Source organism: Sus scrofa, chromosome 1 (genome assembly GCF_000003025.6).
Source record: "Sus scrofa isolate TJ Tabasco breed Duroc chromosome 1, Sscrofa11.1, whole genome shotgun sequence".
Lineage (NCBI taxonomy): Eukaryota > Metazoa > Chordata > Mammalia > Artiodactyla > Suidae > Sus > Sus scrofa.
Window position 1 is genome coordinate 249,755,032 of NC_010443.5, and position 243,793 is coordinate 249,998,824.

Below are 243,793 nucleotides of genomic sequence, written 5' to 3' on the forward strand. Positions count from 1 at the left end.
AGATCTCCAAGGGGCTGAGGCTTTTTACTTAAGTCCAAAGGGATCTAAGTCCTGAGCAGAGGCCAGGTGGAAGATGGATAGTCAGTGAGTCTGTCCCGGGAGAAGACAGTGAAGCAGAGGTACAAGAGAGGCCGGGTCTATCTGGCCTCAGAGGACTTTCTTAGTCTGACAACACCAGCCATTCAACCTCACCCCTTTCCCTCTCTATGAGAAGACTCTCCTCTCCCTCACCACCTTTCCCTGATTATGTCTGGGCATGTTAAAACTGTGACATAAGCTACTGGAAATGTAACTTGCTACTTACATGTAACAATGTAACAGAAGAACCAGGAAACCCTGTCAGCGTCACACAAGGGACTCAGGACCAATGGGTCACTTGTTACCACAGTAATCACAATCAAAACAATGATTCTGGTTTCCTAAAGCCAGTGTTTAATGACGATTGTATTACACAGAGTAACTAATCCCACAGTGCATCATAAACAGAGCTGCTAGTATCCAACATCATCAACGACGGAGAAAAATAACTTGTAACTGGACAAGGTACATTTTATGTGCAGTTCAAGCTAAAAATGCAAGGAGGAAATCTCTTTCAGCCCAGCTTGAAGACATTGCTTGATCCCATCCTCCTTTTTTCCCCTCCCTACCCCAGTTTTTAGGGGAGGGACACTTTTGGGAAATCTTAAGAAACAGGATAAATTTGCTTATCAACCCAGATATGCATACCCCTAGCTCTATGGGTAAATCAGACAGAAATATAATGATTGCTATGAAACATTCACATTTGGAGTGGATCTCCTAACTTTCTTTCATGTGATCAGGGCAAAATATTATCCAGGTTTATTTCTTTGAAGCAGAGTATTCCCTTCTAACCGCCTGATGCAAATGTGAAACACAACCTTCCCTCTCCTTTCTTTAGTGTCCCTCTTCACTGGCCGGGAAGTAGGATCTGAGCTCTAGGCCACTGCCGCCACCCACTGGTGGGAAGCCAAGTCACAGCTTCCCGGGCTTTGGGTTTCTTAATCTCCCTAAGGTCACCTGGCTAAGTCTTAGCCACTCTGGGATGGAATACAAGTTCACCAATCTCTCTTCTCTGTTTCAAAATCTGTTCCCCTTTCCTTCTACAAACAGATTTCAGAATAAAAGAGCAGTCTGAACAAGAGGGAAATAAGCAAATAGAGAAGATGACTTCCATTTTCTTTTCCCCTCTGACCTATCCTTTGGACCAAGACCAACTGACTCCAATCCCCATGTCTCATTTCAATTTGTAGGGAGAGACTGATAAACTGCTGATCGGGCAATTAATTGACCACTCCATGGTCAGGTGTCCACCCCTTGACCAATCAGCTCTGAGTAGGGGTGAGGGTTATCTTGTAAAAACAGATCTGTCCAATCTGTCCCCAGAGGCCATTCTCAAAGAGTGGGGGTACAGTAAGATTCTCAGGAAGCCACTTTCTTCCTTGGGCTCTGACACAGCTTAAGCTTCAGCTGTCATTCCTTTCACACTATATGCTATTTCTTTCACTTAAACATTGAAATGGTGTCTGCAAATACAGAGTTGTAACTAAGTGCCTCTTTGGTGGCTTCACCATTTTCTGGCTGTGTGACCATGAGCAATGACCTAGACTCTCTGAGCTTCCTTTTATTTTTTCACCTATAAAATGAGCCTGCCTCATAGGACTATCATGAGGATTTTTTAATTACGTATGTAAACTTCTTAGCATGAGGCCTGGTACACAGTCATTGCAAAATTAAAATCAGTTGTTATTACCGCCATCACCGGTAGCAGCAGCAGCAGCATTTGGTCAGGAAGGTCTTTTTCAGAGCTTCAAGCTGAGCACCAAATTTACTCCTAGCCAAGCTCAGCCTCCTCTGTCTAGTTACCACACCAAACATAATTGGCTGGCCATGAATTGAAATGCTTGCTTTTACTTCCCAGGGTTTGAGTCCTTCCATCCAGCATAGCAACTGGAACAAAGTCAGTTCTGACCAAATTTTAACAAAAATTGGACAGGCCAGAGATTCAGAAGAACATCGTGTGAGAAGCAGGGAGGAAAGAGGCACATTCTCCAACTTTATGATTCCTCAAAATGATGTGAAAGCTAAATAAACCAGCAGAGGTGGAATTCTAAAAGTAAATTTATGTCAAGAAGTCTATTTGGGAGTAAAATATTTCCTAAGAGTAGGAAGATGTTTCAATGAGCTAATCAATAAACCCTCAAAAAGGAAAGGCTCCCTGTTAGGATTTTGTGGGTTTGATGACATTGCAAAGCAGTCTGGCCACTGGGCTGCCCACATCCTCAAGACTCTAAAGACCAAGTGACTGGGAAAGAGATACATGGCCAAGGTTACTTGGCACTTTCCTTTAGTTGCTCCTTGTGGAAAGAACTTTGCCTGGAGATGCAGCTGAATAACATTTCAAAGGAGTTTACAATCTAAATCAGAGAAGAAACACTCAGGGTGGAATGGGAATACATGCAGGCAAGGCCACTACCCTGGATCTCAGAGAACAGACTCTGCAATCAGAGATGCTGGGCAAGCAACCCAACCTCTATGTAATAGGAGAGAATTGGATAAAATCAATGATTATCAAGCATCTCCACAAAGCCCTGTGGTCCCTCTATAAATTCAGAGCCCACTTCAGGGTTTGGAAGAAAAAGATCAAGGAGTCCAAGGAGGGGTGAGCCTCTGGGTCCCATCACCACCACCGTAACTCCCTCAGCTAGGCAATCTCTGCCCTTTTGATGTTCCAGATAAGACTTTATTAAGAAAAATCCTTCAATTTTTTTAAAGCAATTTAGATGATCTCCAAATTTACTTCAGCTCTGATGGTCTGTGATTTCAGATGAAGGGAATAGGATTACTTCAAGAAAAGGCTAAAAAGGAGGGTTAGCACCAGATCATGAAAGACCATGCCTGCCATGCCAGAGCATTTATGCTTTGCCAGTAGGGAGCCATAAAAATGGAACAATATGACCAGGTCACCGTGCAAACGAAGCACTCTGAAGGGCTGGATAAGTGGAGGATGCATTGGGAGTTGGGGGTTGAGGCCAGAGACCGCATTATTCCACCAATCTCCAGACAGGATAGTAGTTTATCAGTGTTTTACCAGAGAGGAGTAAAACAAAGAAAGAAAAACAGAATAGGGGTGGGGGGCAAGGGAGGTGAGTAGCATCCTTTACTACCAGCAACTCCATTGGGGATTTTTTGTTTCCTTGCTTTGCTTTTGCTTTTTTTTCCCCCCCTTTTGTGTTCTAACTCCATTCCCATCCTTAAAAAAGCAGAATAAAAATGACTCTTTCCACTCGGAACCAATGTTTTCGATCACTCCTCTTACGCCAGATGAATACAACACCACCACGCAAAGGTATGTCATCTATAGCAGGTTAATAAAGGCCAGACAGGAGTTCCTGTTGTGGGTCAGTGGGTTAATAACCCTACTAGTATCCATGAGGAGGTGGGTCTGATACCTGGCCTTGCTCAGTGGGTTAAGGATCTGGCACTGAAGCAAGCTGCAACATAGGTCAAAGATGCGGCTCAGATCCGTCATTGCTGTGGCTGTGGCATAGGCCAGCAGCAGCAGGTCCGATTCAGCCCCTAGCCTGGGAACTTCCATATGCCACTGGTGTGGCCCTAAAAGGAAAAGAAGAAAAAAGAAATTCTTTTAATAAAAAATTTAAAAAGGCCAGATAACATCAATGGTTGGCTGCCTGTCCTAGTCAGATCCCCACTTCCCCATGATCCAGATGTTCCCACACCCCCAGTTATGGAGCTGCACCTCCCTAACTGGCTTTAAAGAAGGCTTTTCAGAATGCCTCCATCCCAGCAGCTTTGTAGCCCACCATACCTGCTCCCACCACCAGCTCAGCCTGGGCAGGAATTCCCACAGATATCCTGGTAGACTTGTTAAAGATGGAAAAGCCACATCTAGGCCTCTGATTTATGATGTGGCATGAACCTGACACTTTTATCATGTTCTTGAGTCCAATACAAATGAGCCAAAGTATATACTCATAGCTGGTGCTAAGTAAATTTGCTGTGCCTTTAATAACACGTACATATGATACTCCTCCGCAGTCTGGCAACCTGGCATGCAGGACTCATTGAGAAGTAAGGAACTGTTCCCTTCATTGTAGCTGTAGACTGGAAAGAGCTGCCAGTCCAGGCCCTGGCATCAGGCTTCTCCTACTACTCACTTCAGGCTATGTAGCCCTTGCCCCAGACTCTATGGTTGTTCATATATTCAAATCATTTTTTAGTTAACTCAACAGAGGAATGAGTGGATGACAACTGCTTCTTGCAATCCATCTTTTCTTGAAATAAACTTTATTTCATATAATAGCAACAACAACAAAAAATGAAACCAAGAGCTCCCTGGTGACCTAGCTAAGGATCTGGCATTGTCACTGCTGTGGCTCAGATTCAATTCCCTGGCCTGGGAACTTGTGCATGCCATGGGTGCAGCCAGGAAAAAAAAAGAAAAAGAAAATCAAAACCAGAGAACTGAAATGCAGAATTTTCAATAATCATCAATCCAACTCATGCATTTTGAATTTAAAGAAACAGATTCAGAGAGAGGAAACACTTTCTCCAAGTCATCCAATAATAACCAAAGCTAACAATTATTGATGCTGGGGCCCAGGGGTTGTTCGAAGTGCTTCACATTTAGTCCCCACAAGAAGACTATGAAGTAGATGCTATTACTCGCCTCATTTTACAGATGAGAAAACTGAAAGGGGAAATGACTAGTCTAAGTTATATAGGCTTGAGAGTGACAGATTAAATTCTAAGCAGGTGACACCTGGGGGGATAGGCAGGGAGCACAAGAGAAAAGATGTAGTGGATGCTTCTTTCCATGAATAGGCCAATCACTTCACCTCTCTGAGCTTCAGTTGCTGCATCTGTGAATTGAGGATAATTATACTCAGCTGCAAAACACAATACAAAGAGAAAATAGTTTTTTCAAAATGAAAATAGGACTTTTTATTATTTCATTTTTAAAATGTATATGCTAATGTTTTTTTAAAAAGACTAAAACACTACAGAAAAAAACATGAAGTAAACATTATCCAAATTTCCACTATACAGAGATTATTAGCATCTTAATGCTAATACTACAAGAAATCTGTTTGTGATACATACATGTGAACATATAATTACTAATAAACGGGATCATACTATTCATGCCGTTTTGTGGTCTATTTTTTCACTGAAGTTACACATGATGAAAAATCAAGAAAACTTTATTTTTAGGAGGACATTCTTCTGAGCTTAGATCAGCCCTGCAAGAACTAGAACAATAATCTTAAAAATTATATGGAACCACAAAAGACCCAGAATTGACAAAGCAATCCTGAGGGAAAAAAACAAAGCTGGAGGTACAACCCTCTCAGATTTAAGACAATAATACAAAACCACAGTAATCAAAACACTATGGTATTGGCACAAAACAGACATACAGATCAACGCAACAGAATAGGGAGCCCAGAAATAAACCTAATACCTACAGTCAATTAATCTTTAATGAAGGAGGCAAGAACACACAGACTATCTAGAGAAAAGACAGTCTCTTCAGCAAGTGCTGTGGGAAAGCTGGACAGCCGCATGTAAATCAATGAACTTAGAACACTCCCTCAAAACATACACAAAAATAAATTCAAGGGGTTCCCTGGTGGCTCAGCAGGTTGAGGATTTGGCATTGTCACTGCTGTGGTGCAGGTTTGACCTCTGACCCTGAAACTTCCACATGGCACAGGCACAGCCAAAAAAACAAATGCATAAATTCAAAATGACTTAAATATTTAAATATAAGACATAATACCATAAAAGTCCTAGAAGAAAACATGGGCAAAAGATTCTCTACTATAAATCATAGCAATATTTTTTTAGATCAGTCTCCCAAGGCAAAAGAAATAAAAGCAAAAATAAACAAATGGAACCTAATCAAACACAGTAAAGGAAACCATAAACAAAACAGAAAGATAACCTACAGAATGGGAGAAAATACTTGCAAACAATGTGATCGAAAAGGGCTTAACTTCCAAAATATACAAACAGCTCATACAACTCAAAAATAATAAATAAAAAACAATCAAAAATAAAAATGGGCAGAAGACCTAAATAGATATTTCTCCAAAGACATACAGATGACCAACAGGCACATGAAATGATGCTCATCATCACTAATCATTAGACAAATGCAAATCAAAACATTGCAGTCATCACCCCACATAAGTGAGAATGACCATTATCAAAAATCTACAAATAACAAATTTTGGAGAAGATATAGAGAAGAGGGAAACCTCCTACACTGTTGGTGGGAACCACTATGGAAAACAGTCTGGAGGTTCCATAAAAACTAAAAATGGAGATGCTATATGATCTAACAATCCCACTCCTGGCCATATATCCTGAAAGGATGAAAATTCTAATTCAAAAAGATACATGCTGGAGTTCCCATCATGGCTCAGTGGTTAACGAATCCGACTAGGAACCATGAGGTTGCGGGTTTGATCCCTGGCCTTGCTCAGTGGGTTAAGGATCTGGCGTTGCCTTGAGCTGCGGTGTAGGTCGCAGACACGGCTGGGATCCCAAGTTGCTGTGGCTCTGGTGTAGGCCAGTGGCTAGAGCTCCATTAGACCCCTAGCCTGGGAACCTCCATATGCCGTGGGAAGCGGCCCTAGAAAAGGCAAAAAGACAAAAAAAAAAAAGATACATGCACCCCCATATTTATAGCAGCACTATTTACAAAAGCCAAGACATGGAAGTAACCTAAATGTCCATCAAGAGAGGACTGGATAAAGAAGGTGTGAAATATATATATAATGTAATATTACCCAGCCATAAAAAAGAAATATTGCCACCTGCAGCAATATGGATTGACCTAGAAATTATCATACTAAGATTATTTCACCAAAGTGAAATAAGTCAAACAGAGAAAGACAAATACCTTATGCTATCACTTACATGTGGAATCTAAAAAAAAATACAAATGAACCTATTTATAAAACAGAAATAGACTCACAGACACAGAAAACAAACTTAAGGGTTACCAAAGGGGAAGTGGGGGAGGGATAAACTAGGAGCATGGGACTAACAGATACACACTACTACATATAAAATAGCTAAACAACAGGATTTACTGTATAGCACAGGGTTATTCAATATCTTATAATAATTTATAATGGAAAAGAATCTGAAAAAGAATACACACACACATATACATATGTATCTGAGTCACTTTGCTGTACACTTGAAATTAACACAGTATTGTAAATCAACTATACTTCAATTGAGGGGGGAGAAAAAGATCGGCTCTGTGAAAAGAACCAAGAGGTATATTTATCATCCTCTTTATGGCTGATCTTGGGAGGCAGCATTGTCACCTACAGCGGTATAGTCTGTGCCCTGCACAGAGGCTGGAAAAATACATGCGCCCTAAAAGCCAGCCTGCTCCTGCCTCTAAAACAGTTGCAGGGTAAATTTGTTTTCTATTACTGCAAATGACCCCAAAATCTAGCAGCTGAAAATGACAGATGCTTTCTTACCCCAAAGTTTTTGTGTGTCAGGAACCTTGAGTGCAGGTTAGCAGAGTGCTTCTAGTTCAAGGTCACTCATGAGCTTGCTGTTAAGCTGTCAGCCAGGGCAGTTGTGCTAAGGTGCAACTAGGGCTGGAGAATCTGCTTCCCAGATCACCCAGGTAGCTGTTGGCAAGCTTCAGTTCCTTGCCACCCAGACCTCTCCATTGGGCTGCTTCACAACATGGCAGTTTACTTTCCCTAGCACTAGGGAAGCCCAGAGAGAAGAGAGAGAGAAGTAAAGTGGAAAGGGGAAGGCCGTGGAATGGAGAGGAAAGATGAGGAGGGAGAGGAGAGAGGCTACAGTCTTTTTGTAACCTAATCTCAGGAATGACATCACATCACTTTTGCTGTACTCTTTTTGTTAAAAGTGAGTCACTGGGTCCAGCCCACACACAAGAGAAGGAAGTTACAGAAATGCACCCAACCTCCATTCTCTGGCCTAGAACATAAATATAGTATCTATAATGCTGCCAAACATTTCAGCTGATGAAGATGAAGGCCACACCCTAGGAATAGTGGGTCAGAAAACAGGAAGGAGAAACCAAGTCTCTGGTGATTTCAACTCATCACCACTGTCTCTTATTCAAAAGAATAAATCTTACGTACTAAAGCCACTCTTGAGTTTCTTTCACTTGCAGGTAAATCTAAATTTTAGCTTCTATAGGTTATTAGCACAAACCTCAATTAAGGGTTCAGATTCAACCAGCATTTCTTTCTTTCTTTTTTTTTTTTTTTTTTTTTTTTTTTTAGTTTACTAAACTCAGAGAGGTAAAGCAATTCACCCAACATCACTCAGCTACAGACTGGCAGGAACGAGAGACCCAAACTCCTTATCTCTGCATTTACCCAAGCTGATTCTGAGTGTCTCCAAAGTTTGTTGAACATGCAAGGCTCTGTTTGGGATGTTCCTGGCAGCTGGAAAAGTTCTGAGTCCCTCAGGCTATGTATTTGTACCAGAACATTCCCTGCTCTGTTTCTCTGCTTACCAAGTAAACAACTGAAATAGAAGAGGAAAAATATTTTGCATGAATTGATGATTCTCAGTTCAAAACTTCATCTTAAGCACACTCAAGCCAGTAGCCATGGAAACCCTCGTTTCATTTCTTCAGCCTCTCTTTGTACATCATTCCTTCTTTTGGAACCCCAAAATGAGCGGCAGCTATAGAATAAGTATGTTGTGTAGAACATGGAGGTAGCATACTTTTTCAAAGGACCTTACTACATATATGCATAGCCTGGAAATGATCATGTTTTCACTGAGTTGTCTCCGATGGTTTGTTTCTTTAGAAAGAACCTTACACCCCACTTGCCAGAAGAACTGTCAGCAGAGCTGGTCAAGATAGAATCATAGCTCTAATATTAACCATTTGATGTTTCAGAAGACACACTTGGTGTCCTTGCTCAGCCACACCCCTTGCTGTAACAACGGCTACACTTAGTATCAGCTAAAGGGCTAGGCCTAAACCACCATATTTGAATATGTGCCACTATGTCCACAACCTCAAGTGGGTGGACCCTGGCTTATCATTTTACCCAGGGATAAAACAATGAATTATTTAAGAATATTTCTCTTGGGAGTTCCCGTTGTGGTGCAGTGGTTAACGAATCCGACTAGGAACCATGAGGTTGCGGGTTCGGTCCCTGCCCTTGCTCAGTGGGTTAAGGATCCGGCGTTGCCGTGAGCTGTGGTGTAGGTTGCAGATGTAGCTCGGATCCCGTGTTGCTGTGGCTCTGGCTTCGGCTGGTGGCTATAGTTCCGATTTGACCCCTAGCCTAGGAACCTCCATATGCCACGGGGGTGGCCCAAGAAAGACAAAAAAAAAAAGACAAAAAAAAAAAAAAAAGAGTATTTCTCTTGAAAACGTGAAGAAATGCAGAGGCTGTTATTAATTGATAGTGGGTAGTTTAAAAGGTCATGTAGCATTGGGGCTAGAGCTACCGTTTTTGGACTTGAACATAATAAGAAAGAGAAACCAGTCTGCAAAGAAGAGGGAGACTGGCTCAGATAAATAGAGGGAAAAAAATTAAAAGAATTCATGTTATCCCAGAGAGAGGGAAAGAAAGCAGCCGCTTCAGTTTCTAATGGCTTCCCAATTCTCAACTCGAATTCTCACAGGTGAGGCTATGCTCCATTCCCATGTCAGGCTTAGGGACCCCTTTAGGGTCTGGAGTCTGAATGGCTTTCTGAGCCTTACCACAACGATGCACCTTCACCTTATCCATCTTTTCAACTTACATTTTCTTGTTTTCTTTTTCCCAAATGCTAGAAGACCAGTAGATCAGGAATGATTACTTAACCTCACTCTTTTACAGACAGGGAAACTGAGGGTCTGGGAGAGAGAGGAGGGAACTTTTCCAAGATGATTTATTCAAGTAGCTAAAAGGGGCAGAACCTGAACTCAGGTCTTCTCACTCAAGGCCTGATGTTTTACCCATCATGTCATGTGACCAAGAAAAACAGAAATTCAGAGTGAATTTGACTGAAACTCCTGTGATTCTCTTGGGCATTCAGGTTTCAGAAAGAGATAGACAGATGTGGGTTCTCAATGGTGAGAAAAAGAAACCATATCATATTTTATTTAAATTATTTTATTTTACTGATCGGTTTCTCTCCCTTTGAACCATGGACTGCAAATTCAAATGTCTATAGGGGCCATGCAGGTAAGGAAAAAGAGGAAAGTGAGTGCGTGACAGTTGGAAAAGGTAGAGACTGGGGCAACCTGGAGTTTTTGTGACCAACCTGAAAAGATCAATTGCTATTCAGCACCAGTCATACAAGAATGCGGACCCTATATTATCAGATCTTCTCAAGTTTTTATGAAGAGCTAGAAATCTGACTTCTTACTGAAATTTCCTAATTACTAATAAACGTGTCAGCCAAACAAATTTCACCTGCTGGCCGACACTGCCCTGCAACACCAATCTGCCATCTCTGCTTTAGACTGTAAATACTGAGAACAAGACTATGTATTATTATTCATCATTACATCTCTTATACCAGGCACAGAGAAGACACTCAGGTGATCTGATTAATCAAAGGGATTAGACTAAAATCTCACTCTGGTCTCTTTTCAAATAATGCCTCCTCAAAGAGGTCTTTTCTCTCAATCTATCGTTACCTGCCAACGCCCATTCTTCCTTTTTTTTTTTTTTCTATGAAAAAAGACACCTGATTTTCATCCCGGCATGTGGCTAATGGGAATAGAAAAGACATTTCCTCAGCCACTCTTGTGGCTAGGTGACAAAGATCTGGCCAAGAAAATTAAAAGAGAGGTAATATGTACGACTTCCAGGAAATATCTTCCAAGAGAGAGCCGTCCCCTTTTTCTTTCCTTTCCTCCTTTCTGCTATAATGCAGACATAATGGCTGGAGCTGAAGTAGCCATGTAGGGCCAGGATGTGCAAGCCACGAATTAAAGACGATGAAACAAGAGGATGAAAGTTTGCAAGGTCTTGATGATTTTGGAGCTAGCTTGCCAGCAATTGACTGTTTGATCTTGTATGAGAAAAAAATACACACATCTACCTCATTGAATCTGTTTTTCAAGTTTTCTAAAAGAACTAATCCTTGTTTTCTATTCTCTCATCCTGATTTATTTGTATTTAGCATTTACCATATCTTACAAATAGCATGTATTTGTTTTACTTGTTATTTTTGTTCCCTACTAGATTATAAGCTCCATGAGCTTTTACTTATAATCATTTCCCCAGTGTTTAGAAAAGTGTCTGGCATATGCTAAGTGATCAAAAAATAATTGTTGAATGCATAAAGTAGATTAGATGGAGTTAAAAATTGAACTAAATTAAATCATGATCTAAACCTAGTTTCCTACCAGACATCAGCAACTAAATTCTTTTAACAATTCATTTGCTCAATTCTTTTAACAAATTACCCCAATGGTTTTGGTCAAATGCAAAGCGGGAGTAGGGGTAGGGAGGGAATTCAGCAATCCAAGGAACTTTTCCCAAATTTACAAAGATTATAGAAAAGGAAAGCAATTCCCAAAACACATTTACACTTCCAAAGGCAGCACTTTCACAATAGCTGCCCTCTTCTTACTCAGTGATAGCCAGATCCCAGGTCCAGGCAGGGTTCAAAAGCAACACAGCATGAGAAAGAACATGCATTCTGTCCAGGGCTCCTAGAGGGAGCCACTCAGTGTACTGAGTCCAAGGCTGGCCTCCTAGACTTTGAAAAATATATTTCTTTAATTGTTCAAGTCTGAAAGGAGAGTGATGCCTCCCTCACAGGAAGATAAGCCTCTGCTCAGAAAGTAAAGCTACTATGCAAGGCCTGGCCCAGCCAAGTAAAATCCCAGAACACTTAAACAAGAGCACCAAAAGGGTGGCAAGGCCCAAGGCACTACATGACCCCTCAAAGTAGCAGCAGTGGTCTTCCTAATTAACAGAGCTCTAGAGAGCTAAGGAACCCCAGAAGATGTAGAAAGCCCAGTTAAAAAGACTCCAAACTCAAAATGTTGGCTCTAAGGCCCAGGCCTGAAGCTGAGGGCCAAAGCTTGGACCTTTCCTAAAAGAACATTTGGGGTGGAGTGGGGGGAGGGAGAAAGACTACGTGTGCTAAAATGCCATACTGTATACTCAAAATAAACACCTGGCAGAACACCTCCGCATCTGGAGCACGTCACAAGAGTCAATTACATTTGGCCAGACCAAGTACCCCACAGCTGTTACAGGGTAAAGGCAGATAATTAAAAACAGCAGGTTGCCATGGCAAAAAATTGGTCGCTGCTGAACAGTTTGTGTGTTTGTCTTTGGAGCTAAAGTACTAGAAGTGAGTTATGTCTTTGGGGGACAGAAAGGTGATTTCTCAAGACACACAAATGAGAGGAAGTAAAAGGATAAAAGGAAATAACTTATTAAGCACCTCCTCTGTGCCAGGTGCCACACACGCGTCTTTTTCTTTTACTCCCCATCGCAAGCCTATAAATAGAAATTATAATCTCTTTTCTAAAGACAAGGAGATGGAAAGGCTCAGTGATATGCCCAGAGTCCTCCAGCAGAGCCACGTGGCCCAGCCAACACTCAAAGCAGATCCGACTCCAGAGCTGTCCTCTTTTCCTCCTGCCATCAGCTCACTGGTAGGCCCCCAAATACAAATACAAATGTTGCCAGATGGTACCTATGCACAGAGAGAAAGAATCCCAATGAACCCATGGAGATGTGGAAGGTATTGGTCTCCCAACTCATTTGCTGCAAGAGGACAATCTCTGAACACACACATACACACAAGTATATATTACACATTGATCATCTGGCAAAGAAGAGGCCTCAAGGCTTCATGAAAATCATCAAATGACTCCTTGATCAGAAGGCAAAGAAAGGTTTTAGAAGGTGGTGTGTCATTGCACATTTGTGTTAGAGAGGCACAGCCAAGAAGGGGATCAAGGTGGTCGTCTGCTTGAAGAGGGGATAATGCATGAGGCCAGACACAGCAGCATGGAGGACCATCCCAGTAGCTGCACCCCATTAGCCAGATCATTACTAGGCCTCTGATCCTGTCCTTCTTCAGTGGGTTGAATATCCCCAAAAAGATATGTCCACACCAAATCCCCGGAAGCTGTAAATACTGCCTTATATGGGAAAAGGGTCTTTGCAGAAGTAATTACGCTACAAATCTTGAGATCACCTGGATCACCTGGGTAGGTCTGAAATCCAATGACAAGTATCCTTACAAGAAAAAGGCACAGGGAGATTTGATATACACAGAGGAGAAGGCAATATGAAGACAGAGGTAGAGATTATAGTAAGGCAGCCACAAGGAATGCCAAGAGACACCAGAACCTGAAAGAGGCAAAGAAGAGATTGCCCCCTAGAACTTTCAGAGGAAGTGCAGCCCTAAGAACTGGATTTCTGGCCTGTGTAAGAAAATAAATTTCTGTTGCTTTAAGCCACTAAGTTGTGGTAACTGTTTTCTATTGGCCCTAGGAAATTAATAAAACTCTTTTCAGAGTTTCCACTCTGCCCTAATGAGGCAGGATGACCACACACAGGTACATAACCAAGTTCTGCCCACCACCGTATATTGTTCACCAGTTTCCTTCTCTCATGATGTATTATCTTTGTCAGCTCTCAGGCCTCTGTTGGGAGGCGTGTCATGCAACTATACTCCTGCCACCATGCAACCAGAATCTGCCAACAATCACATAGTGAATTGTGGCAACCCTGCCTCATGCTGCTGCTCATACTGCTGCAACTGTCAGCCCCATTAAAGCTCCTTATACTGTCACCTAATGAAGCTGCTGGTACCATCTGCCCTGGGGACGTCTCGAGAAAAATCTGAAACACCTGGCACCAGCCTTGACAAGCTCTTCCTCCTAGGGAGCACGGGTAAACTAACAAATCCAGGGTAAGCCCCCTTTCCTCTAAGTTATCTATGTGTCTGCATTGAAGGAAAAGGGTGCCAGCCACTAAACCCACACATAGACCTCCTCTGATCTCAGAAGTGTTTTCTGACCTTCTGAAATGTTAAATTCCATAAATAGATTAAAGAGAAATTTGCCTCTATGTCCTAAATGAACTAAAACAAAGTCTAATTGAATTTTACCTTGAGTCCACAATTTCTGTGCCAAAGCAAATAATGAAAACGCTCAGAGAAGGCTCCTCTCTTTGCTGGGGGCAGCCTGAGCCATGAAGACAAACCCTGTGTCTTGGTCATCCCCATCAGCTCTGGGGCCCAGGATCCTTCAGGAAACTGAAGACCTCACCGTCAAGCACGATATTGCTTGCACATTGAATCTGATAGTGAACAAAACCTGGTGAGACAAATCTCTATCTCTAGTGGCCCAAAACTTCTATTCCACTGACATTAAGGAAAATAGAAGAGTCAGGCTTAGAGAAAGGAGGTATCACCAAGGTGGGAAGACCCCAAAAAGATATCACAGTGCTCCATCTACTATGGAGCACTGCCTCTATCTACTGATGCCAGCCACTCAGCCAAGACTAAGATATCAGCTGCCCTCGGCCAAAGAGAACTCCTCTCCTACCTTCATGCCTCATTCTATTGTGTTGATCCTAAAGTTATATGGCCATGGACCCTGCATCACAGAATTACTTTATAATTTTAACAGCCTTATTTAAATATAACTGATTTATAAAAAAATCGATGCTTAACATAATTTGATGAGTTTGGATACATGCATTTCAGTTATTGTACTGTCCATCTCTGCTTGTCTTTAAATCTTCTAGCTCTTTGTTAATCATTTCTTTTATCTTCTCAGTCTATGCCTCCATTCTTTTTCCGAGATCTTGGATCATTTTACTATCATTATTCTGAATTCTTTTCAGGCAGACTGCCTATCTCCACTTCACTTAGTTGTTCTTCTGGGTTTTTGTTGTTGTTGTTCCTATCAGCTCACCTTGTCTAACCGTCTGTGTTTGTGGTCTTTGTTCCACAGGCTACAGGACTGTAGTCCCTCTTGTTTCTGGTGTCTGCCTCCTGGTGGGTGAGGTTAGTCCAGGGCTTGTGCAGGCTTCCTGGTAGGGGGGACTGGTGCCTGCCCATTAGTAGGTAGAACTGGGGCTTGTCCCTCTGGTGGGGAAGGCCATTTCAAGGGGTGTATTTAGATGTGGCTCTGGGCTCAGGATGACTTTAAGCAGCCTGTATGCTGATGGGTAGGACTATGTTACTACCCTGTTGGCTGTTTGGCCTGAGGTGTCCCAACACTGGAACCTGCAGGCTATTGGGTGGGGCCTTGTCTCAGTGCCAAAATGGTGACCTCTGGGAGAATTCACACGGATGAGCATTCCCTTGTGCCTCTGCCACCAGTGTCTTTGACCCCATAGTGAGCCACAGCCGGCCCCTGACTCCTCAGGAGACCCTCCAAGACCTGGGCCACGGGTAGGTCTGGCCCAGGCTCCTATGGAGTCACTGCTACGCCCTGGGTTCTAGTGCAAGTGAAACCTTGCGAGCACCCTCCCAAGAGTAGAGTTGCTGTTTCCCCCAGTCCTGTGGAGCTACTGTACTCAAGATCCACTGGCCTTCAAAGCCAGATGTGGAGTTCCTATTGTGGCTCAGCAGGTTAAGAACCCAACTAGAATCCATGAGGATGCAAGTTCGATCGCTGAGCTCACTCAGTGAGTTAAGGATCCAGGATTGCTGCAAGATGCATTACAGGTCACAGATGCAGCTAGGATCTGGCCTTGCTATAGCTGTAGCATAAGCCAGCAGCTGCAGTGTCAATCAGACGCCTAGCCTGGGAACTTCCATGTACCCAAGGTGAGGCCCTAAAAAAGAAAAAAAAAAAAAAAAGCCAAATTCTCTAGGGGCTCCTCCTCCTAATGCCAGACTCCCAGGCTGGGGAGCCTAACATGGGGCTCAGAGCTCTCATTCCTACGGGAGAACCTCTGCAATACAATTATTTTCTAGTTTGTAAGTCGCCCACCTGTGGGTATAGGATTTGATTATATTGCAAAAGTGCTCATTATGGCGTCTTTGTCTTTGGGTGTAGTTTTTTTTTTTTTTTTTTGCTAATTTTCAGTCTTATTTGTCAATGGTTGTCCAGCAGTTAGTTGACATTTTGGTGTTTTCGTGAGAAGAGGTGAGCTCAGGTCCTTCTACTCCCCCAGCTTGTCTCTTCTCATTGCTGGACACAGGCAATACACCAGTGATGCTATCACCACAGTCAAGGTAATAAACACATCCATCACCTCCAAAAGTTTTCTTGTATCCCTTTTTGTGTGTGTGGTAAGAATGCTTAACATGAGATCTACCCTCTTAACTAATTATTAAGTGTGCGGTCAGTAGAGTATTGTTAATATGGACACTATACTGTTTAACAGATCTCTGGAACCTGTTTATCATACATGACTAAAACTTTATACCCACTGAGCAACAATTCGCCAGTTACTCCTCCCCCCAGGCCCTGGCAACCACCATTCTACTCTCTGCTTCTGTGACTTCGACAAATTTAGATACCTAAGGTAAGAGAAACCATATAGTCCTAGTCTTCTGTGACTGGCTTATATCACCTAGCATCACGTCCTCCAGGTTCATCCATGTTGTCACACATTTCTTTTTTAAGGCTGAATAGTATTCTGTTGTATGTATGCACCACATTTTCTTTATCCATTCATCTCCTGATGGATATTTAGGTTGTTTCCATATCCTGTGACTGTGAAGAATGCTGTAATGGACATGAGAGTGCAGATCTCTTTGAGATCCTGATTTTCAACTCAAAACAATTTTAGACCAAAATAAAAAGAACTACTTTTACACACTGCACCCTTTCTTCTCAGGACAATGACAGGAATCCACAAAGGCTGAAGCAGAAAAGAAGTCTAAATGAGAAGAAGATTACAGCTGACCCAGAGGCATGGACCAAGCTTATGCTCCTGACTCCCTCTTGCCTTGAATGAACTTTTTGCAGGAGGCTCCATGGTAGCTGATGAATATAGATTACTGTTGGGCACAAACCACCAGCTCTCTAACCAGGTCTGAATCCAGTGGGGTGAGGTTTACAGTGAGTTACTTGCAACACAAGTTCTGAATACAACCTCTACATGAAAATAAGAAACATAATCAATTCCAAGTGGCCCCTTCCCCTAACTAAAGGTAATAAGAGGTTGTATTTATTAAGCACCTGTCACATGTCCTCTGTGTCATAGACATTGCCTAATTTCATCATCACCAGCCCTGGTAGGCTTTATTATTCCTATTTTACTCACTTCTGCCTTGACCCATCCTCTAATTGGGGACAAGACTGCAGGCACCTTGAAATAGGACATGAAAAATATTATGGTCGATAAACATTAGCTGCTGTAACAAGTCCTGCCCAGGAAGTGTCATAGGCTAGAAGTTTTTTCATTCTTTCTCAAAACACAAAGCCCACAAATTAGAGAGCACCTGGTCCTGACCATCATGCTAGCATCCACTTCCCTGAACTCTTTAATAACCAAAACTATTTTTCCTGAGAACTCTTTGAATCCTATGCAAAAGCTGAGTCTGGCACTTCTATGAGTATTTAAGACTCAGCAGTCAAGTGACTGATGGGGTGGGGAAGGGTTGTGGAGAATGATAAGTGAGAACTCACTGGTGTTGAAAGTTTAACAGAGCTTTGCCACAAGAACTCGTGGTTCAGGGTATTTGCTTAAATGTTTGATGAAGCTCCAGTTAGGATGTAGAGTCAGGAGAGACTACTGTTCCCATCATAACAACAAGATCAAGCCAGATATACTATAAAATCACAGTTTTTTAGAAGCACAGCAGAGAGGTGACAACATAAAGAAATTCAATGAACTAAGGTCCAGAAAGTACCAAACCCTTCCTGGGGGAGAAGACAAAGAGCCACCATAAATACAGAAATTAAGAAATATAGTTCTAAATAACTTTAAAACAAAATCGCAGGACAAATTAGAAAATATTTTAAACCTGAATGATAATGAAAACATGACATATCGAATGTGTGAGATGCAGCTAAAATATGTAAAGGAAAATTTATAGATTTGGATTCCTATATTAGAAAAGAAATGTTATAAATCAATAATCTTGAACATTAAACTAGAAAAGACAGGAAAAAAGAAAAAAAAGAAATTAGAAAAATAGGATCAAACTAGTAAGTAGAAGAAAGGAAATTTTAAAATAAGAATGAGTTCTCTGGTAGCTAAGGAGGTTAAGGATCCAGTGATGTCAGTGCTGCGACATGGGTTCACTCCCTGGCTTGGGAACTTCTTCATGCCACAGGTGTGGCCAAAAAGTAAACAAATTAAATTAAATTACATTAGAGCAGAATCAATGAAATAGAATATGGACAAAGAGAAATTTTCAAAAGTCAGAAGTCGGCTTTTGATCAGAAATAAACAAACTGATAAAATGCTAATAACAAAGCAAAACAAGAGAAAGCATAAATTAACAACATAAGAAATGAATGAATGGGGTTCCCATCATGGCTCAGTTGTAACAAACCTGACCAGTATTCATGATGATGCAGGTTCAATCCCTGGCCTCGCTCAGTGAGTTAAGGATCCAGTGTTCTCACAAGCTGTGGTGTAGGTTACAGATGAAGCTCGGGTCTGGCATTGCTGTGGTGTAGGCCAGCAGCTATAGCTCTGATTCAACCTCCATATGCCATGGGTGTGGCCTTAAAAAAGACAAAAGGAAGGAGGGAAGGAGGGAGGGAGGAAGGAAGGAAGGAAGGAAAAGAAATGAATGAATGGGCTTGAGGCCAGATGTGACAAACATTAATAGAATAATAGGGGACATAATTAGAAAACTTCATGCTAACAAATTTGAAAACTAACATAAATGGAGAAGTTTTTTTTGTTTGGGTTTGTTTTTTTTTTTTTTTTTTTTGTCTTTTTGTCCTTTTTAGGGCTGCACCCGCAGCATATGGAAGTTCCCAGGCTAGGGGTCCAATCGGAGCTACAGCTACACCACGGCCACAGCAACACCAGATCCGAGCCGTGTCTGCAACCTACACCATAGCTCATGGGCAATGCCGGATCCTTAACCCATTGAGCAAGGCCAGGGATCAAACCCGCAACCTCATGATTCCTAGTCAGATTTGTTTCCACTGCACCACAACAGGAACTCCCAAGAAGTTCTTTACAAAGATAATTTACCAAAACTGAAGAACTACAAAACCAAATTGTCCCATATCTATATTTTTTATCTGAGCCATTATCAAAATCCTTTCAAAAAAGAAAACTCCATGTCCAGACAACTTCACCAGTGAATTATATCAACTATTTATAATGAACAAAAAGACAAGAAGGAATCTTAAAAGCAAATTACTAAGAGAAAGAAGCCAATCTGAAAAGTCTACATGCTGAATGATTCCAACTATATGACATTCTAGAAAAGGCAAAACTACAGCGACAATAAAAAATTAGTTGTTGCCAGGAAGAGGTGGAGGAGAGTTGAATAGAGCACAGAGGATTTTTAGGGCAATGAAAACACTCTGTATAATATTACAACGGTCGATATACGTTATTTTACATTTGTCTAAACCCATAGAATGCACAACCAAGAGTGAGTCCTAAGGGAAACTATGAATTATAATGTGTCAAAGTAGGTTCATCCCTAGTAAAAACTGTACCATTTGGTCCTTTCTGGTTTTTACGGAGGCTTCATTACAACAACTGATTAAGTCAATGGCTTTTAGCAACAGACTCAACCTCAAGCCCCTTTCCCCGCCCCAGAGGTCAGAGGGGTGTAATTGAAAGATCCAATCCTAGCAATAATAATAATAATAATAATAATAGAAAGTTCCAATCCTGTAACCAAAAATTACCTTATTAACATAAACTCAGCTGAGGTTCAAAGAGGTTATGAATATCAAGACACATTTATTGCTCTTATCACTTAGGAAATTCCAAGGATTTTAGGAACTCTGTGCCAGAACTGGGGACAAAAACCAAATATTTTTTTATCATAAATCACAGTATCACAGGTGACTTCAGGGGTCTCATGAACTCCCTGAAACTAGATGCAGAATATTATGTATATATGTGCTTATTAGGGCAGGGGACGAGATGGGGTGTCCTTAGCTTTCATCAGACTTCCCAAGAATCTTGTGACCTTTTTGGAAGAGATTTAAAACAAATACTCTAGGAAGATCTCTTGTGGTACAATGGGTTAAGGATTCGGCATTGTCACTGCAGCAGCTTGGGTCACTGCTATGGCACTGGTTCGATCCCTGGTCCAGGGAACTTCCACACTCTGCGGGCATGGCCAAAAACTAAAACTAAATACTCTAGTCTCTATACATTCTTTCTTGGCAATTTCCCATGACTTCAACTCTTTCCTATATTCCAGTGACTCTCATACTATGTAATCTTGGAGAAGTTACTTAACCTAAGATCTTCATCTCTGAAATAAACGAGAATAAACAAATAAAATCAATCATACAGAATTGTCGTGAGGATTGAATAACATAACTGTATAAGGAACTTAACACAGTCCTGCTACTCCTGTTACTCCTGTAACAGACCAGAGGTCAGCTAAGTTTTTGGGTAAAGGGCCAGACAGCCCACACCATTCTCTTGAGAAACCTTCTTTGACACCTTTACCTCCTACCCTCCTACCTCTTACTACCTCGATCTCTAAAACCTCTCTTTGAGTCTCACTCCCAGGCTTTCCCTAGAATGTGCTGTGAAACACTACACATCAGGAGTGGAAATAATCATTTCTCTTATCAACTGAATAGCTCTCATCAAATCTAGCAGCCAACCTGTCTGACATTCCCTAAACATGTCAGCACTCCCATGCTTCTCTGCTTCTCAGGCAGTTCCCTCTGTTTCCCTTCCACCATCCACCTCGCAAGGGGCTGTTGAACTCTTATTTATCCCTCAAAACCTAGGTCAAATCAATGGTGTTTCCCAACATCCACCCCACCACAAGCACGGCAACTCTGGGAGGTGGCTTGTGCCTTTTGCACACGTATGCTGCTGTGTATGTTATGTTTATCTGTACCCATATCTACCTCCTCCACTGAACATGAGCTCCTTGAGGGGAACAAGATTCAAGTCAATACTAATGCAGAGATTAATCCAAATTAATAAAACACTTAATATTCAGAGAGGCAGTATTACAGAGAGGTAAATGAGGTGAGTTGTGCAATTCTAGGTCAGATCCTGTCTTGATTTAAAATTTTGTTCTTTTTTTGCATTAATGTTGGTTTTATTTTAAATATTCCATTAAAATACTATTTACCTTGATTACTGGGTTTGTTGATGCCCATTTAAATTAGTACCCAAGGTGAGTGCCTCACTCTCCTCACCCTTGTCCTAACCTTGAATTAGTAACTCTCAGCTCTGGGAGTCAAATCTGGCAATCTCTAATTCCAAAAACATACTGATTCCAAAAGTCAAAAAGATCAGGCAATATTCAACCTCTCAAAGAGTTCATAATATGAAGGTAGATAGTGACAAGTAGGTGGACAATTACAACAGAAGTGACATCTGCCACCAGGGGTGTGACTATAAAGGGGTATTTACAGAAAAGTAAGTAACTAACCTTGCCTGAACCCATCAGGGAAGAATCTACAAAAGAGGAAAGGCTTGAACTTAAAGAATTTCCCTGGGGAGTTCCCATCGTGGCTCAGTGGTTAACGAATCTGACTATGAATCATGAGGTTGCAGGTTCGATCCCCTAGCCTCGCTCAGTGGGTTAAGGATCTGGTGTTGCCATGAGCAGGTTGCAGACGCAGCTCAGATCCCATGTTGCTGTGGTTGTGGCTGTGGCCGGAGGCTACAGCTCCAATTAGACCCCTATCCTGGGAACCTCCATATGCTGCGGGTTCACCCCTAGAAAATAGGAAAAAAAAAAAAGACAAAAAAAAATTTCCCTGATATGGATTGTCCTACTCCCCTGAGACAGTAGCAACAACTACAATAAATTTTGGACAATTTTTCATCTCTCTACAAACTAAATGGTAACGGTTTTTTACCTTCTGTATGTTTCTCATTAGATTCTGAGCTCCTTAGGGACAAGGCTGAGTGACACAGGGCTGATGCTCAGAAAGTGGGAATGTGTGAGTGAGCCAACCAATGAATGAAGGTCATTGGCTGTAATACTGAAACCTCCCCATTCAGTGCACACTCCAGCACCAGGCCAATGCACAAGGACATTTGGGGACAGACAATAGGGACAACCATACCCATCTCCTTCCTTAGAGGCATTCTGTCTTATCCCAGAGGCCTCGCCTGGGGGCTGGGATGCCTGGGCAAGCGCACACAAGTGGGCCCACACAGCGCTACCTTTGAGCAGGGCATGGAATGTGCCTCTGGATGGTATGTGCTGTGAAGAGCTCCAGTGTCCACTGGGCAGGAGGCCAGCACTGGCGTGGGAAGAATCTAGTTCTGTATCCACAGCAATAAAAATACCATCTACAGCCACACTGGGCAGGAATGGAGACACACGCTAAGGCAGGAGACAGAATGTGATGAGGGCTGAATAAGCCACTGTCAGATCAGACTCTAAACAGAGGACAAATGCAAGAGCCACCACTCCTTCCTTCAAGAAGACAACCAAACTCTGGAAAGAGTATTATGTTCCGCATAATACATGTGAGACTTGGCAACTAGCTCGCTTTTCTCATCTACTCAATCAAGATGATACTTCCCACCTGGTTATGAGGATTAGAAGAGTTTCGGTATAAAAATGTCTTCCCCAGTACTTGGCACACGGTAGGTACCCAACATACATTAGTTCTTTTCATGGTGTGCCTTCGCAACCAGGTAACAAAAATATGGCTCCAATCCAATTATCACTGGGGTTTCCTCAGAGCTGAAAGTGATGCCTACATGGAAAAATATAGCAAAACTCACTTTGTGCTTTTCCTTAGTGGAGTCCCAGGATAAGACCCAGCCCTACCATTCATTAACTACTACCTTCTGCAAGTGACCAGATCGATCCACTCAGTTCATCATCCATGTAGTGGGGACCTACAGCTCTTTGAAAAGCATAAAATTCATTACAAGTTGTTCATTCATGTATTGGTTGGACTCACTCGTTTGAATCTCCTGTGGGCCAGGTGCTGTGCTGTCCATAGTTCAAGAGGTGCTATAACAATTCTGTGAGGCAGAAACTGAACTCAGAGAGGTCAGTTTCAAGGGACCAGAGGCAATAAAAGGCAGAGCTAGATTTGAATCCCAGATGGTCCAAAGCCTCCGTTTATTCCATGACAAAGCAAGTAACTCACGTGTTGAACAAGGCAGTAAGTTCTGTATGTGCAACAATAAAAAGCAATCATTTTTTAAGCTCTGCCCCAGTGAGTCACAGAGGAGGTGATATTTGAGCCTGGTCTTTGAGATTGATGCTGTGGTGCCCCCTGACCCAGCAACCCTTTGCTTGGTTCACATGTCCATCACCCAGAAGCTCTGTTAGCTGCTAAGGCTCACAGCTGCACCCTTTTCCAGACAACTGCCTGCCCCAGATAGAAGCCTGAGAGGTTATGCACCCATTCCTCACCAAACAAAAACACAAACAAAACAGGAGCAACCCTCAGTCAATGCCTGCTCCAGGGTGTCTTCCTGCTTCAGAGCTCCCTAAGGGATAAGATTAAGGCAAGATTTCAGCAGAAAGCTCTCTTTTGATTGGCTTCATCCCTCCCTATCCCATTGCCTTCAATTCCTTACAGGTTTTTCTTCTGAAAACACTTCCTCAATAAACCACACACAAAACTATCCCCATCTCAGGCTCTGCTCTAAGGAATCTGACCCAAGACAGTCTTAGGAATGAGTGGAAATGTGCTTTAATTCAGAGAAAAAGGAAGGACATTTCAATAAGAGGGAATGGCTTCAACTAAAAAAAAAAGAAAAAACCCATTAAGCCCCTGCTTTGTGTCAGGCACATTAGTGTGCACTGAAAGAGAGAGAATAAGCAATCAAAAATGCTCCCAGCTTTAAGGGAGAAGAGGGGCTTAGAGAGTTCTGTCAGAATAGAGAGGTTTTGTTAGAAGTATAATCAGGATTGCATTTGAGAAAGATGCTCCTTGTCCTGGCAGTACCATGGGAGATTAATTGGATTCAAAAAGAGACTGGAGACAGAAAAAGTGGATATAAGATGACTTAATTATAGTTAGGATGCATGTTGGAAGGGAAAAGAGCATAGCACTAGAGAAATAACAAATAACTAAAAATGTGAAACACTTATTATATAGCATTCTTCAAATTTTAATGTAATTTGTTGCTGCTGACTTTACCTCTCTCTAATGAGGGTTTATTCCAGAGCTCAAGGATATAAATAACTAAATCCAATTCAACTGTGATTGCCCCTGGTACCAGGCCTGTGCTGGGTGCTGGTCCCTGTCCTCCAAGTACCCACAGCCTGGTGGATATGAGACAGCTGCCTTAAGGATTCAAAAATAAGCCAGCAATAACCTTATTTCTACTCTTCCCCCAGACCCATTTGCAATATTTCTCATTTAATATATTCTAATCCATTTGTTATTGATGAATAGTATAATTCTGGCAAGACCAGAGAGTCCTGATAATCCAGTTTGAAAAGACCATAGGTTTCAACATCAGAAAGACCTAGGATCAAATCCCAGCTCTACCTGTTGCTGGCCATTTGCCCTCAGCAAATACTTTAACCTCTCTGAGCTTCATTTCCTCATCTAAAAATTAAGGACTATGGAGTTCCATTGTGGCTCAGTGGGTTAAGAGCCCAACATGGTGTCCATGAGGACACGGGTTCAATCCCTGGCCTCACTCAGTGAGTTAAGGATCCAGTGTTACCACAAGCTGCAGTGTAGGTCAGAGATGAAGCTTGGATTCAGCGTTGCTGTGGCTGTGGTGCAGGCCAGCAACTGCAGCACCAATTAGACCCCTAGCCTGGGAACTTCCATATGCCACAAGTATGGCCGTAAAAAGAAAAAAGACCAAAAAAAAATTTTTTTAATTAAGGGCTATAATATCTACCTCTAAAAAGTGTTTAAGAGAATGAAATGGGACAAGAGAAATAAAGTGTACAGGATAGTGCCTGACTGAAAGTAGATTCTCAGTCTGTAGTAGCAATTTTATTAACATTATTTAAGCCCTACTTCAGTCATTTCCAAATGCAGACTAAGGGGAGATACTTATCTCCAGCTGACTTCCTCATCTAGCCTTTCATCTCCTGATTTGCCGATCACTTGTCATTTGAAGGGCTACTGTTAAAAACAAGTATCATATGCCATAAGAGCTTGTATGTGGTTTCAGGACAATCACCGGCTCAGGCAGGTCAAGTGGCATCTGAAAAATGCATAGGAAATATGTATCTTGGTGCAACACTCTGAGAAGGGAACCTTTGTTCCCTCTACCACTTTACTTTCAAAGCAAGGAGCTTACATCTGTCCATGTTCCTCATGTCTGGGATGCCAGAGGGACAGGAGCCGCACGTCAGAAGAGCCCAGCATCTCAGCTGCGCACAGAGGCCAGGAGTTTGAGGGAAATGGGGGTGATCATCTCCCCAGAGGTCCACAATGCTACCTACAGGCCTGCGGCAAGGTAAGACAGAGACTGGGGAGGCCATTAGTGCAGCCTCCTGGTCCCATCAGATTCTAAAAGCAGAGGCCTCAACATCTCTGCTATTTTAGTTCTAAGGAAGTAGGCATCTGAAATTTCAGAGCTATGGGCCATTCCCCTCACGCCCAGAAGATCCTCAGATTGCATTAACCACCACAAAGGAATAGGCCACGTTATGGAGCAGTGAGTGCCCTGCTGGGCGGAGGGAGAGAGAAATTCTTCCTGGGACATCATTGAGAAGAGGACCACATTCTGAGAAAGAATCTCTTTCTTCTCAAAGAGGTGATATTTTATGGCCTCCTGGAAAGTCACAGAAGGAATCAGAACCACAATAGGGTGATATCCCAGTCCTATGTCCCACTGACCATTATTCTACCAAAGCTTTTTTCTTCAGTGCCACAGGGCAAGCTGGTTTAAAGCAAACATTCTGATGCAGAGCATCAGTTAAAAAAAACTTCACATTCAGAGGATAAGCTTATATTCCATAATGTTTGCGTGTACCTGGGCAGGAACACTAAAATGGGTGCACCGTGGTATCAGCTGAGAGTCCTTTTCTTGTTCTTGGCTCTGACACCAGAGCTGTATGACTAGTCTGTCTCTAGCCCACTCTGGGCATCAGCTCCCTCTGCCATAAAATAAGGCAAGTGGACTAGATTACTTTACTAGATTACTTTAACTCAAACTTCCATTATGTGAACCCATCTTCACTGTTTTCTAGATCAACATATTGTGATTTCTGTCATATCTACACATCATCTGTACTAGTTCCATATAATATTTGACTAAAGTTGCTTTGTTTCCTTTTTTTCTTCCTTGAAATTGATTTTAAAAGGAAACTTGATAGAATCACCATGAATAGAAACTACTATCATTTGCCAGAACAGAAGGCAGTCGTAAAAATAAATACAGTGAAAACAAAACAATGCTTTTAATTATCTCTGGAAAATGCTGCCTTTCGAGGATAGGCTCCCTGATGCTCTCTGTTGCTGAAGCAAAGAGATTAGTAAATAGTAAAGAAGTATTAAGGACATTCCAAAATCTATTTAAGGGTTTTCCCTAATCAAAAAAGAATTTTTTTTTGAAAATAGAAGAAAAGATTTAAAGAGAACTTAAAAGAAAAAACTTCTCACTATAAGACTCAACCACCTAAATTATCTCAATATCCTTATGGCTTAGGAAACAAATGATAATTTCTCTTGTATTGATATTCCATTTGGGCTCTATTGTAGAGAAAGGATGATCCTAATTTGTGGAATCATTATTTTATTATTCCACAAACAGCCTCTTCTGAGAGAAATTACTTTTACTATCCCAACAGAGACGTTGTCAAAATGTTTTTCAATTGAAGGACCTTGAACATGCATTTAAAAAACAGATAGAAATGACTTGTTATTTGCCTAGTCATCATCTATTTTCAAATAAACACTTCTAAATGATTTGGCAGTACCTAAAAAAAATCATTCATCCGCCTGAGTAATTTAAACACCACTGCCCCCAAATCTTGTCTACACTATCAACTTGCTTAATGAAGCATTGTGTTAGGCAGTATGCAGAGATAAACCAGAACTATATCATCAAATTAACACAACTTTCAAATTAGTGAAGTTCAGATTAATCATGACATCAGCGAGAGTATTACAAAAACAAAATGCCAACAGATGTTTTGGCTGTATGTTCATTATGAGGAATGTGTTGGATTCACACTGCAAAGCCTTCATTATAGGACTCTCCAAGGCACTCATTTCTTTGGAACCATTTAAATGTGATAATACTTGTCTTATTTAGACAGACATAAAACGAGAGAAGGCAAATCTCCTCAAATACACCTGAAAGATCTTAGAATAACTGATAAGGCTCCTGACTATGGCAGAATATTCACTAACCTTAATTTTTTCTTTCCTAAATCTTTGCCTTTTTGCTTTTGCCAATTCTTTATGTGATCTTGGGCAGGTTCCTTCCTCATTCTGGAATTAATTTCCCATTTTTAAAAAGGAGAATGAATAGGGGTGTTAGACTAGAGCAGGAGTCAGTAAACTTTTTCTATAAACATTCAGATAGTAAAGATTTTCAGCTTTGTACACTATATGGTCTCTGTTGCAACTACTCATTCGGTCTTTGTAGCAAGAAATACCACAGGCAATATGTAAATGAATGAGCATGGCTATGCCCCAATAAAACTTTAAAGAAACAGACGATGGGCCACATTTGGCCGACTGGCCTGTAGCTTGCCTTTCCTAGACTCAAGGATCTCTAACTTCTGGCCCTAATATTATCTTTATCTAGGAATGAAGGAAGTTGCCAAGAGCTGTCATTTGACAGAGCCAGGATTAAAACTTGTGTGTGAATTTTAAGTCCAAGATCATTTCTCCATAGCCGACTAATCAACCAAGAAACTTAAAGCTACAAGATAAAGCATCAAGTCATAAAGAATGGGAAGAATTTCTGTTATCATTTCAAGCATAATTATTTTAAAGTTTCTTTAGCAGCAAGTCATTAGGTTACATGATTAAGGTGGCATTAAATGCTCCCCTGTGCCAAGAAATGTATCAGATTGGAAGAGACAAACTTAAGAAGGCCGAGTGGGAGCAGGGGAGTAGATCTGGATATTCATCGAAGCCCCACAGTGAAAAGGAAACTATTTCCTCTTCGCCTTGTGTATGCGCAGCATTACATGGCTTATAACAAAACACTTTCATATCTATTATTTGACTTCATCCTCACAGCATCTCTGTGAGGTGGGATTTGCTGTTTTATATTTATGTTCTTCCCAGTCTCCATCCGGGCCTTTTAGCCAGTCAGGGAAGCCACACACCTTCCCTTCCAGTGGTTTCAATGTTATTCTCCCCATTCCACAAACAAGAACTGAAATAACCAGCTTGGAGGTCAAACAACTGGAGAGTTAACAGAGTCCAAATCCAAACATAAATCAGCCTGATTCAAAATCCACAATTTTGGCATCTCATCAAACTGCCTATCCTTAAAGACAGAAAACACTTGGTATAGTACACAGCATTTTAGGGACTTCAAAGTTTAATGGATAGGATAGGACAGGACAGGACAGGACAAAACAGTACAGAATAGAAAGGATTTTCCCTCAGACAACACAAATAGAGAAGTTGTAGTTTAATGAATTCAATCACTTTTTTCCTCTTTCCACTTCCCTTTCTTTTAATTCAAAATACCCACCCCATAAAGGTGCTTTTGTGAACCTCCTTAGAGACGCTTAAAGACCTAACTGAATAGCATCTTATTGTCTACAGCATCTCCAAAAAAAATTCTATTAAGAACCACTATTAAGATACAACACCATAAATACCTAGAAGAGAACACAGGCAAAACATTCTCTGACATAAATCATGCCAATTTTCTTAGGTCAGTCTCCCAAGGCAATAGAAATAAAAACAAAAATAGACAAAGGGGACCTAATCAAACTTACAAGCTTCTGTACAGCAAAGGAAACCATAAACAAAATGAAAAGACAACCTATGGAGTGGGAGAAAACAGTTGCAAATGATGTGACCAACAAGGGATTAATTTCCAAAATATACAAACAGCTCATATGCCTTGATAATTAAAAAAAAAAACTGATCAAAAATAGGTAGAAGACCTAAATAGACATTTCCCCCAAGAAGACAAAGAGCTGGCCAATAGGTGCATGAAAAGATGCTTATCATCACTAATTATCAGAGAAATGCAAATCAAAATTACAATGAGGTAACACTTCATACTGATTAGAATGGCCATCACTAAAGTAAACAAATAATAAATGCTGGGGTGTGGAGGAGAAGGAACCCTCCCACACTGTTGGTGGGAACGTAAATTAACAACCACTATGGAAAACAGTATGGAGGTTCCTTAAAAAACTAAAAATAGAGTTGCCATATGATCCAGCAAACCCATTCCTCGGCATCTATCTGGACAAAACTTTAACTTAAAAAGATACCTGCACCCCTATGTTCATAGCAGCACTATTCACAATAGCCAAGACACAAAAACCACTTCAATGTCCATCAATAGAAGACTGGATAAAGAAGATGTTGTGTGTGTATACACACACAATGGAATACTACTCATATTCCATTGAATGAAATAATAGCATTTGCTGCAACACAGATGGACCTAGAGATTATCATACTAAGTGAAGTGAGGCAGAAAGACAAATACCATATGACGTCACTTATATGTGGAATCTAAAATATGGCACAAATGAACTTATCTACAAAACAGAAACAGACTCACAGACATAGAGAACAGAGTTGTGGTTACCAAAGGGGAGGGAGGTGGGAAAGGGATGGAGTGGGAATTCGGGGTTAGTAAATGCCAACTATTATATACAGAACAGATAAGCAAAAAGATCCTACTGTATACAGGGAACTACATTCAATACCCTATGATAAATCATAATGGAAAAGAATATGAAAAAGAATGTATATATATATGTATAACTGAATCACTTTGCTGTACAGTAGAAATTAATACAAAATTGTTAGTCAACTACACTTCAATTAAAAAAAAACTTTTTTTAAAGAACCACTATTTATTAAGCACCTACTATGAGCCAGGCATTGTGCTGGGTATCTTCCCAACATTGCCTCATTTAATCACTCAAAGACCTCTACCAAGTGGGTAACATCAACTCCACTTTGGTTGAGGAAACTGAGGCCCAGAAAGGTTGCATTCCCAGGATCAGAGACTAATTGTAACCTGGTCATAGGAGCAATGAATCCTGACCCTCAGAATGCTCCCTGGAACATCATCAGGTGACCACCTGAGGAAGCTGTAAAGCAGTGCTACTCAAAGTGGTGCCATCCCAACCCGCAGTATCAGTATTACCTGGGGCTGGTTAGAAATCACACTCTCAAGCCCAACCCACTGAATCAGAATATACAGGGACAGGGCCCAGGAATTTGTGTCAGCAAACTCTCCAGATGATTCTGTGCCCATGAAACACTGAGAATTGCTGCTGTATATGACATCTTTGTGCAATCAAAGGTAGCAAACTATTAGCCAGGCAGAGATCAGGAAAATCAGTCATGGAACAGGAATGAATCTTCCTCCAAGGAAGCAGGGTCTCTAGCTTCACTTCAGGTTCCATTCCCACAGATTAGGAACTCAGCCATCATTTGCCATGAAAATAAAGGTTGAAATTAAAACAGGCAAATTAGAATGTTCTAATTAGATGGCAAAGCCAATCCTGCCCACTTGAGGAAACTCTGGGCCCTAGTGCCCTACTGCACCCTCCCTCCATCATCAGTTCATCAGGAGAATTCTTTCTCTGGTCAATTAATGAATCTAAACCTCCCAACAAACCAGGGCTCACTTTTCTCTTTGGGTTCTTTATTGCTCATTTCTGTGCATTCTCACAGTAGATACTGAAAACAAAAGTACTCTTCTAGGTTTCCATCTTGGCAGTCCTTTTGCTTTTGAACAGGCCGACTGCCTCGGGACTGATACTACAAAGTATAGATTACAGATGCTTGAAGAATATTAATGCCAAGGTGGGGGGGGAGGGTTGTGAAATAATAGAGTTATTTAAATACAATATGACTAATAATATCTTGTTTTTCTTAAGTCAACTTTAAATGTGGTAAAAAAAATATGACTTTATTTTGAAAACTCCTTAACATTGCAATACAATGGCCCATAATCTCTGCATACTAACATAATTATTTTCATTTTTGTCCATTCCATTTCAGTCTTTGTTTTCATATTCATATATAATTTTGTGTGGTGGTAATTACACAGTGGAAATTATACTTAAGTCTTCCCTTTTTCCTAGTTAAAGTTTCAGCATAAGTGAGTTTTATGCATTATCTTCATGACGATCATTTTAAATTTCTAGACAATGGACTCATGAGTTGGCATTTCATTTAAGCACACCACAATGGATCAGGAAGTATTTATTAAGCTACTACTGTGTGTGAGAGGTAATTCCAGGCCCCAAGAAATCTAGCAAACAATAAGACAAGATCCCTACTCTCAAAACTGCAGCAAGTGTACTGCTCCAGGGATAACAGTTTTGCTCTTGTCTACATAAATGACACCGCTGGAGCACAGTGCACGGTCTGTATGGATCACACAGAGAAGCTGCTTACTTAGGGCAGATTCCTTTAGTAACCTTCAGGAGGTAGGTGGGTAGAAATAAGAGCCAGGTACAGGCCTAGGGATATACTGATGGTCTCTGACTTATGATGGCTCAACTTAATAATGTTTCGACTTTACAATGATATGAAAGTGATTCACATTCAGTAGCAACCTCACTTCAAATTTTGAATGTTGGATCTTTTTCTGGGCTAGCAATATGCAGTATAGTACTCTCTCATGATGCTGGGCAGTGGCAACAAGCCGCAGCTCTCAGTCAGCTGTGAACGCATAGAGTTCAATTTAACCCTCACTAGCACTTAAGAGGAAGGCTTTTTATCCCAGTGATAGAGATGTGGGAAAAGAGGTGTAGCTAGAAATACTAAGAAAAAGTATCATCAATTTAAAGATTAAGGATTTGAACCCAAGCCTTTCTGGCTTTAAAATCCATACTCCCCGAGTTCCTGCTGTGGCACAATGGGATCAGCAGTGGAGTCTTGGGGAGCACTGGGACGTGGGTTCGATCCCTGGCCCAGCACAGTGGGTTAAGGATCCAGCATTGCCACTGGTTTAGGTCGCAACTGCGCCTCAGATCTGATCCCTGGCCCAGAAGCTCCATACGCCACAGGGCAGTCAAAAATGAAAAAAACAAAAACAAACCAAATTCTCAGAGTTCCTTGGTGGCTCAGCAGGTTAAGGTGGCCTAGCAGGTTCCCTGGTGGTCTTCCTATAGCTAAAGGCAGAAGAAGGCTTTTCCACTGGGGTTTAAGTTTTCTCTGTGGGATAATCTGGACTCTTAGGTTCTATGAGAAGGAGACGGGGTGAACAACCCCTTCCACCAGTCCTTACCACCTCCTCCTCCCCCGCTCTGAGAGGCAGCACACCACTCCTCAGAAGCTGGCTCTCTTCTTTCCCATCATCAGTCCCTCCATGACCTCCTCATGACCTCAGTAGCCCCACTCCCAGCCCAGACACTTCCTCCTTAGTCAGATCTTCCCTGACCCCTGCCCGAAAGACAGAGCTTCCCACCTCTCCCTCCTTGCTGGAACAGACCTCAACTAAAGCCCTTTGCTCTTGGAATAGTGAACTTGCCTCTTCATCTCCTACTGTCCTCATATGTGACACATGGCTAGCTCACGGCAGACACTCAACAGATACTTGCACAGTCCAATAAGGCAGAAGTGTCGGAAAGAGGATAAAAACTCTAGCAGATTGATAAAGATTAGAAGTTATGGTCACCAGCTTGATGTGATCTCTGGCAGTCTGGCCCTTCAGTAATCCCTGACGAATTCAAGGTTCCTGACCTCCCTTCTTACAGAAGCTCAGGGACATAGCGGGTCTTATGTATTTTTTCCCACATTAATCCTAAGCACTCTTGTCTTTCTGTTTTCACTTATCCCTAATTCAGACTCTGCAGCTGCTTACTAAAGTTCTTCAAGTCCTCATGTCACTTTGTACCATTTTTTTATCCTACCTGAATCCCCATTTCAGGATAGAAAAAGCATTATCTTATTTCTCAAGTGTCGAAATGAAAACAATAAAAAATAGTCTTATATTTCATGAACATGTTACAGCAACACCTTCTTCTCAATCCTTAAAAACCACTCTGAGCAGTGTATTGTTATCCCATTTCACAGATAGGGAATTGAACTTCAGAGAGGTTAAGCTATCTGCCTAAAATCACATAGGAAACAGCAAGCAGAATTTAAACCCAGGCATGCTCTGTTCTGACTCTTGGGCTCTTTCCTTTGTACTCTTGCTGCAGTCAACACCAAGTGCCTCCCAAATATCAGAAACCTTAGTTCTCCTCCTAGCTTGGTTACTTACTTTCATAAGAATATTCATAACAATTGCCTTCTTGTGGCATGTTGTGCTTAGCAAATGGGAATAAATGCTAAGGCTATCCCAACGTCACAGGACTATAAAAAGGAGAATCATGGGCCCCAAAGCCAAGCAGGAATGCTGGAGTCTTTGATGTGTCCTTGCATTGCTCATCAGAACAGCTTGTTCCAAAGCATAATGTCTACTTTGAGAAAGCCTCAACATGGCTCCAAGGGCTAGGTTACAACACCCATAAATCACAGTGACACTCGGGTTTACAACATCTGTCTGCTCTTCATAACCGGAATTCGCACACCTCAGGTGAGTCGAAGAACTGGGCTGGTGAGCATTCCCTCCAGATTTGAAAACAGAAAAATGTCTGCACTGGAAGTCCTAGAAAATACTCAGCCCAATCCTCTTGTTTCACCCACAAAGAAACTGAGGCCCAAGGTTCTGGCCGCACTCTGACCCTTAGTCTCCTTCCTCAGTGAAGGCTCTTTTTAATTCTACCTTCTGTGAAGCTAAGAAGCACCATCAAGGCTCAAACTCAGCTCTTCAGACTGGAGGTACACTGCTAGAGCTTAGGGAACAAGGCCAGAGACCATAAACAAAGATGGAGCAGAGAATCCTTCTAAGACAGGAAAGAGGAAGAACAGCAGCACATTTGGGGCCACAGTTGCCCCTCCTTGGTTGTATAAAAGATAATCGATCAAAACCAGTTCCACTTCCTGTCCCACAAATAGTCCAAACCTTTGGAGTAAGACACAAGGTGTGAGCCAAATGTGCTAAGTGTATAAAAAAAAAGAAGAAGAAGAAGAAGGCTAAGCTTTAGTTACCCAACTAAGAAGGCAGATAACCCAAATGGAGATAAGCAAAAAACAAAAGGGAGTCAACATTTCACTAGCCAGCTACACTGTCTTAATTTTAATGACAATAATTTAAATAGAAAAGGAATACAGAAGAGTAGGCCGTTCATTGACTCTTAAATAATAAATTAAGTGTACAGTTGCAGAGGCTGAATAGTACAGCTGGCTTTGACTAGGGAACTGGGGGGGAAATCAACCATGGAGCTTGGGCGCCTCCTTGTGGCAGAGCTACATTACTGTCAGGGAGGCTTCCTGTTCACCCAGGAGACACTAGCTCTGCCCAGGATTCACTGTAATGTGGTCAGTGGACATCAGTTGAGAGCCTTTCCATGTACCAGGCTCTGGGCTATGTGCCTCCACATACCTAGTCTAACTAATGCTCACATTATGTGAGTATCACTAGACCCATTTTATAGATGATGGAGAAGCTTTAAAAAGTTTAAATCAGAGTTCCCACTGTGGGACAATGGGACTGGTGGCATCTCTGCAATGCCAGTTGGATCCCTGGCCTGGCACATGGGTTAAAGGATCCCCACGTTGCCACAGCTGTGGCATAGGTCAAACTGTGGCTCAGATCTGAGCCCTGGCCTGGGAACTCCATTATTCCATATGCTACAGGGTGGCCAAAAATAAGGAAGAAAAAAAGGCTCAAATTGTCCAGAATTACAAAGCTAGTAAGGATTCCAACCAAGATCTGAGGAATTTCTAGGCTAGGGCTCCTTCCTCAGCATCACCCGAGTACAAAGTACTGAGGACACAGAGATGAACAGATCTAGCCTTTGTTGGGCTCTCTGATTTACCATGTACACATATTTTAACTGGGCAGACTGACTCACATTAAATAATCAGAACACAAGAGTCCTAAATGCCATCTGCACAGAGGCAGGAATTGAGTGGAGGCAATGTGCTCAGGACCCCAGGCCTTACTACCTCCCTGCCCCCATGGCATCCCTGACCAGAATCCTGGGTGGAGCAGAGAGCTGATGTGTGAACCTCAGCTCATTATCAGCTCATTAGTGGGCATGGCTTAAAGAACAGCCTCCCTTCCCACCTGACACCTGGGTAAGAAATGAGGCTGCGGGCTGAATAACTGTAAAAACAGACATCATTAACCAGCCTAAACCTTCAAATGCTTCGCATCAAGGCAGAATCAAAAAAGAGTTAACAAGCCTTCCAATTTGTCTTTTACAGGGTTTGACATGTCAGGTCAAGGAAGATAGGAAACCTGTGGGAAGTCCACACAGAGAAAGCCAGACTGTTACTTTGGTTTGCTGATAGGAGTAAAGGTTAAGAAATGACTGAGGCCAAAGAAGACCGGTACCTATTTTTGCAAGGTACCAGAATGCCATTTTCTGTCTGGCAATGGTAGCGAACCATCCCACAAAAAAGAAAAATAGTCATAGATTACTTTCAGAGCTAGCCTTCTTTTATATACATGTAACTTAAACTGGGGGAGAGGGTCTTTTGTGGATGCTAAATAAGTACATTTTTATAGAAGTAACATCATACTTTACATATTATTTTGCAAACTGCTTTTTCACCCAAAAGGTGATTAATTTCTCATATTACTTAAATATTCCTCTACCTCATTTTGGGGGTAATTTCCAAGAATTCTACTTTGGAAATATATCATAAAATATATCATTATTTTTAAATATAAAATGAGGAGTTCCTGTTGTGGTTCAGCATTAACGAACCCATGAGGATTCGGGTTGGATCCCTGGCCTTGCTCAGTGGGTTAAGGATCTGGTGTTGCCATGAGCTGTGGTGTAGGTCGCAGGTGTGGCTCAGATCCAGCATTGCTGTGGCTATGGCATAGGCTGGCAAATGCAGCTCTGATTCAGACCCCTAGCCTAGGAAACTATATACCCCAGGTGGGCCATGAAAAAAGAAAAGAAAAAAAATACACACACACACACACACACACACACACACACACACACACACACACACATAATACAAAATGAAATACATAGGCCTTCAAATTTTGTGTATAAAAATTTCTTGTAAAGGAGTTCCCGTTGTGGCGCAGCAGAAACAAACCCAACTAGGAACCATGCAGTTTCGGGTTCAATCCCTGGCCTCGCTCAGTGGGTTAAGGATCTGGCGTTGCCATGAGCTGTGCTGTAGTTTGCAGATGAGGCTCGGATCTTGTGTGGCTGTGGCGAAGGCCAGCAGCTGTAGCTCTGATTCAACCCCTAGCCTAGCCTGGGAACCTCCATATGCCATGGGTGTGGTCCTAAAAAGCGAAAAATAATTTTTTTTAATTTGTAAAAATATTCAAGGCTAAGTAAATCTTTGTCACAATTTCATCTTTTTATTTAAATCTGTGTGTGATATTTTTTTTCCAAATACTTGACCAGTAACTCAGCAACTTTTATTCACATAAGGTGTTCAGTCTGGGTTCAAATTCAGACTGCAAAATTCTGAATGACTTCAAGACAGGAAGTGACTGCACCTAAATTTCATTCCCTTGTCTGTTATAAATGAATAACGATAGTCCATACCTTCTAGGGCAGGCTGCTGTAAGAAGTAAATAAAATAAATGTTGGTTATTTGTACTTTTCCCTGTTGATTCAAAATACTACCTCTATCCCAGTCTAGATCCATATACACACCTGTGCCTCTGAGGTTTTTTATTCTGTTCCATTGTCTGATTACTTTTGGACCAACAGAACACTTTGTTTTACTCTTATAATTATTTTCAATAAAGATGAGGTGTGTCTTTCCTCATTATACTTCCCTTTATGTTTCTTAGCTTTCTCACAGAATTTGAGGATCATTTTTGCCAAGTTCAAAAAAACTCATGAAAATCTTTATCAAAATTCACTAAAGTTATGGCTTTTTTCATATAAAATCTTTCAATCAAGAAATCACAAAACATCTCTTCATTTAATCCAGTCGTCTTTCACACTTCTCTAACATATAACAGTTTACAAAGTCCCTGCATACTTCTCAAATTTATTCTTTTTAAAAATGTCTTCAGAGTTCTTGCTGTGGCTCAGCGGCTTAAGTATCCAGTGTTGTCTCTGACGCAGTGCAGGTTCGATCCTCAGCCCAGCAAAGTGGGTTAAGGACCTGGCATTGCCACAGCTGTGGTATAGTTTGCAACTGTGTTCAATCCCTGGCCAGGGAACCTCCATATGCTGTGGGTACAGCCAAAAGAAAAAAATAAATAAATAAAATGTTTTCTATTGTTTTATGTTTAGGACCTTCTATCCCCATTAGATTTTCTAGCTCTTTTTGATGATATTCATTCATTCATTCACTCGACAAATAACTATGGAGCACTTACTATGTGCCAGGCACTGGACTAAGGGCTTAGAACACATGTGTAAATTAAACCTACACACACACATACCACTGGCCTTGTGAGTTTACAATTCTAGTTGGGGTAGACAGGAAAAAAAACAAACATTATCAATAAGTAGATAATATCTCAAAAAACGTTATATACTATGAGGAAAAAAGACAAAGTAAGAGGAAACCAGGAGTGTTGGGGGGGGGTGCAATGTTAAAGAGGATGGTTAGAGTAGGCCTTATTGAGAAGGGTCTTTGAAAAAGGACATGAAAAAAGTGAGACAGAGCTGTCTAAAGCAAGCATTCTAAGCAGAGGTCACAGCCAGTGCAAAGGCCCTGATGGGAAAGCATGGTCAGTATGGACAAACAAGGAGGTCATGTAAATAGGAAACCTAACGATATATGAATCCACTTTAAGGATAAGACTCAGTACCCAACCAGTAGTGAAATCTTGGAAAAGGCAGCACCCACAAAGACGGGGTTGAACCTCACATGAGTCAGTAGTCTTGGTATCTTAAGAGGTGGAACCTCCTTGACTGAACCTTACGACTCCAAACCAAAGGCCCTCTCTTACCCCTTGAAACTAGCACTTCTCAAGGTCAGTCTCATGCACTGCAGAACACTAAGAATCCATGCTCCCTGTCTGCTAGGTGCCAGCAACACACCCTTCATTGTGACAATCAAAGCAACTCTAAACGTTTTCCAAATAACTGTCACCTGAGAGCCCCATTAAGGGCCATCAGGAACCATTATTCTAGGCAAGTCTTGCTAGCAGAGTCTTGCTTATTCATGACAAGGCATACTATGCTGGTGACCAAACAGGAGCCCTGTGCTTCATATACTGGCCAGGCTGGCAGGAAAATTTTATGCTTTGAAAATGAAGTTCAGAGAGGTAAAGAAACTTGTTCAATGCTACAGTTGGTAAGTGGAGAAGTCAGGATGTAAGCCTAGATCTTCTGGCTCCTTTTGCACATATATGATCTTATCTCAACATTTTATACATAAGGTGAAACCATTTTTAAATGATTACACAATTTATATGATGACTGTTTTTAAATAATTATATAATTTGTTACCAGCAGAACAGAGATTGCTTAATATGTTTATCTATTTGTTCTTGTATACATAATTTTAACTCCTAACACTTCCCCAAAATTAAGATAATCAAAACAGAAAAATATCACTTGGTAAAGAGGGAAATAAATGCATCAAAAGCCACAGTTAACAGGCTAAAAGAGTTACTATAACTAAGCATTAACTGTAACTTTGCTATTTCTGGCATACAAAGCCAGAAAGAGAGAGATGTTACAGACACTTATTGTCTTACAAAGAAAGATTTGTCGATTACCCTTTGTCAAATGAGAAAAGCATTTTCCTTGACACTCATTTCTGGAAGGAATCTATCACTTGGTACTTCGTTAGAGGGACACTGAAAATCATTCCCAATAAAACCCTCCACATTGATTCAAGTAAAGGTATACAGATTTCTTCCCATGGTTGTTTATAAAAGTTAAGGCATGACATTAAACTGTTCCTCAGTATTGCTTTTTTCTTGCAGGTGGCTGAGTTAATATAGCGCAAGTACGAATGTTGAAGCTGGTTGTTTGGACACAGTTTAGGATACAGAGATCAATGGATGAAATGTCACCCAAATTCATTTTCTCAAACAGCAACAGCCTTGGTGTAGCTTTGGACAAGGATGGATCAGTCCTCACTGACATATACTCCCAGGTGAGACCCAAAAGTGTAGCTACTCCTACTAGTTGACCAGATTAATACCTTTGGTGGCTATGTTTAACAAAATAATAATAAACAAGAAGGTGACAAGAGATCTTGAAAACTTTATGACACTGTGGTAGTAATGTTTAGTGGTGGCCCCTGGTGAATCAGACCTTCCTTACATACTCCCCTCCCACGTAGAGACTCCAGGTTTGGCCTTGTAACTTGCTTTGACCAATACGATTTGTCCTCAGACCACCATGTGCAGAAGCCCAGACTAGCTTACTGGGGAATGAAAGACCATATGGAACAAAGAGGAGCTGACCCAGCTGAACAACCAGATTGTCAAAATCCAGACATGTGAGTGAGGTCATTCTAGATCATCTAGCCATAGCCAACTGGTCAGCTGACTACAGATCTGCCCAGTCAACCACCAACTCATAAGCAATAATAAAATGGCTATTGTTTTAGGTCATTACATATGGGGTGGTATGCATCAATGCTAACTGAAACAGATACTCACCACAAGCAAATCATTAAGTGAGAAAGAGATCTGAAGATACATTGATCATTTTAATCTCTATATTAAGTGGTTTTTTGTGTCCAGTTTATAAGTGAGTGATGTTCCAACAATCTGTAGAAGTGCTGTACAGAATTAAAAATACATTTTCCCATTGAAATGCTCACCTAAATGATGACTCAATTCCTGGCCTACCCACAAAGAAGTATTTAACCAATAAGAGATCTTACTTAAGAAATACATTAAAGTAGGTGTTCCTATTGGGGCTCAGTGGGTTATGAACCCAACTAGTATGCATGAGAATGTAATTTTGATCCCTGGCCTCGCTCACAGGGTTAAGGATCCGGCATTGCCATGAGCTCTGGTGTAGGTCACAGATGCAGCTCAGATCCCGTGTTGCTGTGGCTGTGGTGTAGGCCAGCAGCTGTATCTCCAATTCAACCTCTACCCTGGTAATTTACATATGCCACAAGTGTGGCCCTAAAAAGCAAAAAAAAAAATTAAGGTATAAAAATGTTTAAGCAGGCTGCACGCTGACGCCTCCGTTCTGGCAGGGCGATGGCTGCAGGCACAGGATGTGGGATTCAGAACTGGGCAGACTGCCTGGCTCCCCAGCCCGGTGAGGTGAACCTAGGAAGATCCAACCTCAGCTTCATCAGAGGGCTGTGGCCATGGCATATGGAGGTCCCCAGGCTAGGGGTCAAATCAGAACTGTAGATGAGATAGGATTAAGACGGTGGAATAGAAGGACTGAAGCTCAACTTCTCTCCTAAAAACAACAAAATTCGCAACTAAAGTCTGAGCAATCTCCACCCAAATGGACTGAAAACCTTTAAAAACATACCCTGCTCCAGAAGAAAAAGAGGAGGACACATCAAGAGGTAGGAGGGGCGATTTCATGATATAAACAACCCCATTCCTCCTGGGTGGGAAGCCCCACAGACTGGAAACTAACTGCTTCACAGAGACTCACCTACAGGAGTGAGAGTTCTGAGCCAAACATCAAACCCTCATGTGCGGGGATTTGGCAGTGGGAGAAAGAGCCCCTGGAACATCTGGCATTGAAGGCCAGTGGGGCTTGTACACAGGAGCTCCACGGGACTGGGAGAAATGGAGACCCCATTATTAAAAGGCGCACACAGACTTTCACGTGCACTGGGTCCCAGGGCAAAGCAAAGTCTCCATAGGAATCTGGGTCAAACCTGACTGCAGTTCTCAGAGGACATCCTGGGAAAACAGGGGTGAACGGGGCTTGTTGTGAGGGAAGGACATTGAAAGCAAAGCTCTGGGGAATATTTAGTATCAGTGCCTTTCTCTGGAGGTGGCCATTTTGGGAAAATCTGGCCCCATCATATTTCTCAGTCAGAGCTGAGAAGTCCCAAGGCAAACAACAATACAGGTGGGATCACAGCCACGCCCCTCAGTAAACAGACTACCTAAAGACCCCTCAGGCACACAGCTGCCTCTAATCCCATCAAAAGACTAAGCCCCATCCACCAGAGGGATTAGAATCGGCTCCACCTACCAGTGGGTAGGCATCAGGAAGCCTACAGCAAGACCCCATACAGACTTCAGCCACAAGGGGGGCAGACACCAGAAGTAAGAGAGGCTACAACTCTATTATCTGTAAGAAGGTCACCACACCAAAAACCTATCAAAATGAAAAGACAGAGGACTATAACTCAGATGAGGGAGAAAGGAAAAACCCCATAAAACAGCTAAGCCATGAGGAGATTCTCAGCCTCCAGGAAAATGACTTTAGACTGTTGATGCTGAAGATGATGCAAGACATTGGAAATAAACTGGAGGCAAAAATGGATAACTTACAGGAAACACTGAGCAAAGAAAGACAAGATTTAAAACTTAAATGAGAAGAGATGCAAAATACAATAACTGAACTAAAAAATTCACTAGAAGCAGCCAACAGCAGAATACAGGAGGCAGAAGAATGAATAAGGGAGGTGGAGGACAGCTTAGTGGAAATTATGGATGCAGAACAGAAAACAAAAAAAATTGAAAACAAATGAAGAGAGTCTCAGAGAACTCTGGGACAACGTGAAACGCACCAACATCCATATTATAGGGGTGTCAGAAGGAGAAGAGAGAGAGAAGGAGGCAGAAAAAACATTCCAAGAGATAATAGCTGAAAACTTCCCTAACATGGGAAAGGAATCACTCACTCAAATCCAGGAAGCACAATGAGTACCTATAAAATAAACCAAAGGAGGAACACCCCGAGACACATACTAATCAAACTGACCAAAATTAAAGACAAAGAGAAAATCTTGAAAGCAGCTAGGGAAAAGAAACAAATAACATACAAGGGAACCCCAATAAGGTTATGGGCAGGTTTTTCAACAGAAACTCTGCAGGCCAGAAGGGAGTGGCATGATGTACTTAACCTGATGAAAGGAAAAAACCTCCAACCAAGATTACTCTACCCAGAAAGGCTCTCAATCAGATTTGAAGGAGAAATGAAAACCTTCTCAGATAAGCAAAAGCTGAGAGAATTCAGCAACACCAAACCAGCCTTACAACAAATACTAAAGGAACTTCTATAGGCAGAAAAGAACAAGAGAAGAAGGAAAGAAAAAAGAGCAGCAAAAACAAATCCAAAGTAGTTAATAAGATGGCAATAAGAACATACATATCAATAATTACCTTAAATGTGAATGGACTCAACGCCCCAACCAAAAGACATAGACTGGCTGAATGGATACAAAAACAAGACCCATAGATATGCTGTCTTCAAGAGACCCACTTCACTTCTAGGGACACATACAAATTGAAAGGGAGAGGATGGAAGAAAATAGTCCATTGCAATGGGGATCAAAAGAAAGCTGGAGTAGCAATACTCATATCAGACAAAATAGACTTTAAAATGAAGAATATTTTAAGGGACAAGGAAGGTCACTACATAATGATCAAGGGATCAATCCACGAAAATGACATAACAATTTTAAATATCTACGCATCCAACATAGGTTCACCCCAATATATAAGGCAACTGCTAACAACCTTAAAAGGACAAATCAACAATAACACAGTCATAGTGGGGAACTTTAACACCCCACTTACTGCAATGGACAGATCAACCAGACAGAAAATCAATAAGGAAAAACAGGCCCTGAATGAAGCATTAAACCAGATGGACTTAATAGATATTTTTAGGACATTTCATCCAAAAGCAACAGAATACATATTCTTTTCAAGTGCACATGGAACATTCTCTAAGATTGATCACATCCTGGGCTACAAATCCAACCTCGGTAACTTTAAGAAAACTGAAATCACATCCAGCATCTTTTCTGACCACAATGCAATACGACTGGAAATCAACAACAAGAACAAATCTGCAAACAAAACCCCACAAACACGTGGAGATTAAACAACATGCTACTACAGAACCAATGGATCACTGACGAAATCAAAGAGGAAAATAAAAAATATCTAGAGGCAAATGACAGCAAAGATATGACACTCCGAAACCTATGGGATGAAGCAAAAACCATTCTAAGAGGAAAGTTTATACCAATACAAGCCCACCTCAGGAAACAAGACAAAGCTCCAATAAACAAGCTATCTTTACATCTAAAGCAGCTAGAGAGAGAAGAACAGACAAGACCTAAAGTTAGTAGAAGGAAAGAAATCATAAAGATCAGAGCAGAAATCAATGGAATAGAAACAAAGAGAACCATAGAAAAGATCAATGAAATGAAAAGCTGGTTCTTTGAAAAGATTAACAAAATTGATAAACCCCTAGCCAGACTTATCAAGCAAAAAAGAGAGAGGACTCAAATCAATAAAATTAGAAGTGAAAAAGGAGAAGTAACAATGGACACCACAGAAATACAAAGGATCATAAGAGACTGCTATATGCAACTATATGCCAATAAAATGGAAAACCCAGAAGAAATGGACAAATTCTTAGAAAAGTACAATCTTCCAAGACTAAACCAAGATGAAATAGAAAAGATGAATGGACCCATCACAAAGACTGAAATTGAAACCATGATTAAAAAACTTCCAACAAACAGAAGTCCAGGACCAGATGGCTTCACAGGCAAATTCTCTCAAACATTTAGAGAAGAGCTAACACCTCTCCTTCTGAAACTATTTCCAAAAATTGCAGAGCAAGGGATACTCCCAAACTCATTCTATGAGGCCACCATCACCCTGATACCAAAACCAGACAAAGATACCACAAAAAAAGAAAACTACAGGCCAATTTCAATGATGAACATTGATGCAAAAATCCTCAACAAAATACCAGCAAACGAAATCCAACAATACATTAAAAGGATTGTACATCAGGATCAAGTGGGATTTATCCCAGGGATGCAAGGGTTCTTCAATATCCGCAAATCCATCGGTGTGACACAGCACATTAACACACTGAAGAAGAAAAACCGTAAGATCCTCTCAGTAGATGTGGAAAAAGCCTTTGACAAAATCCAACACCCATTTCTGATAAAAACCCTTCAGAAAGTGGGCATAATGGGAACCTACCTCAACATGATAAAGGCCATATATGACAAACCCACAGCAAACATCATCCTCAATGGTGAAAAGCAGAAAGAATCCCCAATGAGATCAGGAACAAGACAAGGATGTCCACTCTCGCCACTACTCTTCAACATAATTCTGGAAGTCCTAGCCACAGCAACCAGAGAAGTAAAAGAAATAAAAGGAATCCAAATTGGAAAGGAAGAAGTAAAACTATCACTATTTGCAGATGACATGATACTATACCTAGAGAATCGTAAAGACTCTACCAGAAAACTGTTAGAGCTCATCCACGAATTTGGCAATGTCACAGAATACAAAATTAATACACGTAAATCGACGGCATTTCTATACACTAACAACAAAAGAGCAGAAAGAGAAATTAGGGAAGCAATCCCGTTTACCATCGCATCCAAAAGAATAAAATACCTAGGAGTAAACCTACCTAAAGAGACAAAAGACCTATACTCTGAAAACTATAAGTCACTGATGAATGAAATCAAAGACGACACAAATAGATGGAAAGATATACCATGCTCGTGGACTGGAAGAGTCAATATTATCAAAATGACTATACTACCTAAGGCAATCTACAGATTCAATGCAATCCCTATCAAATTACCAAGGACATTTTTCACAGAACTCAAACAAAATATTTTAAAGTTTTTTTAGAAGCACGAAAGACCCAGAAAAGCCAAAGATATCCTGAAAAAGAAAAATGGAGCTGGAGCAATTAGGCTCCAGACTATACTACAAAGCAACAATCATCAAAGCCATATGGTACTCACACAAAGACAGACATAGAGATCAGTGGAACAGGATAGAAAGCCCAGAATTAAACCCATGCACCTACAGCCAACTCATCCACGACAAAGGAGGCAAGAAAATACAGTGGAGAAAGGACAGCTTGTTCAGTAAGTGGTGCTGGGAAAACTGGACAGCCACATGGAAAAGAATGAAATGACAACACTCCCTAATACCATACACAAAAATCAACTCAGAGTGGATTAAAGACCTAGATATAAGACCAGACACTATAAAACTCTTAGAGGAAAATATAGGCCAAACACTCTCTGACATAAAGGACAGCAACACCTTCTCAGATCCACTTCTTAGAGTATTGACAATAAAAACAAAAATAAACAAATGGGACCTAATCAAACTTAAAAGGTTCTGCACTGCAAAGGAAACCCTAAAAAACACAAAAAGACAACCCACAGAATGGGAGAAAATCTTTACAAGTGAATCAACTGACAAGGGATTCATCTCCAAAATCTATAAACCCCTTCTGCAGCTACAACCCCATCAAAAAATGGGCAGAAGTTCTCCAAAGAAGACATACAGATGGCCAAAAAACACATGAAAAGATGTTCAACATCACTCATTATTAAAGAAATGCAAATCAAAACCACTATGAGGTACCACCTCACACCAACCAGAATGGCCATCATCCAAAAGTCTACAAACAAGAAGTGCTGGAGAGGGTGTGGAGAAAAAGGAACCCTAGTACACTGTTGGTGGGATTGTAAATTGGTGAAACCACTGTGGAAAACAGGATGGAGATTCCTCAGAAAACTAAAAATAGAACTACCATTTGACCCAGCAATTCCACGCCTGGGCATCTATCCAGAGGAAACCACGACTCACAAAGACACATGTACTCCGATGTTCATTGCAGCACTATTTGCAATAGCCAAGACAAGGAAACAACCTAAATGTCCATCGACAGAGGAGTGGATCAAGATGTGGTACATATACACAATGGAATATTACTCAGCCATTACAAGGAACGAAATAATGGCATTTTTAGCAACATGGATGGACCTAGAAATTATCATGCTAAGTGAAGTCAGCCATCCAATGAGACACCAACATCAAATGCTTTCACTCACATGTGGAATCTGAAAAAAGGACAGACTGAACTTCTTTGCAGAACAGATGCTGACTCACAGACATTGAAAAACTTATGGTCTCCAGAGGAGACAGTTTAGGGGATGGGGGGATATGCTTGGGTTATGGGATGGAAATGATCATTATACAACTACAGGTGTGATAAATTCATTTGAGTAATTAAAAAAATGTTTAAGCAATTTTCATAAGTAAAAAAGAAAATGCAACTGGATAAGCAAATTCAAAATCTGAATGATAGTCCTTGACAAAAACAAGCTTGTTTCTACATATTTTTCCTTAATTAACTAAGTCAGTGGTTTCTGTGATAAGAAGCAACTGACATGTTCCGATGATCCTCCATCTGGTATTTATGCCTCCCACTTGAGTGTCAGCTGGACCAAGTGACTTGCTTCTAGTGAACAGAATATGGCAAAGTGATGGGATGTCACTTCCACTATTAGGTTATAGAAGATTGACTTCTTTCATGCTGGTATTCTCTCTCTACTGCCTATTCAGTTTGCACACTTTGATGAAGCAAGCTGCCATGTTGGGAAAGTTCACATGGAAAGGAACTGAGGGTGGCCCTCTAACTAACAGCCGTAAGAAACTGAGGCCCTCAATCCAAAGCCTACAAGAAACTGAATCCTGCAAAAAATCATGTACGTGATCTTAAAAGCCGATCTTTCCCCAATCAAGCCTTGAGATGAGACCAATCTAGTAAACACCTTGACTACAGCCTTCTGAGAGATCCTAAAGCAAAGGATGCAAATAGGCAATGCCTGGATAGATGCCTAACCTACAGAAAGTGTGACATAACAAATGTATAATAAGCTGCTTAATTTTGACATTACTTGTTACATAGCAATAGATTGCATGTTATGGTCTCTAAACCTCTATGGCCATTAAAATCACAAGAGGAATTTCTGTTTTTTATGTTGTAATTTAATCTTGAAATGCTATTGTCTTTTAAATTTTGTAAGTAAAAGTATCCTAATTATTTTTAAATTTTTCCAAAAAAAAAAAAAATACTTTCTTCTCCAAAAATAACCACTCTATTTGCAACATATCCTTCCATGTCCTTTTTTTTTTTTTTTGGTCACATCCATAGCATGCGGAAGTTCCTGGGACTGAACCTGCACCACGGCTGTAACCAGAGCCACAGAAGTGACAATGCTGGATCATTAACCCACTGAGCCATGAGGAAACTCCCTTCTCATATGTTTTATATAACTACATACCACATATTATATCACACCATACACATTGTTCATCTACTTGCTCTTTTCACATAACACTATTCTTTAGAGACCTTTCCATATTGATGAATGCAGATCTATTACAGCATTTTAACTACCTCAGAGTATTCCATAAGAATGAACCATAATTGGAGTTCCCATCATGGCTCAGCGGTTAACGCACCCAACTAGCATCCATGAGCATGTGGGTTCGATCCCTGGTCTCACTAAGTGGATTAAGGATCTGGTGTTGCTGTGAGCTGTGGTGTAGGTCACAGATGCGGCTCAGATCCTGTGTTGCTGTGGCTATGGTGTAAGCAACTGGACCCCTAGCCTGGGGACCTCCATATGCCCACAGTACAGCCCTAAAAAGATTAAAAAAAAAAAAAAGAATGAAAAATAATTCATTTAATCATTTCCCTACAGAGACACATTTAAGTTGCTCCTAATTCTTTATATTATAAATAATGCTTCAGTAAATAATCTTGGACATGCATATATCCAAATAAATGATAAATACATTTTTAAAATCTAACAGAAACAGCCAAAATGTTCTCGGAAAAGGCTGCAAAAGTAATCACCTATTGATGCAAAGTAATAGTCTAATAATTAGCATATATTAATATATTAATGTATTATTAATGTAATAGTGTATAATATAAATTCCCCTCACATATCCACATTTATTAATGAATACGTCTTTGTCATTCTTGTCAATCTGATAGATAAAAAATGTTATTTCACTTTTAATATTTTACACAATTTAATAACCCTACAAAAGCATGTTCATTTCATTTTCCTGCATACAAGTGACTCACTCCCATAAGTATCATTACACATGTCTTCTAGGACTTGAGGAGTTTTTTAACTTATGGATAAAAATTAAAAAAGAGATTACCCCTCGGGTAATTTACATGTGTTGGAAAATAAAGAAGGAAAGGAATTATTTTAAAAGAATAGTATATAATTAAACCATGGACAGTGGGAGGGATATGGGATGTGGGGCTAAAGGCGAAGGAGCAGTGACAAACCATCAGGTGGTAAGAGGTGAAACGGACAGATTTAGAAGAGTGGTGTTAACCTGTAAAAGGTATTTAACTCAGGTGTTTAAAACTGCAGACGGTGAAAATACTATATTTGTTTCTTGGGAGTAAAGTTGTCTATATCAATGATCCAAGAATTTATTTCTCTCAAGAAATTATGTGTTCCAATAAAACCCAGCATGAGCACCTTTTTCTTTGATCATCTGAAAGGAAGATGAACTATATTTCTATTATCATACGATTCAATAACATACGACTCTCCTCATTTGACAGCTGGGGAAATGAGGCTTAGAGCAGTAAAGTAAGCTGGCCCAACTTTAAAGTCAATAACCGGCAGAGTGGACACCTGAACCCAAGGATGTCTAATACCTCACTCTTTCCACCGGGCTCTGCTGTCTTCAGTCAGAAAAACTTGGCCCCAATGCTGATTTGTCATCATTCATATTATGTGATCTTGGGAATGCAATTTAAACATTCTGGACTTGGATTTGCTGCTCTTTGGAAGAAAGGGGTGAAATCAGATAATCTATAGATCTTCTTCCAAATCTAATGTTCTCGGAGTCCACTTACTACCTCCTGGATTACAAAGTTGAATTTGGGCTGTATAGAGAGACAGAGAGACAGAGAAAGCTTTCCTCTAGAGGCTAATTTAGCATAGCATATGTGCCTTTTAGAAACACAGTTCCAGAAAGATATGTCTTGCTCCTAAGAGAGAAAAACATCATAAATTTGAGGATGGGAATCAGAGCTGGACAAGGAGGCACCTCCAGGAGACCGTTCCAGAAAGTGTAAAGTTTCAAGACACCTTTGATACTCAATGGGATGAAATATTGTTCAGAGTCAAGCTCCTATAAGAAGAGAATGGGAGAGAAAGGAAAAGGGAGGACGGAAAGGACTAATTTTTAAAACTGATAAAATTCATTTTAATTTGATAAAGCCAGTTTTGCAGTTACTATTATCTATTTGAAACCATTTCCTGGAGTGATTATGAAATCTTCCCTTATGCATAGTTGGAAACTGGAAATTAAGAATGAGAAAATGACACCATATTTAGTGTGAGGAAAAAAAGGAAAAGGCCTAGATCATCTCTTTTTTTTTTTTTTGCTTTTTCTTTTTTTTTTTTTTTTTTTTTTTTTTTGCTTTTTTGCTTTTTAGGGCTGCACTAGTGGCATGTGGAGGTTCCCAGGCAAGGGGTCAAATCAGAGCTACAGCTGCCTGCCAACGCCACAGCAACGCAGGATCCAAGCTGCATCTGCGACCTACACCACAGCTCATGGCAACGCCAGATCCTTAACTCACTGATCAAGGCCAGGGATTGAACCCACAATCTCATGGTTCCTAGTCAGATTCGTTTCTGCTGCACCACAACAGGAACTCCTAGATCATTTCTTTTAATGTAACAGTTTTTCTCATAAAAATAATATATACACATTACAGAAAACTGGAAATGGACAGAAATCATTAAAGTTCTCTTATATTTCCATCACCTCATCATATAGGTGTGTTTCCTTTTAGTTCTTTCCCTTTGCAAGTATTTTTAAAATTGGAATTCCATAATATATACAAGTGTTTAGCTTATATTTTTAATATTAAAAAGAGCATTTTCTTAAATCATTAGAAAGTCTTCAAAAATAGCATCATTAATGGCTGCATGACGTTCTGCATTTTAAGTCATGATTTACTCATCTGCTGAGGGCTAGAAGACAACAAATCTATGTGTCAAAGAAATGAGAGAGCTCTGGGATTTCGTGTTCTAGCTACTTATTGCTATGTAACAAACTACCCCAAAACTAAAACACCACAATTTATTTCTTTCATGAATCCGTAATTCAAGTAGGGCTTGTGTATGCAAGGTGGCATCAGCCAGGCTAAGTCATCTGAAGGCTCTCTTATTTAATGTTTGACAATTAAAGCTGGTTGTTAGCTGTTTAACTGAGACCTAACCTGACCCTGTCAGCTCCAATACTTAGATGTGGCTTCTCATTGTAGCCTGGACCACACTACAACATAGTGGCTTGGGTTCCAAGAAACTGTACCACTTTTTCAAACCTAGCCCCAGAAGTCTGGTAGCATCCCTTCTGTCAAAACCTACTAATTAGAAGTAGAATCTAAAGGCCATCCTGTACTCAAGAAGAGTTTGGGATTTGGCGGCGGCGGCGGCGGCGGGGTGGGGGTGTGGAGGTGTTGTTTTGGTTTTTTGGCTACACCTGTGACATACAAAATTTCCTAGGCCAGGAACTGAACTTGCTACCTGAGCCATGGCAGTGACAACACCAGATCCTTAACACACTGATAGGCTCCACCTTTGGGAGGAGTGTCAAAGAAACTGTGGGCTTGCTTTAAAACCACCACATTTGGGTACTCCCATAAAACCCTCACTTTGGAGTCTTTTCCTGAAGCCACACATCTTGGCTCAGGGAGTATGCCTTCCTCTCCTTCTCAGCTCAGGCCAACCTGTAGGCTTCCTGGAGGGGAGAGACAAGGAGTCCACAGATGGACCTGTCTTAAGTAAACTGTAGTTCTTGAATCCAGGGCCACAAAGAAGGATCTCATCTCAGAGGTACAAGCAACTTGCCCCACAAAGCTTCAGGAGCTTCCTTCTCCTCCAGAAGCTTCCTTCAGTCCTACCAAGTGAGGTTCACAGATCCAACTGCTGGGTCAGCCATGACAGAACTTGAACCATAAGCTCATGACCCCCTCTGCTGAACACCCCTCTTCACCCAAGCAGGCCTTCCTAAGACCCCAGGCCTCACCACACCCATAATCCCAAGTTGACTCCAGCCAGCAGAGCTATCCTACAACTTCTTCTCCACAGAGGACCAGTGGGGATGGTGACCTGAGTCTGATTCCTAGGATGATATCTGCATATGCAATTCTTCCTTCTAGAGCCTTCAGACTCTCATCCTAGCCATCACTCCTTCCCAGGAACCTGAGCAAGGACCAGATCTCTTCCCACTCCTCCTTGAAAGCAGGCAGGTGAACTAAGAAACCCCTCTGACTCAGAGTGGTGTCCAAAGGGGAAATGCCTATCACCTCTGACTAGCTAGAATCCCTCACCCGAACCCTTTTCCCAAAGATTTCAGACTTTGTGAGGGTCTTAAGGGGTGGGACTTAAAGGTATCAGATTGGGGCACGGGAGTATGACCATCAAGACTGAGGGAGAGGCCACAAACCTGGGGCAGAAGGCAGCTGGTGGAAGGAAATGGGCCAGGGAAAGTGGGAAGACATAGACTGAGGGGAAGAGGAACAGGAACAGTTTACAGAGAAGCTAAAATATGAGGTGTATCCTGAAGGAGGAACAGGAAGTATCGCATCAGCATTACCACCCTTCATAATCCCAGTTTGTTTATGAGCGCCAATCTGCTTTTAACTCCCCTAATAGTCCATGATGTATCTCATTTTAAGAACTCTTCACCTCAGGAGAGGATTATTGTGAAGTCCACTTTTAAAAGTAAGCAATATAACTGGAGATTCAAACTTATAAAATCCACTGGCCATAGAAGATCTTTCCTAGTCCAAAAATAAAAAGTAATTTATTTTCTCTGAGCATTTGACATCACGAAAAACTCCTGATTGAATGTTCCAGAAAGAAGACACATTCCCCCACACTCTACCTTTTTGTATCTCCCATTTACAAAGAAAATGTTACCCTGATCTCTGATTTTTCTAAAGCAAATCATCAGAATATTATTTTTGGATGATTATATTTTGGATCAGCTCTCATCCAGGAGCCTGGTGAAGTTTTTGCTTTGAACCTGGAAATCACTTCCTCTGTGTGTGTGTGTGTGTGTGTGTGTGTGTGTGTGTGTGTGTGTGTGTGTGTGTGTGTGTGTGTTTCCAGTTTCAAGAGTTTAAGACTTTATGGTTTGGATTTGGATTTCTTTCCAAGTTCAATCTACTCAGAGGCCCAGTGGGATCACAACTTGGCAAAATATACTCCTTTTCCTAAAATTAAGCAACTGTTACAAACATCTGAGATTTCACAGTGGTCCTGTTGAAAGGGCATTTTCCTATCACAAATGCAAACATCCTGCTGGGCCAGGGGCAGAAGGAGCAAACTAAGGAGGCAGACCCAGCTCAAACCCTTTTCACACCACCTTTCTATCCAACCTACCCCTCCAACCTCCTGGGATTTGCTGGGCCTGTCATTTGAGACTAAGTCATATAGACAAATTTAAAGTTCACTAAAGGACATGGGCAGGAAAAGACAACAAAACACACATTTTTCTCATCAAGATCTTTCCCCAGACTTGGGAATACTGCCTGAACAGACAGTAGGTACCCAGTAAAGTTTACTAAGAGAGAAAGAGGAAAAAAGGTAGAGAGGGAGAAAGAGAAAGAAGGAAGGAAAACAAAGAAAGGGAAAGAAACAAAGAAAAGGAGAGGGAAGGAAGAGGAAAGATAAAAGAGAGGGAGTGGAGAAAAGAAAGGAAGAAAAATATTCTGAAGTGATTTGAATAAATGTTTATATGTGTATAAACACATATAGACTGTTTTATATGAAATTAATTGTAAACAAAGCTAAGGACTTAATATGCAGCAGGCACTGTGCTAAACTGCATCACACACAGTAACTCAAACCTTGATAACACCATAAGGCAAGGACCATTACTAACGTCATATTACTGATGAAGAAACTAAGGTTAGAGAGAGAAAGTAACTTGCTCAAAATTCTACAACTAGTAAGTGTGGGGCCAGAATCTGACGTTAGGTCTGATAAGAATCTGATTCTTTCCTTTCCTCTTTCTCCTTTCTTTTTTTTCCTCTTTCCTGTCTACAGAGCCCCTCCAGCTTCATCCCCTGGGGCCTGCAGGGGTAGCTCATTTCCTGATCTTTCCGTCCTCTTCTAAGTTCAGTGTAATATGGTGTAAAGAACAAAATTTTGCTCAGGAGATCAATGACTTGGATTTCAAAGTCCCAGTTCTTATTAACTATTCTCCATCCCTGGGCCTCAATTTCCCCATTTACAGTCCTACCTCTCTTAAAGAAGAATGGCAATAGGCTCTATAGCATATCAAGTACCATTAAAATAGAAGAAATCTTCCTTCTATCTCAAAACACTTCTGTACTGGATTTTAAATCAACTGCCTGATATAGCGATGGCTGCTTCCTTCAGCCCAGAGTGTGGGGACTCAATCAGGCCACTGCTGTAGAAACTACAGAAGTTTCCAATGGAGCAGTTCTGAAATATGGGGTTCACAAGATTCGTTCTAACACTTCCCCTTCAATTCATGGTGAAGACCATTTGAGCCTCGTGACAAGAAGGGACAGAGCAGGTCACTTCAACCAGGACCCTTGGAACTTAGGTGGCTATCCCTTCTTCCAGTGCCAAGGACCCAGAAGTGTAGAACCCTCCCTTCCTGAGTCAGAGATGGGCCTTTAATCTACAAAGAGAGGTGGACTGCCCTGCAAGGAGACGGAAAACGGTGTCTGAAAACAACCAGGCATTGTCTCTCCCTGCTCTCCGACCCCACCCCACCCCCCGGGGTCTGGCAGAGCTGAGCCTGAGGGGACAGAGGAGCAGGCTGGAGGCTCTGGCAGCATATGGAGGGCAGCCTCCGTGGTCGGGAGGGAAGCAGAGAGTTCTGTATGCCAGCTGGGCTAACAATGTGGGCATTGTTCCCTCCCCGAGTTGCATCTGTTCCCCTAAGGGTACAAGGCAGAGAAGAGCTGAGTTGGGAACATCTGCCAGGGCCCAGGAAGAAAGCTTGTGTGCTTCCCGGCTAGAGGAAAGAGAAATACTGAATGCTCCTGTGGTGGCCCACCCATAAAACAACCTAACAAAGGTCAGAGACAGAGATGCAGCAGAAAAGGACCAATTCCCTCTGCCACAGCCCTCTCCCCACCCATCTCTTTGATTCTTTCTCTTATTTCAGTTATTTCACATCATGCTGTGCTTTGCCTGCTATTGCTATTTTTTTTTCACTTTTTAGCATCTAAGCATTTCTTTTGTACACTTTAAAATTTCCCTACATACCTTTCTATAACATATTATGTCTGTTATATCAACCGCTAAAATCATAAAGTTCGATTATGGTAAGTTTGCACTCATTACATCGTTGATTAGTCTATCTTTTGAAAAGAAATTTGATGATACGGATCAAGAGGAATAAATAAAAACGTCTATCCCTTTCAGCGGAAACTAACTTGCTCAAGTATGGTGTGTACTAATATTTATGTGGTATCTCCTTAATCCTCACTAAAATCCTACAAGGTATAAAATAGCATAAAAAAAGTTTATAGGTGAGAAAACTGTAGGTCAATGACATTCAGTAATTTGCCCAAGATCACACAGGTAGTAGTAGATCAAAGATCAATCCCAGGTCTTTAATTTTCGAGCACTGGCTCTAAATCCAGTGCTCCTTCCCTGGTGCCAGTCTTCCCAAGTCACCCAGTAATCTCACTCTACGAGATTTACGCTGAGGAATTTTGCTTTTAAATTTTAAAATCCAAAGTAAAAAGTGTTAACTGCATGATGATGATAGCTGCAAGCAATCTAAATATCCAACTACAGGAGAAGAGTTAAGCAAATTGTGACAAATTCACCAAAAACAATATTATTCAACAGTTAGAAATTAAAATTTTATAGATTGCTGCAACATGGAAACTTTTCAAAACTGAAAAGTGTGTATGTATCCTGTGATTAAAACTGTGCAAAAGGGTAACTATGTAATAAATAAGGGCATGCAGAGCATCAGGCCAAATGAAAAAACTATTTGCAGGGAAGTAGAATTCTGGGTAAATTTTTCCTTACAAATACTTTCAGCGCTATTAGGATATCTTAGTTGTAAGTAGGTTTATAACATCCTTGATGGCTTTTTAATGCCAGATACATGTCCCTTCCAAATTTTCTGTTATATCTGATTTAAATAAATTTAATTTTGCTGTAGAGAAACAAAGATGAAAATTTTCTTCAGACTAATATTTTTAATTCCATATTTTAGATGAGTTCTTTTATAATTTATGAATTTCTCTTTGGGGATCTTAGAATATATCAAAATCAGACCAATATGTAATTGCCCTTGGCTTTACTGCACTCATTATACTGTAACAACTGTCTGGCATTCAGCCACTTTGGGAAAAAAGGAAAACAGCAGAAAACAATTGGGACTTTCCCATAGCTTTGCAGCAGCCAAGGGACTTGAAAAGAGAGGCAACTGCTCTGTCACAGGGTCACTTAGTGCCTCAGCTCCTCCCAGTCTCTAAAGATTTTGAGATGTCCAGTGTTTTCAGGAACTATTTGATCACAAGGAGCAAGAACCCACTTAAACTAGCTCAGCTTACGTGACAGCTGATTATAAGATTACTGAGGGATATGCAAGACACCCTAAAGAATAGGAAGTTAGCCTGGCCTTGAGGAACTAAGGAAGCCATGGAACCCAGGGCTTGCCTCTGACTCCTCCTTCTCTCTTCTCAATCTTTCTCTCTCCTTCCTCACTTTCTCTCCGGCTAGAACCCTGCTCCCCACCTAACAACTCAAATGATATGTAGTTCCATCCAGCCACCCCTTTATAAGACCCTGACACCAGCATTTTCTGCACTTTCTCAGACCTAGCTTCCTCTGCTCCCTTCCCCACTCCTGCCTCGCCCCCTCTGAAAACATCAGGTTCCGTCACAATAAACAGGGTCTGACAAGAACAAATATTTAGCAAGCAGAGCGCTCTGTGCAAACCCCAAAGGGAAGGTGGACGGTCAAGGAGGCTAGTACGAGGACTTCCATCACATCAGAAGAAACCAAGACTGGGTAAAAAGTCAGGAGTTGATAAAACATGCAGAGCAACAATTTAGGGGAGAGAGAAATATTTATTCTCAAAGTAAAGAGAAAAATAAGTGGGTAGACTGAACAAGGTCATGGTTAAGTTGGTGGCAAGAGTTCTTAGGCTGTGCTGGCTTGAGGCTGTACAGTGCAAGGGATAGTATATGGTGCTGATTTTGCCAAATCAAACTTCAGCAAAGAGGCAGAAGCAATAAAAAAGGGAGGGGGGACCATGGGTATATATAAGACACCATCAAATGAGCAGAGATGACAAAATTGAAGTTGGGAAACTTGGTTCTGCTACTGATTTGCTAAGTAAATTTGAGCATGTCATTCCCCTCTTTGGGCCTCAGTTTTCCCATCTACAATGTGAAGAGACTGAACTAAGGAACACTTTGAGGGCCCTCCAGCAAGGATCCTTGAGGCAGCAGTATGCTGAAGTCAGCTATTACTGGATTATGAAAATTGACTGTAAAATTTGGGAGAATTTTGTGGATTTGTTGTTAAATAGGTATTATAAAATTTTTTAATTATATACATTCACAATCATATTAAAACTCAAGAATAAAAATGCTCAAAATTCATCACTAATTATTTTGCTACATTTTATTGTTATCTATGCCAAGGGTCAGCAAACTTTTTCTGTAAAGGGATAGATACTAAATATTTCAGGCTTTGAGGGCCATAGTCTCTGTCACATTGTTCTTTTTTTTTTTTTTTAACACTTTAAAAATGTAAAAATCCATCTCAGCTCATGAGCTGCACAAAAACAGGTCATGTCTCTGTTTTGGCCTACAGGCCATAATTTGCCAACCACTGACCTATGCTCTTGAGGTTACTTGACATCTATTTCATTTATATGGTAGAAATACTATATAATTGCATGCTACTGAGAATCTGTTCGCAACTCCATGTTCAGCGATATCAGGTTGGCACCTTAAAACTGGCTATGGTAGGAGTATTTACACTATGCAAATGGGCAACCAAAGCTTTTTTTTTCCCTTCAGAGTCTGTTGTCAAATATTTACCAAGCACGCTATTGTCCTGAGGTCTCAGTGGGAAAGAATCACAGGAAACTAAAGTGCTTTACCAACTCACTCAGAAAAATCCAGGCAGAGAAACAAAATGAAAAGTGGAAAGGCAGTCCATGGAGTCAGAGGAAAGAAAGACTGAAGGATACCCACCCCTGCATGCCTCAGCAAAGCTGAATCAACCAAGAGGGTCCTGTGCGACTACCCTAAGCATTCAGGCTAGCTTTTCTGTGCCTGAGATTTATCCTCTTTTTCTCCTCTCTCACTTTGAAAATGCTGTCTGTCCTGGCTGCTGTCCTGGACAGTAACAGAGCAGAGAGGTCTGCATGGAACACCAGGGACAGACATTATACAAAGGGTTCAGGGCTGTGAGGGAGCTGAGCAGATGTCAAAGGGAAAGGGAATTTTATGTGGAACAACTACCTCTGCTGTTCTGGTGTGGATTGGGGGCTTCTCTTAAAATAGAACAATAAATGTGCAGGTCTAGGCTAGGTAGCAATTTTGGTTTTAAGGAAAGCTGATACCCAGCAGGATAAGGATAACCAACAGAAAGTTTGTCTTCAGCAATTTGGGCTCAAGTAGGCAGGAAAAGTGCCCAGCAAGGAACAAAGACACAACCAAAACCAGGAGGAGGCCCGAAGGGCATTTGTGAGGTGACCCTCCTACAAATTCTCAGACTGTAAACACTCACTTTGGGTAAATGAGGGGCAGCTTTAACAGTTTTGGGGGAAAATCTCTGTGCCCTATTCCTCTTTCCAGGCCCCAGGAGAAATCCTCCCTGACCCAGGAATTTATACCATCTCCCATTTGCTCTGCTTCTCCCACCTGATCATAAGGAAAACTAATGGAAACCGGAAAAAAGAAGTATCTTCCTCCAACTCCTAGTTTCCTAACCCACATAATACAAAATGTGGAGAAGTAGAGAGAAGAGATTTGGTAGGTCTGGCAGAAGACAGGTGGTTAGAGACAATTTCAAGGACAGAGGGACCCTTGAACTGACCCTTGAAGGAACAGGCAGAGAATAAAAGGAAAGGGCATTTCATACAAAGGTGGCAGAGCCCCAAAATGCAAGATATGGTTGTTACATTTAAAGGGGCTCAAATTCATTAGTCACAGGATAAATTCAAGTTAAAAACCACAATGAAAGATAGAAAGCCACAAGAGAACATAACTCCCAACCCAACAATGAGAAAAAACCAGAAAGGCTCAGCGTAAATCTGAATAGTATTCAGGAGGACACAGTTTTGATCCCTGGCCTCACTCATTGGGTTAAGGTTCAGGATCCGGCATTGCCGTGAGCTATGGGTATAGGTCGCAGACACAGCTCGGATCCCACACTGCTGTGGCTGTGGTGTAGGCCAGCGGCAATAGCTCTGATTCAACCCCTAGCCTGGGAACCTCCATATGCCACAAGTAAAGCCCTAAAAAGACAAAAAAAGAAAAAAGAAATAAAGGGAGGGAGGAAGAAAGGAAGGAAGGAAGACCCATACAATCTGTAACTTTCTTTGATTATAAGGCAACCAAGTGAACTGAATGTCAAAGACTGACAATCCCTGCCAGAGAGAGAGGGGGCAGAAGAGCTATTCCACCTTTGTCAGAGAGTCTTTGGGGAAAGAGGGTAAGAAAAGACCTTACATTATAACAAATTCTTAAAAGCCAGATGTGGGTTGACATAAAGTTAAGAACCCCTTGGAATCCCAGATACTTGAAGAGTTCATATTTCCAAACTCTTTTCCACAATCTCTACAAGGTACTGAGAAGAAAGATTGAGGCAGGCAGGAGAGCTAGAGCCCTCATTGGCTCACAGACACTAAACCCCACACACTTTCCAGAAGTTTCTCACATAAGAAATCAATGCCTTAAGCCTCTAGTGGAAGGGTAGGAAGCCCTCCCACTCCCAAGGCCCAAACAAAGATCCAGTGTCTACAGAAGGGGCAGAAACACAGCCACCTGCCTCTGAGGAAGAAGTAAGAAACCTTCCCCCCACCCCCACCCCATGATAACCTTGGCACTGAGTAACAAGCAACAACACTCTCCTGCTGGAGGAAAAGCAGAAAACCCTCCTGCAAACCAGTCCTCAATAACAGTTACCACCACATGCCCCTACCAGCATAACTAAAATCCACTAAGACTGATGATGTCAAGAATTAGCAAGGATACAGAACAACAACTCTCGTACACTCCTGGTAAAAGTAAAAACTAATGGCATCACTTTGGAAAATATTTGGCAGAACCTCCTAAAGATAAACTATGTATATATCCTATGACCCAGCAATTCCACTTCTAGGTATTTATCCAAGTGAAATGAATATACATGTGAGATCAAAGAGCATTCACAGCAAAACTATTTGAAATAGCCCAAAACTGTGAGCAACCGAATAATCACCAACAGTACTAGATATAAATTATGTAATTACAACTTCTTCACACAGTGGGCTGAACAATATACAACAATGACAATGAACAAACTAGTCCTACCTGCAACATGAATGATTTAACCAATATATTGGTCAAAAGAAGCTAGTTTTTAAAAAAATACATGAGTTCGTTTATATGAAGTTCAAAAAAACAGCAAAACTTTACATGGAATGGAAATCAGACCATTACCCTTTGGAGGTAGAAAATAAATGAAAGGTAGGGTGGGGGCAGGGGGAGAGGGGTGGCTTCTAGGGTCCTGGCAATATTCTACTTCTCTACCTGGTTTTGGTTACACAGGTGGGTTAACACTTGTGAAAACACATCTCTCATGAGAGACAACTGAAGGCATGTAAAAGTGGAGGCAGAACATGGAAAGGCCTTGAGTTCCAGACCAACAGATATATTAGGCTTTGTTCCACTGCAAAGGACTGCCACCAAAGGTACTTTTTTTTTTTTTTTTAGATAATCACAGATTTATATTCATTTATAAGAAACAATACAGTTAAATCCTGAATATATCCTTCATCTGATTTCCCCCTATGTTGACATTTTCGAGACCTATTGTACAGTCTCATAACTAGGAAACTAACACTGATACAATCTACCCACCTTATTCAAATTTCACCAATTTCACATGCACTCATTTGTATGTGTACATGTGTTTACTTCCATGCGATTTTATCACATGTGAATACAACCCCGCTCAAGGTGCAGAATATCCCTTTATGGAATGGTTAAACCAGCAGGGGTACAGCTATACCATGGAGTGCTACTCAGCAGTAACACGAAAGAAACTACTAATACACATACAAGGGAACACTTGTGCTTAGTGAGAAAAGCCTATCTCAAAAGGTTACATAGTGTACAGTTCTATTTATATAACACTCCTGAAATGACAAAAATTAGAGAGATAGAAAATAGATTAGTGTTGTCACTAATCTACTTCGGGAAAGGGGAAGAGAGGTAAGTGGCTATGAAGGGTAGCACCAAAGGCTTTTGAGCAAAGGAGAGACTGGATAGCAAGGGCCAGAGAATCTTGCTCATTCTAAGTGCCTCAGCTCTGACTTTCCACGACTTTAATCCTCCCAGTCCTCACCCATACCACCCCTATCATCATGCCACTGCCACCCTCGGCAGCTTCCTCTTGCTGCTTTAATACCAAGTGAATTAGCAGTGGCTTGGGCTTTGATAAAAGGGTCTTATTGATAACGGGCTCTCCCCACTGACAACCCAATATGGTATCATCCAGCCAGTGGGCAAGAGCACTTCCCCCTCTGCTTTGAGAATCCTTTTTGTTCTCCAGCAGACCTCCTAGAGAAGCTGAGAGCCCTTTGACATACTTAGTGCATTTGCTGTCTTATGAGTTTGGGAGGGGTTTTTTCCCCCCTCTTGCTCCTGCTTCTTTCCTAGATGTTACTGTAACAAACTGTTTAAAAAGTAAATCTGCTCTTAAGGCAGTGTTGAGAAGTTGGTGGTTAGCATGACATTTCTCGGTTATTTTGAAATTAGACCCATAGGAAGCCTCCAGGCACACTGTTAAAGTCTGACATAATCCAGTTACAAAGGAGGATTAGAGGGGTGATGATCTTGCATGAATGGGCAACTCCCTCATATACTAAATGGATGGCAGACTGGGCGCCAAAAGCCAAAAAAGGAGAGAAAGTGCATTTCGCCAACACAACCAGGGAGAAAATTTATGCACCATAAAGAGGCACATCAGGCCTCAGGAACAACCAACCACTAGGTAGACCCTTGACTCTGCTCTGATGCTGTGAACCAGGCACTGTGGGTCCTGCTGGGGATACCATCTCTGCAGTAAGAAGACTACCTGTGAAATCAGGAGGGAAAGGCTTCTTAGAATGGACATGTGAGCTGGGCCTAAAGAATGAGTAGTTTGCCAGCTAGTAAAGGAGAATAGAGAGTGGTATCCCAGACAAAGGGGACAGCGTAAGGAAAGGTACAGGCAAGGAATGGACTGGTGTGTATGAAGAGTGTGACACGCAGAAGGAAGTAGGGGAAAATAAGGCAGGAGAAGTAAGGGGGTCAACAGATCATGAAAAGCCTCAATCTCATGATAAAGAACTTGGTCTTTAAGTAACAGGCAAGTATTAACAGTTTTGAAAGCAGGGGTGTGACTCAGTATTTTAGAAAGACTACTCAAGTGGAACCATGCAAGCAAAATAAACATACAGGGGGTAAGAACTAGTCAGAGATATAGGAGCCCACTGCTTTCTCTCATCCTTCTCAATGAAGCCAAAGAAATGATCCCACTTCCCAGGAGATTTACATATTAAAACGGTTTGACCACAAGTGCTGTCTTCTCTAGTTGGGACTTGACTCAAAACAAAGATCAGACTTTTGCTGATTGAAAAAAGAAAAAAAGCACTGAGCACTGCTTACAAAGGGGTGGGAGCTCCCAGCTCAAAGCTGCAAGATTCAGGCCTGAGACTGTACAATAGATTATCAGCAGCCTATGGAGTGGCCTTGAGAAAGATCTAGTGCTGTGTCCACACTAGGGGGTCAGGGTATCTGGACACACTGGCAAATGGGAAGTGGCCTGTTAAAAGGGGGCTAAATAGCCTCCTGGGAAGGAACCTACCCTAAGGGAAGAAAGATCTGGTTAGGCTGTTAGGAAGTCCTAAGAATGAGAAAATCCTGAGTTCACCCAGGTGTCTACCTCTCCAACTTGCCTCCCAGCCCCAGTGGGTTTGTGTCAGTCTTCTATTGAGCAAAAGCCTGTAAGCAAAGATGGAAACACCTTGCAGCTCAAGGCATCCCTGCTTTGGGGCCCCTGTAAAAGAGTGTAGCAAAGGTGGAGGTGACAGTCCTCCTCTATATACATCTGGCACCTGAGGGCTTGGGGTGGTAGCCAGTAAAGAATTGCAGAAATCATGGCTATTTACAGACTGACAGAGAACAGTGTCCCCAACCATGCTGACCTTAAAGCAGCTATGCCCACCACAGGAATGGGCACACCTGCAGAGTTCTCCATATGACACAGCATGGACACAACAACAGTGCACATGCTCTGAGTTCAAAGGAAGAGCAACCTAAAGAGTTGCTAGGGGTCTGGGTAGAGCCTCTGTATAGGCAGTCAGGGGCCAAAATAGGTTAATTTATGTCCCAATGTGAAGGCAGGCCTGTCTCACCAGAAGTTCTCTTTGTCAAGTTCTGAATGAGTGTTACCCATATAAGGAAATATTAATAATTGTGGGAAAGCAGAATGAGTCTAGTGTCAAAGCAGAATGAGAATTTAACTCAGGCAGGTAGAATATTTTAAGACTGCCCCCTCTGCCACAACTTGACATGATCTACTCTAAGCTTAACCACTCTGAGTGACAGATATTTGTATAATGACTTACCATGTTCCTATTGTCCCCAGTTATTTAACTGCCTCCCAATACCTCTGTTATTTCCATATATTCCTTCCTAAGAACCAACTCTATCTGTATGCAAATGTTTAGGTAACACAGTATATTTAAGCACATGGTCATGATTAAATCTTGGAATATCAAATGCCAAGACCAGGACCCTGGACAAGACAGCATGAGGAACTCTTTTGTTTAATAGGTTACCAGGGTGAAGGAAGGTGGATGGTACTGAAAGAAATCTAAGAGAATTATCATAATGTGAGATACTACAAAATCTGTCTGAGAGTCTCTATATCTGAGTTGGGATATTACCTCCTTGGATGAAGTGGACAGTATGTGATGCAAAAAATGTCCAGACTTTCCTGCTAAAATTCTCTGCTTCAAGTTACTTTGAGATCTTAAGAGTACAATTTACTCATTATATTTACTTATAATCAAAGTATTGCTTCCCTTCCAGTCCTAAGGTAAGAATCATGTCACTAACACAAAACCCAAATATTGCAGTACTACATCAACAGACTGGTACATATTGGCCTTCTTTCTGTTCCTCAAACATGCCAAGTTTTCCCATTGCCTTCTCAATTGTTCTCCTCTTTTACTGAAACACTCTAAACCCATATTTTGGTACAGCTGCCTACTAAGCATGCAGGTGTCAACTAAAATGTCACCTCTTCAGGGCAGTTTGCAATGTTCTACTTCTTGGCATGGGTGGTAGTCACACAAGTGTGTTCACTTTGCATAAATTCATCAAGCTCTGTACTTATGACTTGTGCACCTTTTTGTATGTATGATACACCTCAACAAAAAAGTTATGTTGCAAAATAAGTCACCTCCTCAAGAAAGCCTTCCCTGACCACATGTTCCTTACTCTCTCACTCACATGTTAGCCTTGTGTACTGTTCTCATGGTACTACAACTGTTTCATATTATTTTGTGTATTTTTGTGTTTACTTGTTTATTTTCCATCTCCTTTTATAGAATGTAAGACCGAGAGAGTAAGTAATATCCATCTTGTTGCATGACATATCCCTAGTGTCTATAACAGTACCTGGCAAAAAGTACGATGCCATCTGCAAATAGTGAAAGTTTTACTTCTTCCTTTTCAATCTGAAATCCATTTACTTCTTTTTTTTCTCTAATTGTGGCTAGAACTTCTTTTCTTTTTTTTTTTTTTTTTTGTCTTTTGTCTTTTTGTTGTTGTTGTTGTTGTTGCTATTTCTTGGGCCGCTCCTGTGGCATATGGAGGTTCCCAGGCTAGGGGTCGAATCGGAGCTGTAGCCACCGGCCTACACCAGAGCCACAGCAACGCGGGATCCGAGCCGCATCTGCAACCTACACCACAGCTCACAGCAACGCTGCTGTTACAGCAACGCCGGATCGTTAACCCACTGAGCAAGGGCAGGGACCGAACCCGCAACCTCATGGTTCCTAGTCGGATTCGTTAACCACTGCGCCACGACGGGAACTCCGCTAGAACTTCTAAAATTACGTTGAGTAAAAGTCACAAGAGTGGGCATCCTTGTCCCATTCCTGATCTTAAGAGGAAATGCTTTCAGCTTTTCACCCCTGAATATGATATTACCTGTGGGTTTGTCACATATAGACTTTATTATATTGAGGTATGTTTCCTCTATGCCCACCTTCTGGAGAGTATTTATTATAAATGGATGTTGAATTTTAGCAAAAGCTTTTTCTGCATCTATTGAGATGATATTATCTTTATTCTTTGATTTGTTAATGTGGTGTATCACACTGACTGGTTTGAAGACATTGAAAAATTCCTGCATCCCTGGGATAAATCCGACTTGATCGTAGTGTACAACCCTTTTAATGTATTGCTGCATTTGGTTTGCTAGTATTTTCCTGAGGATTTTTGCATCTATGTTCATCAGTGATATTGGCCTATAATTTTCTTTTCTGTAATACTTTTGTCTGGTTTTGGTATCAGGGTAATGGTGATCTCATAGGATGAGTTCGTAAGTGTTCCGTCCTCTGCAATTTTTTGGAAAAGTTTCAAAAGGATAGATGTTAACTCCTCTCTAAACGTTTAGTAGATTTCACCTGTGAAGCCACCTGGTCTTGGACATTCATTTGTTGGGAGTTTTTTAATTACCGATTCAATTTCAGTACTGGCAATTGGTCTGTTCATATTTTCTATTTCTTACTAGTTCAGTCTTGGGAGATTGTACTTTTCTAAGAATTTGTCCATTTCGTTGGCATATAATTGCTCATAGAAGTCTCCTATGATCCTCTGTACTTCTGTAGTGTCAGTTATAACTTTTCTTTTTTCATTTCAGCACTTACTGATTTGAACCATCTCTCTTTTTTCCTGATGAGTATACCTAAAGATTTATCAATTTTTCTCTTTTCAAAGAATCAAGCTTTTAGTTTAACTGATCTTTTTTTTTTTTTTTTTTTTTTTTTTTTAGTCTCTATTTCATTTACTTCAGCTCTGATCTTTATTATTTCATTCCTTCTACTAACTCTGGGTTTTGTTTGTTCTTCTTTCTCTAGTTGCTTTAGGTGTAAGGTTAAGTTGTTTCTTTGAGATTTTTTTTTCTTATTTCCTGAGATAAGCTTGCATCACTAAAAATTTCCCTCTTAGAACTAGTTTTGTTGTGTCATGTGGGTTTTGGATGGATCATGTTTTTATTTTCATTTATCTCTAGGTATTTTTTTATTCCCTCTTTGATTTCTTCAGTGATCCACTGGTTGTTTAGTGGCATATTGTTTAGCCTCCACATGTTTGTGGGTTTTGCAGTTTTCTCCTTGTCATTGATTTCCAGTCTCAGTGCTGGGATTTGAAAAGATACTTGATATGATTCCAATTTTCTTAAAATCTACCGAAGTTTGTTTCCTGGCCTAGCATGTGATCTACGCTGAAGAAAGAGTCACCCACGTTCAAGAAGCACAGAGAGTCTCATAAAAGATTAATCCAAACAGTAACATTGTAATCAAAATGACAAAAGTTAAAGCAAATATTAAAAGAAGCAAGATAAAAGCAATAAATAACACACAAGCAAACTCACATAATGCTATCAGCTTATTTTTCAACAGAAACTCTGCAGGGAAGAGGGGAGTAGCACGATATATTTAAAGTGAAAAACCTACAACCCAGAATACTCTACCCAGTAAAGACCCTTGTCCAGATTGGATGGAGAAAGGAAAAACCTACAACCCGGAATACTCCACCCAATAAGACCCTTGTCCAGATTAAATGGAGAAATCAAAAGCTTCACAGACAAAAAAGCAAAAGCAAAAGCTAAGAGAATTCAGCCCCACCAAATCAGATTTGCAGCAATTATTAAAAGAAGCACCTCAATATATAAAGCTAATATTAACAGACATAAAACAAGAAATCAACAGTAACACATAATAGTAGGGGACTTTAACATCCTACTTACATCAATGGACAGATCATCCAGCCAGAAAATCAGTAAGGAAACACAAGCCTTAAATAACACATTAGACCAAATGGACTAAATAGATATTTCTAGAGCATTCCATCTGAAAGCAGCAGAATATACATTCTTTTCAAGTGCACATGGATCATTCCCTAGTTTGTTTTTTAAATGTTTGTTTATACATCCTTCCCTATTTCCACATTAGATTCACCTCCTGAAATACTTTCAAATTAACTAAAATATGTGCTTTTACATTTCCTATGGAAAACAACCAGAGAAATCTTTGGAAATTGCCCAAATTTCAACAATGCCCTCAAAGCCTTCCCAAGAACCAAAGAAATGGCTAGAGGAGTTACTGGTATGATGCACTGGGTTAAGAAATCTGACTGCAGGGAGTTCCCACTGTGGCTCGGTGGGTTAAGAACTGGACATAGTGTCTGAGAGAATGCAGGTTCAATCCCTGGCCTCACGCAGTGGTTAAGGATCCAGTGTTGCTGCAAGCTATGGCAGAGGTCACAGATGCAGCTCACATCCCACATTGCTATGGCTGTGGTGTAGGTCTGCAGCTGCAGCTCAGATTTGACCCCTAGCCTGGGAATTTCGATATGCCACAGCAGTGGCCCTAAAAATAAAAAATTAAAATTTACAAAAATATATTAAAAAAAAAGAATCTAAATGCAGCGGCTCAGGTCACTGAAGAGGCACAGGTTCAATTCCCTGGCCCAGCACAGTGGGTTAAAGGATAGGGCATTGTCACAGCTGCAGCATTAGTTATACCTGCAGCTTGGATTCAATCTCTGGCCTGGGAACTTATGCTGCATGTGCAGCCATACAAATTTTTTTTTTAATTAAAAAAACAAACTGCTAGAAAACATAAACAAATTTTTTTAAGTGCGAAATAGTTGCATTCTAACCACTCACTCAGACTCCATGGATCTTCTCCAAATGGGCTAATCATTAACACAAATACCAATAAGCACAAATCTAAAGCAAAAATCCAAGAAAGTTCATTTCTATGGGAATAGAGACAACAATCAGCTTACATCTGTATTTACCCTAGCACTAGCAGCTAGGTAAGACAGCAGGCACCACATTCAAGAGGGGTTTACGCATTTCTACTTCATCTAAATCATTACGTCTTTATAGTTTCCAGGCAAATGCAATAGCTATGGCGAGTACCTCTATCTCATCCTTTATCAATGGACATTTTCCTGCAAATAAGGTGACAATCACACTGAACTGAGTTTTAAATACATGAGAGAAGAGATGGAATTAAGATGGAAGAACAGAACTGGAGCTCACCTTCTTTCATAAAAACAACAAAATTACAACCAAATGCTGAAAAACCTTCAACCAAACGGACTGGAAACTTTCAAAAAGATATCTTACTCCAGAAGACAAAGAGGGGGCCACATCAAGAGGTAGGAGGGGCGATTACATGATATTAGCCACCCCATACCTCCCAGGTGGGCACCTCCCAGAGTGGAAAGTAACCAGATCATAGAGACTCACTTACAAAAGTGAGAGTTCTGAGCCCCACGTAAGGGCTCCAAGCCTAGGGATCTGGCATTGGGAAAAAGAGCCTCTGGAGCATCTGACATTGAAAGTCAGTGGGGCTTGTGTGCAGGAGCTCCATGGGACTGGGGGAAATGGAGACCCCATTCTTCAAAGGCACGCACAGGATTTCAGGTGCACTGGGTCCCTGGGCAAAGCAGAGACTCCACAGAAATCTGTGTCAGATATGACTGCAGTTCTTGGAGGATCCCCAGGGAAAACAAGGAGTGACTGAGGCTTGTTGTGGGGGAAGGACATTGGAGGCAAAGTTCTCAGGAATCAGCATATGTTCCTCCAGAGGTGGCCATTTTGGGAAAATCTGGCCCCACCCATGAGGGCTGTGAAGCCCCAAGCCAAACAATAATCCAGGGGGATCACAGTCCCACCCATCACTAAAGAGACTGCCTAAAGAACCCCCAGGCACACAGCTGCCTCTAATCTCACCCAGAGAAAAAGCCCCACCCACCACAGGGATAGGAATCAGCCTCACCTACCAGTGGGCAGGCACCAGCCCCTACCATAAGGAAGCCTACAGCAAGCCCCCTACCAACTTAAGTCACAAGGCGGGCAGACACCAGAAGGAAGAGAAGCTACAACTCTATTGTCTGCAAAAAGGAGACTACACCAAAAACCTATTAAAATGAAAAGCCAGAGAACTATAACTCAGATAAGGGAGCACAAATAAATATCAGAAAAACAGCTAAGTGATCTGGAGATTATCAGCCTCCAGGAAAAGACTTTAGACTGATGATGCTGAAGATGATGCAAGACATTGGAAATAAACTGGAGGCAAAGATTGATAATTTACTGCAAACACTGAGCAAAGAAATACAAGATTCAAAACTTAAGCAAGCAGAGATGCAAAATACAATAACTGAAATAAAAAATTCACTAGAAACAACCAACAGCAGAATACAGGAGTCAGAAGAACGAATAAGCGATGTAGAGGACAGACTAATGCAAATGACTGATGTGGAACAGAAAAGAGAAAAAAAAAGATTGAAAAGAAATGAAGACAGTCTAAGAGAACTCTGGGACAATGTAAAACACACCAACATCCATGTTATAGGAGAAGAGAGAAAGGGACAGAAAAAATATCTGGAGAGATAATAGCCAAAAATTTCCCTAACATGGGAAAGGAAACACTCACTCAAATCCAGGAAGCACAACAAGTACCATATAAAATAAACCCAAGGAGGAGTTCCCATCATGGCGCAGCAGAAACAAATTCAACTAGGAACCATGAGGCTGCAGGTTCAATCCCTGGCCTCACTCAGTGGGTTAAGGATCCACGTTGCCATGAACTGTGGTGTAGGTCACAGACGTGGCTTGGATCTGGCATTGCTGTGGCTGTGGCATAAGCTGGCAGCTACAGCTCCAATTTGACCCCTATCTTGGGAACCTCCATATGCTGCGGGTGTGGCCCTAAAAAGACAAAAACAAAAAAATAAAATAAAATGAACCCAAGGAGGAACACCCCAAGACACATATTAATTAAACTGACCAAAATTAATGACAAAGAGGAAATATTGAAGGCAAAATCTATGAACACCTTCTGCAGCTCAATACCGAAAAAAATCAAACAACCCCACCAAAAAATGGGCAGAAGATCTAAACAGACAGTTCTCCAAAGATATACAGATGGCCAAAAAACACATGAAAAGATGTTTAACATCACTCATTATTAGAGAAATGCAAATCAAAACCACTCTGAGGTACCACCTTACACCAGCCAGAATGGCCTTCGTAAAAAGTCTACAAACAAGAAGTGCTGGAGAGGGTGTGGAGAAAAAGGAACCCTAGTACACTGTTGGTGGGATTGTAAATTGGTGAAACCACTGTGGAGAACAGGATGGAGATTCCTCAGAAAACTAAACACAGAACTACCATTTGATCCAGCAATTCCATTCCTGGGCATCTATCCAAAGAAAACCACGACTCACAAAGACACATGTACTCCGATGTTCATTGTAGCACTATTTGCAATAGCCAAGACATGGAAACAACCTAAATGTCCACCAACAGAGGAGTGGATCAAGAAGATGTGATACATATATACAATGGAATATTACTCAGCCACTAAAAGGAATGAAATAATGGTATTTTTAGCAACATGGATGGACCTAGAAATTACCATGAAGTCAGTCATACAATGAGACACCAACATCAAATGCTTTCACTGACATGTAGAATCTGAAAAAAGGACACAATGAACTTCTTTGCAGAACAGATACTGACTCACAGACTTTGAAAAACCTATGGCTTCCAAAGGAGGCAGTTCAGGGCATAGGGGTATGCGCTGGGGTTGTGGTATGGAAATCCTATAAAAACGGATTGTGATGATCACTGTACAACTAAAAATGTAATAAATTCATTGAATAATAAAAAAAACAAAACAAATAAAAACAAAACAAAGGAATGACTTTAATGAGCCCAGACTCTTGCATCTTCCCATACTTAGAAAAAATGCTAAATTCATTGAGATATCTGGTTTTCTTTATTTAACTGTAATCTTTTTATTACCTGGCCTTTGTTGCCAAAACCTCTATATACCTTGGCCCCTCTCTTATCTCTTTGGAACAGTCCCTCAGAGTTATGGGCTTGAGGTCCTCAGAAAGTCTGCCAAATAAAACATAATTCTCAACTTTTAGTTTGTGCATTTTTTTCAGTTGACATACCCAATGCATAAGCTTCTAGTTTCCTACCCCATACCCAAAGCCCCTTTCTTGGCAATAGAATCCAATTTTTTTATTAAGGGCAGAAATGGCCTTAATAAAAGACTATACTTAAAAGACTATACTTCCCAGGCTCCTTGCAGCTAAGTGTGGTCATTTGACTATATTCTGGGCAGAGAGTGAGATAAGTCTTACTGGCAGAGAAGATGGGAAAACCGAAATGATCTGCCCCCATCCCTACCCTCAAGGAGCCCACATACAGTGAGGGAGACAGGCGGGTGCATAACACAAGCCACAGTATGTGTTATATATTAATGTCTACAATAGGCTATATGGATATTAAGTGGGAATTATTCATTCTAATGTTGAAGGTGTTTTCCTAATATTACATAAGAAAATGAATTTTAGAGCAAAGTTAGTGATCAGGTATGTGACTTTCAGCAAATTCATCACCTCTCTGATGTTAGGTTTTCTCCCCTTTGAATGGAAAAATAAATCCTAGCTCAGATAACTACTGTGCAGGTTCACCGAGGTTAACTGATTAAAGCAAACAGCAAGGAGCCAATCATATGGTAAATAATCCAAATCTTGACATCCTCCTTTCCAGCTGTTTCTCTTGGAGAACTAAAGGCCCTTGTGCAAAACCAAGGAAAGTGAAATGGAGAGGATAAGGTCTGATAAACTGGTTGTTTTCTTTCCCAGAACAATTTGATAAACCATTCACTTGTACAGGAATCTTAGTTTCTGCCCTCTGACTGAAAGCAGATCATTTTTGGAAAAGTGGGAATTTCTTTACCATTAATGATGTTGCTCACGCCCATTGTAAAGATGTTCACATATGAAATCTGAAGACATTCCTTCCCTAATACAGCAAACACACCCAGTGGGAACCAGGTAGTGAAGAGCTGGGAAGAAGGACGATAAAGATCTTTTTAGTCTATTTTTATGCATTTGGCAAGTGTCCTATACACTTTACTGTCTTGGTTTACAAGGCAAATTTGGCCAAGAAAATCATCCATAATATTCAGGGAAATGGAGTGGATAAGCAATAAGATCCTGCTGTAAAACACTAGGAACTATATCTAGTCACTTATGATGGAGCATGATAATGTGAGAAAATAGAATGTGTACATGTATGTGTGACTGGGTCACCTTGCTGTATAGTAGAAAATTGACAGAACACTGTAAACAGCTGTGATGGAAAAAGTAAAAATGATTTAAAGAAAAAAAAGTAGGGGGAAAACAGGATGAAACTTTTCATCAAAACAAGCCTAGCAATTTAAAAAATAAAATCTTAGAGATAAATGTAAAAAAAAAAATATTCAGGGAACTGGTTGATAAAGGAATAAAACCAGATTGTTCGGCATGGAGTAAAATGTCTTTATCAGTAGTTCTCCTCCCCCACCTCCAAATCATAGTCATGTTCTCCTAGGAAAAAATACACAGGGCCTCCCTCCAGGACCACCCAATACAGGATTCAAAAAATCCAGCAGGTACCAATAAGGCCTCAAGTAAACAACCCCCAGTTTTATACAAATCACTACAACCATCCTAAGCCAATTTTCAACTGCCAATTTCATGCTCTTGTACATTAGCTCAAAAACATCATCAGGCACCCCCGGGCAGCCTACAATAGTTTAAGCAGCATCACCTTCTTTGCCCAAAGGAAGGGTTTGTGTGACTAGCTTATTTTAGTGTTTCAATGATTTCTTTGTATATTCAGTTGGTAGCTGTCTATTTCCCTTAGAGCCTCTGCACTCCTCTCTCCCATCCTATATACGAGTCCCTGGCTCCATGCTGCCATACTCAGCTACACTTATTGGGCTTGCACATAAAACTTCACTTTTAAGAAGGCTAAAAATCCAAGAGTAACCTTTTTTGTGTGTCTTTTGTGTTTTCAGGGCCACAGCTGCAGCATATGGAAGTTCCCCGGCTAGGGGTAAAATAGGAGCTGTGGCTACCAGCCTACACCAGAGCCACAGCAACTCGGAATCTGACCCACATCTGTGACCAGCACCACAGCTCATGGCAATGCTGGATCCTTAACCCACTAAGTGAGGCCAGGGATCAAACCTGCATCCTCAAGGATGCCAGTCAGATTCGTTTCTGCTGAGCCAAGACAGGAATTCCTACAAGAGTAACATTTTTTGAAAAGCATTGTTTGCCTTTAATATTTTAAAAAATGGACAATACAAAAAATGAAAATATTAACACTCATAATGAGAAGTGTGATGATTTATAAATTTAATTGAGAAAAATGAGGGCACTTACCAGGGGTGTTAAAGGCAACAAATCTTGGAGTTCCTGCCATGGCTCAGTGGTTAACGAATACGACTAGTATCCACGAGGACTTGGTTTCAATTCCTGACCTTGCTCAGTGGGTTAAAGATCCGGCGCTGCTGTGAGCTGTGGTGTAGATCGCTGACATGGCTCGGATCCTGTGTTGCTGGGGCCATGGCAAAGGCCGGCAGCTACAGCTCCAGTTAGATCCCTAACCTGGGAACCTCCATATGCTACTAGTGTGGCACTAAAAAGCAAATAAATATATAAATAAATAAGCACCAAATCTTCAGCCTTAGGGGTACATTTAGCTAGTTAACTGTACTTCCAACTGTGAATACAACTACAAAATTAAAGAGCATATACGAAATGTTGGAAAGGATCACATCAAAGATTGTGGCTAAATGACAAGGCATTATTTGAGACTATGTATATTTCAGTTGTTGGACTTATAGTCTTCATCTTATAGCAAGTATGTCTATTTGGGAGCATGCTGAACTGTCACACAAGCTTTCAGGAATGTCTATGTGTATAAAAGTAAGGGATTATTTGCAATCCAGCTTTTGCATAGTCATGTCCAATTATGTCCTACATGATGGGATTTAGCCAAGCTAGGACAGACCCAGGAGTAGTCTTACCAGGAAGTGCCAAAACCAAGCATGTATGGGATTCAAATATCAGCCCAGAAGCCAGGTAAAAATGGGATCAGAGTCCACATAGCCAGAAAGTTTTGAGAGTGGGAAGAAGAGTTAGGAGACCACTCCTGCCAGACGGGCTGCTGGGACTAAAGAGAGGCAGGATGCCTCCTCACAAAAGACCTGAACAAAACTTCATGAGGACCCACAAGTCTCACTCATTTTGAAGAAGTAGAAATTAGTCAGTGCATACCATACAGAATAAGTATGCTTCAAAAATTCCTTATTTGAAGGGGAAAAAAAAGACAAATTTGAACTAAAATTTGGACTGATCTGGAAATCCCTAGTTAAGAAAACACAAACGTTCTTTCACAGCTAATTCTAGAGTAGTGCTATCCAAGAGAAATAGCGTGCAAGCCACATATGTAATTTTAAATTTTCTAGTAGCTACATTTAAAAGTAAATGAAACTAATTTTAATAAATCTTACTTAACCCAATATACCTGAATTATCATTTCAAAAAGTACTCAATATAAAAATTATTTTTTTTTTTGTCTTTTTTGTTGTTGTTGTTATTGTTGCTATTTCTTGGGCCGCTCCCGCGGCATATGGAGGTTCCCAGGCTAGGGGTTGAATCGGAGCTGTAGCCACCGGCCTACGCCAGAGCCACAGCAACGCGGGATCTGAGCCACGTCTGCAACCTACACCACCGCTCACGGCAACGCCGGATCGTTAACCCACTGAGCAAGGGCAGGGATCGAACCCGCAACCTCATGGTTCCTAGTCGGATTCGTTAACCACTGCGCCACGACGGGAACTCCTCAATATAAAAATTATTAGTGAGATGTTTTATTACATTTGTCATACAAAGTCTTCAAAACCCAGTGTACTTTGTACACTTACAGCATATCGGAATATGAATGCCAAATCTTCATTGCAAATACTCATCTGTATTTAGATAAAATTTACAGCTTAAAAAAAGTTATTCACATACCCAAATTGTTTCTAATATACTCAGAAGTTTCCCAGTAGCTGAAGTAGTAGTTCCTAAATTTAATTTATTAAAATTAAGTGAGATTTTAAAATTCAGTTCCTCAGCAATATCAGGAACTCTTCAGTACTCAACAGTCACATGCAGCTAGTGGCTCTGATAACAAACAGCACAGTTCCAGATAATCAGACTGCAACAGTGGATTAAAGAATCTTGTGTTGCCCAACTACAGCATAGGTCACAGCTGCCGCACGGATTCAATCCCTGACCCAAGAACTTCCATAGGCTACAGAGGTGACCATTTTAAAAAAAAATTAAGCTCATATTGTTCAATATCAAAAAAAATTAAATAACTTAATAATGGGCAGAAGACCTGAATAGACATTTTTCCAAAGAAGGCATATAGATGGTTAGCAGGCACATGAAAAGATGCTCAACATCACTAATGATTAGAGAAATGTAAATTAAAATGAGCTATTACCTCACAGCTGTCAGAAAAGCTATCAAAAAGTCTATAAATAACAAATGTTGGTAAGGATGTGGAGGAAAAAAGAACACTTTTACACTGTTGGTGGGAATGTAAATTGGTGCAGCCACCATAGAAAACCATATGGAGGCTCCATAAAAGACTGAAAATAAAACTATCATGTGATCCAGCTAGTCCACTCCTGGGTATACACCTGGAAAAAAATGAAAACACTAATTCAAAAAGATACATACACCCTAATGTTCATAGCAGCACCATTCACAATAGCCAAGATAAGGAAGCAACCCAGGTATCCATCAACAGAGAAATGGATAAAGAAAATGTAGGGTACATACACACACACACAAAACCACATGCAGGAATATTATTCAGCCATAAAAAAGAATGAAATTCTGCCATTTGAAGCAAAATAAATGGACACAGAATATTATGCTTAGTGAGATAAGTATGACACCATTTATATGTAGAATCTAATAAATATAAAACAGGATCTTCCTGTTGTGGTTCAGTGGTAACGAACCTGACTAGTATCCATGAGGACACAGGTCTGATCCCTGGCCTCGCTCAGTGGGTTAAGGATCTGGCGTTGCTGTGAGCTGTGATGTAGAGTACTCAGATACAGCTGCATTTACAACAGCAATCAATAAACAGACTCAATGCTCAAAAATAAGGGGCTGGTATAATAAAGTGTACTCTATCCAGGCAATGAAATAACATTGTCTTTTTTGAAGGACATTTTATCGATGAAGTGAAAAATACTACAATATGTCACTTACCAAAATAAAGTCTAAACAAAAAGCAGTACATTCAACCTGAACCCACTTTTCGGGACATCTAAAGAAGTTTAAATATGGCCTGTGTATTATTATTTTTGCAGGTATAAAAATGGTATCATGATTATGGAGGAGAATGTCTTTGTTCTTAAGATCTTAAGAGATGAATGCTTTGTGTAGTGTTTTAGTGTTATGTTTTTAAATTACTTTCAAATAATTCAGAATAAAAACCAAGAGAATGTTAATAATTGATGAATCAAAGAAAATGATATATGGGTATTCATTGTGCTATTCTTTTAACTTTTCTATTAGTTCAAAATTTCTCAAAATAAAAATTGGGGGAGAAGTTCCCTGGTGACCCAGCAGTTAAGGATCCAGCCTTGTCACTGCTGTGGCATAGGTCAGTGCTATGGCGCAGGTTCAATCCATAGGCCAAGACTTTCTGCATGCCACAGACATGGCCAGAAAAAAAAAAAATGGGGGGAAAAAATGCTGAGGAACGGTGGCTAGTTTTATTTATTTGCAAGGCTGCTCTGAGTCCGGGCTGTTTCCTTTGCTAATGCCACATCTTAAAAAGTATGTGTTCTCTGAATGCAAGTATGCAATGCTGTCATCTCCAGTAACCCAATACGTGTTTAGGCTGCTCTTTCTTTTCCCAGTCTTTTAATGTGTTCTGAGAAACAAATGTTCCAGGAAGCATCTCTCTCTTTTTCTTTCTCTTTCCATCCCTCCTCCCACCTCCCTCATCCCTCACACACACACAGACACACACAAAATAATTAAGCCAGTGGTGTCAAATCCATGGCACATATGCCACCAGAAACCCTACCAAAACTTCATTATACCTCAGAGACCTGTTCAACACAGCTCTCCAGGTAACTGTGATTATGCATGGGAACTGGCATGTGAAATTAAACCTTGCCATAATTTTTCAACTGTCTATGTTAGCAAAACCTTAAAAAACTATGATTGTCATGATGGCTATGTAAGAGCTCAAAAACCTGGAGTCGAAGATCTGAACTCAAGTCCACCCTCTGCTTTTTACTTCTTGAACCCTGGGAAAGTCTGCCCTCAGTTTCCCCATTTGTAATGAAACCTTCCTCACAGGGGTATAAGGTGGTTGAAATGAAATAATGGGCACTTTGTAAATGCCAAAGACATTTACATTTGAAAAGTAGCAAGACAAAGAATGGAAAATTCAATGTGGGAAAAGTCTGTTTATACTGACTATAATTCAGAAAAGAGGATGCATTCTAAGAGTCTGAAGCATTATTTTTTTTTTAAAGCCAACCCAGAAACAGGGCAAATTCTGAGTGCTCCTTCTCAGTGTCCTTTGCTGGTTCTTCATTTCTAACTTACAAAAGTCTGAGGGCTCTGTCCTCGGACATTTTTGCTGTTACCCATCATAGGTGATTTTCTCTATAATCTCACGGCTTTTAAGCACAGTTCATATGCTATTGACGCTCAGATTTTCAAAGTGTAACAGGATGTTAAAGGGAGTTTACACCAAGGCTCCAACACAATAGATATCAAATACTAAAATCACTATTTTCAAGATGGACATCTAAGAACAGTTTAACTTGGGCTCTTCACTGTAATCAACATCATAAAATGATCTGGTTACTGGAGATTGAAAGAAGGGAGAATTTGTAAAATGTTTTCTTTGAATAAACCTGTGGTGTGAATAGCTCCTCTCCCTGGGGAATGGAAAAGATGGGGCAGCCCCCGTAACTCAAGCCTACTGACAGACCATGACTCAGAGAGCCTATGAGCATTCCCTATAGTTTGAAGAAAGGGAGTGGGGAGAGCTGGTTTAATTAACTTGAATCTGACACACACACACACACACACACACACACACACACACTGGCAAATCTAAAGGTGAAAGGTTGCTAAAGCAGTGGATAGTAGCAGAAAAAAAATCCCCTTGGGGAATAGCTAAGGCACACAGTATATGTTTCCTATGGACAGGAGGTGAGTCACACAGGAGCATCTTATCACCCCAGCCCAAGGGTTCTGCTTGGTGGGGTAATGGGGCTACAAATGAGAAAATCTGTGTGGAGTGAGCTGCAGGAAAATCCATGGAAGGAGGAGGAATAGGACGCATCACCCACAACAATGGAGTTGTCAAAAGAGGAACCACAACAGCGGAGCTGCCAAAGAATCCACAAAACAATCAAGGAAGACAAAGCCTTAATATCACCCAGCCCCAGAGAAAGTGAAGTCATGTTAGGACAGAACCTGCCAAGTAAGAACTTTCTGATCTCTTTCCCCTCCTTTCTAGTGGAAGGTTGAAACCATAGCTAATGAGATGATGAGCAAGAAAGGAAAAAAAGCCAACTATAACTTCTTCCACAGTGGGGGCAGCTAACCTGCTTCAGGCCCTGGCTTGAGAGGTTTAAAGGTGGAATAAGTTGGAAACAGAAGAAACATGACTTTTTAATGAGGATATAAGTATTAAATGATAAACTGAACTGGACATTCTTGTTTCTGAATCAACTGTCTGGTTTCCTACTTAAAGAGAACCATGGAACTTTCTGACACCTAAGCATGACCAGAAAAATCATGTTGCCTGCCAGAGTTTTCACCCAATGTCAGGGAAAACTACTCCTCCACTGAATAAATGTTAAATAGACATTAAGAAACAAAAATAAAATTACATTCTGACTGATTCCCAAAGCTGTGCTTCTTCACAATACTTGTTATAAAGGTAAAACAGACATCTCAGAATTACCACATCCAAAGACAAATTCTTTTTAACTCAAAAAATTTTATTACATTTACAGTTGTACAATGATCATCACAACCCAATTTTACAGCATTTCCATCCCAAACCCCCAGCCCATCCCCTCACCCCCCAACCTGTCTCCTTTGGAAACCATAAGTCTGTAAGTCAGTATCTGTTCTGCAACGAAGTTCATTGCGTCCTTTAGATTCCACATGTAAGTGACAGCATATGATGTTGGTGTCTCACTGTCTGACTTCATCAGCATGATCATTTCTAGGTCCATCCATGTTGCTGCAGATGCTGTTATTTCTTTCCTTTCAAAGGGTGAGTAATATTCCATTGTGTATATGCACCACTTCTTTATCCACTCCTCTGTTGATGGACATTTAGGTTGTTTCCATGTCTTAGCTATTGTACAGAGTGCTGCAATGAACACTGGAGTACATGTATCTTTTCGAATCATGCTTTTCTCTGGATAGATGCCCAGGAATGGGATTGCTGGATCAAATGGTAGTTCTATGTTTAGTTTTCTGAGGAATCTCCATCCTGCTTTCCACAGTGGTTGCACCAATTTACAATCCCACCAACAGTGTACTAGGGTTCCCTTTTCTCCACACTCTCCAGCATTTGTTGTTTTTAGACTTTTTGATGAGGGCCATTCTGGCTGGTGTAAGGTGGTACCTCAGAGTGGTTTTGATTTGCATTTCTCTAATAATGAGTGATGTTGAACATCTTTTCATGTGTTTTTTGGCCATCTGTGTATATTCTTTGGAGAATTGTCTGTTTAGACCAAAGACAAATTCTTGATTTCCATTTCCCAGATCCACTCTTCCCACAGTCTTCCCATCTCATTAAAAAGAACCCCACTGGAGTTCCCACCGTGGCTCAGCAGAAACAAATCTGGCTAGCATCCATGAGCATGCAGGTTCAATCCCTGGCCTCGCTTAGTGGGCTAAGGATCTGGCGTTGCCGTGGGCTATGGTACAGTATGCAGACACGGCTCAGATCTGGCATTGCTGTGGCTGTGGTATAGGCCAGTGGCTACACCTCCAATTCAACTCCTGACTTGGAAACCTCCATATACTGTGGGAACAGCCCGAAAAAGATAAAACTGAACAACAACAACAAAAAACCCTCCATCATTCCTCTTGATGAGGCCAAATCCTTCAAGTCATCCTTGAATCCTTTCTTCCTTTTATATCCTAGATTCAAACTATCAGCAAATCCCTTGAGCTCTTTCAAAAGTTATTCTGAATCTAACCTTTTTTTTTTACCACCACAATTGTGTTTCCTCTGGATTACTGCAGTAGCCTTGTCTTCCTTTTTTCTCCCATCTCCCTGCATTCTACTCTCAACACAGCAGCCCAAAGTGACCCTTGTAAATCATGTAAGATCTGCTCAGAAGTCTTCAGTGCCTTCATTTTTAACTTAGAATAAAAGCCAGTGTTCTTAAAATGCCTGTACGATATAGCCCCTCATCTTTCCCAAATCTCCTCTCCCATCACCCCCTTCTTGCTATGATCTGGCTACACTAGGCTCCTTGCTGTTCCTCAAATTTGCCAAGCGCTTCTCCAACTTAAGACCTTTAAACTTGCTGTTCCTTCTGCCTGAATTACTCTTCCTCTTTAAGGTTTCTGCTCAAATATCACCTTATCAGAATAGCCTCTCCTGACTGCCTAATATTAATAGCAATTCTATCCTCCCCTTCTCTCCTACTCCCAAACTCCCTACCTTCCTCTTTACTAGTTACATCCATGTCACTTAGAGCCACTTGAATTACTATACATTTGTTTGCTTATTTATTGTCTGCCTTCCTCCACCGGCATATCAGCAATCCAAGGCTAAAACTTTGTTCTGTGGACACTCAATGTTTTTTGAGCAAATGAATAACTTTCCTTAAAGTACTTACAAGAGATCCCAAGCTACAATAACTTTATATTGAAAAAACTCTTCCATGGTCCCTTATAATATTTGGAAACAAATTCCAAAATGGAGAAGAGCTGGGCCCTCTCAGCCTCCTCCTGACTCCTTTCAGGCCTACCCTCCCCCAATCCCATCTCTCAACCAGAACACATCCCCCTTCCCACACTGGGAGCCTTTACAGGAAGTCAGACGAGGGTGGAGGGCACCCATGGGGTCTGTCCTTGGCAACCATGGCTGCAAATCAGGACTTCACTCTGACACATGCAGAAACCAGGGCCAGATCCGGAGCTTTCCATGCCTCTGTTCTGACCGCCAGACAAGAAAGTCTGTCTCTGTTAATTTGACTTAAGCTCTGCTTAATTACTGACTTGGTAGTTTCTGCTCTCTGCTTAGCTGCTTGTCAAGTTTGTGGCAGTCTTGATAATTTAAGGGTTGGAATTTTGTCTATTTTTGTAATTGAAAATCAGCCTGGAGCCAGAGTTTCCCTTTTATTCAGAAAGACGAAACAGACAGTACATGAAAGGCAGGCATACTATAATTTTGTCTCTTCTGATACATTAAAAGCAGGCCTTTGCACACTGGCTGCTTAGTGTCATTTGGAAACCCCTACTGAGCCTGTAAACATGAAGTCTAGTGTCTTCATATCATTAGTTTTTGTCTCTCTGTGTCCAGCTTGGTTGGAAAAATTATACAGCAATCTCAGAGGCCACAATGAGAGGCTGCCTGGGGGTACCCAGGGAGTATGGGGAGCTGGAGCCTGGATTTCAGGACTGGCTGCAGAGCCTCTGAGCTCAGTAACTTGAATGCTTACCTTAGTTTTAGGTAGATTGATGAATTGTACATTTGTTCATTCAAACCAACATTTGGTACCTCACAGATAGCCAAAACAAGGAGTTATATAAGTTCAAAGACATGACCCCTTTCCCAGGAAGTTATATAAGTTATATAAGTTAGAAGATATGACCCCTTTCCCAGGAAGCACTCGGTCTGATGAAACAGTGGGTAGGAAAAGAGACAATCTCAGTCTTGTATTCAAGGTGTGCAGAAAGCAATTTGGAAGCATGAGAATAAAAAGGAGTCATTCTACCCAAAGGATGAGTAGATATTTACCAAGATTCAGAAAGTAAACTCAGGATAGAGAGGACTGTCCATGCAAAGGCATGAGATAGCCTGTGGTGAGCAGAAAAAGGAAAGTTCAGTGTAGGCTGTGTGTGGGGGGAAGTAAGGCTAAGGAGGCTGTGGAGGGGGAGGGATGAGAGGAAAAGTGAAGAAAATGAGGCCTGACCCATTAGGTTAAGGACTAATGGCGAGGTTACAGCAAAACAAAGTCATGTGGCAAAATGGGCATGACAGAAGTAATAGCTAACAATTATTAAGCACATATTACCACGTTCTGAGTACTTTACTTTCCACTTAAATCTATGGTGTTCAGAGATGCTAAGTTACTTGTCCAAGATGACTCAGCTGGAAAGAAGTGAAGATGGGCATTTAAAAACAAATCTGAAGACTCCAGAGCCTAACCCTTAATTATCACACTGCCTTGCCAGGACTCTGCAAATACTAAGCTAATGGATATGAAAGTACTTCGCAAATTGTAAAGTACTGCCCAAATGTAGTCACTGGTGTTTATTAGTTTTGTTACAAGGATCCCCAAAACAGGAGGTCTTTCTTCATTGATGTTTGACAGTGCAACCCTGAGCTTTTTCTCCCCCAGGGTCAGAGTGGCACGCAAGAAAGGGTGCAAGAAATGGAGATCACTGCAGATGAAAGGAAAGGAAGTCTCAGCCTCCATGAGTCACACTGGGGGATGGAAGAATGATAAAATCAAATGAAGCAATCCTGCCGAAAGCTTAGCCTGTGCTGGCATCTGCTGGTGCCCCCGACAGATGTGCTAGCTTCACTGGGAATTAGCCTCTGGAAGATAAATGCCCCAGGGCAGTCATACATATGAAGGGGGTTGTGGGGGAAGAGGAAGAACTGTAGGTGGTCCTGGAGTTGCCACTGTGGCACAGTGCAAACGAATCCGATTAGTAACCATGAGGTTGTGGGTTCAATCCCTGGCCTTTCTCGGTGTGTTAAAGATCTGGCATTGCCGTGAGCTGTGGTATAGGTCACAGACACAGCTCAGATCTTGTGTTGCTGTGGCTGTGGTGTAGGCTGGCAGCTGTAGCTTAGATTAGACCCCTAGCCTGGGAACCTCCATATGCCACAGCTATCAGCCTAAAGAGCAAAAAAATAAAAACAAAATAAAATAAAAAATAAAAATAATTAATAAAAAAAAAAAAAAAAAAGGGAGTTCCCGTCGTGGCGCAGTGGTTAACGAATCCGACTAGGAACCATGAGGTTGCGGGTTCGGTCCCTGCCCTTGCTCAGTGGGTTAACGATCCGGCGTTGCCGTGAGCTGTGGTGTAGGTTGCAGACGCGGCTCGGATCCCGCGTTGCTGTGGCTCTGGCATAGGCCGGTGGCTACAGCTCCGATTCAACCCCTAGCCTGGGAACCTCCATATGCCGGCGGGAGCGGCCCAAGAAATAGCAACAACAACAACAAAAAAGACAAAAGACAAAAAAAAAAAAAAAAAAAAAGAACTGTAGCTGGTCTAAAAGGCCAAGAGACTTCTTTTTCTTACCTGAGAGGTTGCTATGCATCAAACTTCAGCTTGGAATTCATTAGTCATATCCATTACTAAGCACCACCTTTGGGTATGCACTGCACCCAAAGGGTCTCACACACCTTCCCCAAGAACAACAGCACCCCCACTCACTCTGCAAAATGTCATTCTGTTTTAGAGATGCAGACAGCTCCAGGAGGTTACTTGATTGGACCGAGGTCACAAAACTAACTGGCAATCCTAATTTAGGATCAAAGTTGAATTTAATTCATACTCTTTTTACAGTACCAGGATGCTTCCAAAGACTTATGTTCAAAGCTTAATTCTCCCAATTATTATGTCTGTGATCCTGGCCCTGTCAGTTCACCACAGGGAGTTTTATTTTTATAGATTGATGAGCTGATGGCCCTGATTCATTCCAGAAGAGGTTTAACATCTTAAATCCTTATCTGGAATGTAGGTAGATATTCTACCAACCTACAGTGTGTTGGTAGAGATTCTTAAAAAGGGATTAGGTCTGGACATAAATAAAATGTAACTAACTTTAAAACATAAAAACCCGCTACCTCATGAAATATATCTTTGAACTTCACTGCTCCAAATAGAAATGAGAATTTCAAAGGTGACCACTGAAATGTTTCCAAATTTATCATTATGGAGACCTCTGCCCTATATCACTTGTCAGTTAATGTTCACATCCTAAAAAATTCATTCCACCCTGAGTGTGTCCAATCAAAGATGTAGAAAACTCATTTTCTAAAGCTCAGTTGAAATTTTTTATGCATTTTTCCTGTGACATATGGAGGTTCCCAGGCTAGAAGTCCAATCGGAGCTGTCGCCACCGGCCTACACCACAGGCACAGCAACCCAGATCTGAGCCACATTTGCAACCTATGCCACGGCTCACAACAACATGGATCCTTAACCCACTGAGCAAGGCCAGGAATCGATCCTGCGTCCTCATGGTTATTAGTCAGATTTGTTTCTGATGAGCCATGACAGGAACTCCATCAGTTAAAATTTAAAGGAAACAAAGATACTAGATTGAGCCAAGTGAAAGTACCAAAGGGGTTCAATAATTGATGCAGGTCTTCAAAAAGACAGTACTTTTATCACTGCAAAATGATTGGGAAGCCCATCTTGAGCCATGTCACTGGGCAGGCACAAGAATCATCTGAGTGATTGTTGAATACGCAGATTCTGGGCCCACCATCAAATCCAGTACTGGAGTTGGGGTGGGGTAGTCCATGAATTTGGCTTTTTAAAAGACATCCCAGGTATCACAAAGCAGAGAGATTACCCCAGGAAATGTCCCTTCAATCATTTCCAAATGGAAGAATATTCTGTTCCCAAGAACTCAGAAGCCAGACTGTCATCACTGCACTTCCCATCCTTAGTCTGCTTGAGGGCCACCCAGCTTGAGGACCTTGGCTATAAAAGTAGGCAAGCACCTGGTGAGTTTCAAATCGAATCTCCACAACTTTCCAGCCATGAGAGGTCTTTTAAGTGCCGAACTTTTTTGTTTTAATGACCCCCCCATTAGTTTTTTTTTTTTATTTTATTCTGTTTTGTTGCTGGAAATTGATTATTACAAGGAAATCTAGACTACTTTTTGAATGACTGCATTTGGGTAATGTGCTCAGCCCCATCCCTCTACCCTCCAGGAGAGAATTACTGCAGCTCCACTAGTTGGTTTAGAGGCTATTTATGCTCATCTTCCACATGGCAGACCCAAACCAAAGCCTCATTATTTCTACTATGTTTGTTTTGCTGCAGAATGGTAACATTTACATGGAAATAGGTTTTTTTCTCTGCCCTATAATTTGGATTGTTTAGTTTTCCTTTTTGGACTTCTTTGATGCTGCTGAAGAAAGAAAAGTCCACAGGAATCTGGAGGAAGGAAGAGAGTGGGCTGCAGCGGGTGGAGTCAGCAGAATGACTCCTTTGCGTGAGCCCTGCCCCAGACGGACTAAGCTATCTCCTTCCTATTTCTGCTTTTCTGCCTCCTACAGCTGGGCTGAAATTGTCAGTATTACCAGTGACTTGGTATGGGACCTTGAACAGGTCTCTTTCCTTCTCCAGACCTTGCTTCTCATGTGAATAGTGAAGGTATATAACTAGACAATCTCAAAATTTAGTATTTTTTTTTTTGTCTTTTCTTTTTTCTTTTTTTTTTTTTTTTTGTCTTTTTTGTTGTTGTTGCTATTTCTTGGGCCGCTCCCGCGGCATATGCAGGTTCCCGGGCTAGGGGTTGAATCGGAGCTGTAGCCACCGGCCTATGCCAGAGCCACAGCAACGCGGGATCCGAGCCGCGTCTGCAACCTACACCACAGCTCACGGCAACGCCGGATCGTTAACCCACTGAGCAAGGGCAGGGATCGAACCCGCAACCTCATGGTTCCTAGTCGGATTCGTTAACCACTGCGCCACGACGGGAACTCCTGTCTTTTCTTTTTAAGGGCCGTATCCAGGGCATATGGAGGTTCCCAGGCTAGGGGTCAAATCCGAGCTGTAGCCTCTAGCTTACATCACAGCCACAGCAACGCCAAATCCGAGCCGCATCTGCAACCTACACCACAGCTCATGGCAACGCCGGATCCTTAAACCACTGAGCAAGGCCAGGGATCAAACTCACAACCTCATGGTTCCTAGTCAGATTCGTTAACCACTGAGCCACGACGGGAACTCCCCAAAATTTAGTAACTTTAATAAGCCCACTGGACTCACTCATTCTACTGTGACAGCCATGTGACTTGGGGCAAGTTATTTAACTGCCCCCCACAGACCATCAAAATGAGTCACACCCTTCTCTTTTCTAACTCTGATGAAGAAAAAGAGTTGCTTTTCATACCAAAGGCATAAAAATACTAACCAATCCATGTTCCCTCAGAAGTCCTCAAGTTCCAAAGATGATACCATTATTTTATAAAACTTTCTGGGGCTTTAAATCCCCTATCATATCCCTGACACACCCACTTACCCCCACTACCACATTCACTACCCCAATGCAGACTTAAAACGTTCCAGGGCTAATTTCTGCCTCTTCTCCCCCTTTTATTACTTGCTGGAAGGTTCTATAAGAAATGTAATTCCATTTCTAGGTATGTATTCTAGAAAAGCACTTTCAAATATCCACAATAAGGCATAGAGAAGGATATTCACCAGGGCCTTGTTTACCATAATGGATAACAAGAAACAAATGTCCATCAATTAAAATAATAATAATAAAACCCTGTGAGAAATCCATTTAACTGAATACTCTGCAGCAGCAATACAATGAGGCAGATCAGAAGGTACTAATATGGATAGACACAAACACATACATATATGTAAATGCATAGTAGAGTTTGGAAGAATATATAATAAACTGGTAACACTGTTTATCTCCAAGGTCAAGGGGATTTATGTGAAATGTTTTAATATTTCTATTCAAAGAATATAATAATAAATTACTCTAAAATTTAAAATTATTTTAAAATAATTTACCCCTTAAACATATAACACCACAAAGGTTGGAGGGAAGGAAGAGTATCTTGTTGTAAGGTTCTTTCTTATGCTATACACAAAGTGGTATAATGTTATTTCAAGATAACTATTCAGGAGTTCTCGTAATAGCTCAGCAGAAACGAATCTGACTAGCATCCATGAGGACACAGGCTCGATCCCTGGCCTTGCTCAGTGGGTTAACGATCTGGCATTGCCGTGAGCTGTGGTGTAGGTCACAGATGCAGCTCATATCCCACACTGCTATGGCTGTGGTGTAGGCCAGCAGCTACAGCTCCAATTCAACCCCTAGCCTGTGAACTTCCACATGCCTTGGGTGTGGCCCTAAAAAGACAAAAAAAAAAATAATGATTATTCAAAAATGTGATAAATTAAAAATGATAAATTAGGAGCTCCTGCTGGGGCTCAACAGGATCAATGGCATCTTGGGAGCACTGGGACATGGGTTCGATCCCCAGCCCCACACAGTGGGTTAAGGATCTGGTGTTGCCACAGCTGCCACCTAAGTCAAGACTACAGCTCAGATCTGATTTCCGGCCCAGGAACAAAAAAAAAAAAAAGATAAATTAAAGGTAAATATTTCTAATTAAAACTAGAAAAAAGAGATTTAACTACCACGACAAGGATGAAGAGAAAATAGAATCATAATGGTAAATTTAAATATAACCATATTAATAGTAACAATGTAAGTGGTCTACACACCCCAATTAAAAGGCAGAGATTGTCAGACTGGATAAAAGAGCAGGATAACACTTTTTGCTGTCTACAAGAAACTCACCTTCAATATAAAGACATAAATAGGTTAAAAGTTAAAAGGATGCAAAAAGATGTAGGATGCAAACACTAATAAAAAGAGAGCTGTGTGCCTTTATGAACACTAAACAAAGTACACTTCAGAACAGGAATATTACCAGAGACAGAGTCATTAGATAATGATAAAAGAGATAATTTATCAAGACATAAGAATCCTAAATGTATATACATCTAACACTGGACTTCAAAATATATAAAGCAAAAATTGATAGAAAGAGAAACAGACAACTCCATGATTATAGTCAGACACTTCAACAATCCTCTCTCAGTAATAAAAGAAGCAGAAAGAAATGTAGGAAGGACACAGAAGACCTGAATAACATTATACACTAATTTGACCTAATTGATATTTATAGAGAACTCTAGTCAACAGCAGATTACACATCCTTTTCAAGTACAGTTGACCACTGAAAAACACAAGTTTGAACTGTGTGGGTCCACTTATATGCAGATTTTTTTCAAAAGTAAATACTATAGTACCTCACAATCCCTGGTTGGCTGAATCCATGGACGTGGAACTGTGGATAGAGAGGAACCATAGATACAAAGGGTTGGCTATATACATGAAATAGTCACTAAGAATATACGGGGTCCCACAGCAAATCTCAACAAAGTTTAAGAAACTGAAACTGCAAAGTATGTCCTTAATACTTTGCATTCACAGAGATTTAAATTAAAAACCAAAAATAGAAAGGTATTTAGAAAATCTTCCACACCTCTAAATAACTCAAAGAAGGAGTTGAATGAGAAATTATAAAAATAATTTGAATTGAAAATGAAAAACACATCAAAAGTTGTGTGATACAGATAAATCAGTACTTACAGGGAAATTTATAGTATCAAAAATGTATAGTGATAGTGCCCCAGTAAATAGTCCTAAGATTCATTAGACTTTATACAAGAAGTATGGCAAGCACAACCCCACAAAATGACACAGTACAAGAAGGGCAAGGATTCTTGTGTACACAGGGAAAGTAATGTTACAATAGGAAGCAGAAGTTATGGTGAACAGGCTTAGTGGATTTTCTAGGAAAAAGCTAAAACTACAAATAAAATTGTGCTGGAGTTCCCGTCGTGGCTCAGTGGTTAACGAATCCGACTAGGAACCATGAGGTTGCCAGTTCAATCCCTGGCCTTGCTCAGTGGGTTAAGGATCCGGCGTTGCCGTGAGCTGTGGTGTAGGTTGCAGATGCGGCTCAGATCCCGCGTTGCTGTGGCTCTGGCATAGGCCGGTGGCTACAGCTCCGATTCGACCCCTAGCCTGGGAACCTCCATATGCCACAGGAGCGGCACAAAAGACAAAAAAAAAAAAAAAAGAACGACAGATGCTGCTGTGTAGCACTAAGAACTATGTCTAGTCACTTATGATAGAGCATGATAATGGGAGAAAAAAGAATGTATACATGTATGTTACATGTATGTGTAACTAAGTCACCATGCTGTACAGTAGAAAAAAAATTGTATTGGGGAAATAACAACAAAAAAAAAATTTTTAAAAAAAGAATGACAGAGTGGGAGTTTCCCCTGTAGTGCAGTGGGTTTAAGAATACAACTGCAGCAGCTTGGGTTGCTGTGGAGATGCAGGTTATTTCCCTGGCCCAATGCAGTGGATTAAAGGATCCGGCATTGCTGCAACTGCAGCAGAGGTAGCAGCCACAACTTGGATTCAATCCCTGGCCCAGGAATTTCCATATGCCATGGGTGCAGCCATAAACAAAAAAGGCAAAAACAAAGGAAAGATGGGACATCACCAACTCTATTAACATTCAAGGATAATAAGAAAATATTATGAACTATGCCAATAAATTCACTAACGTGGACAAAATGGACAAATCCCCCAGGGGGAAAAAAAAAAAAATACAGCCCTGACCTACTATAGTAGACTATGAGAACTCTAGTGTTTATCTGCCTAAGGAACACCAGGTAGAAAAATCATAATGAGTACGGAAAAATGAACACTTCTACCAATGTAAATTGGCACAACCACTATGGAGAACAGTCTGGAGGTAGTTTCCTAAAAAACTAAAAATAGAGTTACCATATGAAGTAGCAATCCCACTCCTGGACACATACCCAGACAAAATTATAATTCAAAAAGATACATGCACCTCTCCGCTCATGGCAACCCTATTCACAATAGCAAAGACACGGAAGCAACCTAAATGTCCATTGACAAAGGAATGGATAAAGAAGATGTGCTATACATATACAATGGAATATTACTCAGCCATTAAAAAGAATGAAATAATGCCATTTGCACCAACATGGACGGATCTGGAGATCATCACACTAAGTGAGGTAAATCAGAGGAAAACAAACACCATATATCACTTATGTGTGTAATCTTAAAAATGATACAAATGATTTATTTACAAAACAGAAATAAATGCACATAGAAAACAAATTTATGCTTACCAAAGAGGAAGGGGAGGATAAATTAGGAATTTGGGATTAACAGATACACACAACTATATATAAAATAAAGGACAAGAACCTAATTAAGCACAGGGAACTATATTCAATATCATGTAATAACCTATATTTGAAAAAAAAATGAGAAAGGATAAATGTGTGTGTAAAAAGGATATATATGTGTATATATACACACACACATATAGCTGAATTACTTTGCTGTACACCTGAAACTAAAACAACATTATAAATCAACCAGACTCCACTTAAAAAAAAAAACACATAATGAGTAAGGACATGGAAGCATAGCAAGACAGGTGTTTTTACTGGAGTAGAAAAACACAGAGTTGATTGAGAGCAGCAGAAGCTGAAGAAGTACAGATTAGCAGATAGAAGATTAGTTAAGAACAGATAGAGGCCACTGCAGAGTTTGGTGAGAGATGATCAGAGTGTGAACGGTAATACCAGGGTAGTAGTAAGAACAGATTAAAATTTGAGAAACTTGTAACCAATAGAATCAGCAGAACATGATGACTGACTAATTGGAGATGGAGAAGGAGGTGGAGCACAGAAAGACTGGTATTGGTCCGGCTTGAGGACCAGCTGCTACTAACTGACTGGGACTAGCTGAGCAAGAGAAGTTAATAGCAAAGGAAAATGACGATCTACATTCAGATTTTAGGCATGGGGTACCTGTGGGAAATCAAGGTTTGGAATGGTTAGCAAACAACTGGATGTGTATATGTGAAGCAAATGGGAGAAGTCAACAGTGAAATAACATACCACATGGGTAGTTATCTCACCTAAGAGACCACAGAAAAAGGAGAGGTGACTCAAGGGTAGAACCTTGGACGAGAAAATAATCTGAAGTTAAAGAAGAGCTTTACGATTTTGGAATAAGACAGTTCTAAGCAAGTGTAATTATGCACAAACATGTTAAGTAACGTCTTATAATAGCAAAAACTTACAGCAAACCTACATATCATAGAAAAAAAGAATAGTTAATATGGCAGACAATAAAAATGATATTTAGGAAGAGTGTACAATAATGCAAACATTGCTTATAATAAAGTGTTAAGTATATATATTATATATATAATTTAAACATTAAAAATATATATAGCAACTTGGAAAGAAATACATCAAAATATTAGTACTCAGTGTTTGGAGTTTAGAAGCCCACGGGGTACTGCCATCTATTATTCTGTCACTGCAAATTCTCTACATATTTATACAAAAGGAAGAAAACCTGCCCCTCTCAAAAGAACCACCATGATATTTCCTTCCATCTCTAGTGACGACCATCTCATCACGCCAGCGCCCGTGTCTAACACAGGACGTGGCGCAGAGGGGCCCTCCATGGAAGCATGGCTGTGTCAGTACCTGTGGTGAAGGCAGCTGCAAGCCTCTGTGCCCTTGGTCCCACCGCATCTGCAGGAGGCCTCAGCTTGGCCAGGAAGGTGCGACGCCCGGATCCGTCCGCCCAGGGTCCTCAGCATAGAGTTCTCAGCTCCGCAGTCACGCTGCCCATTCTAGTCCGGTGCCTCACGAGCCCTTCCCCCTGGCCTGTCTGCGGGTACCAGGGCCTTCCTCACGCTCCTCAGAAAACAGCTCGCAGCAGGCGGCGGGTACCCGGCACCGCGTGGATACTGGTCCTGCCAGGAGCTTGCGAGCCTCGACCTCGCCAACTCAGGGGTCAGGAACCACAGTAGAGCCTCCGGGCCCAGCTTGGCCCTGGCGCTGAACAAAATGTTCGCCGTTCCTTCTTCCCCTCTGGCCACCTCACTAGCTCGGTGTGCCGTCCTCTTCCAGACCCGCGACAGCTGGGCCGAGAGCTAAGGGACTTGTCCAGAGCTCACTAGACAGCAGTCAGCGTTACAGTGATAATGATGAAGATGCTCTATTCAAGTTCAGGCAGAAAGGATGGGGCCACGCTCCGGGCCTCTAGGGTCTTTCTGGGCCTTGGGAGGCCGCAGCCTGGACGGTGTGGCCCCAGTGGGCCGAGGTGAAGCGGCAGCGGGTGGAAGGCCGCATCACAAACCTCACCCAAGAGGGGAAATCCCTAGCTCTGGCTTCGGGATTCAGAATCCTGGGGTGAAGCGCAAGGCCGTCTCTAGAAAGCACCGCGCCTAGGGAGGAGCCCAACGCAGATCCCGCCCCCAGGCTTTGGCCCCTGCCCCGGATGTGCTCCCGCCCCAGGTATGGCCCCACCCTCGGGGGCAGCCGAGGGGGATGTAGCCCCACCCCCGCCCCCAAAGCGCGCTGGGCGGGGTCTCTCCCTCAGAGGTTCCACCCAAAGCTTGCTGGTTAATTTCTCTAAACGGTTATTGATCAACGGTTAATTAGGTGCGGTACATCAGGCCAGAGCGGGTCCCAGTACTTAGGGGACCTAGACAGTGGCTCAGAATTACAAGTAAGAGTTGTGATGGGAAAGGTGAGGTCACCAATTTCGTCTTTGGAGGGTCAAGGAAAGCCTCCCGGAAAGACCTCCACTTTACACAGCAGTAAGGAAGAAGGACAGGCGGTGGGGTGTGCCCGTTTTTGAAGATTTGGTGATGAAAAGTTCCCATCTGAAGACCTGTGGTTCCTTTCAGAAGTGAGCCAAAAAGCAAATCGGTTGAGGGATAGGGAAGGGCGGGGGCTTTGAAGACAAGCGAAGGAGATTTGGTAGCATTTTTGGTGGGATGAGAGGGGGCTAAGTCAAGCACCAATGATGTAAGCTCCACAGCGCAGGGAACTTTTATTTTCTTACTCATGTGTCCCAAATGCTTAGAACAATGACGAGGATATTTAAGACTCGTCTGTTTTCAACTAGTTGTGGACAGCACACAGCTGATGTAGTTTTTTGCAAGCAACCTTCTTGCCCTTAGCTGTGTGTCCTGGGACAAAGCCACTGAAACAAGCAGCTCATCCTTTTTCCCCAAGTAACTTTTTATAGAAATCTGTTACATCTGAGGCCAAAACCAGGGGTCTTGGTCACTAGGGTGTCAGCTAATTCTGAGAAGATAACTGGCTTGGAAGATCCCTAATCCTACCTCCCCTCCTCAATGCATTTATGCTTTGGATTTCCTTAAGATCCTCTCATCCTTTGGGGCTAAATTCTTTTTCTGGCTTTTCCTTAGGGCCTGAAGCTTGGGAACACAGGGCTTCCGCTGACCTAGGCCACTCCAGAGCTGGGAACTCCTTGGCCTCAACTGTCTCCATGGACTGTTTAATCCTGGAAAAAAATCCTAAATTCATCTCCATCATCATACTCCTAACATGAAAACTCAGAGAAGATTCCGTCCTTCTTTGGTGAGTTCCTTTCCTGTAGAACTTTCCCTCAAGGGCTGGGGCTAGGCTTTAAAGTGGGGGCAAGGTCTGGGGCTGAGGAAGCAGTTGGGGAGTCTGTTAACTGTATTTGGATTGATGGAGAAGGACATTAGAAATTGAATAAGAGAAGGGAGACTAGTGGGGGACTGCCATCAAAGAACAGAACAGCAGGGGACTCACTGTGCAAGGGGACTCCTCTGAAGAGGTCTGCATTTATGGTGCAGAGTCTCTCAAGATTTTGGAATTTTGGAATTTGGAGGCTCCTATGGACTATGCAGTTACTCTGGTTGGCCTTCACATCTCTAGAAGGGTCAGAGGGCTGTGGAGTAGTGCTCAACAGTAAGTAATGCTATGGGAGTTGCAGACGAATTGAGTTGGAAGTATGCCCTCCACACTGTTTTAGAATGATCCCTTCTTTTTCCTCCCAAGTCTGGAAATCCACAGTCTTTGCGATGTAGCTCCAGGAGCTTCTGGACAGAACCCAGAGGTTGAAAGGAAAAGCTCCTCCTGCTGGAAATCACACTAAAAGAAGGTAGGAAAGGAGTACCCATTGTGGCTCAATGGTTAATGAATCCTGCGTTGCTGTGGCTCCGTCGTAGGCTGATGGCTGCGGCTCCCATTGGACCCCCAGCCTGGGAACCTCCATATGCTGCAGGTGCGGCCCCAGAAAAGACAAAAAAAAAAAAAAAAAGTAGGAAAAAACAAGTCCTTAACAGACACCTGCCCTCCAGGAAGTTGAAATGGGCAAAGTTTTTGAGCAGTCAATGCCTGAGTTTTTTGCAGTAGGAGTCAGACAAATACAGCAGAAAGGAAGAAGGAAAGGGAGGTGGGTTCAGGTTTCTGAAGATGACCTCTTCAGAGCTTATTCTAAGCTCTCTAGGACAGTGTTCAGTAGGATTGAAATCAAACCAAATTGAGTCAATGTTAAGTAGAGTCTGGCAACGATGGAATGGAGACATTTGGTGATGGTGGGGGAACAAGCAAATGAATATGCAGGATTCATGGCGTGAATGGGATATTATGAGATATAAGAGGTTGAGGTCCTGACAAAAAGAGTAGTATCATGCAAGAGGTGGAATCTGGTTAGGGAAGAGGGTCTAGTATCTGAGTGTGTTCTAGGGAAGAGGAGGAAGGGCAAATGATAGGGTTAGAAGATGGTCCCTTAAACTTTTAGCTCCGGAGGCAGACAGGGATCTGGCACCCAGTCTTAAGATTGAGTAAGGGATCCTGGGGGGCAGAGTGAAGGCAGAGAGGACTTTGGTGGAAAATATGAGAAAGCTGGTAGTGGGATAAATGAAATATTAGGAGCGACTAAGGCAAGGAAGACTCCCAGGCAGAGAGGATAAAGCCATCATGGGAGTGGAAGAAAAAATGAGTGAGAATGTGGGAGCCAATGGCAGAGCCTCTGGTAGCAGAGGGGAGGCCAGTATGGAGGTGAAAGGAGTGATGAGGGAACAGGACCAATTGTGAAGAGCAGGGCACAATGAGAAGAAAATAGATTATGCAGGGGCAGGGTCGGATACAAGATTGGGAGTAGCAGGGGAAGAGGAGACTCTGTAGGGTCCTGGGAAGACAGGCTAATAAATAGACCGGAAGTGTAAGAGATCAAACAGGAGGGCTAGTAACTGGTCTTCTGGAAGGTCTGGTAAAATGGTGGAGACCAGAGTTAAAGAAGGCTCTAACAGAGGCGCTATGGGAACAGAAGGGGACACAGAGGGAACAGCATCTTTCACAGGGTTCCCCAAAGTGGGTCAACCCCCCCAGTGATGCTTATCCAACCCTTCCTGCATATATCTTGACCCAGCAGTTACCAAAACTGCAAGAGGCTATGGCCAGGAAGAGTAGAAACAAGAGGGTCTGGCAAAAGTAAGGGCACCTGAAGCATGCTGCCCCTTCCTATCTCCCCACCTCCAAAACTTCATAATACTCCCTTATACCTCACCCCAAGGCTTGCTTTCTCTTTCTAATCCCTGTGGGTTCCTCCTTCAGGAGCAACCCAGCTGCACTGGGGCCCCAGAATTACATAGCCCATGCCAGGAAATGGGAAACAGGAAAGAAGGAAAGAGACAGATCACTTCCAGAAAAGGTCCCATGCCACCACAGCTTCTCTCTGACAAGTTCCACAAGCCAGTAAAACAAGAGACTGGGTCATGTTGAAAAAGTGAATATTAGTTTGGCCTGAGAAAATGAAAATCTGCCATGCCTTTCATTAAGCTGAAAAAAACAGACACGGATCACAGATAGAGCCAGCTCCAAAGTTAGCAGAAAATTATATTCCACCCAAGGAAATGCTACAGCTGTAAAGTGTCTGACTGATGCTAGGTAGCATAACTATTACTTTGTTACCTAGAAATCTTGTTTTCTAAAATCATATTCTATCAGAAACTTGCTTTGGAAATCATTTCAGGAAGAAGAAAACATCCCACTCTTGCCTGCAGGATCTAATTCACATTGTCACAGAGCAGCTGCCTTGATTTTTCAACCCAAGTGCAGACTCATATAAGGGGGTCTGGAATATAACATTCCACATCTATCTTAATTTGTAGTTTCCAAGGAAAGGAGACCTTGGATCCACTTTGCCATCCAGATGTGACCTTGCGCCTTTACAAACAGCCCTGCTTTGCTTTAACTTATCAAAATACTATTTCATACAGCTTTTACCTTCCCGCAAAATCATATTATAACTTGTCCATTTCTTGGTGACACAACTCATGGTTCTTCCAATGTGTGACCTCCCTCGTTGCAATGAGCCGATAAACCTGACTTTGTCAGACTGCAGCTTTGCTCTGGGTGTCCTGATTAGGACATTTGGTGGTTCTCTTGATATATGGTCAAGTCCCTCCCTTTGAAGGATTGGCCTCCATGTCAGTAATAATATGCATATCTGAGAATCCCCCGGAGTCTTATAACATTCAAGGTCAGTCTGTCTTTGTGCGATTTTACAGTGAATTTAGAATCCAGTTGTCTCTTGGGTCCTTCAGTATCAGTTTGTCTCCTGGAATTTTTGGTTTCCCATTAGACTAGTGTCCTATGGTGAAATTTGGCTTTTAGCACTATGTCCTGCCTTCTGTTTATCTATTGTCCTCTCTCTGTCTGAGAACCCTCCCCAGTCTTCTCTGGGTATAAGACTTGCCTTTGGGAAAGATCTCACCACACTTTCGGAAAGCCAGATGGCTGCTGATTTCTCAAGTCAGCAAGTAGAGGCAGCTTAACCTTAGGGTTGAGGACTCCACATAAGCCATGTTTTTACCTTTGATCAACAGTCAAGCAATCTCTCATGGGCTTGTCTGCTAACAAGCTTATGCTACCTCCTGGCATAACTTCACTGAGGATAAATTAGAATTATAGTGGCCACTTGGGGAACTTTGACATGAACAAGAATGTTCATTTGAGAAATGCCTGGGGCATAAAGGGAAAAGAAACTCTCAAGAGGAGATCGTATAACTGATCTGTCTAAAAGAGAGAGATCACTGTGATTAATGTAGGAGATTTCTCCTCCATATCTTTTCTTTAGGGATTAATAAACACTGGCTTTTAATTATATGGGTTGATAAATTTGCCCAGGACTTATTATTTAGAGCAGCTGTAGTGACTTTCTCTTTTGTTTCTGTGTATACATGAAAAAGGTTTTCCTGCCTCTACACTTTCTCCCTTCTTCTTACAGAAAGAAGGTAACCTTTTACAGTGACAATTTCATATTTGTCTAAAGCTACCTCTCTCCACTTTTTTGTTACGTGTTCTATCTTCTTTTTTCCTCACTTGGGAGATTTTTTTTAAAGATGAATTGCTCGGGGGAAAAAAAAGTCACTATTTTGCATACTAAAGGGTCAAAAATGTCTAAGAGATAAGAAAAATGCCAGTAAATTGTTTTCTTTTGCATTATAAAATGTAGACGAAAGTATTTAAATAGCCTTCATAGGAGGGATGGATTGGGAGCTTGGGGTTTGCATATGCACACTAGTGTATATAGAATGGATGGTCAGTGGGGATCGGCTGTATAGCACAGAGAAATCTACTCAATATCCTGTGATATAAGGAATATATAGGAATGGATATGTGCATATGTATAACTGAGTCACTTTGCCATATAGCAGAAATTAACACAACATTGTAAATCAGCTATACTTTAACAGAATTTTTTTTAAAAAAATAGCCTTCATTAGTATAGCCATGAGAGAAGATCTTATATTAGCTTCCTTATAAGAGCTTTTAAATATTATTTTGATTATTTAAATTTTGTTTCATGAATACAAAGTTTATAAAGTATATTTTTTAAAGTATCGTATAATATTTCTGATCAACAAATTTTGACAAATTGGAATGAGTTAATCATAGAGATTAAAACAACCTATGTCTATATTGCCCTAATTTTATTATATAAAATTAATGCTAAGACAGTTTTCTAGTGTATATAAGACTAGGGTTAAAACTACAAGATTTAAACTTTCTAGATTTTGTATATTAGTCTTATGGAACAAGACAAAGATCATTGAAACAAATATATCTTAGAATTACAAAATATAAAATTGGTTTTAAGTGAAATCATAGGATAGATGTATTTTAAAGGGGGTTGATTTTATAAAATTCTTAAAATACTACAAATCATGAGGACTTAATGTTTCAACTAAAATTATAATTTCCAAATACTTAGTTAAATATTAAGACTTTAGAAAATGTTGTTACTTGGTATATGATATTTGAACACCTAAGCTAAAAAACTATATATACATATACTTCTAATTTATCCTTCTTCATATACATTATATAAGGGCTATAGATTAATAGAATGTGTAAGCGCCTTTGGCTTATGTGTTTATTCTGTCTCCTGAAAATGTAAAATCTAAAAATGTGTACTCATAAAAATTTAGTTAGACAGTTCTTGGTTTCTTGCCTTTTAGTTTTCCCTGTGTCTGGAGAAAATAAAAGTTGCTTACTTTGGCTAAATATGGTAATTTAATAAAAATTATAAAGACTATACTTAGTATAATAATTACAGAAAATGATAATATGAGGTAAGATGATGAATATGGTTTAAGGAATTATAATTTATTAAAAGATAATTCAGAGTAATATATATTCTTGTTTTAATATGCTAAGATAAAGTATATTTTAAAGCTAGAATTTTGTTGTATATACATTATTCGCATATGTCTACATACACACAAAAAGGCATACTAATATATTTTAATTCTAAAAATGGTAAAAAGGAAAACTCAAAGGTATATTCCATGTTAATGGATTTATTCACAGGAAAGAGCTTATAAATCTTTTACTGCAAATTGTAATATACATACACAAAAAGAGTAATATTAGGGTTTTCTTTTTATAAAATGACCAAGTTATTTTGTGCCTAGAGAAGAGTTTTCTTTTAAATTACCAAAATATCCTGTTAAATCTCTGTCCTTCTGTCATCCTCTTGCATAATAACATAAAGTTCTTTATTTTTAAAATTACTAGGTCAGACTTCAGAGGAAGGCTATGGTCAGACTTCAGTGAGAAGGACCTTACCAGGTACTGTTAACAACTAACACAACAGTAAATCCAGGCCTCCCAAGTCAACAGACATACACGACATAAAATCCCTGGAAGGCTGTCCTGAGACCTCAAACAGAGCAAGCAAAGGAATTATGCCAAAGCAGATGACTGAAGAAAGTGTCACCTTCCTCCAAGACCTACCAGACAAGACAGAGCTGCAAATTTCTATGCTTTAGTCTGCATGTGCTTTTGCCCTGTCTCTTTGTTCTTTCCTCTCAGTCAAGTTCAGATTTAAATTGTTGATACGTCTTATCTATGAACTATGATAACTTCCTTAATACTATATATATATATACACGTATATACTATATATATGTATATACTATACATCACAGCCACAGCAACAGCAGATCCAAGCTGCATCTGCAACCTACACCACAGCTCACGGCAACCCCGGATTCTTAACCCTTTAAGCGAGGCCAGGAATCAAACCCGTGACCTCCTGGTTCCTAGTCGGATTCATTAACCACTTAGCCACGACGGGAACTCCCTACTTTTTTTTTTAATCACAGTCACTCCTCAGTGTAAGTCCAAAGCCAGGCTGCAGTTCACTCGTAATTTGGCTACGGCATATGATTACACTGTCTGTTGGGTTTGTACTTACTTTCCTTTGGGTGCCACCCAGCCTCCTTTGCTATTAATTTCATGGAATTACCTGATTTCCTAGATGGTATGACTCAACTGAGAAGCAATCTGGGGATGAAAAAAATAGTGTAATAGGCCAAACGGCCAGAATTCTAAAACACCCTATCATGCCATACATAGAAAGGAAGGTTTCAGCCCTAAACAAAACAATGCTCAGAAATCTTTTGTGAAAATTTAGCTACTCCAGACAGGTTTTCCCAAAAATCTGGTGATGGGGGTGAAAGGAGTGACAAGGTGGTGTTTTGAGAAGACAGAACACAATGAGAGGAAAGGAGACAGTAAGAGTTCACTGAGGGACTATGGGCCCCATAGGTTCTCAGGTGAAGAGACAACAGAGGTAAATATGTCTCCGGAAGGTCCCCAGAGAAGCTGAAAGCCAGTGCTATAGAATCTGCAAATGGTCTGGAATGTGGGCCTCTGTGGAATCCAGTGAGAAGGTAGAAACTAGGTACAACAGCTGAGAGAAGGTCTAGTTATGGGCCTTCTGAGAGTCAATGAGAAGTTGAAGATAGAGACTGAGCTGACCCCCCACCCCCGCCACCGCCCCAAGGAATGGTCAGGGCCATGGGACTCTGAGGCGGCAGCAGCTTCCCTAGGCTTCCCAGATAGCAGAATGTCAGCTTCCATGGCCACTACTCGCACTGCTCAGAGCGGGAATCTTGATGACATGGTTGCCACAAACTGCTTTGTAACAGGAAGCCTGTCCAGGTGGCTGCAGAAAGCAAGAGGAATAAGCTAAACTCAAGAGGGCTGGGATGGGGGCCACACACTGCATTCCCCCACATCCCAGGCTTCACAGTGTTTCTCTTATTCCTCACACACAGACTTTCTTTCACATCCCCTTCCCCATGGGTTTCCCCTGCAGTGTCAACCCCAGGCTGCACTGGGCCCTGGAACTGCACAAGTCATGCTAAAAAGAGGGATACGAGAGAGGGCAGAGAGATTAATGTCCTGTTCACCAGGAAATTTTGTTCTGTACAGGTTAGACTCTGTTCAGCCTCTCCAGTCAGAGAATCCAAAAGCCTGGGTTACTTGTGAAGAGAGGAGCAAAGTGTTATTTTAGGAGGCTGAGTGGAATGATCCTTTGGGGGAGACTTCTGGAAGCCTAAGACTCCGAAGGTACCAAACTTGGTATACAAACTTGTCCATGACAAAAATAGTCAGGCCTTTCACAGACGTTACCTCATGTGATCCTCACAACAACCCTGTGAGGTATGGAGGCCAGCTGTTACCTCTGAGGGGAAGCCTGAACCTTGGGGCTGTGAATTAGCTCATCCAAAATCAGGATCCAGGAGTTCTACCTTCAAAACCAACAGTGGTTCCAGTGTATCTCACACAGCCATCCATGGGCAAGACCCATGGCCCAGGTCCCTCATGCTTTCATTTGAATGGATGGGCAGAACAGGGAATCTGAATCCGTCTTGTGAGCCTCCTCCCTGAGAGCTCTGTCTTCTAATCAAGACTTGCTCTAAGAACTGAGAGATTGTGAACCTTGGCCCCTCATGGAAAGATGAGATTAAGGTTAAACCTTGGGAAGCCCAGGGTTGACAAGACAAAACCTTACCTTTTAATGCTATACCTTTGTTCCTCTTTTTGGTTCTTCCCTGATCTTGAGAGACTAGAGTGAGTAGCTGGGACTGAATTTTCACTCTCCTCTCTAGGCAAGCTGCAGGCATTCATTGATTTATGGATAATCTGATTTTCCATATTAAATTAATAGAGCCCTGTGATCTCTCCCTGTTGTCCACTTTAAATTGGAAAAAATATTTTCTAGCTTTCCTTCTTCGAAAATTTCAAGAAGGGTTTTCTGTACGTCATGCCCAATTGATTTTTTTTCAGTCTTTATCCTCTACAGACGACAACCACTAAATGCCAGAACTGCAGGTGCCTGTGTTCACATAGGGAGGGCTTGCCTCCTCTTGTAGAGCTGAGGCTCAGCATCTGTCTGATTCAAGGCTTTAAAAGGCTCAGAGCATTGTTCTCCATATCAGTCCTAACCCAAAGGGAAGCCTTGGCCCAGAGATACCTGAAGTGAATAAGAGTTGAGGGACTCTGTCCTCCTATAGGAATCCCGAACTCTCTTAATAATCCAACCCATGGCCAGTGACTCCCTGTGATCAGGGTTTTACCAGGGAGCCCTCTTATAGACCAGAGGGTCTGTAAGCTTTGCATATAAACCCTAGTTCCCATTCCTGCTCTGCCCTGTTCCCAGCTTTCTACTCTTCCTGAGAGTTTCTTAAATGGCTCTCTGTGCCAACATAATTGATTTAGAAAAGCAAGAAGAGAAGGAAAAGGTTAACCTCTGCTGGTGGCTGGCTCTAGGGTTCCTTTGTGAAATTGGTGTGTTTATTTTTTCCTAAATTTTAATAAATTTTGACTCCTCTGTAAATAGTAAAGTTATGGGAAAATGAACCCCATACTATACAGCAAGTATGAAATGGAACTAGCGCCCCAAGTCTCAGTGAGATGCGTATGAAAGCAGAGTTCATCTGAAGTGCACCTCAGCCTCAGATAACTGAGCACTGAGTATATGACCCTACCATGGAGCTATGGAACAGTGACAGTGCTCTTGAGGGTGGGAGAGGCTTTTTTTGTTTGTTTGTTTGTTTGTTTGTTTGTTTTTTTAGAGCCGAACCTGTGGCACATGGAGGTTCCCAGGTTAGGGGTCGAATCGGAGCTGTAGCCACTGCCCTATGCCACAGCGACAGCAACTCAGGATCCAAGCCACATCTGCGACCTACACCACAGCTCATGGTGAGGCTGGACCCTTAATCCACTGAACAAGGCCAGAGATTGAACCTACATCCTCATGGATCCTAGTCGGGTTCATTAACCGCTGAGCCACTAAGGGAACTCCAAGAGAAACCTCTTAAAGAGGATGGAGAACCCACAATTCCTCTTCACATCATCCAGCCTTCCCTGGGTCTTCTAGATCCTTCCATCCTTCTCTAGCCCTTAGTATTTTTCCAATTCCACCCTTTTATCATATCATAGGTACAGGGTAGTGTTACTTTATATTTCTCCCTCCTACAACACAGAGAGTAGCTGGGCTGTCCATTATCCCCTTGGTCACCTCGGCTTTGATCCTATCAATTACACAGCCTTTGAAAATCTGAAGCTCTCCCAGAAATTTTTGCTGATTCCCAAGGATTTGCTTTCTCAGGATTTTCTGTGTTCTCAGTTTCAGCTTCCCACTTCACACCAACCCAGACGCAACCCCATAGTCATATTCACCCAAGAGAGTCCACTTTCACATAAAAGCACTAGTGAGTGATGTGGTCTTTACAAAAGATATTGTGAGGGTGATGAAAAGGGCTAGGGGCAGACCTCACCCCTGGCAAACAACTTTGAAATACCTAATCCCTAGCTGCTGAATTAAACACTGAATTATTTCCTTCTCTGAAACACTTCTGGCCCAGGGCAGTTAATCCTTTCCCACCAACATGATGAGGCTTTGCCAGAACTGGCAACTGGCAGCAAAACTATCAAGAATAAGAGTTAGATTCTCAGCTAACATTGCCACTGAGATACTGCTTTTAGGTCCTTTAAGTTAAAAAAAAAATTAACCATGGGTTCACATTCATATGTACAATTCAAGTTTAACATAGGGTTTTACTTTGTATCTCATTTCTCAATGAAAATTTTGGATCCTAATAACATTAATGTCCTCATTTGGTCTATCCTAATAGATACATAATGTGCTTTTTAAATTATTATGTAAATATTCTCCTAATAATAAAATTACTGAGTGAAGTTTTGAGTTATTTGCAATTCTTTTTTTCTAGAATACACCACATCAACCAGAATAATATGTTCCAAAGTCACTTGAAATAATTTTTATCTCTAGGTGGTTATATAACCAATTTGATAAACAGTTAAAGTTATGAGTTTCAATTCATTCTTAATTTTAGGGTTAGCTTCATTTTCAAAAAATGTAAACCATGATTAGGATTAGATGAGGGTAGAACCCTGGTGAAGAGCATTAGGGCCCTCATAAGAGTCACTAAAAAACTTGTTTCATTGGAGTTCCTGTTGTGGCACAGTGGTTAAGGAATCCAACTAGGAACCATGAGGCTGCGGGTTCGATCCCTGGCCTCACTCACTGGGTTAAGGATCTGACGTTGCCGTGAGCTGTGGTGTGGGTCGTGGCTACAGCTTTCATTAGACCCCTAGCCTGGGAACCTCCATATGCTGCAGAAGCGGCTCAAAAAAAGGCAAAAAAAGACAAAAAACAAAAAAAAACTTGTTTCATGGCTCTCATTTCTACTATGTGAAGACACACCTAGAAGATGGCCATCTATGAACCATCTATGAGCCAGGAAACAGGTTCTCATGACACCAAATCTGCTGACACCCGGAACCCGGACTTCACAGCCTCCAGAACTGTGAGAAATAAATGTTGTTTAAGCCACCCAGCTGATGGTGTTTTTGTTATAGCAGCCCAAACAGACTAAGCCAGTCTATTTGAAATAATACAGAAGCAGGGAGTTCCCACTGTGGCACATTAGGTTAAGGATCCAGTGTTGCCTCAGCTGTGATTCAGGATGTGAGTGGTTTTACTCCATGCAGTTACTCAGGAATCCAGGTGTCTTTCATCCTATTGCTCTGCCATCACCAAGGGCATTATTCCTGCCTTCATGGTTACCGCTAGGCCATAGTTCAGTCATGTGCCACCTCAAGGTTAAGAGGAAAGGGAGCACAGTTTCAGGACATCTTTTAAATTGAAGATAACCCAGAAGTTGCACATAGTACATAGCATTTCCAGGTTCAATCCCTGGTCTGGGAACTGAGATCCCACATCAAGCTACCGCTGCACCTTGATGACAAAAAAAAAAAAAAAAAAAAAAAAAAATCTAATCTACTTGGGAATGTACACACACAACCAGAGATTAAAGTGGATAAAAATTCATTCAGAGGTGGAAAGATGGTAGCTAGTTCATGCAAACTCCAAATTCTTAGAAGATCATTAGAAAAACACTACCAGATAGCCAACGTTGACTGGTCCCTTGTTCCAAATCCATCTGGAAGGTAGAAGACCTTCAATTACTTGGTCTCAGGAGTTCCATTTGTGGCTCGGTGGTTAATGAACCCGACTAGGATCCATGAGGATGTGGGTTCGATCCCTGGCCTTACTCAGTGGGTTAAGGCTCTGGCATTGCAGTGAGCTATGGTATAGGTCACGGACGCAGCTCAGATCCTGCTTTTGCTGTGGCTGTGACGTAGGCTGGCAGCTACAACTCCCATTCGACCCCTAGCCTGGGAACTTCCATATGTCATGGGTGCAGCCCTAAAAGGAAAAAAAAAAAATTGCTTTGTCTCTACTTATACACACACAGCTACTCAATAAAGTAATTATCTTAATCCAGAATCATACCAGTGACCAAGATATTGCCAGCTGCATATATGGACTTTTTAAAATAGAATTGTCTCAGTTCTCTGATGCACAGGTTTTTTTCTTTTTTCTTTTCGTTTTTTTTTCTTTTTTCCTTTTTGGTATATGGAGTTCCCAGGCCAGGAATCAGATCCAAGTCACAGTGATGAACTAAACTGCAGCTGTGGCGACACTGGATCCTTAACCCACTCTGCTGGGCCAGGGATCAAACCTGCATCCCAGTGCTCCCAAGACACCGTGGATCCCATTGTGACACAGTGGGAACTCCTTTGATGTATTTTGAACTGACCCCTCTTAAACTTTCATTTTACAAATGTTCCAGGAATTTTAATTAATTTAATTTATAACAGAAGCCCATAAAAAGATGAGCACTTCCTTCTCCTCTACATTGACATTCATTTTGTGGAAATATGATGACAGAATCACTTCTTCCACACCGAATGCATTTTCTTTTTGTCTTTTTAGGGTCACACTGTGGCATAGGGAGGTTCCCAGGCTAGGGGCCACGGCCACGTGGGATCCAAGCCACGTGCAAGACCCACACCACAGCTCACGGCAACACCAGATCCACAACCCACTGAGAGAGGCCAGGGATCAAACCCACGTCCTCATGGGTGCCAGTCAGATCCGTTTCCAAGCCACTACGGGAACTCCTGAATGCCTTTTTAACTATCTTTGTAATCAAACAAGGGCATTAAGAGGAATTTAACATTCTCCAGTAGGATACCACAGGTCCTAGCTTTTCTTACCCCAGGTGGCTTCTCCTCTGGCTTAATCCTTGGTGGAAATCAGGTACTTTCCTATTCTCCACTGTTTTTATGCTTTGCTCTCTTACATCTATCTTCATCTATATTGGTAAATAAAGTGAAGAATTCAGACTATTACCCAGATAATTTGATCAAAATTGCCCTTGTAGGAATTTTACTTGTGTTTTAGAAGCGAAAGTAGGGGGCTTACCTTTAAACCTAAATGACTTGACAACCACTGTTGGGCAAGCCCATGGCCAGTGGAATTTTGCTAGAACATAATTTACTTATATTTCTAACACTAGGAGTGTTATTATTTATCACTATAAGCCTCTTGCTTATAGAGGCTCCTGCTTCTCTGTAAAATCAGAATCACAATTCCTACATTGCCAGGTTGTTGATGAAATTAAATGAGATAATAAACAAAGATTTCTGCATGCAGTATTCTGTACATATTTAAAAACACATCTGCACATATACACAACACACATTGTACATGGATCAGAACATTCATGATATTGCACTTTACATTTTATAAAACACTCACCTATATTTTCTCTTTGATCTTCAGAAAAGCGCTGGGAAGTTTAAGGACAGGTAGTCACCATGTTACAAATGAAGTGCCTGAGGTTAAATGCAGTTAAATGGTGTTCCCAAGACCATAGAGCTGGTCTGAGTTAATCTTTTCAAACCCTTAGCTCTCCTCCACCTCTGCACTGATGCCACATGCTCCACACAGGTGTCCAAAATATTGGTTCTTAAACTTGACTGCACCTTGGAACTACCTGGAAAACTTAAACACAAATACCTGGTCCCACCCTCGGAGATTTTGATTTAACCACTCTGAAGTGTGACCTGGGAACTAGGATTTTTTTTCTCAGTCCCTCTCTTCATTTTCAATTAAACTTTTATTGTGAGATAACAGTAGATTGATGAGAAGTTGTAAGAAACAATACAGAGAGATCTCATTTTTTCCTTCAGTAGTAACACCTTGCAAAATTGTATTATAATGTCACAATCATAATACTGACACTTATCCTGTCAAGATGCAGAATAGTTTCACCATCACAAGAATCTCTTGAATTTTCCTTTTATAGCCACACCCAGCTCCCCCTACCTACCCTACCCTACCCATCTCTAACTCCTGGTAAACAGCAATTGTTCTCCACACATGTCTGGTCTATAATCCTCCACTCTACCAGCTGAGCTACGGAAGGGTCCATTCTGTTCTCTCTCTCTCTCTCTCTCTCTACATATATATATATATATATATATATATATATATATATATATACACACACACACACATAATTAGGGCTGCACCTGCAGCATATGGAAGTTCCCAAGCTAGGGGTCGAATTGGATCTGTACCTGCCAGCCAACACCTCAGCCACAGCAATGGTGGATCCGAGTTGCAACTGTGAACTATGCCACAGTGTGAGGCAACGTGGGATCCCTAACCCACTGAATGAGGCCAGGGATGGAACCTGTATCCTCATGGATACTATGTAGTGTTCTTAACCTGCTGAGTCACAATGGGAACACCTCCATTTGTATAATTTTTTGTCATTTCAAGAATGTTATATAAATGAAATCATGCAGTATGTGACCTTTGGGGATTGGATTTTTTTTTCACTCATCATAATTCCCTGGAAATCCAAGTTGCTGCATGTTTCAATAGTTCATTCCTTTTTATTGCTGAGTAACATTCCCTGGCATGGATGTACTGTCTGGCTTAAGGACATCTGAGTTGTCTCCATTTTCTGGTTATTATAAATAAAACTGTTATGAACATTTGTGTACAGGTTTTTATGCAAAGATAAGATTTAGTTTATCTTGGATAAAGGCCTGAGTGCACTTGCTGAGCAGTCCATGTTTAGTTTTAGAAAAAACTTCCAAACTATTTTCTAAAATGACTCTATCATTTTACATTCCTAAAGCAATATATGTTTGAGAAATCTGCTTTCTCACCCTCACCCTTTTTTTCTTAAAAGCCATGCTGATGTGTGATAGTTCTCATTGTGGTTTTAATCTGCATTTATTTCTCTAATAGCCAATGATGTTGAGTATTTTTTCATGTGCTTATCTGCCAGTTGTATACCTTTTTAGTGAAATGTCTATTCATGCTTTATGTCCTTTTTTTAAATTGGATTGTTTTATCTTTTCTGCACCATGTGGAAGTTGTGGGGCCAGGGATCAAATCCATGCCACGGCTGTGACCTAAGCCACAGTAGTGACTCAAGCCACAGCAGTGACATGCCATATCCTTAACCCACTATGCCACCAAGGGAACTCCTAAATTTGATCGTTCTTAACTGTTCATTTTTGAGAATTCTTTACACGTTCTAGATACTATTCCTCTGCTGGATATATGCTTTACAGATATTTTCTCCCAGGCTATAGATTGCCTTCTGTTTGTTTATTTAATAGATTTTATTTTTTAGACAGTTTTAATATTTAGAGAAAAGTTGAGCAGATAATATAGAAAGTTTCCATGTACCACCCCTACCCACTCATACGTATTTTTCCCTATTACTGACATCTTGCAGTAGTGTGGCATATTGGTAATAATTAATCGACCAGTATTAACATATTATTATTAACGTCCATAATTTTTATTGCTGAATAATGGTTCATTGTGGAGAAGTACCATTAACCTATTGAAGAACATCTCAGTCACTTCCAGGCTTTGGTCATTGTGAGTAGAGCTGCTGTAAACATTCAAATTTAGGTTTTTATGTGGACATAAGTTTTCAGTTCAATAAATAGTACACCTAGGAGTGTGATTGTTAAATTATATGGTAAGAATACATATAGCTTGGTTAAAAAAAAAAAAAAAAGCCTTTTAAGTGAATGTACCGTTTTACATTTTTTACATAGCATAAACATTTTTTTTTAATTTTATGGCCACAGCATATGGAAGTTCGTGGGCCACGGATTGAATCTGAGCCTCAGCTGAGAACTACATCAAGGCTGCAGCAACGCCAGATTTTTTAAGCCCGTGTGCCAGGCCAGGGATCAAACCCATACCTCAGCAGCAACCAGAGCGACTGCAGTCTGGTTCTTAACCCACTACAACATGGCAGGAACTCCAGGATGGACATCTTTCCATATGCGTATTTTCCATCTGTATATCTTCTTTGTTGAAGTATCTATTTAGATCTTTTGCCTTTTTTTTTTTTTTTTTTTTTTGCTTTTCGTAGGGCCGCGCTCACGGCATTTGGAAGTTCCCAGGCCAGGGTTCAAATCGGAGCTTCAGCTGCCAACCTGCACCACAGCCACAGCAACGTGGGATCCCCGACCCACTGAACAAAGCTAGAGATCAAACACACATCCTTATGGATACTATTTGGATTGATTTCTGCTGTGCCACAAGGGGAACACCTGCCTATTTTTTAATTGGGTTGTTTCCTTATTGTTTTGTTTGTTTGTGTCTTTTGTCTTTTTAGGGCCACACCCAAATCATATGGAGGTTCCCAGGCTAGTGTTCAAATTGGAGTTGTAGCTACCAGCCTATGCCACAGCCACAGAAACACCAGATCCGAGGTGTGTCTGTGACCTACACCACTGCTCACGGCAACACCAGATTCTTAACCCACTGAGTGAGGCCAGGGATGGAGCCCTTGTCCTCATGGATCCCAGTCAGGTTCATTAACCACTGAGCCATGACGGGAACTCTGGGTTGTTTCTTTATTTTTGAGCTGTAAAGAATTTTTTGGAGAAGTTCCTATCGTGGCTCAGTGGTTAAGGAATCCAACTCGGAACCATGAAGTTGCGGGTTCGATCCCTGGCCTTGCTCAGTGGGTTAAGGATCTGGCTTTGCCATGAGCTGTGATGTAGGTTGCAGACTCGGCTCGCAGCTCGGATCCTGAGTTGCTGTGGCTCTGGTGTAGGCTGGCAGCTGCAGGTCTGGTTGGACCCCTAGCCTGGGAACCTCCATATGCCGTGGGAGTGGCCCTAGGAAAGGCAAAAAGACACACACACACACACACACACACACACACACACACAAAACAGTGTCTTTCACAAAGCAGAAGTTTTTTATGTTAACAGAGTCCAACTTATCAGTTCAATTCTTTCATTCATGGATTGTGCTTTTGGTGTCGTACCTGAAATTTCATCACCAAATCCGAGGATATCTAGATTTTCTATGTTATTTTCTGGAAGTTTTGCAGGTTTGTGTTTTACATTTAGATCTATGATCCATTTTGAGTTACTTTTTGTGAAAGGTGTAAACTCTGTGTCTAGGTTCATTTTTCACAAACCAATTTCCAATTGTTCTAGCTCCATTTACTTAAAAGAATATCTTTTCTCCATTGAATTGCCTTTACTCCATTGTCAGCAACCCCTTGACTGTATTTGTGTGGGTCTATCTTGTAGCTCTCTGTATAGTTCACTGATTTATTTGTCTACTCTTTCACCAGTCCCACAGTCTTGATTATTGTAGCTTTACAATAAGTCTTTAGGCCATAGAATGTCAGTCTTCCAACTTTTTTCTTCTTCCTTAGGGTGGTATTGACTATTCTGGGCCTTCTTCCTTTCCATATAAACGAGTATAGTCAGTTTGATGAGATACACCAATTAATTTCCTCCAAGTGGGGATTGAGATCAATTCCCATTGGGCCCCCTGTCACCAGAGAATGAAGAGAGAGGTAAGTGCCAAATAGCCTACCTCTCATCAACTTGTTTCACTTTGTCGCTGCTGCATGGGAATGGAGGTACCATAACTCTGGACAAACTGACACTACTCCTTCAGGGGGTTCTGAGCATGAGGCCCACATCCCTGGTGTGAGAGGATAGATGGAGTTCAAGTCCTCATTCAACCCTATTGAAAACTGTTCTGACTGTGTTTTCTTAGATTTTGTGTTTGTTTGACACCCATCCTTCACTAGGCCAATTATATTAACTGCTTTTTTATTTTTATTTTTTTATTTGTGATGCTCTGGTATTTGGGTACCTTATGAAACATAAGAAAATATAGTTAATAAAAGTAATTCCTGGAGTTCCCATCATGGCTCAGTGGAAACAAATCTGATTAGCATCATGAGGATGCAGGTTCAATCCCTGGCCTCGCTCAGTGGGTTAAGGATCCAGCATTGCCATGAGCTGTGGTGTAGTTTGCAGACAAGGCTCAGATCTTGCGTTGCTATGGCTGTGGTATAGGCCAGAAGCTACAGCTCCAATTTGACTCCTAGTCTGGGAACCTCCGTATGTCACAGGTGCAGCTCTGAAAAGACAAAAAAAAAAAAAAAAAAAAAAAAAAAGTAATTCCTAAAGATAATAACAACTTGCCTAAAAGCTCGTCTTCTTTCACTAATTGGAGTCTTCCTATGTTTATTTGGTGTGTTATGTTGCCAAAGATAAACAAAGCTGGACACTTTAAGTAGTAAGAACTGTTTTTACTCAGTAAAAAATACTATTACAGGAGAGAAGTGTTCCACTTTGATTTAATGAGAAGTGACTTCACTTTAAAGAGAGAATGAAGGCATGGAAGGAGTGAGCAGAGACTTAGGATAGTCAGACAAAGTCAGAAAAATGAAAAATTACAAAAAGCAGGAAGCAGAGGTTTGTCCCTGTAAAACTCATCTGGTTTTGCCAATTGGTACTTATTGAAGTTAAGCTCCTCCCCTCCAACAGAGGCTGGGAAACGAGGAGCCTGTCTTCCTTCAGGTATTAACTGGAACTTATTACCAGTAAGTTCTTTTGGCATCCTTGAGTTTTCTCAAGCAGACACACTAAGGGGGGATGGGGTCATCCCAGGGATGTGGCCTTGGACTATTAGAAACTATTTTAGTGGGTTGTTTTTTTTTTTTCCAGTCTTTATAGACCAAGGTTGAAGCCTAATCAAGAAAGGGCTCTGGGACCTCGGTCAGAGTTTGGTCAAGGAGAGAATCTCAGACAATGTCCAGTGGGTTTTAGTTATAAGAGGCAGGACCTGAGAAAACAAGGCAACTCCATCTTGGCGGAACCAGAATTCCTCAGCATTAGAAGATTTGAAATCTCTCCAGATGATTCTAATATGCAACGAACTTTGAGAACCACAAGACAAAGACCAAAACTGCCCTCCCTTGTTTCAATAATGCCCCCGCAAATAAATAAGTTCCTCTAAGAGTGCATGCTGTGGTGTGTGTGCATGTAAGTACATCTGTACATATGTGCACATACATGCACACACCAGCGTGAGAGATAGAGAATAGGCCTTTTTGTCTCAAGCAAAAGAAGATAGAAAGTGCTTAGAGCTATGGAAATGTACCAAGCTGCCTTTGTTTTAGTGAGGGGAAGCAAGAGGGGTGCTAGCAGAATTCAACCCCATATCCATTTATGTGGCCATAAAAAGGAGAGAGGGATGCTTCTTGAGGTTATGGTTTGAGGGGTCATATTCATGCTAGATCTTGTTGATCCAGTTCTGGCCCTCACAGTTTTCTTTGCTGGATGCTTCCTGCCTAAAACTATGAAAGTGACTCTCGGTCTCTCCGCAATTGCTCAAAATTCATCTGGAAAGCACTGCTTTCTGGCCCGACTTTCCCAGAACTCATTAAGCATGGTTCTATTGTTTCTTTTATGATTCATTTAGATCCTAACGGTTATTTCATGCAAATGCAAATGCAGAAGCCAGAAGGGGGAGAACTCCTTTCTGAAGCCAAGCAGTGGCCTCTGGAATGCTAAAGCTTCTGAAAACTGATCCAAACTATCTCTGGGTTCTTGGGCTCCATCTCCAGAAAAGAACATTTTTCTAGACTGAGTGCTGCCTGAAAGGCTGTTTGACATTTCTGGCTGTGAAAAGAAAAGGCTAGGTGGGGCCTGAGGCTTCCCTAGAGGCAGCAGTAGATGTTGGCTTGAAGCAAGATCGTAATTCTCTGCTCAGGAATTGAACCTGGGCAGCCTGAATGAAAACGAGGACAAAGACAAATACCATATGATATCACTTATAACTGGAATCTAATATCCAGCACAAATGAACATCTCCGCAGAAAAGAAAATCATGGACTTGGAGAAGAGACTTGTGGTTGCCTGATGGGAGGGGGAGGGAGTGGGAGGGATCGGGAGCTTGGGCTTATCAGTCACAACCTAGAATAGATTTACAAGGAGATCCCGCTGAATAGCATTGAGAACTATGTCTAGATACTCATGTTGCAACAGAAGAAATGGTGGGGGAAAAACTGTAATTGTAATGTATACATGTAAGGATAACCTGACCCCCTTGCTGTACAGTGGGAAAATAAAAAAATAAAATTTAAAAAAAAAAAAAAAAAAAAAAAAGAAAACGAGGAATTGTAGCCACTAGACCAGCTAGAGGTTAGAAACAGAATTGCCCTGATTCTTGCCCCTGTTGAAAGCAAGAATGTTTCAAGGAGGCAAAGACTGTAAAAACAGGTACAAAGTTTATTGTTAGAGACACAGTACAACATGTGGGAGAGCACAGAAATACAGAGTATTAATCTATTTACCTAAGGCAGAAATAAGCTGTAATACACACCAGAAGGAGAACTGAGGGTGTGGGCATCCCCTTGCATGACTGCGTCAGAGGGGTGATTTAAATTCCTTATATAGGACAGTTGTTATGGGTTTTTGTCTTCCTTTGGCCAATTAACTTGTTTCATCTTTCTCACCTGACCAGATCTAGGGCCCTCCCCTGATCTGCGTGAGCATCTTTTGGCCAAGATGGATTCCAAAGCAGAGCGTGGTGGGAAGTTTATCCAAGCTTATTATGCCCTAGAACCCCCTCCCTTTTTGACCCAGAGGGGTCTTACTGCGCATGTGGGGTTGGGGTCTCCCTGATCCTGAGAATGGGAGGTATGTGACCTCTTTGTTCTGCCCAAGTGGGGCTCAGCCCCTCTTCTGAGTCGATCATCCCCACTGTTTAACAAGTTCACAGAAATACCAGTTACTTGCCTTGTGCTTGTTATTATTTCTATCTTGGAAGATAGGTAGGTGGCTGGTTCTAAATGGCTGTCCTAAAGTCCACCTATCTCCTGCCTCAGGAAGTGTAAATACTAGGCTAGTTGCAGTTGTCTATCCTGGAGCCCATCCATCTGCCTCAGTTCTCAAATCAGAATCACTGGCATCCTTTGAGATCACCCTGGTGCTTCCACTCCACCCCACACATTCAGATTTTTTTTTTTTTTTTTTTGGTCTTTTTGCCAATTCTAGGGCCGCTTCCGCGGCATATGGAGGTTCCCAGGCTAGGGGTCCAATCGGAGCTGTAGCTGCCAGACTATACCACAGCCACAGCAACGCGGGATCCAAACCGCGTCTGCAACCTACACCACAGCTCACGGCAACGCCGGATCCTTAACCCACTGAGCAAGGCCGGGGACCGAACCCGAAACCTCATGGTTCCTAGTCAGATTGGTTAACCACTGCGCCATGACGGGAACTCCACATTCTGATTTAATTGGGACTGAATTCAGGCATTGGTATTTTTTTTTTTTGTCTCTTGTCTTTTTTTGTCTTTTGTTGTTGTTGTTGTTGTTGCTATTTCTTGGGCCGCTCCCGCCGCATATGGAGGTTCCCAGGCTAGGGGTTGAATCGGAGCTGTAGCCACCGGCCTACGCCAGAGCCACAGCAACTCAGGATCCGAGCCGCGTCTGCAACCTACACCACAGCTCACGGCAACGCCGGATCCTTAACCCACTGAGCAAGGGCAGGGACCGAACCCGCAACCTCATGGTTCCTAGTCGGATTCGTTAACCACTGCGCCACGACGGGAACTCCTTTTTTTTTTTTTTTGTCTTTTGTTGTTGTTGTTGTTGCTATTTCTTGAATTCAGGCATTGGTATTTTTTTAAAAGCTCCCCAGGTGATTCTGATAGGCAGCCAGGGTTGAAGGGCCAAGAACCCTAGAGATCTTGCAGAGTTCTGGGAGAAAAGAACAAAAAGGCAAGGACTAGTAAATACAAATTACAGTGTCTGGGAGCAATACACACATCGTACTTTCCCCAGAGCACTTACTCTGAGCCTAGACACGGAGATGGAAAAGACAGTCTGTCCTGTCCAGCAAGTTAGGCAGATGATAAAAGCCAAGGCAGGCGTGCAAGGCCACGAGAGTGGGAAGGGACATGAGGAGAAAGGTCTTAACAAAAAGTGAACATTTGGGCTGCACCTTGAAGGTGGGCAGAGCTTGGACAAGTGGTGAAAGACATTCTGCACCTACAGAACAGCATCTTCATGATGAAGCAAAATTATTTTTAAAACAGGACAAGAAAAATTTAACAAAGTTTCTCTGCCATTTGAGCCACTACTCCCTCCTCTTTAGTGTACAGTGTGTATCTGCATTATACATAATTAGATCTCCTTGGAAGATACAGGAATGCCTGCTTGCAAAAATAAATAAATATAAGCAATTTCCTACTGGGGCCAGCAAGGAGAGGGAACATTCCTTTCTCAGTCCTATAATGCGTCATGATGACGCCACTACTCACTTTGTTAGACTGTGTAAACGATCAATATAGTACTTTGATGTATAACCTTTTGTTTCAAAAACTTGTGTGCTGGGAGTTCCCGCTGTGGCACAGTGGGTTAATGATCTGGCTTGTCTCTGTGGCATTGCCAGTTCTATCTCAGACCCACGGAAGTAGGTTAAGGATCCAGCTGTGAAATACAGGCTTAGATTTGATTCCTGGCCAGAAATTTCCATTTGTCACTGATGCGGCAAAACCAAAACAATCCAAACAAAAAAAAAAAATCTTACATGCTTTAAGGTAGTTCCCATTGTGGCTCAGCAGTTAACGAACCCAACTAGTATCTAAGAGGGTGCAGGTTCGCTCCCTGGCCTTGCTCAGTGGCTTGAGGATCCGGCATGGCTGTGGCTGTGGTGTAGGCTGGCAGCTGTATCTCTTATTTGACCCCTAGACTGGGAACCTCCATATGCTGCAGGTGTGGCCCTGAAAAGACAAAACCAACAAAAAAAAAACAAAAAAACTTCCTTGCTTTGATCTGATGGAACAGTCCTCAGAGCCATCTGAAAGACTGTCCAGATTGCTACTCTCAGGTGGACTTGAATAAAATTTTCCATTTCTTTCTTAGATTGGCTGTTAATTAATATTTTCACCGACATTCACAACCCTTTGGTTTGTTCCACTCCAGGCCACGTCTTCAGCATTACTCCTGAACATCTATATTATGCTTCGTATATGCATAATATACATATACGTATATTATACACATATACATAATATACATATATATACAAAATATGCATAATATACATAATATGCACTCTTTTGAGCAGCCTCTTTACTAGGAGTGTCTATTAGAATCGCCTGGGGAAATTTCCAATTGCAGATTCTTTGAGGCTTCCTCCAGATCTACAGATTCAGACCTTCTTGGGGAGCAGGTCCACATGGGTTTGGTTTTATTTCTTGATTTTGAAGGGAACTAACTCCCTGTATGATTCTGCTGCCCACCATTTCTCCTGTACTCCCTTGCTCCCCCCTTAAACAAGCTCTCTGGGAGAAAAAACCACCGTGCTGATTTCACACCAAGGCCAATTCTAAGCTATCAACACAGTTTAACAACTGGTTTGTAAAACTCGTGAATAGTTAACAATGGTCTCTCAGAAGCCACTAAGAACCCAATCATCTACTCCCTCTCCCCACTGGTTAAGAACTATGATACTACAAGAAAATGTAGCATCAAAATCAAAAAACATTTATTCAATAGAACATGGTTAATGGTTTGTATACTAAAGTTAAAGACACCTCCTGCAGATAACTCATACAGCAAACAATAATACACTTATGGAGAGAGATGGAGCTGCCAGACTGACAGTGAGGATAATGGGCCTCTTGCCTTGTCTAAATGGTGGGACTTCACCACACGATGTCACTCTAATACTTGCTTATTGATGTCTATGGACATCTCATGCAAGATAAGGCTCTCCTTGCTAAGACTGGGATTCTTTTACACCTCAGGACAATTATGAAATTACACCATATTCATTGTTTACTACTTGAAAACAATCCTTTATGTATCTTTTTTTTTTCCTGTAAAAGAGATTACTAATTTGCAGAAAGGTAAGAGACAAGGGCAAAGAGGCATTTTGAATCACAAAACTGATGTAGCATAAGACTTTGATTTACTATATGAATAAATTTGAACAAGATTCTTAACCTCTCCAAAACTCACAGTGTTCATCTGTAAAATCTGGAAAAATGCTTGTAACTTCCACTTCAGACTGGGAGTAAGTCTAAACTAAATGGGCATGTACTAAATGTCCATTCTGTGCCAGGCTCTGCACTGGGCCCAGAGAAAATCAATATGAGGAAGTATAGGTTTCTGCCCTTAAGAAGCTCCAAGTCTAACATCCAGGACAAATATCTAAACAAGAGAATATAGGACAATGGCCAGTAGATACGCTTAGGTTTCTGCATTAGCATGTATGTTATCTGACATTCTCTAATATCTTGACAAAAATCCTTCATGCTTTTTGGGGTGGAAATAAATAAAGTGTTGGTCTTTTTTTTTTTCTTTTTAGGGCCTCACCCATGGCATATGGAATTTCCCAAGCTAAGGGTCCAATTAGAGCTGTCGCTGCCGGCCTACACCACAGCCACAGCCACAGGGGATTTGAGCTGCATCTGCGACCGACACCACAGTTCACCGCAACTCTGGATCCTTAACCCATTGATCGGGGCCAGGGATTGAAACCCGAATCCTCATGGATACTAGTTGGATTCATTTCCACTGAGCCACGACGGGGAACTCCCGAAGTGTTGGTCTTAATGTTTCAATTATTTTTATTTATTTATTTGTCTTTTTGCTATTTCTTTGGGCCGCTCCCACGGCATATGGAGGTTCCCAAACTAGGGGTCAAATTGGAGCTGTAGTCACCAGCCTATGGCAGAGACACAGCAACGCTGGATCCGAGCCGTGTCTGCAACCTACACCACAGCTCACAGCAACGCCGGGTCGTTAACCCACTGAGCAAGGGCAGGGACCGAACCCGCAACCTCATGGTTCCTAGTCAGATTCGTTAACCACTGCGCCACGACAGGAACTCCCTAATGTTTCAATTATAACAAGCCTCTTAACTCTGGCCCCTCCTCCACACAAACTGCTCAGGAGGAATAGCACTGCTGAGAAGGAAGCAGGAGCAGTTAGAATGTTCTCAGTTGTGAGCAGCAGACACGCACTACCTGAGGGGTGAGGATGAATGAGTGCATCAACTCACAGAAACAAAATCTGACAGTAGAGGGCGTTCTGGACGTGGTGGCACTACCAGTTGGCTTTGTCATCAAGGCAATCATCTCAATCCCACACTCCTTAGTGGGTCATCTTCAAGCTGGCTTCCTTCCCTGTACTACGTTGCTGCAGCACCACAAATCTCAAGTCAACTTTCCCGGCAGAAGGCCCATGTCTCATCCTGCAGGATGGGGACATGGACAGTAGGATGACTGAGGTCACATGCTCTTTCCCAGCCAGTCATTGTGGTCAGGCAGATGGACTGGTCTGATTGGCTTACTCTAGGTCACATGTGGTCCTGGAGCGGAGAGTCAGCTGTGGGTCACATCTGATGCTAATATAGAAACTGGGAGTTGTGGATAAGGGATGAGGGGGAAATGGAAGCATCAACTATTAGCTAGACCTGCGTATGAGTCAAGCTTTGGGGGAGAGACAAGAGGATTCATGCAGGGTTTGTGACTTGCCCTTCATATGCTCCTTTCCTCCCCTGCCCTGTCCTCACACTGCCATCATAGAATTCTTCCAATTTTTTTTTTTTTTTTTTGGTTAGAGAAACTCTCACTTAGAGGCCAGCCATTCTGCTCACCTGTGAGGTGTGGGAAGGGGGCTGTAATTTCAGATACAGACCATTGGTTCTATCCCCTCCCGTATCTGTCCTGTCTCACACATATCACTCCTATTTCTCCTCTACTTGGCATTTCCAAGTCTCACACCTTCTCCCATCTGCCCAGGAAATTGCCCTCCCCTGTTGGGAGCGGCCTGCACATTTTAGACTGCAGCCTTCCTGCCCTGCATCCACTGTCCTTCCAAAATCAAGTAGTAATCTCTAGCTTCCTGCAGTCTCCCTACCATCCACTTCATTTGCTGTGGATTATACATCTATATTCCTCTACTGTCACTTCAATGAAGTCTAGGAGGAAGAGGAGATAAACACACATAATCAGCCATCTTAAGCTAAAACTCACTGACCCATATTTTTCTACAAAAATTAAACCTCCTGTCATGCTTGTGGTTGGCTTAAATAAGTTTATGTCAAAGATGAAGTGATGAGAGTCTTTTTTTGTAGCTGCCACACAGGGATGCTTTTGGAGATAACCAGGCCGTGAGGGCACCGAAGCTGTGACTGTGGAGACAGGAGGAGTTGCTAAGGATGGGGTGGGGGCGGGGGTGATAAAGAGAAGATTTTGGAGAAGATATGTAGACACAGACATGGTTTTCAGGGATCTTCAACATCAGCAGGTGGAAGGGCGTTTCCGTGCAGCACTAGCTTAACTGCCTAGGTGATTTGGGGCACATCACTTTCTTCTATAAACCTCCATTTCCTTCTCTGTATCCCATCAGGTTTTTAGGATCAGTATTAAGGAAAGGTTCTTGGGTTACAAGCAACAGAAATGAATTCTAGGAGTTCCCGTCATGGCTCAGTGGTTAATGAACCTGATTGGTATCCATGAGGATGCATATTTGATCCATGGCCTTGCTCAGTGAGTTAAGGATCCAGCATTGCCATGAGATGTGGTGTAGGTCACAGACACAGCTCAGATCTGGCATTGCTGTGGCTATGGCATAGGCCGGCAGCTGTAACTCCAATTCGACCCCTAGCCTGGGAATCTCCACATGCCACAGGTGTGCCCCTAAAAAGCTAAAAAAAAAAAAAAAAAAAAAAAAAAAAGTATATAGACCCAAGAGCTTCTGCTGTGGCACAACGGGAGTAGTGGCACTGGTATCCTGGGAGCACTGGGTCACTAGTTCCATCCCTGGTCCAGCACAGTGTGTTAAGGATTCAGCGTTGCCAGAGCTGCAGCTTAGGTTGGCACTGCGGCTTGGATCTGATCCCTGGCCTGAGAGCTCCATATGGCACGGGGTGGCCAAAAATGAAAAAAAAACCGTGTGTGTGCACCCCCCCCCCGACTGAAAGAATCCACATTCCAGAAAAAATTTTATATACTGTGCTGGCCAAATAAAATGTGTCCTCCAGGCCTCCAATCAGCAACTCTCACTATAGGAAAGAGCCCAGGTTCCCGGGTAGCACAAAGGCTCTGTCAGCCCCAGGGCAACTCAAACTCCAGGCCAGAGACCCAGTTTCATTATTTTTTTATTTTTTTGTCTTTTTGCCTTTTTTCTAGGGCTGCTCCCACCGCATATGGAGGTTCCCAGGCTAGGGGTCTAATTGGAGCTGAAGCCGCCGGCCTACACCACAGCCACAGCAACACCAGATCCAAGCCATATCTGCGACCTACACCATAGCTCATGGCAACATGGATCCTTAACCCACTGAGCAAGTCCAGGATTCGAACCTACAACCTCATGGTTCCTAGTTAACCACTGAGCCACGATGGGAAATCCCAAAGACCCAATTTTAGGCAGCAGGGAAAGACTACATGGCAAGGCATTAGGTGACAAAGACCATGTCCATTTCTTCCCTAAGCTTCAGGCCCCAGCACAGAGGCAGCCCCCCAGAGTGCCCCCAAACAGTAGTCTTTGTCTCAGGTAAGATGTGGCTCCGGGATATTTGATAGCCCATCAGACTGCACAGCTCATCGATGTCTGATTTCGCAGACAACTGCCCCTGGGGCCCTGGTCATGAGCCCTGTCGGGAGATGGGGGTAGGAGAAGAGACAGGAACCACCCTCTTCTAGACAGTCATTCACCAGCTGAAATCCCACAGAGTGGATGGCTCTTCCCTCAGCCCTAAAGCTACTAAGTGGTCACCACGCCTAGCACTTCTCTGCTTAAGAGTTTTCCAGTACACCACCTCCATCTTCCCACCCCCAGGAACACTGAGCTCAGGCTTTGTCGCTGTCCACTGGATCCCCCAGTAGCTGCGTTTGATCCCAAGGGAAGGGCCACATTCTGGCCATTTCTCAGTCTTCAGCTCTGGGCCTCACCCAGAGTAGATGCTTGGTAAGTGCTTAAAGGTAGCCAAGAACCATCGCTCCCAACCCCCAAGCCAGGCCTCCAAATTCATATGTTGAAAACCTATTGCCCAAGGTAATAGTATTAGGAGATACCTTTGAGAGGTGACTTTTGGGAGGGCAGTCTTCATGAATGGGATTAGTGCCTTTCTAAGAGCTCCCAGAGCCCCCCTCATCCTCTCTACCATGTGAGAACACACCCAGTTGTCAGCAGTTTGCAACCCAGAAGAAGGCCTTCACTAGGACCCAGCCATGCTGGCACCCTGATCTTAGACTTTCAGCCTCCAGAACTGTAAGAAATAAATTTCTGTTGTCTATAAGGTACCCTGTCAATGGTGTTTTGCCATAGCAGCCCAAACTAAAGCAGTCATGTTTGCTTTTCTAGAAGTCATGATCTGGGTCAGGAGACTTCATCTCAACCACTGACATGGCCTCTTCCATCCTGGTCCTCAGTTTCCCCATTTCTACAGGAGGGAGAGACACACATGATTTCTAAGTGGCCTCTTGGTTCCTCTAACTCCCTTCAGATTCAGTGTCTCTTTCTCTGTAAAAATAGCTACAATTTGAGGGGGTTTTTTGGGCCATGCCCATGGCACACAGACGTTCCCTGGCCTGGGATTGAACCCAAGCCACAGCAGTGACAACACTGAATCCTTAACTGTTAGGCCACCAGGGAACTCCAGAACAGCTGCAGTTTTATCCAGGGTCTAAAGAGAGGGCTACTGATGGGTAGAAATGGCGCCTCGCACTCGGGAGACTGCCCATGGGCTCTACCTTTGAAGGGGGCAGGGAGTGAGGGTTGGTTAGGGAGACGCTCAAGCAGTGAAGCAGCTGCGGGCAGAAACAGACAACTAGCTGTAAGTCTCCTGCCCACCACTTAACTATGTGACCCAAGCCAGTCCCTTAATCTGAGCCTTTGTTCCCCCCTTGGCCCATGAGTAAGCAAGCAATGTATCTGTTGGATTGGGTTTTGAATCCTGAAGAGCTAATGGAATAGGAAGTCACACTCTGGGCTCTACGATGATGTCACCCTCATGGGGGAGGGGGGCAAAGGAGGAGAAGCCAGTGAGCTTCCCCCACCCCCCTGCTGATCCTGACCCAGCAGAGCACAAGGTGCTGATACGTCTAAGCCCAGCTCCCCACCACCTTCTGCTATCAGACAAGAAATCCAGACAAGACAAGAGACATTTATACCTTAAAATTTTATGTGAAATTCTGTAAATGTGTATAGAGTGGCCTGTGGCCACCTGTCCACAGGCCTGGCCATCGAGACACCGCTGGTTCAGCACTTGGTGTAGATGGCTGCACTTCCCCGCTCTTCAAACTCTTCCTTGCTGACCCAGAGCTGCTGGAAGGCCTGCAGGGAGGCCAGGATGGAGCCGCCGGTCCACACGGAGGTCTTCCTCTCAGGAGCAGCAGCCACTGCAGGGCTGTCGCCAGGGCAGAGGAGGCACAGCTCCCTCTGGAAGCGCTCGGGAAAGCCGTCCAGCATAGTGCAGCCGCCACACAGCAGCACGTTGGCGGCCATCTCCTCCTTGAAGCCCGCCTCCTGGCAGCGGCTCAGACAGGCAGCCGTGAGCGCGGGGAGGCCGGGCTGGTTGCTGCCCACCAGGGTGGGCTTGAAGAGCATCTCGGCACACTGGAAGCGCTCCTGGCCGATGGTGATGAGCTTGCCATCTGGGAGCTCGTAGTCCACACGGAGCTCCTCCAGGCGCAGGCCAAGCTCCTCCTCCGGCTTGAGTGCTGAGTAGCAGCACTTCTTCTTGATGTGCTCGATGATGTGCAGGTGGTCGTCCGTGAACGTGTGCCCGGCCTCGTTGAGCAGCTGCAGCAGGTAGTTGGTGAGGTCACCGCCAGCATAGTCGGCGCGGCTGGTCAGTCCTGGCAACACGTCACCCTCGGAGATGGGCACCACGTGCGAGACACCGTGCCCGCTCTCCACCACCAGCCCAGAGGTCTTGCCATAGGAGTAGATGGACAGCAATGACTGGGACGTCACGTGCATGGCAGGGATGCCAAAGGCCTCGAACATGAGCTCCGCATACTTCTCCCGGTTGCTGCTGGGGCTAAGCGGGGGGTCGGAGACCAGCACAGCATGCTCCTCGGGGAGGATCTTCATGGCTGTGTGGAAGATGTACTCCCAGATGTTCTGGACGCAGTCCCAGTCCACCACGATGCCATATTTGAGCGGGTTAATCAGCTTCAGAGGCGCCTCCATGTTGAGCAGCTCGTGGCCCACGTAGGTCTCCTTGCGGGTGTCGCCCGCATCGGCCCCTTCGGAGTAGCGCTTGCCCACAGTGGAGGAGATGAAGTAGGTGGGCCTCGGCTCGCCCGCATAGCCACACTTGCAGTACTGGGAACCCAGGTCAATGATGAGTGCCTTGATTTTGCGCACTTTCTTGGGCTTCGTCTTCAGCTGGGTGGCCGAGCTTGTGTCCCGGATGCCAGCATCAGGCCCTGGCAGTGTGCCTGCCTCTCCAGGATCACCCTGAGCCGTGCCCATGGGCATAGGGCTGGGGTTGTTCCTCGTCGCCATCTGCCTTCCTTGCGTGCCTTTCTCACATCCACATCCTAGAGCTCTGTGGGGAGAAATAAGAGCATCCACCTCCAGCAGTGCCTTGGCAACCCCTGGTGATTGTGATGTCACTGTGGGCTGGCCCATTCCGGCAGCCTGGGGAGGGCTTGGCCCTGACGGGCCTTTGCTCTGTCACCCCCACCCTCATCGGTCCAGCTTGACTTGGTTCCAGGACAGAGCAGGGGGCCAGTACAGTTTTAGAAATCCAAGCACACTTGAGTCTCAGAGTTTTCTGCTCCTTCTTCTTATATCCTCATTCCTAATCCCCCGCTCATTAGCTGAACACCTTTTCCTCCCCACCTTCTTGGCTGAGAGGGTGATAAGTGTTTGAGACCCTACTGTAAGCCAGACTCTGGAGGAGGCACCTCACATGACATTTCACAGAATCCTGGGAAGTGGGCAGAGCCAAGGAAATAGATCAAAGCTCAGAATGAAAATGACTTGCCTGAGAGTAAACAGTTCTTGGAGTGTTTGTACTTCAAGTTCATCAACTCCAAAGGACCAGGTTTCCTAAAAGAGTGTAAGGGCTCTAGTGATAGCAACACGACCCTAAGCAGTGGCCAGTGTAGCCAGGAAGAAGGTGAATGGATAAGAGGAATTTGCAGGTGGGCATCTCTTGGGAGAACAGAGGTACAAAAGGAGGAAGGGAGTCAGAAAGTTCTCCAGAGAGGTGCTGCCTACGTACTGAAAGATGAGTAGGTATTTGCCAGATGGCTAAGAGGAGGGAAAGGCATTCCACACAGAGAACACAGCCTGAGTAAAAGTTCAGAGGGAGGCATGGTGGGGAGCTTCCAGTAAAGGTGTTTGGAAAAACAGATGAGAATAAGGAGGTCATAGAGGCAACTAGCAGGGCCTAAAATGCTAGAGGTAAGGGCTTGGATTAAACTGGCAACAGCTGGGGAGCCGGTGAAGACTTCAAGCAGGGGAATGGTCAGATTTTGCTTATAGGGGAGTTCCCATTGTGGCTCAACAGGTTAAGAACTGACTAGTATCCATGAGAACACAGGTTTGCTCTCTGGCTTCACGCAGTGGGTTAAGGTTTTGGTGTTGCCGCAAGTTGTGGTACAGGTCACAGACATGGCTCAGATCCCGCATTGCTGTTGCTATGGTGTAGGCTGGCAGCTGCAGCTCCAATTCAAACCCTGTCCCCCCCTCCCCCCCGCCCCCCACTTGGGAATTTCCATATGCCACAGGTGCAGCCCTAAAAAGGAAAAAAAGAAAGTAGATTTGGCTTCTGGGACCAAACCTTAGAAAGATTTGTGTTTAGCTGTAATATAGAGGGACAAGACTCTCAGATCTGAAAGGAGACACTGAAGAAATTCTTTTGAGATGTGAAAGTGGGAGTTCCCATTGTGGCACAGCAGAAATGAATCCCACTAGGAACCATGAGGTTGCGGGTCTGATCCCTGGCCTCACTCAGTGGGTTAAGGACCCGGCATTGCTGTGAGCTGTGGTGTAGGTCGCAGACGCAGCTCAGATCCTGTGTTGCTGTGGCTGTGGTGTAGGCTGGCGGCTACAGCTCCAATTAGACCCCTAGCCTGGGAACCTCCATACGCCGCAGTGTGGCCCTGAAAAGGCAAAAGAAAAAAAAAAAGTGAAAGCATAAAAAAATTTTTTTTAAATAAAAAAAAATTTAAAAATATGTGAAGGTGGCCTAAGCCAGGGCTATAATAGGGTAGAAGAGAGGAAAGGGCAGGTTCTAAAGAAATTCAGAAGGTAATATCTAATCAAATAGATTGGTTCTCAACTACCCTCAATTCAATCCAAGCTCCTAATCTAGCATTTAAGACCCTTTCTCATAGGCTCCTGTGACACCTCTCACCTCAAGCACTGCATTTACATCAGATGATGAGATGTGGGAAATGAGAGAGAAGGAAGGGTGAATCCCTTTCCTTTGCCCAAGCAAAGATGGCCTGTCCTCCAGAAGGAACAAATTTATCAGGTTCCTACAAGATCCTCCACGCCAAACTGACCTTCTCCAAAAAAAGAGACAAACTCAGGGGTCCTTTCAAGAAGTATCACCTTATGGGTTTTTAGTCTTGGGACAAAGAACCAAACAGTGCGATCCCATGAGAAAATATGGTCTAAGAAAGCATGAGCAATGTAGCGTTTCTACCTAGAGGGATCTCACCAGAGACCCCAGGAGCCCACGTGTGCCTTAGATGGCTAGTGATAAGAGTGCAAAGTTGGGTGTGCCAGGCAGTGGAAATTTTGGGTGCAGTGTGTCATCAGTCTTTATATTCTTCCATCGTTGATACCACCGTGTGCTGACCCAGACAGAAGGGTCACAAAAGGTGACATGATAGCTAAGGGGAAAGGGTTTCCACTAGGAGAGAGCATCCAGGCATACATAAGCCTGCAGGGCGCAATAAAAGGAGTGAAAAGTGTCGTTGGCTTTAGCCTGAAGAATGTGAGGGTGGACTCTGAGAGCCCCTGTGCTGATGGACCACACAGACTAGATGGAGCAAATGGCCTTAAGCAAGCTCTCTCCCACCCATGACAACAGAAAGGGCTAAGGCCGAGCGAGCATGGGGAGAAGCCTATGAAATGGCATGTCGGGCTTCGAGTGTCTTTGTGCAGTGGGATGCACAGGTCGAGTGAGGAGGGTGTATACTGGGCTCACAAAGAGGTCCACACCTCAGTCCCTGGAACCTGCGTATACGTGGGCTTTCATGGTAAAAGGGACTTTGAAGTACAAGCCAAGGAGTTTGTGATGGGGAGATTAACAACCCTCCATTATCTGGGTGGGTCCAAAGTAATCAGAAGGGTCTTAAGAAGAAGGAGACAGGAGGGTCAATGTCAGATAAGGAGTTGTGACAACAGAAGCAAACGTCTGAGAGGCCTTGAAGATGCAGGAAGAGGCCACAAGCCAAGGAAGCATCTAGGAGCTGGAAAAAGCAAGGAAGAGGATTATCTCTCAGAGACTCTAGAAGAAATGTGGCCCTTTAGACACCTTGATTTTAGCCCATTAAGACTAACTATGGGCTTCTAACCTCCAGAATTGTAAGATAATAAATTTGGGTTTTAAGCCATTAAATTTGTGGCAATTTGTTATGGCATCAATAGGACACTAAATATAGGCTCTTACAGGAATCCAGAGCAGTAAAAAATGTACTAGGTGGCTGCAGACTTCTCAGAATTCTTTTTTTTTTTTTTTTCTTTTTAGGGCCTCACCCCTGGAGGTTCCCAGGCTAGGGGTCAAATTGGAGCTGTAGCTGCCGGCCTACACCACAGCCCCAGCAATGTGGGATCCTTAACCCACTGAGCAAGGCCAGGGATTGAACCCACATCTTCATAGATACTAGTCGGGTTCGTTAACCACTGAGCCATGCTGAGAACTCCAGATTTCTCAGAATTCAAAAGGTAGATTGAGAAGAAAGAAAGTGGATGATTCTAAATACACCTTTGGTTATAAGTCCTCTTGAAATAAAGTCAAGCAACCCAAGTTGGCCATGTAAACCCCTGAAAAGCAGAGGTAAGTAAACTATTTCTCAGCTATCCCAGAGAAAAGTACTTTCCTATTATCTGTCTTTCAAAATTCAAGGCCATCTCCTCCTCTCCCCATTGAACTAAGAAACTGCCCCCATCAGATAGTCACAAGGCTCATGAGACTGGACTTGGCCATTTTCTTCTCTCACATCCCAAAAGGAACAAAGAACATCCCAGTAACTTCCTTAAAAAAGAAAGCCCACCATTGCAGTGACTGCCTCTTTTATTGAGAGCATGGTGCTATATAACCTAAGGCAGGGTTCTGGGTGCCCTGAGAGCATCAGGTGTCAGCACCAACATGCCTGGCTTCAGAGATGACATGTGAGACAGCAGCCAAGCAGCCTCAGAGACATGTGTCAGGTCCCATCATGATGTGTCCATAGGAAACCCCTGGGAAGAAGTTGTAGTTAGCAGAGCTTGACACTGCTGGCTGGATATCCTTGGGGGAGCTATGCACCCAGGACCCCTGATGTTCTCATCAGTGGGACTATAGGGTCTAATTTCATTGCCAACCCAATGACCTGGACGAAGGAGGAGTATGTGTGCAAATGAGTGTCTGCAGTAATTCCTCTGAAGGTCGCCCTAAGAAACAAGCAGGACAAAATTGCTGGGCAGAGTCACCACAGCCGCAATTGGTCCTGCTGAAATCTAAATCATATAGTGTCAACTCTCTGCTCAAAATTCTCCAGTGCTTTCAACCTCACAGAGAGTCAGAGCCAAAGTCCTAGCAATGGCCTGTGAGGTCTGAGCCGCTCACCCTCCCCCAGCCCTCCTCCCATGTCACATTTCTGGGCTCTCTCCACAGTAGCCACACTGGTCGTCTTGGGATCCTCTGACTCTGAGATCAGCAAACTTTTTCTATAAAGGGCCAGATGGTCAATATTCATCATTAGCTTTACAGGCCATAGAGTATTTATTGCAATGACTCAACTCTGAGGTTGTAGCACAAAAGCAGCCATTGACAATATGTAAATGAGTGAGCATAGCTGTGATCCAATATAACTTTATTATAAAAACAGTCCGCAGGTCTGATTTTGTAGACCCCTGCTCTAAACCCCTGTCATCTGCACCTGCCACTCCCCAAGACACACGTGGAGCCCTCCCTGACCCCTTCAGGTCTTCACTCAAGTGTCACTGTCTCAGGGAGCCCTGCCCAAGCACATGAACACAGCCACCCTGCCCTGCTCCCTTCCCTGCTTTGCTTTTCCATTTTGCTCTTAACACTTTCCAACATATATTTATTTTGGTTATTGCCTGTCTCTCCCCAACCCCCACTGACTAGAACGTCGGTTCTAAAGGGCAGAGATTTTTGCCTTTTTTTTTTTTTAACTGCTGCCTGCCTTGTACACAGCACTCAAAAAATATTAACTGATTGGATAAACAGGGTTTATTACAAAATTTAGAAAAGAGTAAGTCACCTCAAAAACACTATCCCAAATCTACCCTAACACAGGACAAACTTCCCAGTATCTGGGAAGCCCTGGGTCACCGGATTATGTCATAATCAGTGATGTCATCATTGGGGAAATTCTCAAGTTGCCCTCTCATTTAAGTCTTTCAGGCCTTGAAGCCTGTGGGATTGAGGAACTTTCTGAGAACAAGATGGCTCTTGAGAGCATGTGGGCTCCACAGGCGGCAATCATAGGGGATGGGCCTTCCAAGGGAGGGGGTGAACAGGCCTCCCTGCAGACCCAGGGCCTCCAGACGGCCTCCCTGAGGGAAGGCCCAGCGAAGCGGGCAGTGTGGGTTCGCCGCAACCATTCGGAGACAGAAGAACCTACTAAATCGCCAGCAGTCAAGAAGCCCAAGCTGGAGGTGACCAAAGCAGTAGTCGTGGACCTTGGCACGGGCTACTGTAAATGCGGCTTTGCCGGGCTGCCAAAGCCCACCCATAGGATCTCTTCGACGGTGGGCAAGCCCTACATGGAGACCGCCAAAACTGGGGACAATCGCAAGGAGACATTTGTGGGGCACGAGCTCATCAACCCAGAGGTTCGTCTCAAGCTAATGAATCCTCTGAGACATGGCATCATCGTGGACTGGGATACGGTGCAGGATATCTGGGAATATCTCTTCCACCAAGAGATGAAGATCGCCCCTGAAGAGCACGCAGTCTTGGTTTCGGACCCACCCCTGAGCCCACACACCAACAGAGAGAAGTACGCGGAGATGCTGTTTGAGACCTTCAAAACTCCCGCGATGCACATCGCCTACCAGTCCCGCCTGTCCATGTATTCCTACGGGAGGACCTCCGGCCTGGTTGTGGAGGTGGGCCATGGTGTGTCCTACGTCGTCCCCATCTATGAGGGCTATCCTTTGCCCAGTATCACTGGACGACTGGACTACGCGGGTTCTGACCTGACCACTTACTTGATGAGCCTGATGAACAGTTCGGGGAAACACTTCACCGAGGACCAGCTGTGCACTGTGGAGGACATCAAGAAGAAATGCTGCTTTGTGGCCCTGGACCCCATTGAAGAGAAGAAAGTCCCAGCCAACGAGCACACGATCCAGTACACCCTGCCAGATGGGCAGCAGATATACCTGTGCCAGGAAAGGTTCCTCTGCTCAGAGATGTTCTTCAAGCCTTCTCTGATCAAGTCCATGCAGCTGGGCCTCCACACCCAGACGGTGTCCTGCCTTAACAAGTGTGACGTCGCCCTCAAACGAGACCTCATGGGGAACATCCTGCTCTGCGGGGGGAGCACCATGCTCAGCGGTTTCCCTAACCGTCTGCAGAAGGAGCTGAGCAGCATGTGTCCCAATGATACCCCCCAGGTAAACGTGTTGCCCGAAAGAGATACTGCTGTGTGGACGGGGGGCTCCATCCTGGCCTCGCTTCAGGGCTTCCAGCCACTGTGGGTCCACCGTTTTGAGTATGAGGAACATGGGCCTTTCTTCCTCTACAGAAGGTGCTTCTAAGTACTGCTGAAGCGTGGTTGCTCTGGTTGCCATGCATCAGCTTTGCTGGGTGACCACCCATCCCATACACAGGGAAATGAGCCAGCATGTTCACTCCTGCAGTATTAAACAGTCCTCATATTTCCCTCCACCATTGTGTGTTTCTCTATTTTCTGATGCAAGGAGATCGTCATACCTGTAGCATCTACCTTAAAATATACATTTGCCAAAACAGAAGCAGGGGTTGGGGTGAGGGGAAGGGAGCAAGGGGGGTGATTATGAACCAAAAAAACATGCATTCTATATTGATCGCTTAAGTATTTGGGGGACAAACTACCTCTGAAATTATTCTGTCCCTTTTTTTATGCATTCCCCACTATAGTACTGTTAAACTCTGCTTGCAAGGGGGAGTTATGATAAAGATAGATTAGATAGATGGAGTTCCCATCGTGGCTCAGTGGGTTAAGGATCTGACATAGTCTCCATGACAATGTAGGCTAAATCCCTGGTCTTGCTCAGTGGGTTAAGGATCTGGCGTTACCGTGAGCTGTGGCATAGGTCGTGGATTGCGCTTGGATCCCACGTTGCTGTGGCTGTGGTGTAGGCTGGCAGCTGCAGCTGATTTGACCTCTAGCCTAGGAACTTCTGTATGCCACAGGTGCAGCCCTAAAATGCCGAAAAGAAAAGGTTATCTAGAGTAAATGCTGTTGTGACTTATAAGGAGACCCCTTTCAATAAACACCAATAGGAAGTGTGACATTGCCCTCAAATGAGACTGGTATGCTAGTATGCTGTTCAGTCACCCACAAAGCACAAGATCCATTTCACACTTCATCAGCAACTCTGAAGGCCTGGAAAGAACTGACAAAGATGTCTGCTTTAACTGTTCTTTCTTTAAGTTCCAACAGTCACTTATGTCTCAATACCAGTTCTTACCAAACCATTATGGCGCCTGGCTGCTGAAACAAACCCAGGATATTATGCAAAATATGTGTATCTTTAAGGGAAAAACTCTTCAGGGAATAGGTACCATGTAGACTTCCCCCTTTAAAAAATTGGGGGCAGATGTATCCTGGGTTACCAGCACTATGGTTATGAGAATACAACATGCAGCCATTCTCAAGACACTTCAAGCACCAGTTGCTCATCTCCGACCAGACCGGATTCTCCATCAGCCTACAGGGTATACAACTGGAATTTGACATGGGCTCACGATAAAGGCTTCTGGTTCTGGGGCTGATGGTATGGGTTTGTGGGAGGTTGGCCCATGTTGGTCACTCTAACCCAACTGAGGAACCAAAGTAACATAAAGACCCTCTTGGCCAGGGAAGCCCTTCTAGGGCCCAGCATGATCTACGGTATTCTTGCAGGGCAGTTTGTAATTGGACCTCTGATTTTTTTTTTTAGAACAGTCCCCAATACATTCTCTGCCCTGTCTCCAACACTGGCAGGCAGTACAAAATAGTGGAAAGAACATGGGCTTCAGACACTGTTTTGCTATCAACTAGCTGTGTGACTTGAGTCTTCTCACCTGTAAAACTGAATTCAAATGCCTACCTCACACAGCAGATGAAACTACCAGAGACAAACACATGAACACCAGTGTGTGGCCTCTAGAAGGTGATCACAAGGGTTGTTAGCTGGTGTTATCTTATAGATTTCTACCTCTTATACAGGGGCCCAAATGCCTTACTATGGTCCTGAGCCACAGGTGCACCCAAAGGCACACACATTTAAGCACTCATAGAAGAGCTATGGCATCTCAAACATCCCTAGAGAACCACTCTCATAGCCTGCAGGTTTGCCTAGACAACCTTGAAAGACCTAAATGCCTGACCTTGGATCTAAGTCTGGTGAGTAAGCACAGGTGGCTGGTACCAGCAACCTAGAGTAGAGAAGCAAAAATAGTCACAGATGGGCTTACCAGAAAGGACCAAGCCTTACTCTGGAGGATCAGGGGATCAACTAGGAGTTAGGTACATTCACTTGAGAGGGGTATGCCTCATTCACCCCAGTTTCTGCCCAAACCACTACTGTCAACACTCTATGAGGACATGTTGAAGACTGGTTAATTCTTAACCTTTGGACTTCTTTGGTAGAGTGGTAAAGATGGTGGAACCCTCAGAATAATATTTTTAAATGCACAAAATACATACAATTGCAGAAATACACTATCTGCAGATCCCTTAAGAGTCTATGAACCACCAGTTGAGAACCCCCCCAAAAGGCGAGGATCTTGGTGAAGGGGAGGAATGGGAGGTGGTTCTAGAGATTGGGAACCTCCAGGCCATCCTAGGACTAAAAGCTACACTGCATTTTAAAATGAAAAATCTCCATATAAGGCTAAACAACTGTGTAATCTTTCAGAGCACTTTATGAATTCTCTCACTTTTTGGCCCTTGCAGAAAAAAAGAATCATCCTCATACATAAAAAAAGATGAATAGTTAGTTTTTAGTAAGTATTTGGAAGTCACCATAGCCCAACAGTTCTCAACTGGGGACAATTTTGACACCCACAGGGCATTATGCAATAACTAAAGAATATTTTTGGTTATCATAACAGGAGTAGGGGGTATGTAGTACTGGCATCTAGTTAGTAGAGGCCAGAGATGTTGCTAAACATCCTACAATACACAGGAGAGCCCCTCATAACAAAAGATGATTTAACCATATATATATAATTTGTTATATATAATATAGCAAATAATAATATAAACCAAAATAGCAACAGTACTGAGGTTGAGGATAGCCCAATGGGCACACAACATTGGAAAAAAGCAAGATTTGGTGAAATTAAACGACTTTGTCCAAGGACACTAGGATGAGTGTACCCATGACCTTGTTCTGTCCATATACCAGGAGAACATTGGTAGCTCATCTGCCTATTTGGGGGTTATGAGAACTTCTGTTTTCCTACACTGCCTTGTGACCACAGGGACACTGATAATACATACTCTGACAATGAAGAGCCTCAACATTTTAAACTTTAAGGCTCAGCTGGAAAATGGAAGTGCTCTTCAATAAAACCAACTAGACCACCCTAGGGGAAACATGTGACTGGACTTGACCTGAAGGTCAGCATCAAGCCAGCAATGAGGAAAAGGCAGAAATCACAACTGGATTAGACACGTTAAACAATTAGCCAACTGCCTCTGGTCTTAGATGAATCTTTAGCACCTCAGAAATACATTTTGGGACTGATACAAAAAGCAGGCTGTGTCCCCTCCAGGAAGAAGGGAATCTACAAACATAGCAGTTAACTGGATACATGAGCTCAGCTGGAATGGAAGATGGTTTACTTACTCCTGGTAGCAACATAAGCCATTAAAGTGAAGCGACTTGACCCTAACAAAAGCTATTTCAATCAGAATGGTATCACAGGATAGCATTTAAACGAAAAAACTTCAAAAAAAAAAAAAAATGGAGTTCCCATCATGGCTTAGGCGGAAACCAATCTAACATCCATGAGGATGCAGATTCGGTTCTATCCCTGACGTCACTCAGTGGGTTAAGGACCCAGCGTTGCTTTGAGCTGTGGTTGTAGGTAGCAGACATGGCTCGGATCTGGCGTTGCTGTGGCTGTGGCATAGGCCGGCGGCTACAACTCTGATTAGACCCCTAGCCCGGAAACCTCCATATACCATGGGTGGGGTCCTAAAAAGACAAAAAAAAAAGGTTCAGCTCTTAATCAAGGTATGTGACAATGTCCCCAAGACACTATGCAAAACTGCCAATAGACCAAAATGATGATTCAGAAGAATCCTTAAAATGGACATGCAAATTAGACTGTTTAGACTCAAACTTCAACTATTATGTGCTCGTGTGGATGAGTGTTTGCCAATGAACTGACAAGTGTGTATATAGAACAATTTTTTAAAAAAAATATATTTAGGAGTTCCCATCGTGGCTCAGTGGTTAATGAATCTGACTAGGAACCATAAGGTTGTGGGTTCGATCCCTGGCCTTGCTCAGTGGGTTAAGGATGCAGCGCTTCCATGAGCTGTCGTGTAGGTTGCAGACGTGGCTCAGATCTGGCGTTGCTGTGGCTGTGGTGTTGGCCGGCGGCTATACCTCTAATTCGACCTCTAGCCTGGGAACCTCCATATGCAGCGGGTGTGTTCCTAGAAAGGGCAAAAAAAGATAAAAATAAATATATAAAATAAAATAATAAAACATATATATATTTAATGTCATGTTGGAGTTCCCATCCCCTCCCCCCACATTCCTAATACTAGAGGCATTAAACTAATTTTACAAAAGATATAGTCTTAGAACTGGAGGAAAATTGTAGTGACCACCCAATCTCTCCTTATATTAATAGCCTCTCAACATCTACAAAAAGATATTCCTTCTCCATAGTAAGTGTAATAATTTAAAGAGAAAAAAAATACTAACCAAGAACAGGAACTGAAGTCTTCTGCTGTTGATAAGAGGCCATGATACTATTTGCAGTCGAATTGGGCCCTAGAACCTAAGGAGAAAGTAGGCCGAATCAGCAAAGATTATTTTATACTTCTGATGACAGCAAATACCCAACCTCCACCAGCAGTCCAGAGCCGTTCCTTTTCATTATGGTATCAAACACATATGTGGTTTTCATTTGCCAGTTCCTCCCGCCTCCCTTCAGACCTCTAAATCTCCTTCCTACCAGAAGAACAAGGTAAGGATGGGCAAACACAGAAAAAGAAATCTCAAGGATAGAGGCCTGGTCCTTCCCAAACAAGCAGGCCATGCCCTGCGAGAAGGGGTAAAACAAGAGGTTATAGGATACACAGAGCATCAGGTTGTACTCAAAGATGCGTGACAATTTTGACATTAAAGCAATTACATGCTTGGCACAGAGGAGAGTGCAAACTCCACACGCATGTTCAAGGTAGAACAAGAGACCCCACAGGAATTCCTCAACTGCCCAAGCCTCACAGGCACACACCAGGCCCTCTGCTGCCCTTCACTCAGCTCTGAGCATCCCCCCTGCCCCTCCCGGGGCACAATCAGCAGCAGTGTCACCTGCTCAAAGCACAGCCACGTGACTCGTGGCGCCTGCACTTAGGCCATTACCACGCTTTACCAACCAAAGCAGAAACACAACTTTCCTGGTCATTTTCCCTGGAAGACTCTCAAGCTGGTATCTTGGGTGTTAGTATGACCCGAAGAGAAGAAGGTAAGGGAGACCATGGGAGGCTTAACTACCACCTGTTAGCTTCCGATCCACTGGTTTGGAAGGTGACCGTTATTTCCTCTAGGAAATTCCTATTAGAGTAAATTCAAGTATTGGTGGGGCACCACTTCTTAGCTGCTTTGATGTTTATGCTTCGTCAAATGCTTTTAGATCTACCCTCTCCTCTAACCTTCAAAACCCTCCAGTGACGTTCCCAGGGGAGTACGGTCCCCACGCACAACTGAGGAATCCAGACCCGGGAAGCTTATGTGTTTAGAACCAGTGAGCTGAGGACCAGCCTCCCTCTGTCTCAGCTCCAAAGCCACCCTTCTATACAGTGAGCTCGTGAGGCTGGAGCCCGAGAAAATACCCCTCCTTGGACAGCAGTTAAGCTCCAACAGTAGCAGACACCACTACTACCTCCGGCAGGGCTGGAGGGAAGAGGGCGGGGGACTCTGCTCCTTTGCTGGCTCCCTTTGACTCAACAGTAGCTCCTGGGCCCACAGCAGCTGTTCCTTCCAGATTCTTTAGAAGCGCTTAGAACCAGCCTCATCCTGCCCCTCAGAAATATCAGCACTGGCTGGCTGGCACCCCCTTCTCAGAGGTTCAAGACCCAGCTGTGCAGGGCCCCACTGCCAAGCATCTAAATTCTAATGATCCCAAGCTCCTCTTTTTGTTCTTTCAGTCTAGGGGTACAAGCTGCTGCCCACAGTTACTATCTTTTTTTTTTTTTTTTTTTTTTTTTGTCTTTTCTTTTTGTTGTTGTTGTTGCTATTTCTTGGGCCGCTCCCGCGGCATATGGAGGTTCCCAGGCTAGGGGTCCAATCGGAGCTGTAGCCACCGACCTACGCCAGAGCCACAGCAACGCGGGATCCGAGCCGCGTCTGCAACCTACACCACAGCTCACGGCAACGCCGGATCGTTAACCCACTGAGCAAGGGCAGGGACCGAACCCGCAACCTCATGGTTCCTAGTCGGATTCGTTAACCACTGCGCCACGACGGGAACTCCCCACAGTTACTATCTTAATGTTCCTTCTCTATTTCCCCTTCTGCACTTTCAGTCCTTTAGTACTTGTTTAACCATTTCCATATATTAAACTCTCTCTGATAAAATATTAGCTGTGGTTTTTCGTTTTCCTAAATGATACACCTCGACTGATATACCAGCTTTTATGAATCAAAATCCAAACTCTTAACAGACTTGTTAAGAGACTGAGCAGATGTTAACAATAAACAGTTGACAATAATTAGAAATATTGATGGGAATGGATAAAGGAAAAACAGCAATGGACAACACCTTATGCCGTTTTTCCAAGCCTTGGTAATATAACTGTGATAAAATCTCAAGCTGGCTTTGTCTTCTACCTGTCAGTATACCTGTTTTTCCCCAAACTATTCTGTTTTCCCTTAAGACTATAGTTTACCTGCCTTATCTAATTACTTCTTTTTGAAAATCATCCTGGGCAACTCTATAGCTTTTCTTTAAGTTATTGGTTTTTTAAATTTTTCTTTTTTAAATGGTGGCACCTGAGGCACATGGAAGTTTCTCGGCCAGGGACTGAATCGGAGCTGTAGCTCGGCAGCTCACACCGCAGCTGCAGCAACACCAGATCCATTAACCCTCTGCACCAGGCCCAAGCTAGGAATCAAACCCAAGACTCTACAGCGAGCAGCACCACTGCATTGGATTCTTAACCCACTGTGCCACATCAGGAACTCCACTGTTGGTTTTTTGTTTTCATTGTGGCTCACCTACAGGATTCAGAAACTCTTGGGCCAGGGGTGGAATCCGAGCCATAGCAGCAACCAGAGCCATACAAGTATCAACGCCAGATCCTTAACCTACAGGGAACTCCCTAAGCTATTGATTAAGGTTATCTTAAAAATATATGTAATTTTCTTGTAATTTACATAAAATTATGCCTATTTCTTATAATTTATATATTTTAGATTTTCTAGTTCATTATAGTTTTAAAATATTTCACACTTATCAGTGCCTTATAATTTTTTTTTGTCTTTTTTGCCTTTTCTAGGGCCGCTTCCCACAGCATATGGAGGTTCCCAGGCTAGGGGTCCAATCAGAGCTGTAGCCACCAGCCTACACCAGAGCCACAGCAACACAGGATCTGAGCCGAGTCTGCAACCTACACCACACCTCATGGCAGCGCTGCATCCTTAACTCACTGAGCAAGGCCAGGGATTGAACCCGCAACCTCATGGTTCCTAGTTGGATTCGTTAACCACTACGCCATGATGGGAACTCCAGTGCCTTATAATTTTTAAAGTGTCTTCTGTTTCATAATTTCATTTGATCCTTACAATAGTTTATCAGAGAATAAGAATGTTTTATTCGTATCTCAGAGCCATTAAGGGGCAGAGCTTGTAACTACTAGATTTCAGATCTTCTGATTCCTGCCTAGGCAGCTGCTCTTCTCAGTGCATTGTGTTCCTCTTTGTTGTAATTCACTTCTCACTTGTGAAGTTCTTAATTCTTGGTGTTTTCCACGTGATATTCCCTAAACTTCTGATGAACATGGAAACTCAAATATTTTTATAATTATTTTATAGACTCAGAATTGAAACTTAAATGGCATACCTCAAAAACAACTGCATTCCTGCCAGAGTTGAAATTAGAGTCAAAAACAAGAATTTTCTGGAGTTCCTGTCATGCTTCAGTGAGTTAAGAATCCAACTAGTATCCATGAGGATGCAGGTTCCATCCCTGGCCTTGTTTTGGGGGTTAAGAGTCAGGCATTGAAGTGAGCTGTGGTGTAGGTCGCAGACATGGCTTGGGTCTGGCATTGTTTTGGCTGTGGTAGGCCAGCAGCTGCAGCTCCAGTATGACCCCTAGCCCGGGAACTTCCATATGCTGCAGGTGTGGCACTAAAAAGAAAAAAAGAATGATAATTTTCCGATTTTTGGTTTAATCTCTTTTCCATTATGGAACAAAGGAATTTTATTATTTTTTAAATTATAGTTTATTTACAATGTTGTGCTAATTTCTGCTGAACTGAACAAAGATCTTTTAGTTAAGATATATTATCAGATCTCATATCGTTAACTTATGAAGCAAAATGAAAAAGGTTAAAAAGGAAAAATAAGTCAAATATAACTCATCAGTTTTGTTTCTTTACATTATAAAATTAACATGTGTAATATCTGCCTTAAAATTTTTAAGTGACTTAAGAAGTAGGAGTTAAAGTTGTTTTAAGAATAGTCACAATGTTATTACTCTATCCAATATTCTTCTTCAAAAGTTGGGATCTGTTAATACACAAAATGCTCCAAAATGTTAATATAAAATCAATTTCCAGGCAATAACTTTTTCTTACCTCCTTGATGATTCATTTTATTTCAGGGGAGAGGGGCCACTGAAAACTTCCCAGGATTTGATTCATCAGCTAGAGGTATGTTTTATTGCCGTATTATGCTCATACTTTAATTCTGGACTAAATGTTGTTAATACCTAGTTTTCTAAAGGATTTACTGTATCAGTTTGTGTGTTTACCTGTGCACACGTGTACCATAAAGAATGGTAGAAAAGTAGAAGGCTTACAGTAGCATTTTGTGGCGCTTCTCTGGTTATCTTACTGAAAAAAACTTACATGTTACAGGGATACAGTTGAATGGGCTTTGATAGTCAATAGATGCAATATTAAGTTTTAGGTTTTCACAAGTAGGTGAAAGTATCCTGTCAGGAGATGCATGTCTCTTATCATCTGCTAAATGCTCGCAAAGCATTTTGGCCTCTTCATTATTGGATGAATGATATTGATCAAATGAGATAATACAGAAGAAAGCAGCTATCATGGGCTTGACCCCATTACAGGTTCTCCGTACATGTGAGTTCCTTGTTTGTGTCCATATTCCTGATGGTTTAGGGCCTTCAGGGAGAGACAGATGTACTAACACTCACCCTCTGCCCGTGTGTCTCACGAAACTCCACACAGGCCCAGCTCTAGTTACTCCCTTACCTGGAGGCTTAGATAGGAGAGTGGGTTCCAACTTTCCTTTCTGATTTCCCCCGACCCTCATGTTAGTCTCTCTGCCTCTCTAGCACCAAGGACATTCTTGCATTTGAAAGTTGGCATTTCTTTTTCTTTTTTTTCTTCCCTTTTTTATTTATAATAAATAAATTTATTTATTTTTTGAATGATTTTTATTTTTTCCATCATAACTGGTTTACAGTGTTCCGTCAATTTTCTACTGTACAGCAAGGTGGCCAGTCACATATACATACATACATTCTTTTCTCACATTATCATGCTCCATCGTAAGTGACTAGATATAGTTCCCAGTGTTATATAGCAGGAGAAAATTGGGATTTCTATCACTTGATCACCTGTGTTTAGTTTCCTTTGGCATTCCCATGTGTTTCTACCTGAGCCTCTTTGAAAAGAGATTTCAGTTAGGGTGATTGTCAACAGATTCAGAAGAATTACAGTAAGTATCTCATTTGGAATCTTCTGTAAAGTTGAGTATAAGTGAGCTATTTCCCTTAAAAAAAAAAGTTGGAATAAATTATGGATTCAGGAGTTCCTGCCGTGGCACAGCAGAAACGAATCCAATTAGGAACTATGAGGTTGTGGGTTCGATCCCTGGACTTGCTCAGTGGGTTAAGGATCCGGCGTTGCCGTGAGCTGTGGTATAGGTCGCAGACCTGGCTTGGATCCAGCGTGGTTGTGGCTGTGGCTGTGGCGTAGGCCGGCAGTTACAGCTCCAATTCAACCGCTAGCCTGGGACCCTTCATATGCCATGCCGTGGGTGGGCCCCCCCCCAAAAAAAACCATTATAGATTCATCTTGTTCAGTTTGATCCATATCTATTCTAAGCCACACCACACCATAGGGGGTGTTTCACTGCAAGAGACCCACTAATCCGCTTCTTCCTGTGTTAGCTTATTCATTACACCAATGTCTGCTGAGTTGTCTACGTGACATAGTCACCAAATATTCATTGAGTTTGTTCTGGGCATCAGACTCTGGGGAGAAGAGCTCTGTGGAGCAAAGAGAACAGAAGGAAGCCCCTACCCCATGGGGCTGATATTCTAGTGGGGCAGATAGACAGTGGAAAATGATGCATAAAATGCCCATATGTAAGTTCTTAGAGATAAAATCATGTAGGATAAGAAGGGAGGTGATAGAGAGGTGGTCAGAAAAGACCTCTTTAAGGGGGTAACGTTTGAGTAGAGTGTTGAGAATGAGCCAGGTGGATACCTTGAGGTAGAAGATTCCAGGCAGGCAGAAAAGTGCCAAGGCCCCGAGGTGCCGGGGGAGGCTGGAGGTGTCTGAAGAACAACAAGGAGGCAAGCATGGATGGAATGGAGTGAGCCAGAAGGGAGGTGACAACATATGACATCCCTGTAGCTGTGGGAAGAGACTTGACTTTTTTTTCAAGTATGATAGCCAACCCACTGAGTGTTTTAAGGAGCAGTGGCATTTCACAGACCTGACTTCTGCTGTTTTTTAAATTTTTTTTTTGGGGGGGGAGGCATGCCTAAAGCATGCAGAAGTTCCCAAGCCAGGGATTGAACCTATGCCACAGCTATAACCAGAGCCTCAGCAGTGACAACACTGGATCCTTAACCCACTGAGCCACTGGGGAACTCCCGGGACTTCTATTTTTAAAGGTTTTTGGGGAGTTCCTACTGTGCCACAGTGGGTTAAGAATCCCAATGCAGTGGCTCTGATGGCTGTGGAGGTGCAGGCTGTATCCCCGGCCCAGCACACTGGGTTAAGGATCTGGCATTGCTGCAGCTGAGGTTCACATTTAATCCCTGGCTGGGACCTTACATATGCCATGGGTGTGGCCATAACGTAAAAAAAATGAAGGATTTTGGGGAGTTCCCTGTGGTGCAGTGGGTTAAGGATCTGGCATGATTACTGTACGGCTTGGGTCCCTGTTGAGGTGTGAGTTCAGTCCCTGGCCTGAAAACGTCCACATGTCACATGTATGCCCCCCATCAAAAAAATAAAAGCTTTTTGTCTTGACCAGCAGGATAAATGGTTTCACTATTTACTGAGATAGGGAACAGAGGGGCAACACCAGATTTAGAGGGTGGAAATCAAGCATTTTATGTTGCTCAAGTAGGATGTTTGAGAGCAGTGTCAGGAAAGGTCAAGAATGGGAGAGAGATTTGGGCGTCACCAGCTTTAGAGGTTTTAAAACCTTAATACTCTGTGAGGCAAACATATTGCCCCCCAAGAGGATTGCAGGCCAGAAAGGAAGAGTAGATGTGGACAGTAGAAAGTGTGGGTGTGGGATGGGAGGAACATGTGGGTGAGTCATTCTGTCTGTTAGATGGCAGGTGTAAAACACATCATTTTCCCTTTTAAAGGACAGGGGAGGGTGCAAAGGACCATTTGAGCTTGAGGTCAGTTTATATAGTGATAGCAAGGCTGTTGGGAAGAGAGTTAAAGTTAATCCTGAAATTATTGCCTCCTTCATATTTTTTAACTAATTTATTATCAAGATCTGTTATTTTTCTTTCTTTTTTTTTCTGGGGCCGCATCCATGGCATATGGAGGTTCCCAGGCTACACAGGTCTGATTAGACCTGTAGCGACCAGCCTACGGCCACAGCCACAGCAACGCAGGATCCAAGCCGTGTCTGCAATCTACACCACAGCTAACGGCAACGCCAGATCCTCAACCCACTGGACAAGGCCGGGGATCGAACCCGCAACCTCATGGTTTCTAGTTGGATTCGTTAACTGCTGAGCCACGACGGGAACTCCAATTCTGTTATTTTTCTTTACACATCACTCTCAGATTCACCCTGTTCTTTTCATTCTTACTGCTCACCTAAAACTAAGTCTTCATTCCTTCACTTCCCTGGTATTTCTCACTCTCAAAGATTTTGCATGCCATTTAAAAGGAATTGTCCTTGGAGTTCCTGTCATGGCTCAGCGGTTAATGAACCCGATTAGTATTCACAAGGACTCGGGTTCCATCTCTGGCCTTGCTTTTTGGGTTGAGGACCGGCATTGCCATGAGCCGTGGTGAAGGTTGCAGACACAGCTCGGATCCCAAGTTGCTGTGACTGTGGTGTAGACTAGCGGCTGTAGCTCCAATTTGACCCCTAGCCTGGGAACCTCCATATGCTGCAGGTATGGCCCTAAACAAACAAAGATAAAAAAATAAATAAATAAAAAATAAAAGGAATCATCCTGAATATTCCTATCTTATCTTCCCAACCATGATTTTCAGTGTTCTTTCCCATAATTCTCCACTTCTCAGTAAATTATAAAATGTGTGGTGAATAGTAAAAAAAATTAAATAAAATAAAAATCTGAATTCGTCCCCTCAATGGTTGGTTGAAGAATGTATAGGTGACAAATTTTATCTTGCTGAGCTGAAAGCAGGAACGCTTTTGACCTCATCTAACCCTCTCAACACCATCTTCCAAGATTCATCACCCTTTTATAATTGAGGATATTATGAGATGAGCTTAGATTCATCCAAAAGCCCAGACATAATTTTTATGGCTAAATATCATGTCTGCATGATCCTCCACGGTAACTGGAGGTGTCCAGGTGTGGAGGAACTTCTACAGGGATTGATTCTACATCAGGGCTCAGAAATCTTCTGGATAGAGTTAACTTGTGTTTTCCTGGGTACAACAAAAATCCTTAGGAGTTCCAAGACACAGCTTTCATGTTTAGGTTTTGGTTTTAAAATTCTGTATGAAAATTATCCATGAGTGCATTTCTTACCAGCTATCTAGAAGACATACACCTAAAGTAGTGATGTTTTCCCTTTCTACTAGGTTTTTGCTGAAGAGGGTTTGAAGCTTGCTCAAAACAGGTAATGCACATATCCCTGCCTGGTGTGGTGGGCATGTCATAAATACCCACTCTGAGGGTGCATTAGTAAGGTATAAAGGCATTTGAGGTTTAAAAGATGGAGTTTCATTGGAGTCATTATAACTTTATTTACCTTTCAGCTGAAAAATGACAATAAGCTTATGCTTCTCGTGGAAATAAACAAGCTTGTTCCTCTATGCCACCAGCTCCAGACAGTAACTAAGATATCTTTGCAGAATCAAGTGTTTCTAAAGGTAAAAGGGAGGTTGGGTTTTCAGGAACGTACTTGAGAAACTTTCACACTTAACCTTTTATTAGGTTAGCTTCCTGCCCCCTTCAAATAAAGTGTGAATACCCAGAGAACAATTTATTTCCGTTTTTCCTGCCTTGATTGCAAGAACCGTTTATCATCTGCAGTTATAACTGACTCCAGGGAGCAAGAGGTTCACCAAATAAGTTCATGTGGGGTCATGATTGATTCCATAGCACTGAGCAGCTACCCTTCAGTCCCAGCATCATCACCTGACTGACTAGGGTACCAACCCCTCTGCTGTTTGTCTTAGAGTGTGAATGCAGCAAAGTAGAGTGCAAGGAATTGCAGAGTAGGAGGCTCACTGCCACTATTTGGTGCCCTTTGAGGAGCCCCTAAACAGTCTGAAATAGAACACACTGATTTTCCATCTACTCTTCCTGGGGTTCCATGAATTTGGCAGGAGATTCAGGTGGCAGTCCCTGCTTCTGTGTTCTGGGGTCTCAGGTTATTAAGTCAGTTCAGATGCTGGAGCTGGGGCAATGCATGCTCCTTAATCCCACTGTGCCACAGGGGAACTTCTTCAAAATATTCTTTTAAATTACAATGGAAATACTGGGAGGATGCTGTGAGGTAATATTATATGCAAAATAGATATATAATTCTTTTACTATCTTTAATATCTTTGTTTTATGACATCTTTGGGAATCAACTGTGCTACATGAAATGGGAATTTGCTGCTTTGTGCTTACATTTTTTAGCTCATAGCACCATCAAAGTGGATGTTTAAATAAAGAGTTGCTACCTGTATTATGTCTGGTGAATATACTTAGGGGACAGCCATGCTGGCACGTTAGTTTAAAGAAGTTTTCTTGTGAGTCAAAAATAATTTTAAAATTTTATTTCCAAAATCATTTATATACCAGAAGTAAGAATATTCTCTTATTTAAGTGCAAGTTGGGGTGGGAGGGGGATAACTTATGACTTCAACAGTATAAGATGATGGAAACCAAAAGAATTTACACATCAAGGATAATTGTTTTATTTAAAAACAGATTATTTATATGTATGCATGGGTTGCAGCCCTTAAGGAAAAATAACAATCTTAAAAGTCCTTTTATTTGAAATTCAATATAAGTAAATATATAATCTTAAACCATAAATTCATAGTTTTTTTTTTAAACAATGACATGAAAGCTTTTGTTCTGTTCAAAGGCATCTGTGTCTTTGAACTACAGTAACTGCTCAGTAACTTCTTAGCTGGTTACCCTGTAACTCGAGTGAGAGACTGAGTGTCCACAAATGCACACATTACTTCACGCTGCAGTGTGAAACTTCCATATGTCAGCAAAGCCCTTTGCTCTTTACAAAGCCTTTTCCCGTGTCCCTCATTCAGAAGTCACAGTGCCACACTGCTGGACAGGTGAAGGCCAACCCACAAGGAACAGGGACGGCACACTCCACACCCTGCTGCTTCCCAGCAACCTAAGGGGGAGGAAGTTGGGGCAAAAGGGGTGGCACCAGATGCCTTTAGTGGTGTCACACTGAAGCAGACTGGGTAAGAAAGGCCAGCTGTTGATTTTTAACTTCAAAGCGATGGAAAACTGAGGCCAAAACATTAACCATGCCATAACATTTACACAGAATTAGGTCAAAACGTAGTATTTACTAAGAATGGGTTACAGGATGATGGGTAAATTATGCTAACTTCGATGTCTTTCAGATTTTCCTCAAAGTGCTTTGTTTGTTGGTTTTTAATGGGAAAAACATCTCTCACTTGCCAGTTGTTAGAGAAAAACAAAAGAAGAGCACAGGGAGCACCTGGGCAGGCAGATCTGGGAGAGTGAAGACAAACAGATTCAAGGCCTGTTATGGGAGACGAAGAGGGAAGACTAGGTCGAGTGTTGAGATCAGGCCTCCCTGCGGATGGCTGGGTGGGAAGCAGGCTTCAGCTACGCTGCTGCTTCCTTAGGGCACTGACTGGCTGGCAGGCGAGGAGAGAAGGCCTGTTGCTTTTTACTGCACCTCAGTCCTCACGCTGTAGCTGATGTGGCATTGGCGCGACTGGCCAAGACTTCTTCATATTGTTGTTGCGTCAGTAGCCCTTCTGTTACGCTTTTACTTTCTTCAAATTTGGGCAACACAACTGCAATGTAGCCTTCGGTGGACGGCTGGAGGGGAAACAGAATATTTAATACTGTCAAATGACAGGGAATCAGACAGAAAATATGTGGCTGGGATCAGACTGCTCCAGTCCCCTTTACCTTCTCTTGAAGAATAGATGGCTTATGGAGAATGTCTTCATTCACTTCCATCAACCGTCCTCTGACACAGCTATTTAAAACAAAATTGTTTTGAAGAAAAATATTACCTCATTTGTTCCTCCAAAATTGTGGTTAAAAAGTAACTGACGTAGGGAGTGCCCTTGTGGTGCAGCAGGTTAAGGATCAGGCGTTGTCACTTCAGGGGCTAGGGTTGCTATTGTGGGGCAGGTCACAACTGCAGTACAGGTTTGACCCCTGGCCTGGGAACTTCCACACGCCATGGGTGTGGCCAAAAACAAAAAAAATTAAATACTAAAAGATAAAATTAACTCACCTAGATATTGTGTATTCTTCTCCATCTGAGCAGTAAATCTTACACAGAGGTGCAAGTTCTGTTAGAAACTGTGCCCCCTGATAATAAAAGGGAGGAAACAATGAACTGATGTACATACTCACTTTTCTTTGAGCAGTAGCTTTCAGTGTTAGAATGGGATATGTTCCTGGAAGTACTACTTTAAATAAAAATGACTTCAGCACAGAAAAATCACTCATTTGTTAAAATATTTATATATTAAACGCTTGCTATGGGTGAGGCAACATCCTACGCTCTAGGGGAAAAAGCAGACTAAGACAGGTGATAACAGGTAATTTACATATTGAGAATGTATTCTATCTTAACTTATACTTTATATTTAACTGTAAATGAGAAAGCTGCATGTAGCCAAGTGTAAAGATTTCAAAAGGGTAGAGAAATCTTATCAATAATCAATAATATAAAATTAAACATTATCGAGAAAGGATAGCAATATTGTACAGTTAGTTTCATTAAGATTCTTACCTTATTTTTATGTTAGAACTTAATAGATAAAGGAATTTCTTTACTAGGCTGAATTACTAAGACTTTCTGAAGAAGGGATTTTTAAAAATTTAATAAAATGCACTTTGAGGAAAATTTGGAAAATATAGAAAAGTTTTGTGTAGCAGAAAAGAGTAAGTTACCCGTTATAACCCACTAGTAGATAGTATATCTTGGTATCTGTCAAAATGAATGTTTGAATGTTATGGCATGATTATAGTTTCATGTACTGCATTAAATGGGTCTACCTAGGGAGGTTCTGACTTATCTACAAGGAGGCTTAGGGGAAAATGAGGCAAGCATGTCTCATGTGTTGCTCTTTTTTCGCTTTTTAGGGCCTCATCTGAAGCATATGGAAGTTGCCAGTCTAGGGGTGGGCGCGGAGCTGTAGCTGTTGGCCCACGCCACAGGCACATCTGCAACCTACACGGTAGCTTGTGGCAATGCTGGATCCTTAACCCAGTGAGCAAGGCCAGGGATTGAAACTGAGTCCTCAAGGATACTAGTTGGGTTCATAGCCCCCTGAGCCACAATGGGGAATCTGTTGCTCTTTTTTCCCCCCAGGAATTTTTACTGCAGTGAACATTTGAGATCAAGGTGCTATTCTTCACAGCCTTTTTACCTGACAGCATTCAGGTGTTACCATGTGCACTTCACTCCTCTGCATGTGGCTACTGGTTTCAAAATACTAGTCTGTATGACTCCTCACTGTCTGGAGGAAGGACTGGGGTTTTGTCCCAGAGGGTCTGTCTATCACTGGGTCTCTGTCAAAACAAATGTTTTAACCCCCTTCTGTCACCTCCCTTGGGAGAATAAGAGATTGGCAGTGCTGAGATCCAATCAAAGCTTTTCTACAGTGGGTTCACCTGCAGACCCCTCTCTGCTCCTCAGTAGCAGCAACAGTGTTACTGTCTCGGACAAAGATTTATCACAGGGACATCCTAAGCACTAATTGTTTTACTTGTAATATGCAGACTTTTAAGAAAGGCCCATGGTTTTTAAAGTCCTTTTGCTTCCTGAGTGAGGAAAAATCACTATAAATTAGGTTATTAGGGGCCTTCATGCCTATAAAGAGGAATATACGCAAGGGTCTTCTGGAACGGGAGGGTAAATGGCGGAAACTCTCAGTATGAACTCAGTAAATGAAGGACCTGATCATCCACTGAAACGTTCCTGTCCAGTGGGATTGTCAGGACACTTAAAATGATACTGAATTATCCTTGATGTGATACCTTCTCTTCTAATAAACTGTCCATCTTGCCTAGAGCTGGAGAGGAGAGAGGTAATGTTTTGTAAAATTGAACATTGTGTGGAAGTAGAGGGTATTGCTAGATGTGTATTAATTTGGCAATGATTTAGGAATGGAAAATGTTATGAAGCAAATATTGTATATTTTCTCGTAGTGATTTTCTTCACTACCTCAGCACTTATTTTTTCTTTTAAATTCACATGTGAAAAGATATGATAAAGAACTATTGATCGCCTAAATTTTACAGAATTCAAAATACTGGTTTAGTAAAACTAAAAGAAACAAGCTATCTTGTTATACTGGCATCAGAATGGTTCTTTTCAAGGTTCACCTTCCCCATCCCCCACCCTAGGAATCAAAGGGATGGGTGGTATAGAACCTAAATGACAGATAACAGTCCTTCGGAAATTATCTCATACTTTGGGTTTCATATTTTTGGTCTGAGAATTTCTTTAAAGTATTCTTAAAAATCACATCAAACTGCCAGGAAGGGATGCTAAGGATACATCATGGGTTCTCAGACCAACTGGATCTATCAATATTATGATGATAGAGGATTTAAGGAAAGAAATACAAGAACATACCCGCTTAAATTTCCCAGAGACTTTGTTCTGAAGTCTGCTACAGTTGGTACTGATTTGATAGGAAATACTTTCAATTGTTTTTCCACTTTGAAGAACTGGATGGGATCCTGCCAAAGTGATGACACATATTCTACAAGGAAAAAAATTGATCCCCCATTATTATTTGGTGTATTTTTTCCTCCTATAACACAGTATTCCTACTGGCACAGCACAGCTGAACCGACATTTGTGTAGTCAACCTGTCATTTCCCCCCAGTTTCCTCTGGCTACTATTGGAGCTTCACTGAAGAAGAGAATGCAGTGATAAAAATGGAGAAATGGGACTGAATTTCCTTCCCTGCAAAGAGAAGACTACCAGGGCTGTTTAGATAGCCCTAAGGTGGAAGAGAGGGAAGTGGGCCTGCCTGTATGTATAGGATACCACCTGGGCCTCTACCCTCGCCCTCTCCAGGGGCTTCGGCAGTTCAGAGGTCAGGCACAGGCTGGTGACTGGAGTAGGAGCTGACTGAGGGGATGCTCCTCCATTTGGATGTTTAGGTAATCGACTTTGTTTAGAGTCGGCTCTGAAAGACTCATTCTTCAACCAAGCTCCTGTAATAAATAATACCATCTTAACACAGTGGAAAATAATCATTTAATGAATATTATCTTAATGCCAGGCTACAGCAGAAAAAAAATTTTTTGATAATTTAAAATACCCAATTTGCTTACCGGTTAGAGTGCTGTAGTATACAATGGTCCTCACAGGGTTTTCCTTTGACATCTAGAAGAAAACAATGAGTGTGGTGGCTGTTGAGTCTGTATTTACCACCACTGTGTGGTACTTTTTTGGTTCATAGAGAATAGTTAATTATGAAGACTGGACACACACGTCACCGGTAGCCCTATCATTCAAAAAGATGTACCTACAGGCTTCCTATAAAGTACTTCAAGAAATCTGGCCCAGGAGTTCCTGTTGTGGTGCAGCAGAAAGGATCAGACTAGTACCCAGGAGGATGTGGGTTCAATCCCTGGCCTCACTCAGTGAGTGGAGGATCCAGAGTTGCCATAAGCTGTGGTGTAGGACACAGACTAGTTTCGGATCCTGAGTTAATGTGGCTGTGGCTGCGGTGTAGGCTGGCAGTTACAGCTCTGTTTTGATCTCTGGCCTGGGAATTTCCATACGCTGTGGTGGGTTTGGCGCCAAAAAGCAAAAAAAAAAAAAAGAAAGAAAGAAAGAAAAAAAGAAAAAAGAAATCTGGCATGAATGGAATCAATCACCCATTCAGTGTTAAAGTGATGATTAACTCTTTTCTCCATCTTGTTTCATCCTTACTTTAAAATGAGTACACTCATTATTTATTTAAAAAGTGACTAGCAATGCATTTTAGTATAATATAATAGCATACGTTTTGTTGGTCAATTTTAGAGTGATTAACTCATCCTGTTTTGCCCAGGACCATCCAGATGTGAGCAGGGAAAGCCATGCATTCAGCAAAATCCCTCAATCCAGCAATAACCCGGAGGGCTGGTTACATTAAATTTGGTTAATTAAACTTATTCTACTTTAAAATATGTCTTTTTTTTTTTTTTTTTTTTTTGTCTTTTTACAGCCGCACCTGCGGCATATGGAGGTTCCCAGGATAGGGGTCCAATCGGAGCCGTAGCAGGATGCCTACACCACAGCAGTAGCAAAGCGGTATCCGAGCTGCCTCTGCGACCTACACCACCTCAACACCGGATCCTTAACCCACTGAGCAAGGCCAGGGATCGAAGCCCTCATGGGATGCTAGTTGGGTTCGTTAACCACTGAGCCACCACGGGAACCCCTAAAATATTTCAATGTTTTAAAAAATGAGTACACCTGTTATCCGTGAATGAATGGGAACACGTACGGGTTAGAGGAAGGTTCCCAATGATGCGCCAATCACTGATATTTGATGGGTACACAAAGCAGTACAAGATAGCTGCTTCCCGAGCAGCAAAAGTGTAAATAATACCTGTGACTTCTCTTCAAGTAAAACTGTTAGATTCTGTTTTCTAAATGCCTCTGTTTTAACCCATCAGCTCCTCTCCATCCCAATGCCTCTTAGTTTCCACCTCTTCTTGGAGGATTGAGCACTTCAAATCCCTTTAGGCACTCAAGGAGACTACAATCAGCTCCTGCGTCCTTGAGGCATCTCACCTTAGACTACCATCTTCCCGCAAGCAACCCACCCACGAGAACTCGCACTGCACTAGCCAGTCCCAGAATGCACCCTGCTGATTTCCAGGCCTCCACGGGTTTGCAAACACCATTCCCTAGGTCTACAGGGGAACGCGGAGATCCAGTTCCTTCTGACTCGAGAGGGAAGCGCTGGGAAGAGCGTGCATGGCTTGTGATCTGTCTTCACAGTCCCTAAAGTGTCAGACCAATGGGGCTCAAAGGAGACTAGCTTCATTCTCCACTTACCCGCTTTGTACCAGCGAGTGAAATAACGATCCACAAGCGAGGGCACCGCAGGGTCTGCGACCGCCACAGGGGTCTCGGGCTCGGTAGCCATGACGACCGCGGGAGCCGCAATCCCCGCCCTCCAGGACCCTGGCGCTGACTCCCTTCAAGCCCGGAGGAGGTTGTCTTTCCGGCGCGTGGCCAGGAAACAGCAGTGTGCGCATGCGCACTACTCCACTGACCCCGCAGGCTCCTCCCACCGGCGCCAAAACTGTGCTTTGGGGTCTGACGTCAAAGCGGGGGTCAAATACAATAGGCTGGACAGGAGGACGTAAGGCTAGGGGCGGTGGCTAGCGCAGCTTCATGCTTTACTTTGCGGGGCTCAGAGGAAGGACGGCCACGCCTTCTCCGCCTCGTTACGTCACTCCTGTAGTGCGCCGCGCGTGTCCGCTTACCTCGCTGTGGAGTCTGCGTTTCGCGGTTCGCTCCTCTGCCCAGCTCAGTCACTACCGGAGGGGGTCGGGCGGCCCGGCTCCCCTGCCCGGAGACCCCCGTGCTCACCGCGGGCCCAACCTCGGGCGGACGCACGGCTGTTTGGGCGTCCTCAGAGCTCCGCGCAGGTGAGGCTCGCAGGGACGTAGCTGGGGTGGAGGACATGGAAGCGGGCCTGTGTATCTTGGAGTGTGTTGATGCAGGGCTTCCCCGAATGCCCAACCGAGGTTTGCTGCAGGCCTTTGAGTGAATTGTGGCGTGACCACCTCTGCCTTCCAGCCTTAAGTTTTTTGCAGAACAGCTGCCTGCTCCGCCTTCCGAGGGCTCTGAGCGGTGCCGCAGGCTGGGGAGGACCTGCTGCTCCGCTAGCTGCAAGCGAATCCAGTCTCCATATTCCTTTCAGGTGCTGACCATGCTGTTGAACCAATTAACACGTCAGTTAAAGCGAAACGATGCTTTAATTGATAGAAGGTGACGGTAGTAAAGATTTAGGTTGCAGGGCTGCAACCCCTTCTCGCATCTGCAACTTTCTTGGAGATGTTGTCCCTGCGTTTCTCCATGTATTGTGGTATCTTATGGCTCTCTCCCCCGTTAAGCTGTGACCTCCGTGGAGGCAATGATTGTCAGTCATCCTTTGTCCAGAACCACCATTTAGCAACTGCTCAGTAGGTGTTTGATGTAGGTCTCAAACCGGATGGTAGGATTAAGTACTGTGTAAAGGATTCAAACCTTACTGAAACTGACAGTATTAATGGCCTGAACCTAGCCAGAACACAGATTGGGACTTGAACCCATGTGCCGGGACTCCAACCCGGCCTAAACCCAGATTGGACTTAAGCCCACAGTTTTAAATTAGAATTGCTCACCCTAAGTCTGGACTCACTGAGGTTCAGGTTCTTCATGTCTCCACGCAGAAGGAATTCAGTGAGAGACAAAGTGATAGGCAGGAAATATATTTGTTAAGGTAGGACGCTTGTGAGAGATGCAAGCGGGCAAGCATGGAAGCCCTGCCCCAAGGATCCAGCTTTAAGCAAGCCTGCCTTGTGCTGATGGTTTTCTTGAGCAATTTATTAACTTATAGTGCTCTCCCAATATCCCCTAAGTTTCCTTCTTTAAATATGGTCCTTTATCAGGACTTTTACAACTACCTGTGTCTACTCCATCCCTATCATTACATCGACAGGCAGGGCAGTAACCAATGAATAGTTTAATGTGAACCTGTGGGCTCAAGGGAGGCAGACACAGTTTCAGCTTGGAGGACAGAAAAGATAGAAATGCCATGTCCCCAAGGGGAAAACTAATTTGGTGGAGAATAACCAAGTATTTTATTCAACAGGTTGTATTTGATGTGCTTTTGAGGAATCCTTGTGATAATGTCAGGAGTTTGAAAATGTGAGTTTAGCTGTTTCACTTTGGGGAGGGTCAGGGCTAGTCATTTAGGTCTAATGAGCTTATTAGTAATCTGTTTGGTACAGGTAGGCCATAGGATTGATAATTAGCCAAGAGGGGCAGTGCTGAAGCAACAAGGGAAGAAAATAGAGAGGTTTGTCAGAAGTTTCAGAGGATCCAGGATTGATCTATGGTGTGGAGAAATCTTTAGCACATTTAAAGGCTGAGAAAGAATGAGTGATTGAGGGCAGGTGAGTTAGAGATTGCAGATATAAAAGAAAGGGTACAGATAAGCCGAGGTCCCTGAGAGTTTGATCCTGGTCTTGAAAAAGAATAGGACACTTCTGAGAAGACAGTGTAGGATCAGTAAGGATGATAGGTGTGAACATTTAGTTCATTTTGAGGCTAGAAGGGTGGGGAGGAGGCAGATGGATGACCTTGGCCACTAATTTTCAAAGCTCAGAGATTTGAGAACTCAGGTTTCCTGTCTTTGTCAATCAGGTTCCAGTTGGGAAAATAGAAACTACTCAGTATTTCAACAGAATTCAAGATGAAGAATTGGTGAAATAGTTGTTGGAGGAACGAAAAGCAAAAGGGAAGCAGTGAAGTAACTTAAAAAGTGAACTGTTGGAAGAAGTTAGAACACTTAACCTAGGTTTGAGGCTCAAAACAAGGGAAACTGTTGGGTTATCATGACCTAACCTGGAGGAAAGGCGTTGTAAAGCTGGTATTATTCTCCTCCAGAATGCAGAGGAGGAGCTCCACATTATTGGATTTCAGGCACCTGGATGGGACACCTGCCTGGTTAGTGCTGGTACCTCTGGGATGGTTGTGATCAGGCTGGTCCTGGGAGTGCTGGAGACTGGGACCAAGGGCCCCTTTAAGGGTGAAGGCCTATTGCTGGGGCAACATTGATAGCAACAGCAAGGTACCTGGAAAAAGAGAGTCTGTCTCAGCTTCTGCCTTGACTTTCTAAATTCTTGTGTTGGGGTCCGTGGACCCCAGAAGTCCACAGGTTGTTGGTGAATAGAATCCAAGTTCACAGGGAGGCACTTTGGTGGTCTGATCATAGCAGCAGTAAAAGCAATAATTATTATTAGCTAAACCAGCCTGAAATTCACCTGGTCCTCTCACCTGCCCACTTTTATCCCTTTCAAACTCCCCTCTAGGCAGAATGCCTCTCATCTCAAATCTTCCCATCCTTTCAGATCTTTGAAAGTGGTCAACTTTATCATGTGTGAAGATGAAAGATAAAATCATTTTTTTTATATGCTTTGAAAAACCCAAGCTTTTTATATAGAATTAAATCTAAATTGAGAGCTGACCCGGAATAATACCAGGTCAAATAATTTCCAGAAGTTCTTGAATGTAAATGTCGTGAAAGCCTACAAAAGCATTGTCTGCCTTGATTCTCTTCCTCACTTGCACCATGTGTGGTCCTGCTTTCCTCTTAACTGACATTATATGTTGTCTCATTCATACTGCACTGAATATTTTATCTGCTTTAACTTTATGTAGTATAAGAATCAACTCATGTTTGTTCTTTCTTTTTATGGCCGTACCTGCAGCATATGAGAGTTCACTGAGCAAGGGAAAGGGTGGACCCACATCCTCACAGAGACACAGTGGGAACTCCTCATGTTAATTCTTTCATTGGCATGTGTATGAAATGCAAGATGAGAAAATTCACCTTGGATTAAGGTGCCAGTAAGGCCAATGTGGTCTGTTAAATTGTCACCCCTACCTGAGTTAGAAACTTCTATTTATAAACCTTACTAGGATCTGGATATAAATATCCAGCACATTAACTTTTTTTCCCTTCTTAGATAATGCTATGCATTAAAGCAAGTCTGATTTTGCCAGTCCAAAGTAGGTTTCCTATTGTTCATTCCTTTCTGACCTTTGCTATTGCTCCGGTGAAAGCAGGATAAGAAAGCAGAGTTACTTGAAGTAGTTATATCAGGCTTCAAGCTCCTGGAATTATTGGTGATTATTTTGAAGTATGCTGTTGTGATTTCATAGTCTTTTCTTGAGAATAATAAATGGCTTATCTTTCATTTCATTTTTATTATTATTATTTTTGACTGTGCCCATGACATGTGGAAGTTCCCAGGGCCAGGGACTGAACCTCAGCAACAGCAGTGACTCAAGACACCGCAGTGACAACACTGATCCTTAAATTGCTGTGTCAAAAGAGAACTCTCAATTTTAATTTTTTAATGAAGATACAAAGCCAGTCTATAAATGTACGTTGGATTTTTTTTTCTTTTTGGTCTCTTTTTAGTGCCGCACCTGCAGCATATGGAGATTCCCAGGCTAGGGATCAAATCAGAGCTGCAGCTGCCAGCCTACACCACAGCAACGCAGATCCCAGCTTCGTCTGCGATCTACATCACAGCTAATGGCAATGCCTGATCTTTAACCCACTGAGTAAAGTCAGGGATCGAACCCACGTCTTCATGGATGCTGGTCAGGTTTGTTACCGCTGGCTGAGCCTCGACATGAACTCCCTGTACTTGGAATATTAAAGTAGTTTTATTTCAGATTTTCTTCACCTGCCAGTATACATATGTGGATATTTATAGGATTTTTAAATCTGTCAAGGTATAAAGACATCCTCATATGCAAAGATTATTGCTTTCTGATTCATTGCATTCTTCTCAACTTCGGTGCAGAATAACTTTTGTGGAGAGTTTAAAAGAAAAACACTGATATTGATGGTCTTACCTCTTGCAAAGAGTGAGAAAGTAGATTCCACAGCCTCAGTTCGTAGACCAAAGATTTACATAATTTGTTAGGTTGTCACTCATCTCTGTTGGATTCAGATTAGATCTTTTTTTTCCCTTGGTTATTCTAACTCCGCTGCTGCCTGGACCATTTTGCTTGTATCGGAGCGTCATTATTCACCAGTAAACTGAGTCTCTTTCTCAGAGAAATGAGGCTTCATCAAGGGATATGCGTCCTTTCCTTTCAGGAGTCACTTCGTCATGAGGAATCTAAAGTTGCTTCGGACCCTGGAGTTCAGGGACATTCAGGCTCCCGGGAAACCTCAGTGCTTCTCTCTCCGAGGTGAACAGGGGACAGTGCTCATTGGCTCGGAACATGGACTGGTAGAGGTAGACGCTGTCACGAGAGAGGTGAGTGAGTGATGAGAATACTGGCACTTGGCCTGACTCTTGAGTAGGCTTCTTCCAAACTTGCTTTCCCAAATAGTCTTCACTTTCAATCTTTCTGAATTCATTTCCCCCCAGATAAATATCCCCTTTGCTTTATAGTGATGGCATTTTAGACATAACTGAAATCATACCCTTTTTTTGTTTGTTTTTTTTTTTGTCTTTTTGCCATTTCTTGGGCCACTCCCGCAGCATATGGAGGTTCCCAGGCTAGGGGTCTAATCGGAGCTGTAGCTGCCCGCCTACGCCAGAGCCACAGCAACGCAGGATTCGAGCCACGTCTGCGACCTACACCGCAGCTCATGGCAACGCCGGATCGTTAACCCACTGAGCAAGGGCAGGGATCGAACCCGAAACCTCATGGTTCCTAGTCAGAGTCGTTAACCACTGCACCACGATGGGAACTCCCATACCCTTTTTTTAAATGAAAGCCTTTATTAATATGCTTCTTTCATCCTGTCACTGTTATGTGTATATATTTCTTTGGCCTCGCCCACAGCATGTGGTAGTTCCCAGGCTAGGGATCAAACCCATACCACACTTAGTGAACAGAGCTGTGCTGTAATGACAACGCTGGATCCTTAACCTGCTGTGCCACAAGGGAATTCCAAATAATACCCGGATTTTCACTCTGTTTTTACTTCAGTCTAAGTTGGCAAAACTCTGACTTTATACTTTGTGGAACTGGCCTGCTTTTCATCCTTGCTACCATGTAAACACTATAACAGTTCTCAAGTGGGAATACAAATGAAAATTAAAGAGCTTTTATTCTTTTAAAACTATTTCAGGCTCCTTCCCATACCACCTAAATCAGAATCTTCACTTCCAGAGCATGAGCATATGTGTATTTCAAAGCTCTATGGGTTGATTTTGATATCGTTCCTTAATTATATTTTGCTATTTCTGCATTTTATGTGATTACTTTCTTAGTCCTCTCTTCCCATACTGTGTAAATCTCAGAAAATCAGTTATTAGCTTCTGTTTTTATTGAACATTTTCGAGCAGACCAGGCTTTTGTGTTTTTCTGGCAAAAATGTCACATTGTTTCTTATGTTAAAGATAGTAGAGTTGTGATATTCTCATATGAAAGTTGAGATCTTAATCTAGGAAGAAAACTTTTTTTAAAAACATTTTTAAAAACTTGTAAAAGATACATTCAAAAGTATTTTATTTCTGGAAATACTATGAGTTGTTCTTTTTTGGGGGTTTGACCATGCCCCTGGCATGTAGAAGTTCCTGGGCCACGGATTGAACCTACATCACAGCAGTGACCCTTGGTGCTGCAGTGGCAATGTCAGATTCTTAATCCTCTGTGCCACAAGGGAACTACTGAATTGTTCTTGAAAGTAGATTGACTCAATTTGTTTGTTTGTCCGTATTGCGAAAGGTGAAAAATGAAATTCCTTTGGTGGCCGAAGGCTTCCTCCCAGAGGATGGAAGTGGCTGCATCGTTGGTATCCAGGACTTGCTGGATCATGAGTCTGTGTGTGTGGCCACAGCCTCTGGAGATGTCATACTTTGCAACCTCAGCACACATCAGGTAAGTTGAAGAGACCAGTGAGGAGGAAATCTCAGGCATCTTTAAATGCCCTTTTTTGTTTTGTGTCACTTGTTTTTCATATAAGTTTGAAGTATCAGGAACCATAATGCTTAAGCATCTTGCAAATTAGAGGCTTTGCATGATATAAATCTTTACAGAAAATTGTTGGCTAGGCTTTAGCTTTGTATCAGGATTCTTCTAAAATTCAGTTTTGTCTGCTGCATTTATTAATCAGAATAATCAGAACATTCCAAATAAAAACTTAAAAAAACCCCTCCAACCTGGCCACTCTTGTGTAGTGTAGCTCACCTCTTAGGAGATTCTGACCCTGAGTTGTAACCTTTATTTCTCAACTTAGGAAGTCTGAAATGTTTATGTGGCTTACGTTTTCTGTTCTGGATGCTGAGTAAGCCTCTCCTTGAGGGCTAACTTTAGAGTCCCTGAGCTGCAGATGCTAAGGTGATGCGCTCTCATGATATGCACATTTTATGACCACAGAGGAGCTAGAATTCAGCCATTTGCCGTTTTCTCTACTCTAGCCTCAGGCTGTTTCTGGATTTCCATCCTCATCTTCGTGACAGCTTTTGTGAGCTTTGTTGATGATTCCCTTAGTTGTGTTCTCTTTAACACTAATGTGTCACTAGACTCATATTACTAATCATGGGATAATAATAGCAGCTAACATTTCTTGAATGTTTATAATATGCCAGGCACTTTTTCAAGTGTTTTTCATGCAAAGTTGTATTAATCTTTACTACGTTCGATGAGGTAGATTGTTGTTTTCCCATTTTCAGAAGAGGAGTTTGAGGCACAGAGAACTTCAATGACTACGTCAAAGTCAAACAGTTATCAGGTGGCATTTGAACCCCAGCAGTCTAAATCTGGCACCTTTGCTCTTAATGATTCTATTTAGTACAATAATAAATCTTACTCTCAGTTCATTGTGGGAAGTATTAAGGCCATTGTTTTTAAAAAAGTACAGCTTAATTAGTGTTTCTCACACTTAAAAGGTATGCTTTTACTTTTTTTTTTTTTTTGTCTTTTTGCCTTTACGGCTGCACCCACGGCATATGGAGAGTCCCAGGTTAGGGGTCCAATTGGAGCTGCAGCTGCCAGCCTTCATCACAGCAACGTGGGATCCGAGCCTCATCTGCAACCTACACCATAGTTCACAGCAACAACGGATCCCTGACCCATTGAGCCGGATCCCTGACGCATTGAGTGAAGCCAGGGACCAAATCCAGGTCCTCATGGATGCTAGTCGCATTTGTTACCTGCTGAACTACCACAGGAACTCCCTTTTTGTGTGTGTATGTGTGCTTTTATTTTCAAAACATATTGTAGAGTTATTTCCTAATTACTGAGCTTCTCCAGTCCATCCATCTCCCTCAGATGCTGCTGATCCTCCCTATTTGTGGCATCACAGTGTCTGCAGACAATCTATATTCCCTATTGTGCCTTATAAGACCTTTCACTGTCCTCAAATTTCTTTTTCTAGTCTCCCCTCCCACCCCCATCATCCTTAGTGTACGTATACCCTGTGCTCTAGGTGCAGCTGATTTTTAACTGCTCTTTTTATAAATCGATGCCTTAATACCACATTTTCACCCCATCTCTTCCTCCTGGCCTTATTATTACCCTTCAAGACACTTCCTCAGAGAAACTTTCCTGGACTCCCCTGGGCCATTTGTCGTTCTCTGTTCTGAGCCCTGACTTAATTCCCAGAGACCTGGGTGACAGCCCTAATGCCACTGTAGAGGCATCTTTGATCTCCTTAATGGAAGGAAGGGAGTGGCCGTGGTTACTTCTGGTCTCTGTAGTCTCTGTCATGCCTGATCTCTTAACACCTGTTGCTGTGTAAATGTTAACTGATTGATTCACTTTTGTGTGTTGTGGGTTATTGTTTTGATTAAGGTCATAGTAGATATTTACTGACACCCTTAGGTTTTCATATTGCCCTCAACATTTTAAAAATATGTCTTTCAGCTGGAATGTGTTGGGAGTGTTGCCAGTGGCATCTCTGTCATGAGTTGGAGTCCTGACCAAGAGCTGGTGCTTCTTGCCACAGGTAAGCCTATCACTGGTTTCTAAATCTTGACTATGATAAAACATGACTCCTAATACCTCACAGGCTTAAGTTTTCAGGTGCTTAAGTTTCAAAAAAATTTTTTTGGAACAGGGTAACATGACAACCTAGAGAGAATGTGTTTGACTTAAGTTTAACTTTTTTTTTTTTTTTTTTTTTTTTTTTTGGTTGTTTTAGGGCCACACTAGTGGCATAGGGGAATTCCCAGGCTAGGGGTCAAATCAGAGCCATAGCCGCCAGCCTATGCCACAGCCACAGCAACGTGGGATCTCAGCTGCATCCATGACCTACACTGCAGCTTGCAGCAGCAATGGATCCTGAACCCGCTGACTGAGGCCAGTGATCGAACCCATATCCTCTTGGATACTAGTCAGGTTCCTAACCCACTGAGCCACAACAGGAACCCCGAGTTTTACTTCTTAATATAATGTTTAAAAAGTTGCTGCTAAGTCCATAGTTATAGTTCAAAAGTCAGCAATATTTATTTTAACCTACTCTTAATAGGAAGAGTTGTTGTATAAAAAATTATTCTGAAAACTGCTCTTCCAGTACCATTTTTTTCCTTAAGTCTTTTCATTGAAGGTGAGTTTTTATAAACTAGCACCTGATAAGGTATACATTTGAAGGGATATCTTGGGAACTAAATTATTGAAGTTGGAGGAGGAGGGCTATGTGGACTTGTACGTTAACTTGATATAAATAGTTGAGAATAGCACCAGGGGACTTACCCAATCAAAAACTTTTTTAAAATGAGAGTTAAAATATTGTCTCTTTCTTTTCTCCCCCCCACCACCTTTTTTTTTTTTTTTTTTTTTTTTTGACTGTGGCAATGGCATGGGGAAATTCCTAGTCCAGTGATTCACCCTGTGCCACAGCTATAACCAGAGCTACAGTGGTGACAACACCAGATCCTAACCCACTGTGCCACAAGGGAACTCTGACAGTCAAAATATTTTGAATGAATTCTGTCTTCCCTCTTCCAATTATAAACTCCTCCAGTCCAGCTGTGTAGCTTTCAGTCCTGTAGATATTTCTGAAATGGCAGATTTGCTAAATGAGAACAAAAATACTCTTGTTTGTGCTCCTCCAAGGTCAACAGACCCTAATTATGATGACAAAAGACTTTGAACCAATTATGGAACAGCAAATCCACCAGGATGATTTTGGTGAAAGTAAGTATAGCTTTGTTTAAAACATTTTGTGAGTTTTCTTGCATATGAACAGCCTCATTATAAGACCAAAGTATTATGAAGCCTAAATCTTGGCTTAATTAAATGTCTGATAGCCCAGCTCCTTTAGTTCATTTTATTTTATTTTTGCTTTTTAGGGCCACTCCTGTGGCATATGGAGGTTCCCAGGCTAGGGGTCCAATTAGAGCTATAGCTGCTGGCCTGTACCACAGCAACATCAGATCCAAGCCACATCTGTGACCTACACTGCGGCTTACAGCAACACCAGGTCCTTAGCCAACTGATCGAGGCTAGGAATCGAACCTGCAACCTCATGGTTCCTAGTAGGATTTGTTTCTGCTGTGCCATGACAGGAACTCCCTTTAGTCCATTTTAGATCTTAAAAGGCATACATCTGGAAAAGCCTTAGTCAGGGGGACTTGATGAAAAGGAATGTATTAGCTAGAATAAAGAGAGCATTTCTGAGATACAGTTTTTGGGAGAAAACGAGAGGTGGGATAGAGGGCTGATTTTAGTTCCTGTGGATTAAACCTGAATTTTCATGGGAACCATCAGACTTTTTTGGGGCTTGATTTGTTTGATTGTTTTCTGCCATACCTGCGGCCTATGGAGGTTCCCAAACCAGGAATCAAATCCAAGACGCAGCTGTGACAGTGCTAGATCCTTTACCTGCTGTGCCAGAGTGGGAACTCGCATCAGATTATTTTCTTGCTGAGATCTAGCAGAGGTGACTTGGGCATTAGGTTGTAGAAGTATTGAAAAGAAGACGACCGGAGATGCTTATTGAGTATAAGAAGCTCTGGCCAACTTGAGGGCACCAGGTAGCTGCCTGACTGAGGAATGGGATGGGGGAGACAGTATCTTAACTTTTGCTGTGATCTAATCTCATGCCTTCTTGTTCCGCCAACTAAGAAGTCATTTAGAAAACCACTACTCATTTATTCCTTCAAAAAATAATTTATTTGTTCAGAAATAATGTTTGAGAGCTGTGAAGCCAGCAGTGTGTTTGGTGCAGGTATTAGGGTGGCATAAGGAGAAGAAGGGAGTAATGGGGAAGACTTCCCAGAGGAGGGCGACTGGAGCTGAGTCTTGGCTGAATTGGTATTGGGTAGATTTGGGTTGGGGGGTGGGGTGGGCCAAGCAAGTGAATTAGTTCCTTCCAAGGCAGAGATGTTTCATGGACGTCTTTGACACATCGTGGCTTATTCAGGCAGCTGTGGATATGTCAGCATTGCCTAGTGGCAGGACACAGATGTGGAATGAAATAAACAGGAAGAATAGTTTGCGAGGGAATTTGGACATTGAGTTATGGGAGATCTGTCCTTAAAGGTTTTGATGATGCACGATTGATTGATTGGTGGAGAGGAAAGAGACTGGAGACTAGGTGATCTGGTAGGAGGCTGCTCCAGGATTTAGGTGAGAGATGAAGGTGGGTGAGGGGCTAGAAAAGGGGCTAAATTCAGGAAAACTTTGCTTCTCAATGAGGATGGGAATACGTTTTTTGGAGTTATGAGAAACTTTTGTGAAATATGTGCACATTTCCCCTCCTGCTAGTTGGAGAAATTCCAGTTTAGAAAGTGAAATAAACAGGCTTTGGGAGGTAAGGTGAAGAAGAAAGTTTAGCAGGACTCTAGGCAGAAGCTCAGGTGCTGGGAATAAAGATGCCAGCGCCTGAGAGGGAAGGTGGGGACATGATGGTCTTTAAGAGCCGTGGGGTCACCACGTGAAGTAGGGGAGTAGAAGGGGCTGAAGCTCAGGAGAGGCCGGAGTGGTGGACTGGTGTCATTGCCATGTGGGGAGTCTTTACAGTCTTGGGAGTAGATGTTCGCTCAGGGAGCGGGTATGGTGCTGGAAGAGTCTAGGGTCCAGGGGGACCCTGGAGGACCCAGTTTTGAGGATATTCACAGAGATAGTGACCAACATATGTCTGCATGGGAAAGTGCTCTGGGGCTGGCTCGTCCCACCACCTTTTTCATAAGGAGTCTAATGGAGTGAGTCAAAGGAGAGGGAGTCCAAGTCAGGATCTTAGGTCTTTGGAGTGTGTGTGTTAGTTCAAAGAGTCACTCTGGAGTAGCGAATAGATGTTTTTCTTCTAACCCAGCTCTTGGTAGACTTGTTGTGTAAAGGGCCCAGGTAGTAAATGCTTTCAGCTTTACAGGCCATATGATCTCTGTTGCTGCTCCTCAACTCTGCTGTTGTGAAAGCGCAGACAGACAGTGCCTAGAAGAATGGGCACAGCTGTGTTCCAGTCCAAGTTTGTAAAGCAGATTCAAGCTGTACTTTGCTAATTCCTGCTGTAACCCCATCACTTACTGTGAGATCTCACTGGAAAAGGTCTCTTGCTACACTCCTTGAGCCTTTGCGTCTCTGTGGAAACTTTGAGCTAAAAGCCCTGGGATGTGCACCAGGAGAGGCACTGCTGCATGTGGACAGCAACAAGGTTGCAGTGAGGTTCTGCAGGACTTGATGTGCCCAAGCAGAGCAGAGAGGAATGGTTGTGCAGACCCATAACTTAGCGATACCATAAAGAGCACTGCTTTGTCAGGGTCAGCATCAAGAGGGAAGTCCTGGGTCCTTCATTTGGCTGATGCTTTCAGGGACATTTCTATAGTACCTCTTACAGGTAGATGCCAGATCTTCCATCCAAGAAGAGAAGGGCTGCATGATTTCAGCAACTTTGACTCTCTGCTTTATGGAAGATCATTATGATTGAGAAAGAAGCCCAGCCTGCAAGGCAGAGCCCTGTGTTCTAATTTTGGCCTCTGTCTCTAGGGGGTCTCAGTCTCTGTCCCGGTGAAGGGGTGGAATTCCGTGATCTGTGCTCTCCTCCATCCCTAGCAGGGAAGTTGGATACATTTAGTGGATTCAACACTTATAATCAGAGTTTTATTCCCAGCTCATGGCTTCTTGAGTATTAATGTTGTGTTATCTGTGTGAACATAATCACACAGATTCTTCATGTTTCTTTCTCTTTACTGGTAAAGTGGGGACGGATTGCTGACTGTCATCAAGGGAATTTGGAGTATATATGATGGCAGTAAACCTTTTCCCAAGTAAAGACATTTCAGAGTCTTCAAAATCGTTGCAGCATACCATATGGAACATAGTTTTTTAAAATACTTACTACTGGTCAATTCATTGAGAGTTCTGAGAGGACCCCACTTCTTGAAGAATAGCTATCAAACTGCCTTTATTTTGTTTAGATTTTTGGTTGTCTTCCCATATTCTCACTCAGTTGTTCTCTAGGCAAGTTCATCACTGTTGGCTGGGGCAGGAAAGAGACCCAGTTCCATGGATCAGAAGGCAGGCAAGCAGCGTTTCAGGTGCATATGGTAAGGATGGCCTGCTGGATAAAGAATCTTGTTGGGAACAAACAGAAGTTCTGCCTCCCCCTGGAACTCTGGGGTCCCAGGTAGATGGTGCTCTGGTGAGACTGAAGCTGTTTAGAGCCCTTATGGAATGGGTCATTCTAGAAAGATCCTTTTTCTTTTTTTAATTGCGAAGTTGCTTTGTCATTTTTTTTCACATAGAAAATAATTATAACCAATATTCATTAAAAATATATATATGTATGTCATGACGGACAGAAAAGGAACACTCTGTATACCTTCCTGACGCCCGTCCCCTCTCTCCCCAGAAGGAGCTTCTCTCCTGTGTTCACTGTTGGTCATTCACATGCCCATTCGCATGCTTTTCCTGCTTGTGTATATTGTCAAATTTTTTTTTTTTTTTCCTGATTTCTCTTCCTGGATGAAACTTTGTACTTTCTTTTTTCTGGTTACATTTTGAAGATAGAGCTATGGAATTTATGATAATAGAAAGAGGATCATCCCAAGATGTGGGCCCGAGCAAATGGAAGCATGTGTTTATATCATAGGTGGAAATTTCCCTGAGCTGTCCTTCTAGAATAAATGACACTGCCTGCCATTTACATTTTCCATCCTGAATTTATTGCTGGCTACATTCTATGTAACTCGTATGTGTCTCTTAACCTTTCCCTCAAAGAGGTTTGTGTTCTACACCACAGGGCAGTTTCATTGGAAATAAATCTCATTGGTTAGCTGTGTATTCCCTACTGTGTGGATGCGGCATGAGTGCCATTCTGACGTAGCCTGTCACTGAAATGTGGGATGGATGCTCAGGTGGTCACTCGTCCCTGACCCCATAGAACTGGCTTCGGCCTTCAAGGCTTTGGGGACTAGAATACAGGTGGCCCTGGAAACCTTTCTTGCTTTGGGCTGCAGAACACAAAGAGCTCATCTGTGTTTTCATCGTTGTCTTCGGCTTTGTCTCTGCTGGCCCTTCCCTGCCCACCTTCCTCTCATCTCCTTGATGCTTCTGTGTGCTGCTGTGAAGCTTACTCAGGAAATAAAATCTACACTCTTAAATTTAGATCAAGAAACATGTATTTCCTTATCATAGTTCCCGGATAGACTCCTCAGCTCATAATGTGTGATATCTAGATCTATAGCTCTTTTTCTCTGTTGTTGTACTTCGAAGCCACTTTTTAATGCCTGCAAAGGATTTTGTTTTGTTCTGAGTTCTTTTTTCTTGATTTCTGGGTCTAAGGGCCCTTCTGGAAGGGTTCCTGAGGATTCTGTGAAATTTGTTTTCCAGGTAGCTTAAACCTTATATAGAAGGCTTAACGTTAATAGCCCGAGGCTTGTGTGATTTGGGGCCATTTACAGCCCCCAGCAACATCTGTGTGTTTTCCTGTCTTTAGCACGAGTCTGCTTTGCCCTGGGATGACCATAGACCTCAAATCACGTGGCGTGGTGATGGACAGTTTTTTGCTGTGAGTGTTGTTTGCCCAGAGACAGGTATGGACATCAGTTGCAATTTAAAATTCATTTTAATGTTTTTAAGGTCAGGAAATGTTTCTTTTCTTGCCTTGAGTGTTTGCTTTTCTTCCACAGATGAGGTGACAGTGTGTTTTTTTTGTTTTTGTTTTTTTTTAAGGTATGAAATGAATGTAGAGCTAAGATTTGAGGAGATCTTTGAGGCTCTTTGGTCCTGCCTTCTACCTGTTGAATTTATTTACAAAATTAGTTAAGAGTTTTTGTTTTTGTTTTTTTTAATTTTTATTTTTTGTCTTTTTGTCTTTTAGGGCTGTGCTCGTGGTGTATGGAGTTCCCAGGCTAGGGGTCCAATTGGAGCTGTAGCTGCCAGCCTACACCACAGTCACAGCAACACCAGATCCAAGCCGTGTCTGTGACCTATACCACAGCTCACGGCAATGTCCGATCCTTAACCCACTGAGCAAGGCCAGGAATTGAACCCGCATCCTCTTGGATGCTGGTCGGGTTTGTTAACTGCTGAGCCATGATGGGAACTCCAAAAGCTTTTTAGTTATTAAAAAAAATTTAACAAATTTTTAACAAGATTAATGGGCTTTGTAAAACCATGACAGTTTTTATTCACAAGGAAGATGTGTGGGAGTTCTAACTTGACAACATTTATCATGATCCTTTACATTTTGTCATTGTTTTTCCCTCTGTCTACTGCACAGGGGCTCGGAAGGTCAGAGTGTGGAGCCGGGAATTTGCTTTACAGTCAACCAGTGAGCCTGTGGCAGGACTGGGACCTGCTCTGGCTTGGAAGTGAGTGGGAGAAGAAACCTTGTAACTTCTTGCCCAGAGGATTTCTGGGAACTGGATGAGAGGGGTGGTAGCTATTGACTGTAGGCATTTATAACACACACATACAAAGAATTACTTTTTTTCACTTGACTGTAAGCTCCTATCTTATTTAGCTCCCTGCAGTCTGAACACGGTTTGAAGAGTAGATTCTGAGCTTCCCAGACCTCATCATTCCAAGGCCCACGCTTTGTAGCTTATAGGCAGGGTCTACTTGAAAACAGAAAATGGTGCTTAGAAAGGAAGTTGCAGCCTGTAGAGCTCTGTGGGGCAGCAGAGCTTTGGTAAAAACTAGGAAAGGGGCTTCCTTTCTTTGTACCAGCTCCCACACTAGGGGGACCTATTTGTTGAGGCGCATGCAAGCCAGATTCAGGACCGGTTCACCTGTTGTCCCAGTACACTTGTGCGGGTCACAGCCTGCTTGTGATATGTGGCTGTCCTGCCTCTAGAGGAAAGAAATATCTCCTACCTCAGGAGCATCTGTTACAGGCAACACCTGGGTCTGTAGATTCAGACATCTGTTTCCCACTGGTATTTGAGTGGCAGTTGGATGATAGAGCAGAGATAAGTATATTTGAATTAAAACTCTAGAGACAAATAGAAAGATGGGGTAGTTGAGGTGTTTTCAGTTGATTGAGAAGTCTTCAAAAATACCTGCCTGAATATGGGTCATTGTTGAAGTCATGTAATTGAAAGAGAAATAGGTTATGGTTTTGTGGGACATTATACTGGGAATGATTTGAAGAATTTACTGTTTTGTTTTTTGGATTTTGTTTCTTTTGTTTTTGTCTTTTTGCTTTTTCTAGGGCCACACCCATGGCATATGGAGGTCCCCAGGCTAGGGGTCTAATTGGAGCTGTAGCCACCAGCCTATGCTGAAGCAACGCAGGATCCGAGCCATGTCTGTGACCTACACAACAGCCCACTGCAATGCCAAATCCTTAACCCACTGAGCGAGGCCGGGGATCGAACCCGTAACCTCATGGTTGCTGATCGGATTCATTAACCACTGAGCCACGATGGGAACTCCCGTTTTTTTTTTTTTTTGTTTTGTTTGTTTTTAAAGTCACCTAAGCGCAGTCTCAATCTGTGCAGCATTGTGGGCAAATAGAGACCTTGTGCAAATCAGGAAAAGGCACTGTGCTCTGGGCAGATACTGTCCCACGCTAGGGTGGCTGCTTGTCAACATGAGCTTAGAGCTTCCCTGGAGGGAAGCGTTATGTTTTTGCTGAGAAAATGGTTTCTCTGCATTTCATCTTGTTCTTAGCCAGCTGGGTGAGTTGCTGCATGTACTAACACTCTGGGTTTGCTTTTAAGGCCCTCAGGAAGTTTGATTGCATCTACACAAGATAAACCTAATCAGCAGGATGTTGTGTTTTTTGAGAAAAATGGACTTCTCCATGGACATTTTACACTTCCTTTCCTCAAAGACGAAGTTAAGGTAGGTGCCTAAGTTGTATCACCATCAAATTCAGAGGACTCGCCACAGCTGTTAGAGAAGGTTTATATTTGATATGGGTGTGTAAATAGAAGCCCTAGAGTAGATAGTAATAAAAATAGTGGCTTCTTATGAGGGAAATTTTTCTGTTTTCTTTTCAGGATGCTCCTGGCATGTGTAAGTTCCCAGGCCGGGGATTGAATCTCAGCTGCAGCTGTGACCTACGCCACAGTTCCGGCAAGACTAGATCCTTATCTCACTGTACTGGGCTGGGATCAAACCTTTGGTGCCATGGAGACAAGGCTGGATCCTTAACCCACTGTGCCACAATAGGAACCCCTGATTTTTTTTTTTTTTTAGTAAAAGAGATTGTTTTTCTTAAGGAGAGTTTGCCATGAAAACATGGCATTTTTGTCTCTCCACTAGAGAAAACAAATAGAAAGGAAATAGAAATGTTAGTTTTTATTATTTATTTTGATGAAGCATAATTCTTTCAGTGACAAAGATACTTGTTGTTTATAATGTTTAAACCTTAAGAAAGTGTGTACCTACAGACCTTTGCTGGAGCAGAAACTTTTTTTTTTTTTTTTTTTTGTATTTTTTGTATTTTCAGGCTAGGGGTCTAATCAGAGCTGTAGCCACCAGCCTACGCCACAGCCACAGCAACGCAGGATCTAAGCCACATCTGTGACCTACACCACAGCTCACAGCAACACCAGATCCTTAACCCACTGAGCAAGCCAGGGATCGAACCTGCAACCTCATGGTTCCTAGTCAGATTCGTTTCTGCTGCTCCATGATGGGAACTCCTTTTTGTGTAGAAACTTAAATACAGAAAAAGTGGAAAGAAGAATTTAATGGCTCTCCCATAAATCTATTACTTACTTTCGATAGCTATGTACCAGCATTTTGCAAAATTATTTTCATCTATTCCTCACTCTCTGACCTATACACACACTCACACGTATTTTGTAAAAATTTCCAGAGTTCCCTGTTGGTTCAGCAGGTTAATGATCCTATGTTGCCACTGCTGTGGCTTTGCTGCTCTGGTAGTGCATTCCACTCCTAGCCCAGGAACTTCTGTATGTGACATGTGTGGCCAGAAAAAATTCCTAGAGTTTTACTTCTAGAAATCATATTTTCAAAATTCATATCTTTACCAGTTAACATTTTCTTTATATAACCACATTTCTACTCTCACACCTTACAAAATTAATAATAATTCCTTAATATTATTTAATACCTACTCTATATTCAGATTTCCCTGGTTGTCTAAAAATGTCACCTTGCATTTGCATACATGCCCTTTTGAAAATTTATTTTATTGAAGTGTAGTGGCTTTATAATGTGTTAGTTCTGATGTACAGTAAAGTGATTGTTATGCATTGATATAGTGGTTTGCATCTACTAATTCAGATGTCCCAAATCATCCCTTCTCAGTCCCCTTCCCCTTTGGCAGCCACAAGTCTATTCTCTATGTCTGTGAGTCTGTTTCTTTTTCATGGATAAGTTCATCTATGTCATAGTTTGGATTCTATATATAAGTGATAGCATGTGGTGTTTGTCTCTTTCTGATTTACTTCACTTAGTATGGTCATCTTGTGGTCCATCATGTTGCTATAAGTGGTACTTTTTTAACTTTTATTCTGGCTGAGACATAACGCATTTTTAAAAAAGTTCCTTACATATGATGACAGATTTGTTTAATAACTCCATAGGTTAGTAATTTAGTTAGGGATCACTCAAGTGTGAGGTTATTGTGAGAGCAGGAAATGCAGCTATTGTAAATATTTTGAACTAAATACATGTTAAAGGCCAACAACAGGTCTTTTTTCCCCATTAGGTTAATGACCTTCTCTGGAATGCGGATTCTGCTGTGCTCGCAGTTTGGCTGGAGGACCTTCAGACGGAAGAAAAGTCCACTCTGAAATCCTATGGTAAGATAGCACTAGTTTCTCAGCCTTGTGACCCATGCAATATAATTGAAAGTAGTGGCTGTGGCGTTTCCTTTATCCCTTCCACTTAGTCCTGTAATGAAGTCAAAGATAACTGAGTGGGTGGGTGGAGATGACGGAGTGGTTAGCTTTTGATTATTCATGGATTTCAGTTATGTATCAGGCAGGAGTCTTTAGAGAAATAGAACCAGGGTAGGCTTGTGCTGGCTGGTTGGAAATTCAGTTCAAAGTTGAGGTTGCAGTTGTGAGTCCAAAATCTGTGGGACAAGCCCACAGTCTGGAAACTCAGACAAGATTCTCTGTTACAGTCTTGAGGCAAAATTCCTTCTCCTCTGGGAAACCTCAGTTTTTGTTCTTAAGATCATAAGCTCTTTGGCTGAAGTCTCTCCACGTTATGGAAGGTAATCTGCTGTATTTAAGGTCAGCTGATGACAGAGGTTAATCACGTCTGCAGAATACTTTTGCAGGAACATCCAGGTTAACATTTGTTCAAACAAGTTATCAGAAACTTCATGGATGATATTATTGTAGCAAATTGAAATACTAGCCAGAGGAATACTATGGAAGTGAAAGAGAAGTGGGATTAGCATAAGTAAGAGTCTTCAATAACTTTGTAAATGAAATAGTAAATGAAACTGTCTTTCAGTGTATCTGTAATATGGGAAAACACTAGAAAGTAAAGATGGGAAGAAAAAAGGATATTCCATAATTCTATCACTCAGTAATAATCAGTATTAAAACTTTCTTGTCTTTCAGCTTTTCTGTATACATGTCAGTATAGCTATGATCTCATTTTTGCTAAATATGTCATTGTCAACATGATACCTGCAATTTGGTAACTCGCTTTTACAGTGTGTCACAGACTGTTTCCGTTTCACATATTTGTATCATTTTAAGTTGCTGTTTATTCATTTATGCCACAGCTTATTAAATCATGTGCTATTAGGCATGTAAAGTTTTGTTGGTTTTCATTGTCAATAACAGCTCACTGAACATTTTTTTTTTCATAAGTCTTTTCATTTGATTATTTTAGGAGTGGGTTCCAGACTTTAATCAATAGAAGTTTAACTGCAGTGTCAGGAAGAAGCTCATTCATTCATTTATTCAAAACAATAGTTCCCAACTCTGGCTGCACCTTTAGAAAAAAAAAAAATACCATCCAGGCCTTATCTCAGAGTTGTGTTCAGTGTGTTATGAGGACTATACATTGGCATTTAATATTTTTTAAAAAGCTTCCAGGTGGTTTTTAATGTGCAGCCAAACTTGAGGACCACTGATTAACCAGGTGTCAGTGGCTGGTCCTGTGATGTGCTCAGGATAAAAGTGGTGCAAGAACAGCCACAACATCTGTCTACACAGAGCAGGAGCATGTGGTCTAAGTTAACCCAAAGCGAGATAGATGTATGGTGATAGCCTTGTTAGAAAACTAGGTTGGATTTGCCGTGATTGCTAAGTGAAGAATTAGTGATCAGGGAGATGTTTAAAGAAAAGAAATTTCTTCTTATAATCTTCATTTATTCATGTCATCTGTTTAATAAAGATTGGCTTTGACCTGATTAGGTCTGTTTTTCCAGCTTTATTGAGATATAACTGACATGTAACATGTACATTGAGGAGGTGCAGTATGATATTCTGTGAAGTGTTTACCACAATAAGGTTGGTTGACTCATTCTTCATATAATTACCCTTTTTTTATTTTATTTATTTATTTTTTTTGCCTTTTCTAGGGCCACTCCCACGGCATATGGAGGTTCCCAGGCTAGGGGTCCAGTCGGAGCTGTAGCCACCAGCCTACACCAGAGCCACAGCAACGTGGGATCTGAGCCACGTCTGCAACCCACACCATAGCTCACAGCAACGCTGGATCCTCAACCCACTGAGCAAGGCTAGGGATTGAACCCAGCAAGGCCAAGGATCAAACCCGCAACCTCATGGTTCCTAGTTGGATTCGTTAACCACTGTGCCATGGCGGGAACTCCCCCTTTTGTTTTTATGGTGAGAACGTTTAAGTTCTCCTCTCATTGCGACTTCAAGTATACAACACAGGATTTTTAACTGTAGTCACTATGCTATGCATTAGATCTCTGAAACTTATAAATGAAAGGTTCTACTCTTTTATCAACTTCTTCCTATTTCTTGCACCCTCCAGGTTTAGTTCTTGCTCTTTTAATAGATGTTGGGAAGGGTATTTTCATGCTAATCTCCCTTGGGCATAACTGCATGCAAAATACTTGGAAGAAAATAATAGGCATCTTAAGTGTAATACTGTAGAGTAGTGCTAGTCTAGTGCTCTAGGATTGAGTGTTGTAATACTTTCAATCTCATTGCCAGATTTTCTTTTCTTTAAGCCTTTATGAAGAAACCATTCACTAAAGCTTTGTCCTATGCTCATAGCCTTCCAGCTTCGTGATCATAAAGTTTGAAGATAGCAGCAGAGATGAACACATGTGCTTCTGACCTTATTGATTTTTAACATTTATCCTCATGAAAAACTGTCCTTTAAAAATTATTGTTGATATTACTGTCCTAGGAGTTCCCGTCATGGCCCAGCGGAAGCGAATCCCACTATGAACCATGAGGTTGTGGGTTCGATCCCTGGCCTCATTCAGGGGGTTGAGGATCCAGCATTGCTGTGAGCTGTGGTGTAGGTCACAGATGAGGCTTGGATCCTGCGTTGCTATGGCGTAGGCTGGCAGTTGTAGCTCCGGTTTGACCCCTAGCCTAGGAACCTCCATAAGCCATGGGTATGGCCCTAAAAAGCAAAAATAAATAAGTAATATTATTATCCTCATGAAGAGGCCAAGCGGAAAAGATCCTTTGAAAAAGAAAAGTGTCCCCATCCCTTCCTGGCGAGCGGTGTGAAGTCTGACAGCCTTCTGACCTCATTTCCCCCGCAGTTCAGCTCTGGACTGTTGGAAACTATCACTGGTATCTCAAGCAAAGTCTGCCCTTCAGCTCCTGCGGGAAGAGCAAGATTGTGTCTCTGATGTGGGACCCGGTGGCCCCGTACCGGCTGCATGTTCTCTGTCAAGGCTGGCATTACCTCTGCTATGACTGGCACTGGACGACTGACCGGAGTTCAGGAGATAATCTGAGCGACATGGCCAACGTGGCTGTGGTGGATGGAAGTAAGGAGCTGGGGGGTGTGGCTATGGGGCTGGGAGGGTCCTGAGCCCAGGGCCTGCAGATGTGGAGGTTTGACTAAAACGTAGGGGATTTAACTGACTAACCTGGATCTTGGTTTGTTTGTACTTATTTGTTGATTTTTCTTTCTTTCTTTCTTTTTTTTTTTTGTCTTTTTAGGGCTGCACCCATGGCATATGGAGGTTCCCAGGCTAGGGGTCCAATCAGAGCTGTAGCTGCCGGTCTATGCCACAGTCACAGCAACAGGGGATCCGAGCCGTGTCTGTAACCTATACCACAGCTCACGGCAACACCAGATCATTAACCCACTAGGCGAGGCCAGGGATCGAACCCGCAACCTCTTGGTTACTAGTCGGGTTCATTAACCACTGAGCCACGATGGGAACTCCTTGATTTGGTTTTGATTGGTGGGAATCCCCTGAGGTGAGGCATGTACCCTCCTGAATACTAGAGTCCCTCCCCCCCACGCCCCTGCCTCCCCTGGCTCCCTGTCGTGCTGCAGCCATGGCCTTCACGTTATTTACTTATCTGGGCTTGGAGGACATTGACATTTCCGACCCTGGGTCGAGAGGAAGACAATAGTAGGCTTGTGGTCTTGGTGTGTCAGCCTTGTCTTGTGCCGTGACTAGGGTTACGTTGATCTTCGCACCATTCCATTGTGGTGTTTTGGTTTTTGATATAATCCTGTTAGTACCTTTCCAGTATGTTCTGTTTAGATCACAATCTTCCTAGTAGGATCGGGTTGGTATGTTTTAATTAGATTGAGGGTTTCTGTTTGGGGAGGGGAAAGAAAGAAGAAAGATGCAGTCACTTGAATAGATAGTTTATTAATTGCTGATGATATTAAGGAAAACTTGCTTCTAATATTGTAAAGTGAGTTGATGTACTCATTTATGTTCTGTGTAGTCATCGTAATACTGATTTCACAATCGTGTGTTCTGTATAGAGGACTTAAGCAAATGTGCCTTATTACCAAATGCATGCCCAGGGAAGTTCCTGAAGGATTTTGGTCTAGTCTGGCTTGGTTGCAGGCCCAGGTTTAAAGCTAGAACTCTGACCTTTTGGCCTTCTTGCCCTAGTCCTTGGCACCTGAAACTTCCAGCCTGGGGATGGACTGCTCTAGGCTTGGACACTGCTTTCCTCTTCTACACTGTATTTAAGCTTATTCATGATGAAAATGCTTACAATTTCTTTTAAGAATTTTTGTCTATTTTCTACCCCCATTATTAGTTAGTGTTCAGATGCCTTATTTTACAAATTGAACTCATATGTGTCTAATCATCTTTCTCACATGCAGACAGGGTCTTGGTGACAGTCTTCCGGCAGAGTGTCGTTCCACCTCCCATGTGCACATACCGACTGCTGCTCCCACACCCTGTAAACCAGGTCATGTTCTCTGCACACCCTACAGAGAGTAACAACCTTGCTGTCCTGGATGCCAGTAACCAGATTTCTGTTTATAAATGTGGTATGTTCAAAAACTGTTATCAGAATGTTGTGAATCAGACCCCTCCTACACAAAAGCAAATTATAGTTCAGTGTTTCCAAAACTTTTTTTTTTTTTTTTTTTTTTTTTTTTTTGTCTTTTTGCTATTTTCTTGGGCTACTCCCGGGGCATATGGAGGTTCCCAGGCTAGGTGTCGAATCAGAGCTATAGCTGCTGGCCTACGCCAGAGCCACAGCAATGCCAGATCCGAGCCGTGTCTGTGACCTACACCACAGCTCCCGGCAACGCCAGATCCTTAACCCACTGAGCAAGGCCAGGGATCGAACCCACAACCTCATGGTTCTTAGTCAAATTCTTTAACCACTGAGCCACGACAGGAACTCCCTCCAAAACTTTTGAAGGTTATAATTGATATTACTATTACTGTGATATTTAATTGACTTGTAAGGTTTTTATTTGTGGAGGGTTCAGTCCTACTCTGGCTAATAAGAACTATTCCTTTTGCTCTATTAAACTTAAAAGGATCAGTTTTTTAAGGAGTCCTTGTTGTGACTCAGTGGGTTAAGAACCCGACACAGTGTCTGTGAGGATGCGGGTTTGATTCCTGGCCTTGTTCAGTGGGTCAAGGATCTGATGTTGCATAAGCTGTGGTGAAGATTGCACATGTAGCTTGGATTCTGAGTTGCCATGGCTGTGGTGTGGTACTGGCAGCTATAGCTCTGATTCGACCCTTAGCCCCAGGAACTTCCATATGCCACAGGTGCGGCCCTAAAAAGAAAAAAAAGAAAGAAAAAAAAAATCAGATATTTAAAAATAATACTCAACCCTAGAAATAAAATAGTATCTCATTACATCCTTAGCATGTTTTCAGTTTTCATTTCCATTGCACCTATTTTCAGTTGATCATGCAGCTTTCTTTCATAGGAGCTGTGTCAGAGTTTTCCTTTTTTGCGGGGGCGGGGTGCCGCACCTTAAGCATATGGAAGTTCTCAGGCTAGGGGTTGAATTGGAGCTGCAGCTGACCTGTGCCGCAGCTCACAGCAGTTAACCCACTGAGCGCGGACAGGGATTGAACCAGTTTCCTCATGGATGCTAGTTGGGTTCTTAACCCACTGAGCTCCAACAGGAACTTCAAGTTTTCCTCTTCTGTTGATGACGGAACAAAATGCCAGAGGGTTTGCAGTTTCCTTGCATGAGAATGGACAAGGACTTCACCTTAGGTGTTAGATTCCAATCTAGTTGTCCTTCCACAGTCCTGTTGCTCTCATTTTCAAGTTGCTTTCATGATGTACTGAAAGAACCTGAGATTTGTGAATTCTTTGGTTGTGTCATAAGTTACACTGGCCCATGGTGCCAGTAACTCTCTTTTCCAATAATTTTTGAATTCTCAACCTTAAAAGGTAGGCAGAAATGTAATTTTAGAAAGAAGTTAAGATGTGGTTGTTTTCTAGATTGCTCTGTTTGTAAAGTGGATTACCTTCAAGAACTCATTCAATGGCAGGACCCCATCTTTTTAGTATCAGGAAAAATGTTTGTAGTTTACTATGATAGTATTTGCATTTTTCTTTTCCCCTAGGTGACAGTCCAAGTGTAGACCCTACAGTGAAACTGGGAGCTGTGGGTGGAAATGGATTTAAAATTTCCCTTAGAACGCCTCATCTGGAAAAGAGATACAAGTAGGTTGTTCTTAGTTATCTTGTACCTTTGGGACCAGAAGCAGCCAGCGTTTAGTACTAAATTCAGCCAACTGTTATCTTCTCCTGTGCCTGTTGCTCAATTCAAGAAGAAGTAGGTATAACACCCAGGCCCTGGGTTTTCAGCCTGTTGGGAAAACCAGTTGCCTGTGTACTTCAGTGTCATATATACTGCTGGCTAGCGATGGAGCTAAAGTCTTAAGCTGACCCAGAACCCATTCCTCCCGACAACCAGGGAAAATCACATGGGAAAGAAAGAGTTGAAGATGATAGAGCAGAGTGCATTTGCTTAGGTGAAATGAGGATGCATGTGTTATTAACGTGTGGCTGACCTAGGTGGTCTGTTTTTGTCTCATCCTACAATGCAGGACTTTTGGTTGCTATGTTTTGAGGCTCTCAGGTTGGAAATCAGAATGCATTTTGATACTGAAACAATATTATAAATTGTTGAGTATAATTGAATACCTCAAGTACACTATAGGCATTGTAAAATGACCTAGAGGCCAAATTATTCATTATAAGTCCACTTCTGTGAGAATCCAAGATTTGATACTATTTAATAAGCCCATGTTCTTAATTCCTGCACTCCTTTGTCACCAGGAAGCATTTATTCCTAAATTAATGTGAATAATGAGTTGAACAAATAACTGAATTTAATGAATAATACGTTTGTTAAATATATGCAGTATATTTGATAAATGAATTGGGCTTGAGCCTGTTTGATTCAGTAGTGGTCTATACATATTGCTTAGTTTTTCAAAGAACATTTACATGGATTGTTTCATTTCACAGTCTGAAAGCATTAGAAGACAGATTTGAGGCACACTAGAAAGTGCAAGGCAATTTAGAATATAGTTTCATTTTTTAAAAGTTGTGGGAAATCACTAGCCTTCTCTAAGTCATTTAGAGATTTCACGAAGGACTGAATACTTATCTTGAACCTTAAAAAGAGAGGTAGGTTTAGGCTTCAAAGAAGGGTTGCAGTTGTGGGCAGAAGATTGTCAGTGAGAACCAGAGGCAGGGATGCTTCTGTGTGGGCTGAATGTGTTGGAGACACTGAGTCCAGGGTCATCAAATTGGGTAGGAAGATCAGCCCAGTGACCCAGCTTCTTCGGTGTATGCTCAGGGTTTGCTGCTTGCACTGAAAGGCAGGAGGTAGCCATTATGAGTTCCCTTGTAAGGTAGCAGAAATGGTCCCTCCTCTGGTGTATAAATGCCACAGGAGGAAGGCATCCACAGCAAAGAAACCACCTCTCAAGCCAACTAGGCATTTTGGTATGAAGTGCTTAGGAAAGGATCCATTCTGCTGAGACCTAAATATCTGCTGGAGCATGGTTTGAATGCTGGTAAGTGGCAATAATGGAAAACTGCTGGGGTTTATTTGTGTTGGGCCTGGGCCAGTCAGTTTTCCTTGAGTAGTCAAGTTGAAGTGTTCTCTTAAAATCTAAAGATCTGAGAGTATGAGAAACTTAATGTTAAGTACTAGAAAAACATATTCTTAAGCCGGGTGAACATTCTTTTTGGATTTTCTAGTATTGGGCATTGCCTCAGGTTTTGTCCCTCCAAATATTGAGTCCACTATATATAAAGAGTTTCATTCTTCAATCAGGAAAATCTCAGTGATGTTAGTTATTCATGTTTTGAATATTCTTTGATATTTAAAACAGAATTCAGCTTGAGAACAGTGAAGAAGAAGAAGTAAACCCATTGACGCTCAGTCTTCTCACCTGGGTTCAGGAAGACATTTTCCTGGCCGTGAGCCACAGTCACTCCAGGCCACAATCTGTCCTTCACCATCTGACTGTGGCCCCTTCTGAGACGGACAACGAGCTGGGACAGCTCAATATTAGGTATTGCAACAATTCCTTGCATTCCACATGTCAGTAAGCAGAAAGGATTAGGCTTTTATGTTTTATGAGCATAGAACTTTTTTTTTTTTAACTTTCAGTGAGTAGGACATTAACTTCTTTGTTAGACATACTTAGCAAGAGGATTAAGTCTACATAAAAATACTAAAATGCACTAAGAAGTGGTGAAAAATAGGACAAATACCAGTAGGTGAGACAAAACATTTGTAAGGTGTGTTAAAAATTTTACTTCAGGAGCTCCCGTCGTGGCGCAGTGGCTAACGAATCGACTGGGAACCATGAGGTTGTCAGTTCGATCCCTGGCCTTGCTCCGTGGGTTAAGGATCCAGCGTTGCTGTGGCTCTGGCGTAGGCTGGAGGCTATAGCTCTGATTCGACCCCTAGCCTGGGAACCTCCATATGCCGCGGGAGTGGCCCTAGAAAAGGCAAAAAAAAAAAAATTAAAAAAATTAAAAAATAAAAATAAAATAAGTATTAAAAAAATTAAAAAAAAATTTTTACTTCAGGAGTTCCTCTCGTGGCTCAGTGGTTAACGAATCTGACTAGGAACCATGAGGTTGCAGGTTCGATCCCTGGCCTCGCTCAGTGGGTTAAGGATCCAGTGTTGCCATGAGCAGGTCGCAGACGCAGCTCAGATCCCATGTTGCTGTGGTTGTGGCATAGGCCAGCAGCTACAGCTCCGATTAAACCTCTAGCCTGGGAAATTCCATATGCCGCGGGTGCGGCCCTAAAAAGGCAAAAAAAAAAAAAAAAAAGAACACAAATTTTACTTCAGCTTATACTTACGTTCTAGCAAAATAACTGCTAGCCTATGACAATTAGCCACTCTAATTACCCTTGTAATTAAAAATCAATGATAAGATATATATATATATATGTATGTATACACACACACACATACACACACATTTTGATGTAATGACTTCAGAATACTTCTGAGCCTCCTTTACTATATATTTTGTTTGGCACTTGATTGCTTTTACATACAAGTCTCCTTTTTCTTTGCTAAAATTTCACAGTTCCCTGGCCCTGCTTCCAGAGTGCACCTTTGTTACAGAACAGGTTTCAGTACTGAATGCTGTTTTTTGTATTGCAAGTCCTCTTGTTAGGCAGCAGATAGCATTGTCTGGACAGCTTGGGGGAATCCTTGGGTTTCTAGGGCCAACACTTGACACCTTAGTCATTCACTGGTATTAATGCCAGCCAGATTCACGTGTCTTTATTTTTTATTTTTTATTTTTTTTGTCTTTTTGCCATTTCTTGGGCCGCTCCCGCGGCATATGGAGTTCCCAGGCTAGGGGTCCAATTGGAGCTGTAGCCGTCGGTCTGCGCCAGAGCCACAGCAACTCGGGACCGAGCCGCGTCTGCAACCTACACCACAGCTCACGGCAACGCCGGATCCTTAACCCACTGAGCAAGGCCAGGGATCAAACCCACAACCTCATGGTTCCTAGTCAGATTCATTAACCACTGCGCCACAAGAGGAACTTCCAGATTCACGTGTCTTAAAGGTCTGCTGGTTAGCGTATTTGTCTATCTTTTTTTAGGGCTGTACCTGTGGCATATGGAGGTTCCCAGGCTAGGGATGAAATCAGAGCTGTAGCCACCACCCTGTGCCACAGCCATGCCAGATGTGAGCCACATCTGAGGTGTCTGAGACCCACACCATAGCTCACAGCAATGCCAGATCCTTAACCCACTGATTGAGGCTAGGGATTGAACCCACATCTTCATGGGTACTAGTCAGGTCCATTACTGCTGAGCCACAGCAGGAACTCCCAACTGCTGGTTAGCTTTAAATTCTGAAAGATTGTTGTAAGATTAGGAACCTCACAAAAAAATTTTTTTAATTGAAATATAGTTGGTTTTACAATATTGTGCTGATTTCTGCTGTACAGCAAAGTGATCCAGTCATACATATTTATACATTCCTTTTGTCATACTATTTTCCATCATGTTCTATCCCAAGAGACTGGATATAGTTCCCTGTGCTGTACAGTAGGACCTTGTTTCTTACCCATCCTGAATGTAATAGTGTGCATCTACTAACCCCAAACTCCTAGTCCATCCAGTCACTCCCTCGCCTCCTTGAATAGACAACCACAAGCCTATTCTCAATTTCTGTGAGTCTGTGTTTTGTAGGTAGGTTCATTTGTGCCATATTTTAAGTTCCACATTTTAAGGATATCATATGATATTTGTCTTTCTGACTTACTTCACTTAGTATGATAATCTCTAGTTACATCCATGTTGCTGCAGATGGCATTATTTTGTTCTTTTTTATGGCTGAGTAGTAGTCTGTCGTATATATTTACCACATCTTAATCCATTCATCTGTCAGTGCACATTTAGTTTGTTTTCATGTCTGGGCTACTGTGAATAATTCTACAGTTGAACATAGGGGTGCATGTATCTTTTTGAATTATAGTTTTGTCCAGATATATATATGCCCAGGAGTGGGATTGCTGGATCATATGGTAGTTCTATATTTAGTTTTCTGAGGAATCTTCATACTCTTTTCCATGGTGGTTGTACCAAGGTATATTCCCACTAACAGTATAGGAGAGTTCCCTTTTCTCTATACCCCCTCCAGTTTTTATTCTTTGTAGACTTTTTGATGGTGGCCATTATGACTGGTGCAATGTGATACCTTATTGTGGTTCTGATTTCATTTCTCTAATAATTAGTGATGGTTGGAGTTCCCGTTGTGGCTCAGTGGAAACCAAACCGACTAGAAACCATGAGGTTGCGGGTTTGATCCCTGGCCTTGCTCAGTGAGTTAAGGATCCGGCACTGCCGTGAGCTGTGGTGTAGGTCACAGACTTGGCTCAGATCTGGTGTTGCTGTGGCTGTGGTGTAGGACTGCAGCAACAGCTATTAGACCTCTAGCCTGGGAATCTCCAAATGCCAAGGGTGCAGCCCTCAAAAGACAAAAGACTGTGTGTGTGTGTGTAAAATTAGTGACGGTTGAGCATCTTTTCATGTGCCTACTGGCCATTCATGTGTCTTTGGAGAAATGTCTGTATAGGTCTTCTGCCCATTTTTTAATTGGGTTGTTTTTTTGTTGTTATTGAGCTGTTTGTATATTTTAGAGATTAAGCTTTTGTCAGTTGCATAGTTTGCAAAGATTTTCTCCCATTCTGAGTTGTCTTTTCTTTCTTTCTTTCTTTTATGGTTTCCTTTGCTGTGCAAAAGCTTTTGCGTTTAATTAGGTCCCATTGTTTTATTTTTGTTTTTATTGTCATTATTCTTGGAGGTGGATCAAATAAGATATCTCTTTGATCTGTGTCAAAGAGCATTCTGCCTATGTTTTCCTCTAGCAGTTTTATAGTATCTGGCCCTATGTTTAGGTCTTTAATCCATTTTTAATATTAAAGACCTAAACATAGGGCCAGATGGTGTTAGGGAATGCTCTAATTTCATTCTTTTAGATATAGCCATCCAGTTTTCCCATTACCACTTATTGAAGAGACTGTCTTTCCTCCATCGGATGTTCCTGCCTCCTTAGTCATAGATTAGTTGACCATAGGTGCCTGGGTTTATTTCTGGGCTTTATATCCTGATCTATATTTCTGTTTCTGCACCACACTGTTTTGATGACTGTAGCGTTGTAGTATAGTCTGAAGTCAGGAAGCCTGATTCCTTTAGTTCTGCTTTCTTTTTCAATGTTGCTTTGGCTATTTGGGGTCTTTTGTGTTTCCATACAAATTTAAAATATTTTGTTCAAGTTCTCTGAAGAATATCATTGATAATTTGATAGGGATTGCATTTAGTCTGTAGCTTGCATTGGGTAGTAGAGTCATTTTTTTTTTCTGTATAATGTTTTTTATTTTTTTTTCCATTATAGCTGGTTTAAGTGTAGTCATTTTGACAATATTGATTTCTTCCATTCCAAGAACATGGTATATCTTTCCATGTATTTGTATTATCTTTGATTTCTTTCATCAGTGTCTTGTAACTTTCAAAGTACAGGTCTTTTATGTCTTTAGGTAGGTTTATTCCTAGGTATTTTGTTCTTTTTGATGTGATGGTAAATGGGATGGTTTCCCTAATTTCTCTTTCTGATTTTTCATTGTTAGTATTTAGAAGTACAATAGATTTCTGTGTATTTATCATCCATCCTTTACCAGATTCATTAATGAACTCTAATAGTTTTCTGGTAGTGTCTTTAGGATTTTCTAGGTACAGTATCATGTCATCTGCCAAAAGTGATAGTTTTACTTCTTCCTTTCCAATTTGTATTCCTTTTCTTTTTTTTTTTTTTGGATTGCCATGCCAGGACTTCCAAAACTATGTTCAGTAACAATGGTGAAAGTGGAAATCCTTGTCTTGTTTCTGATCTTAGCAGAAATGCTTTCAGTTTTTCACCATTGAAGATGATTTTAGTTGTGGGTTTGTCATTAGAGCCTTTATTATTTTGAGGTGGGTTCCCTCTGTGCCCACTTTCTGGAAAGTTTTTGTCAGAAATGGGTGTCAAATTTTGTCCAAAGCTTTTTTTGCATCTGTTGAGATGATCATATAGTTTGTATTCTTCAGTTTGTTGATGTCATGTATCACACTGATTAATTTGCAGACATGGATGAATTCTTGCATCACTGGAATAAATCTCACTTAATTATGTTTTATGATCCTTTTACTATATAGTTGGATTCAGTCTGCTAATGTTTTGTTGAGGATTTTTCTTTCTATTTTCATCAGTGATATTGGCCTGTAATTTTTGTTTTTGTGTTATCTTTGTCTGTTTTGGTATCAGGGTGATGGTGACCTCACAAAATGAGCTTGGGAGTGTTCCTTTGTCTGCAATTTTTGGAAAAGTTTCAGTAGAACAGGTGTTAACTCTTCTCTGAATGCTTGACAGAATTCCCCTGTGAAGCCATCATGTCCTGGACTTTTGTTTTCTGGAAGATTTTAAATCACAGTTTCAATTTCAGTATTTGTTTTTGATCTGTTCATATTTTCTGTTTATTTCTGATTCAGTCTTCGCAGGTTGTACCTTTGTAAGACTGTCCATTTTTTCTAGGTTGTTCATTTTACTGGTGTATAGTTATTTGTAGTAGTCTCAAATCCTTTGTATTAGTGTGGTGTCAGTTGTAACTTGTCCTTTTTCCTTTCTAATTTTATTGATTTGAGACTTCTCCCTTTTTTCCTTGATAAATCTGGCTAAAGATCAATTTTGTTGATCTTTTCAGAGAACCAACTTTTACTTTCAGCGATCTTCTCTATTGTTTTCTGTCTTTATTTCATTCATTTCTGCCCTGATCTTCATGATTTCTTTCCTTCTACTACTTTTAGGCTTTGTTCTTCCTTCTCAAATTGCTTTAGGTGTAAGGTTAAATTATTTGACATTTTTTATTCCCTGAGATAAAATTGTGTAGCTATAGACTTCCCTCTCAGAACTGATTTTGTTATGTCCCTTAGGTTTAGATTGTCATATCTTCCTTGTCATTTGTCTCTAAGTATCTATTTCTTCAGTGATCCATTGTTTGTTTAATAACATATTGTTTAATTTCCAGGAGTTTGTGGTTTTTGCTCTTGTATTTGGTTTCTCGTCTCATAGTATTGTGATTGGAGAAAATGCTTGATATAATTTTAATTTGTTAAAATTTGCCAAGGCTTGATTTGTGGCCCTAGGATTAGATCTATCCTCGAGAATGTTCCGTGTGCACATGAGAAGAATGTATATTATGCTGCACTTCGATGGAATGTTCTTTAAATATCAGTTAAGTCTGTCTGGTCTTGAGTATTATTTAAGGCCTCTGTTTCCTTGCTGATTTTCTGTCTGGATTATCTATTGTTGTAAGTGGGGTGTTAAAGTTCCCCACTTTTTTTTTTTAAAGGGATATAAAACTATTGGCCACTGTTCACCAATGTTTATAATAAAGTGAACAATATACAGTTGAATAACATTCTGATTACTACAAAATTATTTTTCCTGGCTTCTGCTGAACCAGTAACCCAAATACTGAGAAGACTGAGCCTACTTGTAAGGAATGGGTTGGGGTAAAGAAAAAACATACAGGTCAAGTTGAGATTACAAAAGTTTGTTTACTCCATGTATTCCTGCAGGTCTTCAGTTGCTAACCTCACTAGCTACCTGATTAGGTTTCCATGAACAAGTCTTAGTAATTCCATATATTGGAGTTTCTGTCATGGCTCAGTGGAAACGAATCTGACTAGCATCCATGAGGACGCCAGTTTGATCCCTGGCCTCCCTCAGTGGGTTAAGGGTCCGGCGTTGTTGTGAGCTGTGGTGTAGGTTGCAGATACAGCTCAGATCTGGCACTGCTGTGGCTGTGGTGTAGGCTGGCAGCTGTAGCTCCGATTTGACCTGTAGCCTGGAAACCTCCATATGCTGTGGATGAGGCCCTAAAAAAGAGACAAAAAAGAAAATTCCATGTATCATGGCATTTCAGTCAATATAGCACAAGGATTTCAACTTCTTGTAAAGGAATGGTTCACCAGAAGGAACCTTTAAATGTCCATTTAACTAAGTTTTGCTTGGCTTATTTAAAACACACTAGAATTTTTCTAGTTTTTTCATTCGGGTGGGCAGGTTGTTGGTACTGATAAAATTTTCCTTTCAGGGATTTTGCAGATAAAACTGAATTTGTATGACTGTAGATATGGTTGCAGATTCTGATATGGCCGCTTTTAAAAAATGTCCAAATTGTTTAAAGTTGTCCAATTAATTACAAAATTATTTAATTTGAAAAGTTAAGACTTCAAAAATTTCAATTTAACTTGAAGCAATTTCTTATATTGCTTAAACTTATGGGATCCCGGAAACATGGGCTTACGTATGATTGTGAAATGCTGTTTTTGTTTTGGTAAATGTATTAAAAAACACCCCAAAACAAAAACAAAAAACCCCAGGCCACATACCTGTGTATTTTATGTATACACACATGAAAAACCCAGAATGGTCCTTAGGCATTTATGAGTTAAATGCAAATTCTAAATTCTGATTGAGCAATGACTGTGGAGATTTTCCCTGACATTTAGAAAAGCTGTTCTCTAATGCAGAGGAAATAATATACCATAGAATTAAATGTTCTTTTATACTAAAGGAAGCTTTTATTTGTTCAAAGTAAGCAGTGTTACACAGATGCAGAAACAAAAAACCCCAACAACTTCCCCAGTACTACTTCAAAGTGAACATATCAAACTTTTTTCCATTTTATATTTTTTAAATGATTTTATTTTTTCCATTATAGTTGGTTTACAGTGTTCTGTCAATTTTCTACTGTATAGCAAAATTACCCAGTCACGCGCGCCCCCCCCCCCACACACACATTCTTTTTTCACACTGTCCTCCATCATGCTCCATCATAAGTGACTAGATATAGTTCCCGGTGCTATACAGCAGGATCTCATTGCTTATCCATTCCTAAGGCAATAGTTTCCATCTATTAACCCCAGATTCCCAGTCCATCCCACTCCCTCCCCCTCTCCCTTGGCAACCACAAGTCTGTTCTCCAAGTCCATGAGTTTCTTTTCTGTGGAAAGGTTTATTTGTGCTATATATTAGATTCCAGATAAAAGTGATGATCATATGTTTGTCTTTCTCTTTCTGACTTATTTCACTTAGTGTGAGTGTCTCTAGTCCATCTGTGTTGCTGCAAATGGCATTATTTTGTTCTTTTTGTGGCTGAGTAGTATTTCATTGTGTGTATGTACCACATCTCCTTAATCCAGTTATCTGTCGATGGACATTTAGGTTGTTTCCATGTCTTGGCTGTGGTGAATAGTGCTACAGTTAACATACAGGTGCATCTGTCTTTTTCAAGGAAAGTTTTGTCTGGATATATGCTCAAGAGTGGGATTGCTGGGTCCTATGGTAGTTCTATATATAGTTTTCTGAGGTACTTCCATACTGTTTCCATAGTGGTGGTACCAGTTTACAATTTATATTGGTACAACCACCAACAGTGTAGGAGGAACATATTCAAATTTGATTTATTAAAATGTAGTTATTTCTTTCTAATAAAACCCCATGAGACCCAGATTTTATATACATGTATAAATATATATAAAAAGAAATGCAAACAGTTATTGAGTTTCATCTTCTGGACAAGAATGCCAAGTTAGTCTCTCTTCATAAAAAGCAATTACATTTGAGCAATATTTGATACTTCATATTTTCCTCTTTTGCCACCACCAAGTCCGCCCCATCTGAATCTTTCCATTTCTTGAGAAACATTAATTCTCCACTGCTGTCTGTGGCACCAGTTATTCGTTCTGGATCAAGACCTCTGGCAAAACCTCTTGGTTTATCAGCAGTGTTTCTTTTTTTTGATTTGCTATCATCAGATTCACTGTCAGATAATGACTTTCTTTATGTTCCATCTTTTTCTTTACCAGCTTTTTGAGAATTAAGAAATGCTTCAATTAACTCTGAACAATCCAGATTTTCATCAGATTCCCAAGTATTGTCTGCATCTGTAAACCCCTTGCACTTTCAGAAATATTCCACTTTCCCATTCACTACACATAGGTCCAGTACTTTTTCTACAACAAATTCTCTAGGCTCTTCCTCTTCAACGTTTTTACTTTTTCCATTCTATTTCTTTCACTGTTTTTTCAATGTAGTTTTATTGGAGGGCATTTTTTATTGCAGACTTGAAGAGGTATTATTTACTGCCTCAGAGCTGCTCCATGTCCCAGATCTGCAGTGTCTTTGGCCCTGAGCACCTCTAGCTCCAGCCACATCCGAGGGGGACAGGGCTGGGGAGCTGCACTTGGGCTGTAGCTCCCAGGCCCCACTATTATTGTATTACTGTCAGTTTCTCCTTTTACGGCTGTTAGCGGTTGCCTTTATATATTGTGCTCTTCTGTGTTGAGTGCGTAAATATTTCCAATTGTTGTATCCTCTTCTGGGATTGATCCTTTGATCATTATGTAGTGTCTTTTTTTGTCTCCTGTGACCTTCTTTATTTAAAATCTGTTTTCTCTGATATGAATATTGCTACTCCAGGTTTCCTTTGATTTCCTTCTTCCAGACTCTCACTTTGAATCGGTCCCTGTCCTTCAGTCTGAAGTGGGTCTCTTATAAATAGCACATTCAGGTCTTGTTTTGTATCCATTAAGCCAGTCTGTATCTTTTAATTGAAACATTTGATCCATTTATATTCAGTGTAATTATGGATATGTGTGTACTTACTGCGATTTTTAAAATTGTTTTGGATTTGTTATTTTAGATCTTTTTTTTTCTCCTTTCCTCTTATTCTTTTATGATTTGCTGACAATCTTTAGTGTTGTATTTGGTTTGCTTTTTCTTTATTATGTGTGTGTCTATTATAATTCTTTGGTTTTTGATTCCCATTAAAGTAATCTCTATATTGATACAGCAATCTGTATATGTACAGAATTGGTTTTGATTGCTGGTCTCTTAATTTCAAATGTATTTTCATTGTTCTGCATTTGTCCTCTCCTCTTCAGTGCTTGCTAGTTTTGATACCTTATTTGTCAGTGGGTGATGTCCTACTTTAATATTATGTTTGCCTTTACCGGTGAGCTTTCTCATCTGCAGTTTTCTTATTTTCTAATTGGGGCCTTTTTTCTTCTGCCTGGAGAAATTCCTTTAGTGGGTGTTGTAAAGCTGGTGTGAAGGTACTGAATTCTCTTAGCTTTTGCTTGTCTGAAAAGCTTTTGATCTCTCTGTCAAATCTGAATGAGAGCCTTGCTGGATAGCGTATTCTTGGTTCCAGGTTCTTCCCCTTCATCACCTTAAATATATCTTGCCACTCCCTTCTAGCTTGGAGACTTTCTGCTGAAAAATCAGCTGTTATGAGGGCTCCCTTTTATGTTATTTGTTGCTTTTACCTTGTGGCTTTTAATATGTTTTTCTTTTTCTTTAATTTTTGTCTGTTTGATGAGTGTGTGTCTCACTGTGGTTCTTTTTGGGTTTATCCTGTTTGGGATATTGTGCTATTCATCTTAGTTTTCTAGCTCTTTGTTAAACATTTCTTGTAACTTCTCTATCTATGCCTCGATTCTCTTCCCTTGGATCATCTTTGCTATCACCACTCTGAATTTTTTTGGGGGTAGATTGCCCATCTTATCTGCATTTAGTTGTTTTTGTGTGTTTTTTATCTTATTCTTGAAAGCGGTTTCTTTGTTATCTCATATTGTCTACCTTTCTGTGTTTCTGATCCCCTTAACAGCAGGTGTGTAGAGGCAGCAGCTGATGTCCAGCCCTGGAGTTTTTTGGGGAAGGGGATGGCTCTTGTGTACCTAGAGCACCTGATGGGAGCAGTGGTATCATACTCTCTCTCCTGGAGCTGGGTGGCTGCTAGGGATGGGTCTGTGAGGGAGGTGGCAGTGGTTCATGGTTAACAGGACTGCTCTTATGGGGGGGGGGGGGGCAGCAGCTCCTGCAACTCCTTCTGTTACCATGCAGCTCTCAGAACTGTTTCTGGCAATGTCAGCAGCTGTTCCTTTGGTCCCTCCCTTTGCCAGGGATGCTCTTAGAACTGTGTGGATGGATGTTGTTCCCTCAGTCCTTCCCTCTGATGGGCAGCTTGCAGGAGCTCTCTCTGTAGCCTTGGCGTTAGGTGCCATTACCATGGTCATTCCCTTTGTTGGCTTGCTTTCAGGAGAGCCCTCTATAGCCATAGGGTCGGTCGCCACTCCCATGGTCACTCCCTTTGCTGAGCTGCTCATGGGAGTCCTCTTTGTGGCTCCAAGGGCAGGGGCTGCTCCCTAGCTATTGTTAGGCAGCACTCTCTCTGGCCTCTTGGTGGGTGCCATTCCCATGGTCACTCCTTTTGTTGGGCCACTTGCAGGGAAGCTGTCTGTAGCCACAGGGTCATGAAAAATTATATATTTTTCCCTCTTTTTTTTTTTTTTTTTTTGGTCTTTTTCCTTTTCTAGGGCCACACCCATGGCTTATGAAGGTTCCCTGGCTAGGGGTCTAATCAGAGCTGTAGCCACCAGCCTTCGCCAGAGCCACAGCAACTCGGGATCTGAGCCACATCTGTGACCTACACCACAGCTCAAGGCAATGCCGGATCCTTAACCCACGGAGCAAGGCCAGGGATCGAATCCGCAACCTCATGGTTCCTAGTCCGATTTGTTAGCCGCTGAGCCATGATGGGAACTCCCTCTCCCTCTCTCTATTTTAAATGATAGTCTTGCTGCACATGGTATTCTAGGTTGCAGATTTTCCCTTTAGAACTTTGAATGTATCTTGCTAATCCCTCTGGCCTATAGTGTTTCTGTAGAGAAATACAAACACTTCAATAGCCTTTTGGCGGCTTCCTTGTAATTTGCTTGTTTTTTTCTTGCTGCCTTTAGAATCTTCTCCTTTAACTTTTCTCATTTTTATTATACTATGTCTTGGTGTAGGTCTGTTTGGGTTCATCTTGTTTGGAATCCTCTGTGCTTCCTGTAACTGGACGTCTGTTTCCTTCTTTAGATTTGGGAGATTTTCAGCTCTAATTTCTTCTAGTACATTTTCAATCCCTTTTTCTCTTTTTTGGATCCCTATTATGCGTTTGGCACACTTTACATTATCCTATAGATCTCTTATATTGCCCCCCCCCCCTTTTTAAGGGCTACACCCACGGCATATGAAAGTTCCCAGGCTAGGAGATGTGAGCTATAGCTGCTGGCCTACAACACAGCCACAGCAATGTGGGATACGACCCACATAAGCAACCAGCACCACAGGTCAGGGCAACGCCAGATCACCAACCCACTGAGCAAGGCCAGGGATCGAACCTGTGTCTTCATGGATTTGATTCCATTGTGCCACATGGGAACTCCTTATATTGCTTTTATTTTTTTGTCTGGCTTTCTGCCCGCTGTTCTGATTGGGTGATTTCCATTATACTATCTTCCAAGTCATTTATTTGTTCCTCTGCGTTATTCATTCTGCTGTTCATTATCTTAAGCTCATCTTTCATCTCAGCAAATGAATTTTCTGATTTTTTTCTTGGCTTCTCCTTATGCTTTCTAGTTCTTTTTTAAAGTAATCTTTATATTGTAGATGGCCATTCTTAATTCCTTCAGTATTTTCATTACCTCCTTTTTGATCTGGCTATTAGACTGCAGAGGTCTTTTCATTGTTTGCTCCTTCAGGGGAATTCGGTTCTTTTAACTGGGAATGCTTCTTGTGCTTCTTCATTTTGCTTATATTTTTCTTAATCTGTGACTTTAGGAAAAACAATTACTACTTTAGTCTTGGAGGGCTATTTATATGCAGAAGTGTCCCTGGGTAGCTTGTGTAGCTTCATTTTTTTGGCATGGGGGTTGCTTTTGATTTGGATGCTTGCCCTCTCTTTCCTCAGTGCACATGGGCTGTTACCCCTTGATAGGGGTGTGCAGGTGCTTCTAGGGAGGTGGGGGCAGTGGGCAGCCCTGGTTTGCAGGGCCCTTGGCAGTGACCCCCTAGTGAAGTGGGAGCAGCACCTGGGACCCTTGTTAGTGACAGGCTGTGTGCATTCCTAGTCAGGTGGTGGGGGTAATGGGTGGTGCTCAATTGTGGTGCCTTCCATGGTGGCAACGACTGGGATGACTGGGGTGATAGGTAATGCCTGGTCACAGAACCCTCAATGGTAGCAGGCCATGCCCACCTGTGTAGTCTGAGATGGCTGAGATGGTTTGTACCCACCCCTGTATCCATGCAAGAGGTGCCCTGCTGCCTAAGAGCCCTTATGAGGTGCAGAGAAAGAACTTCCTAGGGTGGTCCCTGCCCCCTCTGCCCTCCTCCTCTCACACTCCGAAACAATGGTGCCTTGCTCTTCTGGGGAGCCCGGGCCTCCTCCCACAGTCCCTTGGCTGTTGTGCACCACTCCCTAGCCCCCTTAGGCTGTTTCCACACAGCCAACTTTAGTCTTCTCCCCAGAACCGACCTCTGAAGCCTGAGCCTTGGTGCCCAGCCCCCACCATAGTGTCTCTGGCTGTGTTGTGCTGGCAGTGATACGCTCTGCTTTGCCCTCCTCAGACTGGCTGTTGTGCTTTTCTCCAAGGCTTGGAGGCTTCCCCTTTATCCCGGCTGATCTCCCTCCTAATTAGATGGCTTCCCAGGGTGTGGATTCCTTTCCTCTTTTCACTGCTCCCTCTCAGGAGTGTTGGTCCCATCGTGATTTTCTTTCTTTCTTCTCTCTCTCTCTGTTACTCCTTTTGTTTTACCCAGTTATGTGGATGTTTTCTCACATTTTCTTGAAGTCTGAAGTCTTCTGCCACCGTTCAGTAGATCTCTGCAAATCGTTCTACGTTTTTTTTGTTTTGTTTTTTGAAGTGTTTGTGGGAGAAGGTGAGCTCTGTGTCCTACTCCTCCACCATCTTAATCCTGGATCAGGAACCTTTCTTTATTGTATGCATAAAACACATTCTAGTGCAGTTATTGACTTTGAAAGATAATGCTTCATATTTTTAAAAGCTTTTCATGAATATGTCTGGATGTAGAATATGTTCTAGCTACGTGCAGACTCACAGAGGCTTCCTTTGGAAAACAGAGCAGTTAACATTAAAAATGCCTAAATTATGCATTTTTCTACTCCAAATTTGAAATTTTATTATCATTAGCTTAGAAAAGGTAAAGATAATGCCATCATCTCATTTGCTGTAAAGGAAATGAGAAGTCATTTAAAATATATTTCTCTTGCTTCGGTTTTGTTTCTCAAAAAAGACGATTTTGTTCATACAAAATATGTATTTGAGGAATATAAAGTCCCTTAATCAGCTTATAGCTTTTTGTAGCTTATATTTTTACAATAGCTTGGAGTTTGTAAAGGTTGTTTTAAGGGCTTTTCCTCTGTGAACTCACATTTCTTTTTTGGTGTTTTTAGGGCTGCATCTGCAGCATATGGAAGTTCCCAGGCTAGGGGTTGAATCAGCCTACGCCACAGCCACAGCAATGCCAAATCCGAGCCTCGTCTGCAACCTACACCACAGCTCATGACAACATTGGATCCTTAACCCACTGAGCAAGGCAAGGCCAGGGATCGAACCTGCGTCCTCATGGATACTAGTCAGGTTCATTATCAATGAGCCACAAAGGGAACTCCTAACTCATTTCTTTCAGTACCTCTCTGAAGTGTGTACTGTTGGCACCCTTATTTTTACAGCTAAGGCAGGTGAGGTGTTTAAGTATCACTTCAGATAACATGGCTGGACCCAAGATCCAGTCTCAGCCAGTGCAGCTTCAGAATCTCTTCCCTTCTTCATGGATAATTTATCCTCATAAAATTTGTGGCATCTTGTTTTTTTTGTAGATTGGTTAGAAAAACTTTTGAATAAATGTTAGCCTTGTCATCACTTGCTTTTATCGCTGCCTTTTCCACTTCCTTTAAGACATGTCTCCTCTTGGTTCATGGGCTCAGGAAAAAAATATGACAGTAACAGATACCTCTCTTCCCATTAATGAAGTCCATAGATTTCTGTGAAAGAATATAACAGAAATAGAGATACTGAGCCTGCTCACTGTTCTACAGATTCACTGCTTTATTTAATACAGTTTGTATGAGAAGATAAAAGTGATATTTGGCATCATGTTTTCTCCCAAAGACAGTAAATTGTAGCAAGTTGCAATAAGTCATTTAGAATTGGTGCCAAAATAGGCGTGATAACCTCACAAGATAGATAAAACTAGCTTATTGTCAGAGTGGAAGATAATGTCATGTGGTATTGCTTTATCTGGGCTTGCGCTTGCAACAGTTCATTATTGTATAGTACATTTGTGTCTGTCTGTATTTATTATGTATATGTTTTGTTTAAATAGGCAGTGCAGCACCAAAGGAAAGTAGCTTTTTCTGTTCTGCAAAATGAAAAAAATGTCACTACTTTTGAGAAAAGTGGTCTGTTCACACCTTCATCTCCCTTTTTTTAACTCTTGTCAGTTCATCTGTGACAGTGGATGGAAGCATAATCAGCCTGTGTTGCAACTCCAAGTCCAAGTCAGTAGCACTGCAGATGACTGGTGGCCAGATACTTAAGTACCTTTGGGGTGAGTATCAGAATGTTAGGAAATCCTGTTTGTGATATATGTTTAATTCCTAAGAATATGTACTTGTGAGTATCTTATCAGTGTGTCAGTGATGATTAGGTTTTGTTTGGTTGTGTTTTGTTTTGTTTTGTTTTGCTTTTTAGGGCTGCACCCGCAGCACATGGAGGTTCCCAGGCTAGGGGTCGAATCAAAGCTACAGCTGCCGGCTTATGCCGCAGCCACAGCAACGTGGGATCTGAGCCACATCTGTGACGTATACCACAGCTCAAGGCAACACCGGATCCTTAACCCACTGAGCAAGGTCAGGGATTGAACCCGCAACCTCATGGTTTCTAGTTGGATTCATTTGTGCTGGGCCATGACGGGAACTCCAGTTATGAGGTCTTGTAACTACCCTGGAAAACTTTAATGTGGAGAATGGGATTAGCAAGTATGTTCTACCTGTATTTTTTCTTATAATGAACTGGAGTACTTTGATGAGTGACACATTTGTGAAGTGATTTAAGTTGTATGTTAAGTGTTTTAGCAAGTATTGGTGTGAGAGTTTTTTACAAAGAGCAGATGAGCTCTTGGTAAACCTCATCCCCCAATCCTACAGAGTCACCCTCTCCAGCTGTTGAACCATGGAAGAACCCTGGTGGATTTCCTGTTCGATTTCCTTATCCATGCACACAGATGGAATTGGCCATGATTGGAGGAGAGGTAGGTGAACACAAGGCAGAAAAATGTATCTATCAGAGCAGTGACCCAGGGACTGATAGCATGAGGTGGACCTGAGTGTCCACTAAATCTTAAGACAACCATGAGAAGTTCCTCACTTTACTGAGCCTCAGCTTCTCCATCTATGAAGTGGGATTAGGAGATTGCCTGGCATGTAGTAGTTAGTTGATTCCTTTCCTTGGAGATGTAAATTCAAAAACAGAAAAATACAATTGGCAGACTTTTATCTCCAGTTGTACAGAACATTCAACGTTTTATAAGTAACTCTGGGTGGCAGTAGAAATGTAATCTTTTTTTTTTTTTTGTCTTTTTACCTTTTCTAGGACCACTTCCCGTGGCATATGGAGGTTCCCAGGCTAGGGATCTAATTGGAGCTGTAGCCACTGGCCTACGCCACAGCCACAGCAACACCAGATCTGAGCCTCGTCTTCGACCTACACCACAGCTCATGGCAACGCTGGATCCTTAGCCCACTGAGTGAGGCCAGGGATCGAACCCGCAACCTCATGGTTCCTAGTCGAATTTGTTACACTGAGCCACGATGGGAACTCCAGAAATGTAATCTTGAAACTAATGTTCAGTAGGTTATCATTCATCAAATAATAGAAGGCCTGTAATTATGGCTGGTGGTAAGATATAGTGGTTACAAAGCAAAACAGCTGAGTAATTCTTTCCTTTCTGGCTTTTTTTTTTTTTTTTTTTTTGGTCTTTTTGCCTTTTCTAGGGCTGCTCCCTCAGCACATGGAGGTTCCCAGGCTGGTGGTCTAATCGGAGCTGTAGCTGCCAGCCTACGCCAGAGCCACAGCAGCGCAGGATCCGAGCCAAGTCTGCAACCTACACCACAGCTCACTGCAACGCCGGATCCTTAACCCACTGAGCAAGGCCAGGGATTGAACCTGCAACCTCATGGTTCTTAGTCGGGTTCATTAACTGCTGAGTCACGACGGGAACTCCCCTTTCTGGCATTTTTAACCTATCAATATGTGTATGGTTATCCCCTCTGATAGAAGAATGGAGCAGATGAGCAGAGTCTACCGGTAGAGAATAGGGCAGGGTGTGGGGTTAACCAGAGAATGGTAGCTCTGAGGATGGGGAGATCCCCTTCTAGTGGTCTGGAAAAGCCTCCGGGAGGTGGTGCTGAGATGTGAAGAAAAAGAAAGTTTTATCCCTGATAAAGGGAGAGTGTTCCAGGGAGGAGGAACTGTACATACTGTGAGCTTAGAAAGAGCTCAGCTTTTTCAAGGAACTGAATGGAAGCAGTGGCTAGACCTCAGTGGTAGGCCATGGGAAAGACTGTGGATTTGCTTATTTAATGAAGATTGGGAAATTGATGGGCTTAATCAGGGAGGAATGTTAAAGGTTACTCTGTCAGCCCAGTAGAGAGAGAGTAGGTTGAGAGGGAGAAGGGTGGAAGTGACTGTTGGAGTTGAAGTGGAGTCAGTACGGGGCTGAAAGATGATGTATTTGAGACGTGTAAGGGATAGAAATGGCAGGGCTTCCTGATGCCTTGGATGGCATCATAGTTCACTGTGCATCGGACCAACCACAATTTACATGTCTTCATTCAGACCTACTTACAAGCACTTAGGTAGGAAATCATAGGGCAGTAGAACCATGTGATAGAAAAGTTAACTAGTTTGGTTAGAATTGTTTGTAATTTCAGATCTTATTTCTCTGCAGGAATGTGTCCTTGGTCTGACTGACAGATGTCGCTTTTTCATCAATGACACTGAGGTATGGAGGCTTGTTTTGATACTGAGTCTTTTTCAGTGCCTACTGCAAGTAATACAGCTAACTCTCCTCCTTGCCTCCCGGCCTTTTGTAGGTTGCTTCAAATGTCACATCATTTGCAGTATATGATGAGTTTTTATTGTTGACAACTCATTCCCATACCTGCCTGTGTTTTTGCCTGAGAGAGGCTTCATTGAAAAGTAAGTTTTCAGTGTATAAAATAGAAAATAATCCCTCTTCTAAAATCATTTGTCCTCTGAAGTTTTGATGACAAGTTTTAAGTTTGTCACCTTTGGCTTTTTATCATAAAGCACTAGACAGGAGAAAATGGTTAGAGTTCATTTACTCAGCCCCTGATCTCAACATAGTACCTCAGGTAGCAAAGAGAAGGCGGTCCTGCATTAAGCAATACATCCTAAGGTAAACAAAACTTTTTCAGGAAATGTTATTATGTAACTGATATTTTACTTGGAATTACCATGTAGATACCAAACTGGTAATATGCTCATTCTTCTTTGTAACCTTCCTTTCTCACTGTGGCCACCCTCTGCTGCACATGTAAGGACTCCATCTCATGGTTTGTAGGAAATTGGCTGCATTGTTTTCTGTATTCCACACCTCACAGTGTGTGTGTGTGTGTGTGTGTGTGTGCGCGCGCGCGCGCGTGCACGCACGCATGTGCACACATGTGCAGTTTTTTTATTTTAGAAAGAGCCCACTTACTTTCTTTGTTTCTAACTTAGAAGCAGGCACTCTTTCACTAAGCTCCTAGTATGCTGATAAAGCTAAGACAGAGAGAAGCCGTCAGTCCTCCCTGTGTTTTCCGTGTCTTTTGAGAAGTCGAGTATGTGCCTATGCGTGAGGGCTCTGAGAGAGAGGGCAGGAGCCTGGGATGAGACTGCTCCTCCGAAAGGCTAATGGTCTTTCTGATAGAGTGAGAGAGCAGTGCAGCCTGGTTGGTAATTACTAATTACTTTCTTCAGTTTCAGTTGCAGTTAATAGAGCTGTCCTGACAGTGAATCTTTTTGTTTGTTTGTTTGTTTGTTTGTTTGTTTTTGGCCATACCCACAGCATACGGAAGTTCCCAGGCTAGGGATCAAGTTCAAGACACAGCTGTAACCTACGCCACAGCTGTGGCAACACCAGATATTTAAACCCACTGTGCTGGGCCAGGGATTGAACCTGTGCTGCTCTAGAGACAGTGCTGGATCATTGACCTGCTGTGCCACAGCAGGAGCTCCCTGACAATTCATAAGGCTTAGCTTATGGTGTCTTTAGCATTACAGGCAGGTCTGAGCAGCAGCCACGTGCCTAATGGGGAATCTCTGCGAAAGGTGGAGAGGGGTTCACGCATTGTCACGGTTGTGCCCCAGGACACAAAGCTTATATTACAGGTAAGCTGATTTTTCTGGCTATGTTCCTGATTGTCGTTTGGCAGTAGCTACCAAACAGAATTCTTGTGCGTTGTAGGTTAGGCTCTCTTATTATTTGTATTAATTTATTACAAACCTTTCCTTGCTGAGTTCTCTGTTACTAGCTTTATGCAAAGAGTATTAATACAGGCTCTACCCAGTAAGGTTGAGAGGGAAGCTTCTCTTGAAACTCAAAATAAATTTTTAGCAGAACTAAATTTTGCCAGAAGTGTGCTTATTTCTCATTGTTGTGTTCGTTCTCTAAGAAGAGTTAAAGTTATATATCCTGGGTATTTAAATTTTTTCTATTTAATTAAAAATGTCATTGATTTATTTGAAGATGCCAAGGGGAAACTTAGAAGTTGTTCATCATCGAGCTCTGGTTTTGGCTCAAATCCGAAAGTGGTTGGACAAGTGAGTACTGTGTATGTGACTAGTTAACCTACTGTTACTTATGTGTAAAGAGAGCAAGTATTGCATTAAAATTTGTAAAATGTCAAAAGTCTTTAAGACTTTCATTACAGATGTCTTCAGACGGATTCTCAGAGGTTCTTTTTTTCACACTTTGGTTCTTATATTGCATGGTGTGATAGACATTCCTAGCAGAAAGAATCCTGAGGCTCATCCTATGAAACAGGGCTTCCTAGCCTAAAGGGAGCCATATGGGCTTTAGATAGCCTGTAAACCCAAGGAGATTTTGCACCATCCTGTATCTATGGGTATTTATCAAGGAAGAAGTCCCAAGGCTTTCAGCAGACTTAGGCAAAGGCCTGTGACCCAAAAATGCCTTAGCCACTGTTGTGGGAAATGATCCATTGTTTGAATCTTAGAATTTAGGGGAAACTTTATATTAGAAAGATCTACTAACATTCTGTTAAAAAAGCAAGTAGCCCGGAGTTCCCGTCGTGGCGCAGTGGTTAACGAATCCGACTAGGAACCATGAGGTTGCGGGTTCGGTCCCTGCCCTTGCTCAGTGGGTTAAGGATCCGGCGTTGCCATGAGCTGTGGTGTAGGTTGCAGACGCGGCCCGGATCCCGTGTTACTGTGGCTCTGGCATAGGCCGGTGGCTGCAGCTCCGATTCAACCCCTAGCCTGGGAACCTCCATATGCCGCGGGAGCAGCCCAAGAAATAGCAACAACAACAACAACAAAAAAGACAAAAGACAAAAAAAAAAAAAAGAAAGGCAAGTAGCCCGAAGTTCTGTAATGATTTTCTCGTGGTGGGGGGTGGGGGTCGGGCGGGAATGTAGTTTTCCGAGGGCCATCAGGACAACATCACACCTTGTAGGAAGGTAGATGAGCCTGGTACCTGATATTCTTCATCTTAGGACTTCAGAGTAGAAACTCAGGAGTAGCTAGGCTGTAGTCTAATTTTAGCTGGTTTATATTAGTATGAAAATGTGCTTGAGTCCAAATGAGCTTAATTTTTGTGAAATGCCCTGTACATTTTCTCTTCACAGACTTATGTTTAAAGAAGCATTTGAATGCATGAGAAAACTGAGAATTAATCTCAATCTGATTCATGATCATAACCCTAAGGTAACATTCTAAATCTGATTCTTACCATAGCTTACTTGAAGCTTGATCCAAACTATGATCCAAACTAAAATGTTTTGTCCTTTCTTGCTCTTTTTTTGGTAGGTGTTTCTTGAAAATGTGGACACCTTCATAAGACAGATCGATTCTGTAAATCATATTAATTTGTTTTTCACAGAATTGAAGTAAGTGTTTTGAATAATTCATGACTATCCTATCGTATCCATAATTTTCCCTCTCTGGTTAAGGAAATGGAACAGATAAATGGAGAAGAATCACTAAATCTTCAATATCTTTTTTTTTAATCTCTATAACTCTTAGGTGCTACATGTACTGCATTTTCACTCTTTTCCCTTCTTTTTAGAACTAAGGTCTTTAAACATGTCATTTAAAATTATTATTTGACTTTATTTTTAGGCGTACATCTGAAACTATTTTTCTCATGAAATTGAAACAAATAGGATCTTTTTTGTGATGACTTTTTTCTGCTTTTATTTTTTTCTGTTTAGGACCACACCTGTGGAATATGGGGGTTCCTAGGCTAGGGGTTGAATCGGAGCTGCAGCTGCCCACATACGCTGCAGCCACAGCAGTGCTGGATCTGAGCTGCATCTGTGATCTACACTGGAGCTTGTAGCAATGCCAGATCCTTAACCCACTTAGCAAGGCCAGAGGTTGAACTGGTATCATCATGGTTACTAGTCTGGTTCTTGGCATGCTGAACTGTAATGAGAAATCCTTGGGGTTGTTGTTTTGTTTGTTTGTTTTAATGAAAATTTTTAAGCATAGAAAAAGTTGAGAGACCTTTTCTTTTTTTCTTTCTTTCTTTTTTTTTTTTTTTTTTTTTTTTTGTCTTTTTGCCTTTTCTAGGGCCCTTCCTGCGGCATGTGGAGGTTCCCAGGCTAGGGGTCCAATCAGAGCTGTAGCTGTGGGCCTACACCAGAGCCACAGCAATGTGAGATCTGCGCCACATCTTCGACCTACACCACAGCTCACAGCAACGCCGAATCCTTAATCCACTGAGGAAGGCCAGGGTTCGAACCTGCAACCTCATGTTTCTTGGTTGGATTCATTAACCACTGTGCCACGACGGGAACTCCGAGAGACCTTTTCTAACCACCACCTAGATTTGCATTTCCTGCTTTCCTGTACTTTATCACTACCTACCATCTGTCCACCCACCATTCATCTTTAACTTAGATTTCAAGGGAGTTGTAGACATCCGTCCACTTTACCTGTCACTGCCTCACCTTGCTTCCGTGAACTAGAGCATGGTCTTTGGCTATGGGCTCTACCCCCTCCCCAGGTCAAATTTATCTATAGTGAAATGCACAGATTATAAGCGTACCATTCCCTGAATTTTGACAGGTATGTTCTTCTTATCCCTATTGACATAGAGAACATTTCCCTCATCTTGGAATGTTTGTCTACGTCCCTTCTCATCGGTCTCTGTCCCCACCTTCTAGGCAATGGCACTTTTGAGTTTTTCACTATAGAACCTGATATTAATGAGTCATATGCTATATACTCTTCTGTGTAAAGAGCTTCTTTCATTCAGCTTATTATCTTGAGACTCAGCCATGTTTTTACATGTATCAGTTTATTCTTTCTTACCACTCGGCAGTATGCCATAGTATAAATATACTAGTCTATTTCTTCACGTTCCTGTGGCTGGACACCTAGACTGTACCCAGTTTGGGGCTATACAAATACGTCTCTGAACATTCCTGTGTCTTTTGTGGACATGTTTTCATTTCCTCAGTAAGTTTTTCCATTTTTCACCTTATATTTGAGTACTTTAATCATTTATTATGTCATCAGCACTCCATGGTTTATATTAATAAGTAGTTTGATAGCCAGGACACGTGTTTGGTTAGTGACCTTTGAATACACACTTGTTCTTAGGGAAGAAGATGTTACAAAGACCATGTACCCTCCACCATCTACCCCCACTGTCCAGCCGTCCAGTGATCCGGATGGGAAAAAAGTGGACCTTATCTGCGACGCGATGAGAGCAGCCATGGAGAACATAAATCCTCACAAGTACGTGTGCTGTCATTAGTTGGCATCTTGTGAATGACAGAAGTGTGTAGTTGCTTTTATTCCGCCTGTGTGTCCCTCTCATCTTGGTGCCTTCACTTACTACTTCAGGTACTGCCTATCAATACTCACGTCTCATGTGAAGAAAACAACTCCAGAACTGGAAACTGTGCTGCAGAAGGTACACGAGCTTCAAGGTAGAGACATGTCGACCAAGAGTGTATGTTGGGGCCTCGGCTGACAGGGGGTCTTTGGTCTTCTGGAGATACCAGGACCAGGGCCAGTCACCGATGTAGCCTGTGGCCTTTGGGTCTCCGTTTTAGGGACTGGGTCCGTTTTGTGTGTGTGCTGCCCTGTAAACCTGGTACAAAAGAGTCAAAGAATATGTTCATCTGGTGTCCATTTCTGTCCAGAAAATGTGTTACTTTGTCTTTTTGGTTATGTTGCTAAGTATGGGGGGGGGTTCCCCAAATGGTTTTCTTCTGTTGTGTGTTCTTATACACCGACAGGAAATGCTGCCCTGGTTCCTGATGCTGTGAGTGCCGAAGAGGCCCTGAAGTATTTGCTGCTTCTGGTAGATGTTAATGAATTATATGATCATTCTCTCGGGACCTACAACTTTGATTTGGTCCTCATGGTAGCTGAGAAGTCACAGAAGGTATGTGGGGTTACTGCTTTGACGTGTTTCTCGGTTTCGTTTCTGTAGACATGGTAGCGTGAAACCCTGTTCCTGACAGTGCGGTAGGTACGTGGTCTGATTTTAATGCTGTCAGTACCGGCCTGGAGGCAGACCTGCGAGTCTCCGGGGCCCTTGCTTCCTAGCTCATTATCCCTCTTCTGGGCTTTTCAAAGTGGTTTTTCTGCCACTTCCATTTCTTCCCCATCCTTCCTTTCTTTGCTCTTTCCTTGCCAACGCGGAAATTGATCCTTCATTTATCTGCTTAAAATCCTTCATGGGCTCCCCATTTCCCCTAGGGTGAAGTTCAGAATATATAATGCTTAGAAATCCCTGGTCTTGATGTATCTCTCTGTTCTCATCTCTTGGTGTTAATCCTCTTCTCTGTAGTGGAGGGAAGATAGTGCTTTTGTCTCCCAGCTGCCATATCCCTTTGCAGGTAGCATTACCTCCATCTCCCAAGGGCCCTGGGCTTCACTGCCCTGACCCTATCACTCGCCTGGCTGATTCTTACTCATCTTGGTTGAAGGATGCCCAGGTAGCATTTTTTCCCGTTAGCCATTCTTTCCCGCCCGCCTACCAACCAGGAATTGGATGAGATGGCCCTCCTGTATGCCTCTGTGGCGCCCAGGGCCTACCCGAGTACCATCTATATCCTCTACTAGATTGTAAGTTTCCTGAGGATAAGGTTTATATTGCATTTTTGTTTTGTATGTAACAGATTCTTACTACATGTTTGTTGATTGTTTGGCCTTTTACATCACATGCATGAGCATTTAATCACATACACGAGCATTTAATTATTTACTCTCAGATTTTGTTCCTGTATTCATCCCGTCTAACCATTGAAATTAAGAACAAGAAGCAGCTCTTCTTTAGGAAGAAAACAAGTTTTTGTTTTTTTTTTTTCTTGGCCTCACCTGGGCATGTGGGAGTTCCCAGGTCAGGGATTGCACCCAGGCCACAGCAGTAGCCCAAGCTGCTATAGTGACAATGCTCAATCTTTAACCTGCTGCACCACAAAGAACTCCCAGAAAACAGATTTTTTTTTGTGCGACATGGCGCAGAGCTGGAGAAGAGAGTCTGTGCCAATAAAAACTTGGTTTGCAGGGCCGCAGTTTTGTGTCCTACTCAGTATAATTTTATCTTTGTTTTAACACCTGGTCTTTGCAAATGGAGGACATGAAGTGTCATGAAAACAGCTCCAAGTGTAATGCCTTGCACTAATTAGTAACACCCATATGTTAAAGCATCTTTACCAAAAGTTGTTTTTTGGGGAGTTCCCGTCATGGCTCAGTGGTAACAAACCCAACTAGTATCCATGAAGACGCAAGTTTGAGCCCTCAGTGGGTTAAGAATCTGGCATTGCTATGAGCTGCGGTGTCACAGACGCCAATCAGATCTGCGTTGCATAGGCCTTTGACCCCTAGCCTGGAAACTTCCATATGCCATGGGTATGGCCCTAAAAGACAAAAACAAAAAACAAAACAAAAAAAAAAACACAAAAAAAGTTGTTTTTTGTATACCATATTAATATAGTATATATTTTAAAAATCATGCAGCTTTGGGTTTATTGCTATAATTAGTGTTTGTTTTCATTTTTATAATGATAAGCATTAAAGTTCTTTTTAAAACATTAAAAATTTTTTTTAGGATCCTAAAGAATATCTTCCATTTCTTAATACACTTAAGAAAATGGAAACAAATTATCAGCGGTTCACCATAGACAAATACCTGAAACGGTATGAAAAAGCCATTGGCCACCTCAGCAAATGTGGTAAGTGTGAGGACTAGCATGTTTTTATATCTGCTTCAAATAATCTTTGGAACTAGGTGAGGTATATATTGAAGTCACATGTTTGTTTAGACAGATTGATTTCAATTTCCAAAGTAGAAAATATTAACAGTGAGGTACCTTATTTGTATCATATCTTTTGAAAACCTGAGGGTAAAGCAGATGTCTTTGAATGGGCTGGAGGGGCACCAAAGCCAAGATAGAGAAAATCCTTTTAAGAGTGATCAGCTTTGAGATTCACTTTCATGTCTCAGGATCAAAATTGGTTGATAATTCATTCTTTTCTTGGTGTTTGCAAACACCTAAAGGAAATTCAGCTTGTCTGAGTGGCGGTGCCTGCTGGCAGTGCCCAAAAGACAAGGCTCTGACTGACAGTGATGCGGAGTAGAACCAGCACAGTGCCCGGTATTCTGCTTAACCCCATCCCTGACCGGTGCCAGACCTCTGGCTTTAGCAATTGTGATTCTTTCCTGAAGGCTGAGACGGGGTCAAGGAAGGGTTGCCTGGGGTGCTTGTTAAGCATTCAGCTTCTGCTTCCTTGGAGAATCTGCTTCAGCTGAGCTGCAGTAGGATGCAGGCATATGAACGAGTAATAAGCTCCCTGGGTGATTCTTATTAAGGGGGGTGTGAGAACACTGGGCTGGATGGTCATTTATCAGGGATGGTGTAAAATTCCTTTTATGTACAACTCTGATCCCAATTAGTGCTTCTCAGACCTCAGAATCTCCGGTGGTGCTCATTAAAATTCACGTTCCTGCATTTTGTTTTGATCATGCAGGTTTTAAAAGGTCCCTTGCTGATTTTAGGTAGGGACCATTGATAGAAATGAAATCCATTATGCTTCCCAAGTTTTAAGCTTATGTGTGTATGAATCTTATTCCTGCAGGGCCGGAGTACTTCCCAGAATGCTTAAACTTAATAAAAGATAAAAATTTGTATAACAAAGCCCTGGAGTTATACCCGCCGGACTCGCAGCAGTACAAGGTGTGTAACATGGGAAACAAGACTCTCTTCATTTTGCTTTGTGCTCACTTGGAAAGGGGGCGTATCCGGAGTCCTGGACACTGTCCTTGGTTTCAAGGTTTATCTCCAGACTAATTATCATCTTGAGGTTCTTATCTTCAAGGTCAGAGGGAACAGCCCTGACCTGTTCCTCTTCTGAAGAGCTTTCCCAGGCCAGAAACCTTGCTCTGTCACTGGTTCCTCACCGAAAATACCATGGCAATTTCCATCCTGCCCACCCTCACCAGTCATCCTGAATAGTGCTAATGTTTCCCATATATTTCTGGATATTTGGTGTGTTTTAAACAAACATCTGTTTCGGAGTTCCTTCCCATTGTGGCAGTTGAAATGAATCCGAGTAGTATCCAGGGGGACGTGGGTTCAATCCCTGGCTCAGTGGGTTAAGGATGCAGTGTTGTCATGAGCTGTGGTGTAGGTTGCAGATTCAGCTCGGATCCCTAGTTGCTGTAGCTATGGTGTAGGCCAGCAGCTGTAGCTCTGATTTGACCCCTAGCCTGAAAACTTTGATATGAAGAGGGTGTGACCTTGAAATAAAGGAAGAAAGAGGAGTTCCCATCGTGGTTCACCAATCTGACTAGGAACCATGAGGTTGTGGGTTCAATCCCTGACATTGCTCAGTGGGTTAAGGATCCGGCTTTGCCGTGAACTGTGGTGTAGGTTGCAGACGCAGCTCAGATCCTGCGTTGCTGTGGCTCTCGCGTAGGCCAGCGGCTGCCGCTCCAATTCAACCCCTAGCCTGGGAACCTCCATATACTGCGGGAGCGGCCCAAGAAAAGGCAAAAAGACAAAAAAAATAAATAAAAGAGAAAGAAGGGAAAAAACCATACATCTGTTTAGCTTTTCTCATTTGCCAGATACTTGGCTTATCAACTAAATGTATTGTACTTCTCTTAACAACCTGGTAGGTGTTGTGCACAGTTTTCACATGGGGAAATGACTTGCCTGAGAACCGGGGATGTGGAGACTGTGCCATCATCACCTCCATTTTCAGTTTGTCCACAAATTGCCCATGTTCTATGACCTGGCCCCTGCCTGCCTATTTAACATTAGCTGCCTCTGCTGGCCCTCTGCCTGCCTGCCTTTAGACCTACTGGTCCTTCTTTTTTTTTTTTTTTTTTTTCTTCTCCTACTGGTCCTTCTTAACTCTCAGGTCTCCTCTGCTGGAAAGCCATTCCTGGATGAGATGCCAAACACTGAGCTCCCAGAGCACCTTGTTCTTACCTGGGCGAAGGCATTTTTCAACCTATGATAGACTGATTTGTTGGTCTCACCAGGCCATGGGTCCCCTGAAGGACAGGGACCCTGTGTTACATCCCTGTGTTTCCCTGCCTAATACTAACCTAGGGAATAGAGAATTTGGCCAGAAGCTGCCTGTTTGCTCTCATTTTCATTGTCTGTTCCTCTCCTGTGCTCTTCCGTCATACCAGCCTTCTTGTTATTCCTTCCTGTGTGTTCCATATGCATTCCTACCTGGTGGCCGTGGTGCTTTCTGTGCTCGGCCTGGAATACTCCCCCCTGACTCTTGGCCGGGCTGCTTCTCCTCACAGCCCCAAAATAGCATGCCCCGGGCTCTCTGTCCGTTGACCACTGTGTGCCTATTACGCCATAGACTGTATTGTGTTTATAAGTTCGTTCTCTTTCACCGCAAGAGCAAGAACTTGGTGGTGGTGCTTGTTATTGTTTGGGGTTTTTTTTTTTTTTTTTTTTTTTTTTTGCTTGTTTGGTTTTATTTTTTGCATTCCTGTATTACTCTCACTCCCAGAATAGTACTCAGTAATTATTTGTTGGCGAAATGGCACATCCTCAGTAAGGTTTTGAGTGGAAGAAAGATTGAACACACTGGTCATCCAGGGTTTTTCTAAGTAATTCCAGGGAGTTTTAAGTATAATGACCAAAACAGCCCACATTGGAGATTTAAAAAATAATTATCACTTTTTCCTCCCTGACCCTATGTCTCGTCTTATCCCAGGACATCAGCATTGCTTATGGGGAGCATCTGCTGCAAGAGCACCTCCATGAGCCAGCGGGGCTTGTGTTTGCCCGCTGCGGTGCCCACGAGAAAGCTCTCAGCGCCTTTCTGGCTTGTGGCAACTGGCGGCAAGCGCTCTGTGTGGCAGCCCAGCTGGAACTGAACAAAGACCAGCTGGCTAGCCTGGGCAGAACTCTGGCAGGTAAACACAGTCATCTGGGTTTTCCAAAATGAGAAAGGTTTTGTGTTTCTTTGGTTTTGTTTGACAATTTTGCAGATCAATGAAAGGCAGCATACCTTGAGGCACTCTCATGCCCACTGATGAAAGTTAATTTTGGGGTTCTCATTGTGGTCCAGCAGAAATGAATCCAAACTAGTGTCCATGAGGATGCAGATTCAATCCCTGGCCTTGCTCAGGGTCAAGGATCCCATGTTGCCATGGCTGTGGCGTAGGCTGGCGGCTACAGCTCCAATTCAACCCATAGTCTGGGAACTTCCATGTGCCACGGGTGCAGCCCAAAAAAAAAATAAAAGAAAGTTAATTTGGAATGATTTATTAGGTAAAGGTTGAACTGCTACAATACAGCGGCACCGTAAAGAAAGTAGCTTGCTTCTCTCTCTCATGGGACTGACAAGTCCTTCCATTGTGTGAATCTGCCATCACTCAGGCAGATAGTTGTAGCTGGATTCTGTCCACATCTGCATTCCAGTCCTTAGGAAGGGGAAAAGCCAGAGTCATGAGAGACCACTGAAGTTAAATGACCTCGCTAACACTCTTTCATCTCATTCACCAAAATTCACATCTTATAGCTGTACCTACTACAGTGTAGCTGGGTGGCCATGTTCCCTGTAGGAAGGTAAAGATGAATTTTGGGATGAGGCCATTCAAATATGGACAATACATCATTCAAAACCATAATAGCAGTTTTCAGAAATGAGGCCAGATATATAAGCAGTCTAAAAGCAAAGGCAGTTTATCTGTTCAGGGTCTAGGGTTTGCTGGAACCAGAGGTGAGGCTATTCCAGAATCTGATTTCCTAGAGTGGAGTGGCATTCCCAGAGTGCCTGGGGGAGGGAGAAATGTGTAGGGCTCTGGCCCTCTCAGCCATGCTTGAAGTAAGTGATTGGCTGGTGTATTTTCCCCTTACTTTTTAAGAGTCTTGTATATATTATGATCTTCCCTATGAAAGCAGTTCTGGAAAAATTCCAGTTAAGTGTATATACATAATTTTCTTTAGCTATTTCACATTGTTCTTTTCCACTTGGAATTATAAAAAATACATGAGATTCTGGAGTTCCTGTCATGGCTCAGTGGTAATGAACCCAACCAGTATCCATGAGGACTTGGGTTCAATACCCAATCTCTCTCAGTGGGTTAAGGATCCTGCATTGCCATGAGCTGTGGTGCAGGTCGCAGACACGGCTCGGATCCCATGTTGCTGTGGCTGTGGTGTAGGCCGGCAGCTGCAACTCTGTTTGACCCCTAGCCTGTGAACTTCCTTATTGCTGCGGGTGTGGCCCTAAAAAAAGAAAAAAAAAAAAAAAGTGATATTCTTACTCTGGTATTTTCTGGTTATTAGATATGTGGGCTCTTCTGTAAGCCCTTTCAATTTCTTAAGCTGTGCTCTTTTTATAAGTATTGAGAAGCCCTTCCTTGAGTCCTCTTAACTATTATTCTGGCTCCATTGATATTTCTTCTCTAGAAACTTGTTATTGGTAGCTTACACCTTCCAGCTCTATTCTTGGGGTCTATTATCTTCTGTTCTTTGCTCCTCTTAGGTTGCCGTTTATCATGCCTTATAATGGAGTATACCCAGTTCTTCTAGTTTATTAGTAAAAAAAAAAGGGGGGGGGAGGCGGCAATGGTCAAAGATTTGTGTTTTAAGGTGGAGTCACTTGATATGTACATTTACGCAAGCCTCCAAAAGAAAGAAAATTAGCTATTTAAATAGTGGAGATAGTTCTTCCTGTTTTTGTCAGTGATAATTAGTGTGACATGAGAGACGTGAACGTGCCAGTCCCTTAGTTAACTTTGGGTTGGTCCTGTGTTCCTCTCATAGTGAGATTATCTCGGGAGGGAGCGATTCTAATGTTTAGAGATAGTACATGATTGGAAACATAAGCCAACTACCTCCCTCTAGTGCTCAACCCAAGAAACAGCACTCTCTTCCTATTAGAGGAACAAAATGGATTAGCCAGTCAGTTTCCCATCTGTGTCTTTGCAAATCATTTTTAATGGCTCATTCTGACTGTATGTGATTTTCACATCTCATGCTGAGTTTAGATTATAACTGCCATTTAAGATAGACTCCATGGTATTCCTGCCTGTATCGTTCACAAAAATTGACAAAGTATATAGTTTGATACACAATAAAGACATATTAATGAAGCATTTTAGCAAACAAATGTTTAACACTGTTTTGCCCAATGCTTCACAGACTTACATGACCTGAGAATGGTTTCTTGGATACTGCCTTTTATTATCCTTTGAACAGTCTTGGGGAACACTTTTGAAAATGCTATTTTAAAGCAGCTCATTTTGGATATATACTGTATAGAGCTCAGTCTCCAACTTGTAGGAGACCCTTTTGATTTAAATAGTCCCACCAAATCCCTTTTTGAGTTTTGGTAACGCTATTCTTAGTAAGCCAGCTGTGGTAAATGGTATTATTGCTCTTGCAGGAAAGCTTGTTGAGCAGAGGAAGTACAGTGATGCAGCCGCCGTTTTGGAACAGTACGCCCAGGTAAACTCAGTTCCTCCCTTCTAAAACTTCCCCAAAGCAAGGACTTTTCAGCTGTACCTTAGCAACCATGAAAGTTAAAGGAACTGGGGGTATTTAGGAAATCCTGAGATCATATTTGCCCTGCAGGCCTTCAGTCTTGCCGACTTGACTTAGGAAATATAAATTCGGTATATCTCTAAATAATTAAAATTTCTGTGAGGGTAGAATACCAAAGAACTGCTCTATAAAATGCACTAGTGGTCTGAGTTTGGTTCTTATGCTTGCTGTGGCTCTTCAGACTATCTTTTTGTCCCCTTTGTGTGCCTTGTAGTTTTTTTTGTTGGTGTTGAAAGCCTACCACGACATAGTGGGTGAAAGGAAATTTGATAAATAGGCCTTTAGTGATATGGCGATGAGGTAGTGGCGGGGACAGGGGGGAAGAGAAGTGTTGTGTAGTCCTGTGATTCGGTCTCAGTCTTTAAGTGAGCATGTACAACAACTGTGAACTTAAGTGCTTCTTAGTTTTTTTAACCGAGGTAGGACACGAGGTTGGAGGGTGCTCTAGTTTCCCTTCCCCCACATGGGTTAGGCCCTTATAAAACCCACTTAATTAGGCTCTGGCAAAGTAGTTTAAGAGCCAGTCTTGTTAAGATCAATGTGTTCTGGGTGTGTTTTCATATGGCTCCTTTTCTCTTGCCCCTGCCAGAGCATATTTCCCTCTGATATTCACTGTGAGAACCTGGCAGGGCTCCTGAAGGTAAAAACTCACAAAAGTGTAGGAACCTCCCTAAGTATGGGCCTTTGTAGAGTTTTTAACTCTTGGCCTTGTCTACAGTGAGCAATATTAGTGGGAGAGATTCAGTTATTCACCCTTAAGTGTGATGTTTGCTAGTTCTTTGGGGGGGGGGCAGGTATTGTTTGTTTGTTTTGGCCATGCCCACAGCATGTAGAATTTCCACAATAGCAACCCAAGCTGCTATAGTGACAACACCAGTTCCTTAACCCACTGGGCCACAAGGGAACTCTGGGTTTGTTTGTTTGTTTTAATAGATATGAGAACATGGTAGGGCCATTGTTGGAGTTGGCAAACTATGGCCTATGGGCCAAATCTGGCTGACCGTCTGTTTTTGTAAAGTTTTATTGGAACAGAGATAGCCCTACCATTTGTTTACACATTGTCTGTAGATGCTTTTGCACTTCAGAGTTGTGGAGTTGTGACAGAGGCAGTCTGTCTCAGAAAGCCTAAAGTATTTAATGTCCACCCTTATACAGAAGAAATTTGCCAATCCTTGTCCTCTTGGGTTGAGAAAATTTCCTTCTGTTTCTGGTTCTGAGAGTTTTTATCATGAGCAGGTACTGAATTTTGCCAAATGCATCTTCAACTAAGATGAATGTTTTTCTTTTGTTTTCAAACCAGTGATAGGGTAAATTTTATTAATTTTTGAATATTAAACCAACCTTGCATTCCTGCATTAAACCCAACTTAGTCATAATGTATTACCCTTTTTCTATATTGGTGGATTCAGTTTTCTTGAGAATTTTGTGTTCGTTCAGTAAGCATATTGTTTTATAGTTTCTCTGTTATGTCCAGAAATGTAAAGAACTTTTACAACTCAACAACAAAAAGACAAGTCAGTTAAAAAAATGGCCAAAAGACTTGAATAGCTATTTCTACAAAGAAGATATACAGATGGACAAAAAGCACAAGAACATTGTTGTTCATTAAGGAAATGCAAATCAAAACCACAGTGAACTATCACTTCATACCTGCTAAAATTGTTTTAATCAAAAAAATGAAACAGAAGTGTTATCAAAGATGTGGAGAAATAAAAACCCTTGCATATTGCTAGTGGCATTGCACAATGGTGCAGCTGCTGTGGAAAAGAAGTGGTTTCTCAAAAAAAGCATAGAATTGGAGTTATCCTTGTGGCTCAGCAGGTTAAGAACCTGAGTAGTATCCCTGAGGATGCAGGTTTGATCCATGGCTTCATTCAGTGGGTTAAGGATCCCTGCATTGCCACAAGCTGCAGCATAAGTTGCGGTACAGCTCAAATGTGGTGTTGATGTGGCTGTGGCATAGGCCAGCAGCTACAGCTCTGATTCAATCCCCAGCCTGGGAACTTCCATGTGCCTCAAGTATGGCCCTTTAAAAAAAAAGGCGAGAGGAAGGTATGCAAAGAGTTACTGTATGACTCAGTAGTTTATTTCAGTCCTAAGTATATACTCAAGAGATGGAAACATACATGTCCATAAAAGAACTTGTAGGGAGTTCCCATTGTGGCTTAGCAGAAATGAATCCGACTAGTATTCATGAGGATGCGGGTTCAATCCCTGGTCTTGCTCAGTGGGTTGGGGATCTGGCATTGCCATGAGCTGTGGTGTAGGTTGCAGATGTGGCTCATATTCCACACTGCTGTGCCATAAGCTGTCGGCTGTAGATCTGATTGGACCCCTAGCCTAGGAACTTCATAGGCCATGGGTGTAGCCCTAAAAAGCAAAAAAAAACCAAAAAACAAAAAAACCCAAAAAACTTATGCAAATGTTTATTGCAACATCACAGCCAAAGGGTGGAAACAACCCAAATGTGCATCAATGACAGATGAATGGATAAATAAGTTGTGATATATGTGTGTACACACACACACGCAGGAATATTAATCAGTCATGAAAAATAATGAGACCCTCTTACATGCTTCACCTTGATGAAACTTCAAAACATTCTGAGTGAAATAAATCAGATATAAAAAAGCAAATATTATATGATTCTACTTACATGAGCTAACTAGAGTAGTCAAATTCGTAGAAACAAGGTGGAATGATGGGAGTTCCCATTGTGGCTCAGTGGGTTGAGGACCCAACATTGTCTCAGAATGCAGGGTTTTGGTTTTTTTTAGGGTGGGGGCTACACCTGTGGCATATAGAGGTTCCCAGGCCAGGGGTCCGATCAGAGCTACAGCTGCTGGCCTATGCCATAGCCACAGCCATATCAGATCTGAGCTGCGTCTGCAACCTACACTACAGCTCTTGGCAACGCCAGACCTTTAACCCTTTGAGCGAGGCCACAGATCAAACCTGCAGCCTCATGGTTCCTAGTCAGATTCATTTCCACTGCGCAACGACAATAACTTCAAGAATGCAGGTTTGGGATTTCCTGTTGTGTCTCAGTGGTTAACGAATCCAACTAGGAACCTTGAGGTTGCGGGTTTGATCCCTGGCCTTGCTTAGTCGGTTAAGGATCTGTGTTGCCATGAGGTATGGTGTAGGCCGCAGACGTGGCTCGGATCTGGCATTGCTGTGGCTGTGGCGTAGACCGGCGGCTATAGCTCTGACTCGACCCCTAGCCTGGGAACCTCCACATGCCGAGGGTACAGCCCTAAAAAGACAAAAAAAAAATATGGCGCACATACTGTAGGCCAGAAACCATGCTAAGAACTGGGGCTGTGAGTGATGGGCTGGAAGGGCAGATAGATGCAGCTCTCTTGGCAGTTTTGCAGTTTATATGGTGGCAGGTGACACGCTTGCTCCATTAACCTGTTATTTTCATTGATGTTCCCTTGTCAGGATTATGAGGAAGCCGTGCTCTTGCTGTTAGAAGGAGCTGCCTGGGAAGAAGCTCTGAGACTGGTAGGAGAACCTCACAAATCCTTCCTGAGTGAGGTGCTCCTGAGTAAGTGAGCAGGAGCCTGCACAGGGGAGACAGTGTCAGCTGGAGTCCCTTGTCTGCTGAGGCTGTGAAATTCTGTAAAAATAGTTCCCTGTTTATGGATAAGCAGTGTTGTTAAAACCACTTAAAAAATGTATTCTTGGCTGTACAGTAGAAAATTGACAGAACACTGTAAACCGGCTATAATGGAAAAAACAAAAATCATTACATATAAAAAAAAAAAAGTATTCTTGAGGAGTTCCAGTCGTGGCGCAATGGAAACGAATCTGACTAGGAACCACGAGGTTACAGGTTCGATCCCTGGCCTTGATAAGTGGGTTAAGGATCTGGCATTGCGTGAGCTGTGGTATAGGTCGTAGACACGGCTCGGATCTGGCGTGGCTGTTGTGTAGGCCAGCGGCTACAACGCTGACTCGACCCCTAGCCTGGGAACCTCCATATGCCACAGGTGTGGCCCTAGAAAAGACAAAAAGACAAAAAAAAAAAAGTATTCTTGGTGTTTGGAATTATTCCTCTGAATGTGAAATAGTACTGTTTTTTACTGAAATGAATTTTAATTGCGTTTTCTTGGCTGCCTTGTAGTTGGCCTGCTCCTCTGAAAAATACCCTGGTCACCTCTGAAAGTGATCCATTTCCAAGTATCTTAACTCTCCAGCAACTTAAAATTTTCCTGCCTAAAATGTGGTATTTTTCCTTTTAGGTACACAAATATAACAGACCGGATATTATAGAAACCAATGTAAAGCCTTCCATTTTAGAAGGTGAGGGTGATGTTTTAGATGGAATTCCTCATTTGGTGGTTTGGAGATGGGGAGGAGAGGGAGATGGCAGAGCACCGCTTGAGGAATCACGTCTTTTAATCATGTCAGTGATGAAAGGACTCATGAGCTCGAGTCAGTTGGGAGTTCCCCACGGGGTGCGATATTTAATTCTGACCAGAGTTTTTTTTTTTTTTTTGTCTTTTTTGTCCCTTTGTCTTTTGTTGTTGTTGTTGTTGTTGTTGCTATTTCTTGGGCCGCTCCCACGGCATATGGAGGTTCCCAGGCTAGGGGTTGAATCGGAGCTGTAGCCACCGGCCTACGCCAGAGCCACAGCAACGCGGGATCCGAGCCGCGTCTGCAACCTACACCACAGCTCACGGCAACGCCGGATCGTTAACCCACTGAGCAAGGGCAGGGACCGAACCCGCAACCTCATGGTTCCTAGTCGGATTCGTTAACCACTGCGCCACGACGGGAACTCCTGACCAGAGTTTTAAAATATGCTAAGCTGTTAAATAGTATCACATAACATACTTAAATGTTAAAAACCTATGATAAGATACCATTAAGAATCTTTGTATTTGGGAATAGTTGGTAAACTTGAATATGAACTGTATATTAGATGATAAAAATCAAATTGGTGTATTTTCTACATGTAATAGTTGCGCTTATCTAGAGAACACCCTTATTCTTAGAGATGCTGAAATATTTAACAGGAGATGATCACATCCACAGCTGCTTCTCAAAGGAGTCCACAAAAATAATTGTGTATGTGTGTGTAGAGAAAAACAGAGGAAGCCAGAAATACAGCAAAATGTTCAGTAAAGGGTATATGTATGTCCCTTGAATAATTGCAACTTGTTATGTAGATTTGAATTTTTTTTTTTTTTTTTTTTTGTCTTTTTGTTGTTGTTGTTGTTGTTGCTATTTCTTGGGCCGCTCCCGCGGCATATGGAGGTTCCCAGGCTAGGGGTTGAATCGGAGCTGTAGGCACCGGCCTACGTCAGAGCCACAGCAACGGGGGATCCGAGCCGCGTCTGCAACCTACACCACAGCTCACGGCAACACCGGATCGTTAACCCACTGAGCAAGGCCAGGGACCGAACCCGCAACCTCATGGTTCCTAGTCGGATTCGTTAACCACTGCGCCACGACGGGAACTCCTGAAATTTTTTTTAAACCAAAAAACTAATCTTTGCAAATGAAGTTGATGGTTCTCTGAGAGGAGGTGCGTGTCATCAGTTCTAGAATAGGTTGGTATTCACTGTAATCCCTTAAAGGTAAGTGTAGAAGGTCATCAGTTTGATTCACAGAAATCTTTGGGCCTAGAGCTTGAGTGTGAGCTTTGCACAGTCTGCCCTGCAAGTAATGTCTGGCCTTTCTGACAGTGACCTGTGTTCACTGGGCCTGCTCCCTGTTCTCCTTAAAACTGGTATGTTCTTTGTGTATCATTCTCTTTAGGTCCCCTAACTAGATACCTGGAAGCATCCTTCCTGGCTCTATAACAATCCATTCTTGGCTTTTTCTCTGCTAATGAGAACCTAGAAAAATGCTGACAGTTCCTCTGCAGAGACGTGATACTTACATTTAGGAAGCATTTCAGTGACATTCTTCCCATTTTTGTGAACAGCTCCCTGCACATGCCTTTTGTTTGCCAGTCTTCTCTTGGGTTAGACACCAAGTCATCGTTCAGGTGATTTTATAAGCTTAGTGGTAGAGAGTGTTCTAGGATGATGTTGATGAACTTTAAGGTCTGGAATCTCAATCTCTGGTTCATTTCCCTAAAGCAGAGCTGGTTAATTCTCATTAAGGGAAAAAATCTTGCTTAAAAAACCTGGTTACTTGTTTTCTTTCTGTTAAAGTCCAACTCCCTAACTACCTTCCCCTGTAGTTTTTTTTTTCCCTCTTTGCTTAAATATCCTGCTCAAAATATTTTCCATCTGCACCCTCAGCCCAGAAAAATTATATGGCATTTCTGGACTCTCAGTCATCCATATTCAGTCGCCATAAAAACCGTCTGTTGGTGGTTCGAGAGCTCAAGGAACAAGCACAGCAGGTGAATCTGGGTGAGTGTCTGCCTGACGACAGTGATGCTTGGGTTGCAGGGGTGAGGAGGCAGCATCACACTTTGTCTTAGCTGCTTATTGTGCCTCCTGCAGGGTGACTACTGTGCCAGGTGGACGTCTGAGGCCTGTGTGGTGGGTGTTGGGGGAGGTCTTCAGAGCAGGACCAAGAACAAATAGGAAGAGCTCTGCCACACATCCCCTCACTCCCAGCCAGAGCAGCTGACTACTCTGAGCTCATTTCCAAAAGTTCCTTTGCTTTAAAAACAAAAACAAAAAAGTAAAATTTGGTAAAGTGCTAGTTTACAATTGTAAAACTGTACGTAATATCTCATTTCATTTTCAGGTCAACTTTGTACTGGTTTTCATATGTCCTTAGATATGCCCCTGCCCAGGTTAACCACAGTCCACTTACCCCACTGAAGGTTAAACCCTCATTAGCCGAGTTTTCATTCTGCATCTGGTTCTTTTCTAGATGATGAGGCACCCCATGGTCAAGAGTCAGATCTCTTCTCTGAAACTAGCAGTGTCATGAGTGGCAGTGACATGAGTGGCAGATACTCCCATAGTAACTCCAGGATATCGGCGTATGTATCATGTTTATTCAGCACCCTGACCATGCCCTGGGTATACAGAGAAAGGACAAGTAAATAGGTCAGTTTTCCACCAGGACGGTGTGGCAGGAGGGAGAGGACATTGTCTCAGGCCCTGTGGAACTTGTGCAAGGACCTTCCCACCTTTTCTAAGGGATTAGACTCAGCTTTGAAATGTTTTCTGCTACAGTTTCATGGCCTAAGGGTTTTCCCATTGCCCACATAGCACTTGCACTGGGTACCCAATTTATATGTAACAACTGATTTTATTTATTTAAGGAATATTAAGTGATTGTAATGTGTAAGCGTTGCAAAAGATATAAAGATTATAAAGAGAAAAGATTTCATGCTTCTTCAGTTCAGCATTCAGTTGGTTAGAAGTATTTATCAAGCATCCATATGCTAGTTGTTAGTAGCTGCTACCAAAACCTTGGAAGGAGATGTGAGTTGCAAGAGCTTGTAGTCATGCTTGGGAAACATAAAACAATGCAAAATTATATTTTTAAACTGAGTGATGCTTTAGGTATTCAGAATGGAGCTCTGTGAAGTTGTGTGGTACAATCAGAAATTGCAAGAAATGCACCTAGAACTGAGCTTTTGACAGTTGGGGCGAGAGTCCCAGACAAAACAGATGGTGTAATTAAAGACCTCTGAGGCAGGGAGGAATATAAGATTCATATATATTTTATTATATATGAATCCCGATCTGGCATGTCTGCATCTTCTTATATACATTTAATTTTATTGCCTTTAAATTTATTTGGTTTTTATTACAAAATTCAAGCTGGTGGTTGTTCTATTCAGTGTTCCAGCTCTTATATCAGATGTAATCTCATTTTATTCTGTAGTTTAATCAGAACTTCCAGGCCAGACATCACTTTTCAGGGTTTTCCTTACTACTTTCTGCCTTTCCTCTCCCAGTTTAATTTTATGCATTATTGTAATGACTCATCTCCATTTTTCTCAAAAGACTATCTATCTATCTATATAGAAATTTGGTTTCCCAGAAATTTGGTGGCCAGTAGTTACATTTATTTTAATCTCTTTGGCACAAGGAGAGCCCCTGTTAAAACATCTGTTACTTCTACAGGCGATCATCTAAGAATCGGCGCAAGGCAGAACGGAAGAAGCACAGCCTCAAGGAAGGGAGTCCCCTGGAGGATCTGGCCCTTCTGGAGGCACTGAGTGAAGTGGTGCAGAGCACGGAGCAACTGAAAGGTATATTCTCAGTACTAATGATTCTTGCCCACAAAGAAAAAAAAGAGTAAATGGATAGCACAGACAGAGTTGCATAGATAATTAAGATACAATTTTCCTAAACTTGAGGAAAGACAAAAACTTCCAGCAGGAAGCATCACTTCAGGCACATTCTGGAAGCAGAACTTGTCAGCAGTAGCCTAGAGGCCTTCCTTACTGGTATCCACCACTGAAGCCAGGATAAGGATGGAGGAGGAGACACTGCTTTCCTTCTTGGGCTGCAGAGGGTTTGTCTTCTTTTTGTAGTAGATAGGTTGAATTATTCCAGCTTTGGGGGAAAAAAGACAATTTGGGAAATGGCAACTGTTATATGATGTTAGATAATTTTTTGCTGGGCCAGGAGTCTGTAATGATTCTAGCATTGAAACTGGTGATACAACTTACCACTCTCCAATTTCTTCTCTCTAGATGAAATATCCCATATTTTAAAGATGCTTTTTCTCTTTGGGTTTGATGAGCAAGGAAGGGAATTACAGAAAACCTTTGAAGATACTCTGCAGCTAATGGAAAGGTCAATTCCAGAAATTTGGACTCTCACCCCCCAGCAGAGTTCAGCTACACCAGTAAGTTTTCCTCAAAGAGAGAGGATGCATTTTTTTAATCACTCTCAAAGGTTATACTCACACAGGCCTTAAGTCAAAGCAAAAGACTTTCCTGTACTTAAAACATACTGTGCCATGGTTAAATCCTCTGAGATTTATATTGAAGCTTTTATGTTTATATTAAGGTTTTATGTTTTATTTTTTTAATTATTCAATGAATTTTATTACATTTATAGTTGTACAGTGATCATCACAACCCAATTTTATAGCATTTCTATCCCAAACTCACAGCGTATTCCCCCTGCCCCTTTGGAAAGCACAAGTTTTTCAAAGTTTGTGAGTCAGTATCTGTTCTGCAAAGAAGTTGATTTTGTCCTTTTTTTAGATTCTATGTGTAAGTGATAGCATATGATGTTAGTAGTGTCTTGCCGTCTGACTGACTTCACTTAGCAAGATAATTTTTTTTTTTTTTTTTTTTTTTGCTTTTTAGGGCCACATCCTCGGCATATGGAAGTTCCCAGGCTAGGGGTCAAACTGGAGCTACAGCTGCCACAGCAACTCGGGATCCGAGCCACATCTGCGACCTACACCACAGCTCACGGCAACACTGGATCCTTAACCCACTGAGCTAGGCCAGGGAGCAAACCCGAAACCTCATGGTTCCTAGTCAGGTTCGTTAATGAAGGGAACTCCATAGTGTGGTAATTTCTAGGTCCATTCGTGTTGCTGCAAATGCCATTATTTCTTTCCTTTTAATGGCTGAGTAATATTCCATTGTGTATATGTACCACTTCTTTAGCCACTCCTCTGTCGATGGACTTTTAGGTTGTTTCCATGTCTTGGCTATTGTATATGGTACTGCAGTGAACCCTGGAGTACGTGTATCTTTTTGAGTCATGGTTTTCTCTGAATAGATGCCCGGGAGTGGGATTGCTGGATCAAATGGTAGTTCTATTTTTAATTTTCTGAGGACTCTCCATACTGTTTTCCACAGTGGTTGCACCAAATTACATTCCCACCAACAGTGTAATAGGGTTCCCTTTTCTCCACACCCTCTCCAGCACTTCTTGTTTGTAGACTTTTTGATGATGGCCATTCTGGCTGGTGTAAGGTGGTACCTCATAGTGGTTTTGATTTGCATTTCTTTAATGATGAGTGATGTTGAACATCTTTTCATGTGTTTTTTGGCCATCTGTATGTCTTCTTTGGAGAATTGTCTGTCTAGGTCTTCTGCCTAAGCGAAGTTTTATGTTTGATTGTAGAGTTCATAGTACGCCTTGGCCCAGGTTAAGTTTGCTTTTGTTTTTCCTTTCCCTGTGAAACTGCTATCACGGAGAAGATGGGAAAGCCAGATGGTCACTCCCAGCCTTCAGTTTGATTAGTATGGGGGTGGGGGGGAGGCTAGGACCAGAAATGACCTCTCATCTCCCTGTGCAGACTTATGGATGGGATCAGAGTTCTTTAAAGCAAGCCCAGACAGTAGCTTTTCCTCTTGTTTTATGGTAAATTTGACTTGTCACGTCTGTGTGTTGTTATGACAGGCTTTGCTAAATATGTTAAGACTGTTGGTGTTCCATCAAGAATTCTAATACATTGTCATCTACTTATTGTTTACATCTGCTCAGTCTCTTATACCTGAGGTCTATCGTTAAGAGTTTGAATTTGGGGAATTCCCTTGTGCTTCAGCGGAATAAGGATCTGGCATTGTCACTGCTGTGGCTCAGGTTCAATGCCTGGCCCTGGAATTTCCACATGCCGCAAAGGCAGCTAAAAAAAAAAAACTGTATTTTGATTCACAAAGACTGGTGTATCAGTCAGAGTCCACGAAGGAAGACAAAAACTACAGCTATTATTGTTAGTATTATTATTATTAGCTTTTTACAGCCGCTCTACAGCATATGGAAGTTCCCAGGCTAGGGGTTGAATTGGAGCTGCATCTGCCAGACTACACCACAGCCATAGTACCTCAGGATCAGAATGAGTCTGACCTACCCCACAGCTCAAAGAAGTGCAGGATCCCCAACCCACTGAACAAGGCCAGGGATCGAACCCACGTCCTCATGGATTCTAGTCGGATTCGTTTCCGCTGTGCCACAATGGGAACACCATGGCTATTATTATGTCAGAGAGAGTTTAACATATGGAAATGGTTAAACAAGTACTAAAGGACTGAAAGTGCAGAAGGGGAAATAGAGAAGGAACATTAAGATAGTAACTGTGGGCAGCAGCTTGTACCCCTAGACTGAAAGAACAAAAAGAGGAGTTTGGGGTCATTAGAATTTAGATGCTTGGCAGTGGGGCCCTGCACAGCTGGGTCTTGAACCTCTGAGAAGGGGGTGCCAGCCAGCCGGTGCTGATATTTCTGAGGGGCAGGATGAGGCTGGTTCTAAGCGCTTCGAAAGAATCTGAAAGGAACAGCTGCTGTGGGCCCAGGAGCTACTGTTGAGTGAAAGGGAGCCAGCAAAGGAGCAGAGTCCCCCGCCCTCCTCCCTCCAGCCCTGCCGGAGGTAGTAGTGGTGTCTGCTACTGTTGGAGCTTAACTGCTGTCCAAGGAGGGGTGTTTTCTCGGGCTCCAGCCTCACGAGCTCACTGTATAGAAGGGTGGCTTTGGAGCTGAGACAGAGAGAGGCTGGTCCTCAGCTCACTGGTTCTAAACACATAAGCTTCCCGGGTCTGGATTCCTCAGTTGTGCGTGGGGACCGTACTCCTCTGGGAACGTCACTGGAGGGTTTTGAAGGTTAGAGGAGAGGGTAGATTTAAAAGCATTTGACGAAGTATAAACATCAAAGCAGCTAAGAAGTGGTGCCCCACCAATACTTGAATTTACTCTAATAGGAATTTCCTAGAGGAAATAACGGTCACCTTCCAAACCAGTGGATCGGAAGCTAACAGGTGGTAGTTAAGCCTCCCATGGTCTCCCTTACCTTCTTCTCTTCGGGTCATCCTAACACCCAAGATACCAGCTTGAGAGTCTTCCAGGGAAAATGACCAGGAAAGTTGTGTTTCTGCTTTGGTTGGTAAAGCGTGGTAATGGCCTAAGTGCAGGCGCCACGAGTCACGTGGCTGTGCTTTGAGCACGTGACACGGCTGCTCATTGTGCCCCGGGGAGGGGCAGGAGGGAGATGCTCCGAGCTGAGTGAAGGGCAGCAGAGGGCCTGGTGTGTGCCTGTGAGGCTTGGGCAGTTAAGGAATTCCTGTGGGGTCTCTTGTTCTACCTTGAACATGCTTGTGGAGTTTGCATTCTCCTCTGTGCCAAGCATGTAAATACTTTAATGTCAAAATTGTCACGCATCTTTGAGTACAACCTGATGCTCTGTGTATCCTATAACCTCTTGTTTTACCCCTTCTCGCAGGGCATGGCCTGCTCGTTTGGGAAGGACCACGCCTCTATCTTTGAGATTTTCTTTTTCTGTGTTTGCCCATCCTTACCTTGTTCTTCTGGTAGGAAGGAGATTTAGAGGTCTGAAGTGAGGCGGGAGGAACTGGCAAATGAAAACCACATGTGTGTTTGATACCATAATGAAAAGGAACGGCTCTGGACTGCTGGTGGAGGTTGGGTATTTGCTGTCATCAGAAGTATAAAATAATCTTTGCTGATTCGGTCTACCTTCTCCTTAGGTTCTAGGGCCCAATTCGACTGCAAATAGTATCATGGCCTCTTATCAACAACAGAAGACTTCAGTTCCTGTTCTTGGTTAGTATTTTTTTCTCTTTAAATTATTACACTTACTATGGAGAAGGAATATCTTTTTGTAGGTGTTGAGAGGCTATTAATATAAGGAGAGATTGGGTGGTCACTACAATTTTCCTCCAGTTCTAAGACTATATCTTTTGTACAATCAGCTTAATATCTCTAGTTTTGGGAACATGGGGAGAGGGGATGTGAAATCCAACATGACATTGAATGTATATATTTTTTTTATTTTTGTCCTTTTTTTTTTTTAGGGCCGCACCCGCAGCATATGGATGTTCTAATCGGAGCTGTTGCTGCCGGTCTATGCCACAGCCACAGCAATGCATGATCTGAGCCACATGTGACCTACACCACAGCTCACGGCAACGCCAGATCCTTAACCCACTGTGCGAGGCCAGGATCAAACCCACAACCTCATGGTTCCTAGATGGATTCATTTCTGCTGCGCCACAACAGGAACTCCTAAATACATGTTTTTTTAAATTCTGACATACACACCTGTGCAGTGGCAAACACTCATCCATACAAGTACATCACAGTTGAAGTTTGAGTCTAAACCGTCTAATTTGATGCCATTTTAAGGACTCTTCTGAATCATCATTGTTGGCTATTGGCAGTTTTACATAGTGTCTTGGGGACATTTTCACATACCTTGCTTAAGAGCTGGATCTTTCGAATCATCCTTAGGATTGACAGTATAATTTGAAAACAAATCCAAAGAGTATTAGCATTTCACATGCATTTTCTGTTAAATTATACCTAAAATGTTTGTTAGGGGATGATGACTCATCAGTTAGGTTACATATTCCTCAAAGCCCTAAAGGCTTCCTTTTGAAAGTTGGTTAAAAAACTTTTGACGGATTCATTTGGTGCCTGAATATTTGCCCTTCATGCAAATCAGTCAAGCATAGGAGCCTCTTTTTAGCTTTGAACAGTTGGCAGTTTTTATAACTTCTGTTTGCATTTTCTGGCATATGATGGAAGTTCTTTCACTTAAATGCTGTATATACTGTGATAGCATTTTGATGACATTTGAAGTAGGTTTTGTGCAGGTCAAATCAAGTTTCACTTTAATGGTTTATGTTGCTATCAGGAATAAATGAACCACCTTCCATTGCAGCTGAGCTCAGGTATCCAGACAGTTAACTGCTGTGTTCCTAGATCCCTTTCTTCCTAGAGGGGACACGGGTCCCAAAATGTACACTTAGTTCTGAGATGCTAAAAATTCATCTTAGACCGGAGGCGGTTGGCTAATTGTTTAATGTGTCTAATCTAGTTGTGATTTCTGCCTTTTCCTCATTGCTGGCTTGATGCTGACTTTCAGGTCAAGTCCAGTCACACCTTTCCCTAGGGTGGTCTAGTTGACTTTGTCAAAGAGCATTTCCATTTTCCAGCTGAGCCTTAAAGACATTAAAATGTTGAGGCTCTTCATTATCAGAGTATGTATTATCCATGTCCCTGTGGTTATAGGACGGTCTAGGAAGAGAGAAGTTCTCATAAGCCAAAAATAGGCAGATGAGCTACTCACAGAATTGGTCCCGCTCAGATATTCCTCACCTGCCCCTTCCCAGCTAATAACTGGCAGCAAAGTACACTTACACATTCCCATCCGTGGGATCAGTGACATGATGGGCCTTTTCTGATTGCTTCATGTTAACAATGCAATGTAGTTTCATGTAGGTTGACTGTAAGTCTTGCAAAAATGTAATTTCATAAAATGGATTAATGTGTTACCAGAGAAGTGCTTAAATCATAGCTGAATTGTACTTGTTAAAATTGATAACAAAATCGCTTCAAATTAAGTACTGATTTGACTATAAAAGAATTAAGAGAAGTCCTTGGAAACACTGATAAAGGCCTCAAAAGTACTTTTGTGAAGTGACTCTCTTTGTGCTGTGAATTCATACATGGGAATGTGAAAGATGTCGGGCTGTCATACCGTTTGTTGGAATAATTTCTCCTGGAGTTCCTGCTGTGGCGCAGAGGTTTCATGATCCAGCTTATCTCTGGAGGCGCCAGTTCCATCCCTGGCCCGGCACACTGGATTAAGGATCTGGCATTGCTGCAGCTGTGGCTTAGGTCACAGTTTCCACACACATTTGATCTCTGGCACAGGAACCTCCATATGCTGCTCCCTAAGTCAATATTTGGCATTTATTCTTAAGTCTAAGAATCATATATGGTTGTAGTTATACCTTTTAAAAATAAGATAGACTGTTTTCATGATTTGCTTCTTTTTTAAAAAGATTAAGTCTCATTCAGAATTTAGTAACTATTTAACATGAAATTAATGGGGCTTGTTGACAGTGAATCTATTCAAGTTGCCTTTTTCAGTATCCTTCAACAAAATCTCTTGTCATTTTGTCTATATAGTTTTTGTTTGGTGGGTAGAGAGTAGTAATTGTATGTGAAACAGTAAAACTGGTATGATTAGTAGAGAAAATCTGAATTGTACAGAAAAATATGTCAAAATTTTATTTCTAATCGTGAGTTCATGTACGTATATATGTATAATGAAAACCATGTTTTTAAACATTTTGAGCACTTTTTTCGCATTTTTAATATCATTACAAATTTTTAATGTCTGATGGCTCATATGTATAGATGAACTGTTGGAAATTTATCATGAATAATGCTAAGAAAGAACATCTTTATATAAACATATTTTCTCATGTATCTACTTCCTGCATTTGAGTCCTACTTAGATAAGAGACTCCATAAATCTAACTAAAAAAGGGCCTGGTAATTTTATCTAACAGTGATAAATTTCCCCCAACTATCACCAGCTTCTTCCGTTTTTTTTTTTAAAGTAGTTTCAATTCTATTTATCAGTGTGTTTGTAGAAATTTTTATCATAAGGTATTTTCTGTCCCCTAATTTAATACATGCCACTACTTTTTAAATTTTTACATATAGTAAAATGTACAGATTTTAGGTATATAGGTTTTTTTTTTTTTTTTTTTTTTTTTCCTTTTTAGGACCATACCTGTGGCATCTGCAAGTTCCTGGACTAGGGGGTTGAAGCAGAGCTACAGCTGCCAGCCTACACCACAGCTGCAGCAACACGGGATCCAAGCCAAATCTGTGATCTAAGCTGCAGCTTGTGGTAGTGCTGGATCCATAACCCACTGAGCGTGGCTAGGAGCAAACCCCCATCCTCATGAATACTAGTCAGGTTCTTAACCCCCTGGGCCACAATGGGAACTCCATAGGTGTAGAGTTTGTTGAAATTTAATGCATGTATACAGCCTTGCAACCCCACACAACCACCACCCTCTCCCATTTGAAATATAGAATATTCTTCCACTTTGAATCACCCTCCCATGTGCTTAAACATTGAAGTGGAATTCCTCTTCTTGGGGCAGGGCCTCCAGGCTCAGTGTGCTCTGACCTGGAGGTTGCTAAGGTAACAGCAACCTGAACTCCAGTTCTGATGGTTGTGTTATAGGTGCAAAACCCATTCACCTAGTTTTAGCTTAGAGTTACTGCCTCAGCTCCCACCACAAGAAAGAGTATGTCTGTCAGAGTTTCTCTTTCCTTTCTTTCAGATGCTGACCTTTTCATACCACCAAAGATCAACAGAAGAACCCAGTGGAAACTAAGCCTTCTAGAGTGACTCTCACCCGAGTTAGAAGGGCTCTGGCAAGGAAGACTGTTTTCCTTCCATTCTTCACTCTTCATTCCTCGAAGCCTGGCTGTCAGAAACTGGGAAGAAGAGGACAGTCTACTTAGCATTGCAGAGAGCTGCTCTGCACAGCACACCTCAGCAGATACCAACTCTATTTTATTTTGTATATAATTTTAATCATTAGCAAGACTTTAAGCTTTAACCAAAATAGCATCATTTTGTGAAAATTACTATTCTTTTATTTAGTGCTGATTTTGAGAGCTATCTCTGGTATTTATGTTAATCAACATCAGGTTTAATTCCCAGCTACAGGTCTGAATCATACCTTAGACAAATCACAAAATTGATTTGTGCCTCAGTTAATTGGTAATAATGTTTTGTGACTTCTACCTCAAAAGCGTAAAAAGTCATGTTTTTAAATTGTTTTATGTTCCTCGAGGAAAGAAAGCATTTTATTTATAAACAGCATGGGTACATCTCCAACAGATGGTCATATTTAATCACTTACAGACTTCCTCACTTTTTAACTAAAGCAGAATGAAAAGTGAAGTACATCCTTTTCATATTCTCAGCTTTCCTATGCTGACAGCAGTTATTTTGTAATCTCTTACCAGGTCATGTACTTCTAATTATAACTGGTTTGAGCCTCCTATCACCGTAGTGTCCACAGGGACTATTTTTACTGCCCGTGAATGTTGCTAGAGTTTGCAGTGTTAGAATTTCTGAAACAGTATTGTTCGCATTTGGTAGGGTGAGCAGTGTGCATCATATGGCATGCACAGTTTTGTACGTTACTCCTTTTTCTCCCAATATTGCTTCTTTTAACATAGTGTTTTTTATCAGTATCTAGGTCATTTATTTTCGTTATAGTGCTTAACTGACCTTTGTCTTTCAGTTACTTTCTTTGGAAGAAATGAGAATGTTTTCTCTCTTGGGGAGTCTAGAAAAAGCTCACTTCATTTTGACAGCAGTTTCATGGCTGACTTCTGGGTAAGGTTAAACTTTTCTTTCATGCTTTTAATTCCGGAACCAGACCTTTTATTACTCCGGTTAAATGAACACGAAGTGCTGCTTTGCATCCTCAGAGATGGGCATACACAGAGTTGTGTAATTAAAGAATCTCCTTAAATATGGCAAAATATATAAACTATAGAAGCTAGGTATGTTCCCTATATAATTCAACTTTCTTGTGTTGTCTGAAAATTTTCACAAAATAATAGGAAAAAGTAACACCTTGCTTTGGAGAAATGTACCTTTTGATTCCTACTCATAATGGGTTTGCTGTACTTAAGTGCCCAACAGTGAAAGACTGCACGTGCTTCGTGACTACTGTTTGGTGTAGATTAATGAACATGGTAATCTACATTACATTTTAATATATGATACTGCTCCTGCCATGCATGATGGTAAAGAGACCCATGCTGATGGGTTGGAAATAGAAGTAAATGTGTCTGTTGACAATGGTGTGACTTTTCATGGATGTTCACTTTCCTGGAAATAATGTATCAAAGCAGCAAGAAAGAATTGTGAATATAAATGACTGTCAGTTTCTCTTATCTGGGCACAATGGAATTTTATTCATTTGGAGAAAGAGCAAGTAAGAGTAGACCTTCCAAATTAAAAGCAAAACCAAGGATGAAATCATGGGGGGAAATGCTAGCCATGGGCAAAGAGAAACTCCTAGGAATGATTTAATGCTTAATTTGGGGAAACAATTTCTAGTTCTAGAGAACTTCCCTCAAATAAGAGCTCTTCCTAAAGCAAATACATGCCACAGGATACTGAAAACTAAAAATAACGAAAGCCTTAGTTATTTTGTTGCTTCTGTTGAGTGAGCTTTGGTCAGATGTGCCAGACATCAAGAGGAAACTTGCTGAGGATTATCTCCTACAGCCCAAGTGCATTTTATTATTATTATTATTTTTTATTTGTCTTTTTGCCTTTTCTTGAGTTGCTCCTGTGGCATATGGAGGTTCCCAGGCTAGGGGTCTAATCGGATCTATAGCCACAGGCCTACACACCAGAGCCACAGCAGCACGGGATCTGAGGCTCGTTTGTGACCCACACCATAGCTCATGGCAACGCCAGATCCTTAACCCAATGAGCAAGGCCAGGGATCAAACCCGCAACCTCATGGTTCCTTATCGGATTTGTTAGCCAAGGGACCACCCCAAATGCTTTTTAAATTAACACTTTTTAAAAAGAGTAAGGCACAGAGTTCCCATTGTGGCACAGTGGGACTAGGAACCAACTAGGAACCATGAGGTTGCAGGTTTGATCCCTGACCTCCCTCAGTGGGTTAAGGATCTTGTGTTGCCGTGAGCTGTGGTATAGGCCAATTGCAACAGCTCTGTTTAGACTCCTAGCCTGGGAACCTCCATAGTGCCGCAGGTGCGGCCCTAAAAGGACAAAAGACAAGACAATAAATAGAGTTGAGGCAGAAGCTAGTGTTTTCATTAGCTTGGGTAATTTCTTAGCACTGTTGCATATTTAAAAATTTTCCATATATGTCTACATATACATCTGTGTGTATCCATATATGACTATCCACTGATCTTGTCATTCATGGACATTTTGGGTTGTTTCCACCCTTCGCCTATTATATAAATTATGCTCTATAATTGTGTACAAGTGGCCTTGTTGACGTTTCCATTTCTCAAGTACACACTTGGGGGTGGAATTGCTGAATCATACATTAATACTATACTTATCTTTTTGAGGAACCACCAAACTTTTCAGTAGCAGCTGCACAATTTTTACATTCCCACTAGCAACATACAAGGGTCCCTATTTTTCCACATCTGTGACAACAATTTCATTCTTTTGATGAAACCTAGCAAAGCTGTTCAGATTTGACAGAAATCAAAAGTTTAACCAATAAGCAAAAGCTAAGAGAATTTAGCACTACCAAACAAGCTTTATAACAGATGCTAAAGGAACTTCTCTAGGCAGAAAAGGCCACAGGTAGAAAGAAGAAAATTACAAACGGCAAAGCTCACTGGTAAAGGCAAACATACAGTAAAAGTAGAAAATTTTCTATATACAAATGTGATATCAAAACCAGCAATTGTGGGAAGAGGTGGTGAGTACAAAGGCAAAATAAAGAAGAGAAATTAAGGCAACAGTTTCATTTACCATCACATCATAAAGAATAAAATACCTAGGAATAAACCTAAGGAGGCAAAAGACATGTAAGGTAAAGACTATAAGACACTGATGAAAGAGGTCAAAGATGGCAGAAACAGATGGAAAGATATACCATACTCTTGGATTATTAGAAGAATCAATATTGTCAAAATTACTATCCAAGGCAATCTACAGGTTCAATACAATCCCTATAAAATTACCAATGGCATTTTTCAAAGAACCAGCACAGGAGTTCCCGTCATGGTGCAGTGGTTAACAAATCCAACTAGGAACCATGAGGTTGCAGGTTCGGTACCTGCCCTTGCTCAGTGGGTTAACGATCCAGCGTTGCTGTGCGCTGTGGTGTAGGTTGCAGACGTGGCTCAGATACCGCGTTGCTGTGGATCTGGCATAGGTTGGCAGCTACAGCTCCAATTTGACCCCTAGCCTGGGAACCTCCATATGCTGTGGGAGTGGCCCAAGAAATAGCTAAAAAGAACAACAACAAAAAAAAACCAGAACAAAAAATTTTAAATTTGTATGGAAACACAAAAATCCAAAGTAGCCAAAACAATCCTGAGAAGGAAGAACAGAGCTAGAAGAATAGGGGGCCCTGCCATCAGACTATACTACAAAGCTACAGTCATCAAAACAGTATGGTACTGACACAGAAGTATATATCAGTGCAACAGGACAGAAATCCCAGAAATAAACCCAAGCACCTATGGTCAAATAATCTATGACGTAGGAGGTAGAAACACACTCTTCAGTAAATGGTACTGGGGAAACTGGACAGCTACATTATAAAAAGATGAAATTAGAACACTTACAACACACAAAAATAAGTGGATTAAAGCTAGACACTATAAAACAGCTAGATACTATAAAACTCTTAGAGGAAAACATAGGCAAAACACTCTGACATAAATCACAGCAGCATCTTTTAGGACCTATATCCTAGAGTAATGAAAATAAAAATGAGGGACCTATTTAAACTCAAAAGCTTTTTGCACAGCAAAGAAAATCATAAGCAAAACAGAAAACCATCCACAGAATGAAAGAAAATCTTTCCAAATGAAGCAACTGATAAGGGATTAATCTCTAAAATATACATATAGCTCATACATCTCTATTTCAAAAAACCAAACAACCCAATCAAAAAAATGGGCAGAAGACATATAGATGCCAAAAAAACACATGAAAAGATGTTCAACATCACTAAATTAGAGAAATGCAAACCAAAACTACAATGAGGTATCACCTCACATCAATCAGAATAGTCATTAAAAAGTCTACAAAGAGTAAATGCTAGAGGAGTTCCCATCGAGGCTCTGGTTAACAAACCCAACTAGGACCCATGAGGACAAGGGTTTGATCCCTGACCTCACTCAGTGGGTTATGGATCCAGCATTGCCATGAGCTGTGGTGTAGGTCACAGACACAGCTTGGATCCAGTGTTGCTGTGGCTGTGGTGTAGGCCAGCAGCTACAGCTCTGATTTGACCCCTGGCCCAGGAAACTCCATATGCCAAGGGTACAGCCCTAAAAAGACCAAAAAAAAAAAGTAAATGCTAGAGAGGGTGTGGAGAAGAGGGAGCCTTCCTGCACTGCTGGTGGGAATGTAAACTGGTATGGCCACTATGGAAAACAGTATGAAGGTTCCTCAAAAAACTAAAAATAGAATTGCCATATGATTTAGCAGTCCCACTCCTGGGTATATACCCAGACAAAACTATAATTTGAAAGGATGTATGCACCACTGTCTTCATAGCAGCACTGTTTACAATAGCCAACACATGGAAGCAGCCTAAATATCCGTTGACAGGTGAATGGATAAAGATAAACTAGGTATAGACACACAGGTGCGCACAATAGACTATTACTCGGCGATTAAAAAGAATGAAGTAATGCCATTTGTAGCAACATAGATGGACTAAGAGACGATCATATTAAGCAAAATCTGAAAGATAAATGTCATATGACATCACTTATATGGAGAATCTAAAATAAAATGCAAATTAGCTTATCTACAACATATAAACAGATAATAGAGAACAGACCTGTGTTTGCAGGGAGTGGGGGTAGAGGAGGAAAAGATTGGGAGTTTGGGATTGGAAGAGACAAACTATTATATATAGGATGGATAAGCAACAAAGTCATACTGTATAGCACAGGGAACTAGATTTGATATCCTGTGATAAACCATAATGGGGAATAATGTGAAATATATGTATACACACACACACAGGTATAACTGAGTCACTGCTGTACAGCAGCATTTAGCACAACATGGTAAATCAACTATATTTCAGTAAAATTTTAAAATTACTGTATTTCAGTGATACTTCAATAAATTAATAAGATTATAAAAAATTTAAAATGGTGGAAAATATGCAGTAATTCTTTAAAAAGTTGTTGGCATTTTCACCAAGAATAAGCTTAAATACAGTGTAGGAAAGGAAAGTCAGTGGCTAGTATCACCTCCAGGCCTAGAGCAGTGCAGCTGTAGGTTTGGAGTTTCAGGTGCCAGCAACTAGAGCAAGAAGGCCAAAGGTCAGAGTTCTCGCTTTAAACGGCCTACAACCAAGTCAGACTAGACCAAAATCCGTCACACACTTCCCTTAGGCATGGACTTGGTAATAAGGCATATCTGCCTAAGTCCTCTATGCGACTGTGAAATCAATGTTATGATCACTACATAGAACATAAATGAGTACACCAACTCACATCACCATCTGAGAAGCAGGTTTTCCTTAATGCATCCGCAATAGAAAAAGGCTGGTCTATTCAGTGGACTGCATCTTTCCCATTACTTCGCCCTCGCCAAACAGAAACCCTCAATCTGATTAAAACAACACCACCCCAATCCTCCTACTAGGCAGATGTCTGTGACCTGAACTGAACATACTGCAAGGGTATATAATGAACGATTAAAAAACAAAGCAACACGGTGGAGTGAGAGCTGAACTACAGTGGACTAGTGCAAGATCAGCAGCACCCTGTGTCAAGACACAAAGACAAGGCTGACACAAGCCTACTGTCCACAAGCCTACTGTTGTCTTCCTCTTGAACCAGTGTCGGAAATATCAATGACTTCCAAGCCCAGACAAGTAAGTAACGTGAAGGCCATGGTTGCAGCACAACAGGGAGCTGGGGGAGGCGGTGGGAGAGAGGGACTCTGGTTCTCAGGAGAGAACCCACCCAATCAAAACCAAGGCAACAAGTAAGTACAAACAAACCAAGAACCGGGTCAGTCAGTCAAATACAAAATCAGTCAATCAAATACAAATCCCCTACTGCGTCACCTCCACATCTGCAGGCCCTGGGCTCAGGCCCCTCCCAGCCCCATGGCCACACCCCCCAGCTCCTTACTTCCATCCACCACAGCCACGTTGGCCATGTCGCTCAGATTATCTCCCAAACTCCGGTCAGTCGTCCAGTGCCAGTCATAGCAGAGGTAATGCCAGCCTTGACAGAGAACATGCAGCCAGTACGGGGCCACCGGGTCCCACATCAGAGACACGATCTTGCTCTTCCCGCAGGAGCTGAAGGGCAGACTTTGCTTGAGATACCAGTGATAGTTTCCAACAGTCCAGAGCTGAACTGCGGGGGAAATGAGGTCAGAAGGCTGTCAGACTTCACACTGCTCGCCAGGAAGGGATGGGGACACTTTTCTTTTTCAAAGGATCTTTTCTGCTCAGCCTCTTCGTGAAGATAATCATATTAACAATAACGGTTAAAGGATAGTTTTTCACAAGGATGAAATGTTAAAGATCAAAAAGGTCAGAGGCACACATGTTCATTTTCGCTGCTACCTTCAAACTTTATGATCAGGAGGATGGAAGGCTACGAGCCTAGGACAAAGCTTTAGTGAGTGGTTTTGTAAAGGCTTAGAAAGAAGAAAATTGGGGAATTAGATTAAAAGTACTAAAACACCCAATCCTTGAGCACTAGACGAGCATCACATGATGTATTACACTTAAAATGCTCAGTATTTTCTTCCAGGTATTTTACATGCAGGTACCCTTGCAACAACTATTAAAAGAACAAGATCTGAACCTAAAGAGCGAAAGAAATAGGAAGAAGCTGATAAGAGTATAAACTTTACAAGTTCCAGGGAGTTAATCTATAGCATAGTGACTACAGTTAAAAATCCTGTATTGTATACTTGAAGTTGCCCTGAGAGGAGAACTTAAGTGTTCTCACAGTAACAATGATAAAAATCATAATTAGGAGTTCCCGTCGTGGGAAATGAATCCGACTGGGAACCATGAGGTTGCAGGTTCAATCCCTGGCCTTGCTCGGTGGGTTAAGGATCTGGCGTTGCCATGAGCTGTGGTGTGGGTCGCAGACACAGCTCGGATCCCACGTTGCTGTGGCTGTGGTGCAGGCCAGTGGTTGTAGCTCTGATTGGACCCCTCGCCTGGGAACCTCCATATGCCACAAGTGCGGCCCTAAAAAGAAAAAAAAAAATCGTAATTATATGAAGAATGAGTTAACCAAACTTACTGTGGTAAACATTTCACAGTACAGATATTGTACCTCCTGAACATACATACTACATGTCAGTTATACCTCAATAAAGCTGGAAAAAAGACCTAATCATGCCAAAGCCAACCTTTATTAAATAACACTTTCATTAAGGAATTTTTTTTTCCTTTTTCGGCCGCACCTGCAGCATATGGAAGTTCCTGGGCCAGGGATCAAATCCCAGCAGGAGCTGTGACCTATGCCATAGCTGCTGGGCCAGGGATGGAACCAGTGCCTCCACAGAGCCAAGTCAGATCATGAGCCCACTGAGCCACAGCAGGAACTCCCAAGAATTTCCTTTCTTTAAACATCTCCCTGATCACTAACTCGTCCCTCAGCAATCACAGTAAATCCAACCTAGTTCTCTAACCTGGCTATTACTATACTTCTCTCTACCTCTGGGGTAAGTAAGACCACACGCTTCTGCTTGGTGGGGACAGACGGGGTAGCTGTTCTTATACCAACACTTTTATCGGAGCACATCATAGGGCCAGCCCTTGACACCTAGTTAATCAGTGGGTCCCAATTCTGGGGTTAATCAGTGATTCTCAATTCTGGCTGCACATTAAAAACCACCTGAGGGAGTTCTTGCTGTGGCTCAGCCGGTTAAGAACATGACTAATATCCATGAGAAGGCCGGTTTGATCCCCGGCCTCACTTGGTGGGTTAAGGGTGCGGCGTTGCCATGAGCTGTGGTGTAGGTCAAAGACATGGCTTGGATCCCAAGTTGCTGTGGCTGTGATGTATGCTGGCAGCTGTAGCTCTGATTCAACCTCTAGTTTGGGAATTGCCATATGCTGACGGTGAGGCCCTGAAAAGCCAAATTAAAATAATAAAATATAAAGTAAAAACCACCTGGAACCTTTTTTTAAGGAAAATTAAATACCGATATATAGTCCACATTATTATAGCAGACAGAATGCAACTCTGGGATGCGGCCTGGATAGCATTTTTTTTTCCTAAAGGTGCAGCTAGGGTTAAGAACCACTGTGTTGAAATGGATGAGCTTCCTGATAACATTGCAATTCACGTTCTATTGATTAAAAAGTCTGTCCTGCTGTGGTGTAGTGGTTTAAGAATCTGATTGCGGCAGCTCTGGTCACTGCAGAGGTGCAGGTTCAATCCCTGGCCCAGCACAGTGCGTTAAAGGCTTGTGGCTGCAGCTCAGACTTAATCCCTGGCCCCTGAACTTCCATAGGACGTGGGTGTGGCCATTAAAAAAAAAAAATCTGAAAGCCACTCAGAAAATAAGTGAAAGATTTATGAAAAAAAAGATGTTTAGTGCAACGCTAATGATAATTTAAAAATTACAAAACTTTAACAGCATAAGATATGATAAATTGTAGCATAAAGTTAAAATACTGTCTCCCCAATCCCACTCCTCAGTCAGGCAGCTACCTGGTGCCCTCAAGTGGGCCAGAGCTTCTTATTCTCCATAAGCATCTCCGCAACCTGAGGCCCATGGCACTTCAGCTAGATCTAATCAAGAAAGCAATCTGATGGTTCTGATGAAAATTCAGTTCTAATCAGTAGAAACAAAAATCAGACCTCTAGCCCACCTCTCTTGTTTTCTCCCCAAAATTTAACTCAGAAATGCTCTCCTTATTCTAGCTAGTACAGTCCTTTTCAAGTCCCCTGACTGTGCCTTTCCAACTTGCCAATGACCTTAAGCCCATTCCCAGGTTATTGACAAAGCCAGCTCTCAGACTTGGAGAGGTACAAGAGATGCATGCCTTTTAAGATCTAAAATGGACTGAAGGGGAGTTCCCGTCGTGGCTCAGTGGTTAACAAATCCAACTAGGAACCATGAGGTTGCAGGTTCGATCCCTGGCCTCATTCAGTGGGTTAAGGATCCGGCGTTGCCGTGAGCTGTGGTGTAGGTCGCAGACTCGGCTCAGATCCTGAGTTGCTGTGGCTATGGTGTAGGCTGGCAGCTACAGCTCCGATTAGACCCCTAGCCTGGGAACCTCCATATGCCGTGGATGCAGCCCTATAAGGCGAAAAGGCAATAAATAAATAAATAAATGGACTGAAGGAACTGGGCTATCAGACATTTAATTAAGCCAGGATTTATGCTTCATAGTTATCTGGGCTTATGGTGTGCCTATTCATGCACAAGAAAAGTCACAAAATGTTACAAACAAAGCTGTAGTTGCCTTCACTAAAATCATCCTGGTGGATTCGCTGTTCCATGATTGGTTCAAAGTCTTCTGTCATCATAATTAGGGTCTGTTGACCTTGGAGGAGCACAAGCAATGATTTTTGTTCTCATTTAGCAAATCTGCCATTTCAGAAATATCTACAGCCCTGGAAGCTACACAGCTGGAGTGGAGGAGTTTATAGTCTGAAGAGAAAAGACACAATTCATTCAAAAGGTTTTGACTGTCATTTAAAAAAAAAAAGGTTTTGACTGGATAAGTCCCCGGTGCTCATTCTCAGCTATTTATGTATGTCAAGCTAACAGGAAAGTCCACATAGGCCTCCTCCTCTAACTTCAACAATTTAGTCCCCAAAATATCTCTTCATCTACTTCACTGGGGTGCTCGTTTACAAAACTCATCTGAGATGAAAAGACTTAAAGGGAAAAAAAAATGGGACTGGCAGAGAGGTTTTTAGAATTAGTTTAGTTTATAAAACAACTTGTCCTCTTAGAGTTGGTTAAAATAAATACTGCTGACAGTTTTAACTGTAACTATGGACTTAGCATGAACATTCTGAAACACTAAATTAAGAAATAAAACTTGAGTCAGAAACAACACATTCCTTCTAGATTGTCATGCTGGTAACCTTGTTCCAAAAAAAAAATAGTTCTGAAACCAGAGCACCTTAAAACTTATGTCAGTAAGCCTGTGAGATATTAGGGGTCATGTTTCGTAAAAGTCAAGAGTTCAAGAGACCAGTGACAAGCTTACCTGTGGCAAAAAGCACCAGTTCTTGGTCAGGATTCCGATTCATGACAGAGATGCCAATAGCAACATTTCAACACATTCCAGCCGAGAGAGACATTTTAAAAAGTTCATAGGAGTTCCCGTTGTGACTCGGCAGCTTGAGAACCCAACAGAGTGTCCATAAGGATTCAGGTTCAACTCCTGGCCTTGCTCAGTGGGTTAAGGATCCAACAGTGCCACAAGCTGCAACTTAGGTTTCTGATAGGGCTGAGATCTGGGGTTGCTATGGCTCCAACATAGGCCAGCAGCTGCAGCTCCAATTCAACCCCTGGCCTGGAAACTTCCATATGCCCCAGGTGCCGCCATAAAAAAAGAGAGGAAAAAGAAAAATATAAAATGTTAACAGAAATATGAAAATATAAGCACCTCAGTAAATATTTACTATGGTCTTAATCCAAAAAATTACCCACAAAACACCCAAAAGTGAATTTAATCAGTAAACATTTATTCAGTAACAGGTGTTAAGAGACCAGGTAGGACAGGGACCTCAGGGACTGGAAGGGACCATGACTGCTCCCTTCTTCTCATTAAGGAGATAAAAGATGCCTCTATGGTGGGATCAGGGCTGTTGCTCAGGACTCTGGGAACTAAGCGGGGGCTCAGTGCAGAGAATGACAAATGAACCAGGGGAGTCTAGGAAAGCTTCTTAAGGAGGAGCTTTGAAGGGCAGCAATAAAGCCAGGAGGAAGAGACTGGGGGCGGGGGAGGGGTTATATGGCATCAAGGCATCAATGTATAAAAAGAGCAGCTAAAAGTCAGTTGCACCTAGAGCATAAAGCATACGTATACAAAGGATGATGGGGGTGGGAGGAGAGACTACAAAAAGGAATTTGGGGACAGTGAGAGGTCTTATAAGGCACAGCAGGGAACATGGATTGTCTTGTAGACATGGTGATGCCACAAGTAGGGAGGATCAGCAGCATCTGAGGGAGATGGATGGACTGGAGCAGCTCAGGATTTAGGAAATAACTCCACAAGCTGTCTCGAAAGTAAAAGCATACCTTTTATAAGTGTGAGAAATACTAATTAAGCTGTATTTTTTAAAAAGATGGCTTTGATGTTTCTCACAATGAACTGAGGGTAACATTTGTTATTGTACTAAATGGACTCGTTAAAAGTAAAGGTGCGAGATTTAGACTGCCAGGGTTCAAATGCCACCTGATAACTGTTTGACCTTGACCTAGTCATTTAAGCTCTCTGTGTCTCAATTTCCTCTTCTAAAGAATGGGAAAACAGGGAGTTCCCATTGTGGCACATTGGAAAAGAATCCGACTAGTATCCAGGAGGATGCAGGTTTGATCCCTGGCCTCGCTCAGTGGGTCAGGGATCCAGTGCTGCCCTGAGCTGTGGTGTAGGTCACAGAGGTGGCCCAGATTCCCTGTTGCTGTGGTGTAGCTGGTAGCTGCAGCTTTGATTCAGCCCCTAACCTGGGAACTTCCATATGCCTCGGGTATGGCCCTGAAAAAAAAAAAAAAAAGAATGGGAAAGCAACCTACTTCATCAGGTTGTAGTGAAGATTAAATATAATTTTGCATGAAGAACACTTGAAAAAGTGCCCAGCACAGTGTAAACATTTAATAAAGGTCAGCTGCTGCTATTATTATCCTACAATTAGTAATATGACTCTGTTAACACATCAATGTTTCAAAAGGAACACAACTACAAAATATTTTAAAGTTTGTTTGGAAGCACAAAAGACCCAAAATAGCCAAAGCCATCTGAGAAAAAAGACGGAGCTGCAGCAATCAAGCTCCCTGACTTCAGACTGTATTATAAAGCTACAGTTTTCAAAACAGTATGGTACTGGGAGTTCCCATTGTGGAGCAGTGGTTAACGAATTCGACTAGGAACCATGAGGTTGAGGGTTCGATCCCTGGCCTTGCTCAGTGGGTTAAGGATCCGGCGTTGCTGTGAGCTGTGGTGTAGGTTGCAGACGCAGCTCGGATCCCACGTTGCTGTGGCTCTGGCGTAGGCCAGCGGCTACAGCTCCGATTGGACCCCTAGCCTGGGAACCTCCATATTCCACGGGAGAGGCCCAAGAAAAGGCAAAAAAAAGACCAAAAAAAACCCACAAAAAAGCAAAAAAAACAGTATGGTACTGGCACAAAAACAGAAATATAGATCAGTAGAATAGGATAGAAAGCCCAAAATTAAACCCATGTATTTATGGTGAACTAATCTATGACAAAGGAGCCAGGAATATACAGTGGAGAAAAGACAGTCCCTAAATAAGTGGCACTGGGAAAACTGGACAGCTACATGTAAAAGAATGAAATTAGAACACTCCCTAACACCATACACAAAAATAAACTCAAAATGGATTAGGAGTTCCCACTGTGGCTCAGAGGTAACAAACCAGACTAGTAACTATGAGGATGTGGGTTGGATCCCTGGCTTCGCTCAGTGGGTTAAGGATCTGGTATTGCCATGAGCTGTGGTGTAGCTTGCAGATGAAGCTCAGATCCCAAGTGGCTGTGGCTGTGGTGTAGGCTGGCAGCTCTGATTTACTCCTAGCCTAGGAATTTCCCCTGCACGTGCGTAAGGAAGGAAAAACTAAAGAAGCAAATGAACAGGAGTTCCTGTTGTGGTGCAAAGGAAACAGATCAGACTAGGAACCATGAGGTTGAGGGTTCGATCCCTGCCCTTGCTCAGTGGGTTAAGCATTGTCAAGAGCTATGGTATAGGTCGCAGACGTGGCTCAGATCCTACATTGCTGTGCCTGTGGTGTAGGCCAGCAGCTGTAGCTCTGATTCGACCCCTAGCCTGGGAACCTCCATATGCCATGGATACGGCCCTAAAAAAAAGGGAAGAAAAAAAAAAAAAAAGCAAAAAAACCCAAAATGGATTAAAGACCTAAATATAAGGCCAGATACTATAAAACTCCTAGAGGAAAACATAGGCTGAACACTCTCTGACATAAACCACAGCAACATCTTCTCAGATACACCTCCTACAGTAATGACAATAAAAACAAAAATAACCAAATGGGACCTAATTAAACCAAAAAGTTTTTGCATTGCAAAGGAAACCCTAAACAAAACGAAAACTCAACCCACAGAATGGGAGAAAATATTTGCACATGAAGCGACAGACAAGCAATTAATCTGCAAAATATATAAACACCTTCTGCAGCTCAATACCAAAAAAACAAACACCCCAACAAAAAATGAGTACAAGTTCTAAACAGACAATTCTGCAAAGAAGACAGACAGATGGCCAAAAAACACATGAAAAGATGTTCAACATCACTCATTAGTAGAGAAATGCAAATCAAAATGACCTTACATGAGCCAGAATGGCCATCATCAAAAAAGTCTACAAACAGTAAGTCCTGGAGAGGGTGTGAAGAAAAGGGAACCCTCTTACGCTGATGGTGGGAATGTAAATTGGTGCAACCACTGTGGAAAACAGGATGGAGACTCCTCAGAAAATTAAGAATAGAACTACCATTTGATCCAGCAATCCCTCTCCTGGACATCTATACAGAGAAAACCATGACTCGAAAATATACATGTACCCCAATGTTCACTGAAGCACTGTATATAATAGCCAAGACACGGAAGTAACCTCAAGTCCATCGACAGAAGAAAGGATAAAGATGTGGTACATATACACAGTGGAATTTCACTCCCCCATAAAAAGGAATGAAATAAAAAAAAAAAAGAAATAATGGCATTTGCAGCAACATGGATGGACCTAGAAATGACCATGCTAAGTGAAGTTAGACAGTGAGACACACGTCATATGCTGTCACTTAATGTGGAATCTAAAAAAAGGATACAAAGAACTTCTTTTCAGAGCAGAAAGTGACTCACAGGCTTTCAAAAACGTATGGTTACCAAAGGCAACGGGTTGGAGAGAGGCGAGGGATGGGCTGGGGGTTTGGGAGGGAAATGCTGTAAAATTGGGTTGTGATGATGGTTGTACAACTGTAAATATAATAAAATTCACTGCCTTAAAAAAATGGGAGAGCGAACCCAACTGAGGGAGTCATCAATGAAGCTTAAAAAAGCTGTCAGGAGGTGAGGATGGAAATCCAGAAACAGCCTTATGCCAGAGTAGAGAAAGAGGCAAATGGTTGAAATCCATCTCCTCTGTCATCATAAAATGTACGTATCATGAGAGCGCATCACCTTAGCACCTGAGGTTCCGGGGACTCTCAAGTTAGCCCTCAAGGAGAGGCTACTCAGCATCCAGAACAGAAAACATAAACCATATCAACATTTCAAAGACTTCCTAAAATGAGATATAAAGGTTACAGCTCAGGCTCAGAGTTCCTGAGAGGTGAGCTACACCACACAAGAGTGGCCTGGTTTGAGGTTTAAGTTCCTATTTCAAATATTCTGATTAATACATGCAGCAGACAAAACTGAGTTTTAGAAGAATCCTGAAACATAGCTAAAGCCCAGCCAACAATTTTCTGTAAAGAATTACATTGTGCAAAGACTCTAACTTGCAACATACTAAAATATTACGGCTCCTGCTACTTTGAAGTTCTCTGAAAAATAAGGGACACAAAACAAAAAGAGCATTTGCAGAGGCTGAGATTTCCACCTCACTGGTCTCTTCCACTCACCTGCTGTGTGTTGAGATTGCAAAGTATGACATCTCCAGAGTCTGTGGCCACACACACAGACTCATGATCCAGCAAGTCCTGGATACCAACGATGCAGCCACTTCAATCTTCTGGGAGGAAGCCTTCGGCCACCAAAGGAATTTCATTTTTCACCTTTCACCAAAACACTTTTCATCTTTCACCAAAACATAAGCAAATTAGGTTAATCTTTCAAGAACAATTCACATTTCAAGAAATAAAATACTTTATTACTTCTTTTATAATATAACTTTCAAAAATAGTTTTGTCCTAGATTAAAATCTAAACTTTTATTTGAGAAACACCACACAACTCTACACAAAAACAGTGAACATGACATTTTTGCCAAGCAAACACAAAAGAAAAGCCTGGCCTCTTTTAAAATGTTCAATAAAAAGAGAAGCAGAGTTCCCGGTGGGGCTCAGCATAATGAACCCAACTAGTATCCGTGAGGACATGGGTTTGATCCCTGGCCCCGCTCAGTGGGTTAAGGATCCGGCGTTGCTGGGAGCTGTGGTGTAGGTTGCAGATGCGGCTCGGATCTGGTGTTGCTGTGGCTGTGATGTAGGCTGGCAGCTACAGGTCTGACTGGACCCCTAGCCTGGGAACCTCCATATGCCGCGGGTGCAGCCCTAGAAAGACGGAAGAAAAAGTAATCACTTATATACATTAGTAGCAAAATATAAGTAAGGAAAAATATCACAATCAACCCAAAGAGCTTTGAAATATCCATATGCTCAGAAGTTAAGATTCTGACTTAGTTGGTATGGGATGGAGACTGAAAACAGTTTTGTTTTGTTTTTGTTTTTTGTCTTTTTTGCCATTTCTGGGGCCACTCCCGTGGCATATGGAGGTTCCCAGGCTAGGGGTCGAATCAGAGCTGTAGCCACCGGCCTACGCCAGAGCCACAGCAATGAGGGATCCAAGCAGCGTCTGCAACCTACACCACAGCTCACAGCAACGCCGGATCGTTAACCCACTGAGCAAGGCCGGGGATCGAACCCGCAACCTCATGGTTCCTAGTCGGATTCGTTAACCACTGAGCCACGATGGGAACTCCCTGAAAACAGTTTTATAAAGTTCTCCAGGCAATTTTCATTCCCACTTGAGAATTATTATAAACAGTATTTACATGATAGAAAGGGCAAAAAGTAGGCTGGCTCCACAAAGTATAAAGTCAGACTTGTGCCAACTTACATTAAAATAGAAACAGTAAAAGACAGGGTATGATTTCAGTTATGTCTAATATGCCATCACTATAAAGCAAAGGGGATATTTATCTGGGGGGAAATGAATTCAGAAAGATTGAAAGTGAAGACTATTTGGGGAAGCAAGTTTGGAAAAAGCCTACTCAAGAGTCAGGCCCAGTGCCAGCATTCTCATCACTCACTCACCTCTCTCGTGACAGCGTCTACCTCTACCAGTCCATGTTCCGAGCCAATGAGCACTGTCCCCTGTTCACCTCGGAGAGAGAAGCACTGAGGTTTCCCGGGAGCCTGAATGTCCCTGAACTCCAGGGTGCGAAGCAACTTTAGATTCCTCATGACGAAGCGACTCCTGAAAAGAAAGGACGAATATCCCTTGATGAAGCCTCATTTCTCTGAGAAAGAGACTCAGTTTACTGGTGAATAATGACGCTCCGATACAAGCAAAATGGTCCAGGCAGCAGCGGAGTTAGAATAACCGAGGGAAAAAAAAAGATCTAATCTGAATCCAATAGAGATGAGTGACAACCTAACAAATTATGTACATCTATGGTCTACAGATTGAGGCTGTGGAATTTATTTTACTTTCTCACTCTCTGCAAGAGGTAAGATGTCAACGTCAGAGGTTTTTTTCTTCAAAAAGGATGTAACATCAGGGAGTTCCCGTCATGGCTCAGCAGAAACGAATCTGACTAGCATCCATGAGGTTGTCGGTTTGATCTCTGGCCTCGCTCTGTGGGTTAAGGATCCAGCATTGCGGTGAGCTGTGGTGTAGGTTGCAGAAGCGGCTCAGATCTGGCGTTGCTGTGGCTGTGGTGTAGACCAGCAGCTACAGCTCTGATTTGACCCCTAGCCTGGGAACCTCCATATGCCACAAGTGCACCCCCAAAAAGAGAGAGAAAAGATATTTAACATCAGTTATTCTGCACAGAAGTTGAGAACACAATGAATGAGAAAACTTTTTTTTTTTTTTTTTTTGGTTTTTAGGGCTGCAACGACAGCATATGGAGGTTCCCAGGATAGGGGTTGAATCGGAGTTACAGCTGCCAGCCTACATCACAGCCACAGCAAAGCAGGATCCAAGCCAAGTCTGAGACCTACACCATAGCTCACGGCAATACTGGATCCTTAACCCAGTGAGCGAGGTCAGGGATCAAACCTGAAACCTCATGGTTACTAGTCGGATTTGTTTCCACTGCGCCACAACAGGAACTCCAAGAAAACTGTTTTATTTTTGTATATGAGCATGTCTTTCTAACTTGATTTATATAGTCATTTAAAAATTGGGAGTTCCCATCATGGCTGAGTGGTTAATGAATCTGATTAGCATCCATGTCCTCACAGATGGTTCGATCCCTGGCCTTGCTCAGTTAAGGATCTGGTTAAGGATCTGGCATTGCTGTGGGCTGTGGTGTAGGTCGCAGACACAGCTGGGATCCTATGTGGCTGTGGCTTTGGTGTAGGCCAGCGGCTACAGCTCCGATTTGACCCCTAGCCTGGGAACCTCAATATGCTGCAGTGTGGCCCTAAAACGCAAAAAACACCCCCCCCCAAAAAAAACAAACCAAAAAAACACACATATATATACTGATAGGTGAAATTAACTGAAATAAACTTTAATATTACAGCTATATTTATATACAAACTGGCTTTATTATCATTTAAAAAAACCTAAAATCGAAGAATTCCTTGCAGCACAGCAGGTTAAGGACTCAATGTTGTCTCTGTGAGTATGTGGGTTTGATCCCTGGCCTGGCTCACAGGGTTAAGGATCCATTGCTATCATAGGTTACGGCATGGGCTGCAGATGTTGTTGGGATCAGGTGTTTCTGCGGCTGTGGCTTAGGCCAAAGTTGCATTTCTGACTGACCCCCGGCCTGGGAACCTCCATATGGTGCAGGTGTGGCTGTAAAAGAAAAAAAAATTGAAATGAGAGGTGGGACTAAAGAAAAACATTTATTGTTCTCAGGAAGAAATGAAGTCACTATGAAATTACAACAGTACACTTCAAAATGATGACCAATTTCAGGAGCTTGAAATCCAATATAACCTACTTCACATAACACCACTTTCCTGGTCTGGTTTTCACCAAGGCAATAGAAAAGGTGAGAAAAGAAGGATTAAGAGAAAACCTGCTTTGGTCTGGCTAAATCAGACATATTTTAATGCATAACATCACCTACAAAGAAAAAAAAAAAGCTAATCTGCTGGATAATTATATCCAGATCCCTGTAAGTTTTACAATTGGACATCTCTAAATTACGTTAGGGGTGACAATCACACAGACCATGCTTACCTTATTGGCTTCTTACTCCAAGGTGAATTCTGTCATCTTGCATTTCATACAAATGACAATGAAAGAGTAAACACGAGTCTATTCTTATACTACACAGCGGATAAAATGTCAAGCGCAGTTGCTCCCACCCTGGCACACTGGGTTAAAAATACGACTACAGCGCTTGCTTCACTGCAGGAGGTGACAGTTCGATCCTGCAGGTGCAGTGGGTTAAAGGACCCAGCTGCGGCTCTGGTTGCAGCTAAAACTGGAATTCAATCCCTGGCCCGGAAACTTCCATAGGCCTGGATGCAGCCATCGAAAAAAAAAAGAAAAAAGAAAAAGTTAAGCTTAGTATGAGAGAACATATAATACGGGTTAACAGGAAGGTAGGATCACGCACATGAGAGTGAGGAAGAGAAGCAAGGCAGACAGTGATTTTGTAGGCTTTCATGACATATACATTCAAGAACTTCTGGTAATTATTCAAACCTGCATTATACCAGGCAGACTTTTAATTTAGATCTAATTCTATACAGATAGCTTGGATTTTTTTCAAAGCATATATATAAAAGCACGCTTCTGCGCTCCCCCACCCCAGCTGCTACATCGCTCCAAGCCTCATCTACGCAGCGTTGAGGGCCCCTAAACAGCCCTGGGTCCGCCCTGGGGTTGCTCCTGTGCCTCTCTCAACCCGCTGCTCCTGAGCTTCAGAGGCGCGCACTGTGTCTCCGGGCCGCCAGCCCGCGCGACTCCCTCGGATAGTGGCTGAGGCGGGGGAGAGGACCATCAGGGCAAACGAGCGAGCAGCTTAAGCGAGACTGAGACCGCGCACCTCGAGAACGAGGGCACCAGGCAGGGAGAGCAACCCATCCTTCTTCACCGATCCGCAAAATAAAGTGTGAAGCCCAGCGGGCTGCCGCCCCCATCCCTACGTCCCCCTGCCAAGCCAATCGTATTTCACCGCCATTTTGACGTCAGACAGCAAAGCATAGTAATTGGCCCCCGGTAGGGGGAGCCTGAGCGTCAGAAGAGCAGTGCGCTTGCGCATGGGCGTGTGTTTCCCCACCCCGCCCCCAACCCCGCCTCCCTCCACGCCCCGGGAGGACACCGCGCAAGATGCCTGGGAGAGG

At 42.2% G+C, this 243,793-nt stretch overlaps 4 protein-coding genes, 1 long non-coding RNA gene and 1 pseudogene across 5 annotated transcripts; 3 read left to right on the forward strand and 3 right to left on the reverse strand.

Annotated features, from left to right (window-relative positions):
• On the forward strand, positions 92,779–99,037 carry LOC102165800. Its single transcript, XR_002339297.1, has 3 exons — positions 92,779–93,183; positions 93,631–93,733; positions 98,659–99,037. It is a non-coding gene; the product is annotated as an uncharacterized LOC102165800 (long non-coding RNA).
• On the reverse strand, positions 121,801–124,078 carry ACTL7B (actin like 7B). Its single transcript, XM_001924353.4, has one exon. The coding sequence runs from the start codon at positions 123,273–123,275 to the stop codon at positions 121,896–121,898; it is 1,380 nt and encodes a 459-aa protein (XP_001924388.2). The 5' UTR covers positions 123,276–124,078; the 3' UTR covers positions 121,801–121,895.
• ACTL7A (actin like 7A) lies at positions 128,216–129,729 on the forward strand. Its single transcript, XM_001924313.5, has one exon. It carries the CDS (start codon positions 128,280–128,282, stop codon positions 129,597–129,599), a length of 1,320 nt encoding a protein of 439 aa, XP_001924348.1. The 5' UTR covers positions 128,216–128,279; the 3' UTR covers positions 129,600–129,729.
• On the reverse strand, positions 143,963–150,366 carry FAM206A (family with sequence similarity 206 member A). Its single transcript, XM_001924196.7, has 6 exons — positions 150,177–150,366; positions 148,457–148,508; positions 147,746–147,875; positions 145,391–145,467; positions 145,057–145,126; positions 143,963–144,963 (listed from the first exon to the last, which is right to left on the reverse strand). The coding sequence occupies exons 1-6, from the start codon at positions 150,265–150,267 to the stop codon at positions 144,826–144,828; spliced, it is 558 nt and encodes a 185-aa protein (XP_001924231.1). The 5' UTR covers positions 150,268–150,366; the 3' UTR covers positions 143,963–144,825.
• ELP1 (elongator complex protein 1) lies at positions 150,519–225,539 on the forward strand. The gene is made up of 37 exons (XM_001924394.6): positions 150,519–150,775; positions 155,011–155,173; positions 156,597–156,749; positions 158,736–158,817; positions 159,927–160,007; positions 163,272–163,357; positions 164,749–164,845; positions 165,535–165,625; positions 166,979–167,102; positions 168,943–169,036; positions 171,952–172,182; positions 173,496–173,666; positions 175,222–175,321; positions 177,007–177,189; positions 192,050–192,156; positions 192,755–192,858; positions 194,557–194,610; positions 194,702–194,807; positions 195,886–196,001; positions 196,360–196,433; positions 197,480–197,558; positions 197,661–197,740; positions 199,461–199,598; positions 199,707–199,792; positions 200,105–200,253; positions 201,925–202,048; positions 202,953–203,050; positions 205,059–205,260; positions 207,741–207,802; positions 211,343–211,405; positions 212,146–212,206; positions 214,159–214,272; positions 214,745–214,856; positions 215,953–216,080; positions 216,528–216,682; positions 220,280–220,355; positions 223,904–225,539. Exons 1-37 carry the CDS (start codon positions 150,519–150,521, stop codon positions 223,969–223,971), a joined length of 4,269 nt encoding a protein of 1,422 aa, XP_001924429.4. The 3' UTR covers positions 223,972–225,539.
• LOC110256035 lies at positions 185,068–187,559 on the reverse strand (annotated as a pseudogene).

Bases quoted from the DNA above. Each gene is read 5' to 3' on its own strand.
- ACTL7B (XM_001924353.4), bottom strand. From the start codon at position 123,275: ATGGGCCAGCCCACAGTGACATCACAATCACCAGGGGTTGCCAAGGCA.
- ELP1 (XM_001924394.6), top strand. From the start codon at position 150,519: ATGCTTTACTTTGCGGGGCTCAGAGGAAGGACGGCCACGCCTTCTCCG. The intron at 197,741-199,460 runs GTAAGTGTTTTG...ACTTGTTCTTAG, and splicing joins TTGTTTTTCACAGAATTGAA to GGAAGAAGATGTTACAAAGA. The intron at 207,803-211,342 runs GTAAACTCAGTT...TTCCCTTGTCAG, and splicing joins TTTTGGAACAGTACGCCCAG to GATTATGAGGAAGCCGTGCT.
- ACTL7A (XM_001924313.5), top strand. From the start codon at position 128,280: ATGGCTCTTGAGAGCATGTGGGCTCCACAGGCGGCAATCATAGGGGAT.
- FAM206A (XM_001924196.7), bottom strand. From the start codon at position 150,267: ATGGCTACCGAGCCCGAGACCCCTGTGGCGGTCGCAGACCCTGCGGTG. The intron at 148,509-150,176 runs GTAAGTGGAGAA...GTTTTCTTCTAG, and splicing joins CACTCGCTGGTACAAAGCGG to ATGTCAAAGGAAAACCCTGT. The intron at 145,468-147,745 runs GTATGTTCTTGT...TTTTATTATCAG, and splicing joins TCTCTGGGAAATTTAAGCGG to GGGGCACAGTTTCTAACAGA.